This window comes from Epinephelus fuscoguttatus, linkage group LG5 (genome assembly GCF_011397635.1).
Source record: "Epinephelus fuscoguttatus linkage group LG5, E.fuscoguttatus.final_Chr_v1".
Lineage (NCBI taxonomy): Eukaryota > Metazoa > Chordata > Actinopteri > Perciformes > Serranidae > Epinephelus > Epinephelus fuscoguttatus.
Window position 1 is genome coordinate 23,544,617 of NC_064756.1, and position 288,358 is coordinate 23,832,974.

Genomic DNA, 288,358 nt, shown 5'->3' on the forward strand with positions numbered 1-288,358 from the left:
CGTGAGTTTCTGTAAAGTGATTTTTATTCATTAAAATAGACTGTCTGAACCAAACAACCAGCTGCAGCTCACTGATTTCTTTAAAAGTAACGTTATTGTCACTTATCAAGTTAGATAATCATTTAATGTTAATGTTATGGCAGCAATTAACTTGGCATCAGCATCAGTATTTTATATCTTTGTTACCAGAGTGCCAGAGCGATTTTTAATCGTAGCCTGTTGGTGCAAAAAAAAAAAAAAAAGTTTATTAAAAGAAAAATAATCACAAGACTGAAATGACAGACTGAGAGCTCAAACTGCCCCTTGAGGCCCCAGACCATCAGGGTCCCCCAAAAGTCTTAGTGTTTGTATGAGTTACTTTGTGGTGATTTGATTAATTACAAATTTGTTTGGTAAAATATTAACCACTAAATAAAATCTAAAATTGAGTCTCTGTGTCAAAATTTAGTGATTGGACCTTTTAATATTTCAGCTGACATGATACTTACATGGTGTCTTAAAATTATTTGTGGTTAATTAAAGTGAAAACAAAGTGACACACAGCAAACCTGCGACAGAGAAGTATCCCAGTGTAGAGACACTGGTTAGTTACTGGAACTCTGGGATAAAATGGGTAGGGGATTGTTAGTTTGTGGGGTGTTTAATAGGGGAGCATCTGACTCTAATAATCAGCAATAATGATTGATTAAACATTTACGTCATTTATCAAGTTAAATGCTAAGCCATCTTCCAATTAGGGCTGAACTGTATGATTATTTTCATTGTTGATCATTTTCTCAATTAATTGATTAGTTGTTTGGTCTACAAAATGTCAGAAAATTGTGAAAAATGTTTATTATTATTTCCTACAGCCCAAGATGACGTCCTAAAATGTCAAAAATATTCAGTTTACTTTCATTTAGGATTTAAGAAACCAGAAAAAAAATCTCATTTTAGAAGCTGGAATTCAAGAATTTTTACTTTTTTCCCCCCTAGAAAATTACTTAAACTAATTAAAAAATTAAATTAATAAATTACCAAATTAGGAAGCAATTAATTTAATAGTTGACAACTAATCGATTAATTGATTGATCATTGCATTACTACTTCCAATTGCAGGCGGTTGAAGATGTTGACTTGGACACTGGGAGTTTGTGATGTGTATTTTTTACTGTTTTCTTACATTTTGTAGATTTAAACTGTCAATCAAAAAAGAAATTGATTAATAATAATAATACATATAATCATTAGTTGCAGACCTAAAATTTATTATTTGGTCTGATCAGAAAACAAAATATTTATGAATGAAACTGAGAGAAATCTGTGACCATAAATATTGTATGATAAAATAATAATAATAAAAAAGCTTATTAGTGAAATTGAAATTGATGATTTTCTGTCAATAAGTCGGTTAATCGTTTCAGTAAAAATCTCTCTTGTCTGGAATAATCTGTGCCACAATGCAACTTGCCAAACTTAGTAAAGAAAGGGTTTCCTGTTTCAGCTCTGACTCAGTTGTAATGCTGTGCATTGAACTCCTGATTTTCTTCTTGATTTCATGCACTAACTGAGTAACAATGATTCTTCCTTTTTCTGTCTCTCAGATTTAACTTTGACAGTCAGTTATGCCTTTGCATAAATACCCTCCCAAACTGTGGGAGGCCCTGAAACTGAAACAGGGCATCTACGCTCGTCTCCCTCAACACTACCTCAAGTCCCTCGAGCAGAAAGAGCCCACCCCCGTCCATTGGAGGCCCCTTGGAGTCCAGTACCGAGCCAACCCAAAGACGGGGCAGAAGGAACGGGTGCAGGATGTGCCGATACCCATCTACTACCCCCCAGAGTCCCAGGACGGCCTGTGGGGAGGAGAGGGCTGGATATCAGGCTTCAGATACGCCAACAATGACAAAGTGAGACTGATTTTATTTCTTTAGTTCTAGCTCAGTGTGTTCACATGATTTTACCGTAGTACACACAGTAGGTGTGCACACAGTGGACACACTCAGCACCACCATCATAGAAATCATAAGTTTTGTGCATCTGTTCTGTGCCTAAAAGAGTCCACACCACTTTTTAACAAAGCAGCTCTCAACATCATACCTCTGTATTGCCTCTTTCCACAGCTGTCAACTCGTCTGAAGAAGACCTGGAAACCTCAGCTGTTAAAGAGAGAGCTGTACAGCGAGATCCTTGATCACAAGTTCACCATCACAGTCACACCACGCACTCTGGACCTCATCGACGCTGCCTTTGGGTTCGACTTCTATATTCTCAAAGTAAGAGAGCGCCACCTCTGTGTGACAAAATCATATTTCCACCTGGATCATTATATGACCATGAATTATCTAACTCCTACCAGACATCAAAGGAAGACCTGAACTCCAAGCTGGGGATGAACCTGAAGAGGGCCATGTTGCTTCGCCTGGCACGCAAAAACACAGAGCTCTATCCCTCCGACCCTGTCAAGAGAGAGAAGGTCTATGACAAATACAAGGTCGGTGTGATGTGTTCAAGTCCACTGACTCATCCTAAATGTTTTGGGAGAGGTGTAATTTAAACCTAGATGCTGACCAGCTACTCTACAAGAGGAGTTGTGATTAAAAAAACAAATAATTACATGTTACTATTTCTGTTTCTTCTGTCAAAGCAGCACTTTGAGATCCCAGAGGAGGAGGCAGAGTGGGTGGGTTTGAGTCTGGAGGAGGCTGTGGAGAAACAGAGGGTGCTGGAGCACAAGGTAACAGCGTCCCCAGACACAAACGCCTGAAGCTCAACTTCATTCAGCAGCTTTTTCAGACGTTTATTGATACTTAAGTTTTCATCCTCCACCTCAAACAAAGTGGTGAAGCTAATGTTCCTCTATTTCAGGCTGCAAGATTTATAAGACACTTATAAATAAGAAACACAGAGTGCAAATATCCTCTGTTTTCAATGAGGAAGATGTTCATTACAAATCAGTTGGGTGAGTTATCACTGGGTTCTGACTCTGTTTCGTCTTCCTCTTGTCTCTCAGGAGCCGGAGCCTCTCTTTACAGCCTGTGTGGAGAAGCTGGTGGAGGAGCTGAACATCCAAAAGCTCTCTGAGCCACACATCACAGAGAAGGAGTGACGATCTGATCCATTGGAGCGGGACAGAGGCAGTGTTTCAGACTGAAAATTAAGTAGGTTGAACTGTCAAAGCTTCTCCAGACGATGGTGGGAGTCACCAAGTTTCTGCAGTATTTTCACCCGGGAGAACTTCCGAAGTTTTAACTCGTATTTCCATCTGGGAGCGACACAAAGGTGGAAGAGACGCAAATGACGAGGTCATGTTGGAGTGATGCTTATTTATTTCCTTTTGTATTTAAGATCCATACATAAGACATTTTAGGATTTAAGGGAAAAGCCTCGATCAGTGTGAATGCTCCACGACCAGCTGTGATGTCAGGCCCTTGTACAGGATATCTAAAAAATAAAGTTTCCCTTTTTTTCTTAAACCATTTTTCTGCTCATCTGTTCTTCAATAATTATTAAAACAGTTCACTAGTTATATAATTCACTGATTTGCTCCATGATTTTAGGTGAGATGACTCCTGTCTTTTAAGCAAATACAAACTAAAGGAATGGTTCCACATTTTGGGTAACAAGCTTATTTTGCGTGCTTTAAAAACGTAATCAATGATGCCCAAAGTCATGAGATGGAGAAGTATTAATACCAAATTGTACATATCCAAGTCTGGACAAGTTTGCAAAATAACTAAATGTGTTTAAAGTTATACAGTCACACATTTCAGTTGGTAGGGAGTAGTTTCAGTCTTCTTAACAGTGGTGGAAAGTAACCAAGTAAAATTTCTTAAGTACTGCTTTTAAATATCAATCTGGACCCTATTTTCCCATGTTTTTGTGTCTAAATATGAAGACATAATGTAAAATAGATTTAAAGTTGACAATAAGAAAATGTAAATTATAAGTTGTTAAGCTGACTGTGAAAGTGTACAGTTGCGCAGGAATGAAGTACTTTTACACTGAAGTACTGGCACCTTTCATCAGCTCTCTGCCAGGAACAGATCAGTGCGCTTTTTTCCATTTCCACTGTGAAAAGTTGTGGATGGTACCAATGGAACCGTTCCGTCCCCATTTTTGGTCCCCCCTTCTGTTGGGGTACCTAGCACACAGATGTGGTACTAAAAGGTGGAGCTGTGAACACTGCAGTCTGTTGACTGGTCAGTAGCGGACGGTCACTCTGCTCAGGGCTGAGCTGTGGCTGGTTTTGAGGCTCATGTAACCACTGTTCATACTGTAGAGAGTTTTATTAGTAAACTATAAATATGCAATAAAGATGTTTTGTTGCTTCTAGCAGCAGCTGTAGGCTGAGGTAAAAATAACTTAATTCACTGGGCCGACTGCTGGTAACTTTTAAGGTGGAATGTTAACTATATTACTCAATGCATGAGGTTACCACATGAGTCAGTCAACACACCTTAAATTTCACTGTGACAACGTTCACCATTACTTTAGTTTTTATATGACATACACTTTTAGTAATGAATGGATCTTTAAGCGTTTGTGTATATTAATTTCAACTGGGTTATGTGAACAGCACATATTCTTATCCTCAAAAGTGTCGCAGAGCGTCGTTCCTGTGGGCTACAGCAATACTAAACCCCTGAGTTTGCCTGAGAAGGACTAAATGCACAAACCAGTTATTTTTAAATATCCCATAGAGAGAGACTCTCACTGCAGCCTAGTTTAATTTGTTCTGAAAATGTCGGCGTGTAACCTTGTTCTGTGGAGGATAAACAAGGTACTGACTCCCATCTGTATCACAAGTAATGAGGAAACACTGAGTGCTGGACGGAGCAGTGAGTGACAACAACCCTGCCCACTTTTAAAGGTCTAGGTACCTTGTCTGAGGGGTTACTTTTGGTTCCAAAGGTACCATATCGACAGTCTTTGGTAGACACGGGGCTAAAATGTCAGATCGTTCCTTAAAGCTTAGTTCAAACTGAATGTGTTTTACTACATGTGCCTTTTGAGGTTGTACTTTAAACCCATAACATGTTGTGTTCGTGTTTGTCCAGTAGATGGAGCCCCAATGCTCTAAATGAGGAATGCTCACATGGCAAAGTCACCATTTATCAGAGTGAGACATTATGGTTTGTTTGAATTATTGAACCCTTCTTTATTTTTGTTAAAAACAAGTTACAACCTAATAAGTCCAGAAATTAATCACACTCATAAAACTACAGTTAAATTTGTTATAGCTCCAAAAAGTGTTTTCTCTTTTTGTTCGAGATGATACTATCAAAACAAGCAGATGTCATAATAAACCACACATCTGCCCATGAAGACACGCGATGCAGCTCAGTTCCTTTTATGGTGTAGCAATGGAAATAAGAAGAGGTTTACAAAAACACAAAAACAACCGTTTCTCTCCTGGTTTCGCTTTCGACTCTACTTGTACGCCCTGTGACAGTTGTATGGGTGTGTGGCTTCGTGGTTGCAGCATGCTATTATGGTAAGATGGGGAGTCCCAACTGGTGTGGGGACTCCCGTGGGTGTTGTAACTTGGCAACAGAGGAAAAATGATATACCTGGCACCTGTAAACAGATAGATTCACTCCTTATATAGACACAGCCCAGTCTGGAATTACCCCCATACATTTAGTGCACAATGCACATATTTAGCAAATCATCCAAACTAACAGGCACTAACATCTGGTGATTTCTCTCTGCTGGTAAACATCTGGCTGCTTCATATGTTCACTCACCTGAGCTAAATAAGGCTTAATTTTTTTTTTCATTTAAAATCTGGACATAATGATTAATTAGTATTTAATCTGATTGGTTTATGACACTCTCAACTGTGACCATGCATGAGCTGTCTGTGTCAAACTCCAGGCTTCAGTTAATAACTTTAATCTGTGTTCTGCTGCAGATCATTTCTCTCCTTGTCTTCACTTGTGTAAATATTTACCCTGTTAGCTGCATTGTTACCAATCTGTTCTCTAGTCTACCTTTGACCAAATGTTGATTCTTTTATGGTTTAACTGAACATTAAACTTAAGAAAAATAAGTTAACTTTTAACTCTGTCAGTCTTTCCACCACTTTGATCCAGACTGAGTTATCTCAACAACAACCGGATGGCCTTCATCAGGGCATAAAGCTGCAGGGTTCACAGGTGGCCTAAATTATTGATTTAGGCCACCTGTGAACCCTGCAGCTTTATGCCCTGATGAAGGCCAGTGAGCATGGCTGAAATGTTGGTGATTTTAATGTTCATCATGAACTAGCCATTTAATAAAGGCCTTTTAACTTTTGTACCAGAGAAGAGCTGCCTTGGATTTTGTTTTTTTCAAGATGTACTACACTTCCTGACCAAAGAGCACCTTCCTGGATACCATGATACTGCAACCCACATGAGCACTTCATCTGCTGTTGTCTTCAACAACCGGATGGATTTCCATGTAATTTGGTGCAGACATTCATGGTTCCTATTGGATGGATCCCAATGACTTTGATGATTCCCTGAATTTTCGTCTAGCGCCACCATGAGGTTGATATATGTGGTTTAAAGTGAAATGTCACAACAGCTTTTGTGTGTTTTCTTTTACATTTCAGAGGCAAACACTCCACTTTACTCCACTACATATAGTTAATAGCATTAGTCTCTTGTTACTTTATGGATTGAGATGAATAATAACAAATATAATCAACTGATAAATTCTGATGTGTTGTTATAGATTAAGATATTATGGGGTTTTATTGATCCTCAGGGGAATTCACAAGGTATAAAGTAGTGTGCAGTGTTTGGTGTTTGGCGTTCTGTGCTACTGAAAAGGACCCGCTATGTAGATGGCTACAGCTCATTCTAGGGTAATGAAAACACAACAATTGTTATTTCCAGGTGATTATAAACTGGAGAAAATATACTTATTATTAGAGCTGTTAAGTGATTTAAAAAATTAATTAATTACATGCTCAGTTAATCTGAATTCATCGCATACATCAATTTTTGCTGTGAAAGAAAAAAGAAAAAAATTTCAGTTCTAATGAATTTAGGCAGATGTGTTGTAGTAAAGCTGCTGGATTTTGGAAATAATTGTCCCCCCGTCCTCTCCCACCGAAACTGCAAGGGAGTTAGTCGGTCATAGGTAGACTTACTCGGTTTACGTCTTGGTTAAGTGTGGCTTGATGAGGCTAGCTGCTAGTGCTAGCATCAGAGGCTGTGCCTTCTTGGACCTCTGGGTCCGCTCCTAAATGCTTTGTGTTAAGGTGATATGTCAGACTTAAGCCCTTTTTAGACAGGAACTGTGCAAATTTGCAGGAAAGCCCAATCAGTCTTTTTTCAGCATTGGCAGTATAAAAACAAAATCGGGGAGTGCAGCGAAATGCCGCCTACCTACTTTTGTTTATACAGAATGCGCCTCTCTCGAGGCAATGGGGGGCGTGAGCAAGTAACAAAACGTGTAGCTCAGCGTGTGACGTAAACAGTGACGTACTCCGAGGGAAGCAGCGGCTAGTCAGTCCTTCGGCGATTCTCTCAGAAGTCGGTCCGTCCTTCACCGTCCCCGTCATCTGACGGTTAATGGCCTGTTTGTTTGCGAGGACAAGGAGGGCGCGCAATTCCTTGTCTCCCCAGTTGCTCATCTTTACAGTGTCTGTCAGGTTTGCGTTTCCCTCTTGCTACTAGCTGCTCGCTAATTCCTGCTATCAGCTGTTTCCTGTTTATCCACCGCCAGTGGCTCACATGCGGCGTCTTCAACAGCTCCTCCCACAAGTCTTCAACAGCCCCTATCATGGCAGAAGGCCGCCTCATTCTGTTTAAACCAAAAGGGTTCCGCCAATATGACTACCCTACGAGGCAGAAAATTGTGCACCTCGGATCAACTCGCCAGTCCGGCTCTGTGTGTCTAAACGCTCACAGATTGCCGGCAAAACAGCCCAACATTCGCCGAAAATCTGGCAGTGTAAAAGGGGCTTTTAGGTACTCTAATGGTACGAAAATTCCTAACTGCAGAAATTGCAGTTCCATCCGAGCATTTTTTTTAATGCAAATGTTCCATTCACAGGGCCAAGCAGCGTCATCTCATCTGCCTCCATCATGTGACATAGTCACTATGGTCTTCAATGACTCACCAGGGTCAAAGGGCAAGTTTTTTAATGTGTTATTTTTTCTGGGATTAACTAATCGAAATAAAAACATTACTTTGACAGCCCTACTCATATCCTGTTCCATTTCTGCCAGTAGTTGCCCCTAAATTCTACATGCTGGACCTTTAAAGTGATGAGCACATTAATTCATCAATAATTATTCCAATAATATAGTATTTGCTGAAATGGCCCATTCTGCATAACATGAACCTTTACTTTAAGTTTGATGCTAATGCAGGATTTCTACTTGTAAAAAAGTACTTCTCCACTGTGGCATTGCTACTTTTACTTATGTAAGACATCTGATTACTTTTCCCACTTCTGATTTTTTTCACCATGATGTGTGTGATTTAGCAGTAAGTGACTGGTAAACAGTTGTGATGACCTGACAGTCAGTGGGTGTGACTCCAGTGAAAGCTTCTGTTTTAATGACTTCATCTGAGAGATGCAACTGAAAGTTAAACCCTCACCTGCCAGTTGAGGTTAGACCCAAACAAGCTTCCTGATCAAATCTCTTTGCATCACTATTTCCATATTTGATCATTTCCACCCAACATGACTCATCCTGTCTGCTCAGTTTTCCCCAGAGTCCACAGTGCAAACCAACAGACACTCTCGACATCACACAACTGAGAGTTGAGGTTTTTGCCTCCAGTCTGACACTGCTGTAACTGGTGGTGGAGGGCGTAATCATATTATTTACTCAGGTAGGAGTACTAATACCACGCTGAAAAAAAGTGAAAATATTACATATGTAAAAGTAGGTGTAAACAGAAAAATGTACTTAAAAGTATTAAAAGTAAAACTACTCAATGATATACTGTTACATATGATGTCATTACATTATTGTTACTCATACACTCATGTGAAAGCAGCATTCTTCTGTTGTAGTTGGTTAAGATGGAGCTTTTTTTTTATATACTATTTTATATAAAACTGCAACAAATATTTATTTCGCTGATTATTTTCTAGATCAGTTGATTGATTGGTTTGTAAAAAAAATCTGAAAGTAGTGAAAAGTGCTGCCACAATTACCCAGAGCCCAAAGCGACACCTTCACAGAGCTGGTTTTAATCCAACCAACATTACAAAATTACAAGTGATGAATTAAAATAATTTCAAAAATTAAAAAGGAAACGTACGCACATTTTTAAAGCTAAAACCATGAAATGTTTTTGCATCATAAATGATTGAAACTGGGGTGGCCACTGGCTCACCTGGTAGAGCAGGTAGCCTACCCCATGTACAAAGGCTTTGTCCTTGCTGCAGCGGCCATGGGCTTGATTCCAACCTACGGCTCTTCGCTGCAGGTTGTCCCCATCGCTTTCCCTCATTTACGCTAACAATTGGCCTATCAATTAAAGGCACAAAAGCCCTAAAAAATCTTTTAAAAAAAGAAAAGAAAAATGACTGAAACAATCAAAATAGTTGCCAATTAATGTCCTGTTAATCCAATCAGCCTCTATAAACTGTTGAATTGTATAATTGATAAGAGAACATCATATTTTACAAGCTTTTTGAACGTTGTATGTGCAAAAATCTGAATTTATAAAATAACTAAAGCTTTCAGATAATAGTAGTAAAGTAAAAAGTACAATATTCCCCCCTGAAATGTCGTGCAGTACAAACACGTTAAGTGTCGTGAGTAAGACAGACTCCAAATTTGTACTTAAAAATAGTGCTTGAGTAAATACTATTACATTATTACAGTACCTTCATATAGTGAGAGGAGTACTATTACAACAGTGGTTCCCAACTGGTGGGTCGCAGTCCAAAAGTTGGTCGTGGGTCCATTCTGAAACAACCACAAGGGACTCGCGAACACATCAGGTTTGTCAAATAACACATTTTAGTACAGGGAATTTTCAGCACACATCTTAAAGTGTGGTTTCCTGCTGTAGAGTGAGTAAGACAGAGACAGCAAACTACCTTAACAACATGGCAGAATGCAGGTATGATACTGAATATATTTAACAGTGTGGATCTTGAACTAATGACTAGGGAAGAATCTGGACCCTGTGGCTGGACCAGTTGGGAACCACAGTGTTAGAAGATTCATTTTAGCAAATTACACTAATGTAATAACCTCAATGAAAGTATCAGGTACTTAGTTTCTTTGAATTACTCCTGTAATCATTACCTCCTCATCATAATTTAGGTCATTAGAGTGCTGCAACCTTTGGACATGTAGTTCAGCCCTATGTCATGAGAGTGATATTGATCCTCTCTTACTGTCCCTGGTAAAATATCGGAGCAAAAACTAGACTTTTATACAAATAAACCTGAGTAAATCCTAAAGTACGCTAACACTTCCTCAATGTCGGTCTTTATTAAACCACCATTTTCCTGATGACCTCATGTTAAAAGTGACAGTGTGGACATGTCCAAACGAGTCACCGCAGCATTTACGGGAAATAATGTGTATCTGTCTTCCCAAGAGATCGAGTCCTTGGAAAGCAGCCCAGTGTGGAGTTTCCCAGCGGCTGTGAGCCATGTGTGTTCAGGTCAAGTGACACGTGAAGGGCAGGGCCAGAACAGGTAACACATCTGCTCTCACCAACCCACAGCCAACAGCTACACATGAGGTTACCAGGTGCACAGGTGGACGCCTGAGAATGTTAAATATTAAAATAACAACAACTCTTCCGCCACCATTGGTTGTTTACCGCTCTGTGAAAACAGGTTCAGGGTGTGATGTTCACAGAGCTGAAACAATTAGACCATTAATCCACTGACAGATTGATGCTAAACCTTTAAATGATTCATGGGGCACAAACATCAGACATTTAGGCCCACTGGTTTTATCTTCCTAAATGTGAAGATTTGCTGCTTTTTTCAGTTTTTATATGATTTTAAATTGTAAATATCTGTTTTTTGGACTGACAAAACAATCACTTTGAAGACGTCACTAAAATCTTTCATAATACACTGTCATAAGTCATAGTATATGTCAAAAACGCACACTTCAAAGTATACTATCTGATTTGATATATGATTTAAAAGTCATAGTAGAGTATGCAATAACATTTTTCATTAAAAAGTCATAGTATAGTATACCATAAATGACAATATATAAAAAGTCATTAAAAAAATTATAATATAGTATATCTTTTTTTCAAGTCATAGTATTGTATGTCATATAATTTAGTAATATACTATGTCATTAAAAAAATCATCCAAAAAATCATAGTATTCTATGTCATAAAAATGGCATAGTTTGACATTTCAAAAATGTCATGTAGTAAGGCATTACAAAACTTTAGTTTGACATAAAACGTTTATAGTGTACTATGTCATAAAATCATAAACAAGTCATAGTATAGTCTGCCATGAAAAAAGTCATAATATAGTATGTCATGAAAAAGCTATAGTATTGTATGTCATGAAAAAGTCACAGTATAGTCTGCCATGAAAAAGTCATAGTATAGTATGTCATGAAAAAGTCATAGTATAGTATGTCATGAAAAAGTCACAGTATAGTCTGCCATGAAAAAGTCATAGTATAGTATGTCATGAAAAAAGTCATAGTATAGTCTGCCGTGAAAAAGTCATAGTATAGTATGTCATGAAAAAGTCATAGTATAGTATGTCATGAAAAAAGTCATAGTATAGTCTGCCATGAAAAAGTCATAGTATGTCATGAAAAAGTCATAGTATAGTATGTCATGAAAAAAGTCATAGTATAGTCTGCCGTGAAAAAGTCATAGTATAGTCTGCCATGAAAAAGTCATAGTATAGTATGTCATGAAAAAGTCATAGTATAGTCTGCCATGAAAAAGTCATAGTATAGTATGTCATGAAAAAGTCACAGTATAGTCTGCCATGAAAAAGTCATAGTATGTCATGAAAAAGTCATAGTATAGTATGTCATGAAAAAGTCACAGTATAGTCTGCCATGAAAAAGTCATAGTATAGTATGTCATGAAAAAAGTCATAGTATAGTCTGCCGTGAAAAAGTCATAGTATAGTATGTCATGAAAAGTCATAGTATAGTCTGCCATAAAAAAGTCATAGTATAGTATGTCATGAAAAAAGTCATAGTATAGTCTGCCATGAAAAAGTCATAGTATGTCATGAAAAAGTCATAGTATAGTATGTCATGAAAAAAGTCATAGTATAGTCTGCCGTGAAAAAGTCATAGTATAGTATGTCATGAAAAAAGTCATAGTATAGTCTGCCATGAAAAAAGTCATAGTATAGTCTGCCATGAAAAAGTCATAGTATAGTATGTCATGAAAAAGTCATAGTATAGTATGTCATGAAAAAGTCACAGTATAGTCTGCCATGAAAAAGTCATAGTATAGTATGTCATGAAAAAAGTCATAGTATAGTCTGCCGTGAAAAAGTCATAGTATAGTATGTTATGAAAAAGTCATAGTATAGTATGTCATAAAAAAAGTCATAGTATAGTCTGCCGTGAAAAAGTCATAGTATAGTATGTCATGAAAAAAGTCATAGTATAGTATGTCATAAAAAAAGTCATAGTATAGTCTGCCGTGAAAAAGTCATAGTATAGTATGTCATGAAAAAGTCATAGTATAGTATGTCATGAAAAAAGTCATAGTATAGTCTGCCGTGAAAAAGTCATAGTATAGTATGTTATGAAAAAGTCATAGTATAGTATGTCATAAAAAAAGTCATAGTATAGTCTGCCGTGAAAAAGTCATAGTATAGTATGCCATGAAAAAAGTCATAGTATAGTCTGCCATAAAAAAGTCATAGTATAGTATGTCATGAAAAAGTCACAGTATAGTATGTCATGAAAAAAGTCATAGTATAGTATGTCATGAAAAAGTCATAGTATAGTATGTCATGAAAAAAGTCATAGTATAGTCTGCCGTGAAAAAGTCATAGTATAGTATGTCATGAAAAAAGTCATAGTATAGTCTGCCATGAAAAAAGTCATAGTATAGTATGTCATGAAAAAGTCACAGTATAGTATGTCATGAAAAAGTCATAGTATAGTATGTCATGAAAAAAGTCATAGTATAGTATGTCATGAAAAAGTCATAGTATAGTATGTCATGAAAAAAGTCATAGTATAGTATGTTATGAAAAAGTCATAGTATAGTATGCCATGAAAAAGTCATAGTATAGTATGTCATGAAAAAGTCATAGTATAGTATGTTATGAAAAAGTCATAGTATAGTATGCCATGAAAAAGTCATAGTATGTCATGAAAAAGTCATAGTATAGTATGTTATGAAAAAGTCATAGTATAGTATGCCATGAAAAAGTCATAGTATAGTATGTTATGAAAAAGTCTCAGTATAGTATGTCATGAAAAAAGTCATAGTATAGTATGTCATGAAAAAGTTGACACTCAGTCACCTTGAGAGCCCCACAGAGACACTTTATGTAGAGAGGATATCCCTAAATGTATTATTATTATTTAAGAATGTAAACACATGATCAGCTACTTTTGAAAGAAATTCGACCATTAATTGGTTCAAAATGAGGTCTGATGTAATGAAAATTATTTGAATTATAACTTTAAGAAGACATGCTCTAAATTAGCTAAAAAAACTCAGTGTAGATGTTGGCTGAAGAAACACTGGACATTTTGAAGTGACGGTTGTGTAACAATGGTGTTTATTTCCCAATCTGTGTCAATCTATGAAAAATCCTGAAGTAATGTTATAAGTTTCCCAGTAAGCATGCAGCATTACAAAAGACTCAGCAGAAACCACAAACTGGAAGCAGGAACAGATTGTTCAGCCTTATTACTATGAAATGTGACAGCCACTGATGAAGTTAAGACACTACGACTAAATCAAAGGTGTCTGATAACCATGAGCAACAAAGGACACCTCTCACCTGAGTGTTTCTCTCGAAATTTCTTGAAGCAAACACGTCATTCAACATTGTCTTATGACACAGCTGACATTTAAAAGCTCAGATGTAAAAAGCATAAAACCATCTACTTGTTTTTGTTGTCAAGATTTATTGTTTTTTACGAGTGAGCAAGCAGGTTAGGAATGTGTGTAGGCAGGCAGCTGAAGGTCACGTTAAAGCACTCTCATCCCTTTTGTTGCTCCACTGTCTTTTGTTTCTTCTGACAAATCACCACAAAGGCAGAAGTCAGTTTCAGAGGAAGTAACGACGAGACAAAAATAACACAGACTGACATTTTATTGCTTCTTTTCTGAAATACTGACACTAGGACAATACAGCCGGGGGGACAGAGTTAGACTCGTGACAAGCTGCGGGTGGAAATTTGAATGTTTAGCACGAGAGTGAAACTGCAGAACAATGGGAACTGATACAAACAGAGCTATAAATAAGAGCAGGCCTGGTTTTTATTGCATTGAGTAGATTAAATAGTAAAGAGGGCGGTGGGCGTTACGGCAACATCAACAGAAGAGTAATAACAGGCAAGAACAATGTGAAATCTGAAAATGATGCGCTCAAGACTTTGTGTTTTACAACTACGTCAACCTCTAGCAGGAAGAAAACAAATCTTAGACTAACATCACAAAACAGGTGTTTCAGTCTTACGTCACCAATCATTCAACACATGGAAGCGTTTCTATTGTTCCCACACACAGACGCTGATGATTTTTCTTTTTTTTCACCGTCTTCTGACACTTAATGCCTGCAGCATTAATGTAGGAATGTTAACCTGCTCCTGGTTGCTAAAGCCTTGACCAGCAAGGTCTTTCTTACAGAGAGTTAGGTGAGAACTCTCTGTAAGAAAGCAAGTAAGTGCATTTTCTATAATGTCCAATTATTCTCGTGGACACAGAGAGAGTGTGTGAAGGCACTTTCACCCCCCCTCCTCATAGCTCCTCTTCCGTCTTCACCTGAACCATGTTGGAGTGGCTGTCCTGTGCCTCCGACTGCAGAGTCTGGTTCTCGTTCACGAGCATGTTGAACTGCATGTCGTTGTACACGGAAAAGTTCTGAGGGTACGTGCCAAAGTTCTGGTTTAAGTTCATGTCCATGTTTGCGAACGTGGAGTTGGCATCGGGCCCCTGCTCGAAGCCAGAGGGCACGGGCAAGGCAAAGCTTGGGTCGGAAAGCATGTCCAGTACTCCAGGCATTTCTAGCAACTGATTAAGGATGGCCACATCGGTGGCGTTGTAGTCCTGGGGATCGTTATAACACATTTCTCCTAAGGCAGGGGCCCCAGGCTGGGGAGGACAAAGCCTCTCGTCTGGAGACATCATGGTTTGAGGCTGCGGGAAGTGGAAGGGCTGCTCTGCTGGGAGAGCACTTTCTGCTGCAGGAGGGGAAACAGAGAAAATAAATACCCGTTAGAAACATGATGCAACGTCTGTTACCAGGTAGATATTCAAATTTTGAAAGACATTCAAGACTTTTCTGCATTATAACAGTATAAAGCGCTATTCACGTAGGACTAGTATTACCTAGGGACCTCTGGTAATATGTAATAATTGCAGAAGTCATCTGTGATCTCAATCCCATGCAAATCTGCCATGTCTGTATTGTATCAAGTAAAAATTCTACCACAAATTACCGACCATATTTCGCCAAATACAGCGGTCAGATGATAATATTGTGTAAATCAGCATCTATGTGATTTGGGGTCATATTTTTTCTGCCACTTTTTGGTCAAGAATTATGGAGGCTGCACTGGCAATTATAATTGAAATTTTCGACAGCATTATGGGTGCAGGAGGCTCATCTCGCTACACAGTATGGGGACCTGCTCTCCTTCAGAGCCAGCTCAAATCAAAAGAAGAGTGAGATCTCAAATATGATGAGATAAATAATGTGGCAGAATCAGTTCTGTTTGTTTATCTTACATTTAAAAGGAAAAAAAGGAGGTTAACACTGTTGACGGTGCTAGAGGTGCTGTGGTGTGTTACTGTGTTGTATGGAGTGGAGTTACAAATGACTGTGGGCATCATATACGGGAATAACATCAGTAAATTTGAGGAAAATGCAGATTTTGCCTCTACTGTGCAAATGTGTCGCATGAAACAGACGTGGGAGAGTCATTTCTAAGATCCCGTGTGAACAGGACTTTACTTTAGGCATTTTGGGGAATGTGCGTGACAACAAACCCCACTTAACATACAAGATGTTAACCTATTGATACAGGAATAAACATTCAGCTGTCAGTTTATTAGGTACACCTTGCTAAAACTAATACAACAGTCCTGCAATGAATCCTCCCTCATGAACTTTATACTGTATGTACTTTAAATGTATGATAATTGAGGAAGAAATAGTTTGTGGTGCTGTTGAACTGTATGATGTTAACTTTTTTGTCTATCAGTGACAGAAGGCTAAATGATACACACATCAGCAGGAAGCATTGCAGTTAAACAGCACCACAAACAACATCCTCAGATGTTCATAAAGTTGAATCAACACCTCTAAAAGTTTCAACAAAAACTGAACATTATAAAGTTCATAAAGGGAGGAGTTATTGCAGGATTGTTATATTAGACTGCATTAGTTTTAGCGATGTGTACCTAATAAACTGACAGCTGAGCATAGATGAGCTTCACTGTACAGTTAAATTCATGTCTTGTAACATGGAACATTGTGAGTGGCACTGTCCTTAGCGTGTGGCACCCACAGATGTATGACTATAACTCAATACCAGACCCCAAGATGGCACCAACACAGTCCAATGGAATTGCTTGCCTGGCGTTCACACACCCAACTAAGTTTCTAGCTTTCAGGTTTACTGGAAAGCGCAGTAGTGTTAGCACCTAGTTCCCACTCAGCTCATGGACTTAACACAGTGATGATGTCACAGATTTTTAAATAGCTTTTCTCAGCATGAGGAAATGTTACAAATATAAAACCTCCATGGATCAAAACTTCACAATAGGATAGTCATTAGTGGTCATGTTTGCAGCTGGAGTTGTCCTGTCAACAGTTTCACAGCAATTGTTAATGTTACAAGTAACGCCTGTGCTTCTCCTGCTGTGACATGTTAAATTGTTTGCTGTGAAAAGGCCCATACAGACAAGCAGGCTGGCAGACACAAAGACTACTTGCCTCATTGAATCAGTTTACCCCACAGTGGCTCTACAAAGGAGTTAAAAAAAAAAGAAAGAAAGATGTGTGAGCCTCACCTGTCACACAGGGTTTGTCTCTGAAGCTGATGTCTGACTTGATCTTTCTCTTCCTCTTCACCTCATATGGATCTGAAATGAGTCAACAACCTGCTGTTATTGTTTCTGGGTTTAGGATAATGTGAGGTAAATTTCCATTCAAAGAAACGAAACGTTGCTGTTCAGCGCTGACTGACCTGGGTTGTGTGGCAGGTACGTGAAGGTAACAGACTCGCTCTCCATTTGGTCTGAGAGGCGGCGCAGGACCACGTTGACCTCAACCTCCTCTGTGATGTCCTGGTCCTGGTAGGGTGGAGTCTTGAACACGATGGCGATCTGCCGGTGCACATCTGTCTGGGCAAACTCCCCGTTCGCCTTCCACGACCCTCGTCTGAAGATGATCTCTATGTCGTCTGTGGAACAGTGACAACACAAAGAGCCATTTTAATAAAGAAAAAATACAAAAACACCTCAGAGTACAGTATTATATTTATCCTAATTTCATTTTTGATTGAAAGGTTCAAGTGTTGTCCAGTGTGCCTGCTTTTATCCTAACCATACATAAGTGTTGCATCTACATTCATTGAATTTAACAGTAAGAATACATTTCAACATCTGAGGTTATCGATTACTTGACAACTGCTTTTATGTGTCTTCCTTAGCTTTAAGTTGAGTTCATGATACGTAAAGGGAAACTTAGGTTCTATTTTCCCATGTTTTGTGTCTGAGTGACTAATGGAGATTTTGAAACATCTCCAGTATTGACAGAGACTGCTGCAGCCTCCAGCCATAAAGCAGGCTGTAATGCAGTGTTGTCAGTGTACGTCTAGTAAAAGAGCTTGTTTTTGTCACAGACAGGCTCAGATTGTTACGGGTGTCTGACAACATTATGAAAAGGATCCCTACAGATAAGTCTTCTTGTTGTAGAGTAAGATCCTTTTTGTTTAACCGGAAACAGCCCCTCATTTGCTATCACCAAACCCACCAGACACCATTTAAATAAGCAGTAATTTTATTATTGTAAAACAAACTTCATTAAAAGCTGATTGAAACAAAATTAATCTTACAAAACTGTCTTGGTTTATCTTTCCACTGTTCAAAAAATCCCCACCTCTGTTTTGGTTAAAATAAACCCTTATTTCATCCAGTCAGATATGAAAACATGCTGGCTCTATACACACTTAAATTACTGTTTTTTTTTTAAATGGAGTCTGGTGGGTTTGCCGATAGCAATTTGGGGTACGTTTACGGTTAAACAAAAATGATGTTACTCTTACACAAAAAGGTCTGTCTGCGTAGGGATCCTTTCCATAGTGTTGTCACACACATAGAATAATTTGAGCCAGTCAGTGGCAAAAACAAACACTTTTAGCGGACATAAACTGAAAGTGCATAAATGCCTCATATGGTTCCACTGCAACCTGTCTCACAGCTGCCAGCTGCAGTGTTCTCCCTCGACACTGCACCAGTTTCACATAATGCTGTTTCCATTAGTCATTTAGATACAAAAACATTGGAAAAATAGGGTCCAGGTTGAAAAACACAGAAGTTACCCTCCAATATTTGTTAAGCATGTTCATGTTCTTTCTCTCAACCCAACCCCAAAGTAAATACAATTTTTTTTTTTTTAACGATATAGTCGCACTCAAGTTGAGTGCCAATTCTGCTGTACGGGAAACACCAAACGAGTTTCCAAAGTAAGCCACGGTACAGAGGTGCAAAAGCTGCTGAATACACACTGCTAATGTTACACCGCTAAATCACATGTTGTAGCAAGAGAAAATAAAGACAGTGTCTTCAAAACAAGAAAACGCTATGATAAAAGAAATAGTAGCTAAAACAATGACTGAAAGACACAAAATCAAAATTCAACATTAGCCATAAGCTTTACAAATTTGGTCCTAGCCTTCAAAAAACACAGATTGCAGAGGTATGCCTTATTTCCAATTGAAAAATACCTTTTCTTTATAGTTTATAGTTGTTCACTAAAGTTTGGGAACTTAGAGACAGAGAGTCACATCATCAGCATCATCAAAAAACCAAGCTTGTCCCATGTACTCTGCTCTGTGACCCCAGTTTTGTCCACCCTGTGTGTATTTTGTACACCGTCAACAGACACTTACCTTTCTGCACCTTGTCACACAACATGTAGATCTCTGTCTTGCCGATGCAGGAACCTCTGTACAGGTTAAAGCGGCCGATCTTCAGCTGTGATGTCGTCGTAGCCTCTGATAAAAGAACAAAAACAAAACATGAAAAAAAAAACACGCAAGAATGAGGAAACACATTAAAAGTTCTGCTGGTGCACTTGGCTACAAGATTTATAGGAGTGTGTTCCTCACTCTTGTCATAGATGGGGTTGGACACCACCGGGTTGAGAATGTCCTTTCTGCCGTCCTCCCATTCAAGCTCACACTGAAAGCACAGACGCACAGAATTCATGTCCATGTCTTCAATGCCCTTTGAGTGACCAGCTGAGGGGTGAGAGGACAAAATCAGTCAGACACAAAGAATTTAAACAGACAGGGAAAATTTATATTTAAATATATGGATGTGTAGAAAGATGACAGTATGAACTAAGTGCGTGTGTGTTGGGATCCATCTTACTTTGAAAGGGGTCGATATTCTGGTTTCTCCTCTTCTGCAGTGAAACATCCAGCTCTTTCCTCCTCACACACTGGATACCAAGATTAGCAAAGCTGCAAATCCACATACAAAAAATATGTTTAGTCAGGACATTTTGTGTGTTGGGAAATTCCAGAAAGATTTTATGATATTAAGAGTTAGAATAAAAGAAAAAATGTTTAACAGGAAGTTATGTGTTGGGGAAGAGACACACAAGATATGGGATGAGCACCTGTGACGTCGGTTGCTGTGAGGATTGAGCGTCACCACGCAGATTCCTGAACCGTTGGGGCAGTCCTTACCCACGAGGCAGTGCGGGTGAGGCCGGTGCGGCGGGTCTTTGGTCACCAAGGAAATGGTGACCTTGGCCTTCTTTAAGTGGTCAATGGGACCTTGTATCTGAAAGACAGAAGAGGAAGATGAATTTGAGAAGGAGGGAGAAGACAGAAAAATCTGGGGCACAAAACAACCAAACACACACACACACACACACACACACACACACACGTCCGAAAACACACTTACTGTTACACAGGAAGTGTTGCAACATGGTGATGTATTAATTTCTTATACTCAGACAAAAGAAAGGGAGCTGTAAAACTCGGAGAAGTGAGATAATTTGACAAACTAAATATTAAAATATGCAGCAGATGCTGTCTGAGAAAGTGCTTCGAAGTAGCTGCCAATCAAAGCTGTTATTGTGTTCTTCACACCATGGAGTGTCTGTATTTGTGCATATATTTAGCATATTAAATGTTGTCATCTGCCTGCATTTGACAGCGCACCACCTTTTTTCCGTGTGCTATAACTGGCAGAGATGTGAACCCAAGTCACATATTTTTGACGACCTTAGAATCAACTTGACAAAAACAAAAAAGACTTGCAACTCGATTTGGACTTAAACACAAGTGACTTGTGACTTCACTTGGACTTTAGCCTTTTAACTTGAAAATACTTGATACCTTCCCCCAAAAACCAAAGTTTAAAAAAGTACATTATTCAAAAAGTGTGCCACAAATCGTTTCACTTCCTGAATTAACTAACATTCACACTATTTATTCCCAGCAAGTCGACACTGAATGCCCCAGATCCATTTTGTTTGAACCAGTCTGACATCATCCAATCAAGTAAGAGGAGAGAACCGTGAAGAACTAACGTTACATTACTGAACGCCAGTTGGGAAAAATTACACCAAAGATCATTTCGTCTGCGGATATAAACTATGCGGTGGCCAACAAAAGATGAATTGCTGTATGCTAAATATGTGGGTTGAAAGTTTCAGACAGAAATTTCCAACAAACTTGCTTTATAAATAATATACATTTTAAAAAGCATTCATGGTTTTTGTCAATTTATATATTATCACTGTGTTGTTAAAATGGTTTCATGAAGCAGTGAAGAGCACACAATGACTTGTTTATGATTCAAAACCCAAGTCCTGAGTGGGACGTGAGCCTGTCTTGACTTGGGACTTGCTTGCAAAGACTCGAGTCTTACTTGTGACTCACAAAACAGTGACTTGGTCCCACCTCTGATAACTGGCCCTTTTGGAAAGCCTTATCCTATTATCATAATATGATTATCAACTGATTTTTTGTAAAGCTGATGGTGGTGCTTGATATACCGATTTCATCAAGAAGAATGAAGGATGCCGAAAAAAAAAAATCAAACCTGCCACGTTAACCTAAATGTTCAGCAATAATTTTACATTATTTCATTTTCACACACACATTCTTCACTGCTAAAACCCCCACACGCCTGGTGTTTGCAGAAGGTGAAGATGAAGTGTGGGTGTGTTTGTTAGAGTGGGGGCCATGTGACAAACCGCCTGTCTTTGACCACACTCGAGCTGGGATTTGTGGGGACTTTCTAATTGACTCCAACAACCCACATCCTTCCAGCTCCACCCGTCTGCACCGGTCGACACAGGGGGTTCAAGTATACACAACAAACAAGATCGACTTCAACTGTCACTGACAGCTAGTAAACCCCCTTCAAGGACACACACACACACACACACACACACACACACACTTGTGTGACAACTGTCTACCTCGATCGCAGGCTGACTCTTGTTGGTTTCAGTGCTGGATGCTCCCAAGATGCTGCCAGCCGAGCGTCCCTCACACTCATAGCGAAACCTCATGCCTCTCTCCTTGGGCTCCTCCACTATCACCAGCTTGGGCTTATTCAGAATCCGCTCCAACATTTCGGAGTCGCCTACGCGGTTCTGAGAGGAAACACCACCGGAGCTCTTCGAGATAGGCGAACACAAGGAGCCCCGACCACGGCGAGAGGAACCGGCTGGTGTGATTGGTCCCCGGGAAGGATGAGCCATCTCTCTGGACGTGCACAACGGCTGCTGGGGCTGAGGGAAGGTGCAGACTGGCTGTGATGAAAAAACAATGACACAATATTATCAACAACATTATTTAACTTTTATCTAACCATGTAACACTCACTGAGGTTGGAAATCTTGTCACGACGGCAGCACAAAAAGCAACAAATTAAACAATACAAATACGTTCTTTCTCATCTGTCATTACGTTATGGACAGACAGCAGATATTCACCTTGTGATCTGAGATAATGACACCAGGATGATCAAAATGTGGCGAGATAAGACGACAAATAGCCCAGAGTGGCTTTAAAGGCGCAGTGTGTAGGATTTAGTGGCACCAAGCAGTCAGGATTTAAACTTCTCCTATGTGCCCAGCATGAACTCCCGCTTGGATTTCCCTCCTTGTTCATTATCAGGAGGTTTTTATCAGAATTATCCGCAGATGCCTTTCCCTCTCCAAAACAAACAGACCCTGTGATTTAAACCGGTTAAGACACTGATTAAAGCAGTTTCACTTTACAAAAAAGTGTTTCTCAGACACCGCTTGGCTCGTCATAGACGGGCAGCTCGCCCAGCACCTGTTAATTTGTGCTCACTTCTTTTCTCTGATAACTTAAGATTTAGACGTTCAGGAGGATTTTAGGGGGAGATGAAGTACCCACAGAGGTCTCTTCCTCTCTAAAACAAACAGACTCTGTGATTTAAACCAATAAAAACACTGATTAAAGCAGTTCCACCTTAATAATCTGTGTTTTTTGGACACTGTTTGGCTCTCCACGGAGGGGCTGACGTGAAAACACAAATGGCCTTATCTAGAGCCATTGTTTGGTTTGTCCTCTCTGGGCTACTGTAGAAACATGGCAATGCTACATAGCATTCTTCATAAACAAGGACCCCGCTCCTGATGTAGATATAAACAACTCATTCAATGGTAACAAAAACATGCCGATTCTTATTTTCAGGTGATTATACACTACAGAAAAAACACTTATTGTATTATATTCCATTTCTGCTAATATATCCCTCTAAATCGTACACACTGGACCTTTAAAACACCAGCACTTCTCCTGGATTCAAAAAAGAATCAGTCAAAATTTTGCTTATGAGTATCTAGGTATCTATAATAATATAAAATACATGCAAAAGTTGTAGTATAATACAATAAAAACATGTGTAACAGGATTCATTTTTTACTCCTTTTCCACTCCCGTTTATCATCTCATGACCCTACAGCCTTTCCCTTAGCATTAGAAAACAGCATCTTATAATCAGAGACAAATAAACAGGCATGTTTTCAAAGAATCAAACTGAGGACCAGATGTCTGTTATCCATTATGGCAGATGACACCGCCAGTGAAGCATTCTGCATCACAGCTGCAGTGAAACCAGGCAGCAAAACTGAGTCACTGCATGTTTTTTCCTTCATACATGTCCTTTCTGTCAGTACATAGAGTTAACCATGTGCTCACTTGACTCCTCCTCCTGCATTTTGATATCAAAGTTACCAGTAATACCACAGACCACCATGCTTTTCCATTCCCACTCAAACTCTTGCTGAATATATCTCTCTCGCTGCTGTTTTACTTTCTGTCTGCACTCTATCTTCACTTGTCAGTTTCTGATCAGTTAGGCCTCCGTTGGCTTCGACGCAATGTTAGAGGAAGACAAAGTACAACAAAGCGAACACACTGACGACTTAAGACTATCTGAAGCATCAGTGTAAAGACAGATGAATAATCAAACCTGCAGGGAAGTAAAGACGTCTTTGTCACCTGTGAAGCAGAAAATCAGGCTGCGAGCTCAACAAACGGTTGCTGAGGAGATCTGGGTGATGCCTCTGCATGAGATCATGTTTCACAATATCTTGTCGAGCCACAGGCGTCTGTTGTCAGAGAGCGTGTTGGCCTTAAAACTCTAGAGCTAAACAAAAGCCTGGCAGAGTGAGCCTGCGAACAGGAAATAGGAAGTCAGCTCAACCTGATGTGGATCGACCAATAGGAGAAGCGGCGCGGGCAGAAGAATGTGACCTTTCACCTCTCGGTGGGTTTGGCTTGTTAGCAGAACAGACTGCAAACTGAAAGCAGGAGTCAGATTACAGTTTTTCCAGCCCCTCCTCCTCTTCCTCCTCCCCCTTCCTCTCTCTCTCTCTGAGCCTCCTCCCACAGAAGAGCATGCTGGGGAGGTGTGTCAGCCTCGAACACAGGCCACAAAGCCTTTTTAACAAACTATTCACACACACAAACACAAACAAAACACACACGCAGAAGTTAATCAATCTCACATGCGAATAAAGACTTTCAGATGTTTTCTTGTGCTGTTCATTATCACCTCTTTGTGAAGGCCACAGCGTCACTGCAGGCTTATCCCATTACAACACTTCTGATCTGTAAACCACGTGCTTTATGGTAAGAGCCCGACCTGCCTGGCTGCCTGGCTTTGCACAACAACAAGACACCCGGCTACACACGCACTACACTGCAGTCTCTTCAACAAACATTCAATCTTAGAAACAATCACTCTTCACTACAGCTGCAGTCACTTCTTTTTCACCCTAACAGAGGAGAAGTCTGAAGCTTCCTTTGTTGTTGAGTTTATTATTAACAAGCTTTCAGTGGCGACACAAAGGTAATATAACTGACGTGTAAACATCTGTCTGAGCCTGTGTGGGTCAAGATTTGTGAAACTAGCAGTTGTTTTCGTTGATTAATCTGCTGATATTTGCTTGGATTAATCACTGAGACTCAAAAATGTCGGAATAACAACTTTAAAATGCTCATCTACTGCAATAAAAGACATTTAAATACTGACAGCATTATTGTTTTTATTGCTGTGGTTGTTACATATCCTTCCTTCCTGGCGGATGTGTTCATTTTTTATTTATTCTTTTTATTAAACCTTTTCAGAATTTTACTGTTTTTATTGTTGTTTATCATTCTAGCCAGACACCACTGCTTGTCATTTGTTTTGATGGACTTTCTTTTTTTTTTTATCCTTTTTTTGGATTTGGTAGCATATTATACATCCTTCTAGCCCAGATGTTACATTCAATGCATTGCTGTAAAAGAATTTAATTATGAGTTAAAGCTCCCTGAATAAACAATGGTTGACGATAAAATAAAAATGATACAAAACAAAAAGACAGCTGATCCTCACATTTTCCTCATTTTTTGCTCAAACATTAACTTAAAAAAATAAATTTTATCTAAACTGTTGAATAAATTTTCTGAAAATGGACTAATAGATTAATGGACTACTGGTTTGTCCAATTTGGATTAATGGATTAATGGTTTATTTTAGCATTAGTGTAGTTTAACGTTGATGAAGACCAGCTGAAAAATGCAGCAGGCTTGTAGCACAGAGTAAAATGGTTGATTTTTCTAATAACTTTAAAATAAAATGAAGATGATTTAAATTCCCTGATCTAATTGTTACTGTACTTCAAAATCTAAATAAAGCTATATTGGATTTACTGTGGAAAAAAAAAAACAGCAAATATCCACATTTGAGAAGCTGGACCAAGTGATTTAATTTTTAAAAATGTACTTGGTCATCAAAACTATCGCTATGTTTTAAGATTAAAACTTCTCTAACACGTATATACAATAATCATTTAGAAAATAATCTGTTTTGTATAATTAAACTTGATCTGCATTCGTCACTGCCTGCTGTCACCACATTTACCACCACACCGGCTCTCTAGGTGTTGCCAACACTCATTCTTGGAAATGTAAGAAACCTCTAAGTGAGGCAGGAACCAGATGAGACAGAGAGACAGATAAACCAAAACAACATGAATGACTACACTGGCACAAAAACGTAACACGGTAAGAGCACACCCAAAGATGTTCTTGCACCCACTCACCTGATGTGCAGTGCCTCTCGCCACCAGCATGGGCTGAGGTGGTGGTGATGAGCTCGGTTGGAGCATCCTTTGGTTCTGGTTGTGCGGCTGGCAGAGATCAGCAGGAGGAGGAGGAGGTCCGGGGAGGGAGGTACGTATCCGCTCCTCCGTGATGATTTCCTCAATGAGGTCAGGAGGGGTAGAAATTCCAGGGAAGGCACGGGACCGCTCCTCTGTGATGATTTCCTCAATGAGGTCTGAAACAAACACATTGATAGTGTCTCAGGTGGCCGACGTGATGTATGCTAACAAACGCTGATTTTTTTAAATATGAAACAGATCCGTTTGTTTTGGAGAGGAGGAAACCTCTGCGGATACTACAGCTCCCGAAGAAGCACTGAAGAAGCCACAACTGGAGTTCACGCTTGGCTCATTGGAGAAGTTTCAGCTGGCTGCAATTTACTCTCCTCACCACTAGATGCCACTAAATCTGACACACTGCTCCTTTAAGTTTCTCGGAGCACCCATAATTTAACATACATCTATTTCAGGAATTTCCACAGTTTCCTTAAATCAGAAACAAGGCAGCTCTTACTAATGTCATAAAAACCCATAGATTTCTATGGAATATAACATTAACCCTGAAGTTAAAGAGCCACTATCTCACACAGTGAATGCCATACATTAAATAAATGCACTGAAGCCAGCGTATAATAACTAAAGTCATCACAAGACGAGGAAACAATTTCCTGGGGGAAATGCTTTTGTATTTATGTATTTATTTTTGTAGCTGTATAGATATGTTTCTGCTCGGTGTTACAGCTCTGAATAACAAGACTTTGCCTTTTTGTTTGTACATGCTCAACTTAAAAGTGTTGTGTAGTCCACACCGTCCTGTTTGTGCATGTGTGAGTGAACAATAATTCAATTTCCCCTCAGGGATTAATAAAGTACATCCTCTTCTTCTTTAGGCTGTTTGTTCGTTTTAGCAGTGACAGTTGCCGAGATGCTACTGCTAAATTTATCACCATTAGAACAAATAGTGCACACTGATTTTATACCTGCGGTTGAGGTGTGACCTTTGCCAACCCAAAACAGAAACTAGAGTTTCCTGCAGGCGTGGTGTGTCGAACATTATCGAAGCAGAAGCAATTCCAGGCAACGAGCAGACAACTGATTAGCAATAGTTTTAAAGATCTAGTAATCGTTAAAGTACATTTTCAAAAGGAAAATTGCTTGGTCTGGCTTCTTAAATGTGAATATTTGCTGGTTTTCCTGCATTTTTATCACAGTAAACTCAATATCTCTTGGTTTTGCAGTACAGTAGCAAAAAGTGCAGGCAATTTAAATACGCAAAACTTAGGTTTTTGGTATTTTTAACTGCAATTTTCACTATTATCCACATTTTATAGACTTCTGCTGTGTATATTAAGCAAGCAAAATAGGTACATTAATGAAGATAAGTTGGGGCTTACATGTAATAAATATGTTAAAATGAACACACAAGATGCTTAATAGTGCTTTCAATTTTTCTGACATGTTACTGTGTCTTTAATTTTGTTGATTTGTTGTCTGAAACATTTAGTTTTGCACCTTACTGACCACAGGCATTGTAAAAGACATCACAAAACAACATGAGGAAGCAGAAACGGCGATGACGGTCTAACTTCTGCATGAGAGAGCATCAGGTCAAACGGTCACAGTAACTTCTCACATCCCACGCATGCACGACTTTAAGACACAAACACACATCCGTTTAGCAAAAGGCACAACAAAAGCAAATGTGTTTACACTCACCAAAGTCTGACGGTCCTCCTGGCTCTGCAGGACAAACAGAAAGCATTGTTAGAACAAAGCTCAGCAGCTGGATGTTAATAAACCTGCACACACAGTGGAGCAGTAAAAGTGGGAGTGAGAGCCGGGGATGGGTGTTGGCTGCTCTGCTCTGAGAAATCACATGCCTGCTGATGATGTCAGCTCTGTCTTTCCGACATACACAAACAAACACACACACACACACACACACACACACACACACACACACTGACACACACACGAATATTAACACTTAAAACCTACCAGAGGTACCGTTGAATATGTCCATGTCTTTCATCACACGGGAGGAGGAGTCCTTTAAGACCATGAACTCCGCCGTCGTGTCGTTGACTTCTTCCTAAACCTGGTTATTTCCGGTAGGCCGATCGGTCTTCTTCTCTGGGTCAAAACTTTTCTCTGTGTTTAAAACCACCTCCTGTAAAGTATCGTCAGGGTGCAAACCAGCTCTGAGTGTCAGTACCGACCCGTGTGAAGCTGTTAGACAGTCTTGAAGCCATGTGTTGAGTGATGTGTGAAGCCGCTCCTGCTCCAGTTTTGTTATTTCCGCAGCCTCGCTCTGATTGGCTGCTTCAGGTGTGGAAATCCCCTCGACGTCACTTCACCTCCCAGAGGGAAACCCCCCCATGGGGACAGCAGGTACTGCAGCCATATAAAGATAAATGTACTTATTTAAATATTCAGCATATTGCGGCCAGAGGGGGATCATGACCACAAAATGAGCGCATTTTTTCCATTATGTAATGTTCTTGTTTTTACTGAGCTTCAATGCATTTGCAAACAACCTGCAACTATAATGAGCCTCCATTCAATCCCATCACACACACATATATATATATAAACATCACCACTATAATCCAGGCTAGTTAGACCCAGCTCCTCCCACACAGAGACACTACTGAGGTCTTGTATCCCGGTTGCATCATGCCACCATCCCGCCTCGAAACCCGTTTCCGACAAACTGAAGGAGAAGTGGGAATTCCTATTTTTAATCATGAATAACTGAAGCTGTCAAACCAGACCAATAGGCTCTCTGCACGTTTAATAACTGCCCTTAAAAACAGTGACGAGACCCAGTGTCTTTTTAGACTGTTTGCTCAAGTTTATGAAGCGCAGTGGCGACACCTGCTGGACACACAGGGGACAGACGGTTTAAAGAAAATGGAAAGCGAAAGTTGAGGCGTTTGGAGGAAGCAGTGAGTCAACAGAGGCAGGGTCATAAAAACACACACATAACTCATCTGACCTGGATTAGTGTTGCAGACAAGACTGTTAGAGTTGTGGCAAAAAAGGGGATCTCAGTAAAGTGTTAGGCAGCCTGGATCGAAACTATGCAAAGAAAAGTGCAAAACTATACATGGTCAGTGTCTTTAGAAGATCCCTTCGAGAACATCCTTAATATTTAAAGAAAATTTCTTGATAAATGTGAAACGTTTTACTTCTTTGTACCTCTTTAGGACTCTAAAAGCGATTAAAATGAACAATCACATCAAGTAACTCTTTGTGTTAACTCCTCAGACACACACAACCTGCAGGTCACCAGTTGAGAACCAGTACGTTAAGAGGCTTGGGTCAATATTGGAATATCAGTGTGATACTACCTTTAACATCTCCTGCTTACACCTAGTTGTACAGGTGAATGCCAACGGTGTCAAACACCATTATTCAGCCTCAAGTTACACACATTATTTTGTGATTAAAGGTCCAGTGTGTAGGATTTAGGGGCACCTATTAGCAGAAATGGTACAAAATATTCATTCCTGACCTTAGAGCGAGTCGTTTATATCTACATACAGACCAGGTCCCCTTTTTGTGCAGTCGGCCATGTTGTTTCTCAGTATCCCAGAACAGAGAAACCAAACACTGGCTCTAGACAGGGCCATCTGCATTGACTTATCAGCTACCACAAGTCCCTTCTACACACTTGGCACACATGGCATGGTCGCACATTTATCAATATTTGCCTGACAAAAACATTTGCTTCTGGTGGCAAAGCAAATTTGCATTTCTGCGTCACATGGGAGTTCAACTTTGGTGACCGTTGACTGATGGAGTCAAAGCCCAAACCAATAGAAAAGAAGTATGTGGAGGACTGTTGTCATGTTTAACCAGTCGAAATTGTAGGATACTGGCCATTTAAAAAATGCAAACTGGCCCACATGAGAGAAGCTGCCTGGCAGTGAGTCAGGTATGGAACATTCTAAATGTACCTATAACATCATACCCCAGAATTTTTAAGCAAGCCAACTTTCCATGTCTGTCACTTAACGGTAATGCCCACATTCAACATGAATATTGCGTCTGCAACATTCACTCATGTTTGACTGTGCCCTCATTTATTTCCGCAACCCCTTCGCTGATGCATTAAATCCTACACACTGGATCTTTAACATCATGAGTCATTGCAACCCCTCATCCATGCCTGACCATGCCTGTTAAAACACTGATCACACTCAAATACAGCTGAAATTATTTCACGTTACTTCTTCTGTAATTAATTGTTTGAGTCACTTTTCCGAGCAAAATCGAAAATGTGCAGGTTTTAGCCTCCTCACTGAGAATATTATTCTTTGCAAACAGAATCCATTGACACTTCTGGACTTTTAGTTTTTCAAAAATAAACGCTTTTCACCAGGAAAAACAATTGCTTTCAATAATGATGTCATTAGCTGCTATCTATAATTCAAGCCTACAGGGTGAAAGAGTATAAGATCGAACTGCATATCGATGTGAATGCTGTGTACATACATAAATGAACTGTACTTCCTGTAACTTCAAAATAAATCGTGAAAAAAAGAGTTTCATGCAAAAATGTTTCTGAACCCAGAATGGTGCATAAAAGCCAGAGTAAAATCAAAAAAGCTTTGCATAGACATTTTAAATCACACTTAAGTTTTACTATAAACATGAATGAATCAAAATTTAATATGTACCAACATGGAACCATCTTTGTTTCAGGATTTACAGGACTCAAATTTAAAACAAGAGACGCTGTAATTCTTCCAGCACACACCTGACTGTCTCCCCCACGTCTGTCGAGGTGATCTGGTTTGGAGCATGAACGTGAAACAATTTGAAAATCAGACGCCCGGCTGAGGGGGTAAAATTAAAATTAGACTTGCAAATTAGCTATTGCTAGACAGATCTGACATCGGTATTATTATCATGACAAGCTGAGATTCTGTACAGTTCGAGGACATACAAAAAAAATGCTTCAGTGACTGAAAAACAAAAAATAAGTAATTGACAATATTAATATATTTATATTAATACCAACAAGGCTGTTATTTTTTATGTTCAAGTTCAGAACATTAACCATTTGTTTAAAATTGAGGGTAGTAGTCACTGTCTTGTGGGTAGTGTCCCGTAAGGTCGTCCGTCTCGTCTCCAGTCACCACCTCTCTTTTTTTTTTTCAACCCCCTTCGTGGCTCAGGATCTTTCCAGTTTCCTCCAGCACTACTCACCAGTTTCCAGGCAATCCGAAACACGGTGCTCACATGGAATGAAAAGAAAAATTCACAAGGAATCTACACAAAGAAAAAAAAGCTGCACGTAGCCTCTTTTTTCCCTGTATAAAAAAAATGTAGTATAACTGCGACCCGTTCCCCTCCCGACCTCTACTCCAAGACATTGTTACCCTCCGAAAAATCATACAGAATACAGTACATCACGTTTTGTTTAACTTCACTTGAACTGCAAAACGAGAGGGCGGGGAACAGAAATAAGAATTTACCAAGTCTACACTGAATATGATTCTCTGTGGATCCACACAGAAATCAGAGGGAACAGTTGAACTGCATTTTTTTTGTTGTGGCGTTCATGACAGCTAAACGACGACTCCCCTCCCTGCCTAAATTTCCACAAGTCCTCTTTCGCCCCAGCAGCGAGGGCCAGTGAGGCAGATAAGGATGGGTCTTGCTTTAATCGTTCTTTTTCTCCTCCTGTGGTTTGTCTGTGATGGCGGCAGCTGCGGCAGGAGCAGCGTCTGCCGCTGCCGTGTTGTTCGGGATGTGGTCCACTCCGCTGGTGCCAAACTCGTTGACCCTGTTGGGATCCACCCGATAGATCCAGCGCTGGTAAAGATAGATGAAGAACACCACGTCTGCGGGAGAGGGAACGGGTTAGGCCAGTGAGAAATAAGTATAACTTAAATACATTATTCCAGTGTTATTATATTATTATTCCCCCTTTTATGATCAAGCACAAGCCCACCTAGTTATAGCTGATAAATCTTTAAATCCAAAACAAACAATTAGCTCGGTAAAAATGCATATGTTACCTATATGCTAACATATGGGAGGGATGGAAAGATTCCTATGTTTACAGCTTTGGGCTGATGACATCACTGGGCAGCTTGAGATGGTTGTATGATTGCACAGTTGAAAAAGTGTTAAGCTTTTGGAAAATTAGGCAATTTTCTCCTCAAATCCTCTCACTGAATATACTTTCTTCTTCCCTGTATGTTTGTACCACTGTTTATCTGCTGTTATTATTTACCTATCTTTTATTTTGTTTTGCTTTGGAAAGAGGTGGCATGTGAGTCACTAATGCGGATATGAAAATCAACTGAGCATTCTGTAAAACCCAACTTCCAGTTAACCAGCCGCTAGCCAGCCAGCTCTAGGTTTTCAAATGTAAACAGCAGTAAACATCCAATGAAGACGGAGAAAAATGGGCACCAGCTGAACAAGCATCCTGTTAGCCATTGTACAGTCGATGGAAATTAACTGGAAAACCTCTGACTCATCTGATTCCCACGGGATATCAGGAACTGTAATATCCTTTGATTCATCGAAATTTGGCTAAATCCTGGACAGTGCCTTTCAACCAGGTGACTCTTTTTCTATATGCTAATCTGACAGAGCGGAGGACTATGGCAACAGAGGGAGAGGAAGCATGTGCTTTCTGTGGGCAGAAAGGACAGGAGGACTGATAGTGTCTGATGTCTGTGTTCTTTATTCTTTCTAAACTTCACTCAGTACTGCGATGTCAGGAATATGATTTGTTTTATTGATATTTTTATTTTGTTTCCAGTTAGATATTAAGTTTATATTGTGACTTTGCTGTTTTAATATTAATGTTGCTGCTCTAGAAATAACATTTAGTTATAAAATATTCAGTTGTGATTCCTGTTGTGAATTTCTTTTTAAAAAATAACTCATTGTAAATGTTACACTATTAGTTCTCTGAGAATCTCTTTCACATACGAGCAAAAATTGGTATTGTAACAGAAAAATCTCCAGTCAAATCGATATCGAATTGAATCGGAAATTGAATCAAATCGATACCCCTTGAATCGAAATGGAATCAAGTAAGGGAATCATCAGTGGCGATACCCAGCCCTTGCACGCACACACACATGCACATACACACAGGTGAGCACACTCCGACCAGCGGACAGAGAGCATGCGTTGGAAAATATGTCGCATCAACCACCCAAATAGCAGACAAAAATATATCTGCATTTTTTAAACGCTCCCAGGGTGGTGAAGATGGTGAAGTAGAAATGTTCTAATGTTTAGTCCAATGTACAGTTCAAATAATTGTTGAGTAGTTATATTGACTGCTGTCATTAAACACATGAACACCATGATTCCTTTAAGTGTTTGTGTCTGTGTCCGTCTGATACTGTGACGGACATCGAAGGCTGATGGTGATTTTGACAGTTACGTTGACAGTTGGGTTCAGGAAATCAAACACAATGCCATGAGTAACAGCGAGTGTCAATGTGTTAAAGGCAAAACAGGAAGGCCGCAAAGAAGGACTGCCTTTCCTTTAAACAAACAACCAATGTGTCTGTCCATCTACTTTAGCTGCCACCATTCTGGGAAATGATTTAAACCTGAAACCACCAAGCTGCAGTCTCAAAACGGCTTCTTTAAGGACGTTCCCACAGGCTGTTCCAGGTGAATATCTAACTTTTCCCTGATCCTGGTAAATTAACAATAACTACAACATCTAGATGAGGGACAACGTACCATCTCTGAGGCATCCTATCCTGTACATCATGGGCATCTTGATGACAAAGGCAAACAGGTCATCAATAAAAGTATTGAGAGCCTTGTAGGTGAGCATCCTCCATGGGAGGTGGGCCACAGACTTCATTTTGTAGTTGATGAATAGCTGCGGCGTCATTGTAATGAAACCTGAAAACAAGAAACAGAGAGAGACAGAAGGAAATATAAACAATTATACACAGGAGGCCGTAAATTAGCAGGCAACGTGGCCGAGTGAAGTCTATTAATACACAGCACATTAGCAGAGGCTGTTGGGAATTGGATACGTAACCATGATGCAAGTGTGAAAACATTGGCTGTATGTACATCCACTTAGAGACAGGATAATTAAGACAGACAATAATAATAATAATAATAACTAGCTTTGTCTCTGGCCTGTAAAAATAGATTTACATAAACAGGAACAAAACTGTTGGACACAATATGTCAGTAGAGAGTTAAATCAATGATACAGAGAATAAATATGGTGATAGTTCCAGAGAGAGCGCTAACAATGAGTGTAAGGTAAAATGTTGACTTTGAATTGACACTGTATATTCGGATTAACTAACAAAGCCATGGAAAAAGTGTCTGTGCTGCTTCATCTAAAGCCTCTTTCACATATAGTCTCCAGTATATTACTAGGATAACCTTTAAGGCACCACTGGTGATTTTCACTGTCACACATGCTCTATATTCAGAAACATTCCCCATCTTGTGCCTTTTCATACATGTCATGGCTATGCCTGAATGGATGAGGCAAGAGACGGTCCAGGAGATGGCGGTAATGCAACACTTATTGATGTAAACCGCCACAACACTCATCAGAAGAAGAAGGAGGAAGGTCAGGAAGGTAACTTGACAGTTATCAAATCACCAATGAAAGCATTGGCGTAAATGCTAAAGAAGTTGCAGATTCAAATACATCATCAGCAGAGTCTTGTGACTGGAAGCTTGCTCCACATGAAAATAATCCTTTACACGCTTGCTCCTGCAATGTTACTGCTTTCATTTGCAACAAAGCTTTTCCCTGAAATGTGGGAAAGTGGCGTGACAGATTCCCCTGAATATTGATCCCTGCTGCTCCCATTGTCACATGACCCCACGCTGGAAATGTTCCTTAACGTTTTAGGCATATACTGCATGTGTGAAAAGGGCTTAAAATGATTACCCATGCTAACAAAATCTGTTAGGATACAATCAACTTGTATATAACAACAGTTTTTTTCACTTCTGTTCATTAGTTACTTGTTTCATATCCTAAAAATTAATTTTTACTGACTCAATTCCAACCGTGACAGCCTCCTGCAATAATTTCTTTCTTTCTTCCCCTGTAAACTGTACTTTTATGACGCTCAATTTAAAAGGCTCTTAAAAAGGCCTAAACAGAGATATTAAAATACATAAATATTTTTGATTTATAGGTAATAACCTGCTGTGCACAGCATTCACTGCATCACTTAATGCACATTAGCTAATTCGTGGGCAGTTACACTGGTAAATTTTCTCCTTTTCACAGTTATGCTACATGTTTTTTTTTTTCACCATTACAGTACATTAAGTCCCCTTTAGGTGCGATTAGCTTGTGCATAAATTTCCACCACCTGACATTTAATAAAAATGTTCCTCTGAGACAAACAAGACACACAAGACAAAACAATAAGTAATAGAGAGGAGTGTATAAATGTTTCGGATATACTTACCAAAGGTTAACAAGAAGCCATAGAGCATGCTGAGTACCCATGAGTACCAGCCTTTGTGCTCTACATACAATAAACTGTAGACCGCATAGCAGCCAAACAGAGGGTAGAGCAGCCACGACAAGTACTTGAAAGCCATCTGTTCACAGCACAAGAGAGAAAAGGTTTAATCAGACACAGTAAGTAATGAGAAATTCAGCGTGTCTATAGGTGTCAGACACTTAAAGTTAATGCCTTTTAAGACATTCTCAAGATCATTTTTAACCATTTCTTGGACAAATCATTCTTTGCTTATTCATGCCATTCAAATTTAGTGCCGTGCAAAGGTAGGTTTATGTCAGAATATGGTTATTGGAGTAAATGAATTAATTAAAAGTATAAAGTAAAGACAGCCTTAGGTTCAGTGTTACGGTAAAAGATTTGAAACATCAGAAATGTGGACATTGATGTAGAAAGGCTCGACTTATTTTGCCAAAATAAAATTAAAAGATGGATAAATGAAATTAGGTATGTTTGTGGCAATTAAGACCTCAAAAGTTCAAATTTAAGACCTGTTACTTATTAAGGACCTACAGACACCTTGCACATGTACTTAAATATAAAATATATAGGTTGGATTTAACTCACATCGTCGTAGATTTTGGTTGAAGACTCCACATATGTTGACTTGTCTTTGAATACCAATCTTGGCAACACCCCTGCGATTTTGTTCTCTCTGTCCAACTAGAGAAAAACACACAGGTGGTTACTGGAATATGGTAATAATGCCACAACAGAAAGTAGAGATGCAAAACAGAATGTGCAAATACAACAGGTTAGCTTTTGGATAACAAAAGGAAAAACATGTGAGGCATATTATCATCAAATGTAATGTTAGTTTTAAAGTAGTAGTAATATCCTCTAGCAGAGGATATTACTGGTCATCTAACCAAACATCTTCTTTACACATTGGCTAGTAAATATAATATTTTTTAAGGAGAAAGGGCAGAAGCCAAAAAAGTACAGGCTCAAAAGGACACTTGTAAAAAGTTGCACTGACTTACCCTGACATCCATGACCTTGGTGATTTTCCACAGATCAATAAGAAGGCCGATGAACACGCTAACCTGCACCACAAAGTTAGTTTCATTGTCCAGGATGTACAGCAGCACCACCAGAGACTGAAAGACTCCAAATATGATGGAGCGCACAGAGAGGCCTTCCAGAGACTGTCTGCTGTTCCAGAACTGGATATCTGAGGAGGAGATGGCACGAGTTGAGGCCAAAACACAATGTAACCCATTTCTTGTTGTTAAGCCCTCACTACAGACGAGCTGTTTTGACCTTACCATTCTTGAAGGCAAGAAACTCAAAGATGCTGTGCACAATGGAGACAACAATGGTGAGTCCCAGCAAGTACGGGTTGGTTTCCAAAAGGGCCACCTGAACAAAGAGAGCATTTTTTTAATCTGAAGTTAGAGATGTAACATAATCTCAGTTTTTATCTTTGATCAGAACGTCCACAGGTTACATTTAGCTGCAGCAACACGACTAGAAAACTGCCCACACATTAGTTTTTGGAGAGAGAAAGGAAATTAAACATTCCCATCTCACTGCATCTAATTCTTTACTTCCTGTCTTTGTGACCCTTGATGTCTTACCTTAACAGAGTCTTGGTCCTCATCAGACTGCTCATAGGTGTCCTCAGGCAGGAAGTTCCACGGTGACCGTGCATTTTGGGCAGCGTACAGCTGCCAACGCCATAAGGATAGCGGGCAGTAGGCGAGGCGCAGTGGGAGTGTTTTCAGGGTGTCATTGATGGGATAGTAGTCCTTCTGAAGGTTCCAGTAGTCATTGAAGTACACAATGGGATAGTAGTCGCCACTTACTGCATCAAACTTAACATCTAGTGATAGAAGATGGTAACAAAGATGGTTTGACACAAAAAATAAGACTCATTAATCAGCTGTTGTAGCTGGGACCTTTAAAAGTGTACAGCACTGTGCAGTAAAGGGCAAAGACATGACAGGGAGGTACTTACGTTGATCGAGAGGGGGGGGAACAGAGCCTTTGACCCAGGCAGTGTGGTCATCTACCATGTTGATGGTGAGGTTGGGGTGCCAATGAGAGATAATCTCAACTGGACCGTGGCTCTCTGCTCGCTGTGAGTAAACATTTGATTGACATGTCAGTGATGAGCTGCAACACCATCTGCAAAAAGCATGTAGCTGCTATAATTAGCCCCAGATTAGCTACAACAGGTGTTTCTGTAAAATTAATCTGGAAATCAATGTCATGAAACGAGAATTAAACACTACTTTGTGATCATCAAGAACATCAATTCCACATCCATTATACACAGTGTATTATAGCCTGGCCGACCCTGGGTTTCTGAGGCTGATAATGACTTTGATATTTCTGAAAATCTGTGACAGAGAAGTCTGATAATGATACAACAAAAATTTAAATTTACCTCTATATGACACGATCAATATGGATTGGTGGTGTTATTGTGACGACAACATACAGTTAAAAATAAACTTGTCAGTGCTCTCTGGTGGACCAACTATGTAGTGTTGAAACCATTTCTAAATGACCTTAAACCTAGTTTAGCATCATCATTTTACTAATCAGATGACATATATACCATTTCTTACAAGTCTGAATGAGCTAATATCTGTGATACACTGGCCCAGCCAATTTATTACTATAGCTCTATAGTGTATAAAATAAGGATTAAAAGTAATAAGTAAAACAAAATATACTGACCTTGATCATTTCAGGATCTGCTTCTGTCTCTCCTGTTAGCAGATTCTTGGTCTTCATAAACTTTCTTCGCTTGAATTTATTCAGCACTGAAAGGGTAATCAAGTAGAGGTTAACACTTCAAATATATAATTCTATTACAGGGTTCCCACACAATTTTATCAATGAATTTTCAAAGCTTTCACATATTTTACCCCATTACTATGACTTCATTTCAGTCAATTCAGAATAGATGATGTTAGGCCTATATAGTGATTATAAAAATAACTAAAACAAGGAACGTACTCTGAGTAATGCCAGACATGTTTTGGGACTTTTATGAACATATTTTAAACAATAGCCAAAACAATGTATCATCAAAACTTCTCCAAAACCATTTCCAGCCCGTGAAAAGTTTCTTATTTAATAACTTTTTCAGGAATTTCATGACTGTGGGAACCCTGTCTTTGATTATAACCTTTGTTTATAGTTTACAGTCTGTATGTTTTCCACGTGTGCTTACTTCGTGTTGAATGAACTGTGGCCAGTCTGCGATACTGCCCCTTGCGTTTGGGGTCTGGGTGGAATCCACTTTTAGTGAAGTAGACGTGCATGTAAAGGGAACCATTATGCTGCACTTTCTGCAAGGACACACAAAACAGGAAGAAGTATTAGTTTCAGACAAATACACATCTGCATTACAAATCTGTCATGTTCGTTAATAACTCCTCCTTCCTGTTCTTCACCACTGTCTTCCTCATTTCCTCAACGAATACCCGTTTCCTCTCGCCATCCATCTACTGTCTGTCACCTCTCTCTCTTGCTGCATATCTCTCACATTTCACCTCCCCTACATCCTCAGTCATCCTCACCTCCGGGATGTCCATCTCCTTATAGTGCTCATAACAGCCGTCCCCACTCTCCCCAGTGGTCCAGTCTCCATAGACCAGGTCCCTGTGGAACCAGAACAGGGCTTCTGTATTGTTGAAGTCGGAGAACACCTCCTCCTGGGACACATACACGTACAGGTCCTGCAGGCATGGTGAGAAAATAAAGGTGTTTATGATATTACAGAGTCGGGGGAGAGCGAGCCAGCTGGTCTGAAAAGGTGAGATAAGACTGGTTTGCCGTCCAAATACTTGAGAGGATCACAGCGTGAGGGGTGTGTAAGAATGAACAGCTTCAATTCAATTAAAAAAACAGCTGGCCATGCAGATAAAGGGAATGGACGGAGGGAACGGGTGTGATACCATGAGGGTGTCCTTGGGGAACAGGTTCCTGCTAGGTACTCTGGGTGCCCCTGCTGGTGTGTTGGGGTCTGGAGTGGACGGCCCTCGACGGAACCAGCTGCTGATCGCCCAGATAATGAAAATTCTGGAGGAAACCAGAGTCAGAGGAAGAGAAAATTTAGTAAATAAGGAATTATACTCAAAGATAAGAGGGTAAACACAGATAAAAAATATAAAAAGAGAAGAGCAAGGGGTGATGAGTTAGATTAATATTTACATTTGTTTGTAAATGGACAAATGCTGCATATATTAACATAAAAAAACTTTAAGACAAAGTATTTCATTTTGATCTTTCCCTTGATATTGTGAAGAGCTGGTACAGGAGAGTGAAACCCCAAGGAGGCTAATCTGATGAAACAGTATCCAGTCAAACTGCATTACAGTCAATCTTTAAGAGAGACGCTTTTTCTTGCATCATAAATCAGTGACAATTCAAAAGAAACACACTTAGCAATGAAAGAAGAACAGAGTGCTCTGTGGCAAGCAAAGAAAACATTGCGAAATGTTAAAACAATATCAAGAACTGTTATGTTTTCTGTTATTTTTAGGCTTACTGCCAAACTTCCTTTGTGTGTTTTTAGTTTTGTTCAATGTAAACATCCCTCTTTGGTCGGTATGAGTAAAACTGACATACGAAGCATTTTCTATCTGATATCACAGTAAAAATTTGTTATGAAGGATTCTTTGTTAGACCTGTTTACTGTTAACTGCAGGCCCGTGGCTTGGTGTAGTGCAGACGGCACACCACACTCACAAAAAATTTACACACCCAGTTCAGACAAGATCTTGGATTCACATCCCTCAGTCCAAAGAGTTCAAAATAATCTGAAACCATGGCGTGAATTTTCGTGTTTTTTTTTACCAAAATCTCAGTCCTGCACAGACAAAGCTACTATGACAGATGTTAAAAGCTAAATTTAATCACAGCCAGGCAAACTGACCATAGCAAAACTCTGCAACTCGCTGACTCATTATTCACACTTTTGCATATGTGTAATTTTGTAAGTGATAGAAGGAAGCATTTTCATGTTGTTTTTATTGCAGCCCACATTTGTTTCAGCACCAAGAGATCAGTTACATTAGGTGTTGCAGCTTAAGGAGAATTGTGTAGCAATTATTTTTGTTGAATTGGCTGAATTATGGCAAATGATTAGTTTGAAATTGCATTTACAATCCTATGTCTAAGAGAGCAATTTTATATTACAACTGCTGGAAATAGGAATGTGCACTAATGGAGGATCATACACCAGATCAGGATACCTAAATGTGTTAAAATGTTAAATGCCAAAACTGGTATCTTCAATGGTTAATAACAAATGATGTTTTTAATCTAATAAATGGCCCAGTGCTTTCACTCCAGTGGCTGCAGTTTGGCTGGCAAAGTAACTGCAGTCAAAGTAGGTGCCAAAAAAGTACTGCTACCACCAGCTCCACACATGAGCATTTTTGGTGCAAAATAATGCTTGCCCCTGAGACACTGTGTGACTGTGTGACTAAAAAGCCCTGAAAACTACTGCAATCTACAAACACTAGGCAACTGACATCCAACGGTCAGGTAAGACTTACTGCAAAGTTCTTGCAGAGTAGCTAGATGCATCAGATCATAATCTCTGATTCTAAAAGAACCCAAAAATGCCATACACTGTTGATTTCTCTTACTTACTTTTGGTGTTGATGCTGTTTGCTTGTGTACATTTTTACCTGATGTATTTCTGTGGACCATATGTCATTAATAAAGTGAGTAGAAGTGATCAATGGTGAAGGATCTTTTTTTTTTTTTTTTTTTACTTCAGTCGGAAAGGAGCGCTTATGAACTGTCCTTCAAACAGCTCTCTAATTAGGGTTTACTTAATGTTCAGTGACTGTCCAGAGATCTGACCCTTGTCAACCCACCATGTCCAAGGAGAACCAATATACCCTTGTGAGTGTACCAACACAGACATCAAAATCCATTAATAAACTATTTGTCTTGTTTGTCTATGCTGCATTTTGCGCAGAAAAATATTAGGGAACAGATTTTTAAAAGGCCAAAATCAGGTCAAAGACAGACACATCTCTGCACAGAGATCTGGAGCAGAGTGGACCAGCTGAGCTGCACACAGCCTTCATATGCAGTGTGACACCACCATAATATATCACATCATGTATTTTAATTATTAAACCATAGTATCAAAGTAAGCTTTTATCTGTGGGCTGGCTCGCCCCTGTAAAGAAAGAGCCAGCCAGCCAGATTAAATGCCTAATAGAAAAACTCACCTGAAGAGGACTCCTTTAATGACCTGCCACGCATTAGGTGCTTGTTGCTGCTGCTGTTGTTGCTGCTGCTGAGGATCCTGTGCATTTTCAGCTGTCTGCACAGCCTGGCCATCTGTTGTTGCAGCGGTCCCATTGCTGCTCACCTACAACCATACAGACACACGGTCAGTGTGGCCAAGGAAAGGCATAATAATGGCGCAGACATGACATCACGTGATGGAGTATGCCATCAAACAAGAACAGCTTCACTGGCAGTAGAAAGGAGCCACTCATGTTCTCACTAATTCTCCCACTCATTATATCACAGGGTGATATAATGATACAATATAATCCAAAGGAGACTGATTCACCCTTGATCTACAGTCAAAACTAGGAGGATATAGTGCAGCTTTTAGGATTGATGGTGTAGATAAGGAGACAAATTCATCCAAGACTTTAACATGTTGACCTCACAAAACTGATTGACTGCCCAATGACCTTTGTGTTTTAAGCAAGTCATATACACAAATTTCAGATTTGCCGCTCCTTGATGTGAAGTAATATTGGCAAATACTTTTGTTTCACACAAAATTACAGCAGGGGATTTGCAAGGACATTTATAGTGTGCTTGGCACATAACACACATGGCAGATTTGAAATTTAATTTGCGACAATTTTATTAAGCAAATAAAAGATGAAATGCCAAATATTCTGTCACTCCAGCATCTCAAATATAAGAGGATCTGCTGTTTTGCTCTGGTTATACAATTGTAAATGGAATAGATTTGGGTTAAGAGTAGGCTTGTAAGACAAAGTTTCATTACAATACAATATTATATAATTTTTTGGACACAATACAATATTCGTTGCTATCACAAAGTCTGCAAAGATAAGATTTCAATTAAATTTAATGATGGGGGCTGGCCTGCGATCGGTACAAGATGATATCAGCAAAAATCCTCATTGTCTTTTTTTCTTGGCTGCTTGGCTGCCAGTTTCTGTCTGGCGCTCGGCCGCTAACACCGTTTGAATGTTTAGAGAGAGGTGCGCTTGGACGGCAATGGTGACATAGACGTGCCGTGGGAATTTCAAAATAGTTTTCACTTTGCATCAATAATATTGGATCGTTAACAGTGACTCAATATAATAGTCCAGACTGATGTGTCCTTACACCCCTAATTTAGACTGTTCTAGTCAGACGATACAAGGTCTTCGAAGACATAGCATACAGCTCTTGAGAACTGAGACGGGCATTTGTTTTTCATTTTCTGATGTTTTATAGACTTTTATAACACTTCATAAAATTTGATTGAATAAATATTAAACAGATTAACTGATAAAAAATAAACATGGTTGCAGTCTGGAGATGATTACAAATTACAGGACATATAAAGATGACGTACGACCTTTTATTTCCGAGCAAACAATACTAAATGATCAATCATGACTGATACTGACAGGCTACTATTTAATGCAATGACCATGACGTCTTGACCTCATAGAGCCTTCATATCATTCAAATACTAGCATGCATATTTGCATATTAAAGATCAGTTAAGTCTGCCATTATTTTGCTTCTGCATGTCCATGTCGCCCCGCTCACCCCTCCGGCCAGGCAACATTCTATTCAAGTGACACAATACACAAGCGCATGCCAAGTCATGAGACTCATTCACTATCTAAACGTCTAATCTCCCCCATTGTCACCAACACAAGGGAGACCAGAGACTGGCCTGTAGAAATAAACAGCACCTCAGGATAAAACATGTTTTCCGCTCAACAGGTTATTAAAGCGCTAAGAAGGCCAAGAAATGAGTGAACAGTGAGAATGTTTGTGATAAGCCAGTGGCCTAGCACCATCACAAACCCAATTTCAAGGCCATGAAATGGCTCAAAATAGAGCTTTTCATCCTGGATGCCATGTCCTGTTGTGTTAAAATAGACACAATGCTATTATCAGAGACATGGATCTCTGTCTCCTGGAGGGATCAACGTAGTAATCATTACAAAGACGGATCACCAATATGCTCAACAAGGGAAACAGGGTTATCTGTTCTGGCCCCAAGATAATAATTTACAATTTACACACCGTGAACAGGGATTAACAATTAACCACCTATTCAAGGTGCAGAGTAAATGCTTCACACTGGACGCGCGTGTCTGACAGAAAGGGGAGCACAGTTTCAGATAAGTCAGGCTTTCACAGAGAAGTGGAGATTGCTCTGGTAATGTTTATCACACATGGAGACAGTATCTCCTCCAGGAGGAAGCAAGTTAATATGCAATATAGGGCATATAAAAAAGGTTATAAAAGGCACGTCTGTCTTGAGTCTGTGTTAATGGTTAAAGCGCCTTCTGTCTGTGCTACAATGCTTGTTTGCCAACATTTAAGATGGTATTTTCACATTGAGGAGGACATTAAGTACAGGGAAAATTCAAATGGGTTTCATTTTAGACGTGAAAACACTGACTTCTTCATATATACCCAGCAGAAATACTGAATAAAAACTAAGAAAATAAAAAGCACTGGTAGCTACTCTGTGTTTTCCCTAGATTAACAGCACAGAAATTTGATTCACCCGAAGTGGGCCTCGAGAACATACAGTAACTGCTTCATCTAAAACTAATAGCGCATTTATCCTGACAGAGCTATTACTACATAAAAAGATACTAAGCGCATACTGTACTCTTGCCCTAGATACTGCTACTTGTGTTTTGCAATTAGATTTGATTAAAAGATCCAGGGATCCATTATCCTGAAAGCTAAATCCCACCATCTGTAGAAAACCCCAAAAATTCTTAAGCAATATATAACCACTGTTTTGAAGGTATGTCCAATGACTTACAAAACACTTATAGAAAGAAAAAAGCTCATATGTTGCAGGTTTCTGAAGTTGCTATTACTGTTGTTTTCCTCAGATGGTTGTGTTGTATGAGATGAATCTGGAAATTAGACCCGCAATGATTAATCAGATAGTTGACAACTATTAAATTAATCGCCAACTAATCAATTAGAGGATTTTTTTTTAAGGAGAAAAGTCAGAATTCTTTGATTTCTGCTTCTTGAGTGTGAATATTTTTTGGTTTCTTTATTCCTCTATAACAGGAAACTCAATCTCTTTGGGTTGTGGACAAAACAAGACATTTGCGGATATCGTCTTGCATCATTTTCTGACATTTTATAGACCAAACAATTATGGACTAATGGAGAAAACAATCGCCAGATTGACAATGAAAATAATCACCAGTTGCAGCCCCACTGGAAATACCTTAAAGCAGTATGTGTAGGTGAACAACCATCAGGGTTTTTCTGCAATGCTCAGATATTTACCTTAGCTTTAACTATGCTGGACTTAAATGTAATGAAAATGATATGACAGGCTGAATTTAGGCCAAGAATACCCTAGATACAAACTAAAACCATAAAAAGACACCAAGTCATCGACCAACATTGGTCAAATGACAGAAATTACTTGTGACCGTCTTTAATAGAGTTAAGGCATCAAATATTTGGGATCTGTCTGAGCATATCAGCATTTTGAATACTGAAATGCTTGGGTTTGTTTGGCTAAAGACTGACAGGCTTTGAATTAATCACAAGGCAGAGCAGTGGTTTGCCTCTGAAGACTGATGATTCACTGTGACCTCTGGTAACTTGTGACATTTGTCACTCTGGAAATCATTTCTAGCTGGTTACAAACTGTCCTACTTACCTCCAACGGGTGCCGTAAGATCAATTTAAGAGAATATTTCCAGAGTTAGACAGATGTGACGATGTCTGCGCGTGATTCACTTCACTTGTCACTGTTAACAAGATGAGCTGCCGGATAAACATTTGACATGAGACGTGTAAGTAAAGCCTTAAGTTTCCCCTGTAATGACTGTAGATAAAATGGCAGGTGACACGGTTTGACAGAAAATAAGAAATGTGTGTTAGCTGCTTGAGACTGGCCTGGTTAGTGAAGCCAAGCTGCGTTGTTCAGGTTCAGGCCTTGTGATAGCTAACTGACACATTGCAGCAGTCAGCTGGCTCACACCGACACACATGGACTCCGCTAATTATCTTGTCACTTTTGTGTCACTGTTCGTCTTCAGGTGAGATTTCACGGTTACCGCCGCTCTCACTCGGCACATCTGGTCGCCGACAGCCAGGCTTTCTCGTTAACGGCAGGAGGGGGTCGTTTTAAAACCAACCGGCACTGACAACGTCACTGAGGCTCGTGTAACGATCGGTAACACGTTAATATGTTAACGGTTTCTCACTCAATGCCCACACAGATAAAACAGTCGCCTTCCCGTGGACGTTAAAAGCACATAAGATTACAAGAGTGTCATTCATTTTACCTCGCCGTTGCTCACGGTAGCTTTAGTTGCTTCGCTCTCCTGCGTCGCCATCTTTCCTTGTCTCTATCGCGCACACACCACACCACACTGCTGCCTGGGAAACTGCGCTCCGTCTCGCGAGAGGACAGTTTGTAGCGTCATTGCAGTGACGTGCGTTCTTCAGGGGGAGTGATGAAAAAGAATGTGGGGCTGATAAATATTGTAAGATGCTTTTTGTGACAGGGCTGATGAAACAACATGAAACACCGTGCTTAGTCATGCATCTTTGGACGGGTAACTTAATAAAGCCAAAGATTTCTAAAAACTAAAAATGGAACCTCTAACTCCAGGCTGCTCTTATTAAATATCTGAAACAAGCTGCAACAACTTCCATAGACACATTTTCTGGCACGGAATCACCAATTTGCGGTGATAAAAAGTACCTTAGGCAAGGTAGACCTACTTCTGTACAATTTTATGGGATTTAACTATTTATATTTTACATTGCTGGAAACAAAATGCAAGCATGCTGCTTTTCAGAGGCAAATATTATCATATAAAGAAGTACACCTCAACCTCAAATAAATCTCAGCCATGGATGGATTCAGCAGGCCTACCGGGCACAAGCCCAGGGGCCCAATGTGTCAGGGGCCCTCCTTGGCCTTCACCTGCAAAAATTTCCCTCAAATGGACACATAGCCAGGAGGAGACTCAAAACGACCACGAAAATACACAAAAGACCACAAAGAGATGCAAAGCAACTACAAAAAGGGGCAAAACAACCACAGAGGCACAAAATGGCTACAAAAAGGGATAAAACAAGCAAAGAGAAACTCAAAATAACTACAAAGACACACAAAAGACCACAGAGAGATGCAAAGGAACTACAAAAAAGGACAAAACAATCACAAAGAGACACAGAATGACTATAAACAAAAAGATAAAACAACCATGAAGAGACGCAAAATGACTACAAAAACGGATATAACAACCACAGAGAGACTCAAAATGACCACAGAGACACAAAAGACCACAGAGAGATGCAAAGGAACTACAAAAAAGGACAAAACAATCATAGAGACACAAAATGGCAACAAAAAAGGATATAACAACCACAGAGACTCAAAATGACCAGAGACACAAATGACCACAGAGAGATGCAAAGGAACTACAAAAAGGATAGAACAACCACAAAGAGACACACAATGTTAAAAAAATACACAAAATTACCTAAACAACTACAAAGAGATGGAAGACATAAACAAACAAAAAAAGAGAGACAAAACCACTACAAAGCCTCTGTCTTGCTTCTGTGTAGGAAAGCTAGTGGGGCTTTTTGCATATCTGTGCCCAGGGGTCCATTGTCTCATAATGCGCCTATAACCTCAAACAGTTACAAAATGAATGCTGCCTACATGTTCATTCACTAGATATATCAATCCAACAAGATAATAACACTTGAAAAGGGCCATTCTGCCCTTGCAGTTTGATATCTGAATTATACTTTGCTGATAGTATGTCTGTAATATGAATATTCTGCATGTTGTAAATATTCACTGCAGCCTCCTGTCCTGTTATCTTGAATGCAGTGTTTCCAGACATTGTGTTTTCTTTCCTATTAAGGCATTCAAAGTTGTTCTCATTCATTTCTCAGCAAAAGAAGTAGTGTGGGTAATTGTTTTCCTTCACAATGTTTTGCATGCGTGCACTACAAATTTGTGGCATATTTTTTCATGGTCACATGCGGGCCTCTCTGTACCAGGGATAGACCGATATGGATTTTTTAGGGCCGATGCCAATACCGATTTTTTTCCATCACCCTTAGCCGATGACCGATTATGGACTGCCGATTTTCTTGAGCCAATATTTGGGGCCGATACTGCTTTTGCTCCCTCAATTTACATAAAAAAAATGACACAATGATAAATATTACAGGTCTCAAGTTTAAAATAAGAAACATTTATTGAACAGTAAAAAATACTAAAACAAGATGGAAAGTTGAGGTAGAACAGGTAGAATATTATTATTATTATTATTATTATTATACATTCAAATAAAAAAGAGTTCAGTGCTCTTAAATCTTCCAGTAATGTCTTTATAAAATAAACAAATATTTAAGCTGAAGCATAAATAAAACAACAACTACTGTACACAGTAGGATTCGCTGCATGTGCGCTGCAGGGTCTTCCAGCAACACAGAGCTGCCCATGGATGCCTGTCTGTAAATCATGCCAGGGAAAAATAAATCCACGAACCCATGCGCGTATCGGCCAATGCCGATACAAGTAAAAAAACTCAAATATCGGCCCGATATATCGGCCGGCCGATGTATCGGTCTATCCTATCCTGAGTACAAACAACTCATTTTAAGTAAATACAGTATTTGGTGTAATGAAGTTAGTTGCAGGTAGAGAGTGAAATGGTCTGTCATTATATGTACAGATGAGTCAACACAAGCTCCTGTAGTGGCAAATCATTTTTATTATTATGCATCACCCTTTGGCACATCAACACCAGCTACCTTAAGAGTTTTTACAAAAGGAAAAGAGAACAGCAACACTACATTTTTCTACGTGTGGTTATGACATTTCATTGAAAATAAAACCACAAGAATAATTAATTTTAATTTTTTCCTGTAAACTTTAGAGGATGAAAACAACATGTTAACAGTATTAGACCGGTAACATAAAACAAAGAGCAAATATGCATTTGAGCATCATTCATTGTCAACAGCTGAGTGTGGTGGTGATTATAATGGAGAGAGAGGCAGTTAACTGGAGAGTGAACATTTTGTAGTTTGTATTTTTCTTCTGTTCTGAAATATTACTCTAATGGCCAACCTGTTTCTATGGTATCCAAACTAATGGGACATTGTTAAGCACACTTTATACTTGCGCTACAGATGGGCAACGATATCAGGTATGTTTCGGTGTTGAACATCTTCACTAAACAACTATTACGCAAGCCACCCACATGAACAAAAAAAAACAACAACAGTATTATAGAATGAGTGAAGGACATGAATATAAAAAACTAACAAAGACTGCACTTTAACTGCATGAAATTCAATGTGTCGTGCTTCTATGGAACAACAGGGGGAAAGACATGCAGGAATTCTTTTAAAAAGTCCTTCTAGGCCTGATTTAAAAATTTAATCACTTGTTAGTACAATTTAGTATCAATGTCACAGCTCAGACTGAGTTTTCCTAGAGATGTCTAAGCACATGTGATAAAAATCTCCATTTGCAACTTTACTGGATTTATTCTTGGATTTTGTCATCCGTCAGTATACAGGAGAACTCGGTTTAAATTAAGTGTATACATTTAATTTGATCCATCTCATTTAAAATGGAAAAGACAGTAAAATTGAGCCTTACCAATTTAAATGATAAACTTGAAACTGTTTTTTTTTTTTACTATTGCAGTGGTTCAATATAAGCAGGACACATCAACAAGTATATTTTAACAAGAGGAATTAAGTCACCAAATTTTAAAGGGACATTACATATTCATTTTGAAACCTAAAAATAGGGGTTTACATATTACAGACAAAAAAGAAAATGAAATGTAAGGAATTTGAAGTTGTTTAGAGAGGAAATATCTACCCTTGCAAACCTTTCCACTCTTATTCCACACACTGAACACCTACAGTATGTAGCTGAAAACAGGTTAGTTGCTCTATACACTCTGATAGTGGAGATTTATTGTTCGTTCCTCTTCAACTGTGAATTTCTTGTTTCTTGGTGGAATGAGTTTGAACATTAAGCACTCATTTTATTCAGTGCTAGATTGGAAAACAAGGTACACCGCCACTTTTTAACACGGTTATATACAATCATCTTTGTACAAACTGATACAAACTAAATGAGTACAAATGAAGTTATGTCCGCTGTCAGTACAGACTTTTAGATTACATATAAGACTCCCGTGTTTGGAAAGCCTGGAAGCAACGACTATTGCTAAAGCAAGTAAATTGAACAGAAGTGCATGAAGTGAAGGAACACATATTAACTTTCGTTATGCTGCCTTACATGCAAGAAAACCTCCTTTATCACCATGTTGGTGCGATTATCACGAGCTATTATCATCATATCCAGCACACCAAGAGATGTGCTGCCTGACATTCACCTCCATCAGGTTGCGTTAGTGAGAAAGACCTTGAATCTATAAAACCTTTAAACACCACTCTTTGGATCATGCCCTCCAGAGAAGCACAAAACAAAAATAAATCATTTGTAACAATGACAGTGACTTTCTGACAGCTCCGTTTGGTGAATGGATAACAGCTTGAGGTTGACGCTCAAATTCAGGGCAGAAAAACTCCACCCCCTTCTGTCAGGTAGCAGTCCTACATCTCATCTAATCCGAAATCCTCCTCGGGAAAGTCCCCCACAGTCACACTCAAGGGCTTCACAAATCCACCATATTTGTTCTCGCATTCAAAGTATTGCTTTCCGTTAACGCTGTGGGAACACAATTCAATACGACACAGGGTCAAATGCAAAATCAAGACCAACATGATCAACATTGTACACAGCTTTTTTTTTTTTTCTTAAAAAAAAGAGAGAGAGAGAGAAAAAAGATAGTGCTCTTACGTTCCATCGTGCTTTCCAAGGGGCTCATCGTACTTCACACCCACCCAGTAGCCTGGCTTGAAATCTGTTGTACCTGCAATGAACGGGACAGCATTTGCTTTTTACAAGTTATCTTTTCTCCTGTTGTTGTTTACTTAGTCAAGATCCTAAATTCTCAGTCTTTTTTAAAGAAGTAATTCACCGCTGAAAATCTGGTCTTTGCATAAAACTGGGCTGTCTAGGCTCCTCATAAAAGACCTAGGCTATGGAACCAACTTGATGGCGTCACTGGCCGCGCCCATGTTGAGTTCCTCTTTTCGCACGCATCACACTTGACCTGCTGCGCCTAACGAGCGAAATGGAGCCTTCGGATGTCAAGAAAAAAAATAGCCACAGGAGAGTTTAAATTGGCCCAATCTCAAGGGAAGTCGGAGGTTTGGGACAGCTTGTAATTAGTTGGCAACGGGACAACGTGCGGGTCGGCTTCATCGAGTGTACCAGCTGCAGCACGATGCTGGTATATGACAGCAAAAAGACAGGGACCTCGACACTTAAGAGACACATGACGAAGGCTTGCCATGGAAAGAAAGACGAGAGTCAGCCTTCAATGTCCACGTTCGTAAAAAAAATGTCAGGTTTAAACTGGGCTCGGGCTCATAATTACAGTTAAAGAGACGGGACGGGTGGGGCTCGGACAGAACATGCACGGACTCGGGCTGGATTTTTTGGGCCTGATCTAAGCTCTACTGTTTAGGTAGTAGAAAAACACAGTTTTTAAATTGGAGCTATGTGACCAGAGAACACACAAAAAAGGGCCATGGCATTTACTTTTGCTCTTTTACTTTTACTTTTGCACTATGCTGCTACCGCTGGTGTTTGCTCTGATGCCAGCGTATCTGTTTTGAAATAGGAAACAATATGGCAGTCGGTTGGTAACAACAATCTAGAGTTACAGTTAAACAGTAAGCTAAAATATGTTTCTGAAAACATTTAAGGCGAGAAACAGGCAATGCAGTAACAGAGTCTTGGTTTTTATTTGATCAGTGCTGCCTAGTTTTACAGTTTAATCTGAGTTTGAGAGAGATAGTGAAAGAAAGTTCATTTACACATACTCCCCACATTGTTTAGATACAAAGCTGGTTGAAATTCCATAAAATCTACAATTAATAGCCCAAGCTTTTATTTGCTTTAATCACTGAAGTTAACCAGCGTATATTTGGGTCTATATGGGACAGGCCTTTAATTCCTTGCACACAAAACTCTTGCTCAGCAAAGAAGGGAAATCTAATCACATGGTTTATTTAAAACAGAATGAATATTACTTGGATAAATATTAGACAACTGTATAACACACGACAAAAACAAATAACTCATTTGATCTAGCCCCTACAGACAGGGCATCAGAGAGAGAAAGAGACACAGTTACAAAGGTAGTTTAACGGCAACAGAGGATTACAGCACCCAGCATATCTGCACACCATTCTTTATCCTCTTAAAACAATATTCACCAGTTGGATTTTCTTTTAATTCTTCTAAACGGTAGACTCTTACAGACTGAAGGAATATAAATAACTTACCTCGAGGTAATTCAGGGATGTATACATATACAGACTTTGCCACTGCTTTGGAGGTAGGAAGTCACCACCTTTTTTTTCGTCTCTCTTGTTTACCAAGCTAGTAAACTAACTGAATTATGGTCTTCTTTGGTGCTCATGGTTTCAGTAAAACGAACCAACAATTTATATTTGTATGCGTGATCAAAGCAGCTAACTAGCATTAGCTTAAGCGAGTAGCAGGTGACTTGTTGGACTTTGAGAGGTTTTAAATATCCAAAGAACTGCCATAGGAATGAACTGCTTTGCATCGTCAACTGCAACCAGGCGCGGCACCTTATTAAGACTGGCAATTACTCGACTCTGCGTTTGCATGTGACTCAACTTTTAATTGAAGTTTTATGATATCCCTGTAACTGCTGAAACTGGCAGTGGCTTTAAAAACAGATTTTAAATTTGATTTGTTTATGTTATTCATCTATTCAAGTGAAAGGACAGTTTTTACCTCTCCTGTGTGTTGTAAGATCAGAGATAATACTCAGTAAGTTTAGGTAATTACAAGCCATCTTATTGCTTTATAGGGCAAGCAACAAAAAACCTTGAAGACGTTTAACCAGAACTTATTTCACTGAACAAAGAGAACTACCTGACACAGTGAATTACTTCCAGTCTGGCCACTTTTGGACAAAGACACTGTTCTGGTTCAGTACTTTTATTCACATCAGATGAAATGTGAAGGATTTTCTCTTCAGCAGCCCATCCAGCAGTTACTTTCAGTGTCCTAAAACTAGCGGAGCACTGAATAAAAAGGGTTACAATTCCTCCTACATTGCTCGCATAGACTGTGTAATTGGTCACCATAAATTACAACAAAGGCTGCTCTGTTGGAGAGAAAATCCTCAGTCGCACAGGATTTAAACCAGTGTCTTAAAGAAAATTAACCAGCTAAGCTTTATCCACACTTACCAACATACATGACTGTGCCAAGCTTCGTGGGATGCCCAACGACCTGCACTTTGCATCGGCTGCCAACGGATATGGCATCAGCAGCAGCCTTCTGTTCCTCCTCGCGAGCAGCAAGCTCAGCTTTCTTCTTGGCCATTTCTTCCTCGTTGAAGTGACCAACACGATGTTTCTTCATGAATGACCTTGCTGAATCTGAAGGAAGAAAAATTGGATTGTGCTTAACAAAGGATTCTTCAAAACAGACTGAATGCTACAGAGCATCTTCTATCAAATAACACTGGAGTATTCATTCACATTTGTCAATGGTTAGCATACAAATAAATACTTCTAAATAGTAACAGCTCAGGCATACTGTAATGTTTTGTTCATGTCTGCAACTAACAAGTATTCACCAATTATTGTCTGGATATAGTGATTGATATTTTATGGTTAATTTTCATCGGACTGACTTAATCATCATCTAATCAACTTAGCTAAATACTGTATGTACTGTGTGGCTATATGTTCTCCTCAACTGCTAGATTAGCTCTATTTGGTCATGGTATTTGGGAAATATATAGTGTTTTTTCAACACCAACAGCACAGGAAAAAAACTTAATGCTATGAAAATGACAAACTGGACAAAAGCTTAAGTGTGTAGACTGTACCTGTTCTCTTTTCATAAACGTCATCTGGGAGTTCATACTTCTCCACTTTGGAAACATCAGTGAACTCATTCATCTGACCACTTGTATCTGTAACCTGCGATTCAGGATGAGACACAGATAGTTAAAAAAAGTTCCACATGCTTTAGTCATTATCTGTGTGAGGTCAAACAAGCACGGTAACTATAACAGTGTCATGTCCTTTTTGTCAGCATTACATAATCGTGGAATAGTAGTGCAGTTGTGAGCTGCAACTGTTTTAACAACTCACACTTAGTGTGAGTTAGTGATTACTCACTAGTAAACCCAGGTGAAAAGGATAATTATTTTATTAACCACTACTTACATAGCAGGCCTCTCATTTTAAAACCCATTCACAATTGTAATACTGCAAACTCTGGACGATGAAAAAGTTCCAGACACATTAGGGTGACCATATTTTGATTTCCAAAAAAGAGGACACTCGGCCGGCCACGACATAGCCTACTTAAATGATACTCGCAGTTTACTCAAAGACGCCTTATCATTTTAATATATTTAAAATTTATATGTAGGCCTATGGATAGAAAATTCAGTTATATTACAAAATAATATCTCTCAAAGACAGAAATTCAGATAGGCCCCAATAGGAGACACATACACACACTAGAGTGTGGCGATCTGAGCCCGATGGTACCCGACGGGTCGGGCCGGGGTTGGTCAAAAATGTAGCTATAAATTGTATTCAGGCTCGGGTCGGATTCGGTCAGCTTTCAGTGAAAATGTAGTGGAAAAATAAATAAAATCCTATTGTCTGTCCTGTTTATTGCTTGGGCACTGTTATTTACGTGACAACACCTGAACGTAACACACACAGACACACATTCTCTCCCCTATCTGGAAGTCTCGGACCTCCAGCCGCCCACCTCCGTCTTGATTAAACGCTGAAAATAAAATAAAAGAGGGAGACAGGTTTTTCCTATTTTATCTTATTTTGTTTTATTTCTCTCTCTCTTCTCGCTAGAAGCGTCGGACCTCCCGCCTCCCGCTCCCGTCTCAAACACGGAGGTCACCCTCTCCGCAGCTGAGCACCCACGGCGCACACCCAGCCTGTTAAATAGCCTGTAACCACTGTGTGACACAAACTCAGTGCTTTGGTCATTAAATAATGTCGGGCTCGGTTCGGGTCCGGACAGAAATATGCTGCCCGTGCCGCACTCTAACACACACACACAAACACACGGAAAACCGGACATTATCATCAGTTTATAAAAACCCCCCGGATGCCCCGGACGGGACGTGAAAAGTGGACGTGTCCGGGCAAAAGAGGACGTTTGGTCAGCCTAAGACACATGTCTCTAGTAAACTTTTAATTTCATTGAAATTTGTTGCTCTAAAAACATGTGTTATCTCATTTGAGACAAATTTGGTTTTGCCTGTATATTATATTCTACCACAATATTAAAGTGGTCTGTGCCACTGTAGTAACAGAGCTTCCAAACCAAGCAGCTACATACGTGTATTCTGCAGTTATCATCCACGGGATAGGAGCCCAGCAAAGCATCATTGTCATCCATTTTCTGCAGGAACTTGTCAGAGACACTGAATAACTCCAGGTCCATGCTGGAGGAAGACGCGCCCACAACCATCTCCAATTTTCTCTGTTAGAATACAAACAAAATAGTACATGTATTCACAAGATATCTGAGATATTATTATTGTCTCTGATATCTTAAGAAGGCAGAAATTGAACAGTTATGTCAATATAAAGTGTATTATGCAGGTTAGATCTAGAAAAAAACAACAGTAGAGACTACAATGTGTGCATCTTCTGAGGTGCATCATGTATGGTAAGTCTTACCTTTAGTTCTGCTATACTAATCCCTCTATTGAACCTGAGTGGCACCTCAAAGGAGGAGATGGTTCTTGTTAGGCGCACACTAACAATGGGATTGGTAACTACTGTCACTCCTCCGTCCATGATGCCAGTTGAAAGGTCAAATACTGAAAACAGAGGACAAACAATGTAACATATTAGCAAATGGGTGAGAAACTGATACACAATTATTATAAAAAGGTTATTTCCCGGTGTTGTGTTGCATGGTTTTGGTTAATAGCCGACAGTAAGTAAACTCCAACCGAGGCCATTTCCCATCATTGTAATTCTAATAAACGGGCTACAAGGACCTCCATAATGTGGACTAAAGTACACCCACTTCAAAGTCTTTCTAATTGTTTCCCTTTTACCACTCATAACTTATTTTCAGAATTATCAGACACCCAGCTGGAATAGTGAGCTGGCCACATGAGGAGATGAATGCTGCAACATCAAAATACGAAAACTCCTCACAATGCATGGAGGGTTCCACCCAAAGTCCAGCACCTCACACTCTTTGAGCAGCAAAGATTATGGGTGTCAGAGCCACCATTCAGGATGAAACAAGGAGCATCCAAGAACACATCAGGAAGAAGGTCCTTCGGGAAGACCTGCTCGGACTGTGCCTCAGGCAGCAGAAACCAGAGGGTGATGGGGAGGAAGAGGAAATATCGTGGAAGACCAAACCCCTCCATGGGATATATGTACCATCAGCAGATAGAGGAAATGACATCAAAAATTCCTACCAGTGTCTAGACAAGGCAGGCCTAGAGGACAACACAGAAGTCTTTCTCTTGCCAGCACAAGAACAGGCCCTGAACACCAGATCCATTGAGGCAGAGGTCTACCATAGCAGACAGGACCCCAGTGCAGGCCACGCAAAGAGGCCCCTGAGACAGTCCAGCATATAGTAGCAGGATGTAAGATACAAGCTGGGACAGTGTACAACCAAATGGCTAGGATAGTGTCCAGGAACATCTGTGCCAAGTGTGGACTAGAAGTCCCCAAGTCTCGAAGGTACACACCACCGTAAGGGGTTGACAACAAGAGGGCTAAGATCCTGTGGGACTTCAAGTTCCAGTTTCAAGTTCTGGATAACCAACCAGACATAGTGGTGGTTGACAAGGAGCAGAAGAGGGCAGCTGTGGCAATCCCGGCTGACAGTGACATCAGAAAGAAAGAGCATGAAATCACTGAAAAGTAAAAAGTAGTACTAGGGACTGAAGGAACAACCGGAACAGATGTGGAAGGTAAGGTCCAAAGTGATCTCTAGGGGCTGTGACCCCCAAACTGGGAGGGTGGCTCCAGAAAATTCCTTGTATAACATCTGGTCTCTGTCCAGAGGAGTGAAGTCCTAGGAAAAACAGGATACTGTGCAGAACCCTCAAACTCCCAGGCCTCTGATAAGGCCCGTTTCCACCGCAGGAACTTCGGGGTAATTTTACGGGGCCGGGGCCATTGTTGCGTGTCTCCACCGCAGGAACCACCCCCAAAGGACAGAGTTCCAGAACTTTTACAGGGGCTAAACAAGTCCCTGCCTTGGAGCAGGTACTCAGAACAGCCCCGAAAGACTCCTGGCTGGAGCTTGGAATTTACTGGGTGCTGACTGGATATACTCAAGGAGGGATGTGACGTCAACAGAAAGCAACAAAATAGCCGGCATTTTTAAAACTCAGCAGACGAGGGTTAGCTCGTTCATATAGCTTCCGCCGCCATGTAAAAAAAACCTCACTAAATGGCCCGTGAAAAAAATATTTGTTCCAGCGGATATCTTAGTTACAACGTGACTAAGCTAGCAAAGCAGTTTTTGTGTTGATATGTGTGGTATTTATTCAGTTTTGGAAAATCACGATGTCTAGAAAGCATCAGCTGACAGGGACAGCGAACAGCAGCAACAAAGCTAACATCAGGACGTCATCTGTTAAAAGCCTCCCGTTGTCGGATACGACATGAAACTACTCCAGTTAGCTCAATCATGTTGTAACCAAGACATCTGCTGGAAAAAATATTTTTTTCATAGGCCATTTAGTGAGTTATTACAGACACCGCTATCGGCTAACAGCTAACGGCGTCCCTACGTCGCCCCAATCAAAATGGTCGCACAACGATTACGTCACATCCAGAGCCCATAGCTTATACAGGAACCCTCCTCGTACTCCGCTCTCTCAGTGGACACACGGCGGTTGAGTGTGCCGAGCGAGAGGACGTTCCTGTAGTAGTTCCTGTCCCCCAAATAGTACCACGAACTTCTTCAGTGGAAACGGGCCTATAGAGAACCAGGGATTGCAGAAAACACATAGTAAACCCATCAAGAGGGAGATTATACATATACATATACAAAGGGATGGGCAGTATTCCTATTACTTGTATTTAAAATACGTATTTCAATTACATTTGAGTATTTTGTAATTTGTATTTGACAAGGCCGATAAAAAGCAAATGTAATTTGTAACAAAATACTTTTGAGTGGAGTAATTTTGTATTTAAAATACTCAAAATACTTTCTCCATGAAAAAAATAAAAAGAAATAATAAGCTACACATTCTTATCATATTGGATGTAACAATATTTTTTTTTTACTTTTTTTTTAATATTTTTATCTATATGTTTTTTTAAACTTGGGCCAGTCAATGTGCCCTTCAATGACCTAGTGGTCTGTTTTACTGGACTGTGCATAAAATAAGAAATTGTATGTTGTTGTGGTTGATGCTTGGGATGAGTATGCTACAAATCAGTTGCCTTACGTGGGATCAATAAAGTTGTCTGAATCTAAATCTGAATCAATAAATAATATTTTAGGGTAGTCTACACCAAATTGTGAGAAAACAAGTGCAAATGTGCAATAGCTGCGACCAAATTTGCTACTATCATGCCATTAATGGATGAATCATGGTTGTTCTTTCTGGCATAGTTACTTGTGGTCTATAATTGCAGCATGTACATTTTGAGCATTTTTGGTCAAGGACTAGAGTTATTCACAAAAAGAACTGAATCGGTTAGTATAGCGCCACCTGTGGACGAATCGTGGGCATTCTTTCTGGTATAGTTACTCATGGTCTCTAGTTGCAGTATGCAAATTTTGAGCATTTTTGGTCAAGGACTTTTTGAGTTATTAACGAAAAGCTTTGTGGACCGACCAACCGACCGACAGAGTGACCTATAGAGCTGCGGGTCGCTGCTCAAAAGAAAAAGAAAAGTATTTTCTGTATTTGAAAATACAAAATACGTGTATTTTATTTTGATACATTTTCTGGCACCAGTATTTTGGATTTTATTTTGCTACATTTATTGAGGGGTAATTTGTATCAAAATACATTTTGATGTGTTTCTGCCCATCTCTGCATATACATATCAGAATGAAATTAGTGGACAGAGTGCAAAGACAGCTGGAATACATACAGATTTACAAGTGTAACAGGTCGCTTAATGTGGTAGTTAGCATATACCGCGTGTTTATATTCATACTTACTGACGGTGATGATATTTACATGTTAATAACAGTGTATAAACTATAAAGACATACCATGTACAGGTTATGTTCAGGGTGTGTTTGTTGTTCCAGGGTTATTTACACGAGTGTAGTGAGACTGATGTTAACTGTGCAGTGGTTTTCTCTCACATTGCTCTGTAGTGAAAGATTAACAGTTATGTTTAACTTGCTAAATCATCATCTTTCTAACAGAGAACGATGATGATTTTTACATATTTTATCCTCTGCGGTTATTTACGTTTCATTTCACATGTGCGTATTTTAGCTAGCTAGTTTAGATTAACGTTAGCTAGCCACAGCCTGCGTTCACATTAGCATTTTGGGTAGCTACTAGCTAGCAACAGCAGAGTCACATTGGATTCACTGAACACCACAAACACTTTTTGACAGAGTACAATGTTGCTATAGTTACCTGTAAAAGCGTCTCTTTTCTAGCAGCTCGATACAGATTTCTCTAAACAGTAACCGCCTGAGACAACTAAAGTCTCCGCTGCAAGCTGTTCTAGCTTTGCCTCACCACGCCACAAATCACGTGACCAGCCAGACGACACACCTCGTTACGTCACACTCGCGCGCTTGTGTTTTTTAATTCAGGTTGTTCTTTTCAGTCTACCTAAATATTTAATTTAAATCTCTTTAAAGTCATCTGTTTGGTAATACAATTCTGTTGTTGTGCTGTATTATAATATCATCACGACGACATTTCCTGCTACGCCCAGCTCTGGAACATTCTACCCGCCCCCAAACTGGAAAACACCAATCACATCAAGAAGCAAATAAATTCAACCAATAGCATTGGAGGCACCGCCTACTCACCGGAAGATTGACAGGATGGAAAGCCAATCATCGGAGAGAAGCGCATGCAACCTCTGAAACAACCACACAGCGGCGCTGTCCTCCAGTTTAAACCACCAGGGTAAACAAAGACAACAAAAAGTTTCTTTACATAAGGATTCATTCAAACTTGCCATATTAAACAAGACATTTTGCCCATTGTTTGGAAGTTAACGACTCTGTTATAAGAAAATATAGGCCTGTACTGTATATTACTACAGGTTTGACCTGATAAACAGCTTAATCTCAGACTCAATAATGACCAGCAAAGCCACACAGTTAAGGCTATTATAATTTTCGTTTCCACCCTGTCTGTTGAGTATTTCAGTAGCTGATTTTGTGTATAACATTAATGTAAATTCCTTAAAAAGTCTTTGTCCCACTCTAGATTGATTTTAAAAAAAGTAAGCTTGAAACAATTTCCCTGACAGAAAAGCTACCCTTTTCTTTAATAGTGGGCGTACATGTATTTCAGTTAGCCAAAGTATTCATCGAGCACAGATAACAGACCAGAGCATGTATGGGCAGAAAGAGGAGATCAAAGAAAGCTGAGAGCTATGCTGGGAGGAGTAGAGGGGGGGCGAGCCCACAGTCTTACAGCAAATGATTTACATTCCTATGGTTGCTGATGAAGATGGAGGTCTGCAAACCTGGAATCATTCATTCACACCTCATCTGCAGGTCATGTTCACATATTTGTAGCACATATATCACAAAGAACATAAAGATTTCTGTGTCTGACACAGTGTTGATTAACATCCGAGGTTCAAGTTAAGGTCTGTACATACAAATGTAGTTGCTTTCAGTTTTTATCATTACAACAGCACATAAATTTAGACAAGTCACCTTTTTTTCTGAACCTGCCCTACAATGAATAAAGTGGGCACTGATGTAGTCTATAAGAATGTATATAAGCTGATACACATCTGTTGCAGAGATCCAGACATAAAGCATGTCACATATGCTAATCATACCTGCTGTGTTAGTGTAGACTTAATTGCATGTGTTTGCACTGACAGTATTTGCATAGGGAAACCACCTCAGGCACACTGAACTGTGGTATCCGGTTGAAAAACTGGGAGGACAGTAAGTCTCACCTGAGCAAGCACAGGGAAACTGTCTTATAAAAGCCTTATTCATTACACATGACATTGGTTTTCAGATTCTTCCAGGAGTGTGAGGTTAATACTGCATGATGTGAGTTTCGGTTATTGTCTGAATTTACCAAAGACACACCAATACTCGTCGTGGTCTGAAGTGGTGGACAATATCTGAGTCCTATGAGTCCTGCTTGTACATTTTACTTCACTATTAGTTTATTACTAGCTTCACCACCAGCAGCTACTACACTGTAATGCATCAGTTATTAATGATAGGATATCACACTCTAACAGGGGCCATTCTGCCAACTGATTAGTGCTTTTATGGCTGCAATGTACAATTTTCATTGCTGCTTAATCTGTGGATTTGTTTCTGGTCTAGTCAAAAAAATATATATATTTTTATTTTTTGTAATAAATGTCAGAAAATGCTGATAACAATTTCACTGAGTTCAAGGCAGCTTCTTGTTTTATCTGACCATAGATTCAGTTTACTATCACATGACAGCGACAAGCAGCAAACTCTTTCTCAGATTCAAGAAGGTTTTTAGCCTGAAAAGTGACCAAAAGGATTAATTAGTTATCAAAGTAATTGATCAATAGACTACTGGTTCAGCTCTTCTAACTTTAAGTACATTTTGTTGACTTGTGTAGTTTTATTAAGTAGAATTGTGAATGCAAAACTTTTACTTGAAGCATGGATGGATTTCTGAACGGGCAAGTGTCAGATGGGGCCTCCTGGCCTTCAACTGCAAAATGTTAACGTCAAATTAACACTTTCCAAGTAGGAAGAGACTCAATAAGACCATAAAGACATGCAAAGACCTGCAAAGAGACACAGATAACTATAAAGTGACAAAAATTGCAAAAGAAAGACACAAAATAACCTGAAATAGACACAAATTGACTATGTGCCACCACAAAATACCACTCGTTCTGCCCAAGCAGTGCTCAGAACATCAGTCCAAATAAGTCTGCACCGAGTTTGAAAGACTTAATAAGTAACAGATATATTAAAAGAAGTATTAACCACTCTTAAGTGTTGACGGGGCTTTGCCTTGTGCTGCTTTCTGCAGTTTACGGACCTGTTTTCTGGCCTGTCCGTGATGTTGAACTTGACACACCAAAAAAAACCCCACACATAAACAGAAAGGCATACTCATCTGCTGCAGAGCTGTGTACATATCTCTGGTCTACTGGCAATGGGAAAGGAGTCTGTAGCCTGTAACAAGGTATGCTTGGGTTAACCTGCTAAAAAAGGCGACAGACAGACAAGTATGCCTTTGTGTGTGTGTCTTTTTTTGGCGTGTTTTGTTTGATGTCCTCAATAGACCAGAGAAGAGGTAAACAGCAGAGAGGAGCATGGAGGCTTATGAAAACTCTCTTTGAAATTCAGTACGGACTAATTTGGACCGATGTTTGAGTGCTGTTGAGACAGACACCAAGGGTATTTTGTGGTGACTCGTCATTGCATTTTGCTGGTAAATGAGCTAAAATGAGCGTGTTCATCCTAGTGTTGTGTTTCCATCAATGCTGATGAGACGATAAATACCTGTGACTACTGCAGAGCCATTTGACCTGGGAGTGAATGCCAATCGAAACCTTTCCCACTGCATTAAACAGCCATATGTAAGCAGGTTTTGCAGTGGGAGAGGGGGCTGAAGAGAGGTGGTGGGGCCTTCTGCATATCTGTGCCCTGGGGCCCATTGTCTCACCACATCTATCTCATCACACCCATGACTTGTAGTGGAGTATTTTTAACATGGAAATGTTGATACGAGATCTCTATACTTGTGCCATCATCCATATTAGTCAGATGCTTGAGAACTTTTTTGTTTTATAAAACAGCAAATGTGAAAAGTGCCACTGATAAGAACATTTGTAGTGTTCAATTCAATTTTATTTATAAAGCCCAACATCACAAATCACAATTTGCCTCAGAGGGCTTTACAGCATATGACATCCCTCTGTCCTTAATATATGATGGTATATGTATGTAACAATAATAATCATATATGTATAATAATGGTGGAAGTATGACTAAGAAACATCCGTCTTTACAAAATGTTGTAGTCCTGTCATGCCTTTATCAATACAGTGAGGGTAATCACCCAGCAGAGCTCTGCCAGACTTTTGCTTTTATATTTCCCCTATGCGCATATCACATACACATATGTCATTGTCTGGAGTACGAATTTTGTATTTGTACTTTTCTGTGTGATTATAATATCATCCTGAGACCCAAACATTTGTTTGGTATGTATTTTTAATTTCTCCACGCCATTTGGGATCAGTAGGACCGGATAAGTATAAAAAACCTAAACATTATCATACATATCAACACATAATCATAATAAAGTCCCAGTGTCCTGAAACCAGTACTTCGTAATTAAAAGTGTCGTAGCTTGCCACTGTGTCTTGGTCAAATTTGTTGTGATATCAAACTACAAGCATTATTCATAATATAAAGCAAGTTTCAATCATAAAATCTGAGCAGTTTTTGTCCACTTTTGTGTCGGGATCAGCTGCAGCCTGACTTGGCAGAGATAGCTGCCATCTTGTTTTTACATGGATTAGTGTATCCTGCTCTTACTACCACTAGATGGGACAGAAACGTGTCCACAAACGAGGACAACAGGTCTAAGTTAATCAGAAGGAGGAGGTTACGGAGCGGACAATTATTACTTTTATTTTTCATTTCTTTAGATATAAAAAACAAAACAAAAAACTTTTACCTTTTTCTATTTAAATTTTGCTTTATGCACATATCACATACACATATGGACCATTTCATTGCTATTCTGTTGCTACGGCAACAACTTTGGTCCCTGTTTACTTCCTGTCAGCTTCTGCATTAACGTACATTCAAACAGGAAATACAAAGGGACCCATTTAAAATGTTTATGTTTTCTGTTTGTACCTGCACTGTTCTGTGTGATTATAATGTGGAGTGGTCGATTATTACTTTTATTTTTATTTCTTTAAAATTTCTTTAAAAACAACATTTTTTGTTAACTTTTTCTATTTAAAACTTTTTCTAACTAAATGGTTAATATGAAGGAGTGGATATTTGTATTTTCATCTATCTTTCTGTGTCTATGTTCAGAACATTTCTGAATATAATGTATACAGATGTTATATACAGCTGTAAAAATGGAAATGTATACGTTGTATTGTTGATGAAAACTAAGTAGAAATTAAGTGAAAAAGGGAATATGTTGGGACTAGTGTAGTATAATTTAGGGATAGAAAAATCTTAATATCTAAATCTTCTAATATATAGTGTTGTCCTATTTATAACAAAGTAACTTTGAACAAAGACATAGGGTTGGTAAAGGGGCGTGACAGCAGGCACAGTCATGGTGTGCTCGGCTGGTGGAGACTGGGAGAGAGGGCTGCTCTGCAGAGGGAGGGAGGGAGAGAGGAGGAGGAGGAACTACTGGAGGAAAAAAAGTTAAAGTAAAAATGGCTTCCTTGTCTTTGGAGTCCACAGAACAATCTGAAAACAGCACGGACGAGCCGACAGTCGCCGAGTACAAAGAAGAGCAAGACCCGGTGCAAGTCTCGGAGCAGTTACTCCAAAGTTTCCAAAAGTCGGCTCTGAGTTTTTCCACTGACCAAGTCTCATGTCTGTGCGAGGCCCTTCTGCAGGCGGGCAATGTGGATCGCCTGTGGAGATTTCTATCCACCATACCTCCTTCGTCCGAGCTGCTACGTGGCAACGAGACCCTGCTCAAGGCCCAGGCACTGGTGGCTTTCCACCGTGAGGAATTCAAGGAGCTGTACGCCATCCTGGAGAGCTACGACTTCCACCCGTCTAACCATGGGTTCCTGCAGGACCTGTACCTGAAAGCCCGCTACAAGGAGGCGGAGAGGTCCCGGGGCCGCAGCCTGGGCGCAGTGGACAAGTACCGGCTCAGGAAGAAGTTCCCTTTGCCCAAAACTATCTGGGACGGAGAGGAGACGGTGTACTGCTTCAAAGAGAAGTCCCGAAATGCATTGAAGGAGTGCTATAAGAGCAACAGGTACCCCACTCCGGACGAGAAGAAGAACCTGGCCAAAGTCACCGGGCTGTCCCTCACACAGGTCAGCAACTGGTTCAAGAACCGCAGGCAGAGGGACAGGACCCCGTCCGGGACCCACAGCAAAAGGCAAGACCAGCAAACACATTTATAGAACTGTATCTGCTTTGTGGAGTGAGTTAGGTGAAGTCATGATCCAGCATCCAGGCGACAGCTGTCTGAAACTTCCCATTGTTTATTCCAGAGCTTGTTACCTTGTGTTTATGACATTGTTATTAACACAAACCAGTCCCTGAAACTCCCAGACCAAACCTTAATAGTAAACAAAGACCTGCAGGCCCGCTGCACATGGCTGCACATAAAGAGTATGCACACATTAAACTTCAAAAGAGCAAAACTAACAATTAAAAACACTGCTTCATGTAGAAAATATGGCCAGGGGAGCTGACATTTGACAGCAGTAAAGCCACCCAGGTCTGAGACCAGGAGCATGTTGCTTTGTTATGAAATGTGAGATCCAGGCACCCACCATGGCTCAAGTTTCCTGAAACCCTGCACCGCTGCCTGGGGCCTGCAGGGTGACTGAGGTTAGAGTAAAAGCTCTATCAGGGGAAGGTAGGGAGAGAAAAAATCCTCTTTAAGCTGCTCTCACACAGGCTGAAATCTCAGAGTTTTGCAGCCACTATTAAACCGAGCAGGGGGGAAGGCAAGTTGTGAGGAGATAAGAGAGAATACAGCAGGAGTTATCTTATCAGAGGGTTTGTGGTGGTCTGGCAGACAATCTGAAGGCGGCTATACATTAAACAAGGACACGCCCTGAAAGAGGAGTCTAGGAATCTGATCAAGCTTTTGCTCTAAACTGATCCACTGTAGGATGAAATGGTAAAGATGACCACAAAAGGTCAACAAGGATCAATACAAATAACTAAATGTTTGGTATCTTTACGTACGTCATAAGTTAACCACTAAAAATCTGTTCTATAATAAACTAGAAGAAAGTTTTATCATTCATTTAATCTAAACATGCAACATGTCTAATGTCTGGTGTATTTTCTCCAGTTACTTTAGAAATAGATGATATTTAGAAATGTTTTTATTTAAGTTAAGAAATCATGTGCTGTGCATAGCCACTTGCACAGCACACTTTTTTGTGACTGCCAAAACGATTAAACAATTGAATCCTACCCTTCAAACAAACAAACTTACGAGCAAACAAAAACAAGACAAAATAAATTAAATAAATAAATATGTAGCAAGTCACCAGTAGTCACTGTAGTGCTGGGCAGAATGATCGACCAACTGCGTCACCTCTTGGAGTATCTAGTTTGAGTGTTTTACATTGAATTGCCCATTGAATGCATCGCCTTCAGGGGCTCACAGTGACAGCACATAGAGTTAACATCATTCAGGAAATTAAAAACAGTACACTGATTTATTCAGAAAAGTTTTTAAATTGATTGCTGACTTGAATCATGGATGTTATTATGAAAATGCTACTTATATCTTCATCTTTACATAGCCTGATTATATTTATTTATTGATTTAAAGGTCCAGTATGTAGGATTTAGGGGCATCTATTGGCAGAAATTGTATATAATATTCATAGCTATGTTTTATTAGTTTATAATCACCCGAAAAGAAGACTTGTATTTATTACCTCAGAATGAGCCATTTATATTTTCATACAGAGGAGGTCCTCTTACACGGTGTTGCCCATGTTGCTTTGCAGTAGCCCAGGAACAAACCAAACACTGGCTCTACATTGGGCCCTTTGTGTTTTTGCCTCAGCCATTGTATTAACACTTTTCCACCAAAACTAGCGTGTGTACGTAGGTTTTTTAAACACAGGAAACCCCGGTAAATAAAAGCTATAGAACCCTCTCTCTTATTGCCATTAGACTAGAGCCTGTTTTTTGTTTGTTGTGTCATGTTCAACATCACAGGCAGGGAGGAAAACAGATGAGTAAACTGTAGAAAGCAGCATGACGGCCTCTGAAGATATTACAGTGGATAATTCTTTTTATATATCTCCTACTTTATACAGTTTCTCTTTCAAACTTGGTGCAAGCTAATTTGGAACGATGTTTGAGTGCTTTCTGGGCGGAGACAGAAGTCATTTTGTGGTGGTATGTTATTACATCTTGCCAGTAAAGGAGCTAAAACTAGCGAGTTCATCCCGGGTGTTGTAATTCCATCACTGCCGATCAGAGCCGGAGCAGATAAATACCTGTAACCACTGTGTAATTATATGTCCCAGGTGTTAATGCTGATTATAGCCTTTCCCATGACATACAAAGCCAGATGTTAACAGGTGTTAGTGGGTTTGTTGTGCTGTGGAAAGGGGGCTTTTTTTCTTGCTTGCTTTTCTTGCGTCAGTGCCACTAAATCATACACACTGGACTTTTAATTACCAGACTCAATACATATTTTCAAATTGCAAACCTGCAGATGCTTCAGAGTTGGCTTAAAGACATTTTTGCCAGAAATCACAAAGTCACCCTAAAATTGAACATTTAAATATCGAACAGTTATTGAATATTTTGCACTTATCACATAATAAAATCATCCATTATTATTACAGATAGTACAGGGAGAATTTTGTTTGTCTGAGGATCTCTGGACTATTTTTGTAAACCAGAAATGGTAATGTATGATAACTTTAAATGTCCTACTGAGTTGCACTTCTAAACATGAAGATGGGTGTGGTGGTGAGACAATATATCATGATTACTATTTTTTATAGGAATATATGTGTAATAGCTGTTTTGTAGCCTGACTTTGATGCTGTAAGACATTACATACTCAAAGTCAAATGATTATAAATGCATTTTAAAAGCTATATTAATTCTGTTCAACACATTTCACACATACTACATATTTATGTGATTACATTTTTTGAATGGTTTACTTTGAGAAGTTAAAAGTATTTCAATTTTACTGCAAAGTAAAATGCCAAATTTAAAGGTTTCTCAGTCCTCTACACGATATCACAATATCAAATTCTACCATTGTGACTCGGAATTAAATAAATTATCAGACCAAAACCTAAGTGAAAATTGATGCTGAACAACCAGATGCCATCAATATGAATAGTGACGGGAATCAAGAACTGGTTCTAGTAGAGGAATCGGTTCCACATCCATCTGAATCGTATGCCTCTGAGCTTATCAATTCCTTAAGTCCAGGCCGGCATGTTTTTCTATTTATTGTGCATTGTAAAACTATGATGTGAAACTCATGCATCTACACTGTTGGAAACTCACAAAAAGGAGTCATGGCAAAGAGGAAGAAACCGTTCAAAGCACGACTTCATTTCATGAAGTAAGATGACAGTAGTGCTGCTTGTATGTAAAATGATTATTTTAAATAGAGACAACAACAAACATGCCTTATGTTCAGCCATCTTGGTTTTTTGGAGACAGAAGTGACTATATTTGGGTGAGAGGGTGGAGCTATGGAGGAGTGACGGGTGGATCTGACTGAGAAGCCGAGGACATTATCGGCAGACAGCCTGTCACTCAAAGTGGCCCACCCTTAATTATGCGTAATTTTAAGCCTTAATAAAATCTTATCAGTTCCCATCTCTGAAGATAAAGACGTTTGTGCACAGATACTCCTTGTTTTTCGTGTAGATCGCCTAATGTCATAAACTCAAATACTTTAAAGGATTAGCATATTACAAAGGGAGAAGATGTTGGTGTTTCTAAGTGTTCAAGTGCACTCAGGTTGAGCGCTGACCCTCTAAATACAACCACTTTTCTCTTATTTGACCCATTTATTTCTTCATTCCAGTGAGTCTGATGGGAACCACAGCACTGAGGACGAATCGAGCCCCATGGACGATGCCCCTGACAAACCAGAGGAGGTTGCCGGCTCCACAGCCTCCATCATCTCTCTCTCTGCCGTCCCCTGCAGCACTGGAGGCCAGCTCATCCTAAACGGGTCTGGTGGCTTCCTCACAGCCCCCCAGTCGTTATTACTTAATGGAAACTCCCTGATCTCCAGCACCGGTGCTGGTGTCATAATTAATGGGCTAAACTTGGGCGATTGCCAGACAGTCACACTGAGTCCTGTTGCCACCAACTCTCCTTTGATACTGAACGGGGCTCAGGTAATCACCAAACCTAGTATCAGTGTGCAGCAACAGCCAGTTGTTTCTATGGCACAACAGGAGGTTACGGCCATGGAGGCCAAGCCAGGTAGTCTTCCAGCAGTTGTTCTTAGCACCAACAACACACCAGTCTCAAACCATCCATCCATCATCTCTCCTCCTCTGCACACCAAAACAGGAAGCGGCAATGCGATGGATTTCATCAGCGTCCCTGATTCAGAGGGCAGCAGCCAGACAGTATCTTCTTCTTCATCTTTATCCCCCTCCTCACCAACTCTGTCCTCCCCAACCAGTCTCCCCTCACTAGTCTTAACACAAAACCCCCAGCGCCAGGAGACTCTCACCCTCCCCGCCTCGATGTCGTCTGCAGGCATGGTTATCTCCACCTCTGTCTTCGCCACTGCTGGCTCCCACTTAAACGCCTCTAGCTCTGTGGTTTCCTCCAGCAACTCCACCCCTCAGGTTTTCTCTCTGCCCCAGGTTGTGCCTTCCATCCAGGGTATACCAGTATCCCAACTGGTCCAGCACTCTTCAGGAGCCCAGGTGTCCCAGTGCCCTCAGTTGGTCCCAGTATCCCCCCTCACTTCACCAGCTCCTCAGTTCCAAAACCAGACAGTGAACACAAGCAACAGACTGGTGCAACAGCAGCAGGACGCTTCAACATCTCTGTCTGAAGGTGCCACAACCATAGTCTCTATCTCACAGCTAACCAACAATCAGCTCCCACAGCGAACGGTACACCAACTGGGGGACCAAAGCACAAACTCCACACCCAGCAAAATCCAGGTCCCACAGGTCATTTCCATCTCTTCCCCGACACAAGTCGTCCCAGTCCCCCAGGCCAAAGGCACCACACCAGCACAGTTAGTCCCCCTCTCCATGCCTCAGCTGGTCCCAGTCTCACCCATCCAAACGTCTTCCACCATCTCTTTCCCCCAAGTGGTACCGGCCAGTCCTTCTCTCTCCATCCCCTCTGCTGGAGTGCCCTTACAGATCCTGTCTTCAGCTCCTGCAGGGGTCACACAGGGTCCTCTCAGGATAAACCAGCTAAGGCCCATTCAGAGTGTGGGTCAACCAGCAACCAGCGTGGCTCCGGGTGTGCAGCTCCTCAACTCTGGGATCATTCAGCTTCCCTCTGCTCCTCCAGGTACACTGAATTCAATAGATATTTGTGGATAGACGAGATAGAAGATATTTGTGGATAGACGAGAATGATTAGATGAATGACAGAAAATGAACCGGCAACTGTTTTGATAATTAAGTGTTTTTAAGATTAATTTTGGGGGTGATTTTGCCTTTAATGACAGGACAGCTGTAGATAGACAAGAAAGGTGGGATGACATGTAGCAGAGGGCCATTAGCTGGAGGCGAACCTGTGCTGTTGCAAAGGGCTCAGCCTGTATAGGGCGCATGCTCTACCAGGTGAGCTAGAGGAAGTGCTTCTATAACTTTTGAAGCAAATTGCGAAAAAGTTACTGCTTCTAGCCTCTAAAATGTGAGGATTTTTTTTTTTGTCATACATGATATTAAACTGAATATGTTTGGGATTTGGACTATTAGTCAGATAAAATAGGCAAGTTAAGGACATGGAATTGAGAAATGATTGTACAATGAGCAGTTTTCACCATTTTCTGGCATTATATAGACTAATGGACTGATGGAGACAACAATGAGCAAATCAATGGACATAAAAAAAGTTACTTGCAGCTGTAAAAGCAAATTAATTCGTCAACATTTATTTATTTGGAAAGAAACAGTATTTTCTAAACAGTCTAATTGTTTGATACTGACCTTTTTTAGCACCAATGTAGGTAATAATTATGTCATTACATGGATTAACTGATGCTGAGTCACTTGATATAATTAATTGTTACTGGAACTAACAAATGTTTTGTATTATTAATTAATCTGGTGGTTAATTTCTGAATAAACTGATCATTTGTTTGGTCTGTAAAATATCAGAAAATAGGGGAAAATGACCATTTAGTTTACTAGAGCCAAAGATCGTCATGTTCCTTATTTTGTTTTACCATCAGTCCAAAACCGGCATATATTCAGCTGATTATCTGATTAGACAAAGAAAAGCAGAAACAAACACCATAGAATATTGGCATTTCTGCTTGAAAATTATCATAATGATGAATAAATTATTATCAAAACAGTTGCTGATGTCAATGGATCAATAAACTTATCCTTTTAACTTCTTAATTATTTTCATGGCTGTTTGTCAGGTATGTCTATTAACACAGTAGGTTATTTTATGCATTACATTGCAACCTAAAGGCCCGAACATACTCGGGCGGAACGTATGCGGAACAGACTCCGCGAGGAACGTCCGCAGTCATTCGGGCTTTCATAGTCCAGCGCACTTCCGTGTTGTAGTTTCCTGTAAAAATGCCCGTGAAAAATCCCTGCAATGTGAAAAATACATGCCGAGCAGTCACTGGTGCGCGGAGCGGAATCCGCGCGGTCGTAAAATCTGAGCTTTGCACGCACAGGGCTTGCAGATGTCTGCTTTGAATCCGCACGGACCTCCGCGGAGTCCGTTCCGCGTACGTTCCGCCCGAGTATGTTCAGGCCTTAACACACCCATAAAAAACATGCCCTAAAAAATGATAATAATTAAGTAAAATTAAAGGTCCACTGTGTAGGATTCAGGGGCATCTATTAGAAGAAATGGTATATAATATTCATAACTATGTGTTTTCATTACCTTAGAATAAGCTGTTACTATCTAGAGCGGGCCCTTTTTGATGGAGTATGCCATGTTGTTCTACAGTAGCCTGGAACAGACAAATCAAGGACTATTCTTGTTTTGGTGTCGGTCACAGTAGTTCTCCTAAACACGTAGCAAACAAGTTTCAGTTCTGCAACCTCTCTGCTAGATGCCACTAAATCCTACACAGCTAACACAATACCAAGACAGGCAGGAGATTATTAATGCCTGACTTATTCTTCCTTACAGCAAATGTTAATTGTATGAAACACGTGTTGTTGTGAGTACTGGTCTGTAAATTAATTTGGTTCCTAAATGTTTTATGGTGCTACATCTCACACTGATGCGACTCTTGTCACAACCGTAGGTAACCTTCTCCTCGGTGGAAGTCCCTACTTGAGTGTCCAGCAAGGCAAGCTGATTCTGACCATCCCAGCAGGCATTCAGCTCACCAGTTTACCCCTGAAACCAGTCCCTGAGGCTCCACCCATTTCTGCTAATGGTGTGAGCTCTGTTCTCACCTCCTCCACTCCTCCTGCAGCTTTAACCACCTCCGGCCTGACCCCCAGTGGCCTCACATCATCTCCCCTTAACTTCATCAACACGTCTCCACCATATGGTGCTCCAGAGACTGGGACACCTGCCCAGCCCTCCCCTCATGCGCTGGACCATTCAGTCACCCCAACGCCAAATACTCTGACTCCAGAAAGTATGCTCACCCTCAGTCCCATGTACAGTGGGGCGACACCCAGCACCCAGTTGTCCCAGCCAGCCTGGAGCCCTGTGCCCCTCTCCACTTCAGCTAGTCTAACTCTGTTCGATGTCCGCAGCAAGGGGGACCTACCTGTAGACCCGGCTTTGTTAGGCCTACCTGGAGGAGAGTCGCTGCTTCTGGGAAGCCCCTCGTCAGAGCAGGATGTGGAAGCCAGCTCGGCACTGGGGAATCCAGAGGAGATGGATGGGGACTCCAAGATTCTTACTCAGCTCCAGTCTGTCCCTGTGGATGATGATCTGGGCTTGTAGTCTGTTTACCCTGTGGGTCGGCAACCCAGTGTCTCTGGATAAAAACATACAGCAGATTGCAGACTCTGCTGTCTGAGAGATTTTACTCCACAATGTCAGTCCTCTAAGAGCCAAATGTTTGTTTTTACAATATATTCAGCACAGAGAGGCAAAGTCTGTCCCCTTCCGGTGGACCACCACGGGACCTTGTTTCGGAAAAAAACAACGTATGGCAGTCAGTGGAGGGAGACAAATAATTTTTTGATCCCATTTGCATTGTGCCATGAATTACACATATGATGTCTGTAGATTTAAAAGATAATTTTGCTAGTAACAAAAGTCATAGTTTGTCGTATGTAACTTGGATGACTACACAAGTCGTTTTGGAAGCGTTATACCTCTTTCCCTTGCTGAAGCTAGTACTGGGGTGTACGAAGTGCGCAATGTGTCCTGCTCGTTCTTTAGCTTCCCAGCTGATAGAAAGACCAGTATAGTCTCATGCTGGTGAAGACTCTCAGTCATCCAGGTCATGGTAATGTTAAGTACTACATTGTAGGCAACTGGACTTGCTTGAGTTTCAGTTCATCAGTTGTTCAGAGCTGAAGAAGCCTCTTGGATGAGAGGTGAAACGTCCTCAAGAAACTCAAGCGAGTCCAGTTGCCTACGATATAGCACTTATGATGACCAGTATAGTCACTGGGTGAAAAAGCCCAGGTAAAATAACATTACATTTGTGCTGGGTACAAAGCTAGATTACAGAGTTAGTAAAGTTGCAGGTGTAGGTGACATAAATTGTGCGTGGCGAGAAATGCAGTTCTCCGAGCAGTTTCACACAAAATTAAATAGTGCTACAATAAACTGCAATGTTCTTGACTCGAAAAATTACTTTTTAAATTGATAAACGTGTAATTCATGGCACAATTCAAATGGGACTATAGAATAATTTCTCTTTGCTGTTGACTACTGTACATATTTTTTTTCCAAAAGAATGTCCCATGGGAACACTAAGAGGAGAGGGACCTCCGCTCTCTGAGAAAAGCCGAAAACCATCATGGTCTTAGCTGGCACTTTTGAGACAAATCCTCTCCAGTTATGTTTCACATGGACGGGCAGGATTGTTTTTACTAAAAATCCGTACGTGCCTTATCTGTTTTATCAGATCCAGACAGAAGAAATAACTGGGCTTCATCTGCTTGGCCCACTCACAGGTCCTGGTGGTAAAAAAAGAGACTATATTACGCAAGGCGTTTTGGCTTTGCCCATTCTCCTTTGCAGTTTTGTGGACTACAGACCAAGTTTGGAAAAGATGTCTGGGGTTTTTGCTGGCAGTAGAAGTACTTCATTATGGACCCACCGCAGTAACTTTACACCAAACTATCTGGCAAAGGCATAAATCTAGAAATAACTGAGTGTTGACTGCCTGTCCAGAGCTCAGAGATTCAAGACGTGTTCCGCAGACACTCCAGGAATATAGTGAGGAGCGTATTCTTCACAAACAGGACTTGAGTTTTATGTGAAACTATTATTACATCATAGCTTCAAGGGCTATAAAGCAGTATTTTATTACAATGAGTTACTGAAGGCTGGGCTGAAACATGCTGCCAAACTACATTTTTATCAGTCAACTGTTTGAAATGACTCTCTGCAGTTTTCAAAAGCTGCCCTCCATTAGTTAAGCTACAACACAGGAAAGAAAAGGGTCTTTACTCTATGCAATGCATGTTTAGTTTTTTTTATAGGACACTATGTGGCACAATGGCTGAGTTGAACAGTCAGTACACTTGGGAGATGAGGAAAAGCTTTTTCAAATACATGAAGCATGCATGACACTAAAGCGTTTTGCTGTGATCCCACGTAGTGATGCATCCAAAACCGGTTGATACGTTGATAAGTGCCTTATTTTAAAGCTTATTGGTTTAATGTTTTTGAGTTTTAAAACAGTTTTTCAAGTGCTACACACCTGACCAAATGTTGGTATTCACTCTATGGACATTTTTTGAATACCCACATTTCTGTGTCTGATCTCCATTGAAAAAAAATGTGTTTTGGTTGCATTGTCATCGCTCAATCTCCTCTATTTGTATATTTTGCACCTTTTATTCACATGATGTTTACGCTGCGTTGCCGTGTTGTTGTGACAGTGGTTAGACTCACATCCTTTCATAATCGGAACATTAAAAATCCCCACTTGACTTTACAGGACACTGATTTCCTGATTAAATCTGCCTTAAATTGACGAAACAGGTCTCTTTGTTTGAAACCTAAAATTGCTAATCATCATCATATGAGCTTTCCACTGTCATAACACAGGTGGCGGTCAAACCTTTGGCCAATTATGGTACACAAAAATACACTTAATTGTCGCATCTAGTTACAGTAATGGCCTTTGTGTTGTTGTTGTTTTTATTAGTTTGTTTATTGTTTGTCTTTTTTGTACATTTAATCTATTTAAAGCATGTATCAATCAGTAAGAAAATGAGTCCTTGTGGAAAAACACAGATAGGAAATGATATTCATTTTCACTCGGAAGGTCACGTCGTTGGGCAAACTGAGGTTGTGAAATCTTAGACTACAGGTATTAAATCAATAGTGATGGCAGGTAGGTAACTTTCAAACACAGTAGGTTATTCCTCGTTAATAAATGTTGAGGTCATTCGTTCTCAGCGGCCTCTGTGTAGAATATTAAATGGCTTGGACAAATCAATTTTAGTCTTTTAGTAGTTAGGGGTAAAGGGAAATGTGTCCTGTGTGTAAAATATGGTAGTCTGTGTTTGTTTATATGAGCCATTTCTTACCAAAGTATGTAGACGTTGAAGCCTCTGTGGGCTTATGCACATTTGTACCCGTCTGTTCGTCGCCTCGGATACGTTGTCACTCTCTCCTACCTGACACACGACTCCAGATTTAACCAAAGATAATGTGTTCTGATCGACTTTTTGATAGTTCTGAAAGGGATCGTTTGTCATTCAAGGTTCTTGTTATCTCATTTTTGTATTCAAATGCATTCTATTTTTTATATTACATATTATTGTAATAAACTACATTTACGAAAAAAAGGTTTGGCTTTTATTATGAGTGTTGGGAACTGAGTTGCTGTCAACGCTAAAACTTGTTGACTGAGGATTTTGCTTCTAATTTGGCAAGAAAATTTTATTCAAATGTGTTTTCGCTCTGCACAGCGAAACCATCATCCTCTCCCTCGCTGCGGATGACTGCAGGTCCAATAGTGAATCCAAAGTGTGTGCGGGGTGTGCATGGATGTGTTTGTACAAGAGAAGGAGGGATGTATGGTGTGTTGTGATAACCCTGATGGTGTCAGGTTACTTGTGATTTGATTCTGCCAGGACATGATGAGTAATGATAAACACACATGCTCCACAGACGCTCCAGCACAAACTTAAAAGAGAAGTCTTCAGGAGATATCTCCACACAGACTTTGATTCAACTCACATCTCAGGACTTTTTTGGGGCCACCATTCTGTTTCCATAGCAATGATCTTCACCGCAGAGCAGGTGGCCTGTGTGTGCGAGGTCCTTCTGCAGAGCAGTTGCATGGATCGTCTCGCCGGCTTCCTCCGTAGTCTTCCTCCTCCTTCCCTCTCCTCCTCTCCTCACCCTGGGGAGCTGGAGAGCGTGCTGAAGGCCAAAGCAGCACTGGCCTTTCACCAGGGCCGCTTCGCTGACCTCTACACCCTGCTGGAGGGCTTCCCCTTCTCCCACCGCAGCCACCCTCTCCTGCAGCAGCTCTGGCTCAGAGCCCACTACATGGAGGCGGAGAGGCAGAGGGGCCGACCCCTGGGAGCTGTGGGCAAGTATCGTGTGAGGAGGAAGTTTCCTCTACCACACACCATCTGGGACGGAGAGGAGACCAGTTACTGTTTCAAGGTATCTTATCGTACTCCAATTGTGCTCCTGAACTGTTCTTTAGCTTTCTGGTATGTGCTAGCTACATTGTGAGAGACTATTGAGAATTTTAATCAGCTGTAAAATTATTGAAGGACATGATCTTACACCTCACATTTACTATTTGTATGTATGTCCTGTTCTTACTGTAAGTACAATATTGTGGTTCTTGTGTTATACTTAATTTATGTTTATATGTACATATCATACTAGCATACTGTATTTTATTTCTATTACACCACATTTCAGGGGGAAATCCTGTTCTCTTTAGTCCACTATTTTTATCTGACATCTATAATCAGGCTTTAATTAATTACTTTGCAGATTCAGAGTACATTAAAAAACATATAATCATGATACTGATAAAAGGAGCCATTTTGAATAGTTTTATTTTTGGTAGTTACAGTATTTTTTGCTGGTGATATTTGAATAAAATTCTGATTGCAGGACTTTTACCCGTAGTGCAGTATTTTCACACTTTAGTGGTACCATTTTTACATTAGTTTAGCCTCTGAACCTCAAATGTTCAACGTGAAACATGTTTGATTGATGGATTTTGACCACTGTATTACATTTAAAAAGAATTCACTAAAACAATTCATCATGAATAAATGATTAATTGCAACACAGCTCACATTTGCTAACATCTAAACTTCAGATTTAGTGAACTGGGCTTATTGAAGTATGTTTTGAAAGAGATAGCTCAATTCTTTTTCTGTTTTTGTGTTTTAAAGGGAAAGTTCACCCAGAAAATCAAACTTACATATGTTCTCTCTTACCTGTAGTGCTATTTATCAGTCTAGATTGTTTTGGTGTCAGTTGTCGAGTGTTGGAGATATCACCTGTAGGGATGTCTGCCTTCTCTTGAATATAATGGAACTAGATGGCACTCGGCTTGCGGTGCTCAAAATGCCAAAAAAGTACATTTAACAAACTCAACATCAATGTCTCTATCCAGAAATCATGACCTAGTTACTTAAGATAATCCAATGACCTTGTTGTGAGTAGTTTAATGCAGGACCTATTTTCTTTCTACCGAACTACACCCACCAACCATATCACTGTGCAGAAGAAGGCGTGCATCTACTCATGGCGAGAGGATCGAGCTTGTGACAGTGTGAGGTGTACACATTAATGGCATTCCCCTGGCTGAGTTGTAATGTTAGCTAGCTCAGGTGAACTAGCACTATCAAACTATTTTAACATTATTGTCATTATTTTAGTGTTTATTTTGGCAGTTTTGATCATCTTGAGTAACCAGGTCATGATTTTTGGAAAGAGGCATTGCTGTTGAGTTTGTCAAATACATTTTTTGGCACTTTGAGCACCGCAAGTTGAGTTCCACTATATGTGAGAGGCTAATCTCTCCAAAATGCACACCAAAACTATCTCAACTGATAAATAGCACAACATGTAAGAGGTAAAATATGTGTTTTTCATGTATGGTTGAAGTATCCCTTTAACACGTTCAGGTTTCACTTTATTTATTCAACTCACCAACAGGAAAAATCACGGAGTATACTGCGTGAGTGGTACCGCCATAAACCTTATCCCTCCACCCGGGAGAAGCAGGAGCTGGCAGCGTCCACCGGCCTGACAACCACACAGGTCAGCAACTGGTTCAAGAACCGCAGGCAGAGGGACCGAAACATGGACGTTAACGGGTCAGTGGCAGGGCAGCAGGTCGCTCTTGTTAACTTTGTCTAACTGTTTATCTCTAGCCAACAGCAAGTATATAAAAGTATAATTACCTCCTTGTGATTGTATGCCTCTGCAAACCAGTCAAGTTGCACTTATAGTTTACATTAATGACTGTGAAAACATGGATGCTTCACACACAGATCTATACAGTCAGCACAGTTTTAAGGTGAACACTCAAGATTAGTGTCACCAATTCAGCATCTGACCAAATGTCTCCCCTTCTGCTCCTGAGATAAAACACTAGTGTTTTCGTAGAACATTATGATGTCATAGTGAAGCTGACCTTTGACCTTTTGGATGTGACATGTCATCACTTCATCATTATACCCTATTATACATTTGTGTGAAGTTTTGCCATAATTAGCATATGAATTCTTGAGTTACGGCAAAAAACATGTCTTGTGAAATCGCAATGACCTTTGACCACCAAAATCTAATCAGTTCATTTTTGAGTCCAAGTGGACGTTTGTGCCAAATTTGAGGAAACACCCTCAAGGCTGTCTAGAGATACTGGGTTCATGAGAATGAGATAAGCTCAAGGTCCCAGGTGATCTTTGACCACCAAAATCTAATCAGGTAATTCTTGAGTCCAAGCGAAAGTTTGTGCCAAATTTGAAGAAATTCCCTCGAGGCATTCTTGAGCTATCATGTTCACGAGATAGGGACAAACAACCGGAAGGACAACCCAAAATCACAATGCCGCCAGCCACCGTTATCGCCGGCGCGGAGGCATAAAATATTGAGACATGACTTTACAACAGGACAAAACAATTTACAGCCACTCTCACCACAGCCACAGTGAACATACTAATACACCGTGACCGAACTGTTGGTATTTAGTCTGGCACCAAAACAAAGAATGTTAGAATGATAACATTTCATGCACAGACCTTGGTGGTCTATTGATGATTTTTTGGTTTTCCTGCCACTATTATCTTACAGTTTGAAACCAGGTGAAAGTATAAGCACTGGTTTGTCTCTCTTTTAAAGCAACATGGACATCTGCAAAGGCCTTACAGCAGAACTAAATTTTAGAGCAACCTGAGAATATATAAAAACCAAATGGAAGTCGTGATGTTAAACTCTCTGTTGTCTCATTTTATATAAAACAACAGCGCCCTCTTGTGGTTGAATTAAAACATGATTATAGACAGGATAGACAGTGTTGTGTTAAGACACAATCAGATTCATTTTCTAATGCCCCTCATCTCTTTGTTCAGTTTCCAAACATCACACTCTGGAGGACCCTCAGGAGACGTCTACCCTTCCTCTGACGACTTTTCACCTCCAGCAAGCCCACGTCCCCTTCACCACTGCCCTCCACCTCCACCTCCACCCCTCTCTCACCCACCACCTCCTCTACATCACATGTGTGAAGGCCTCAACTGAATCTGCCCTTCAAATTTTGATTTGTAATTTCTAATACATGGTTGTTTCTTTTTTTATTATTTTTTTTTTAAAACTGTTTTGGTCTTTCTTGAATGTTACTCTAGTCTATTTTTTGTGTCAGTGAAAAAAAAAAAATACTTTGCAAGTCAAGTATGTTGCCAAAACATGACTCAGCAGACATTGCTCTTTAATGTGTTACAGCAGGGGTGAACAGGGACCAGATAAGATAATTTAAAAACACCTGGGGGCCAGCTGCTCACATTATATGGGTTATGTTAAAAAAAAAAAAAAAAAAAATCACATACAGATGAGACGAATGCAACTGTTTATCTTTCAGTCACAAAGATCAGTGAGCTATGAACTGTACGATAGTCTTGCCATCATGAGGTGAACAGAAAAAGATGCAAAGTAAACTTGCTTGATTAACCAATATTGTGTAGCGGGCCATACATAACATTAAAATTGGTATAAAAATGGTAATGATTGGCCCCCAGGATGGACAATGTACTGGTGAAATGCTCCTGCATGTACTGTATGCACAAGTTCCAGCATTTTGTGTCTGACTTCCCGAATTTGCATCAAATTCTGAGAGAAACTGAATAAAACCGCTGTATTTTTATTGCAGATTTGTTACTACACCTTTTCATATGGTGTAAAATACCATCTGTTGGATTTTCACTCTGATTACATCATTACACTGTCACAAAATGTGCAGTATAGCCATATAATATAGCTGGCAATTAACAACAGCAGATTGTAAGGCCAAGAGGATCTTCGGTCAAGTGAGGGTAAAGAATTATTCACAGATATGTCCCAGTGTTCACAGCAGCTCAGAGGCCTCAACTCATAGAGTCTGTCTTTGAGAAGACATTTGTGCAGTTAATCATATTAACGTAGGGAGATAAAGTAAACTATGATTTCGTTTTTTCACAGGAATGAAGCGAAATAATAATTTAGAGTGCTATTAAATCAGACTCAACATTCCCATCTGTTCCTCTGGTACCATCATTTATAACTACTGACATTTTAAGACTCTTTCCACATCACATTTCCAGACATTTGGACAGGCGCCTCAAACTCATCCCTCACATGAAACGAAGGAGTCTGGTCAGTCCAGCAGGACCAAGTCTTTGGTAAAGTTTTAGCTGGTATTCCATTAGTTGGTTTCACAGAGTTCTTCTCTTGTGCGTTTGGGTCCAATTCTTGCTGGTCATTTAGCGATTACTTGTCATCAGTGTGACAAACAGCACAAGTACTCCAGTAGGAGTAAAAAAGTAAGTACCTTCACCACAAATATCTGTGAGTGTTTGGTTTCAGAAGCCCAGATACTCTGCCAGAAACACAGCCATGACCTTGGTCAGGTTCACCACAGTGGGACGGTGCATGTTCTCCTCTGTGTCGTCTAGTGTGTGCCAGAACTGTGGGAAGGGAGTGGCGATGACGTGTAGCACAGGGACACCTGCATGTGTGTAGGAAAGAGGGAGATAGTGAGGTTGACTGACAGCATGTGTTACAAACTTAGGACAAATCTCCAGCTGTGTGAAACTCACCTTTGTGAAGGAAGGGGATGTGGTCGTCCTGCACAGGGCCGAGGTAAACATCCTTCCTAAAATACGTCTGCTCTGAGGGGTGAGACGTCAAGAGACCCTGTCGATGGAGTCTCTTCTCTGAGAGTGAGGGGGGTAAAAATAGAGTTAGGACACACAACAGAGAGGGGATTTGGATGTTGGCGATATCAGCTATAGAGACGTCTGCCTTCTCTCAAATATAGTGGAACTAGATGGCACTTGCGCCAAAAACTACATCTGAAAAACTCAACAGCAATATCTCTTTCCAGAAATAATGACTCAAGGAAACCCACAGATCTTGTTGCGAGCAGTTTCTTGTGGGAACTATTTTTTTTCTACCAAACTACACCTGTTAACTGTGTCACTGTGCAGAAGGGGGTGTGCATCTACTCACTGCAGCTACCGCTAGAGCTCAGCCAAGGAGGACACCAATAATATTTACAACTCGAGCTGTCATAAGCAGGAGCCTCTCATCTATGAGTAGACCAACCCCCCAGGAACAGCAACGTACTACTTTAAGCAAGCCGCAGCTTCTGAGGCTGATGAATGAAGCCAATGCTCAAGTGCCAAAAGCTATAGTTCTTTGAACAGCCACTCGAGGCTGGCTCCAAAACAGAATCAATCCCCATAGACCCCCATGTTAAAATGCTAAACTTTATAGCAGAAATAAACATGTTTGCAGCTGGGTACAAAAACAGGTTTGGTGTCCATAGTTAATTTCAACATTAATGACAACTGTACAGGGTGGGAATTTTTTTTATAACTCATCAGTTTTCATTTTATTACGGCCCAAAGTTACGCATATTTAAAGTCTATGAGGTGCCGCCACAGTCTTTGAGTCAGATCCACCTCTCGTTCCTCCACAGCTCCAACCTCTCATCCAAAGATGTCCACTTCTGGCTCAGAAAAAAAACAAATTGTCGACAGCCAAAATGTCAGACTCGAGGCTTCAAAACAGCAGTCCACAAACCACTGGGTGACATTGCAGCAGCTACGTACATTTCTTATACAGACAATGACTTTATGCCAATATGACACAGTGGCCAAACCATGGACCATGGACAACTTCTGGGTATGTCACAATTTAACTCCATGGGGCCCAACAGACTTTTTCCCATAGAGTTAAATTGTGAAAAAGATGGCTGTAAATCAGCGGCTCACTAATAACTGAAGCCAGAGTTATTTTCCTACTTTTATTCATGAAAGTGAGTTGTTGGGGAGCTGGGGTTAAGGGAAATGCCAGTGTGCTTGCTCTTTGAGCTCATGGATGTGAAAGATCAGGATAATTTTATACCTGTAACTCAAAGAATTTGGGCTTCATGCATCACTGACTAACTTCCAAAGTGATGAACAGGACCCCGCCTCCAAGGCTGTATCCAGCTTTTTTAAACATCCATGATTAGATGCACGCTTCCTTCTGTGCTGTGATACCGCTGGTAGGTGCAATTCAGTAGCAAGAAAGCACATCCTACATGAAACTGATCACAACAAGCTCTGTGGATTATCTTGAGTAACTGGGTTATGATTTCTGAAAAGACATTGCTGTTGAGTTTTTCAAATGCATGTTTTGACACTTTGAGCACCACAAGCTGAGTGCCATCTAGTTCCTTTGTATTCGAGAGAAGGCAGACAACTCTACAGCTGACATCTTCAACACTCTGCAACTCACACCAAAGCAATCAAGGCTGATGAACAGCACTACAGGTAAGAGGAAATGATTTTGGGGTGAAATATCCATTTAAACATTCATGCAGATGTTGGAGCCAGGGTTACCTGCAGCGATCAGACGGTCAAACCAGCGAGCTGTGTTATCAAAGTGATTTGCAATCAATGGATCAGGACCACCCAGCAGGTCGAGCAGCACAAAAAGGTCCTGGAGAGAAAGTGCAAAGTCAAAAATGGCTACTGAATATTGAGTTTTCTTTTAATCATAGTGCAGTAAAAACACACACATAAACAGTAGTGTTAGGTTACATGACAAAGAGGGTGAAGTCAGAGACTGTAACTAGGTTTGGGCCGTTAAATATAAATTCAGACCTGTCCTAAATTACTTTATGTAGTAGGAGGGTCAGTTCATAAAGGCATGACAGACCTGCTGCTATTCTTAAGTTTAGGCAGTCTGCTAAATTCAGCCTGCTCATTCATAATTTAGAGCGTGTCTGGATCAGGATGTGAGGAAGACCATGAAGGACGTGTATTTTTGTTTCCTCACCACAGCCTGGAGCATGGTGGTGTGTGTGGAGCCCACAGGGTGAGGTGTGCTGGCCATGCGCTCAGCCAGGTGACGGGAGCCGTACAGCGAGTCGGTGGCGGTCCACTCTTCAAATGACTCCTCGCCATCGAAAAACACCAGCTGAAGAGTCACTGGAAGTTTCTAAGAGGAAAAACAAAGAAAGGAATTAAAATGCACTTTTCCAAAAAGCAGCAATCGAGGCCAGTTTCTCTTTCTGTAGTGCTGTCGCAGTGTGTAGTCTCACAGTAAGTACATAAATCACAGCCTCTGGAGGGATACTGCTATTTACAGATGAGTGCTGCAAAGAAAACAAGGAGCTGGGGTCAGCATTTTCTATCCCATGCTGCAGGCACAGAGCCAGAGGGACGAAACGAGAGTAGGAGAAGAAGGAGGGAAAAAGTGAGAAGCTCCTCGTCAGCATCTCATGCATTTTCTCTTTGTCATGGGAAGGATTACAGGAAATAGAAAACTAATCTGCTCCAGCTGCTGTCTATAATTTAAGTGCTAACCACTGCAAACTGCCACGACATCAACACAAATGAACACAACTGAGCACACACCTGCTGTTTGAATGATCTAAGCTGGGCATCCAGAGAGGTGGCGAGCTCCAGGATCATAGCACAGGGCACTGCTGAGTCACTGGCCCCAAGAAACACCTTCTCTGGGGTCCGGGGGTCTGGAGGCAGAGCCTTGGAGTCGTAGTGGCAGGCCAGGAGCAGCCTACGAGGGGCCGAAGGGTCCAGAGTGGCAACGATGTTGGTGAAGGTGACCTGGCCGCGAGGGGTTGAAGACTGGAAGGAGTCTAAGTCCATGGCCCAGCCGGCAGACAGCGAGGACAGAGTGGAGGTGATGTGCTGGAGCAGAGCAGAGAGGGCGGATTAAAGACGAGGGAGGAACACGTGTAAGGAGGAGGAAACTATAAATATGTACACACCTGCTGTACTGCCAGACTGCCCTGTGTTCCTGGGAGCCTCTCTATCAGGATGGGCCTCAGGTAGGTCTCCCACAGGCGGGTGCCATCCACCTGAGAGGCCAGACGGCGGATTTGAGCTGGAGAGCACTTGCTGGGTTTGTGAGACAACTGCATGGATGAGAGATGAGAGTAATAAAATAATATAATAATATAAGTAATAAAATGATGAAACAGCTGCACACAGACAGCCTTGACTCGATAGATTTCACCATGGTTTTAAACTCTTCAAGGTCACCACGTCTGAAAGCTTAAGAACAGGATTTTATTCAAACATTGAAGATTCAAACTCTGTTCAAACACAATTCGAGCTAGCTGGCATACATGGAGGGAGAGCAGTGTCAGAAATTAGCAAGGGCCATGGGCCATTTGGCCCGCAATTTATCCAAGAATGCCCCCAAAAGCCATGTTCAGGGGGCCAAAATTGCCCCCAGGTTTTCGAAACAACTATATGTATTTATATTTTTAACAGTATTACAATCTGACATTAAAGTATAATTTTATTTTCATTAAATTAATTTACCGTCACGTCTACAACTCATTTTCCAGACATAATCAACAAGATTGCACTGATTATGTGAGAGTAATCTGACAGAGAAGGGGAGGGGGCTTTGCTGTACCATAAGTTTAAATTAACCATTTCTTGGGTGATCTGTGTCTACACAATGACAAATTAATGAAAAATGAAGGTAGAATGAATGTTAAATTTTAAATTAACTTACTTCCAGGATTGCATCTAAGGAATTTATAGTAATTTGGCCTTTTTAACAGTAAAAGTAACTGTAATGTGGTGAAACATTAGTACTGCTATCAGTAGATTAATGGTTAAATCATCACATTTAAACTGGTTGAATTATAGGAAATCTGAGTGATATTTTGCAACCATAACTTTATGTAACCCATTATTTATTTCATTTATAGTGGTTTCTACTGAAGAGTGAAGACACTATCTTAGTTGGTTTTGCTTTTCAAGTGCTTATTGTTAGAACATAATTTTTTGATGGCCCCCAAACATTTTGAAAATGCCCCCATTTTTTAGACCGTTGTTAATTTCATACCCTGAGGGAGAGACGGGACGCAAGAAGAAATGAAGACACATACATGATGCTGAACAAAATGTCGCCACAGATCAACTCATATGAGAGCTATGTTGCATCAACAGTGAGCCTAAAGACAATACATTTGCTGTTATGTGACATTACATGGTAGGGTAATAAAGTGATTTCAATACACAAAACATTCAAGGGTTTTAATAGATCCATGACTGTCCCAGGCCTGGACATCAGTGTAATGAAATTCCATGACTTTTTCAGGTTTTCCATGACTGTGGGCAACCCGGATTTATATAATATGCATTTAGTTTGAATGAAAAGAAATGGGACAACAGTGAAGAGACAGATGAATTACATCAAACACAAGACATGCCTGATGACTGCAACTTGTGATTACTTTCACTGTCAATGCATAATATTTTCTCGATTAACTGTTTGGTGCATAAAATGATAGAAAATTGTGAAAAGTATACATCACAATTTCTTAACATCTAAGATGGTGAAATCAGACTGCTCGTTTTGTCTGGGCAACACCTCCCCATCCAATCAATGATGTGTTTTTTGTTTTTGTGTCTTGACTTGGATGTTTGACCTTCACTATGCAGAATGATGTTTGAGCAGATTTTGTTTTCGCACAGACCTGCTGAAGGAAAATGTTTGTCTGTGGCCACCTTACCTTAGATGTGAGTTTGACACGTGCGTTATGACATCACTACTTGTTTTGAAGCCAATCAGGGTCCAACAGGCAACCACATTTTTCAATAAAGTAGGAAACATCTTGACTCCAGCAACAAAACTTTTTAAATCTATATATTTTTTCATATCCATATGTTGTGGATTTTTCAGAGCATTAAGGTAATCTAAAGAGTTTAAATTCAGTGAAATTTACTGGCCCTTTAACCTTATGCATCCAGTACAAACAAAGGGGAATCCAAAGCTCATAGTTCAGCTTTGTCACTGTGAACACGTCTCATATCTGGTTACTATGGGATGTTATAACACAGATATCCAGACAGTGCAACATAATCTGACTGTGGCTACTATATTTCAGTGACACTGAACACTTACAGGAACAGACTAGCCCCACAGCACACAGGTAAAGTTTTGGAGTCTGTGTTTGTGTGTCTGTCAATCCTCTTACCCTGTCTTTGGTCAGGTCTGCAGCTGGCATGCGGTTCACATCGGTGGTGTCGTTTGACAGGTAGACTCCCAGCACCACCGCCAGCACCAGGACACCGAGGAGACACAGCAGCAGTACCCGGGCCCGGGGCATCCACACCCGGTCACAGCCGGGCAGAGAGCCGCTGCCATTGCTCTGCTGCAGAGACTTGTACCGCCGACTGGACCTGGACATGTCTGACTGAGTGACAGACTGGGACGGTGCAGCGTCGAGCAGGCAGTCCTAACAGCTACGTGTCCAAACCGGCTCGTGGAGCATGCAGGAGGGAGCTCACACAGGAAGTCGAGGCAGGCTGTGATGTGGAGCAGCCTCGAGGGGAACCTGGCTGTGTGACAGCTCGGTCCTTACATCTGCAACAGTCTGTTGTCCTGCTTCAACATAATGGTCCATGTGATGGTCTGTCTGTACTGGTCCCAGTCTTCAATGCGAGTCCTGCAGCCCAGGTCCTTGAAGGCATCATTGAATTTAGAGCTGCTTCAATCAAACCAAACCAGGATACTTTAAAATAAATCACAGAGACAAATTAACTCTCCCTATCTATGACTTCTGTTGTTTAACGAGCAACTCTTCACAGCTGTGTTGAGCTCATTTCATCCAGCAACAGCTACTACTGAGTAAAAATAAAATCAATCTGAAACAAAGAGATCATATAGACAAACTTGTCCCAACTCTCCTGGAGCAGCAGTCCGTTTAGAAGTGTCCACATCTAACGCCCTCTCGTTACAGGACATCTTTGTGGTTTCTGGTTTCTAATCAAATGGCGTTACTTCTTTTAGATTTGTATTGAGTGCCAGGAAAACAGCTCTGTGGTGCGCTACTGCCATCTACTGACTGGGAAGGGGAACTGCAGGGAATTAGATTCATTATTAAATGGAGTTTTTTTCTCCCACAAACTTTATTGAATAGTTTCAATACATGCAGGGACGCAGCACCAAATTCTGGGAAATGTGCATGTCCAGTCCCCCTCTCTATGATCATGTCTTTCTCATGCACTTTAAAGTTGGAAAGACACGAGAGTGTACATCAGTGCATCAGTAACATAAGCAGGCACTCACTCGGCTCTAGCTGCATTTGACGAATCCTAGTGCAGGGCCAAATCAGATCATTTTACGCCTTTAAGGGGTGAGAGGTCCTCAGAGAGCTTCCACTATATTTTTAATATACAGTTCGGTCTTTAAACCGATTAATTCAACCAGTTTTTATTTATTTATGACATGTATTATATATAAAAAACATTGCAAACAAAACCAAACTTTTCATTCCAGGCTTTTTGACGGTCCCCCTCCCATTTCTGAATACGTGCAATATGTATGTTCCAGATTTTCATTACAAAAGTTGCAGAAAATATATTTCATAATATGAAAATAATGTAAAAATAAATTCAGCTGCACAATAAATGAATAAAATGTAGGGAAAAGAAAGAAACATAATGAAAGCAAAAAAAGTCTGCTGCACCACTGGAGTAAAACTAAAAAGTCTTATCTAATATTTTTTGCCAGTTTAAAATTTTCAGCAGTAGTCAAGTATGTTTTAAAATTATTATCTTAAAAAATATAGAAGAAGGGTGTTTTTTTAAGCCAAATAACGCATACGCATAATGTTTTGCTAAAATAATAATCCAGGGATTGTTCAAAATGAGTAATATCTCTATCTTAGTGTGACATCCTATTCAAAATGTTTTGAGAGGTTCCTTTGTAAATCAAACCAAAAAGAAGTGGCACAAAAACAATCTACAAACACATGTTCAATAGTTTACCCTTCACAATTACAAATAGTGCATCTATTGTTTGCATTTTGGGAAAAAAAAGGTTAAATACAGTTTAATACAAAATTAGGATGCAAGCAGTTAAAACAATGGAGTTGAAGCGCTGCTGGGTCTTTGTGGTGATCAGATACAAGTGCTCTTTGGACACTTCATGTGCTCTTATTCCATCTTGTGGATGGTTCTTTGCATGGGTGGAGTACGTTCTCAATAAAAAATATAAAATGCAAGTCTCCTTCAAAATGAATCCAAGGCACACTAATTAAAAATACCTTTATTTTACTTGACGGTATGTATTTTAAATGATCAAAAATACATAGTCTTGGATCAACTCACTGCAATACAAAGAAAACAACTATTTCCCCTGTGTAAACCAAAAGATGAACTATAACTGATATTTTATATCTATGATTAACATGTCTGAAAGATCTGCAGTATGTGCTGCAGAAACTATATAAAACTAAAACACAAAATAAACTATATTTTCAATAATCTTGTATTCTGAACTTCCTTTTCTCTTACACATCCACCCAAATCATTGCATCATTGTTCTCTTTCTGTCCCCAGATTGCTTTAATTTGCAGAAATACTTGATTTGATGTCAATCCTGAGTGTATCTGTAATAAAATCCAGAAATTGTAGATTTAGTCCAGAAAAACTTTTAAAATCACAGATTCAGTACATTCTTGTGTGTCAGTAATCTTGCACCAGGTCAGGACAAAACAAAACATGTTATATGACCCACTTCTCGATCCCGCCAGATTTTCGTCCGGGAAAATGAGCGGAAAAGGAAGCTGACTTTATAAACTGTTCTGATTGGTCTAGAGACATGTAGGCCCGCGTTCTCTTGCTGCTGATTGGTCAGAGCGCCTGTCCATCCTCACCCCAGCGGTTCCGCCTTCCGTACAAATGCGACGTTAGCGGGACTTTTAGAGTCATTCGCGCTTTCTCCTCTGAGCCTGACTTCAGTGTGTGTCCAGACCCACATCCTGACACCAAGGAGAAGATAAAGCTGTAGCAGGACAGCGGCTGTTTTCTCTGGGGACGAGTCAACATCACACTTTGCTAACATGCATGTGATCAAGCGAGGTGAGCTCCTTTCTGTTGTTATGGATCAGGCCTGTTAGCATCAGGGCTGTCACTGTAAGGAAACGATCAACCAGTTACTGAGCGGCAACAGCGACCGATCTGCTGCATGTGTCTGACTAATTAGGTGTTTTATCACAAAGCCGAAACTTACACGCCATGCTTGTGTCAGGGAAGCAGCGTGAAGCGCTTAGCTAACGTTAGCTAGCAGCACTTAGTTAACTTAGTTAAGCTAGCTAGTGACTAGTGTTACATATGAGGCTAACGTTACAGCCAGACTGTCAGCGTTTTATTCAGTTAATTACCACCAGGTTAACAAGCATGTCGTTTTAGAAAGTCTCTTACAAATGACCTTTGAGTGATAGAAATGTAATTTTGGCCCCCCTTCCTGCAGCTGTTTATGGCCTTTGTCATAGTTGGCGCCAAAAGATGAAGTTATATAGCTCTACCTGGATGTCAGTATGGACCTCAGAGAGGTTCTGGTTGTAAGAAATGTTAGTTAACACAAGACAGGTCTTACGCACTTTTGTCGACCAGGAGGAGTGAGCTTTGCCTCTACAGTTATATCAGACTTGACACCACAGTGTCAAAAAGGTGCGTTCACTGCCACAGGGTCTTTGTTACAGGTCGAATCCAATCTGCATTTACAATCAAACAAACATTACTGCACAAGTTTCTTTGATAAAAACCAAATGGTTTTAAACTATCTGAGCTCTTTACAACATTTAAATAAGTAATTAAAGACCACAATAAAGTGATATATCACGTAGCAATAGCAGTGGTGAAATGTAACTAGGTTAAGTACAGTTTTGAGGTAACGTACTACTTTATACTTTTAACGTCACTCCACCACAGTTTGGAGGCTAATGTACTTTTTTACTCTACTGCATTTGTTTTATTGCTTTTATTACTTTGATGATTTAGATCATTAACACACAATATAAATCAACTACTAAATAATATGTTATCAGAGGTTAAACTAGTAGTAGCCTACATAAAGTCATTAACATCAGCCCCACCCTTACAGCTGCAACATTAAAGTGATAATGTATCACTTTAAAATGTAATAATCCAGTACTTTTTCCTTAAGAGTAGTTATATTAATAAAACGTATGTACTTTTACTTAAGTAAGATTTTAATGCATCACCTTTTAGTTGTGACAGGATTTTTACACTGTAGCACTGCTACTTTGACTGCATGATAATTATTTAATGACCAAATATGATTCATTTTATCAACTGTATTCAGTTTAATAGACACTATTACTGTTATTTATATTTAAAAGGGATATTTCACTTGTGTCGCTTAAAGCAGCAGCAGCAGCAGAACAGGAAAGCTAAAAGGAAATTGGACAATAGACCCAAAAGAAGCCAGCTGATGCAACAAGAAGTCTTTGTTATGTTAAATGGATGAAAGTGAACAAAAAAGTTAGAAGTTTATTATGTGAAATATAGTGTATTGTGTTTATCTAAAAAAAAAAAAAAAAAGAAGTTGAAAATCCCTGACACATAACAATCACTAGATTTATCATGATTGAGTTTTGTCACAGTTTCATTTTTACTCTTTATTGATTGTGTAATTTTGCTGACTGACATCTTTAGTCGGTGGTGATTGTGTTAACTGACAGGTTTTTTTTTATTCGTTTATTTTTCAGATGGACGCCAAGAGCGCGTCATGTTCGATAAAATCACCTCTCGCATCCAGAAGTTGTGCTACGGACTGAACTCCGACTTTGTAGACCCGGCCCAAATTACCATGAAGGTGATCCAGGGTTTGTACAGCGGCGTCACCACTGTGGAGCTCGACACGCTGGCCGCAGAGATCGCCGCCACTCTAACAACAAAACACCCCGACTACGCCATCCTCGCTGCACGGATCGCTGTCTCAAACCTGCACAAAGAGACCAAGAAGGTGTTCAGTGATGTGATGGAGGATCTGTACAACTATGTCAACCCCTTGAATAAACGCCACTCTCCCATGATCTCCAAGGAGACGCTCGACATCGTTCTTGAGAACAAAGACCGCCTCAACTCCGCCATCATTTACGACAGAGATTTCTCCTACAACTTCTTCGGCTTCAAGACTCTGGAGCGGTCCTACCTGCTGAAGATCAACGGCAAAGTGGCAGAGCGACCGCAGCACATGCTCATGAGGGTGTCTGTCGGGATCCACAAAACCGATATTGACGCAGCCATCGAGACCTACAACCTGCTGTCAGAGAAGTGGTTCACTCACGCCTCCCCCACGCTATTCAACGCAGGAACCAACAGGCCCCAGCTGTCCAGCTGCTTCCTGCTCGCCATGAAAGACGACAGCATCGAAGGCATTTATGACACGCTAAAGCAGTGTGCCCTCATCTCCAAATCAGCTGGAGGAATCGGCGTGGCAGTGAGCTGCATCAGATCAACAGGAAGCTACATCGCTGGCACCAACGGCAACTCCAACGGGCTCGTCCCCATGCTGAGAGTTTACAACAACACAGCACGTTATGTTGACCAGGGCGGCAACAAGAGGCCCGGAGCCTTCGCCATGTACCTGGAGCCCTGGCACTTTGATGTGTTTGACTTCCTGGAGCTGAAGAAGAACACGGGAAAGGAGGAGCAGAGAGCCAGAGACCTTTTCTATGCCCTGTGGATTCCCGACCTGTTCATGAAGAGAGTGGAGAGCAACCAAGACTGGTCTCTGATGTGTCCCAACGAGTGCCCCGGGCTGGATGAGTGCTGGGGGGAGGAGTTTGAAAAGCTCTACACGTCCTATGAGAAGGAGGGGAGGGTCAAGCGCGTGGTGAAGGCTCAGCAGGTGTGGCATGCCATTATTGAGTCCCAGACAGAAACTGGTACACCATACATGCTGTACAAAGACGCCTGCAACAGGAAGAGCAACCAACAGAATCTGGGCACCATCAAGTGCAGCAACCTGTGCACAGAGATTGTTGAGTACACTAGCGATGATGAGGTAGCCGTCTGTAACCTGGCCTCCATCGCACTAAACATGTATGTCACTCCTGAGCGCACTTTTGACTTTAAAAAACTGGCACAAGTGACCAAAGTCATTGTCAAAAACTTGAACAAGATCATCGACATTAACTACTACCCAGTGCCTGAGGCGGAGTACTCCAACAAGCGCCACAGGCCGATAGGAATCGGCGTCCAGGGTCTGGCAGACGCCTTCATCCTCATGCGTCACCCATTTGAAAGCCCCGAGGCTCAGCTCCTGAACATTCACATCTTTGAGACCATCTACTACGCCGCCCTAGAGGCGAGCTGCGAGCTGGCCGCTGAGCTCGGCCCCTACGACACGTACAAAGGCTCTCCTGTCAGCAAGGGCATCCTGCAGTACGACATGTGGAAGAAGACGCCCACTGACCTGTTGGACTGGAAGCTGCTGAAGGAGAAGATCGCCAAGCACGGCGTGAGGAACAGCCTGCTGCTCGCCCCGATGCCCACGGCCTCCACCGCCCAGATCCTGGGCAACAACGAGTCCATCGAAGCCTACACCAGCAACATTTACACCCGCAGGGTCCTCTCTGGAGAGTTTCAGATCGTGAATCCTCATCTGCTCAAAGACCTGACGGAGAGAGGACTGTGGAGCGAGGAGATGAAGAACCAGCTGATCGCTCACAACGGATCCATTCAGGTAAAACATCCACATCTGTCACGCCCAGGTTGCAGAGCAGGAAGCAAACTTTTTACATGACAAGATGCTGATTCATTATTTTGTTTGTAACGTGTGGTTTGATTAGAGAAAATGAACTTTTGTTTCGACAGAACATCAATGAGATTCCAGATGATCTGAAGCAGCTGTACAAAACAGTTTGGGAAATCTCCCAGAAGACCGTACTCAAGATGGCCGCCGACCGTGGCGCCTACATCGACCAGAGCCAGTCCCTGAACATCCACATCGCAGAGCCAAACTACGGCAAACTGACCAGCATGCACTTCTACGGCTGGAAACAGGTAAGTGAGGACAGGAAGATTTAACAGAGAGAACTTCCTGCTGTGAATGCTATAGGTGTTAAACTCATGTCTCACTCTCGCCACAGGGTCTGAAGACGGGGATGTACTACCTGAGGACGAAGCCTGCCGCCAACCCCATCCAGTTCACACTGAACAAGGAGAAACTGAAGGAGACGCAGGAGCAGGTCAAACCCACAGAGGAGGAGATCAAAGAGCGTAACGTTGCTGCCATGGTGTGCTCTCTGCAGAACAAAGACGATTGCTTAATGTGTGGATCTTAGACGTGTTCTCTCTCTGTTACCTGCTGAGGCGTCAGGTTGTCGTGTGAATGCACCTGATGCTACTTGATCTTGAAGCCCGATGTTATGCAAGTGCAAATATCAGAGCCAAAACTTGAGCATTTTTCATAAACCTCACTGTAACGAGCTTCTTAATGTATAAAGTTTTAATAAAATGGTTGTCAGCTCACCATTGTCAAAGAAAGGAAAGCACTCACTTACTACAAAATGTATTTTATGTTTGAAATTAAATAACTTTGTAATAGAGAATAAAGTTTACATGCAAGTTTAATTGGGTGTGTGTGTACATGTGTGTGAGCTGGTGAAAGGAAAAAAAAACCCCATCAGAGACCAAAGCAAGTGCTGCAGAGCTGCAGCTACTTTTTGTTATAATGAATTATTTAACCCCTTGAAGCCTGGAGTAACATAAATCCCTGTGCTGCTTTCAGATGCTTTTTGCATTTCACAATATTTAAATTAGTGTGATTTCTTTTAGACATTTTTTTTGAAAAACTACAGAAAAAAAAATGTATATTTAAAAATTATGTTAAAAAAACATTAAGCTGTTTTTCCAGGTCATTTTGTTTTCTTTTTTCATTATTTTTTTTTAAACTTGTTCGTTTATAATTCTCTTGACTATTTTCTCACAATTTTGGGGGGGGGTCTTTCCCCCCTGTTTTAAAGAAACCAAGCCAATTTTGTCAGGTTTCAAAAGGCTTAACAGACAAGCACAGGAAGATGTGCTTGTCTATTAAGACACTGAAAATACACTCTTACATTACAGCGAGTATTTTCAGTTTTGGATTGTTGGTCACCCAGGACATTTGGTTACAGTAAGACTGAGAAGAGCAGCAGTTCTTGAGCCTGAAACCAGTAAAATATTAGAATTTTTTAATTGAAAATAGTTGCCAATTGTTTATTTTCTAACTAAAAGTTGGATCCATTATTGCTGCATGTTCAAAGTCTACAAGCTACAATACTGTTGAATTGTTTCAGACGTTTATGAAGTAGAAGTGCCAGGTGATTTTATACTTTTCATGGTCTTAAAATGCAAAAATGAAATATTTTAGGGCTTTTAACATTTGGTCAAAGAAAACTAAGACGTTACCATGGGCCCTTTAAATGATGTGTATGTCCTGATGTTTCACATAAAAATCAGAAAATGTGAACTATTTAGTAAAATACTTCTAAAGTGATTGTATCTGCGTGAGTTTAATGGGTAAAACTTGAAGTGAATGGGACTTGGAAAACTGGAAATGTGTGGGGCCTAATCATCAGAACTTGTTATTTTAAGCCTGAAATTGGCATGGATTGATCAGAAGTTGCTCTATTTATCATTTATTAGAAATCTATTTACAGAACAGCCTCAGGATTGAGCTCCAGATCTTTTTTGATCAAAGACTGAACACAGCTCCCAAAATTAAGAATTTCCCTCATCACAAATAACACAAATTTTTACTCGGATGACAATCATACTCCTAAAAAATACATTATCAGTATGGAATGCTTGTTTCGTCAGAGAATTCGGCACAATCCTATTTACTACCACTTGTGTACCTTCAAAGAAATGAGGTACTATTGTAAAATAGAAAATCAGCCAGTGTTCTGATAATTATTTTTAATATATTTTTTATAAAATAATGAAAACATAATTTACACTTTTAAATGTACAAGTTATTATTACAACCCAAAGAAAACAATGTCCAACCAAAAACATTTTGCCTGTGCGTCACGTACCCCTGCAACACGCAGAAAGCACCAACACACAAACGGGGAAACGATGATGCCAGAAAATAGAAAAACGACAAGGAATCATACAAATCAGTTTTTGTACAGAAATCAGAAGTAAAACAGCATAAACAAATAAAAACACAGTACCCTCTCATCTTCACTATTGTCTGCAACAGTGGGAATGTGTTAAAAAATAAATTATCAAAATATTTAACATCTAAAAAAAAAACCAAACCTAGTTATACAATATTACCGTTAACCATAATGCATTATTGATTTGTTCAACAGGGATCATTGTGTATGCTATAAATAGCTTAAAATTATACATAACATTAACTATATAAAAAAAAGAAACCTTGCCCCTTTTACATAAGCGAACTAAAGACACCTGCAGATACTAAAGTCACAGCTGAAGCTGCACGGATGAAGCAGGAATATCAGGAGTGTGTCACTTAAACTCTGAGACTCTGAACCCCATTAAAGGTCCACACAGGTACAAACATTACTGGTATCAAAGTGACAACTTGAAACTGGCAAACTGGCTGCAGAGGAATAAAGGAGGCGGAGACATGAGAGCAGGAGGAAGTGGCAGTTTTCTGTCCAGCTCCGAGTCAGTGAAAGAAACGTAGTTTTGACAGTAGGAGTGGGCGACATGGATAGGATCTGTTGTCATAGCATCTTAAATGAAGATATCAATATGGTCAACTTCATGAAAAATCTTGCTGATGAATTTGCGTCTCTGCCTGTAATGACCAAATACACCCAGATATATTAAAGGGATAACCACAAAAGGTATAAACTGTACAGCTAAACGCAAATTGCCTCAGGTTGCGTCACATCGCCCACTCCTAGCTAATGTTTAGTGTCCTTTAACAGCATCTTGAGGAACCTGAGTGAGTTGGGATTCAAAATTCAACTGTTCCAGTCTGACCAGGGAAGAAAGCTCCTGACGACAGAGAAGTAGCCGTCCTGCAGGGCAGAGCAGGACATGACCATGTAGTACAATTTTATCAGCATATCTAAACCGAGAGGAAGATTAGAGTCACCCTCTGCAAGGATGTAGTGTCCATTCAGTACCAGCGTCCAAAAAAACCACACATTGTTTCCGTATGAAAAATAGATATAGTAGACAATATCGTTAAGCAAGCTAGCAGTATAAATAGTGTCTTTTGTGTTCATCTGGGGTCGTCACAGAACATGGGTACAAATCCGCTCACACACACAGACAGACTGGTTCTGATATGACGGAGCTTCAGTGTTGTCGAGTGAGTTTCATGTACAGTAATTGTTTTCTGTAAGCACACGTTACGGGTGGCAGCTTCATCTTGATTAGTATGTAAAGAAGACGCAGTTATAAGAACAGTTTGACATTTTGGGGAAATGCAGTTATTTACCTCTAGTGGAGAGTCAGAGAGGATTGATACCACTTGTATTTGTCAGTTAAATATGAAGCTAAAGCAAACAGACTGTTAGCTTAGCATGAAGACTGGAGCTAGCTCTGTCCAACAGAAACAAAGTCCACCTACCAGCACATCTAAAGCTCATTAATAAACATGGTAAATCTAGTTTGTTTTTTTATACTTAAATACTATGAGGGGACCATGTTTGGTAACAGCTATCGAAATCAAGTATGTATGTAGCCCGACAGTCCTTAAAGGTGATATTTTTGGCTAGATGGAATTGCTCATCAGGTCACAGAGTTCTGTTTAACACCCAAGCAGCAAACTACGCAGCTGAAAAATGAAGGCAACTTGAAGGTGCCAAAAACTGCAACCCCTCTAATGGCCACTAGGGGCTGGCTCCAAAAGCAAATCAATCCCCATAGACCTCCATGTTAAAATGCCCAACTTTACAGCAGATTTAAATGTGTGTACAGCCTGGTACAAAAAGTGGTTTGGGTCTCTAGAGCTAATTCACTTGTTCATGACAACTGTACAGGAGGTTAGGTTTTATATAACTCGCCCATTTATATTATATAAAGGCTTTAAGTTATGAATATTTCAGGGCAGGATGCTTTGAGTGACAGGCTATCTGTGAGGTGTCACTACAGTCTGAGTCAGTTGCACCCTCTCGTCCAAATTTGGTCACTCCTGGCACCAAAAAAAAACAAGATGGCAGGAGTCCACAAACCAAAGGGTGACATAACGCTACGCCCATTATTTTATACAGACTATAATAACATCAGGACAAATTGCCAGACGAGCGGCGGAAACACCTGGATGTTTCTCTCAACCAAAACGTTGGCTGTAAAATGGTGTATTGTCCTTTAGAACTTGTTTTTGTTTGGGATTAAAAATTAGAACGTGTTGACTAGAGACCATCTTGCCATGAAATCACACCAGCTGCGACTTTGATCTGTGATTTAAAACCAATGTGGGCCTGAGAGGAGGCAATGGTCCTTTCCTTGCTTCCTATCCCCCACCTCTGGTGCCCTTGCTTGCACCACACCCATCCTCAAACTAGGCCTTCAATTTGATCTTAACACCTGTAAAGTTTCGTGACTGCATCTTGCATGGATGTGACACTGTTGCGGTGACAATATCTGTCCACAGACAGTCTAATAAAAACCTGACAAAGTACTAAAACTGCTTCAGTCCACAGTTGGTGTTACCAGGACCACATTTTGCCATGATGACACACACACAGACTCACAAGGTGAAGCTGTCATGGCTGTTAATAATTAGTGAGTTTTAGAGGTGCTGGTAGGCAGATTCTGTTATGTTTGAGCAGAGCGAGTTTCCCCTGTATGCAGTCTTCATGCTAAGCTAATAACCGTTTGTTGGCTGTCCCCTTAATGTATTTAACAGAAAGTCTCTGCCATAAAGCAAACACAAAATGTCAAACCACCGCTTTAAATATATATATAAAAAAAGATCATCTGTAAGACGCACCGAGACAACAACTCAAGGTTAAAATAATTATCCAGTACATTTAGATCTGAGATGATACGGCACTGCTGAAAACAGTGAAAATTAAGTTCAAAACAATGCACTACATTAGAGATATGATACTATTAATATCACTGAGCTTCATGACATCGACCATTTACACTCGCTCAACACGCTGATGGCTTATTTCACATCTAAAGGGCCGCGGGTTCATCCATGTAAACGGAGGAAAGGAAAGTATCGTGGCCCACAAGTGTTCATATTACAGTAAACTAGTTTGTTCATCACTCAACACGTCCTATAACAGACCATCATACACACGCTCACACCAGAGGGTAATAAAATGGATCTTGCCTCAAGCACAAACACTGTTGTGCCATAATGTTTCTGAGTGTTCGCTGTACCATCAGTTACACACACACACACACACACACACACACACACACACACCTCTTTAGTACGACAATATCAGTACAATATAGGTAATATTGATACATGAGAATTGTACCACAGGCATGTATCTACAGTACCATGTCTGTAGAGCTTCCATTACTTCTAGTGCATTCTGGGAGATGCAGTCTGTAATGAGTCTTTTATTTGGCTGATTGGCTGCAGGAACAGTATTAGGCCTCTCCAGGTGATGTAGTGTTCTCGAAAACAGTCTCCTCTCCGACTCGCTCCTCTGGCATAGTAGCATATGTATTCATATATGTGACAGGTATATAAGACTTTTGGACTTCAGTTTATAAAAATAAACGGGCTCAGAGAATAGAGAGGGAGGGTCTCTGCTCCGTCTGGGAGTGTTGCATTTTTAAAAATCTTTTTTTTGTCTTGCTCTCTCTACGGTTTAAGGCAGTCCAGTGGAAGCTGAGTGAGGTGACGTCAGTGTGACCTCTGCCGCCGCTGTGTGCAAGGAATCCTGGGTGCTCTCACAGCCGCCCTCCCTCTGTGGTCTCAATCTCTTCTTCCTCTGCAGGCATCACTCCCTCTTTGAGTCAGATTCGTGTGTTAAAGAGTGAGGCATGTGGTCACTCTCCGTGTTGTCGGCGTTATTGAAAAGCCTGCTGAACTTGCGCAGCTGCTCGCTGGCCGTCAGGCTCTCCTCCTGTAAGCGCTGGTTGTTCTCTCTCAGGTTGGCCATCTCTGCCAGCAGGACGACTTTATCCTGCTTCTCCTGGTGATGGCAACGTGAGGAGAGAAGAAGAGTCAGTTTCAGTTTTGCTGATATTAAAGGAATAGTTTGACCTCTATAGGAAATACTCTTATTTGCTTCCTTGCTGAGGGTCAGATGAGAAGATCGATACCACCCTGCTGTTTGTCAGCTAAATATGAAGCTACAGCCAGGAGAACGTTAGCTTAGCTTAGCATATTTACTGGAAACTGGCGAACAGCTGACCTGGCTTTACTCTGCAGTAACAAAAATGTGTCTATGAGCACCACAACCCCCCTCAAAAATCTCATCTTGTCGTTTTTAGACTTCAGTTTGTAAACAAGTTAAAATAACAATAATTTTGAGCACTGATTAGACAGCTTTAGAGGTGCTGGTAAAAACTTTTTTGGTAAAATTTCATCTTTAAAACACAGGAAACACAAGAATGCATTTTATTCAAAAGCTGATTTATTACAGTGTGAGGAGGTAAAAGTATCAAATGGTATCCTGGTGGGTGCATGTAACATTACTATCATGCTCTGGGTTATCATTTTTCTACTTTTATTACCTGTTTATTAAAAAATATATGTGAAAAACAAAAGATTCTCACTCTCTCCAGGTCATTGTTGAGCTGTTTCAACATCACTTCCAGGTGGTAGAGCCGACCAGACAAGTCGTTGGGCACCTCATCGCTGTAAACACAAACACCACAAATGACTTTGCATGTAGAGCCAACAACCACAACACTACTGAAAGAGAAACACACACTGAGTGCTGTGCAGGTTGTGTAGGTGCATAGAGAACAGGTTTTACTGGTGTCTGTGTGAGTGCATTAATTCTTGTATAACACTGTTTGAGCTGAAGCTCCTCAGTTTCAATAATATATATATGCTGCTCACTGGGAGGAAAAATAAACATCCTGTCTGGAAACACAGAGACTGAAACAATAATTCAAACAACAAACTGTTTACTTTAGTGAGAATTCACAGAGGAGTTCACAAGCTGGAGAGTCTGCTCACGTTCAGTTCAGTAAAGTACCACAAGGTGGCAGTAGTGACAAAGAGATGAATTAATAGAGCTTTCTGACTGCACTGTTTTACGTGACTGTTCGTCAAGTCTGCCTGACAGCAATGAAAATTAAGATCCCGCAAGTCATTATAATGAGAGGCTTCATCAAAATAACGACGTGCTTAATAGTTGAGATACTATCTCATGATTTTGAGAAAGGTTCCCATTATTTTGAGATACTAATCATTTGAGGAGCTTCTCTTTATTTCTGGATACTGTGTTGTGGATACAACATCCCCTTGAGATACTAACTCATTATTTTGAGAAACTAATTTATCATTTTGAGATACTAACTCATTATTTTTGAGATATTAGGTCATTATTTTAAGATACAAAGTTTAATAGAATGAGATTCTTTCTCATTATTTTGATATCTCATGTCATTATTTCGAGATACTAACCCACTGTTTTGAGATACTAATTCATTATTTTGAGATAATGATATTATCTGATATTTTATGTCATTATTTTGAGATATTACATAATTATTTTTGAGATACAAAGTCATTATTTTGATATTTTTATGTCATTATTTTAAGATACCAACTCACTGTTTTGAAATACTAACTCATTATTTCGAGATATGTCATTATTTTTGGTATTTTATGTCATTATTTTTGAAATATTACGTCATTATTTTTGAGATACTAACTTACTGTTCTGAGATACTAACTCATTATTTTAAGATATGTCATTATTTTGAGATACAAAGTTATTATTTTGAGATACTAACTCATTATTTGAAAGAAACTAACTCACTGTTTTGACATACTAACTCACTGTTTTGAGATACTAACTCACTGTTTTGAAATATTAACTCATTATTTTGAGATATGTCATTATTTTTGGTATTTTATGTCATTATTTTGAAATATTACATCATTATTTTTGAGACACTAACTCACTGTTTTGAGATACTAACTCATTATTTTGAGATATGCCATTATTTTGAGATACAAAGTTATTATTTTGAGATACTAACTCATTATTTGAAAGAAACTAACTCACTGTTTTGAGATACTAACTCACTGTTTTGAGATACTAACTCATTATCTTTGATATATTTCATTATTTTGAGATGTCTTTTGTTTTGAGATACTTAGTCATTATTTTGATTTTTTTGTCATTATTTCTGAGATATTACATCATTATTTTTGAAATACTAAGTTATTATTTTGAGATATTGCGTCATTATTTTGAGCTACTTAATTGTTATTTTGAGATATTATGTCATTTTTTGAGATACTAAGTTATTATTATGAGATACAAAGTTATTATTTTGAGATACTATGTTATTATTTTTGAGCTACTAAGTTATCATTTTGACTTTTAGGTCATTTTTTTTAGATATCATGTCATTATTTTGATAGGTTAAGCTATTATTTTCAAAACAAAGAACTGACGTGCACGACTCACAGTCTGAAAATCACAGGGTGCCGACCCAAAAATCACAAACTGAATAGATCAAAATGTCAGCACTCACAAATATCATATATATCAGTCTTTTAATGACACACAGTAGTGTCAAAAATGGACATGTTTTATTAGCTATTATTTTGACATATTAGGTTGTTATTTTGAGATATGCCATTATTTTGAGATACATTATAATTTTGAGATGTTATGTTGTTATTTTGATACTAAGTTATTACTTTGAGATATTATGTCCTTTTTTTTGAGATACTAACTCATTATTTTTGAAATACTTAGTCATTATGTTGAGATATTATGTCATTATTTGGAGATACTAAATCATTTGAGGAGCTTCTCTATTTTTAGATACTGTCTTTTTTCAAATAAAATCCTTTTGAGATGCTAAGTTATTATTTAAAGATAATCAGTTATTATTTTGAGGTATTATCTCATTTCTAATGACTTACAGGATCTTTTTCTTTTTTAATCACTCTGGTGAAAATGGGCTTGCACAGGTTGACCTACCCGCTGAAGGTTGGTGTGGTCCGTGGTGTCTGAGGAGTCTGAAACTGGACCGGACTGACAACTGGTCTCATGTCTGGACCTCCAACCTGCGGCTCAGTCAGTGAGAAGAGGGAAACTGCTCTTTGTGCTGCAACAGAGACACATAATCGCACTTTCTAAAAAGCTGTATAAACGAGTCTTTTTTTTGCCCGAGTGTCCCTCGGGACACGTGACACAATCACACCACAGGAGGAGCTGGCAGCAGGTAAGGTTATGGATCAAGTGTTGGCTTGAGTCTGGTGTGTTTGTCTGTGCTGTGATCGTCTTTGTGGTTGCAGGGGACACGAGGGACGGGAGGGAGACGCAGAAAAGGAACAGTGGCTGGGAAGCAGAGCAGGCGATCGTGTAGGTAGATGAAGGCACAAATCACTCCCTCTTTCCCAGGAGTGTCGTGTGACAGACGAGAGCCGAGACAACACCCGACATCCAGACAATACGTCTCACATCCACCAGGGATTTTACATTTTGTGCTTATTAATTACATTCAATGAATCCCACTTTTCTTCTTTAAATCTTGATCAATTTTGATTGGTTTAGCATTAAATGGATCAATTACATGAAGTCACTTTCTGTAAGCGGTTGTGTAACTTTCAGCCAAACCATAACAGAAAAATCCACAAAATCCCACCTGTTACATCAAGAATCTCACAGTGAGTTAAACAAACCTAATCCTGAAGCGTCTCCATCCTCACCTTCATAGGCCTTAGCAGCATTGACCAGGCTGGACCACTCCAGTCCACAGGCTGTATCTGGAAGAGGCATCAGCCCAGGATCGAGCCTCCTCAGCGGGGGAACTTTGTCTCTAACTTCTGTGAGAGACAGCTCTGAGGCAGACAGAGGCACTGAGGGACAGGAGACGAGAGCAGCTGCAGTGAGTGAACAAACCTCTACATAAAAACAAGCACATCTATGTACAGGGTTGTAGAAGTTGTGAAAGCCACAAATAACTTGTGCATAACAATGATAAAAGGATTGCTTTCACTAGGGAGCCTCTTGGATCCCCACAGAGAGAAACTTGGCAGCTAACACACTGAACACAGCATTGTTGGCAGCGAACGCTCAACACCATTTTCACAAGTTTTGTCCACCTGCCCGAAAGCAAAACGACAACAGTTGTTGCAGTTTAAACTCACCCTTCTTGCTCTGCATGTGGTTTGAGGAGACGGCATGTCTGCGCGTGGGCAGTGTGCAGGTGAAGAGTACGTCAGTGGGCGTCGTCGGATTCTCAGAGTTGGCGAAGCTGGCCTCTCTGCGCCCGCTGCACAGTGACTCATCTGAAAAGGTGCGCTGCAAGGTCCGTCTGGGAGACTACAGGGAGAAAAGTGACCAGAGATAAGAGAGCTGTGTGTGCAAATTCATCAAAGTAAGACTGTTGATTGATAACATGTTACAGTGTCAAATGTTAGTGTGTTCCTCACTGGGTCTCTCTGTGGCGTCTCTCCCACATTGTCCATAATGATCAGTTTCTTCAGGTCATCTTCGATGGTGCTTTTGTATGTCCGTCGAGGAGAACGCAGGTCCCTCAGTGAGGCTCGGAGCCGAGGCTGCCCAAAGACGTTCTTTGAGTTCGTATCCACCTGCCTGGAGAAACGAGACATGAGTACAAAAAACACAAAGGATAGTGTGTATTTTCTCCCCACACTGACCCCTAACCATTTTCACTTCCAGCCCATTTACAGGTCAGTATTTTAGAGGCTGGTTTCAGGCCCAAACGCACTGGAGACAATCATGGTTTCTATTAATGTAATCTGTTCCATGTTTACATTAATTCCCAATTTATAACTGAGGTGACCTGAGCATCATTTTGTATTCACCAATAATAAGAACTAGAGAATTCGCTCCATTTCAAAGCTTAATCATAATGATTTTAGGATGAGCTTCATACTCAAGACACGACGTCATGGTTTATTCTGCAGGTCAGTGAGGTAAAATGAAGTCAGTAGAGAGTTTGAGATGCAATTTCAGAGTGTGCTCAGTGAAACTCAAAATATTTAAACATTTGTGATGTTCCAGTAACTGAATGTCAGTTGTGGAGACAAAAAACTAAATAGGGTGAAGACACCTCACCTTCATTAGTGAAGATAATGTCTCTTAATAGTGCCTTCAGACCACTCAAAACGCATACACACTACAGAGCCACATTCACCCATTCACACACTCATTCATACACCGGTGGCCGAGCCCAGACCACCTGCTACTCAGTTTAAAATTCATACACAATCACACACTACTGGCACACACGCTGGGAGCAATTTGGGTTTCAGTATGTCGCCCAAGGATCCTTCGACATGTGGACTGAAGGAGTCAGGGATCGAACTATTGATCTTCCGATATGTGGACGACCCACTCTACCTCCTGAGCCACAGCCGCCCTCAAAGCTGCTCATTTGAAGCTCTCAGTTACTAACTTACTTCTTGTTGTTGCTCTCAGAGGAGGTTGCATTTGAAGGCGACGGGCTGCTGTCCTCGTTCTGCCAAGCGCTTGGCCTGCTCTTCCCATAAAAGGCCTTGGGGGCGGAGCTGGACAGAGGGATGGAGCTCAGCTGAGCTGAAGTAGGTGTCGTCGTAGCGGCTCGGACGGGCCGGGCTTTCTCGGCTGTTGGAGTCTTGTAACCCTGCGGTGTGTAGGCCCTGAAAGGACGGAGAAGGCACACAGATACATATGTAATTAATACATCACAATCTAGTGTAATACAGGAGGGAAAGCCTTTTTATAAACTGTTGAAAAAAAAGCTAGTGAAGAAGGTTCTCAGAGGCAGCGACTTTAGTATAATTAATTCACTCAACATCTTTACAGAGGGTGGGCAATGTCTGCTTGTCTACCCTTCTTTTCACAGGAAAAGATTAATATCATTAACTCAACAGACAATGTCACAGATAGATGATGCAATGTACATTAACAAAATCAAAAAGAACAAGATATTAAGATCACAGGAAGGGACATGCAGGGAAAATAATTTTCTCCAGCTGAACTAAAAATTTATAAAAGATTAATTCTGTGCTAAAATAAAGCATTTTACATTATATGGTTTAATTATTTGCCCCTTTGCAGGATCAATTCCAATATTACAAGTCACAAAAAGATCTACCTCTTGTCAGCGAGTTAAAGGAACAGTTCAACATTTTGGGGAATAGGCAAAAATCAGCCGACCAGTGAGCTTTAGTGGATGAAAAGTGGGTGATTTTTTTGTTAAATTTGGACAGAGCCAGACTAGCTGTTTCCCCATTTCCAGTCTTTGTGCTAAGCTAAGCTAACCATCTGCTGGCTGTAGCTGATATGAGAGAGTTACTGACCTCTTCATCAACTCTGGAAAAGAAAGCCAATAAGCATCCTTCCCAAAATATGGAACGACTCCTTTAGGAAAGAGGACCTAATAATCATGTGATTGAGTGATCCTCTGGCGTGTAAGTCTGCCATTAACAGATACTTAGTTCTGCTCACAGAAGGTAAACTGAGTTTGTTTTTTGTTTTTTTTTACTACTCTTTGTGTTTGTCTTTCTACACAAGCATAATTTATTCTCGTAGCACGCATCTTCCTTTCCTCCTTTTCATTGATCAGGCAATGAAGACAGAGTGTGCAATTAAGTGGAGGTAGTGTTGTCTGTATCACACAGCAGATACTATGCTACTGACTGCTGATACAACACCACTGACAGCAAAGGTAAACAGCAGAAGAGTAATGAACTACAACTGCTATCATCTATCACCCAATAACATCTACTGTAATAATGTGACCAAAACAAAACCCCCACATCTGTTTAACTGTGCACAATACCTGTGATGAATCATCTGTGTCCTAAAGCCTTTTGTTTTAAATTTATGTCTATATTTTGATGACGGTCTGACACACCCCAGGCACAGACTGCAACACCAGAGTCGATGGCGCTCAGGGTTTAAACACAGATTGTTTTAATCCAGCACAGAGCGGTCGAAGCCTGTGCATGTTTGTGTTTTGTGCCTGCATGCGTTTACGATGTGGGGGAGGCAAGTGCACCAGCAGAAGAGATCACATGATGATCTGTATGTTTCACAAGGATTAGGCTGCTTTAATCCTTAATGTACCCTTTAATGATAGATTTGCATGTTGTTTGAAAAGGATCTGGTGAACGCTGCTGCTTCATCATACACGAAAGATTCCTCAAATTATTACCAAGTACACATATTCTCCATTAAGCTCGGCAGTGTTAAAGATTTATGAATGTAAAGCAACACTCAGCGCAGATCTGCCATGTCATTCATTGAGGTTAATGTTAGTTAATATTAGCTTCATAAAAAATGCCATAAAAGATGCATCTCATCAGTGAGTCGTTCTCTTACCTGGGTTTGAGAGCATCCATTTTATCAGCGCTGGAGCCAGGAGGCGGGAATGTCCTGGTCCGGTACCCTTTGTTCTGATTGGCCGCAGCTGGTATGATGGGCGAAGACTCCCGTCTCCTCGCTTCTCCGCTGCCACTGCTGCCACCACTGCTCCTTCCCACGGACAGCTCCTGGACGCCACTGTAGGCGGCAAAGCCATGCATAGGCTTGAGGGATTGGCTGTTGGACATGTTTCCGTGGCGAGCGTTGTTGTAATGAGTCGAGGCATCGATGCCGCTGTCGTTAGACCCCCCCTTGTTGAGAAGGTCTGGGTCGGGGTCGGCTGGGTCACCGAGGCAACCCCCGCCTCCTCGCTCTCCTCCAGCTCCTCCGTCAAACCAGCGCTCGTCGCTGTGGCTGCTGGAGGCGTTACTGGACAGAGTGTTACTGCTGGAGTGGCTGGAGTACTGAGTCTCGCCCTGCAGAGGACACAAGGAAACATTCAGACACACTCACAGTGGCCAAGAAAATGGGTAAATAAAACTGGGCGGTGATGAGTCTGACCTTCGAGTGTCTGTTTGGAGAGTCTTTCCCTGCGACATCCTGTCTGGTTATTCTCCTCTGCCCCCCTCCGCCACCACCCAGTCCTCGAGACGACGGTGCTGGGACATGCCAGAGGGGTTCTAGACAGAAAACACACACAGACACTCGCAGGATTAAAGAAAATTATACTGAACCTCCATGGTTGGCAAAGAGGATTAAATACTTATGGCACATTTAAACAGTGACCTCCACCCACCCACAAAATCACACTCCGTTATCTCTACTGTACAACACACACATTTTGACACAATATAGAGACCATGAATGTAGTTAAAGATAAGTCTGTAATAAATTCTTTTTGGCCACATATCACCACCTTTTAGGTTGATATGGTGAACGTGTTAGGAAACGGTTGCCTGTTTACACATCAAACAGATACAGGGTAACATTATGATTCATTTGGAGTCCTGTTTTTGGCCACCTGATCAATGAGTCCAACATTTACCCTCTTTTACTGTTGTTTTTCTACCAACTCCAGAGAAGAGTATCTGCTCCAGTATGTTCACCAGATAAGTCGCTAACTGTGTCTGTCAGTTGTTCGGTGATGAGCGAGTACTGTACAGTGAGTTCAAAGAGCTTTTTTTCCCTGAAAACAGCTGCTTGCTGTGACTGAAAACATTGATGAGAGGTTGAATATATTTTGAGGAACAACACTAAACTAGCCAAAACACCAAAACAAAGAGCTTAAAATCCCTAAAGCTCTACTGAGCTGAGGGGAGCTGCTGAGTCAGGTGATAATTCTCTTTGTTTTGTGAAGGTGGTGTACCTGTTTTGCAGCGCTCGATGGTGCTGTCCTGACTGGTGAAGCCTGAGGAAGACTCCCCGCTGGAGGTGATGTCCACACTGAGGTGGGGCTCATACGGCAGCAGGGAGCGCTGTCCTGCTCCATATCTACACAGACGGATCACAGGAGGGGGGACAGCAGTTGATTAATTAACACATTCATGCTACTGTCTGTCATATACGAAATAAGTAACACATGTGGGTTAATTAGATGCAGTCATACATATTCATACAGTGGTACCCACACACACACACGCACACAGAGGATAATGTTAACTAAAACATGCACAATACACTAAAATAACACTCCAAAGCAAGCCTTAAAAATGTAGAGTTTGGATTTAAATTTCAGTTTCTGTTTTGCATCCTGATGGCAGCTGAATAAAAGACATTTCTCCTGTTGGGCGAGATGTTATCAACCTCCACACAGTGAGGAAGAGCCGCCCACACAACAGATCCTTCCTCGAGGAGACAGTGTGTTCATACACGCCTTGCTGCAGACCTGAACACATTATTCATCCTCGTCTTACCAACAGATATAATCCACCCTCTAAGCAGCAAAACAGTTGTTAACATCAGACATGTTTAATCGAGGATCAAAGGAGGAGAGCTCGGAGAACAGAAGACCACACACACCTGTCGGGGGAGGGTTTGTAGCGCACGAAGGGGCCCGGTGTGATTCCAGGCGGCCCCATTGTGGCGAGGTTGACCAGGCCTGAGGAGGGCGAGGAGAAGCTGGCTGAGGGGTTTCTGTAGGGCAGTACTCTGTCGCCTCCTGCAGGAGACAGACTGTAGTGGTTCTCTGGGTAGCTCACCGGCCTGCTGGACGACCAACAGAAAAACAATCAGATCACAGCAAGGTGAAGCAGGCCAGTAAGGCTGCTACAAGAGTATGCATAATCTAAATCTACATAAAGTGAGAAACATGCTGCAAAAGTAAAGAGTTTTCGTCAGACCTGGTCAGGATCTGTTTAAATATATTCATTCCTTTAGAAGACTATCCTCAACAAAGTACTGAAAGGTCGAACACTTATAACCTACTGAGCCTTTGCAAACTGGATTGTTAGTTTTTACAGAGGAGCACCACATTTAAAGGTCAAGTGTGTAGGATTTAATGGTATCTGGAGGTGAGGTTGCAGAACTGAAACTTCTCCCCTGTGTCAAGTGTGTAGGAGAACTATGGTGGCCGACCAACATGCAGAAATACCCCTGCCTACAGCCAGGAGTAGATATGTGCACTCTGGGCTGCTGTAGAAACATGATGGTGCAACATGGTGTGGAAGAGGACCTGCTCCGTATGCAGATATAAATATTTTAAGGTAGCGAAAACAATGATTCCTAGTTTTACGTGATTCTAAACTGATGGGAGCATAGTTATGAATATTATATACAATTTCTGTCAATCGATAACGCTCAATCCTACACACTGGACCTTTAAAGTACTGGTGAAAATTACGTTACAAACCTCAGTTAATCAATATCAGATCATCTTGATAAATAAGATGCAAATATGGATGCTGCTGATAATAGCAGTATACTTCTCTGGAGCTCACCTCTTGAGGTGCTGTGGCTCCCTGTAGGGAGCAGGCATCTGGTTCTTGTATGGGCGTGGCAGTGGATGAGGTGGGGGACCCATCGGAGCCCAGCGCTGTGGGTTGGGGGCACTGTGGAGTCCCGGAGGAATAGGTGGGCTGTCCCATCGCCACATGGGGCGAGGGGATGGTCGGTAGCCTGCCGCTAGAGGTTCAGGTTCTGGCTTCTGCTCCATGGTCTTCATCTCATACTCCTCTGTGCAGCCCCTGACGAGACAGAAGGAGAAAGGGACGTCCAGCACAAATTAATCAAATGCTTGACACAGCCGTCATCCACAGATTTTGATCCTCAGCTCAGTAAAACACAGTGATGAGCAGCAGCGTCCTCTCTGAAGACCTGAACTACAGCTGAACCAGAACTGAGGCTTCTGTGTTGAGTTCAGTGTGAAAACTGGTCAATAAATCTTTATTTATCAGCTAAAGAAACAACTCTCATCTGAAATATAATCGTGCTAGCCTCCAGCTTGATATCCAGCACATATCTTTTACACATCATCATTATTTCATTCATACAGCCTATTACAGAAGGGCAAGAGGCATCAAATATGCATAGAGGATGTATTCAAGACGAGACAAATGCCGAGAGGAAGAGAAAGGAGATGAGGGAGAGAGAAGGGCGGCCATGACAGTGGAGGAATGGTGTCAAAGTGAAACAAGGCAGGAGTAGGCTTAAAGAAAAAAAAAACTTTAAGAGAAACAAACACAACACAGCAAAGATTTAAATAAGAGAGAAGAGTTTTTCTGAGGCTGCAGCCGGCTAAGTTTTAAAGCTACAGTTTACAACCACAAACATGATGAAATACAGCTTTCATGGGTATATAACAAGAGAGTTACTCAGCAGTCATCAAAGCAGACGTGCTCACCATCCAATCGCTAAAAAATGCAATTCTTACAGAAACCTAACAAATATCAAAAGTTTTTGAGACCAAATCCCAGCATGGATTTTTTTATGGCGTTCCTCAAGGTCTTAGTGTGTTAATGTGGTATTTTGGATGGAATTTGATCAATTCTCAAGGGGTCAAAAATGTTTAAATTTAGCATTTGTGTAACAAATGGTACCAACCCAAAAATTGAAGAGGCACTAATGAGACATAATTGAGCAGGAGAATGGCCATCATATCATAGCCCCTAAACATTCAACTTTCAAACTTTGAAGAGGTCCCTAACCAAAACACAATGTTCAATACAGATTTATGGCTAGAAAAACTTCATGCACAGTGCTGAGGTGAATCTCAGATTAATCTTTTGGGTTCCAGCTCTCAGCTCAGATTATGTATTCCACTTCTATGTGACGTGTACTGTTGACCTGTTATCCCCCCCTATAGACCCACTACTCTTTGGGACGTTTATGGGTGTGTACCCCAACACACTCAGCTGAGGTCGGGGCTTTATAAAAAGGCAGCGACCAGGTGCCAGACTGTGGGCAGCAGGCATTTAAGAGACACAGCGCGGAAAAAGTGCAAATATAGCAAGGCGAAACAACAAACAAGATTGTATCTGGGGCTGGCTTTTACTTTTATTCTCACTGGTGAGCTTGTTTCCCTATGAAAGATATGTTGATGTAGTTTTGTGAGCAGAAATGATGAAGTTCATTAATTTGGGTGAACTGTTTCTAGCATATTTAACCTGGATTCATTGTAGAGCCTGCTCAGACTAAACTCTCTTATCTACTCTGCTACAAGAATGTGAAACATCATCAAATAAAAGCTGAAGAGATGTAAACACAACGCACACACACATTCGAACACTAGCACAAACAGATGATAATCACTAATCAGTGAACATCAACACAACACATGGTCAAGACGCTTGGATCAATCAAGAAATACTAACTCAACCAACATCAACACAGTTACACAGCAGCAGTACAAACCTTAGAGAGAGCAGAGCCTACCAACGTTGACATGCAGTGTTTCTTCCATCACACTGGAGGAGGTGACACAGCTGGAGCGCCCCAAAACACACACACACGTGGTCAAACACACTACAGCATCACATCTTGCCTTCAGTGTATCCGTCCATCTTGTGTGAGCACGAGTCGGAGCAGAAAGGGAAAAACCACTTCCAACTCTAGTTTCTCTTTCTTTCTCTCCTCCACCCACCTCTCTCACTCTCGGTGGTGTTGAGACACGTCGTCCTCACCGAGCGCTTCTCTGCCTCTCCAACTCGATAAACCCTGCCTCTCTCTATCTCTCCATCCCTCCCTCTTTTCTGTCCTTTTCATTCGCACAGGGCATGCATTTTTAATTAATCACTTCCACTCCTTTATTTATTTATTTATTTATTTTTTGTGGTCTCCATTTTTTTTTCCCCCTGCAGATTCCAGGCCTTAATCTCATGCAATCTGCTTGCTTGGCACACAACGACAAACGAGTTAGAGAGAGAGGGAAAGAGAAAGAGAGGGGGGAAGAGTGAAATACAAGACTCTAATTATCAACTGCTACTTGAGAGTGTGTGTGTGTGTGTGTGTGTGTGTGTGTGTGTGTGTGTGTCAAAGGGATTTAAGTTGGTGTAATTAAACTGCCTCCAACATTAAAGATATCTAACCACTGTGCGATCACACAGCCAGCCACAATTACTGTATTTAAAAGCTCTGGTTCTCAGTCAGAAACACACACACACACACATGCGCGCGCGCACACACACACACACACACAGACACACACACACACACAGACACACACACACACACAAACACTGTGGTTATTTCTTCACCTCCGTAACTGTTCTGTAACACCACATCAACGTCTCATAAGGCCTCGTTATTCTGTCTTTGTCAAGGCTGTGTGTGTAGATGAAAGGTTGGAAAAGGATGACGGCAGGGAAAAGAAATAGATTGTGGGAGGAGGGGAAACAAGGCTGAGCGAGATGAGACGAGATATGAAGGAGGGAGAGACAAAGAAAGGCAGATTTTGGTTAATTCCCGTTAAACAAATGCTTCTTTCTTTTTTGCCTCATTCCGCCTATTTCCTCTCGAACCACACATCGTTCTTTCTCTCTGTTCGCTCGCTTCCTCTTTTCACACACTCCCACACAAAATCCTCTCAGAACATTGGAGTCTGGCCACTACCGCTTCCATGCTTATGTGTGTGCACGCTCACTCTGGCTCGCTGTTGTCCTTCCACTACTGCCTGCTAACACTCAGCAGAGCCGTCACCTGCTGCCTCAACATCTGTATTCACCACGGCTGTTTAGAAATGAATCATTAGTTCAGCTTCAAAGAGGTCTCAACACACCTGCGAGGCCCCCCCTCTTCATACGGAGGAATGATGACCACTTTGACTGTGACCGACGTCCTCAGCAGGTCAATCATCTGCTCATGAGTCAGCGTGACCGCGGCCACCTTGCAAATCTCCACCAAACGGCTGCCCTGTCTCAGTCCCGCCTGCCAGGCAAAGCCGTATTCCTCCACCTGCATCGGAAAACCATCAAAAAAAGAAAGTCTTAAAACAAACCAGTTATGTGCAGCCAAGAATCTTCATAGACGAGTATTTGAGATCTGGCGTGGCAGATGGTCATCTGACGGTACCTCAGCCACAGTGCCGTCCAGGCGAACATGGAAGCCCAGTTGTCCCAGTCCATTTCTTCTCAGAGTCATATCCACCGTCTCACATCCCACGGTCAACGACTGGCCAAGGAGAGGACATGATGTTAGTAAAAAAAAAAATTAAAATTGCAGTGTCATCATCTTAAACAAAGCAAACATCATGAAACAGCCTGAAAGAGGAATTAAATCTGCATGAAGCGCATTAAATACTGAAATCCATCAATTATATAATCACACAAATTAAGAGGTGACATCACCTAAAACTATGCATGTATTTGGCACTTCCAGAAAGATGAACTTATTTTTAAATATTTTGTTTTCTGTTGGATTAACACAAAGCTCACTAGTCGAGGAAATCTCCTTTTCCCAGCATTTAATTCAACAAATTTTACAGGGATTATCATGATACGTCTTTCATCAGCCAGCACATGCTGTCACACCACTTCACTGAGAAAGTGAGTGACAGTGTATGTTTGCATGGAGAACCTTCATGCAATCACTCTACAATACTTGAGTTCATATTCTAATATGAATATAATGGGCCTGGGTTACACTTTTGAGGGTTATCAGCTTTGAGCCGGCACATTATTCAGGGCCATTCAACAGAACACTTGCTACTTCTTGTAATTATCATCACAGTTGCTGCCTTTAAAAAGTCTTTAATTTCATAGTTTCCAGGATGCTTGGGAAAACTTTCAGGAAATTAAAAACATTCCCAACTGTGGAAATCCTCTGAGCTTGATGCCTCAAAGCAGATGTAAGAGAACAGAGGTGTTCCGGATAAAACTGTAATGAATGACATATTAACTAAACGCAGACTTGACAGAGAATGATTTAAGTCTTAAGGTGGTCTGAGGACAAACTTTTGTACTGTGGCATGATCTCCCACATTTAAGTGTATCAAACAAAAGCAGTGAAAAGGAAACCTGCAAGTAAGTGGGTCAGAGGGAGATGCAAATATTTAAAAAAAAAAAAAAAAAAAAAAAATCAGCTTTGACTCAACACATTTATCAGGCCTCAAGCGTACATACAATGCCTTTGGTGAGAATCTTGAATATGAATATAACTGTTTACATCCTACTACACGCTACAGTCTAATATAATCTTATATAACATAAGTAACATAATAATGTTACTCGGTCTGCATACGTTCATCTACGGAATATTAATCATCTCCGCCTGTCACTTGCCCCTCAGAGTGCTGCTATCCTCATTCATTCTTTGGTTACATCTCGTATTGATGATTGCAATTGTGTCCTCTTTAGTCTCCCTCTCAAGTGTCTTCATAAACTCGAGTTGGTTCAGAATTCTGCCGCCTGTATCATTACCAGAACCCCCTCCATAGATCATATCACTCCTGTTCTTCAGCAACTTCCTGACTTCCTGTTAAATATTGCATCGATTTCAAGATTCTCCTTCTCACTTTTAAGGCCCCTTCATATCTACACACACTCACGTACTCTTAGATCCTCTTCTGCACTCACATCACTATCTGCCTGCTTGACTATCATGGGTTCTAGAGTCTTCGGCCGTTCCCTACCTCTCTACACATGAACTGGAACAAGCTCTGAACTCTCACCTTTAACCTCTGCACCATCTCCCTGATGTCCTGTGCACAGCCCTCAGGTACTCGCACAGCGATGTGGTCTCCTCTACCGTAGAAGATCTTCAGCGCCAGCCGCTCCGGTGTCCAGCCAATCACGTCCGCACAGAAACAGTTAAACACCACCTCTTTGGTGGAGCAGTCAGTCAGGAGGACGTATTCAGCTGATAAACCCAAGGCACAGGGGAGCTCCGCCCCACCGCCACTGAAGTCTTGGGCCTGGACCCTCCAGGCGACAGCCCCTGCAGCTCCCAGCTCCGCTCCCTCTCTCGCCTTGGAGCGCTCCCGTTTTTTAGATGCGAGGGAGATGAGGTTGTTGAGCTTACCGGCTGAGTCAAGGGGCGTGCTGCTGACATAGTTCTCAGCCAGGTCACGGAGGTACTCCTGCCGCGTTCGTGTTGCCATAGTGTGGAACTTCTCTGACTTGTGTGCTGCGGTTTCTGCATTGATAACTTTGGCAAGAAGGAAGTTACGGAAGGTTTCTGGGTCACGGAAGGTGACGCCGCTGGGGATGGGTGGGCCGAAGGGAGGCACATCCTTCATTCTTGTCACAGCAACACTGAAAGAAGAATGTGAAACAGATTTGAAGTGTAAGAAACTATTTTAGTCATGACTCTGTGTATATGAACATGTCCTTGTTCTGTTTAAGACATTTACCTGTAGCAGGTGCCTTCAGAGCAGGGGTTATGCACACGGACAATGACAAAGACGTGCTGGAAGTGTGAGCGGATATTCTGTGGGGTGAAAGGCAACGCTCCCGGCTCCTGAAAGATTATGGTGACAATGTCGTTCCCTATGTGCCTCTTTCTCAGGAGCTGAGGGACAAGAGAGGAGAGATAAAAAATGACAAGTTAATAAAAATTAGCTAACACAAACTGGCACCAACACAACTGACAATAGAAAGAGTCTAACAAGGGAAACGAGAGATTGAGACGCTCACTACGAGACACCAAACAGCAGCTCTTTATGTAATTTGTTTTTCGGATTCTGTGTGGGCTATTTGTGTCTGTGTGTGTATGTGCTGGTTTGTCCGTCTATCTGTGTTCGTGTAGGAGACGTGGCACAGAGTCCAAGCTGTGTCTGTGGTGCAGTGCTTGCCAATCCTCTCTTCATCTGCAGAGGGAAGTGTGAAAGTACCAATTATGTAATCCAGCCCACTGTTTGGCCACAGATACACACATTCTCCAGCATGGTGCCTCAGGAGCATCCTTCACTCGCACTGAGACTGCAAGCTCTGAAATTTGGATTATTGTGCCTGATGTAGTGGTTATAAACATTAACTATAACTGATGGAGGAAAGATGTTTGTTGTATCTTACATCTGGCATCTTCATCTATTTTACCATCCATTCTACACACAACTAAATACAGCTGATATGCAAGATTCAACAGGTATTTACTGCACATTTAACCACTGGTCATACAAGGTAAGTGTGCAGGCCTAGCTGGTGTTCTCCTTCTCTCTTCTGAGTGCAAGAGCCTCCACAGTATGTTTATTTCTACTTCACTCCTATTGCATCCGCTTCTGCACCACAGGTTATATTTAATGTCAGATGCTGCCACCTAGAGGTTCATCTGAGCAAGTAAATGTGCTGGCTACTGCAGTCTCTAAACCTCTGGATGGAGTTATTGTGCCATTTATAAAATTACATTTTCTGATTTAATAGCTGACACTAATATGAACTGTTCAAACACACTTATAATCGACTTTATTTAAAAAATGTAACCCTCACATTTCTTGTTTACTTACCATTTACAAGATGTTTAAGAAGGTCATGTAAAAAAAGCTTGTTTGTAATAACAAACAATGAATTGCTGCGGGGATAGTAAAAAAGTATGGCTCTCCGATTCACAATCTTTGTTGATATTTGAGGAGGAACAAATGACTTCCCCACACTGTACACTAATCCTGAGCACCCACAGGGCCTGTCTGAGCACATGTGTTCACCCGTGTGAGCCTCTCATGCAAAACGCTTACTATTAAAAATACCCACACGCAAAAAATGTTATCTTACACACAGGTCAGTGACACACACGCAGAACATGCTGCAAACATACAGCACCCTGGAGAATGTGTAGGAAGGCAGCCTTATTTTAAGAAAAAAAAGAGGGAGAAAATAAAGACACTACTCACTACTGAACCCCACCCATCTGATCCAGTTAAAGAACAAGAGGCAGTGAGAGAGCAAGAAGAAAAAGCCAGTGAGTAGGAAAGGACAGAGAACAAAGACTATAAAACATGAGAGGCTGAATAAAAAAGAAAAGAGACTCTACATGAAGAGGGTGACACAAGTCATGAGTTTCCACTCTATGAATTCTTGCTGTTGGTTTACGACCCGGAGCAAACAGAGGAGGCTTTAACTAACAACCACAGACCGACTCTGGGTGACAAGAAAGGAAAGTTGTGGATGTATTTTTCAGCTGTATGCACCACACCATGACCTCACGAGACACAACATACAATAAGAGGATGCTGTTAAGCTCTCACCTGCTGTGGGTTGTTGGGCATGTAGGGCAGCATGGTGGACACGTGGAACATGACCTCGTAGCCCTGGTAGGTAGTGTACAGGGAGTGGGTGCCTGTGGAGTCCGCTGGAGAGAGATATTTTAAGTTCAGGTCAGATGTTGTTAACTTCAGATTTAGAGTCCAAACACTTAATCGTACAAACAGATGTTTTTCCAGGGATCATGATGATGCCAAAACTTTCATGTTGCTTGTTCTGGGGTTGTGACACTTGGCCTGATTATCACTGTTACGTATCACTGCAGGCTTCATCTGTCTTTTACAGTAATGGATTTTGTCCCTTTAAAAAGACAGTTAAAGTGCAGTGTGTACAAATCTGGTAATTCAAATTTTGGTCGAAGAACCTATGTTTTAATGTCACAATGCTATTTCCCAAAGCCCTCTAAAACTGTTTTGCCATATGACTTGATGTAGGTTTCTGCATGATGCCATTGCGACATTTAAAACTCCTCACCTGCCTTATGTGCCTCTTCATGACTGAGCCAAGCTTTCTTTGAGAATTGTGGGCTATCGATTTTCCAAATTAGCCATCGTGCTCTAACCTTCTTAAGACCAGTATACGCTGTGCAATTTTGAGCTGTCCCAGACAAAAGTTGACCAACGTGAAAGAAACATGGCAATATCTTTGGTCATGGATCTAAAACGGTGGTCCTACCTCACCCAGTACGAGAGGTTTAAGGATGGCTGCTCATGGTCTTGCATCTACTAACCAACCAAGCTAGTGTAGCTGCACTAAACTTGTAAGATTGCTAAAATCGCACAGTCTGAAGGAGGCTTTACCAGCAAAGAAGCTAATCAATGTACTGCTGTGAACGCCACATTAGTTTGGGTCTAAAAGTCACACTATAACACAAACTAGCTGATCGAGGCGGCAGCAGCTTGTGTTGTACAAGGTATAGTTACTGTTTTTCTCAAAAGAGTCTGGCAGCTTTGAAAAGAGAGATGTAACAGCTTCAGTTCCCCGTCAGAAAGAGCTGTCTGATGGCAAGGTCAAGCGGTGAAAATACAACACTGACTATGGTTAAGTACTTCATATAACCCCACTTCAACAACTCTGAACTATCCCTTTCAGTTATTATTATCATCAGCACTTGTAGCTTTAACCTACATCACTGCTTTTTGCTAACGGCTATGTGGGAGTTTCCATTTGAAAACCCCAGAAAAAAAAAACAGATGAACCCCTCCTCTGAGTAATGAAAATGTCCTCATTGATAGATAATTCTGCTGCCTATTTTAAATTGTCCTACAATGGACAAGCTATATATGGTGTGACATTCAGTCAGGGCTCTCATTCAAAGGATATTCAAAATGCTAACTGCATGGATGAAAGTTGAAAAGAGAGAGAAAATTGGCTCATTCACATTATTTCATAACTTATTAAACTGCTTTTATTTTCTCTAAGCTAGTGAGATGATAATTAAGTGATGAATGTCTTACTGTGAGCTTAATCTGGCGAACAGGAAGTGCATGTGTAACCTTGTGCTGCCGCAGCCTTTAATTTGACTGCATTCAGTTTAGAAATGGACGTAAGCTGCAGTCTTGACTTTTATGTACAAGTGACTCAGATGCTTATGCAGACATGTGATCAACATGTTAAATTATCAACACATGTACAGGATGTGATGCATATCTGAGAGGGGCTGAGGACTCACTCTTTGTGTCGAGCTGTGCAGCGTATTTGGTGAATCCCTTGAGAAGCACCTGCTCCCCGAGCAGCTCCAGGAAGGCAGAGAAGGCGGGTGACGCCTCCTCGTTGTTGTACATCTCCTCCTCTGTGCTCTGGCCCGCACGGCACAGCAGAACACCCACCTTGTGCTTCTGACTCAACTACAAGACAACAGAGAGAGAACATTAACATCACACACACACACAGACAGCTGAAACACTGCAGTCTGAGCCTTTTAATACAACTCAACGTTGAAGTGAATGTTACACAGAAGGATTTCAGTCTGATGTTAATCTGGATGCCCTTAAACATTAAGCTCCACTTCAGCGTTGTAAAAAACCACCTGCACAAGCAAAAACAAGCCAAACACCTCCGCCTTGCACTTCACCCTCCATTAAATAAAAGGTGAGATAACGTGGCTAAACATTAAAGCTTTTATGGTTACACACTCATGCTCAAACACACCACACCCTACTCCAACGATTCTGTACTTCGCACTAACACTAAATCAGTTATACGGGTTTCAGACACTTTTATACACAATATCTGAGTACACTATATGCCACTGTGTTACTTATCAGCTCTTATTTCTTTAGCCAGCCTGACTTCGAGTCACTGACTGAGCATCTGGTCTCAACTGTCGAATTTCCAGTTTTAGCTCACGAGCCCAAAGATGAAATGCAAAACAGACTTGTAACTCACCCCCTGTTCGTCTAGTTTGAGGAGCTGCTCTGTGACTTTGGGCGTGCTGAGCGCCAGTCTCAAACAGGACACGTTGAGCTCGGGGACGACTTGTTCCAGGACCTCCTTGAGCGGCAGACCCCGCACTGTGCCGTGCCTCCCCGTCGACGCCACCGCATCCTCTAAAATGGAGCCTCGCAGGGTCACAAGCTGGATGTGGGGAAAGACAAAATGTTGCAATGCTTCAATGATTTTAAAACACTAAATATCTTAACTACAATTAGTGCCTCTCAGGTTGCAGTTTACATCCATGTCTGAACACACTCATATGTTTTCTCCATGTTTTTGAACTACAAATTTGAAAACATGGATGCTTCACACACATCTTTAACCCGGCAGCACAGAAGATCTATACAATCAGCACAGTTTCAAGATGGACACCCAAGATTAGTATGACCAATTCAGTAACCCACCAAATGCCCCTTCTGTTCCTGAGTTACGACACTGAGTAATGGCCAGAGGGGAGTTTTGCAGAACATCATGATGTCACAGTGAAATTGACCTTTGAGCTTTTGGGTATAAATGTCATCACTGCATCATTTTATCCTGTTCGTCATCGGTGTGAAATTTTGTCATAATTATCATATGAATTCTTAAGTTATGGCCACAAACATATTTTGTGAGGTCACGGTGACCTTTGATCACTTAACTCTAATCAGTTCATTCTTGAGTACAATTGGACGTTTGTGCCAAATATGAGGAAATTCCTTTACGGTGTTCTTGAGATACTGCGTTCACGAAAATGGGACAGACAACCTGAAAACACAATACCTTCAACCTAGGCTGTCACAAGCATATAGGCATAAAAATGTCAAGAAATTAGTCCATCATCACAAAGGTTTTTTAAGATTATTTTTTCAGCATTTATTGCCTTTAATGGATAGGACAGATGAAGGTGAGGGGGGTAGAGAGAGAGGGGAGACATGGATCTAGGGGGTGCAGGCTGGGATCGAAACCAGGCCGCAAGGATGGAGCCTGTACATGGGGTGTCTGCTCTATCCACTAAGCCACCGACACCCAATCACAAAGGTTTTTTAAGAGATTTTCTCATTGTTGATTAAGACCCCACCCTTACCTTTACTGTTTATCTGTTTAACTCTTTCCTGTCTTAGGAACAGACAACTTGCTGACCAACTAAATTCTTAATAAGGGTTATTTAACTAATTTTTTTCCTCTCTGCTTTGAATTCAAAATATTCACTTGGTTACATGCTATTTTTTCATTTGTTTTTTACTTATCTCCTTTTTATCTCTTTGTTGGTCTGGGTTAAAACTTTTCTTGTGTTGTGTAAAATTGTTTTCAAGTACAGATAATGGCTATTGTAATTTTACATGTTTTCTGATTTGGAGAGAAATGTGTTCTCTGTGTACTACCCTTTCATACATACACTGCTACAGTGAACTTATCTAGACATTACCCAGAGGAGCTGTAAGTGAGATCACCAATGTCTGAATCAGTTGGACGTTGAACGGATTTTACCCTGCCAGCTCCCTAGTGAAAAGTCAGTGTAATGTCTGATTAAACTTGTGTAAATAGAGCAGGTCGTTGTCTGGAGAATTCAGAGCGAGCGAGTGGGTGTGTTGATGACATTTATATCATGAGACTGCCAGGAAACCGGAAAAATACAAATATCCGAGGGTGAAGATGAAGGGTCATTTAGATGGAGACGCCTGTGAAAATGTCTGACTAGAGAGACAACAAGATTTCAGAACATCTATTGCATGGCCGGTACCAGGATTTTTTCTCTCCCTGTGTTACAGGTGGAGGTGCTATCATAAAAAATAGCAGGTTGTCATGACTTCAGAGTTATTTTATATGAAGGTCTTGTTTTTTCACTTAGAGCAGATGTGGCGCTCAGTACATCGATATAAATGTTTTTAGTTGAATTTGGCCAGAGAATATTCAACTAAACAGCCGTAGGTGGGGCTGACCGAGACAAAGCCTGGACAAACACTAACACAAGAAAGACACAGGAGAACATACACAGTAATACTTCTAATTCTGAGATATTTGTATTGTGAAAGGTCAGAGGTCAGGCTCAGCTACAGAACCACGCCTCTGTGAAATGGAGGGGCGGATGATTGGCTGCCTGGAAGCTTGAAGTGGATCCATCAGATGAGGGATGGTCTCAATATTGCCCTGCTGCCCCTAAAGCCACACTCTGCAACACACACACAAACACACACACGCACACACTGTGCTCTGTGTGGAGGATTTAAAGTCGAGCTGTATTGTGAATTAATATTCTGCTCAGTATTGTGCTGCCACAGAGTGCTGCTCCCTGGTGAGAGGAAATTGACCTGCTTCAAAACAGTGAGGCTATAATAACCCCAGATACAGTTGGGAGGAGTGGGCTATTCCTTCCTACCACACACACACCCGTGCAACTACACACACAAATGCGGCTTCATTAAAAATGCATGGCAGACTGTGGAGCTGGCAGGGGCCGGAGAGACAGTTGAACCTCGGAGACTTGGGTGTGCCGCAGAGAAATGAAACCTGATTGACATGAAGCCGAAGTTATGGAGCTTTCCTTTCAACTCGTCAGCTTTTGTGCAACAGTGCAGTGAGTGACTGCGACATGCTGAGCAGGAATGTCAGGGGGCTGCGTGTATAAATGTGTGATGAAGGGAAAAGGAGGAAGTCTCCGCACCTTGCTGCGTCAGCACTGCTGCACAGAATTAAATGACAGACTTAAGGGGGATGGATATTTGAGAGCAGCTGCGGCTGGAGAGAATAAAGTCTGCAATCAATCTCTTTTTTTCTGTGTGGGAACAGTAGGCCTGGGTGTGCTGGCTGTGTCTGTTAGCTGAGCTCTGTGTACTTAGATGGCGGAGAGGCTCTATTGTTATACCAGAGCTAAGGTGATGAGGCCAGGCAGCCATGTAATCCAGCTAAAAACAACACAGTGCCGGAGGAAGACAGGCGGGCTACATGAACACAATGAACACAAGCAAACTTAACTGTTTGTTTGAGTGAGCTTGACAATGCTACACAGGTGTTTATAAAATGTTAAATAGATCAAACTGACTGTTTGGAGACCGCAGACGTCTCTAATGCAAACTATGAAATAAAAAAATGGAAGAAAAACACAATGCTGTCTGTGGTCAAGTCATTTATGGGCTGCAACTAATGACTGTATGCCATGTGTAACAGATTAATCTGCAAATTATTTTCTGGATAAACTGATTTGTTGCTTTTGTGTAAAAAAAAAAAAAAAAAAAGCAACAAAAAAAAAAAAAAAAATGCTGATCCCAGTTTCCTGGGGACTTTAATTTTTTGGTTTTGAGTAACCATCAGTCCACAACCCAATGATTTTCCATTAATTATTATACAAAACCAAGAAAAGCTTTCCGTTTGAGAAGCTGGAACAAGTTAATGACATTTTTAGCTTGAAATCAAAATGATTTATTGACTTTATTCCACTGCGTATAAAACTTAAGACCAAGTTTACAATGACATGAATCAAAGGGGGAAAAACATGAGTTGATATCAATAACTCAGTATGAGGGACAACTTTGCCAGAATGTTTATTGCAACATAAAACACCTCTTTTTTGTCTCGTGGTAGAGATGAGGGTAGAACACGACTGAGAAATAACCTGCTGTTTGTTGGCGAGTTTTCTTGTCGATTTTGTGTTTCTCACTCTGCATGTGGGATTCCACTGCTTTGATTCTCATCATGCCAAGTTTGAAAAACTTTTTGCAGAAAATATTCCGAGCCTCATATGCATTGCCTTGTACTTGTTTCAGCCATCCCGCGAAATCTTGGTTAAATGGCCAATTGTCGTTGAGTTTGCACTTCCCATGGCTTACAAGGTACAGTGACAGTGGCTCACAGACACGGGATTGTCGTTTTGGAAACAAAATATGAGTGTTGTTGCTTCCACTGTCCTGATCTGCGTGACTTAAATGCATTCAGGAACATTTAGAAAATTATCTTTTAAAAATCCTATGAGACTTTTGAAAGATTGATTTAAGCCATTTTATCACCAATTAAGGCCTTATTTTTTTGGATTAATAAATTCAAGGCCTTTTAAGACTTTTAAGGAACCGCTGGAACCCTGTATCTGAACAGTTGCAAATTAATTGTCTGTCAATAATGAGCCCATATTTGTTATAGTTATAGAATTTCTCAAAGTAAATGAGCATAAATGACATGTTTGTTGTTTTTGAACACATCTTTACTATTCCTCCATGATCATCAGCCCATCACTCAACACATTACGAGTATCTGACTCCTCAAAGTGGAAAAGTGGTTGGGTGTGCTCCTGGTGAGAGGAGGTCAAACACTTTGGCCACAGCAGCCAGTGTTTGGTTTGGCTTTGCTGCACTGAGGCTGGGCAGGTGGAATTTTCCACTGGCAGAGGGGACAGAGGGAGTGAGGGGGGAGGTTAAAACCAGGGCAGAGTGGGTTAGAGTCACAGGTAAGGACACAAAGGGAAGGCTAGGTGACATTACAGTGAGTAAAACAGAAAGTAAGCGTGCACACTTCACTGACTCATCATTGTCTTGTCACTCAAAACAAACACACACAAACGGCAGATGGTTCATACCTCGCTTGTTCTGACGATGAGGCGGTACTGGTACTGGTCTTTCAGGTCTTTGGTGTCGTCTAGTTTTTCCCTGCGGATGCTCACGGCCACAGGGCCCAGCTTATCGTCTGTCCCAAAGTAGTTTGAGTGCTCTGGTGGAGGATGACAAGAGATCGGGATCAATGATCAAGTTTGTGTTGAGGAGACACGTGCTTTATCTACAGTATGACTGGATACATGAACAAGAGACTGGGTAGTGGGTTTTATATACAGTAGTGTCTGACTTTCTTTTAGACTTGAAAGTATTAATCAAAAAGAATCTTAATCATTTTGATTTTAGCAAACTTTCAAGCTATGATAAAATAAAAAAAATCACAAGATTTAGCTTTGCAAATATAAGAATTAAGTGTTTCTTGGTTTTCTAACTCTTCTGTAATAATAAACTGTTTTTGGACTGTAGGTCAAACAAAAGGGGCAAATAAATATGCCAACTATCAACCAACACTTTATAGACTTTTATAAATTATCATAAACCTTTTATAGACCAAAGAATTAATCAATAAATTACTATCTATGAATCTATGAGACTAAGTAAATATTTTTAGGCTTCTAGACTGCTAATCGTCAACTTAATCTTTGGGAAACTATGATGGTTATGATTAATCATTAACTTTGAGAAACATGCTTTTCTGCAACACCCTGTTTTTTCATTAACAAAAGACATCAAATTTCTGAAGATGGTGCTTAAAAACAAGCTGCTGTACAAAACTATTACCTTCATAAAATCCAGTCTTAAACTGAAAATATTAAAGGAAATATCTCAGTAAAAAAAGAAGTTAACAAGACTCCAAGACTCTCTAGGTTGAGTAGAGATGCACAGTTACTCGAAATATTATCAAAATCGCCATATTGACAAGTGCAATATACAAATCACAAAGGCTGCAGTTTTTGATGAAGGTAAAATATGCTACATCATATCATTATAAATGAAGCAATATGGTGCTACAGAGATGCCACCTGCCTATATCTCACTCCAGACATCAGGGAACATGCGTGTTCAGTACAGACCCCTGCAAACATCACATCATTTTAATATTTTTTCAGTGCAAATAAAAACCAAAAATTAACATTCACTTTAAAATCGCAACTTATTGCAGTCGGAATATCTGTCAAAATAATCACAGTATGATTTTTTTTTTTTTTTTGTATATCCTGCAGCCCTAGCATTGAGGGTTGATATAAGAAAAAAGTACATTTAACCTTCAAGAGACAAACATGAGATGGGTAAAAAAAAAGAGTTTGACAGAAGAGAAGATGCCAGGCTCTGTAGTAATCAGGACTGACAGAGGAGGGGCACTGAGTCAAGGACAGGACTAAGACAATGACATCTAGTAATCGATACTCACATAATTACAAAATCAATTTAGCCAGCAAAAGCCATAACCCAGAGAAAATGATGATTGCTACTGAAGAAAGGTGATGTTAAAGGGTTAATTACTGTAGTTATGTGGTCACAGAGATGCTGAGAATATTTCTGATGTCATGTGTTGGAGCTTCACATTCATGACTATAAAATTTGACTGTTAAACAATAAAACTATAAAAGACCAAATATGTCCTCGGCAAATACAGGAAACAAACAAAATGTGGTGTCACAAGTCGCCAATTAACATTCTGCAACTTGTTACCCGTGTTGGCACACAACAATTTCATCCATTAAGAGGCTGAGACAAAGCTATCGACCCACTTCACAAGGATCTTGCATGTCCTCTTCTAAAGCTCCTAAGCTAAGCTGTGGTAATGCCAACGCCACAGGCAGTGTGGGAGTCGTAAGACAAATTCTCCACTCGGGGAGGAATCTAGCTTGACAAGTCTTCCTCCTCTATCCCCCATCTGACGAGAATAAACCGGGACAACGTACACGTTCGGAGACTCAGGCCTGCTTAGCTTCCATGCCATGTCCTGTGGTGAAAATGTCAGCTTTTTGATGAGGCTCTCTGACACAACACAACACACACAATCACACTTACGTACCAGGGAAACGAGTCAGCAGATGAACATATTTTTGGAATGATAACCTTTATCTGTGTGGCTGCAGGCCTGTCTCTCTCTCTCTCTCTCTCTCTCTCTCTCTCTCTCTCACACACACACACACACACACACACACACACACACGCTTGCTTGCACACATGTGTTCCTAACAGCATCTGTCACTAATTAGGGTGCAGCCAGATGATGCTTGCCAAGAGGAAGTTTCATCCGCAGTGTCTGAAGAGGTGATGTTGACAAGAAATGCCAACAAACGTGCGCACCAACAGGCACACATTACGCATCTTTCCTTTCTGAAGTTAGGTGTTACTTCTGACAGTGAAAACCAGATGTAAGACAAAGCTGCACGGGCTGACTATGTTGAGTGGTACTTGTGATTGTGCGGAAAGGCAGGTGGTGTATCATCAGCTCAGAATTTGCCAACAGTCCAGTGGCAGGTACATGTGTAATAAAAACTCTGGGAGCATTGCCAGCTTGGCCCACTCTGCTCTGCCCGGGCCCAGCTGGATATTAAAACAGCCGCAGGATGACATGTGGGGAATGACACTGGGGAAACGACATCTATGCTGTCTAATTCAAACGGACCAATAACAGCAAGGGGCCTAAATCAGAGTAGAAAATGGGATCAGTATGTATATACTGCACGGCAGTGACACTCAACTTATAGGGTGCCTGGTGCCTGGTGCCTGTTTGCCTACCAACCATTTTCTAATTCACAATTAAAATAAATTGATTGTAGGGCTGTACCTGACTCAGAATTGTCAGTTGAACCAGATTTGGCTGTTCAATATGATTATTTGATTATGCGTTCCTTTTTCTCATCAAGAGTTTGAAAGGGGTTCGTCAGGAGCTTTAGGGTGACATGATGTTCAGGTAATACAGTAAATACACCAAGTTAGCCCTCCAAGCTAACGCAAGTTAACTACATTAACAACATTTCTTGCCGACTCTAGATATCAAAAATGCCAGGTGAGGATCCCACAGACCCCCAGACAGAGGTCCGGGCAAATTCCCAAATGTCCCTAAGTGTCCCCCGCATACACCTGACCTGTGTGGGGCCGCTGCTCTCTGGCAAAGATGAGTGAGGACAACTATCTTCAAAAGGTTGAAAGTAATGCAATGCATTTATTATATATACTGACAAATATGATTAATGGTTGTTTATTTAGTGGCCCCTGGCCTCCTGTCTAGGGCTACACCTTACATATATTTTTTATTGTCAAATAATCTGTAAATAATTGTATTAATTCATTCATTTATTCATTTCCGTAACAACTTATCCTGTTGGGGGTCGTGGAGGTGCTGGAGCCTATCCCAGCTGACATTGGGCGAGAGGCCAGCTAGACTATCACAGGGCTAATATAGAGAGGCAACCATTCATGCTCACATTCACACATATGAGCAATTGAGAATTTTATTTTATTGATTAATCAATTAGTTGTTTGGCCTTTAAAATGTCAGAAAATGGTGAAAAATGCAGATTGATGTTTCTCAGAGCCCAAAATGACATCCTCAAATGTCTTATTTTGTTCACAACTCAAAGACATTCAGTCTGCTCTCTTAGAGGAGCAAAGAAACATAATGTCCACATTTAAGACGCTGGAATAAGAGTATTTTTACTTTTTTCGCTTAAAAAAAAACACTCAAAGCCATTAATTGATTACCAAACTAGTTGGTGATTAATTTAATAGTTGACAATTCAATTAATTGACTCCTGTCATTTTGCAAAAGTGGCCCCTGGGCAAAGCAGGTTGAGTATCCCTGCTGTAGCACCACTAGTCATTATTTTCACTATCAGTTACTCTGCCCATCACTATTTCCCCAGGTTAAATTGATAATTTAGTTTAAGAAACAGTCCAAAACCCAATGTTTTTTAAATCTATGATATAAAAACAGAGAAAACCAACCCATTCGCACATTTCATGATTGATTAATGTCAATATGAGGGATACTGTATGCAAATTTCTTGTTTTGCTTGACCAACTCTTTAGTCCATAAAAGCAACTATTGAGCCCAAGTCATCTCCATGTCTTTACTGAATCTTTAATGTCCAGATGACTCAATCATTACTTGTTTACTTGTTGCACAGGTTTATTCTTGTCTTAATGCCTTTTTATGTTTTATGTAAAGCATTTTCATTTGTTTTTTAAACCCTGCTACCCTATATGAAGTATGCTCTCATTGTACTGCAAACCATAACCAGGTATAAACAAAGTTTGTTTGTTTGACTCTTGATCATTTAATAACATAGCTGACATCAACATCACTGAATGTTCATGGTTTAAGTAGTAAATGTGTTTCAGTGTTACCTTTCCCATGGAAGTAGTCTCTGTAGTACCTGGCCCCCTGGTCTACATGCTCTATGCTGTACAGTTTCAGTCTGTCCAGTCTCGTAACCTGCTGTTCAATAGGCACCTCCAGCACTGAGACACTGGCGTTACTCCTCCTCAGCCAACCCCTAGTTCCATCTCCTCCTCCTTCTCCTCCTCGCTCAGCTGACGAGCTGAGGAAGCTGATGTTGCGCTCCCCGTGGCCCCCAGTCTCATTAAGGAAGTGGGGGCAGCAGAGGAGCAGTGGGCTCGAGCTCTGGGCACCAGGAGGCCCGTCCAGAGGGTCCATGCCCAAGGAGGGTGTCATGGAGCCGGGGTCGAGGCTCAGGGTCAGATCCTCGATGCTGGAGTAAACTGGGTCATTTACCGCAGAGGATCTAGAGGCGGACAGGGACACTGACGCAGCTGATGCCCCCGTGGCGGTGTTCCTTCTCTGGGCGGCATAGCCCCGCTGCAACGCCGCTTCATGGAGGTCAAACAGGATGCTCTGAGCATCGAAGTGGACAAAGCTCTTAGGGCACACCCACTGTTTGTAGGAGGCATCTGCTGAACCCCGGCTTCCCCCTTCCTCATTAGAGTCTCCTTTCCCTCCGTCCAGCTCACCACGACTAGAGCTCCTAAGCTTCCTGAACAAAGAGGAGGTGCCCAGTGATGACTCTGTCCCTCCACTTTTCTTCCTCACTCTCTCAGCTCCTTCCTTCCTTCCTGTCCCTCTGTCATCCCCCCCTGCAGGACCAGGTGAGGGAGCAGAGGGGTGGGCCGCACTTGGCGGTGAGTCTGGGGAGCGCAGCAGCTCCCCTAGGCGTATGGGTGCTGAGCTGCGCTGGTCAGGCCTCTCCTGGTGGAACTGGCTGAGCATTTCAAAGAAGCTCTGCTCGGGAATGCCCTGGATGTCAATGGAGGAGGTGCTGCCGTATTCTCTGAACAGGTTCCCCATCCCACCGCCTCCGTGAACCTCCACCTTAGAGCAGAGATGGGAAAGAATGTTCAGCTTTTCATGGTGAATCAGTGAATACAGAACAACTCTGTTTTATTATTAATATTGGAGAAAAAACGTGAAATTAGGGTGTTTTATTACACAATCTGTTTGGTTCACTTCAAACAAACAATTAAGTTCAGTTAGTTTAGGCTGGTGAGAAAACTGTCAGCTGAACTCTGGAGCTGTTTGTTTGTGGTGTGAAAGCAAAACACACCGACCACAGGATTTTATGAGAGTAAATGTGTGAATTTCGCATGTATTCAAAAGCTAAATTACTGTTAACCGTGCCATGAACTGTCATGGAATAAATCTGGGTAAGCAACGCACATATTTATGCAAGATTATCTGGTAACCATGGCAACACATACTGTATGTGCATGACCATAAAGAGCAGATTGGAGTGGTGGCCACACAGTAACAATTCCCCCCTACAGTAATGTATTTTGTCCTTATGTGTGCATGTTTGTTATTATGTGGTCAAAAGCAGTCGTGTCTAATGACGCTCATAATCTTGTTACTTCTTGACAAGCTTTTGTGACACCAGAGAAGATACAAAAACAGATTTAGTGCAGGAGAATGCAGCATGACCTACTGTCATGAACTGGAATTTCCCTGTCTGGGTCCAAGCAGCACTTTTTCAACATAACTTGATGTTTTATCCTCTATGATTGTTTATACAAAGTCAGTGTCAGAACTAAAAAGGCAGCACCATTTTTTCCTTGAAATGTACGTAACATGTGAGAGCGACTGAAGATTAAAGACTCACCTCATTTTCATCGTGTTCACTCAGTGTCACCTCGCTGTTTGAACGCTGTCTCAGAGGAGGGAACACTCGCAGGCTGAAAGGTGGATTTCTTTCAACACCAAACCCTCCTCCTCTGAACTCTACATCCTTGGACCGTCGTCGCGGCAACCTGGTAACTCCTCCCCGCACCAGCCCCATGTCAGATGACAAAACTGATGAGGAAATTGAAGTGGAGCCGTCATCTCCGTGGCGAATGCTGCCAATTTGCCCGTTTTCAAGCAGCGACTCCCTGGACTGCGCACGGCGAGGGGGCCACTCTGCAATTCGCGCCCGGACACCCATTTTGGGCACAGAGACGCGTGGTTGGATGCCCGGGTCTATGGGGACAGGAGCCGGGTGGCCATTTGGGGTGTGACGAAACGGAGTGTGCTGAGGGAACCCTCCTCCTCCACCTCCATCCAGGAGGTCCGAGGAGGTGCAAGTGACCCCTCTGTCTCTGTAGCTGTTCATGGCACCCCAGGCGAGCTCAGGGCAGGGAGGCAGGGGGCTGGCATCCCATGTCAGGGGGAGCGCTGGGAAAGAGGGAGAGGAGGGGCCCCACACACACTCTGCTGACGGTGCTACGGCCTCCAGCTCCCAAAAACATCGCTTTTAACTGGCAGGGTGGGAACAATTTCACTGGTCCATGGAGGACCAGCTGGAGTCAAGGCCGGTCGTCTTCTTCTTCTTGGGCTATTTTCAGTCTAATGCAGATCTGAGAACAGAAGGAAAAAAAACAATCATTCCAACAAATCAGCTTCAGATAATCAGCATCATTTAAATCACAGAGCTTGTGTGACCCAAATTTTCTCCACAGGCGCAAAAAAAACTGAGCTCTGAATTTAGAAAAGAGCAAATCACTCAACTGTAAAACAATGTAGGACTGATAAGACAGCGAGAGGGAGGAGGAGAATAAGGTGAGGGGATATGACAGAGGATTTCTTCCGTTGAGGCTAATCTTCAGGAGGCTGACAAGGGATATTATTATCACACACTCTGCGCACTCGTGTGCATGTGCGTTCACACACACAAACACTCATATACCCAGAGGACATGAAGGCTGTGGCCGCTCTGCTGCAGATTAAAACCAATGAAACACTTCAGCTAATATTATCAGACCACAGAGTAAAGCAGACCCAAACGGAGGGAAGGCACACATTTAAACACTTAAAGAACCACGGGAGAATATTCTCCACTCATGCCTTGTCTCTTATTTAAGAGAGGCCCACATTGATGATGTAGCTGGCTGAGACAGAAGCTACTCTATTCTTTCTATAGTGACGACAAACAACCAACTGCAACACTGGGAGAGATGAACAGGGACAAGAGAGAAAAGGGCGAAGGCATAAAGTGACCCAACAGCTGGAGGGTTGAGGTGGGGTAAATCCAGAAATAGAGTGATTGGACAGAGTCAAGAAAGAGCAAGGAGGAGAGCAGTACATTGCTCAGTGAACCACAACGGTGTGCTTTAATATGACAGTCACACCGCATCAAGTCTTAAAAACCCACCAGCCTTGTAAAGACTCTTGTTTACACAGCGGCATCTTCTGTCTCACCGGAGGTTTAACGTAATGATTTTTACAGACACTGCACGGGTACAGGAGCACTGTCAGAGCATTCTGGTTTTATATTAATGAGTTCTTAATGTTGGATGATCTAAAAAGTTAAACCAGTGTTGCAATCATACAGTTCCCAGCAGCTGAATCATTGCACCCTCTTACTGTCATCATCAGTCCAGACAAACGTTCTAACTCATGGTCACATGAATGTTGTGGTTGTTCAGAGTGACTGGCTGGGAATTCATATTGGAGAATGTTACGACGTGGTTATGACTCCACTGGATGAACCACATCATGAACACAGTGAGCAATGACAATATGCTGACAGTGGTCCAAATGCAAACATGAACAAGAGCATTGTACAACAAACACGCTGTATCTGTGCTGTGAAATTGGCTGTTAAATTTTAGACATTTTATGACCTTTTTAATACAACAGTGAATGAATTTTATTATCTGTTTTATACTAAAATATGAGTGTATGAAACCAGTCAGGACAATATGGTCTTGAATTAATTATTTTCTTATCACATGTTTTCACTTCAACCCCAATTCCAAAGAAGTTGGGACGCTGTGTAAATCATAAAGAAAAACAAAGTACAATGAAGTGCAAATCCTTTTCGACATATATTCAATTGAATAGATGAACATATTTAATGTTCAAACTGATAAACCTTGTTGTTTTTCGTAAATATATACTCAGTCTGAATTTGATGCCTGCAATATGCTCCAGAACAGTTGGGACAGGGGCATGTTTACCACTGTGTTACATCCCTTTTCTTTTACTATCAGTAAGCGTTTGGGAACTGGGAACGCTAATTGTTGAAGTTTTGAAATTGAAATGTCTTTCTCAAGTTTCCCAAGTGGGGCCCTTCGAGATTTAAAGTCTGTGTGGAAGAACGGGCCCAAATCTCATCTGAACACTGAGGGAGACGAGTCACTTCAGAGTCTTGAAGCAGGTCTTGAGTCTTGAAGCAGGCCTTGCGAACAAGGTTTCTCCAATTATTAAATCAATTTTAGTTAGTTCAGGACTTTTGTCCTGTGTCATTCCACTTTATTGCACATCATTTTTATGGAGTGAAATGATACAAATTCTTCATCAGATAAGTTTTAGTGAGTCACAGTTTCATTGAGTTAATACCAAAGTCTGCAGCTGCATTGAAATTATGTGAAATGGAAAAATGCCAAAAATGCAAAACCATCGCATTGTGTTTTTATTTACGTGTTACACGGCATCTAAACGTTTTCGGAATCAGGGTTGTACTTGCAAGCAATATATCATAATTTCTAATGATATAATCAATTTAATTAATCCGACCTGGACCTGGATAAGTGGCAGAAAATGGATGGATGGATGGATGGATGGACCATTAAGACTAATTAATTCATCCAAGTTCATTTATGTTTTTGCAAACACTGACACTAGCCCATGACAATAAGCTTCTACTGGTGCTATTGTAGCTAAAAGTATGACAGTGTGACTGAAACTCCACATAAAAGGATTGAATTGCACAGAAAATCTACTGTCAAAACAATTATACTTGTGTTTTATGGGTGTAAAATGTCTCCTAACAGCCTGCAATCGGATACAAAAACATTTTATAACCAACATTACTGGTTATAGCAGAGAATATTTTACTGAGGTCTTTTTGAAGCGAACGAAATTTTTAGGACTCTTCAAACCCAGCAGACAAAACTCGCCGTGCAATATGGAACACATTATAAGGACGGGGGGTTAGAGCTGCGGCTAAATGTCTAAAATGTAAATGTGTTCAATCCATCTCTGCTACTGCTCCTTTCTCCTGATTTTTCTTTTCCATTCTTGAGTTTCTGTCTAATCTCATTCTCTTTTTAGCTCTCCATTCCTGGATTTAAGCTCCTTTATCTGCACAAGCCTCTCCTCAAACCGCCAAATTCATTCAAATATCTACACTAAATTTGCTCAGAGGGTTAACGCACATCATTTGCACATCTGCCTTTTAAAATGTGCTCTTCTTAGGTTTTAGTCTAGCCAATTTAACTTTTTTATTAGCTTTCTGTCGTCTGTGAAACCCTTGTCGCTCTTTTCTTGCACCTGTTAGTCTGCATCACAACATGTGATTTGACCACACATTTCACAACGCTTCTCTTGTCTGTATGTTCAGCTTTTAGTCAGATAATCACTGACTTTTCAAAACTTCATAATTGTAAAACTATTTTCCATGAATAATCTGACAGGAGGGGTAACATTTTTCACTAGGAATTAAATCCTATGATTCAACCACAAGCAGAAAAACAGACACACACACACACACACACACACACACACACACACACACACACACACACACACACACACACACACATCTAACCACATTAGAATCTATGCACTTTCACCTCTACTGCCATTTACTGGGTTTAAAAAACACTTGCCTGAAAAGAGGAGCTAAACATTTGACTCTTTCAAGTAAGTTTAACAGCCTGCAGAAAGCGTACATTAAGAACAAATCTGTGTTTGTCTCTCTCCAGCTGCCTCAGTTTTTGTGAATTCTACAAATGTCGGCTCCTGGGGTGACTATCTCGTTATGAAGTCCAATTTGCATAATGTTGAGCTTTTCATTGTGTCAGGGCAGCTCACAGTGGTTTGTGTGTGTTTTATGATACACAATGCCTTTTATGAGTCCTCGCTGAATTCATTTCTGGCCTCAAGACTGCATTACTCATTCACTCATACACGCACACACAACTCAATTCACAGCAAACAAAATCCCCCCTATAGTCATACAGCCATACAAATGTATCATGTCTTTGTTTTTGGAGAACCACAGGCACTTCCGGGCCAAAGGCTCCCACTCTGATCATGCTTTCTGACAGAGTCCTTCCTCATCCGGGAGGGCTGTCCTGTGATCCACTATCAGACCCAATCCCAGATTATCCGGCCCCAGCTGCAGGAGCGGCAGAATGGCTTCATTATATGTCTGAGGTGCCTGATGAGAGAGAGTGAGCTGATCTTCACCGCTGACTTCCATCAGCATGCAGCCCATCAGAGAGAAATATACCTGACTACATTTAACAGCCAAGTAGTCAGAAAAGTAATCTGACACGTTAAACACCTTTAAATTATGTCAAAGAGGGTAAAAATAATTCACAGTATGGATTTATTATAACCCTTTTTACACAGCCTATTCAAGGCACCATTATCCTGCCTCGCTATTCTGTATATAAAGTGCAATTGCTGAATGGGGGTGCCTTGTTGTCTCACCATTAAGCCAGCAGCGGAGATAGTGTCAAATCAACATCTGTGTAAAAGGGAGAGCATGGGCAGGACTGGTGTGATGTTTGGACGACACATTACTGTATGTGTGCGACTGATCACCGAGAGATTTAAAAAAGCAGCTAGCAGCATTTAGCAGCTAACTCAAAGAAGAAGAACGTAAGCCAAAAATGTCCACAAGTTGGGGAGACAATGAGGTCTAGGTGCTCCTCACCCTCCGAGCAGAAGATGAGATCAGCCACCATATAACAGGGACGGGAAATGACTGTTTTTGCCATTTAATGCCATTGTTATTGTTTAAAAGGTGCTGCTGACACATATGTTGTATGTCCTGCTAGAGGCCGGCACTGTTGACTTTCACGTAACACCTCTTTTGCTTCTGCAATGCTGGCATGCTGTCTAACATCACACACAGGGGAGGCATGATGCTGCTGTTGTTTGGTTCTATGAAAAAAATGCAAAGGCAGCACAAAGAAGGGACTTTGTAGCGGCCCTACAGCATGAGCTAGTGTAAAAAGGGCTTATGATCTCAAAGATGAGCATAACGAATCTGTGCAAATGAATTTACTTGAGCATGGAAGTTCATTCCTGACCTTTGGGTCAGTATGTGTGACACAATATCATCAACTCACAGTCCAAGCTTTGTCAGAGCTTTCAAACACATCTAATGGCCTTTAAGTACCCTTAAAGTGATAGCAATACCAATAAAGTACTTGTGCATGTGGTAAAGCCATATTTTCAAATCCTTTAGTGACATCGCAGAACACTGAACTACCAACTCTATCAACTCACCGCGTTGACTTCACCACACCACAGACTGTATGGGTTGTAGCTGCTACTGCGGGAGTATGAGCTCCATGCCAGGGACAGTCGTGAGAGTCCAGCCCACCGTACACACACAGTGAGAGGGCCAGCATCACAAGATTAATGTTACCTATTGATTACTAATAGGTTAAACGACAGTCAAGCTGTTGGTTTTGATGAGTTTGTTGGGACCGTTTAATGGCTCAGTGTTCGATCATGGTGTTGCTGCTGTGTGTGAGCTTGTGCTAACCATACAGACGTTGAACAGACTGTTTGCCCAGAGGGGCACGGCCCCGGAGAACAGCAACAGAACGTTTGCTGATCTGGCAGAGAGTCAAGGTGGTCCAGGTTCAGACACCTGGCACGAAAAGGATCAAATGCAGGTATTGTGTGGCTGGAGACATGATACGACTTGGTACTGGAGTATTTTATTCAATACCTTAGAAGATAGTATCGATAATCAGGCCTACACAACAGCCAAATGTTATGTAGGGAAGAAAAATCAACTTTGTTTAATCCACAAGAAAGTATCAGTATCTGGGAGGAACAAACATCAAATTATCACTTTTAAACACTCATTCAGTGAGTGTACTAATTCACTATTGTATAATTCTATTTTTTAATACTTAAAAAAGAACTAACACCATCTATTCAATGACATAACATCAGATAGTACAGAGCCACAACTACACTTATACTGCACAGAGGAGGGGAAACCACATATGTGCTCCAGTGGTAAGACGGAGGGGAGAGCAGGGAGCTAAGTGTAATCAACAGCACTATAAAATATGGTGATCAACACAAATAATCCAGAAAAAAAACACACCAGAAGAAAAAACTAATCTCCATCAAACACAGTAAGAATTGAGCAGACACATGCAGCTTTGGCCCACACTTCACAAGATAATGAGCAGACATTTAATGCCTTTTAATTACTCACATACAGTAATTATTCAGCTCTTGGATGTACCTCCCCTTGTTTTGATTCTCTCCCATTCATACTCCTTCCCTCTTCTCCCTCCACACCCGCTCTGACTTGCTCTGCATGTTGCAGGATTGGCCCATGCACCACAGACACACACCGAGGCTGGTAATTACACTGGTTAGTTAGATGGTAGTAATGACAGAGTTAGCAGAGGAGTGCAGCTTCCAGAGGAATGAGTGTACTATGTGTGGAGGAGGTGCCCACTGATGCTGCTGCTGCTTACTGGTATGTCATACCAGTGCAGGCAGACCTGAGGTCAGTGTGTAGAGCAGCAGAGAGCTCGTCACAAATGTAAAAGGATCAGAGATGAGGAGAGATAGACCTGCCATATGTTTCTGTGTCACTTGCTGCCAAAACAGAAAGCAGCCTAATTATATCTGTGAGTGAAGCAGGGATGTACGGCAGCAGGCAAGCGTCAAATAAAGAGATGTACAGGCAGAGACCAAAGGCTTCTGAAAACCAATAATTATCTAAATGATTAAAAAAAAGGCAAACTGCTGACGTCGTGTTAAGGCAGCTCAAAACACGTTTTTCAAAATCCTTAAAGAAAAAAATCCCCAGACATAAAACATCAGCAGCAGTTACTGTAAGTGTTTAAATTAAGTAAACGATGCCAGAGAGCAAGCTAGATTATGGGCTGGTTTGAAAAACAGATGGTGGTACATATGACTGGCAGATGGCAGACAGGAGCAGAGTGGAGCACGACACTGTAATACAGCACAATACAGTGCTGGCAGGGACAGCACATCCAGCATTCGTGCCACCATGGCTTCTGAAGGAGCCGACTGACCAGGAGATGCTTTCAGGTCTGACCTCGACTCATTCAGATGTTACTGAAGTTGGAGCCAGCTGAAGTGATGAATTAAAAAGAAGCCTCTAGAGGTCATTGAACCTGAGACACAAGTAAACATAAAAATAACCTCGGGCCATGTGAGACAGTTTGAAAGGTGTGTACTGTTGGCAACACAGAAGGTTGTTTCTATTTTATCAGCCAAAGAAAATAAAAAGCAGAGCTGCAGACTTGAGACCTGGACTTGAGTCAGACAGAAGGACCTGACACTTAACTTGGACGTGACTTACTTGTGACTTGGCCTTTCCTCCCGTGGGCTTGCAGAGCCACAAACTGTCAATATCTTAATTATTGGGCCGGTACATTTAAAGGACTTGGTTATGGCTAAGAAAAAACCTTCAAATCAAAGCTTTGAAATGCAAAAGTCAGATGCTGTGTTTTAAGTCTATCCACTTATTTCTTACAGAGTAGCTGTGACACAAAGGATCTTTTCATAGCCAGTATTGATAGAAGGAAGAACTGGAATGACAGATAACTAAAAATTGGCTTATGAAGACTTGTGACTCAAGGTCGGACCCCAAAAGACTAAAACATAGCTCTGGAAGAGTCTAAAATTAAAAGTCATTGGTGTTTTGCTAAAAGGAAGTGGTGGAGATGAGGTTGTCTTGGATCATCAGTGAAGTTCAGCAGCCCGGATGTCTCATTGTGCCGTGGAGTAGAGAGCAGTTATAAAAGGCTCATGAAGAGCAGTTACAGGATGACTGCCGGTGTCTGAGGCAACCTGCTTTCCCTTCTACAATGACAGATTTGATAAACAAATCTAACAAGCCAAATGGAGCTACAGGGCTCTGCTTCTGACCAGACATCACACTCTGACCCAGCTATTAACCTGGATGTAGACCCTACGATTTACTGCACATTTTAGAAATGTTGCTTAATTCCAACTCCTACTTTACCAGTAAATCACTTGGGATGTAAAGCCAAAGCTCACAATGTATGTGCTCAGACTGTATGATCCCAACGTCAAGCCCGGGCAGGAGTGCTCAAACTGTACGTGTAAAACAGACGATAAAATTTCCCATTGGCCCCAACGGACAGTTCTGGCTATTGACAATCGCCAATAAAGATTTGTTTGGAAGTTCTGATGCAGGTAGAAGTTTGTTTGCTAGCGGAGGTCTGCAGCGTTGCACCAGCAGATTTCACTATAATGCATTATTGCCACGTTTCTCTCGTTCATATCAGTCGTGATGGCAGACTTCATAATTTCTGTCCACACGACACATTGTGTCATGATGGCACTTTAGGAAGTTTAGTTTTCCACTTGGCACAGGCGCAGTGAGAAAAAGGCACTGACCATGGGAAATTGACTCTTGGCTCTGTGTGAGAGCCTGACAACAGTCGACGAAAATTTTTGACATGACAGAAATTCTTTCAAACGTCCGATGGTCAGTAGGGAGCAGTTGATCTGGCCATGATCAGTCCTCACGTCCCCCTGTATATTGCATGGCAAACGACACCCAACAAAGCTGAAATTCAGTCAGACAAATTCAGACTCATAGGGTCTCGCAGCTCAACAATCGGGTCAGAAACAGGCTCACATCGTACAATGTACACCCCCCTTAAGAAAAATGTTTTCTTTCCCTATGGCAGGAAACTTCCTTCATGAAAAAGCCAAGCCATCTGACCTAAAATACTAACAGTAATGGCACAATTGCTCACACTCCACATTCTTTACGTGCAACACTAACTGCAGGCGATCCTGGAGGTCTGAAACTTGAGTGTCAGCTACAAACTGAACCCCTCCATCAACAGCAAAACTCTACAGGAAACACTGAAAACAACATTGACATATCAGAACATTGCACTGGAAGGAAATATACAGATGAAGCCTCAGGCTCTGGTCTATATTGAGCCTGTACGTGTGTTTGGTTTATCTGGAGGCGACATCTCTCCCTCTCAGACTGGAGCTTAACTAAGCTACAGCTCTCTCCCCGTCACCCTGTTTTCCTCTCCACTCACTTTCCTTCCCCAGTCTTTTCCTCAAGTCTCTCCCGACCCCGCTGTCATTGTCTCCACTGATTTCCGTCTACATTGTTTTGCTGAATCCCGCTGATGTCACTTGTGTCACTTCCATCTGCCTGTCTGTCTGTCAGGCCGCCGTCCCATGACACCGAGACAGCTCGAGAGGAGGAGGAGGAAGACCACACGCACACACACACATTCAAACATACACGAAACAAGTCTAACAATTTGCATCCAGCTGGAGGATCACGAATCTCGGCCCACATCACCATTCATCATCATTATCATTCACTGGTTTGGCTGCAGGAGGTGGAGCAGATGAATGGTGGTGAGAAAACAAGGAGAGATGGAGGTGGTGAGGAGAAACAGAGGCGAGGCTGAGATGAGTAAATATTCAGATACTGCAGCGCTTGATTAAAATGTTCTTGCAATCTTTCTGGTTGCCAATTATATTTCAGAACTAATCTATTTTATCTCAGCAGAGAACATTTCTTTACACAGTCAAGGAGGTCAGATGAAAGCAAGGTGGTAGCTGGAGGAGAGTCAGTGTGCCAAATGTTGGTACCTGAGAGAACATCTAGGTGAGAACACCAGGTTTACATAAGAGGCGGAAGTGCTGCAAAGAACCTTGAAGTCTGGAAGCTGGGAGCTCGGAGGCTGGCAACAGAGCTCAGAAGAGCTGCCACCAAAGTAACTGGCAACTGGAGTGATTAAATACATGTAGTGAAGTAAAAGGCACAATATCTGCCTCTGAAATGTAGCGCAGTTGAAAGAAGCATGAATTAAAAATGCTAAAGTACCTCAAAACTGTACTTAAGTAGCGTGTAGTGTCATGTAACAGAATCCCAGACACACCTACAAAATATTTCATGAAAACCACAGAAAAAATAATAGCTCAAAGAGTAAAACATTATTGAGTATTTCAGCTTTTGTGGCCAGCACCTTTGTTGACACTGAAGCTAAACATAGCTAACAGCAGCACAGACAGTTCAGAGGTGGGTCAAAGTGCTTCCTGATGTCAATAAACAACAACTGTGTAAATCAGAAGAAGTTGCTGATAACAAGTTCATGACAACAACCAAAAAAACTCTGCAAAAAGAATCAGGATGAATTATCATGGCACTGTGGGAGTCCCTAATAAGACGGATGTTGTGTTGTGTTGTGACTGTGGTCGTTACTGCAGCTCTCCTTCACGGAGTAAAGTATACAACAGGTGACCTGCTTTTTATCATCAGTACAAATTGCAGATGAGGAAGGTCTTTATCTACAATAAGCAGACAGCTCAGCCATACACTGCAGGAAAATATCCAGGTCATCAAGTTAATTAGCTTCTTATCAAGTCTCTCTTTTCTTATAAGCAAACATTCGAAGAGTGACGTGAGTTATGTTTACAGTTAAACCAAGCAGAATAAAGAAGACATGACAGACATGAAGGAATTAGGCATGTCAATGGTTAACCTTTAATTAGTGGTTAACCCTCACCTGATTATCAGTTAACTGTCGAGAGTATTTTTGACCAGTTACACCTGTCGGTCTGTCGGTTAATTTAACTGCTCCTCAGGCTACTGCATTGCGCAACACCCATGTCTGGTGGAAGCTAACTAGCAGTACCATTCATTAGGTGATTACTGCTTCTAACACTGTCCCAGTCCAACAGCGTTGCTATGGAAACATTGTGCCCACCCCACCATTGTGCCGCTAGTTAACTTAGCTCCCACCCAACCCAGGTGGTAAGCAATGCAGATTGGCCAAGGCTAATGTTAGCATCATCATTAGATCAGAGGGTGGGTAGTGGCTACTATGCATGCTAACGCAACTAGCCAGCTGTTTGTCAGCAAAGCTAACACAAAATAAAATAAAAGCCAAGACATTTACATCAGAAAACATTTAAATTTTTCTACCTCTAAATGGATGGTGCTTTGAAAGGCAGGGCTAAAGCTCAGTGAGTCTGTGGAGCGCCAGACTAAAATGAAAGGAATCTGGTATTTTACATCATTTTGTTTTTTCTTAAAAACTAATCAGTTAGTTACCAATTAGTGGGTGTCAGGCTACCTAAAGCAAAATTAACCGAAACTGACATCCCTAGACAAAACGCATTCATACTACCTATTCATGCACAGATACATACAGAAATAAATACAAATCAGAACCAGACACAGAGAGCCTAAACATATTGGAAATTGCAAATTAAAACAATAAGTTGAAGATTTCAGTGATTAGAAGAGAAATGCTGACATTTAAAGTATCGAGACAATTGAAGAAAAGTGGATCACACAGCCCCAAAACAAATGTTTGGTTTTAAGTAAGATAATGTTGCAATCTGCCAAGTCCATATAAACAAATCCCAGATTAATAAAAATAACATCTTGATTGCACACACACATGCAAACACAGATGTACAACATCAAATGTACTAATGTTACCTTGTTCTGCCTTCAGCCGTGCAGTGTGCAGGTGAAACAGGTGAGGTTTGACGTCACAGTGCAGGAGGGGAAGGCTCAGTATTTTACTCTGTAGGACAAAAACAGAATTGGACATCTTGTTAAAATGCATCTGAGATACATCTTAACTTCTTCATAGAAAAGCTTGCTTGCCTTGACAAGTGTGATGAGTTTTGTATCAATACTGACCACTGAAACAGTGTGAATTGTTAATCTGCACACATTTGCCATATTGTGTTGTGATGTTTTTAACCTTTTGTTTGTCACACAGTCTGTGTGTGGTAGCCGCAACTGAGGGTGTGTATGTGTGTTTCTGCAGAGCAGCTGTAATCAGTTCCACGCTCATCAGGTCATCCACACAGACATGTCTATTGTTTGAGGAGGAGTCTGAACACAGATGCCCGAGGCAGTTTCTCTCCCCAGCATCTGTACTGTAAACACGTTTACATGCACACACACACTGGCTTGCACACAAACAGCACATCCTGTAGGTTTTAATATTAGCTTAAATATTGAACTTGAAATCAAAACAGCTGATGGATTCATCCCTTCACCTGCACACTCAAGTAAAAAAGAAACACGAGCCCTGATACTGTCTCCATTGACCTCTGCGTCACTGCCTCTATCCTCAAGCTCCTTGCTGAGCATGGATGGACAAACAAAGGAGGAGCAGAGGTAAAGTGAAGGATGCTGCACTTTGATTAGAGGTCAAAGGGGCCTACGAGCAGACGGGGGAGGGCAACTACAAGTAGGACATAAGAGAGGGGTGAAGTGGGGCCAGAGGTGGGGGCGGGTGGGAATCAGCAGACATAATGTCCTGAGGGGGAGGCCCATTACTGTCTGACAAATACAGTTCTAATCAATACTGATCAATCAGGGTCCACTTACCCAGCCACGGCAAGCATAATAACGCTGTCTTTAGCTGTGGGGGGAGAGCAGGGGTGGATGGGGTCAATGATTGTTTGAGTGTCTATTTTCCTACAGCAAGGCGTCAGTCCTTAACAAAGTCAGCAGCGTCAGCATGGATTTAAGGCTCAGGCTTCACTCCACTGCCCTGAAAATGAAATTAAACTGTAAGTGAAAACTTCCCAACCACGGCAGACTGCACCACAGGCCCTCAGCCTCAAAGTGATTACACCAAAGCTTTTGTGTGAGGACTGTATACATCCGTTATCACACACACACACTCAAGGCCACATATCTCATTAGTGAAATCAAATCCCATTAGTGAAATCAAATCCCAAGTGGATGAAAGCACAGAAATATTGATGCAAACTAATAAAACTCCTCATCAAAACTGAATCGATTACATTCTCAGAGGGCACCTACACTTAAATACAGGGTTCTTTAGCTTAAGGCAAGTCAGATTTAAGACTTTCTGGCTAGATGTATATCGTAACATAAAACATGACTGCTTTTTATTTTGTGGTGGAGACTAGGGTAGAACAGACAGAAAAATCCCTCTTCCCATGTCTCGACATTTGTAAGACTTTTGAAAGATTGATTTAAGATTTTTTAACACCAGTATTAAAAGGCCATATTTTTAGATCAATTAATTTCTGTGTGGAGTTCAGAATTCAGCGTAGGTTTTCTCTGGGTACTCTGGCTTCCTCCCACAGTCCAAAGACATGCAGGTTTATTGGTGACTCTAAATTGGCCGTAGGTGTGAATGTGAGTGTGAATGGTTGTTTGTCTCTATGTGTCAGCCCTGTGACAGTCTGGTGACCTGTCCAGGGTGTACCCTGCCTCTTGCCCAGTGTCAGCTGGGATAGGCTCCAGCCCCCCGTGACCCCTAACAGGATTACATAAAATAAATGAATGGATATCTGCAGGAACTCTCCAAATAAATCAAGCTGAATGTAAACACATAGGATGCAACAGCTATTAAGAAATCAACTGTTTAAGAATAGGGTTTACTAAATATTTTGTATGCAGAAGATTTCATTCATCCAGTTATCCCTCAAGGCAAGCTATAAACACAATGTGGTCCTTTTAGCTCTGAAGGAGGCCAAAACAGCGCATGGAATAAAGTCTGCCATGCATGTCATTTAAAAGTTATTATACATGCTTTCTATCTAATGCTAATTGTGCATACTGTACGTGCCTTTCAAATAACAGTAGTAGTGTGGAACCGGCTCTTCTGGAGAGCTGATGCGTCACAAAGCAACCAGTGTGTGGACTTGTTAGAAAATAATAAGCGTGGGCGTTTCTACGCTTATTTTTTGACATTAACAGGTTTCCAAAGAGGCCAGTCGACACCTGACTTGTGACTCAGAACCACAAATGACTTTGGCAAAGTGGTCAGAAGCTCAAGAACAGCAGGAGTGAATGGATTCACACCAACATAGTTGATAAACCACACACACGCGTCACAAAACTACAACCTGTCAAACCGCCACAGGGTTGAATCATCACCTCTGTGACACAGACTCAGCTCAAAATGTTTTGTGTGAGGATCAGAAAGCTGGTATCTGTGGAATTGCTGCAATACACACCGCAGAACAAGTTTGACAGTGGAATCATGAACAACGGGATGAAGACAAATGACCTCCACAAACACCACACATCTAAACATCGCTGGACCTTTACGTGAAGCAGTGGAGTGCAGAGAGCAGAGATGAATCCAACGCATGCCTGGTGGAAAGTCGATTTTTGTGCAACTGGGACTCTGGTAAAGTGAGAGTCTGCTGTATATTCAGTCGTGGAGGCTCTGAATCCTGCCAGACAGAATAACTGTCACACAGCCAGAACACAGTTGGCTTACTCCTTATGTGTGTGTGCTTGTGTACATACAGTATGTTTTCGGTACAGTAGGACTGTGAGTTCAGCATAAATAATTCTATACATAAATAAATCCATCTGCTGGGATGTTTCAGAGAAGACGTGCAAATCTCCTCTCATTACAGTAGAAGTGCAACCGCCACTGAAGGGATAAAAAGAGCGTCAGTATACGTGTCAGTGCCTTCGCCATCACTGCTGTTGTGTTGCGATTAAGATGCGGATTACTGTCACAACCGTGATGCATGAATATTTCAGAGCAATATGCTATGTCAGTACTCCTCCAGAGTTCAGCCTACTCAAGTTTTAATTCATACTGTGTGTTGGAAAAGAGCATCACAGACTGTTCTTGTCTTCAGCACTGGGCATCAAATTACGCATGATATGATAAAAATCTATTCCTCCATTAACTGTAACCTCTCATCACTTACAGGGTCTCGCGGACTGGAGCTGATCCCAGCGGACATTGGGAGGGATGCAGGGTACATCCTGGACAGGTTGCCAGTAAATCACAGGGCTGCATCTTATGTTAATGCACAGTGAATTAAAAACTTTCAACTGGAAATTAAAAAATGAACTTTTAATACTGTTGGCTTTAGTGGCTTTAGTTTAGAAGCCGGGGACAGAAATGTCTCGCCTTTAAGCCAGCAGTGGAGGTAGTGACAGAAATCAATTAACGTCTGTGTAAAAGGCACAGTCGTCAAGATGGGGCAGTTGTGACATTTTTGATGACATGTTATGTGTGCAACCCACCACCGGGGGATTTAAAAAGCAGCTAAAAGCAGTTAGCAGCTAACTCAGAGAAGAAGACAGTAAACTGGGTCGACAATGAGCTCCGGGAGCTCCTTACCCTCAGAGCAGTTACCGAGATGAACTGCCATGTAACAGGGATGATAAATGATTTTTATTGTCATGTCAAGTCATTGTCATGACTTGCATTTTATATGTTACACTAGAAGCCGATGTTGTTGTGTTACATGTCACACCCGTCACGCCTCTTTTACTTCTGAGATATCAGTATGCTGTCTAAAACCACACACTGAGGTGGCTTGATGTCGCCATTGTTTGGTTCTGTAAAAAAAAAAATCAAAGGCGGCATTATGTCGGGGCATAAGGCAGCCCAATCATGGGGTCTCTGGGTAAAAAGGGCTACTGAAAGGTGTTGCCATGGTCTCTGGGAAATTGTGATGCCCTTTTTCAGTAACTAATGATAAAAACAATGGTTGCAGCACTATTTCAAAAATCCACTTCTAAAAACAATGAACACACTCAGCAATTATCAATAATCATTTGACAATCACAGACAAACTATGCTGCCTCATGTCACCGTTTACAATAAAACAAAAGGTTTGCTTTAATTTTTTTTCCTGCAACTTTCTCATTATGACAGACTTTTAACTGAAAATCCTGCTAAAGGTGCAAACAGTGAAATAAACCAGCAGTAGCACCACAGTTTACATGTTCTTTATGCTGTAGTGTGGAGTGTGTAATATGAACACATGCTGCAGGAGAGGGAGAGGACCCCCTGCAGAGAGGGGTGGGCAGCCCCATTCACACTCCAACACTGGGAGGTGGGGACTGCCACACTTTCATCCCTTTCACATCTCCCTTCCCCTGCACACCCCTCTGTCTTCCGCCGCGACTCTCGCCACCTCATCTTATTTGAATTGAAATGAAGCAGTGTGTGTTTTGAGAAAAAAAAAGGACCCTGCTTTGCTTCCTGACACGTGGCTCTGTCCTGCTGTAACGCTTCCCGCTGTGAAGATCTTCATTAAGACAAAATCAGGATGGAGTGGGAGTGTCGCATGAGGGAAAACCACCGGAAAAAGTAAAATGAAACTAGACAGCGTGCTCTTAAAGCATCCTTGTATATGAAGCTGAGAGCTGAAGTCCAAGCTGAGACCAATGTGAGTGAATGGTGATGTTTCAGTATGAATTTGTGAAATAAGCGTGCACAGTTTGTGTTATCTGATACACATCAAGCACTGTATTATTATTACTGACTTGTAACAAGTCAACAACACCATGTTTACTGCCATCCATCAAACCTGTTGCGGGCTGTAATTATCTAATCAGAAGGCATTTTGGAAAGAATCCTAAACTCACTGCAAGTATGTACGTGGGTGTGATTAAAGGCTCATATCTTTAATTATTACTTGCTAAGAAACTGATGACAGCACCATGTTAACAATATTCCAATCTGAGCTTTCTTGACACAAACAAAAAACAATAAACCAACTAAAAATCATTAATTTCTTAATATTTAAATGACTGAGTGAAGTCCACTGGCTGCGTGCTTTAACTCTGGGCAGCATTAGAGGAAAATACAGTGATGAAGTCATATGCAATACACAGAGCTCCTTTCACCAAAAACCACTTGGAAATGCTGCTGTAGCTGTTTGATCGCTATGCTGGTGCTGGTTGCCATAGGAACCGGAAGGTGCACCAGCAAAAAGACGTATGATGTAGGCGGTGGGCCACAGGCAATCAGGACACACAACCTGACGAGTGGAGTGGTAAATAATAAGACGCAGTAATCCACACATCCAGCATCGCTTGGTCACTTTGCAGCCTGATGTGTGTCACTGCAGCACACTGCAGCAAAGCTCACATTCACAGCAACTCACACGACATGTGCTCTAAACTTTGCTCATTTAAGATGCTGCAGGGGAGCTTTTTTTTAACCTCTATGCTAACTGTCCTCAGATCAGCTCCTTCCCTCTGTGGTTTTATCAGTCTGTCAGTGTCCCCTCACTGTCTCTGCTCGCAACCACGTGCCATGCAGGCATCAAAGCATGTCAGAGCGAGCTATAAACTCTTCAACGACATGAAAAAGCTCAGGGCTGTAAATGTGCACTCATCAGCAGACTTCAAGCATCTGTTACTTGTTTTTGTTTCCATAGCATGATCTTGTCTTGCAAATTCCTTGCATTTTCTATAGATGGTCGTCTTAGACACTATCTATAGCAGATAAACCAGCCATACGGCAAACTCCAGAGCCAGCTGTGAGGAGAGGCTTTTCAGTTACATCTGCAAAGCTTCAACCTGGTGACAGTAAGTAAGGAGGATTAGAAGAGGAGTTTAAAGGGTAAAATAGAGTTACTTTATGACTGGAAGTTGATAGGTAAGCACCCCTAAAATGCCCTCTTTGTCCTAGAACGCTTTCTGTAAATGAGAACAAATTCCTAGAGAGTCCAGGCCTGCATGTTCGCTACATATCACATCTTGAAGGGGGGAATTCATCACGTCAAAGAACCAACACGCAGCTATTCTCCTGGCTCATTATAGCATGTCACCTGGCGTCAGATTGCTGTCGATTACCATCTAAATTTTGTCAGTTAGCTACCTGTTGCGGCTGCTGCAGGAAGCCGAGCCCGCATTTTATGTATCTAACAAACTGCCAGACGCATTCCTGTGCAGTGACGTGCAAGTCAGACACAACACCAGTCGACCCCTTCCTGTTGAAATGAACACATCGCTACTTCTCTGATCCAAACTCAGGCCAGAGGGCACATTCCTTATAAGACTTAGATGACTTTAAAGTAGACACGACACACAGGAAATAAAGTTGCCACTCAGCACTTTGACACATAGATATCATATCTAGGTCTTTGATGTTGAAACAGCTGATGATGAAAAATTACTTTAAAGCACCCAGCAACAGCTTAGACTACACAAACCACACAGAAATAATAACAGTAATAATAACGATGATACTTGGCTGCCTGCTCACAATGCAAAAACATATGGACGCAAGACAATCCGGAAGCTACAAGCCCTCGGCTCTGCCCTTGGCCTCTATCCTCATGGGTGTGTGGCGAGACTGGGTGTGTTTCCGTGGATGTGTGTGTGCGTACAGCGGTAACAACGGGTCCTCGGGGTGACCTACACCGTCACAGCTGTTGCAGCTCCCACAGAGACGTCTCAGGGGAGAACAGCGGGGCTACTGCTGCTCCACACTGATTAACCTGAGGGCGTGCACATGGCCCATCGAGGAAAACACTCGCTCACATGCACATTTACACACAGACTGAGGCAGAGCTGCGTGTTTACTACGGCACTTAAGACATTACGGCATGGCTTACGTTTAACATTCATTAAATAATTCAGCGGTGCTCATCTTCCATGGCAACAGATAATGGTCTGGGGGTTTATTTTTGTGTGTTTTGCTCCTGTATTGTACTTCTGAATCATTTATTATCTAAATAAATAATTTAATAGTCTGCTTCGATGGCTTAATTACTGTGCTACTAAACTAAGCTTAAACCCATTTTCCAGCTGTGTCACTATTGTGCTTCTAAACAACAAAACAGCAAAAATTAAAACCATCAAACTACAATAATTTCAATACTAAAGCAAGAACATCTATGGAATTAATACCAATGCTGTAAAAATATAAATATATAATGCAAAATAAAAGCATATTCAGTGCTTGCATGTACTAATTTTCAGTTTAATGATCTACTACCAAAACTAGTACATGCTAATGACCTATATTACACCAAAGACATCATAAGGAATATGCAAAATGTAACTTCTTAAGCTAATGATACCTTAAAATCATTCAACTATTATTTTGACACAAATCAAAGCATCAAAATGACTGAAAAAGGGAGCAATAAGGGCTCGGACCTCAGACCTCTCTAACTGGACACTGTCCCCTATGGCCAGCTATTCACTGTACCGTTTGAAAACAGACTTCACTCTATAATTAAGCATTACAAACACAACTATGTGAAAAATTATTATGCTTTGTCAAGAGACAGCTGGGCAAGTATGCCTACCGGTGCACTGTATCAGTGACACATGCTTTTATAATTGGGAATAATGTTGGATTCATGTTTGCTCACCTGTCAAGATGCTGACAGCTCTGAAGGCACATCGTGAGAGCAATTCTTCTACAGTAAATTCATCTGTCATATTCAATCTGTCTAGCACAATAGTGATTAGCTGGCGTTCCCCCCTTTCATACTCAACAAGTGGAGCTTGGCAGAGCAGAAGCAGGCGGGTAAGTGTGTGGTGTGGCAGCAACAACAGATTAGCAATTTGTGCTTCTGTGTCTAAAGATGCTGATTTGCTCAAATGAACCAGAAATATATTGACCATTTATAAAAGCTGTGCGCCAGATGATTGTGATTAAGGGGTTGGTAATCATTGGACTATTACCATAATCTCACACAAATCCCATAAATACACAGAAGAGTGATCAGAGCAGCAGAGGCTCGGCTCAGTATACTCAGTTTGGTGCCTGCAGGTAACAAATCATGGTCTCTTTTTAAGCCAAGATCAAAAAGCTGGGACAGTGGACTGGCAGACATGTTTGCAGCTGTTGTGTGTGTGTGCACATTACTTCTCTCAATCACTTCTTTGACTAACCAAAATGCTTTCATAGTACAAAGCATTGACAACTGTTATGACATTTGGCTTGCAGTTTCCAGTCTTTATGTTGAGCAAAGATATACGGCTGCAGCTTCATATCCAGAGTACAGACATGAGTGAGTAATTTATCTTCCAATCCAACTCTCGGCAAGTAAGCAAATACAGGTATTTCCAAAAATGTAAAACTATTCCTTTAAGCTGTGATAACTTGCATCAGATATCTGGTCTGCATTCTAGTCTTGTTCACTTATGCTTCAATCAGATTCAAAATATAATTTGCTTACCTGTATTTTAATTTGCCTGTTTTATACGGGCCAATTTACAGCTGCACTGTGTGAAGACAAAATAAACATTGATTCATTTCAGACGCTCATCTTATCTTGTAAAATATAAAGAAAATATTTTGTAGTAAAACTCAAAGTAGGAAACAGAAAGACTTGGATATCTGAATGAGTCTACAGTATTCCCAGATAGTTTTCCACAATAACACCTTCGCAGAGGAAGCAAGAGCATGAGTGCTTTGACATTTAAGTGTGTGTGAGCCTTCTCAACTGCTGGTTATTTTCAAGGTTCTTCCTGTAACCCAATCAGAGCAGTGACAGACTAATGAGGCTAAATGATGATGAGGCTTCAGGAAGAGAAGGCCTCCAGCAGGGAGAAGAACCAATGTGTCAAACAGCTGGGCGGGAGTCAGGGCTTTCGTCCTGGAGCTTTACTTTTAAAGAAACACTAAATCTGGCAGAGAGGAGCTCATCTCATCACTAGCAACATCCACCGGAAGTGATGGTTAGAGCTGTGCAACAGAAACTGTCTGAAAGGCAAGTAATGATTATCATGTGATGTAATATTGATCACCCTAAGGAAAGTCCCTTCTTCAAAGGGAGGTCAGAGGTCAGGGTTAACAGCCTGCCCTGAAGTACACTCCTTCTTCTAAATATATACACTGTGCTGCTGCAGTCTACTGACGTAAACAGATGTAGGCTCTCATTCAACAGCCCCCCTGATCAGACCGCCGGCCAAGCGACAGACTTAAGAGTCCATCTCACTACTTCCAGTGACCGGATCAGGGAGGGTGAAACACGGGGTAAGCCTCAATCAAAAAATTCCTAAAGCGCATTCCTCCATGCACCTCGCTAAAAACAGATTATTTAATCAGTGCAGGCACAGAAACCAGCCAAAAAGGGTATTTAAGGCTAAGAGCAGAATCTGGAAACATTCAAGACTGACTGGAAAAAAAGAAAACACAGAACAAACAGTAATAAGTGATCCAGCTGAACTGGTCTCTGGCATTACAGTGCCCCTGACACACCAGCAATAAGCATGGGTGCTGATTTTAGAGCTGAAACACCATGTCCATGAATGAATTGATTGAAAACTAGGGGTGCTCCGGTGTTTTAGGGGCCAACGTCATTGATTAATTTCCAGTCACGGACCTTTGTTGCGCATCATTCATCATCTCTCCCGCCCCTCATTCTCTGTCACCTCTCTAAGGTCTAAAGAAAGCCCATAAAAAATGCTTTTTTATGTTTTATATCATTGTCAACTTCATCTTTTGGTTTTGGACTTCTAGTTGGAAAAAAAACAAGCAATATGAGGACATCACTGATGGATTTTTTTCCCATTATTTTTCTCACATTTACAGACAAAATGATTTCTTCAAATGATAATCTGCACATTGTTCACTAATGAACATTGTTTGCTGCAGCCCTAGATGACTTGTGGACATGAACATTTCTTGGTCTTTTTGACAGAGCCCTCATCCCTGCCAATAGATTAACTAGTTCCTATACATGAATTAGATATACTTCTGCAAATGCCACCTTTAGGTCCCACTGTCTCCTGGCCATCATCCTGGTCACTGAAGACACAATTTTGAAGTCACAGTCAATGAAAAACTGCTTCCGACAGCATGCCATGCGAGCATAGACTCATTTAGCACTTAAAGGTAGCATGCCTTCTGTTAAACACAAAGGAGATGAGCGTAAAATTGAGTGACATCTCCGTCAGTTCCGTTTTTAAAACGGTTGATTAATGAGAAGTGACACTGTTGTCCTCTTTACTGCAACCTACTCTGCATGACACATCAACAACAGCAAAAGAGGGTCAAGGGGTGTGTGTGTTTGTGTGTGTGTGTGTGTGTGTGTGTGTGTGTGTGTGTGTGTGTGTGTGTGTGTGGTGGGGTTACAGTGCAGTAAAACAAAGAAGGCCTCTGACACAAACCCAGCCAGTCTTTCTCCCTCTCCTTCTCTTTTTTCATGAGGCCTCTCACTGTTTGATTTTTCTCCCTGAATGGTGCCATTGAAAGCCGAGGCAGTTAGGACCTTATTGTATGACGACTTTGTGAGCTACCAAAGGAGACAAACCTGACTGTTGCAGATCATTTTTCCCGCAAGCACTGTCTCTCCAGAGCCAATGACTCAACCAGACGAGCACAGGGGGTCAGAGTTTGTCACAACACTTGAAAATCAAGACAGTAATAACGTGATTTATGATGGAGTCATGTCTTTTGCCTGATTTGAGCTTTGAGACTATGACTGCAGCTGCCTCCACCCAGCATTTGTGTGGCTGTATGGCCTAGATAAGCTCAGCTGGTGGAGAGAGACAGAGTGTGGCAGGGCTGAGAGATAGCGGTCACAGATAGAGATAATAGTGCCCGCCAGTTCCTCTGATGTCTGTGAAATGACGGACTCCTTTGGGGTTTTCTAAGCGGACAGTATTTACCCTAACTGGATTTGTACCATAGTCAGTGGTTAGGCCCAGACAAAGTGTGGGAAAGGCTTGGCATACTGTGGGTGTAATACTGTAAGGTCAAATTAATCTCAGAACAAGTAAAAGGGTTTAACCGCTGCAGAATTTGAAGATTATTCAGTCCATGAAATGAGGAACAGTACAAAAAAAAGGAAGCAGTTTTACAGGCTCGTTTTTAATAAGCTTCTCATTAGCAAAACCTGACGCTGACTGCTTAAGCTTCCTAAATGAAGAAAGTCAAATATACTGGCCTGGATAATACAGTTAAAGGCTTTAAATTCATCTCACGCGCTCTCAGGTTCAAAGTGTGCACTCAGGCCAAGTTCACCTCGATTCCAGGGATGATGCACTGAGTGACAGGATAATATGTCGGCAGTCATCGACATAACGTCTCTCACAGGACAACACAGCTCAAGAAAGGCCTGAGAAGAGATGGACCCCACTGCCTCTGCATGAGCCTTCCACTTTCCTGCAGGACAGTCTTTGCACAAGGATACCAAACACACTGCTCCATATTTCGCCCCTCTAATCTTTCCCATTATGGATTTCCAACTATCCTCTGAGAAATCCTTGAGAGAGACCAGAGGTGAACTAAGGAGTGCTGGGCTTTCAATCACCTCTATAACCTTGACACCACTGCTCCTGAATACATGTATTTTTGACAGTCTGCGCTGAGTAATTCATGTATAAATGTTTGAAACAGAAAATTTAAACCATTATTTATTTAACCACAGGACTTAAAATCATGTGGGCTGTAATGTTTGAGACTTTTATGGGAAAGATGTACAAAGACACTCTTCTGTGCCACTGCTTTAGGGAATAATGGGAAGGGAATAATAAAAGGGTAACTCTAAATCAAAATATTTTGTACACATTGATGACAAATTGAAGATATGTGTCCTCTTGTAAATGTCAAACCACTATAAAGTGGCAAATGTTGAACTGTCAGAAAGCAGAACGTTTTAATGTGCAACTGTGAACAATAGAACTTTATCTAATGGTGTTAACAATGACCATACAGCTGACATGAGGGTTATAGACTCGAGTAGGAACAGGAAGTCAAAGTTGCTGTAATGTGAGGAACTTTCAGAGGAGCACAGAGTAAGAGACTGTGTATATTTGTAAAACCACTTCTGAGAAATCATGCCCTCTCCTGTCCTCATCCAACCTCTCTCTTGGTGTGCATTTGGGCCGATGGCATCCACCCTCCACCGCCACCCTGTCCCGAGATGATCCTGACCCAGACCCCTTCAATCCACCACAGAGACTCTCAGCAGAGGCAGCAGAGCAGCAGAGGCAGGCTGAGAACTGCGAGAGGAAATTAAAAACATAGCCACCACTCCCTTGTTCCTCCCTTTTCCTTTCGCTCCTCTTGAATGAGGCCAAGTGCTAGTACCTCCTGGTAAAGTCTGCATCCTAAGTTCCAAACATTTTTAATATTTATTGCTGCAAATCCTGAGTCCCTCATTATTAAAGAGAAAGAGACATGTCTATGCCATGTCAGTGTCTGGATGATAAGGACTCCACTGATCACAATTGTTTAATCACAAACTCTTGCTCATATGAGGGCTAAAAATCATTCTCTGAAAACTCAAAATTACCCGCAACATATATATAATACCCTGAGTCACTTCTCTCACTGTAGACTCTTCTGTGGTCAGGTTGGTGAGACATGTCTGGGATCAGCTTGCTTTTATCCAACGAGAGACGTTTGGAGACTTGGAAATGCTGAGCAAGATCTACAAGCAAGGAACATGGAAAATACAGGGAGGAGGAATGCATGGGGGAACCCCAAAAATATGATCCTCTATGTTTTAACAGCCACTCGAGCAAATCTTAAACGGCTGACTGGAATTTCTCACAGCCTGAAAGTTGGCAAGCTGAGTGCCTTTCAACACAACTAGTTTAAAAAATAAAGTGTGCTATACAGAGTATGTACAGTGTGTGGACTTTCAACAACTCGAGTCAGCTGGCTAGCTTTGTTGCCATTTTTCTGTCGCTACTCTTCATAACTGTAGCCAATGCCAGTGTTATCAAGACAACATTTATCTAACTAATCAGAGATGTGAGTGGGGATTCAGAGGTCTGGAAGCAAGCAAGGAGATGTAACATCCTCTAACATAAATGCTAAATCTTGTTTGTTCCCTATCTTCAAATCACTTTATCTATTTCTGACAAACGGGTTAGTATCCAAACTGCATGTCGCCAGTTAGATTTCGTCTTTCACAACTTCTAGATGCCAGGATGAGCAACACTGTGTCTCCATTTTTACAGCCAGCTATGGTTGTCACTCTTCATGCTGTATATAATCAGACACATTAAATTTCAGCTGTTCGGGAGCTCTCATGGCCAACAACTTTTTGCCAAGTGTGTTGCATTTGCAGCATTAAACCAGACATATATTTCTGCATTGAGGTGTTGCAGAGCATCTGTAGATCTGCTGGAGCTGTCGTGCATCGACTATAAAATATAACTTAACATCAAAACTACTGTAGCTGTGTGATGCCACATGGAGACCACAAGAAGTGTGATTGATTCCCTTTCCATTTTACTCTTCAGTGAGGCCATACTGAATATTAATCTATTATAGATATGTATCCGCGGTTTATTTTCCCCTAGCTATAGAGAATAACCAGTCCTCACTGAGGCGATCTCACCACTGTAAAGAAAAATCAAGCCATTTTTTTTCTTTGTATGCATCTGTGTGTCTCCATGCCACACACGTCACTCTTGTGGAACAGTTTCATGTAAACACATTCAAACGGCCCAAAACCCACAACCCCCAAACAAAGCTGCCGGTTGCTGGAGCTCCTGGCAAAACAGGAAATACAACTTCATCGCAGCAGCATACACGGCACAGGATGACTTTGAGCAAACCAGGCAATCGAGTTTCACTATGCCGTGAGTCACTGCACACCTCCACGTACAAGGAGTAACAATTTGTTTCTTTGGCAGTCATACCGACGGCGTGTTGGCCTACATACACTCACAATAACCTCCTGACTTAATACAAACAGAAACTGTAGGAGCGCCTTGCTTTTATAAATGTCAGCTGATCTTTTTCAAGGTAGTGTGCTGATAAAAGCCTTGATATATTCGAAATGGCATTTTCGTGAGTAAAGAAAATACTGGGAACAGATCCAAAAACAGATCCAAAAATGCTGAACCTGGTTCCTAAAACTTCCTGTGCACTTTAACTCTGCCTGGTTGGGGTGGGAAATGTTAAGCGACTGGGATGTCTGGTTAATGAGACAGTCTCTTTACGTGCCACATGTGTTGCAGAATCACACTACGTCTACACCTTTTGGCTCATTAGTACCTCCTCGATTTCTTCCTCTAATTTTTCTTGGCATCCTCATCTTCAGCAGTCTTTTCTCATATTTCTTTTGTGTCACGCTGGCTGCTCTTCCCACCTGTGTACTGTTCATTTTCCCTGCCAGATGGACAGAGCAGAGGGAGAAAGAGAGAGCGAGAGTGGGTGACGAACAGCAGAGCGTCCAGTTCTCGCTGGGTGGCCTGCGTCCAAGCTGTCTGGTGACGGCGTGTAACAACAGCAGCTCACAATGCAAATGTTAAACTACAGAAACACACATACACGCAAGTGCTGCACATTTGAGCATCTAATGAAGCCTCTGCTGCAGCCACCCACTAACCACTTAGTGCTGTGGTTTTGCTCTGATGCTTTTTATAAACACAGACCTGGAGAACATGGGGAACAGGTGTCGCACATACTCAGTGGCAGCTGTAGGAGGTTCAACAGTGGAGCTGAAACTCCGTACCTCTGTCTAAGAAATGTGCCAGACCATTTTAGTTTGTTCTCCTGCCAGTGGCTAGGCACTAACTGAGGCAAATATTGACTGAGGGCTGGCTTGGGCCCTGCCTCTGTGCTCCACCACATCACCTTGGACTCAGAATGTATCAGTACATGTCCAAAGCCACACCACCCACATCAGCCTGTTACTCACTGAAAAAAATAAAAGAGAACTGTTTGGTTTTTTCAGTTCCACATTTCTTTGAAAAAAGGCTTATTGTCATCACATACAGGGAAGGTCAAAGCAGTGATTCACACCGTGACAAGTTCGAGCAAGCTCATAATTTCTGATAAGCTGCAACCAGCTTGTCTCGAAATTGACTCATACAGGATTAGAATCCGGGATCTCTGACTTGGCAGATGTGTGCTTTACCAACCCAGTTAAACCTAAACTGAGGCAGCAGCCAAACTCAGTCTGCGTAGCTGTATCCTGTGTTGGTACATGCTGTATTTTTTTGTATTCTTTGGAGAAAAATAGACAGACTGACAGTGAAACTGATCATGTGCTACTGCCTTTCTGTGGTCGTGGTTTTTTAAACATTTCTTTCAAGTTGGCAAAGTTAAATAGTTTACTATTTTTGGAAATACTTGTGAGTTAGATGAGTAGATCAATAACACTCTCAGATATAAGGGTGGCAACAATTTTCTAATCTAACAACTGCTTCACCTCATTACCTAAGGGCCCAGACACACCAACCAGACATCAAAGAACAAGCGGCGACAAAAGCCGACTTTTGTGTCGCCTCACCTTGCCTGTGTCTCAGCCAAAAAGTTGTACATGAACACACTGCAAAGACTACAGCCAACGACCAACTTACCGGCGCATTCTGCGCCCACTCTCCATACCACACACAAAGACTAGAACCCAAAGACCAGAACCCAAAGTGAAAGTCTCCTCAAGACTGTGAGATTTTAGTAATCTCATAAGTTTAGTGCAACCCACACTGTACGACATGGATCTAATAAACTTGGGTACAACATCAAGTTTGATGTATGCTGACTGTGCAATGACAATGCCTACTGAATCGCAGGGTACAGCATACCTCCATCGGCGTCAGTGCACAAGAACAAATTGTCATCAGCGTGCGTCATCCATCTATGCTACTGTAGTGGTAAGAGAAAAATTAACACAAACATGAATCAAGCCCTTGCTATAGTGGCATTAATGTGCGTTGAAAAAGGTCTTAAAAAGAAGAGCAGAATGCTGACGCAGTCCTGACTGGAGAAAAGAGGCCAACATGGCATGCCAATTTTGCAACGAGAGCTCGAAGTAAGGATTTATTAGCATCTACTAGCACTTAACATTAGCATCATTTTTATACTGCATTTCTATTGGTTAGTTAGTAGATGTCCTTACAGCAGTCATACAGTAAGATGGTCATCCATCCCGCAAGACTGTAACAACAGCAATCCTTGAACTTCTCTCTCTGTGCAACGCAGGACCGCTGTTTTAGAGCCATGACCAAAGATATTGCCACGTTTCTTTCATGTTTGTCATCTCTCATCTCGGTCAGTCTGAAATCGCACAGTGTATACCAGGCTTAAGAATGACAGTTTTTGGTTTTAAAGGGTTTACATGCAGGACAATTATGTGACTTCCTGGTAGCTTGTTTAGCCAAACAACAAATAGTTTAGACTTCAGATTTTGTAAGGAATAAACAAATGGACAGTACTGTGTTAACTAGTGATCTTTAGAGATGCTATTGATTAAATATGCTACATTTGAACACAGCCAGGCCAGCTCCTTCTTTCCTGATTTTGTGTTATGCTAAATTAAATGGCTGCTGGCTCCAGCTTCATTTTGAATGGTCAGATATGAGAGTGGTATCAGGTCTTCTCATCTAACTTTGTGCAAGAAAGCAAATAAGTGTTTTTGCCAAAATACTGAACAATTGCTTTAAACACTGATCATTTACTGCAGGCAGCAGTAAGATCATCATTGGGGTGTATCCTCAGGGACACTAAAGTCTATCACCTTATCATCAAGAGGCAGGTATCAGCTGTACTGTATGTACATAGAAGACGCCCTGATGCCACTTGGAGCCCAGATGGTTAAGAGTCTGTCTCCACTATACGCTGGCCTGCTCTGAGCCATCTGTTAAACCAACCAGACTGTGCCGTGCCAGGCCAGGCCAGGCCCTGCCTTATAGCTTCAGAGCAGGCCTGCGCCCTTAGCAGTGCAGAGGGTTAGTTTTGGATACCATGCATTCCCTCTTTCAAACTGCCTCCTTGATTAAACAAGTAGCGTGGCAAATATGAACCAACACAATAAAGAGTACTGTCCTGTGAAGTCCGCTGTTCCACTGCCTTTATAGGAGAAGTTCGTTAAATCAAAATCTAGTCATAAAGCCTGACCTTTAGAAACACATATAGCAGAGTGTAATTGTGCTATGGAAGTACAACAGCATCACTAGTGGTTATTTCACCAGAGATAATGTAGTCTTAAGGGGACAAAGATCTTTTATGAGATGGTAATGAGTCTTCATGGCTGCCCGAGCTTATCAGAGCATTTATGCAGTGTTGGACTACATACCAATGTACTGTAGCCTGCTTTTAAAGTGGAGTTCTGCCACGGCTAAGCAGCTTAGACTTGGCCAAAACTTGCATGCAAAAACACAAACACAACCTCTTTTAAACCACATCACTCATTGTGTCTCATCAGTGTGCTTTTTTCCCGTCTTCAGCATCTATTTGATACTCGGTATAAAAAGCCCAATTTGTTCACCATCCCCACCCAGCGCTCCCCTCCACACAGACTCTCCAGACAGCTCTCCCTTTCAGTGCTAGAATCAGCCTTTGTTAATTATAAATCTCACCCTGTCCTCTTCTGCTAACAGGCACGAAAGTATCCAGAGTAAATGCATGGGATGAGGAGGCTTATTAAGAGAGGTAGGAGAGGGAGAAAGAAGTGAGACTGAATGATCTGAAGGGGAATGTCACATACAGAGATGACCGACATGACACGGGACACAGAGAAGACAGAGTTTGTTTTGGGGAAAGAGGGATAAAATAAGGACCGGGTAGCAACTGAGGAAGCGTGGCTGACCCCGATTCTGCCATGACTCCACTCTGCTAGGAGGAGGGGGGAGTCCAGACGCAAACCTACAGTGACAGGGCTGCTGTTGCTGCTCCAACAACGCACCCCCCACCACTGAATCAGCCTTCACTTGTTCCTGCTCCCCCTCCCCCTCCATCTCTTCTCTTCACTTTGCACTTCCACTTGCACAAAACTTCTTCAAGTCTTGTGTGGATATCTGCTATGTTGTGAATGCACGATATTGACAAATAAACAGATCTAAATCTCAAGAACATTCAACCAAACTGAAAGCTTTGTGCACAGTTTGGCTTTACTAATGTTGTGGTCTGCATTTCTCAGTGCAGCCCATCCATGCATGTGAAAAAGGGAAGAGAAGCCTGCACATAAAGAATGCAAGGAACGTGGCGTTATGAGCCTGTTTTATTAGGCGAGGGAGCCCGACATAGTGTGGGGGGGAACCGGCATGTGATGCTGGCTGTGAGCTGAGAGAGGATGGACTCGAACTGGACTGTAGTCAGACCCCTGGGGCAGAGGCCAGCCCAGCACAAACCAGTCTGGAGGGGGGCAAATAAACAAGCCTGCCTGGCTGGCTGTGCGCACTGGAAGGGCCAACAGGGAGGCTCACTTCAAACCACAGCAGGGCTACTTCACTGCTGTGTTTATGACCAGGAAACTGCCTGACAACTCACACACACACACACACACACACACACACACACACACACACACACACACACACACACACACAACTCCCACAAACTCACTGCAAGATGGACAGATCTACACTCACATGCATCCACTTACAAGACAAATAAAAACATCATGATGGTGCAAATAATCATAAATTGTAAAGGGAGAATAACAAAACCTCACGCAGATAACATTTCTAGGCAGTAAGACAAGACAGCAGCCGCAAGCAACAAACTATCAGCTCACTCTGGGAAGAGGATTAAAAGAACTAAGCTCACCGTTTTGGCAGGAGACCCTGAGATGGTGTGCTAAGTGGGTTAAAGCACACCCCAAGTCTCATAATCGCTCCGGCCTCCCCTTCCTTCCCCCTCCTTCTTCCCTCCATCTGCCAACACCAGCCGAGGGGAGCAATTTCAAGTCCCACAGAATACTTGGAGTTGCCGAGGTGGAGGGAGTTAGATTAAATCGAAAAGAAGTGCACCAAGATGTGATCAGGCAACTTCATCTGGACACAACCAGACATCAGAATCATTTGGCGGTCAACAGCTTCGTCTTCTTGTCCCTGAGGGGGATGCATCTTTCTTTTACAAGGGTCTGCGGCTCTTCCTCTCACACCTACTGCAATGTGTGATCTAGTGTTTCCACCTCCCCTTACCCTGTCTCTTTTTGCAAGGACATATTCTGGCTGTATGTGGAGCTGAAACTTTAATCTATGGGACTCTGTTTATTGATCTGTGTGCACTCTCTGTGTGCGCGTACAAAAAAAAAATCATTTGGAGTCCACACTGACTCCCTAGCCAACACTCGTAGGCACATACAAACACCCCCACTTCTCACACAACGTCACTATCCAGACACTGTGGTAACATGAGTCTATGGTGAAACTGTAGTACTGTGGCTCGGCTAGGCCTGGCTCCGCTGTAGCACAGTCCCAGGCCCCGGAGAGACCAGGTACTGTTTGCCTGCGGGACTTTGACTAGTGAGAGCAAACAGAGTACAGTACAGTAAGTCCATTGAGACTGAGCTGAAACACAGAGCTGCAGAAAGTACTGTATAAACTGAGAAACTGTGAGAAAAGAGAAACAAAGAATGCAGCCAGCGAGCCAGGGAATTAAAGCAAAGCAAATAGCACCAGAAGTAAATGTTATATCTGGTTGTAAATCTCAAATGCATACTGTAAATGTGTTAAAATGCATACAAGGGCCTATGCAGCCAGAGGTCCTTTGTCTACACTTTGCCGTCTACTCTGTCAGTAAAAAGTTTGAGATCCCTCAACCCATCTCCCCGCAGCAAACCATTAAAAATAGGTTGGTTATCTTCTGGGGTCTCACGTTAGAAGTCCCGGAAAACAGGGCTAGTAAATAACAGAAAGCAGCATGGGGGTCAGTGAAAATGTTACAATGGTTAACTTCCTTTTTTCAACCTCTTACTTATTCAGTCTCTCTTTAAGTCGATGCTGACTAATTCTGAACGATGTTCAAACACGGCTTAGACAGAGACAGACAGCATTTTGTGGCAGCCCGTCATTACATCATGCCAGCAAGGGGGCGAAAATTTGCACGTCCACCTGGGTGTCGTATTTCTATTACTGCCTATCAAAGCCAATCAGAGCTGGAGCTGACAAAATACCGATGACTACGGCAGAGTAATTTGTCCCAGGAATAGATGCTGATTGTACTCCTTCCCACTAAATACAAAAGCAAGATGTTAGTGAGTGTTACTGTGATTTTATTTTTGCCTAGTGGAAAAGGAGCTTTACACAGTATAAATTAAACACCACTGCCTTTATGTTTGCCTGAAGACTGATCCTTCTAGAATAAAAGGAAGAAACCCCATCGCTTATTGGATAAGGGATCAGATACTCTCTATTTCGAGTTGGATGTCTCACTCTGAATGTGGTCTTGTGTGGAAGTGAACATTGCTGAGCTGCGCAGAAAACTGACAGGAAGATTTGTTAGAATAAAGGTGTTTTACATTAAGTACAGAAATGTAGGCCTACTTCTTTTCTTACACTGAATCTATTTTATCTATTGAATCTATTTATTTATTATTTTTATGTATTTGTTCAGAGACACACTATTTGTTCTTATTCAGCTGCTACAATTGACATCCTGTGTTTTTTGTTTGTTTTAAAGATGAAAATCACCAACAAAAAGAAGTCCTAAAAAGCATGCATGCACATGAAAATGCTTCTCACACACACACACACACACACACACACACACACGCACGCACACACACACACACACACACACACACACGACTACAAAATGAGAGGCAGGTGGTGAGCACAGGTGAACACAGTCTATTCAGAAGATATAAAGGGGGGTTTGTCTCGACCGGGGAGGATTACAGGAGCAAGGTGTGGCTTCTTTTTAACTCACACTAGCATTGTGTGTGTGTGTGTGTGTGTGTGTGTGTGTGTGTGTGTGTGTGTCTGACTAGCCGATATGAACACCCCATTATGGAAAGTTAAATGGAGACACAAGATCTGCCTGAAGTTCTGTCAGCGCCTTCCCCTCTGAATCCAGAGTTCAACCTCGACTTACTTTAAAACCTGTTTCCCTCTAACACAGCATACGGGTCTGATGCTGAGGGAGAGGTGATAATTTATGTATGCTAGTTGGTTTCAGGTCGCAGTATCGAAAACAGTGCAGGCGAGGGGGAGTTTTACACGCCGATACAGATCTCAGCCCCTCAAAACTATCTCAGGCATCTGGACCGACAGCAGCATCTCCAAGGTGGAATTTGGCCAGTAATAACAGCTGAGTAGCTGAAGGTGTGTCTTATCCAACCAGCCTCAAATAAAACTCCAACAGAGGAACTGTACCACCGTATCACCATCATCACTTTTGTTCCTCAAACTTGGCCTGTGCTACAGAAGCAGGAATGGCGTGAAGGCCTGCACGGCTGTCACTTTGCTCATTCTTCACCCTGCAATCCAAAGTCATCATCGTCCTGGGCCTAAACTAGTGCAGAGCGCTGTCACAACAAGCTAAATCCCTCCAGAAGTCGCCTCTCTTTCTCTGTGTTTGGTTTAAAGCGTGGCGTGAGTCCAGGGTGTGGTTCTACAGCCATGCGCGCACTCACGCATGCATATGCAGTGCACCCACACTGAGCTGCACATGTACTCACAAAGGCATACACTAGCCTGGTTGTTTTTCAGGCGCAGACAGCTATGAAAACATTTTGACTAATGACAAAAAGTTCAGAGAAAGGAGAGGAAAGGTGGAGAGGGAAGTGGAGAGTTGGAATTTGACATATGGGGGAAATGCGCATATTCACTTTGCTTTTGGCTGAGGGTTAGATGATAGGAGCAATAGCACTCTGTGTCTATTCATTAACTTTGGAGAAAGATCCCACAGTGGATTATCTTATCGTAGTATTGAGAGCTGCAGGGATGGTGTTTATTTTTGTAGGCGGCTGCGGAAGTTAACGTCACTCTGGTTCCCTCATCAAAAAGCCAATGCGATTTTTGCATTGGATTTTGGAATATTACAGAAAAAAAGCTCTGTGGTTAACAAAGTTTATGATTCTTACATGCTTGGTTCAGCAAAATACTCTTTACAAATTAACACCACTTCTTTGATTTTTGAAGTGTAGATGCTATCGCCTGAGGTAAAAAGCTAACATTAGGCTATAAACAAACTACATCACAGTCACATGACTTAATGTCGCCACCACATCAAGGCTGTAAAGCCGTGTTCAGGATGATTACGCTGTATTGTCTCATTTAGCCACCCGTTAGCAACCACATCTTTAATGACATGTAAAAGCTTCAACATCCACGAGGGAGGAATTTACTGACGCATTTTGTGGCATAGAACAAAACATCAAAGTCTCTTAAGCTTGTGTTAATCACAGACCTTATTCCAGGTATTTAATCATTCAAAAAACCTGTTGACTTCGAGATAAGAGAACTGGGAGTGCTAAAATGCTAACTTATTTCCAGGTTTTAGGACTCATTCCCGCAGCGCTCTATGAAGAATAGAGACGGCGAACAGCTAGCTTGGCTCAAGGAAATAGTCTAGCACATAACCAAACCAGATGCAACATGTTAGTTAGCAAGCTTTAGAGGTGACGCTACGTGACTCAGATTAGCCGTTTCCCCTTGCTGACAGTCTTTATGCTAAGCTAACCTAACCATCTCCTGGCTCAAGGTTCATATTTGACAGAAAGGCATGACGGCGATATTGATCTTCTTATCCAACTCTTGGCAAGAAAGCGAATAAGCGTGTTTCCCAAAATGCTGATTATTCCTTAAGAAACTGTGAAAGGAGGAAAAAATCCACAGCCTGGAGGCTCCCCACTGGGCTGCCAACATTCCTGTCAAATTCAGACGTGGGAACCACTGGAGAAACACAGCCCTCTGTAGACAACTGTGCATGTGAGTGTCTATGTGCACATGAAGGGGGTGGGGGGGCGTTTGCAGTAGTTGCATGTCAGAAATGTGCTTAATGGACGCAGCCATGTGTGTGCTGAGGTGTTTGGGCTGAGAGCAGTGACAAGAGTTCACGAGGTTGCCTGAGTGCATGTCTGAGGCGGAGAAGGAGGGAGATGTGGGTGTTGGAGCGCCTTTGGGCAACAAACTGGGTCAAGCGAGTTTCATCCAGAGGCGGGGTGATAGCAGTGACCTTCAGTGCGCACACAAGCGCTCACCTGGTAGCTGCAGCACAGAGACAAAATGTCCACTGTCCTCTCTTGTTCTGAATCTTTTTGTGTCGCATGTCTTAATCGTACTCATCACAGCGTGAGGAGATCCGCTCCACATACACGCCCTCTCCAGAGGCAACCACACAACACACAATACACCCTCGGGGCTGTAACCTTTCTCCACAGGGGGGATTGTATCACATTCACACTTTTTTATGGTCACTCGCTTCCACTGTGCTTTGTTCTCCCTCTTTGTCTTTTTTGATTATCATTATCATTTCTCAGGTGGAACCTCGCCTCGCACACTGAACCAGACAGTTATCTAATCAGAGCTCGGCTGCAGAGGTCATGGGGAAAACAGAGAGAGAAAAGGGAGGATGAATCGAGCAGGTGAAAGAGGAGATGGAAACACATGGGCTGGCTTTCTTCTACCCAAACAGGCCTCCCTTTTAGCCTCTCCCTCTATTCGTGTCCTCCTATCCCTCCTCCCCTGTCAAGCCGTGACTCTCCCTTTGAGTTATCAGCTCATCCGTCTCCTCCTCTCCCACGATGATAACAGGCTCTACTGTTGTGAGCAGAAACACCCAAACTTCTGTCACTTCTCTCTCCCCTCCACTGCTCTCTGGCCTACTCCTAAGGGACAGCTAACAAGGCTGTCACTGCAGCACACTCTCACAACAAAGCACTCACGAAACACTCACACTGGGGTGGACGAGATTTTGTATCACTATCTTAGGCTCAATCATTTAATACATTGATAACTAATGCTTTTGCTTGGAATAAAAGAGTAACTTTCAGCAGTGCAGTGCATGAGTGGAAAGCAGCTGGGCAGGAGCCAAGTGTGCGGAGAAGAGTTGCTTCAAACTGAAGACTAAAAACAATCAAAGAGCTGAGCATTACAATGCAAGTGTTTCAAAGGGTGGCATCAGCAGAGCTAATTACAATTTAATCAAGCACTTAAATAAACAGCACTGGAAGGCACACAAGTTCTCACATGTAGTGGCTCAGGAGACGTCTGCACTCAGGCTCAGCAAAAAAGGGCTAAAAAAAGAATACATATGTGTGTTGTGGTAGAAGGAGACACACTATAGTTTTCCTTTCAACACTGTCTGAAAGATGGGAACACAGTTGGATGTCGGCTCCTTATAACTACTGTGTGTAGTAGTCACATTACAGTAGCTATATTAAAGATGCTCAATATCAGAGCATTTATTTGAGATGGAGGAGATAGACTTCTGACTGGGATAATCTGTATTTATCTCATGCTACAGCCTCCAGTTGTTGCTCTGAGAAGCTAAAAACAGATTTAATGTGGCTTAATGTGAGGATGCTTTCACTTTATTTTCATACTTTGGTAAATGGAGGTTCATCAAGCCAGTCAGAAACCAGAACTGCCATGTCAATACATTATTATTAATTTTGAAGTGCCCACAGCCACTTGAAGTCCAGATGAAACGGCTTTTCGAAAGTATCTAGCTTTAGCATCCTGATGAATCTGCAAGAACGGGATAGGCAGGTGGGATTTAATGTTGGGAGGAATCTGATTTGATCAATGGAAAGTGGGTGTGTCATAACAACTCTAACAGTAAGGCAAGGGTAAGCCAATCGGAGGCAGAGTACTGCGGGTTACGCCTGATCTTTTTTAGGAAACATAAATTTGCATCAGCCAGAGAGAGAGACAAAGTTCAATGTATGCTCTATGTAACATTAGTAGCTAAAGTACACCACTGTAAAATGCACTGTGCATAATGTGGCGCTGTCATAGATACTTCTTACCTCAAAATATGTAAATTCTAGCCAGAGGGCCTGTACCCAGTGTATTTTGGGGAAATGAAAATGAACTGACATGGCATGCTGTTGCTAGCTAGCTAACTTAATCTTAGCTCTGTTCGGCTAAAACTTTCAAATTGATTGGAGCATTACATTGCATTACATTGGTGAATGTCATGAAAGTTGAAACTGATTGGTACTAGCTTAGGAAAGCAGGACGAAACCATGACTAGATTTCAAAATAAGAATATGAGGATATTAAATTTTTTTGGCATATATTGTCAAATATGTGCACAATATGACCAGCAATGTGATCTAAAGGGTACAAAAGGGCTTTTTATTCATCTTGCCTTACAGTCTTTGTTTGTGTTAAAATGCAGCTGAAGTTTTATATAAAGGGGTTAGGCCATGTTCTGCCAGATATTAGCACTGTGGGAAAAAATGCAGCCCATTCATTAATTTCTATGAGGCCACTGCGTTGACACAGCAGGTCAAAAAAGTCATCTAACAAAAAACGCTGAAGCTGGCACATCATCTGGCAATGCACTACTTTGGCTATTCAAATATGTTTGAGTGCAGATTCCTGGTATATCATTATGTAATGTCACTGATTGTACCCTAATTCTACCCTTTACCTTGTAACCGTTGAAGTGGAGGATAAAACCAATGCTGCAGTAATATTTCTTGAGTTGTAAAATCTTTCCTTAGAGTTTTATAAACTGCTGTGCAGTGTTTTGGAGTGTAATACCACTTCAAACTAATACATCTATAACTCAAACTGGCCCTCCGGTATCATATTTCATCCTCTCACCTTACCTAAAGCAACACACCCCCATCCCATGCACTTTTTCAGTCAGTACGCCCACTAAGAGAGGCAGCGAGCTCGGTTATCTGATGACAAATTGACCACGGGAAAGACCAATCGATTATTTAAAAATGTTGACTATATTAAATTATTTTGATTTATATAGTCAGCATGTACATACACACACACACACACACACACACACACACACACACTCACGGTGGATTACAAACTCAGCAAAAGCCCCGAAACAAAACAGCTGTGTACAGTATGTTTCTCTGAAATCCCCCTATGTCCCACTCATAGAGCGGACTTAACATATAGCCCTGTCTCAGCGACAGCACAAACACATTAGCATACCAAACACGCTCTGTGCAGAGCAGACCAAATGAACTTGTGTGGAAATAGCCCGCTAAATAGCCTCCATCCTGGTACCAAATCTGATTTGGAAATGAGGAGAAAAGAAATGCACATTTTGATACAGTACCATAAAAACTGGGCCAAGAGGCACTCGTGGAATGACCACATGTTATACTCAATTAGCATTAAAAGAATGGCTCCACAGTCAGCGGTCATAGCCTGAGATCTGAGCTGTGAAGAGGCAGAGGGACTTAGGGAACATATGTATGTATGCATGCCTCTTTCAGTGGCTGCATATATGTATGCATGCCTTTCTGCACACATACCACAAAATGAAGGAAAAGAAAGACACTGGCTTTTGATGTTGTTTCATAAAAACATTTTACAACGAGACAGAGGAAAAAATAACTAAAAGCATCTTCCCATTCCCACCCAGACACACAACCACACAGATACACAAAGCTGTGTGTGTGTGTTTCAAACAGACATGCTGGTCAGTCAAAGCAAAACATCCTGAGGGGAAGGGGGGAAACATGCAAATCTATCCACACGTTTCCTGACGGTGTTTGGTGTTACGCCCTTTTCTCCAACCGCTTCTTTCAACAGCAGTTGGAGATGAGCTAACCCTCGACTATGAATGGGCAAAGATAGCGTCCAGGAAATCAGCTGCATGCCAGAGACAAATTGTGTTAACATTTTTCTGAGCTTGGAAGGAATGCTTTTGCTCACGTCCTGTGAAGTGGTCATTCGTCTTCGTGACTGATCTCTGCAGCGTAAGGCCACTTCTGTCCCTGATGCCTATTGTCTGATTCATAGCAACACTCATCCCCACAACACACTCGCATCCTCCTCAGCACATACTCACTTCCTGTCCAACGGCTTGACCTCCAACAGGCAGCACGGAGAGCCAGAAGGAGCAAAGAGGCTGCAGCGCCTCCAAATAAAATACAGATGGAATTTCACATGAGGTGTCTAGGGGCTACAAAGATGCTTTTATTGCTCTACAGAAAGAAACAAAAATGTGGTCATACAAATGTCTTTCACGAAGAAGAACTGACTCATTGTTCAGACATAGTGGGCTGGGTCATTACAACCTTTTGTTGTTCCAGTGATTCAGGCCACTGACTAAGATGAAGGGCTTTTAAACTTCCCCGTTCACATTAACATTCTTAATCAGCGATTTCAAACATCCTGCCATTATATTCCCACACGAAAATCTATCAGTTAAAAAACAAACGTCATCTCTGACCAGCACAAATATTTGAGCAAAAATATAAAGATCATAAGTGTCTTATATTTGGTCTCTGCTGGCTGCGTTTCTCACTTCATTATGTGTCATTATCCCTCTACAGGTCCTGTGACAGTACGTGTGAATTAATGTTCCCTGGTGTGATTTAGAGCTGGAACAATTAGCCCATCACTGGTCAGCAAGATGAAAGAAAATTAATTCACATCTCTGTTTCTAATCAAGTAATCATTTGAATCAATAATCAACCATACAGAAAATATTTGCTGGTTTCGGCGTCTCAAACACGAGCAGAGCTTTTCTGTTTTCTTTAACCTAATAGTTAATTCATTTATAATCATTAATTGTAGCTCTCGTGTCATCATATGGTCCAAGTAACACAGAAATTAGGGCTGCAACTAATAATCATCATCAGTTAGTTTATTTTCAATTAATCATTTAGTCTGCAAAATGTCAAAAAGTACTGAAAAAATGTCAAACACAAATTGGTGATGTTTTAAACGTATTGTTTTGTCCAACCAACAGCAGGGCTCAACAATAAGAGCTGCCTGATTGGTTGGGGCAAGTAAAAGGGTTTAGAGCAATGGTTCCCAACTGGTGGAGTACGATCCAAAAGTGGGCCGCGGGTCCATTCTAAATTAAACGCAAGTGACTCGCAAACCTGTCAAGTTTGTAAAAAACACACTTTATTTTGAAATACAGTGAATTTCTAGAGCATAGCTTTTACTTTGAAGTGCTCTTACCTGCTGTAGAATGAATGACCAATGGACAGCTGCATGACAGAGACAGCAAACTAGCTCGACAACATGGCCAAACGCAAGTATGACACTGAATGTATTTAACTCGTGGACCTTGAACTAATGACGAAGGAGAAATCTGGACCCTGTGGGTGGACAAGTTGGGAACCACTGCTTTAGAGGATGTGGGCGAAACAGCTAGGGTATGTTTTGCACAGTTTGCCTCAAGTTTGAGAGCAAGGCAGAAAAAGAGAGGTGTTTTTAAGGTGAATTACCTTTAGTCTTTGCTGAAATTTAATAGCCACTAATAAAATGAAACAATCTGTACAGGGACAAGTAAAAACTGACTTCTGGCAAGTGGATTTCTGTTACCGACTTACCCCACAAGGCAAGTAAAAAGTCTAAAAACCAAAACACAAAACAGTTGCTGCAGTTCAGACTAGCAAGTGAGCTCCTGCCTTGACAGTTGTGTGATGGTCAAGCTCATGTGTATGTGCGGTGAACAATGTTAATTTACTCTTCCTCACTCCATAAAAACAGATGGAGACAGAATCAGCTGTTTCTCTATCCCGTCATGCAGGATTTCCTCTTTCCAGTACATTGCTATGTTGGTGTGTGATAGAGCTCTTTGTGCGCGTGCGCGCACACACACACACACACACACCACCTGTCAACCCAATGTGTGAAGCCTCAGTTAGGGACAGACATGAAGCAGGTGTAACAACACGCTGTTCCCCTTAAAGCAGCAGACAAACTCAACTCCCAAGACACAAGAAACCAGAAGTCGGAGGAATAAAAGCGATGAAGACATTACAGTGAGAAAGGTGGCTGCTCTCAGCTGCATGACAATTCATATCAATGGATGTGTCTCTAAATGCTTCGCAAGTCTCTACAAAAAAGCCCGGTCCCCGGAGATCGGATGCATGATTTGTGCTTCTATTATCAACCGTCTCTTACAGCGGAGCACTGAAACACCATTTAATAACACCAGTCCCCTCTGAAAGGAGGGATATAGGCTGGAGAGAAACATTATAAAAAGGGGGAGAGTAACAGATAAGAGCTCAGTGTTATGGAGATGAGCACATTCAGCACTGCTCAGGGACTTAGGAGGCCTATAGCCAGTTATGGCAGCAATTCCTACCCCTCACAGCCTTGGATTCAGTGTGAGAATTGAGAAATAACCCAAACAGTCCCGTCTGGATTTCTCTGAAAATCTTCAAGCTCTCTTCTATTTCTATAAACACAGATCCAAGTTTAAACTCAGCGCCTGACAGGGCTGAGTACAGGCTCTTTGTTAAGTGGACATCCATTTGTAAATCTGAGTGGCCTCCACTTTAAATTGCTAAACGGGCAGCCTGCGTAAATCACTCTTTATGTACAGCACTTTGTCGGGCTGTCTAAATGATTTGCAGCAAATGTCTACATTCTATAACCCTGTCAAGAGCTTAGTGTTAAGTCCAATAACCCTGTTTAAGTGTGCTGTGGATGGATAGTGGGGCATTCCCTCTCCCTCTCTCTCACTCTGCTACCAACGCTGACCAGGGGGAGGACGCAGGCCGACCTGTGGCAAGAAAGGCCTCCTCAACATCTGTGTTTATCCTCTTGCTAAAACCAGCATGCTATATTTACCCTAGTCAAACATACCCAGAGCAGAGAGAGGAGTCAAGAGAAGAGAGATGTAGCCTGGGACACAGCCTATGTTGCGCCTGGGACACCTACTCTGCCTTATATCCACAGCGAGAAGACCCTAACCTCTGTAAGAGATATAAACTGCATAATGTCAGCGCTATCAGCCGAATGTAAGCACATTTTAGACATTTACGCGCAGGGCTGTGATTCTCTGATTCATCCTCCTCATGGAGAAGAAGACACAGATTGGTAAACAACACCTTGAGGGAATCTGACCTCTGCAGCAGTGAGAAGACGAAGAAAAAGGAGGAGGGAGGCTCGATAGATCAACTGCCTACCTAGCAAATGTTTTATAGCCATACAGAAGGCCATAAAGCAGAGACTCATTTCAGGAAACATTGGTGCGCTCCTCTTTCTGTAAATCTCTGACCTCTTGACACTGTCATGCACACTGATTTATGGATAAAACCCTCAAGGGAGGGGAATACATCAAAGAGAGTGGATACAGAAGGGGCTTGTAATTCTGTTGGTGGTCTGATGCTATTTCATCTTTAACTGTATCACCTGGACTCTGACTAATACACGTGTGTGCCGCAGCTCTACTGAACATACATTCACAGGTGCTGTTTGCAGTTAATCATTGTAAAAATACATATATACCAGGAGTAAGCAAGACAGTTCAGTTGTTCTGCCCTCTGACATACCTCTTACATATTCAGGTGTACAGACATGTGATTGAGTTTTCTGAGGCCATTCCTGTTCACACACAGTTCACAGTCTTCCACTGTAGTGCCATACTTGTAACAGCTAAACCACAGAATTACATAGAACTCCACTACATTACATAATTATCAAATAAAATTTCATTTTCAGTTTCTCTCCACATCCACGCTGGATCTCGCCCACACAGTGTGCTCTCTTGGTTCCTGTGCTGCTGTCTCTCCGTCTTTTTCTTGTGGATAAAATGCCGGTTAAATATCACGAAAAACTTACTTTGGATGTTTGTATAGAGTGCCTGGAGGTTTTAACGTTAGTGCACTGTAACTGTCTTTCTAGTCCTTTACTTTCTGTCAATCTGTGATTTAATATATGACTTATATAATGTTGCTTTCATTGTTTTTTTTTTTCTTTTATGCTCCATTTCAAATGTTATGCATTCCTTTACCATACATAAACCACTTTGAATTCCATCTAAGGCACTATAAAAACTTGCCTTGCTTTGCCTATATGCTGTTTTTAGTCCATGATCACTCTGTGTTTGCATCCAAGAGGTAACTGTATGAACTAATTGAGTTTGATTACTGTGTCACAGTGACTTCTTTGACTTATGAGATCTTGTTGCCGGTATAAAAAGGGTTTGCTCACCTCCTGTGGCCGTTTTATCTGCTTGTTATAAATGTATTAAAAGAGTTGTTCTGTAAATGATACCACTATCTGAAAAGCCTCTGAAATGTTGGATCGGATATCAGACAATAAGCAAGCTGATGACCAATCCGATACCATGTAATTTATTAGTAGACATTAAAATAGTTTCACACTCTGATAAAATAGCAGTTTTCCCAGAAGTCAGTTCTTCTTCCCTGCTCTAAAACGGCAGCCTACACAGCAAGTTGTGCTGTGCAGTTACTGGTAAGATCTGTTTTAGAGCAGGGAAGAAACTTGTATTTCCAGTAAATTATGTGATGTCAGTTATCCGAAAAACGTCCGTAATGTGGCAATATTTTACAGTGGAAAATCATGCTATTAATGTCTTGTGACTGAGTCAAATTAGATAATAAAAAAAGTTCCATGGAATTCATTCTCTGTATGTATTTGTTCATGTTTTACAAAAGGGTTTAACCTGAGACATACCATACAACAGTGATAGCAATAATTTCACATCCATACAGCCTTAGTAGTATACAGCTGATTTTTTTAACGCAGTGATATTGGATTGGTATTCCATATCGGCTGATATTCAAGTTCAGGTATACGAATTGGTATCAGGAAGGAAAAAATGGCATTGGCAATGGCACGACTCAAGTATTCATTATTAATTAAATGATCTGAAAACTATAAAATTAAAATAAATTGCTAAGCCAAATAGAAACACCTGTTCACCACAGTCAATTACTCTCCAAACTGCATTCGACCCCAGTTGGGAGGAGGCTGTGATGCCAGGTGTGATGACGTGCAGTGACCCACTCAGATTAACCACTGACACGAGTTGAACCTGCGTCACGGTGTTAATTTAAAAGGAGTATAACCCAGCAGCATGAGACTGCAATAAACAGAGAGACAGCGGTTTGATATATGCCTCTATGACTGAAATCTATAAGCTCAAGTTTATTACATGTATAGGCTCCTGGAAACACACACACACACACACAAACACACACTCAGCCGTCACTGTGCACTCTGACACAGACCAGATGGGACCTTCAGCCTGAGGTATTGTCCTGCCTCCCTGTGACCTATCAGGACACTCCCAATGATTGTGATGGATGTTATATGAGGTGCTTGTGTGTGTACCTCTGCACACTGTAAGAACACACAATTGTTCATTTCTATTAAACCGTCTTTAACTAAGAGTAGGACGCCTCCGAGGATTAAATAGAAACCTGGCAAGAAGCTTTTCGTTCTAAAATTACAAACAACAGGAGGGCTGCCAAGGTGTCGTGGTTAGGAAGGGAGAACTTTACGCAGAGCTGGTGCCAAAAACAAAATCTTTGCTGCCTTAAAACCTCACAAAAGACTCTTGGAAATGTATTATTCATCCAACAGATGACCTGTGTGTGAGTTCTTTAAAAATCCTTGTCAAGAATGAAAAGAACAGGGAGAAAAATCAAACAACTGATGAGTCACCTCTATCAAGATACGACATGGTGATTCAATGTAATGTTTACAGGCGAAATAACTCAGGTGGCCCACATTCAGCTGCCTTTGAAGACAGGATCCTTTGTTCCTGCAGCTGTCTGCAATGAAACACCGAAACAAGTAGCACAAAATATGAGATGTTCCTGGAGATCACACACTGTAAGCAAGTGTTATCTGGTACCCAGTAGAGCCAACTACAAGCTGGCTGCTGGGGCTGCTTTTACGACTATGTGACGTCAGCCTAAAGTTATGAAATTAGCGTAGATTAGCATGGATAATGTGATCTTGTTGTAAAAATGGCAAAATGAACATGGTTATACGGACATTATGGACCTGGCAGAACTCCTCTAAATCATGTACTATTGGCAGCAAAACATATTCTACACAAAATCTAAAGGTACAAACCATATTTACTGGAAAGGTCAAGTTTAATTAGAGAAATTGGATCTGGAGAAGACCTCATATTTATAGCTTCAGAGTGGCACATTTTTCCAACCAAATCCAAAACTAAAAATTCATCTTACACTGTGAATACCTTAGATTTTGCCATTCTCATCTCAGTAGCAAGGGGTTTAGGATTGTGATTTTAAAGATGTCTTGCATTGACCTTAATTGAGTTGCATGACCCAAACGGTACAACCCAGAGAAGGATATGGCATTTGACACATGGTTTGTTGCTTGATCATGCTACACAGCAGAAATGCAAATCTTTAAATGTCAAATCCTAGAATTTTTATGCAGTGTCTGTGCCAAAACTTTCAGAATTGGATATTCAAAGAAGAATGCCAAGAATGTGTCAGTGTCAAATTTTATGTTGTAATTTTAGAAGCGCTGTTACTGGACCCTTGAAAAACACCTATTACACCGCAACCGTAGCAGCATCACACCCAACGGTATATAGACCGACACAATGGTGGATTTATGGAGTTACACGATTTAATTGAAATAATATGATCAAATGATTCTCCGTCTGAACTTCCTGCTTCTTTCTGCAGGTTTGCTGTATCTCGTGGAAGCTCCTGTTGTTTTCTATACATCCAACAAAAGCAGCTTGCAGTGACATGCTGCTGCACTTGCTGGTGTAATAAATCACACTGAACTACATGTGTACTGCTACTGTTTTTTGCTTTGTCAGACAGGTAGAGTTTTGAAAGAAGGCAGGACAGGAACATAAAAAGTGAGATACAGCAGTGACGGTTATGAGCAGTAAGACGGCCTTGTGGATGTCGACTGTTTTAAAGTCTAAGGTCTCCAGAGCAGTCTTTGAATTTTTCAGCTACAACATACAGCACTGGAGTTGCACAGACTGATAAGTTTTGAGCTACTCAGTTTTGATTTGATATGGAGCATTTTCAAACAGCCGTTTAGAGGATGGAAATGTCTTCCTGGAAACTATGAACAGACAGCATTGTGTGACTGACTTCTGCAGTCTGGTGCACAGCCTTTGATCCAAGGAAACTGGATTTACAATATGGAGAACCATGTCATTATTATGCAGCGTAAACTTCACAGCTCAGAACTGTATTCAAATCTGATCTCCTCTCAAACAGTGGATGACATGCTGGATTTCCCCAGTGTGCAGCAAACAGTGGGCAGTGCTGAGCTCAACACTTGCTGCTGTTACAGGCGGGTAAGCAGCAGGGATAACCAGGGTGAGACACTTGAGCATCGTTCTCAGATTTTCCCCGGTAATAATTATTCCATTAGTTCCAAATAGGAGGCAACCTGAGCAAATGATGCCCAGAATATGTGCAGTGTTGCCATGCTCTGCTGCTCTTCCACGGCAGATCCATCATGCTGATACTCGACGTGTCATTTCCTGAGGGCTGGGGAATACAGCAGCAACACGGGGGATCTCTATGAAAGGGAGACGACACGCCGAGACATCATCACCTCCCCATTCAATGTACACACTCGACCACACTCGACCACACATGCACACACACACACAAATCTCTACTATACACTTGCAAATCCTGCGCACTGTGCACACGTCTGACAACTGAAGAGAGTCTGAAGAGAGTCTGCATGTCCAACCACACAGGATAACGATCAATTCCCTTTTATTAACACATTTAAACATGTTGCACACAGCACACCAGCTGCATTCACAACTACTCCTATAAAACAATACGTGTTTGTAACCACCCAGCCAAAATACTCCCCATGCAGCTCACTCTGCAACAAATCTCCAGCCAAGGCAACTTCCGATTTGCAGCACAACTACTCGAAATTCAAAGCTCGTCCAGGCTAACTAGCTGGCTAGCTCCGCTCCCAAACAAAGCTCCCATTGTCTGGAACTTGTAGTCTTGCCGTTTTCTCTTGGCCCTCACAACTGTGATTAACTCAGGTACGAAAAAACTACAAATCCGAAGTCTGCACAGCACCGCGAGCATGCGCACTGGAGCCTTAATGATCAGGAAGGTTGTAGAATATTTAGTAGTTAATGAATTGTTGCGGGTAGCGGCATACTTGAGGCTTCATATCCAGCCTGGTGAATGACCGGAGGTGGGAGTGAAGCGTTGAGTCGGTGTGGAGGGTTTCAAGTGTCGCTCAGCTCCACAGCTGAGCCGTAGTAAGGAGCCTGTCCTCTGCATTGACTGAAGTTGGTCGGCTCGGCTGCCTTTCGGTGTTTGCCCTGCTCGCTAACGTTTAGTTCGCTCGTCACTTTTCAGCCCGCACAGTTCAACTAAAACTGTTCAGAGAAAGCCAGAAAAAGCACACACCTTACCTAACGCTGCTCCGGTGTTCCTGCCCGGCTCCTACTCCGTTAAAATAAACCTCCAGACATTGTGGAAAACACTCGTTGCCGACGGAGAACTGCCTGTTTGCCGAGCGAGACGTTGCCAAATGCTCAACCGAAACCACGGCGAAGCTGCGCCCGCCCGCACACTCACTGCGCTTGCGCAGCTCCGGTTGGCGCATCCTACTGATAGTAACACACAGGGGGCAGCACGCTACCACCACTGAGACTGTGGACACACACACACACAGTTATCATGAACATCTGGTGAAATGTCTGTGAATATTAATGGGAAACAACATCTGACTGTAAACGCATGTGAGGATAACATTAGGGAAGCATTCTCTATATTAACCAGGCTGCATGGTCAAATTTCAATTATGCAGCACACACAAATTAGTCAATAGCACAACCTTGTGGTTGTAAAGCAATATCAGTACCATGTGTACACATGCAAGTAATCTGACTCCGGTTTTTCATTGCTCTTAATGTAGGCAACACAGAAAAAGAAATACAAGTAAACATAAACATTATATATACACAGAATGAGGTGAAACTGCACATATATATATATATATACATGTACACGCAAGTCAGCCTTGTACATAGACCTTGGACATTGTAGGTCTAACATTGCATCTATCTATCTATCTATCTATCTATCTATCTATGCTAGTGTTTCAGTCACACAGCGTCAGAAACAACCCCTGTGCAACAACCCGTGACACCATACATCCACAGTACCTGTAAATCATATATTTTACAGTTTAAGTTTGAATATACACTTTTCAAACATGTAAATATCACTGTCAGTGTCAAAAAAAGTATATTAACTTCAGCTTTAATGTCACTGCATAGCGTACAAGTATTGTGCAAGACTGGGCATTATGAAGACAATTAAATATCTTCATATATTTTTTACCAAATACTTTGATATTAATATTGCGACGAATTGTAGGGTTGACTGTTGGTGCTTTCATAAAACATTTACACAATGAGATTTATGATGAATAATCATCAGTAATGTGGATATAATTACAAAGGTGGCAAAGATGACTAACAGCTATAGCAGTCAGCTACATCAGTAAAACAAATCACTATTGTAATGTAGCCTTTAAATCCTGGAAAAGACAACTATGACAATATAATATTTGAAATCTAAAACTAAATCTTGTCTCATATCAAAATATTGCTATAATATTGATATACTGCCCAAGCCCAGTAGTCAGACAACAAAATGCAGATTATCTAACCAGAAGTGCAAAACACAGTGAAGTGCAAAATTGCTTTACACAATACAATACTGAATAAAATTAAAAATAAACAAATAAATAAATCCAAACATATCATCTGAAAGTAAGAAAATGTTGGGGTGATGCATATTAGCTTATACCTCATCAGAAGCACAGTGAACAGATCTGCACAGACTTACACACTATGACAGTGAACGTTTGATAGTGAACACACCTGAGTTTGTTATCACAGATAAATCATTGCTCAATATGGATAACAGGGTAAATGATTAAAATTTCTGACAGTTAATTGGTCCCGGGGCAGACCCAGAACACACTGGAGGGATTACTTGTCTCATCTGGCCAGGGAATACCTTGGGGTCCCCCAGGAGGAGCTGGAAAGTGTTGCTAGGGAGATGGACATCTGGGGTGCTTTGCTTGGTCTGCTGCCCCTGCGACCTGGCCCCGGATAAGCAGATGAATACAGATGGATGGATAATTGTTCACTTAAAGGCAACAATTTACAGCACTTGTATTTCAAACCTAAACTCTTGAAATTCACAGATTTATTCAAGATCTGTCTGAGTGCATAGAGATTACATATTGAATTCTAAGATTGTTTGTGTGCACAGCACCTATAGCCAACTGTTAACAGTGTCATCAGATGTTTAACATGTAGATTTTTTTCACAGTTCCATCACAATGAGAAGTGTGTGTTGCCTGGTTCTACATCCCAATAGTTTTTCATCCTGTCAGGTTTTATCAGATGAACTGGGAGAGCTGAGGTGCAGTGATCTGGATCTGACCCTGCTCACATCAGAGACTCTGGACAAAGTGGTCACATTTTATCTCCAGTATATAACAAATGAGTGAATCTAAGACCCTGGTTACACCTGGTATTAAGATGTGTCCTGGCTGATTGGATCATAAGTGGTCAGCTCTAAGTACAGGTGTGAATGCAGCAAATGTGTCATGAGATCAGATCACTCAAACTACATGTGGAGGTGGTCTGGGCCGGATGAGGCCACATCCTGTCAGCAGTGTGTACACTAATGTGTTCTGGGCCACATTTATGGACAGCTGCCATCCTTGCTTATCTTAGAAAAACTTTTGTTGGTGCAGTTACACAGATGCAGAGCTAAAGGACCATCTCTGGAGTCACTCTACTCCTGGCCAATGGTCTGTTCAACATCTGCCCAGTTAGCACAAACTAAAACAGCAGCTATTGAACTGTCAGAGAGACATAGAGCTGAAATGTGATGTGATCGTCAACAAAGTTGACTGTGTACTGGGCTGACATGGTTAACCAAGCACATCCTTTTTAATAGTCATGGGAGGACAGAGGCTTGGTGTCCTCACAGGAAGAAGGTCGAGGATTTGGTTTACAGCCTCAGTCCTCTCTGTGTGGAGTTTGCACGCTCTCCCCAAGCTGACGTTGGGTTTTTCCTGGATGCTCCGGTTCCCTCCCACATTATAAAAACATGCAGCTCAACTGAAAACTCTAAATTACCCACACAAATGCATTTTATCTGGACTTTAATAAATGCTGGTAATAAATACTAAAACTCTGATAAATCTATTTAATGTGACATCTCTGTTACCATCACTCACCATCAGAGGCAGGATTACACTAGATTCTGGGCCAGAGCATTTTCTACAGAAAGATTTGATAAGTTCAAAGTAAAGAGTCAGCTGGTCTCCAGCTAATCTAATTCAACCACTAGATGGCCACAGTAACTATCACCGTTTCTGCTAACTCTATACCACATTGGAACATATACAAATTGGGCTTAAAAGTGTATATATAGTATATCTGTACATCACACACACATAGGAACATACAAACTCATAAAAGGCTCCATGGTTGTTGGAAAAGAAAAGACAAACTTGACAGAAAAAAACTTGACATTGTCATTAAATCAAACCCTTCCTGTGACACTCCTAATTCTAATCCTACCATGGAGTGACTTTACTCTCTTTATGCTTCTACTCCATTACAGTTCAGAGGGAAATATTGCACTTTTTACTCCACTACAATTATTTGATAAGTTTAGTTACTAGGTACTTTACCATTTAAGATTTTATCACATAAACCATATGAAAATATACAAGTCCAGCTAAAATAATTATTCGACTGATTCTAAAGCTAACTGGAAACTATTTTGATAATTGTTTAACTCAGTTTTATGTAAAAACACTTCACGGTTCCAGCTTCTCAAACAAGGGCGTAGGCTTTGTTTAAATGCTGAGGGGGGCGTGTCCAACTGCCCCCCTTAGATCTACACCTGTATGTGTTTTTAAATATGAGGACTTTATGCTGTTTCTTTTAATTATTTGATTTATTAAATTGGTTTGATTGTTTTTGTAACTGGGTACTTTCCTTGTAATATTCTAATACATTTTCCTGATTGTACTTACATGCTTTTACTAAAGTAACATTTTCAATGCTCCTTTTCACTGGTAACAAATTACCAATACTTTTACTTAAGTAAAGGATCTGAATACTTTCTGCACCACTAAGTATGACTCCAATGATACCACTATGTGAAAATGCACAGGGCACTGAACCACCACTGAATACTTTGTGTTTCACTCATCATACACCAGGGGTCAGTATAGCTTAAAAATTGATGGGCATGAATATTACACTGTATGTTGATTGTATTGTGGAATGTAATGGAATTCTGACACATTATTGTTTTGTTCAGATAAAACAACAGTAATTATTCTGGTATCCTTTGTCTTAATAAACATGTTGTTTTATACACACTGTGATCCAACAACATCTTGTGTCAGTGTGCACAAGAACCACATCCATATCATGTAATGTCCTTTTCTCAGGAAGCACAATCTCATGCAAAGTCAAGAAAAATTCTGACAGTAGTTTCCCTCATGTTATCCTCTCCTTGCATAAAAATGGCATTTCTGTAGATATATTCTAATTCTAGTCCCGAAAGCTCCTAACACTGTAATTATTTAACATAAGAATGATCTTAGATTTACTGATCTTCAGCTAGTCAGAGTGACAAAGCTGATGCTGTGCTGTTGACCTCTGACCCCTGACCATGTAAGGGAGCAGCAAGAAGCTATATTTTCCAGGTGGGCCTAAATTAAGCATGATTTATAATTATATGACGCTATGGCAATGAAGTCTAGTTATCTACACATAAACGATCACATGTCCTTTGACTTATGATTCTTACATTGGTCATTATTTCGTTACATGAGCTGCCACAATGATGTAGGTCAGCAGGAGATCCCTCACAAACTACACTACCCACAATGCAGCAGCACCGCCTCACCACCAGCACAGTCTAGCCTCGTTCCAACAGACTGAACCATCCTCCTCTCCGCCCTGCACGGTGAGCTGCGCCCAGATCTGCGCACACGTGACGGGGCGTAGGTGCGCAGACAGCCCGCGCGCTCCATCCATCCCCATGTTTTGTAGATCATTGACAGCAGAAGCACTTGTTCCCACGTATGTGGACTGCGCCCCGGTGTATTTGGATGCAAAGTCAGCCCACAGACTGACAGCTCGGTGCTCGAAATGTCACGTCTCTTTGGAGGAAAAGCCTGTCTGGATACGGCGGAGCTCCGGACAGCTGGATGAGCAGCACGGACAGAGACTCCCGGGAGCGTTTTAGGCTGTCGCCAAATTGGGTTACTGACCTGGATGGTCCCTCTTTACTCGGATGCAACCACACGCCCATGCGACGATGTCGGTGGATGTTGCTGCCCTCAGTGTCCAGGTTAGGTTACAGTAAACGCTAATTGTTTACGTATTATAATAAAGCTTTGGAGGGCGGAAGAAGAAAGCAAGGACTGGGTACGCACAATATTTTGTGTGCATAACAAATAGCTATATTATTATTATTATTATGGGGGTCGATCTATTTCTAAGGGAAACATGGAGCCTTCATCGCCTTATTTCATCTGCTCCGCTCGGATCACAGATACTGTAATGCTGCAATGCCTCCATGCAAGCCTTCGCTGACAATATTTTCCACCTTGTTGCCGCCGTGTGATGCTTTCTGTCGCTCCTAAAGGATCCGTGGACATTTAAAAACCCTAGCTACTCGCTTGATGATCTGAAACTACCATGCGTGCTCTCGAGGCTGCAGGATAATAATGATAGATGCTGGCATCCCTTTACTGTCTTCAGTGCAGGAGAGTTTCTTTTCTCACCGAGGACCCGTCACCATCACAAATGTAGCCCAGCAGAGGCGACTGAACCAGGCCGCTGCACAGAGACAGAGACGGAGGCGGGTTTGTTGTACTCAGACTTGGCTGGATGCTGAACATGGTGCCACTTCACAGCTCTGTCTGTACTGAATACCTGCCGCCGTGCCGTCGGCTTGTAGCTGTAATTCCCCAGCTGTCTTAAAATGGACGGGGCCCTTTTGATAAAAGCTATTCGTGGACGTTGAACCCTGCTCATGAGTTGGGAGCATGCATGTAGGATTTAGCCTGGACCGGCTTGTGGGGATGTAGGGCGAATATCCGCGGATATTTCCAAACGCAGTATAGAAGAGAAATCAGCCCGTGTTCCTGGGGATGGCAGGCGGGGGAGGTGCATGTACACTGGGCTGGATGAGAAATAATGAGGACCCCTGCTCAGAGGATTTCATTGACAGACTGCGGGTTTTATTGGCAGCCTGAATACTCCATATTCAATAATAAAATTAACCAGTTGTGGTTTTGTTATCACCTCTGAGTGCAGCCCTCAAAGTCAAGACATTAGTGCTCAATGGGCTGATATTATCTTCAGAAGAGGTTATGTGTTTATTACAGCGAAGGATTCAATATTATAAATCATGAGCCCATTGTTTTTAAGTTTACTCTGCTTAAGTGTAAAAGCAATGTAGGTCATTGTTATGGTAACTGTTTTGTTCATTGTAGGCAGCAATTTACAGGCCAGAATTCACTCAGCGATCAGAAACTCATCAGACTGAAGGCATATATCTAAATTTCTCTTATCAGACCTGCTGTCTCGTAGATAAACACATATTCACGTCTCCTGTGAGAGTCGGTGGCAGCTTTCCAAAAGACACAATTGTAGAAACAATCAATTAGGTTTCGGGGGGGTTACACTCATGGATCTGCTCTGCTGAGTGTCATTGTTTGACCTAATGTACATTGTCCCTGAGTGAACTTGCCTTTGGGAATACATGTTACTTACACACTGCATAGCAACAGCACAGCAGCAACCGGTGACAGGATTTGGCAAAGTTTCAACAGCGAGATGTGGTGATGGGGGAGAGCAGTTGCGGCTCTCTGATCCTCTGATCCCCTCTCCCCCCCACCGGTGGTCGAGGACCCCTCGTCTCTGTCAATGGGCCCTGTATGGATTTTGTGCCTGAGTTGACAGAGGGCAGGCCTATAACGTCAAACAGCAGTCGGGCTGCCATGAACCCATACGGCAGAGCGAGCAGCACAGCAGCCCCCCTGTCCTGCACCAGCTGTGGGGGCTGCTGCTCCCCGCCTCCCCCTTGCCTAATCCCACTCGGGCCTCCCACCTCTACTACCTCCTCCTCAATGCCCCCGAACATGACCCCTCCGCCGCTGATGTGTCCGGCCCCAATAGTGCAGGTGGAGAATGGCAGCAGCTGGAACTCCTCCACCATGTCCTCCTCCGGCTCCCCAGACTCCCACCCTGGTCACCACTGTGGTGCCAACAACCCCTACTGGACGGCAGTGTTTGACTATGAGGCCACAGCAGATGAGGAGTTAACCCTGCGGCGAGGGGACCTTCTTGAGGTCCTCTCTAAAGACTCCAAAGTGTCTGGGGATGAGGGTTGGTGGACGGGCAAGATCCAGGACAAGGTGGGTATCTTTCCATGCAACTACGTCACGAGGGGCGACACCGCCAACTACCAGCAGCTGACCGCAGGAGGGCTGGTGGCAGGTGGTGTGGGTGAGTGCCCCTTGGAGATAGACTTCTCAGAACTGCTCCTGGAGGAGGTGATTGGAGCTGGTGGGTTTGGGAAAGTGTACAAAGGAGTATGGCGGAATGAAGAAGTAGCTGTAAAGGCTGCCAGGCAAGACCCAGATGAGGATATTAGTGCCACAGCAGAGAGCGTACGGCAGGAGGCCAGGCTGTTCTGGATGCTCCGGCACCCCAACATAATTGCGCTCCGTGGGGTCTGCCTGCGCGAGCCCAACCTGTGCTTAGTGATGGAGTACGCCAGAGGAGGGGCTCTGAACCGAGCACTGGCTGGGAAGAAGGTTCCCCCGAGGGTTCTGGTGAACTGGGCGGTCCAGATTGCCACAGGGATGGACTACCTGCACAACCAGGCATTCGTACCTATCATCCACAGAGACCTCAAGTCCAGCAACAGTAAGTACTACAAACAAGTGAGACTTATCCTCACAGGGGCTCCTCATCTGTAGATGGAGTTTACTCAGTTGTCATGTGACCTAAAATGCTCATGTGATAGCAGGTGTTTATAGGTTAGAGATCACATCCCTGTTATCACAGGACCAAAATGTGGTTGAAGGTGCCAGGATATGAGTAGACCTCGCACGAAGATATTCTTTGTCACACTATTGGCAAAGTCAATAATAAACCTTAAAGCTGTGTGTATTATCTGACTCACAGCTGAGAGGCTCAGTGAGGACAAGTTGGATCAAACACCAGGTGTTATGAGGTAGCATATTATGCAATATAGATTCAAATACAGTAAAAAGTGACACAACAAATGCAAATGCGAAACACAGCTCTACTGTATGAGCTCTATTGTTTCGGTACATGTAGCTAAAACTAACAGTCCTGCCTCATGAACTTTGTACTGTTTAGTTTTTGCTAAGGTGTTGATTTAACTTACTTTTAGAGGCTGCCGTTTGCGCTGTTGTTGAATTATTTTGCATTACACTGAAAGCTGTGTGTAATACATAGTCTGTCCTTGCTGATATGTGGTAGACAAATTAGAACAGTAGATATATTACAACGTTAGAGCTGTGATATGGCGTTAAAAGCCACAGATGAAGCTAGTAACTTGATCTTGACTCATTATCAAACTTGTTACAACAGTTTCAACAAAAGCTGAACATTATAACCCTCATGAAAGGAGGATTTATGGCAGGACTGCTGTATCGGAGTGCATTAGCCTTAGTCAGGTGTACCTAATAAACTGGAAACTGCTCATTTGCTCTGAAGAAAAGAAATAGGAGAACGACAGTATTTTGTTGGTTTGACAGTGATATTGACGCAAGTTGGGAATTATGGGCAGAACATGTTGTCCATGTAATTTTTTTATGCATAATATATTTTCAGGACTCAAACACACCCTTAAAGGACTCGTTTGACATTTTGAGAAATTCTGTCATTCTCTTTCTTACTGAGAGCTGGATAATAAGATAGATACTATTTTCACGTCTCTATATTAAATATGAAGCTGTAGCGAGTAGACAGTTGGCTTAGCTTAGCATAAAGACTGGAAAAGGGCTAGCGTAGCTTTGTTTGAAGGTAACAAAATCAGCCTACCTGCACTTCTAAAGCTCACTAATTAATACATTATATCTCATTTGTGTGGAAATTATAATGTTGTGGCTTTAACTGGGGCTATGTCCCGAACTGTTTCCTGTTGCAGGTGCTTTAAATTGCGTGAGTGAACTTTAAGGCCTGGAAGCACCAAACCGACACCAAAGAACTAGTGGCGATGAAGGCTGACTGTTGTGTCGCATCACATTGCTTTAGTCTCTGCCAAAAAGTTGCACTTGAACACACGGCAAAGACTACAACCAACAGCCAACTAGCACGTACATTCGGCGCCCGTGTCAGTGGAAATTACTCTTCATACAGCAGGTGGTGGTAGTTTGTATTTGTCATTAAAAAAGGGAAACCAGAAGACCGACGGGATGGGCTCAAGACGCTAGTTAACACATAGTAACAACACAACCCAATGTTGAAAACACAAATTGAGATTTTGGTACCTTTGGACAGAGTCAGACTAGCTGTTTTCCTCCTGTTTCCAGTCTTTATGCTAAGCTAAGCTAACTGTTATAAGCTTTAGCTTCATACTTATTGTACAGACATTAAAGTGGTATCAATCTTCTCATTCGTCATCATTGTCTCGTAAAATGGTGAAATCTTTCACATACAGCAGAGATAAAGATCATTTTATAGTACTTAAGAACAGAACAGAAAACTCAAATAAGAGTAATACTAGTAACAAGTATAATTCATATACTATTAAAAAAGAGCGCATGTGTCCCACTGTCCCACTTCTGACATTGACATATTTTGGTCACATCAATCAGTTTCTCTGATCGGCCTGTGTGAAATCCACTGGGACAGATAAGTAGACAGTTACCAATGTACAAACATTTGGCCCTCTTGTATCCATTTTTCATCATTGCATAAATGTGATTATCAAGTGTCATTGAATATTAACTCACAGAGTTTCTTTCTGGGAGCTGAGACTGGATGAGAAACTTAAATTGAACGCGGCAGGGAGGCCTAAGTCCTGGAGAGCTGGTCTCCTTCTGCCATCTTTTCCCTGTCATCTCTCTCTGCACCTCCTCCTGCTCTTCCTCCTCCTCCTCCTCCTCCTCTTCTTTCCTCCCCTCCTCAAGGAGAGCAGTTCTGCTCTGCAACTCACTGAGCTATTTTTGGTCCTTTGTGCTACTTGCTGTTTAAAGACGCAGTTGCAGTTGTTGGTGCATCAAAGAAATAACACACAGTGTGCATCTAAGTGCATTTTGTGTGTGTACATGCAGGTCGGACTGTGTGTGTGTGTGTTTATCCCAAGTGACATGAGTGATGGGGGGAGGGAGTGTACAAATATGGGTGGAGTGTGCAGGATGCTGACTAAAGGCCTTTTAAAGAGGGAGACAGGCAGAAAGTAAGTATAGCTTAAACACACTCGCTGCTGATCTGCCGAAACGTCTCCTAATCTTCAATCCCTGTCTTCTTGCGTCTCACTTTTGAACATGCATACCCTGCTCCCATCTCGTCGCTCTCCCTCCTTGCTGTGTGGCTCAGTAACAGTAACAACGGGGGATCAGATGCGTATTGGACAGCAGAGCCTTGGCAACAACACCATAACGCTGCCTTTCCATGGTGACATGGGCACTGCTTCTGTGTCACTGAGTCATACAGCTGCTAGCCGCTGTCAGCTGCTGCGCAAAATGTCAGTCCCCCAATTTAGAGTATTGTCTGTGTGAAAATAGCAACAGAAGAAATGCAGGAATGTCTCATGAAGGGCTCAGACCCTGCTTTTTCCACCCTGAATGATGACTGAAAATGTGTGGGTGCTAATCGTTAAGTATGTGATTAGACTGTGACTCACAGGCCACACTGAGGGATGTTTGCATTAGCCTGGCGATGCCCAGAAGGGTGAAGCATGGAAAGAAAGCTAGAGAGAAAGGCAGAGAATAAGAGGGTGGAATAGATCATGTTAAGGAGGGAAAATAAGCTCGGGGACCAGAGAGAGCTGAAATGTATGAAGCGAGAGAGGAGACTGATGGGAAAGAACAAGAGAAGGAGAGCGCAGGGGATAAACAGCGGTTCATCTCAGTTTAGGGTTACACCTCAGCTCATTGTCCAGGTGCGCTGGTCTCAGGTGTCCTCTTCAAACCGCCGACCACTTGGCATCACTGCGGTGACAGAGCAGCTCAGGCCCCCAAGCTTCTCCTCTGTCGTCTATCTCTCTACGCTCAGTAAACACACAATGTTCATTCTCCTTCTGAAGAATTCATCAAGGCTAAACGTGACACTGCTCACAGAGTCTGCGTGTGTTTGAAGCTTTACAAACATTTTACAACACAGGGATTTTATTTTTGGCTCACTCACATGCTTTCATCTATTTTTGTCCCAGCGAAGTTAAAGTATTTTTTAAGGCGTGTTCTCGTGCGTGTGTGAAAGTGCTCTAACCTGCTGAGTGTTGCTGTCGGTCGAGGCCCACACTGAGTGAGTGAGTCTGTGTAACATGGATAATCTGATTACCATGACCTCCTTAGAGTGATGTCACAGCATGTTTGTGGATTGGCAGGTCATGGCCCCCGTGGTCACGCCTTACCTGCCACTCTGATCCTGGATCAGCCTTTAGTCTCTCAAAGCATAGGGCACCAGTCCTTTTTGATTGGCGTGATTGACGTGTGGGATTTAAGTAGAAACAATGGTAGGATTCAGAGTGTTCTTGATCACTGCAAGCATCAGTGCATTGATATGATATCAGTATTATAGTATGAGACTAGGGCTGCAACCTTTGATTAATCTGTTGATTATTTTCTTGACTAACCAAATAATTGTATGGTTCATAAAATGGTGAAAAAGGTCAACTTGACATATTAAGATGTTTTGTTTTTTGTCTGACCAGCTGCTCCCAGCCCAAAGATATTCAGTTTACTCTCACAGAAGACTAAGGGCCCTCAGGGTCCAAGCCAACGGTCGGCCAACTGTCAATGTCAGGCCATCCCTTCTCACTAGACGGCTCTTATCAGTCCTTGTTTTTTGGCCAATTTAGCATGTTGAACCAGCATTAGAGATGGCGGAGCCCATTGTTGAACGAAATCACTCTGATTGGCAGTTCAGCTCAGTGCCTGAGAAGAGAAACAGAAGTGAGGAAAGTAAACAAAAGAGAAGTCAAGAGGGCACGAGATCCACTCAATTGTGATACGTTAGGTAAAATTATTTTTTTAGCCATTGAGTTCTTTAGCAGAAACGTTTCGTAATTGTTTGTGTTCTTGTTTGCTAGTGCACGGTAAATATCCTTTGTTCCTTCAACATTGGGTTTTGTTATTAATGTGCTAACTGGCTAATAAACGTCTCCCAGTTTCCCTTTTTTCAATGATGAATATAGACCACTGGTGCCTGTTGGTATGAAGAGTTATTTCCTCTCATGCAGGCTTAGAACGTACATGTTAGTTGGCTGTTGGCTGTAGTCTTTGTGATGTGTTCATGTGCAACAGTTTGGCTAAGACACAGGCAACATGAGGCGACAAAACAGTTGGCTTTCGTCCCCAATTGTGCTTTGATGTTGGTTTGGTGTGTCTGGGCCTAAAGAAAAACCAATAGCTATTCATATCTCAGAAGCTCTAACTAGTGCATTTTGGGCATTTTTGCTTAAAATAGTTGTTGCAGATTGTGAGACTCAATATTGATCTTGATTTAACCTAAATATCATTTTTTACATAATTATAAGACTGCCTAACAATGAAATTGTACAATTTAATGGTCCAGAATTAAATGAGCAGTAATGTTATATATATCCACATAACTAGTAATGATTTCTTTAAAAACTCTGATGTAAATTTATTTTGAAAGCACCAGTAGTGATCGGTATTACATTATTGACATAGGTGTGTTTGGTCAGTATTTGGCTTTGTTTTGTGTTTCCTAGCCTGAGATATCTGTGGTCACTAACCCACCTCAGCAAGCATGGATTTGGATTCCTTTTAAAGAAGATTGTAGACCACAGCTGACAGATGACAACTAAAGCTCTAACTAAGTGGTTTAGTGACAACAAAACCAAACACAGATATTACCAGAGTCCTCATTTAAGTCTGTTCACTTACTTTAAACTTAATCTGCTGCTGAGTACTGTGTGATACGGTCAAAAGCCCCAGAACAACACACAATACACTATCTGCTCCATTACTGCTGCCAGGATATGAGAGTCATGGTTCCCTTTTAAGGTACGTGTATGTCACTGAGAGTCACTGATGACACTTTATATAGAGCTCTATAGAGGCTGTGAGTCAGCAGCAGGTAAGACAACACAGGTGAGATGATCACCTGTCGCAGGAAGACACAAGCCAGGATGTATCTGTACCTGCAGCCCGCACTTACAGTAAATGTCATATAGTCTGACCATGTCTCACTGTGGACGTTTATATGCATACAGCTATTGTTTGTGTTTTACTTTTAACACCGGTTAGATAAGATGTATCTGCATGAATTCAACACTTATTAAAACAACTGTGAATATAAGTTGAGATTTTATGGCCCCAGATGAAGCGTCTGTGATGTTTTACAGTGAATTCAGAGGCTAATAGACACACTCCATAAAGACAAGAGGGCGGCTGACATTACCTGCTGTTTTGACTGCTGTAGTTTCAAATGGATGCCATGTTTACACAGTCAACAATCATCTGAATAGCGGGAGCCCCATGTCTCAAAGCAGGCTTGTCAAGGGTGCCGTTTGCTCATTGTGTATTTAGATTACAAAGCAAAAAAGGAGAAACTTATGTAATAGATTGCCTGGGTCTTTTTCTTTTAATTTTGGTGTTTAACTACCTATCATGACGTCAAAAACAGCACATGCTGTAGGCCTAATAGGCTAGATAACAGATTAGCAAGGTGAGATATGGCAAATAGTCGCCGTCATTGAAAAGCCTGCATGTGTGTATGTGTGTGTGTGTGTGTGTGTGTGTGTGTGTGTGTGTGTGTGAGAGAGAGAGAGAGAGAGACTGTAAGAGTGAGTCTGTTGAGGAAAGGATTAGAGTGGAGGCCAGTGCCGTCTGATAATCCCTCAGAGAGACAGAGTGGTGGAGGCTGAGACTGTGACTAACTGGAGTGTGAGCTAGCAATATGACTGCCACACAAAATAGAGACGGCGAGGCCAGCATCACACGCCTTTTATCCTTAAGTGGTGAAGTATTTCATCAGAATCAGAATCGATTTATTACTGCTAATCGACAAGAAACAAACATAGAATAGAAAAATTACAATGAAAATATTAAAGAATATTTTTTAAAATGTACAACGTAACTGTTAAAATGGAAAACCAAAATATATTCTAGAGGATGCGCAAAGGTTCACAGTATTAAGAATTAAAAGAAAATGCAATGTACAGCAATAGTAGTCGTTTAATTTACTGTAATGCAAAGAGGTGAAGATGTTAATGTCTGAGGGGTCCCAGACCTTGTTGATGAGGGCCGCTGCAGATAGGAGGAAACTGTTTTTGTGCCGTGAGGTCTTTGTCCTGATGGGCCGCTGCCTCCTGCCAGTGGGGGGTGGTTGAAAGAGTCGTTTCTGGCATGGAAGGGGTCGGCTGCAATCTCTCCTGCCCGCCTCAGGGTCCTTGAGGTTGTACAGTTCCTGGGGGGATGGCAGTTTCAGCCAGTCACCTTCTCCAAAGAGCAAATGATATGCTGCAGTCTGCCCTTGTCCTTGGCAGTGGCAGCACCATACCAGATTCATGGGCGTGGATTTGAAGAATAATATGCATGTACGATATGTGTGGATATGACTCCTATTGATTCAGTGTGTGGGTTAGTTTCAAATATGGTCGTGGAAGATAATTGCTGTATTATTAATACACTAAGCCCATTGAAAATAACTTCAGTAAAATCAGTTTTCAGCAAGAAGAGACCTCAATCTAAACTGACCCTGTTTTAATATTAAAAGTTTACATTTTTTGGACGAGATGCAGCGATGTAACTGCTTTCTATGAATAGCTTCACAGATCCATTCAGCAAAGATGATTGATCTGGCATAGCCGCAGATAACTTTCCGTGTTTTCAGTCAGACATGTATAAATCCAGTGTAACAGGCAGATTTGCGACCAGAACCTGAATGTGCAGTGAAACCTTTGAAATGTTAAACTTGTATATCATAAAATAACTTGGATCTCAGAGCAGAAAGGTAGGTTAACAACCTCTACCTGCATTTTCACTTTGGTGTTAATTACAGATCCTACTCTTATTTTACACTACTTTTTTTTTTTTGCAAGTACTTTGGCACTCTGGGATAATTTAATGCAAGTACTTGAATATAGATGTTACTTAAAATGCCCACCCTTAGAGTCTATAAATTGTTTTTTAGGAAGATTCCTCATAGTAAACCAGGCATGTCCAAAGTCCGGCCAATCATGGCCCGCGGACCAATTTTAAACAGCCCTCAGCTTGACATTTCAAAAGATATTATAGGTAGCAGACATGGCCACAGAAAAGACACATAAAATGGACAGCGAGTGACGCTGTTTTCAGGAGTGGTGGAAAGTCAAATGTGTTTTCACTGAAAGATGAAACAGTTGTGTTTGTTTGTGATTTCTTTAGTAACCCATTTGATGCGAGAAGCAGCGGGCCCCCAGGTATTTTAACATGATCTAATCTGCCCCCATTCAAAAACGTTTGGACCCTCCTCTAGTAAACCTTTAAATGACCTAATAACATTAGCCAGGTTAGCATAATCTAAATATTCCCACTGATTCTAAACTGATTGAAAAACAAATGTAAGGCAGATAAAAGATCTGCACACTGTACTGACAGCTCAAAGCAAATGAAATTCAACAGAGCAGCATTTTGATCTAACAGAGATCTTTGTCAGGCATTGTCAAAAGTTTTGTTTGACTTGTACTAAATATTTACACCTGGTAACTGGCAGGTAACTAGCTTTTATGTTGCTAATTAAACCAACTGACAAAGCTAATGCTAATGTAGTATTTACTGATTCAGAGTGAAGAGCAAAAGAGGTAGGACGGTAGGAAGGTAGGGTAGGGAAGAGGTAGGGAAGGAGGTGGTATAAAGTCAACACATCTGTCCTGGTGCTTCATTAAATTGTGGTATAATAATGTAAAGGGAGAGGTTTATAATAGAATCAGTATCTGAGTTTATAATCTAATACAGCTACTAATATTTATTTTCAGCCCAATCTTTAAGGATTTTAAAAAGTGAAGGGAACACGTTCACCAGTGGAAATCAGACTCTCGGTCAGAATAATTACACCACAGGCTGTGTTTTAATTTCTGTGGTGCGTGTGCAGTAGAGTATGAGGGCCTGTGTGCGTATGGAGGTCGGACAGCAGGACATGCTGGCGCTAGGGCAGAGAACTCACACTCCTACTATCACACACACACACGTACACTCATGTGCACGCTGCAACAGGGCAACAATGAACCCATTCTCACACAGCAGCCCAAGACAGAGTGAGAGCGCAAGGCTCACAATGGCAGGAGTCACTGCAGGAGGGGATGTGGGGCGAAGGATGGGAGATAGAGGCAGCGAGGGACGACTGTAGGCCATGAATGACAGTGCGGTGGAAGCAAGGCAGGATGGGTAGAGGAATGCAGTGGCTGTGGAGAAACCCCTGGAGGCTCGGTTGGGAAAGGGAATAGAGAGATGGATGGGGGGAGGGAGAGATGGAGGCAGGGATAGGGAGAAGTATATATGGCCAGTTTGAGAGGAGGTCAAACCATTCTTCTTCCTCTCAGTGAGCTGGCTACAGATTAAGGTTAACGCTCTTGATGGACTTTAGACTGCAGCTTTCCATTATGTGTCTGTCTGTACTGCAGGCCTCATTATACCAATACACTTCAAGTTCAAGTGAAAGGTATAAATCATATAACTGCAGCCATATGAACACCAGCATGTGCAGGTAATAACCTGACCACTAAAACAAATTCTTTAGGTGTGAGGTGAAGTAGATGTAGCATACACAACTTTTCCACACTGTCTTCTACTGTACATGATGTAAATTTATTACATTACCTTTTGTATAGTTATATTAACATGATGCACTTAAATTAGCTTCAGTGATATTGAATGATCCAAAGCAATGAGTCTCATTGTTGCTGTTCTTTATAGCCACGTTAGCGGCTAGTGGTCTAACAATATTTGATCCAGACTGAAATATCTCAACAACTATTCAATAGATTGCCATGGAATTTGGGACAAATATTCAAGACCCCTAGAGGGTAAATCCTAATGACTTTGGTGATCCCCTGACTCTTCCTCAGGAGCCATTAGCAGGTTCATATTTGTGGTTTTGAATAAAATATCTCGACAACCTGGCAACAATAGATTGCCGGGAAATGTGGTACACATATTCATGTTTCCTTTAGGATGAATTTAACTTCCCTTCACTTTTCATCGAGCACCATCACCAGGTCAAAGTCTTTATTTGTGTAATTCTTTAGTTTATAACCAAATATCTGCCAAACTAATGCTACCTCCCTCGGTGACAGCTTACTAGCTATGAACCGTAGTCGAGAACACACTGGCTTATTAACATTCATTTTAGCTTGGCTGGTAACTAGCTTTTAGCAGTCAGGACCACTCTGCAGAAGGAAGGATGGCGAGGCTTTTGGGTGCCGTTCACCAACAATGGCTTTATACTCCTGAGACCTGAACTTTTGGTTCACATTTTTAATTTCTCCTAGCTATTTGGAATCAGTAGGACCTGATAAGTATAGAAACTAAACTTTGACAACAATAATTAAGCCCCACTATCCTCAAACGGGACAACAGTAAAGTCCCAATGTTTTCAGACAAGTACTTCCTAATTAACAGAGTCTTAGCTTGTTACTGTTGCTAAAATTGGTCAAATTTGTTGCCATATCAAACAACAAACATTATTAATCATAAATGAACAAGTTTCAACCATCAAATGTGATCAGGTTTTGGACCATGTCCACTTTCGTGGTGGTGTTGGCTACAGACTGACTTGGCAAAGATGGCTGCCATCTTGTTTTTAAAAGAATTTGTATATTGTGGTCTTACTACCACTAGATGGCACAAAAAAAGCGTCCACAGACAAGGACAACAGGTCTAAGTTAAGCAGAATGAAGTATAAGGTCCAGTAAACCCAACATGCGATGCCCTCCTATTAGGACACAGGGTCTCAGGAGGATATTATTGCAGTCTTAACCACAAAACAACAAACATGGCCTTCTCATGAGGTTTAACAGTAGCCTTGAGCTTATCTATCTAGACACTTTATTTTGCCGACTATCATCACTCTTTGCCGCCTGCCGTCTTCACCATGACACCCCAAGAGACCTGCTTCACTCCACACTCACTGTGAAGTACACATCATACTCACAGGTTACCCACAAGGTCACCATCCTTGAAGGGGAAAAAAGGGTGAGCCAGTAACACTAATGACATTACTATCAGCCTTAGCTGTGCTTTGTGTTTAGTGCTAATTAGCAAATGTTAGCATGCCAACACCCTAAACAAAGATGGTGACATTGTGAGCATGCTGATGTTGGCTTTATCTTAAAGCTGTAGGCTACTTTAAAGGGACAGTTCAACTGAAATGTATTGCACACTTATACTCTTATCTGCCGTGCTATTTATCCGTCTAGAATATTTTGGTGTGAGATGCTGAGTCTTGGAAATATCAGCTGTAGAGATGTCCGCCTTTTCTTTAATACAATGGAACCAGATGGCACTCGGCTTGTGGTGCCTAAAGCCAGAAAAATGCAGCAACAGAAATAATGTCATGGTTACTCAAGATAAGATCCACAGACCTTATTGTGAGCAGTTTCATGTAGGAACTATTTTCTTGCTACTGAACTACACCCCAGAATAGCAACGAACAGTTTGATACTGCTAGCACCACTGAGCTAGCTAATGTTACAGCTCAGCCGAGGGAGGACGCCATTGATGTTTACATCTTGTGCTGTCATGAGGACTAGCCTCTCGTTGATACGTAAATGTATACCTCCTACTGCTTGGTGACACGGTTGGAGGGTGTAGTTCAGTGGAAAGAAAATAGTTCCTTTATGAAACTGCTCACAAGAAGAGACAGAGATCTCTATGGCAGATATCTCCAACACTCGGCAACACCAAAACAATCTAGATTGACCAATAGCCCTACAAGTAAGAGGAAATATACGCATTCTGGAATGAACTGTCACTTTCATCATTGAATCTTTCTTATGTTGGCAATATCCATTCGGACTTGACATCTAATGTCAGGCTGAGATTCAGCATCTCCACTGCAGCTCCAATGGAGTTCATTTTTCATCTCAGACATCAAATGTGGGTACAAATATGTGTCAGGACTTCATTTTTGACTCAGTGTTATTTTGGCAGCTGCAACAGCAGGGATGAAACCAGAGATAAATTGACTTCTCCAGTGACAGTAGCTTCATCAGACCACAATGCAATGCTGCAATAAGACATGGTACACGTTGTGAAGGGGTTGACTTAAGTTTTTCTCAGTAGGCTAGTAGTGGACTGAGGACACAGATTGAGGTAACTTATAGGACTTGATAACTTGATGATATCAAACAGTGGTATCTGGATTGTTTGAGGGTCTGTGGACTATTTTCACCACGTGAACTCGGCCCACACTGCTAACAGATGTTTGTATCGCCTCGCTGTCAAATGGGAACGCTGCCGAGTTTCAGTCTGTCTCAGGGAGTGAGAGACACAGGCACAGCCACAGCGACACAACTAAACCAAACAGTGACACCCAGTCAATGGCTGCATGATTACAAATGAGTACACATGCATGCGCCCACACACATCACAATTATTTTCTCCACTGGTCAATAAAAAGTTGATTTGGGGCCAGTTAGCAGTGAAGACTCCCCACTGCTCTCTTTTACTGCAGTGCAGCTCAGGCTCTCGGTGGACCTGCCAAGCATACTGACACACATTCACACATCCTCCTGCTGTATGTTGTTGTACACTATGAATTGCGTAATACAGCTGAGTAACAGTATTAGTCATAAATGCAGTGATGTGTGCAGCATATGTACTGTGGGGTTTGATTTGTGCTCGCCATCGCTGTTCAAATGTTCATTAAGATTTTGTCACATTTTGGATCATGAAACTGTATTCACACACACACACACCCACACACACACACACACACACACACACACACCAGTGGATTATACAAGTGCACTGTATTTGCATAAGCAGACAGAAGGCTGGAACATCTTATAGCTTCTAGTGTTTCTGAGTCCTCGTGTTCAAAACAGGGTCAAGGAGTGTTTTATTTTACTGTGAGTCAGGAGACAGGCAAACAGTGGCGCAGTAAACACCGACGTTAAACGCCACAGGCAGCGCCTTTCCTCATCATCGCCTCTAATCCACCTCAGCTCTTCAGTCAGTCAGAGAGTCTGAGAAGCAACGGCACGAGAGGTCGTCTTAAATTAAAGTCAAGATGACAAAGAATCGTAACCAGAGGGGCAAACACTCATCCAGAGCAACACATTTGTGTTTCTCTTATTTTTGCTTTAGTTATCAGTTGAGTTTCTTAAGGTTCCTGTGGAATAATCCTCATGAATATAAGTACAATATGGCTGTCTGTTTCTCGCCACTGCATTGAGGCAAAGCCATACATTGCAGTAGACAAACACAGCAATGTCACACACTCACACTCGTTACATTGGCACCTCCTGGACTGTTGTATGTTGACTTGCCGTTGACTTGGCTGTTAGAGGGTCATTGTTGTTTGCCAACAGCCTGGCACGGAGGGTGGGGAGCCGGGCCATGCAGAGAAGGCGCTGGGTGTCCCCCGAGCCAAAAGTCCTTCAACCACTTTTATAGTGGAGTCAAGTGGAGGACACTTCTGTCAGACAGCAGACAGCACACTGCGATGTTTGCCAAAGTCAATACTAGAATGTCATGTTTTATTCAGCGTTTGTATTCCCTGTGGATAGATTTGACATGTAAACATGTTGTCATGTTGTACACTTGATCAGGTTCATCCATAACTCATGGATGTTAGACACAAAATAAAACAACGCTGCTTCGTTTTACAATGTGTCATTGCTCTTAGCAGTTTAACCTTGTGCAGTGACTTGTCGGGGTTTTACTTGTTCAGAGAATGACCAGCTTTAAACTTGATTTAGTTTTATTTCCAGTCCCACGCATCTTAAAACAAGTGAGAAACTGTCCATCTGTGAGAGTAGTCCACTAGTCACAGAAATGCTCTTGAAGGGTACTTTGCTGATCTTCAACCAGCTTTGTATCCTAACAATGTGAGAAGTATGTGTAAATGAACTATGGTAAACCTCCCTCCATCTTACCAGCGTACAGATCTCCCTGCTCCTCTCTTAGCCCAAATTCACTGGATGATGTGAATTTGGGCTGGCTCTGGGGCTATTTCTCGAATTACAGGTCGTACTTCAAAATGCCTGCCACCATAAACACAAAGGATATAGAAGCAGAGCCGCCTCTCTTTCTGTCGGTCTCTCCAAACTGAGATCAAACGGTAAAACTAGGCAGTTCTGATCAAAGGTAAATCAAGATTCTGTTACTGTATTGCCTATTTCTCACTTAAAATGGCATCAGAAACATATATTAGTGCACTGTTTAAGTGTAATATGAGAATTTGTGAACAGGAAGTGGGTGTCATACTGTTTCATCTATTGGAAAAATGGAGGCTGAAAAAACTGAGCTCAAATGGTAATACTAAGCAGTGCTGATGAAATATGAAGCAAGATTCTGTTACTGCAATGCCTTTTTCTTGCCTCGGATATTTTCAGAAACTGAGTTTAGTGTACTGTTTAACTGTGGTTGGAGATCATTTGTTACATTTCATGCGTCAAAACAGCCAAGCTTGCATTAAGTCACACACCAGCGGGAGTGTTCATTCGTCCGATGTGGAGCAGTGCATTCTTAAAGTTGTCCTTGCAAGTTATTTTCTACCACATGACCAACAGCACATGCCCTTTTTTGCTTTTTTTGGTCATATAGCATCAGTTTATTTTTTTTATACAGATATTATTAGCATGTTAGGAACTGTAATGAAACCATTTAGGGACACGAGTTTTTCCAACAATGAACCTGCAGCTTCCCCCCTCATCCGAGGCTGAGGAATGGCAATAAGAACAACAACATATCAGTTAATGATAAGAATAATGACTATGGTACATTAATGAAAAAAGAGTGACAATACACTTATGACAAAAATAAATAAACAATAATACATAGAATTAATTAGATAAATATGTATATATAATAATTAAAAATAGTTACATTAAGAAAGGGGAAAGTGTACATGTATGTTCTGTCAGAACGGAAATTTCAGCATCAATTTTAAAAGTATTTGCACATTTCTACTCCATAGACAACCTGGTTTTATGAAAAGACTTTCCAGCAGTGAAATACGTCTTTAGGTCCTTTAGACCTTTTCATGCTACAAAAGAAAAAAGTAGTTGCAGTGTCTAAAGGTTAATTTAATCTTGTTTTGCATCATAATTAATAAGAAGAAAAGAAACACACTTGATCTTATTTGTTTCTCCAAAGTAGTTTGAGGAATTATTGTCATGTTTTGGTGGTTTTTGTTGACAAGTTTTGTTGTGACTCGTTCATCAGAGCGTGCTCATCAGTATCATGCTCTAAAAGATGCTTCATGACAAAATGCATCTGCCTTTTGTTAGTCTGTGATAAAGACATGAAGTTGTTCTTTTGTTTTTTTGTCAACTGAATCTTTTTGGAGAGACAAAAATGCAGTTGCTTTTTTGCACTAAAGCACCCAGCTAAAATTTAGTCATGGAGAGGGACCTCTGTTTTCATTTTCTGCCCACTAAAACATCAGAAATTGTTTGAATCGGCCTTGAATTTGACGAGTGCTTTTCTTTTTCTGTCGATGGTAGCAAACAGTTAAATATTTCTCAGTTATTGCACACAGAAGCACTTTGGCTCTGTGCAATTCAACAAAAGTAAAGGAGCCATAAAAGTTCAATCTGTCATGAGTAAAAAAGCTCAAACCTCTCTAAAAATTCCCACACTGTAAGTACTCAATTTTCTCATACCACACACACACACACACACACACACTCCACGTAAAAAAGAGCCAAGAGAAAGCCGCCTGATTTAATACCTCAATCTCTTCTGAGAGAGAGGCTGCCTGGTCACACGAATCTGGCAGCTGTGTTTGTGCGAAGACAAAGTGAATGGCTGCGGGGTGAAACTGTGCCACTGCGCGGCTCAGGATTAGAGCCCCGATGGCCTGTGGTGGTAAAAGTGGAGCCAAACCTGGGTATCAATGACATGGGAGCATACTTACTACAACCTCCATATCAAAGCATGGGGGCAACATGGAAGAGACCTGCACGTCTCACTCTGGTGTTCATCGGTTTTTAGTCTTATTCCACACTGCTGTTTTCCGACTTTTAGATAACTAAACTGAAGGGTTTGATGGAGAAACATCATCTTTAAAAGTGTTTTTAAGCTGTATGTGTGTCTGTGTTTGGGTTTTCCACACTGCACTCAAACTAAATAGACTTGGATTTTAAGAGATTTGAAGTTTTGCGTGTGTGTGTGTGTTTGGAGACATGTTTTATCTCGTCCCGTGCTTGAAATCTCTTGAGAAACGAGATGTGTGAAAGCCAAGGAAAATGGAGAGACCTATTGAGATACAAAGACATCTGCTATGTTCTGCCAGGAAAATGACAAAAGCTCTCCCTCCAGTCATCTCTCTTTACCTCTAGCAGCCCGCATCTTTTCATCCACTCATTATAACCCTCTTTCTCGCAGTGCTCGTTCCTCTTCTCCCCCACCTCGCTCACTGTTTCTTGCCTTTTCGTACTCTCCTGCACCGGCTTGTCCTCCCCTTTCAGCTGCTCCTTCCCCATATTTCATTCTCCTCTCTTGCCCTCATTTCTGCAGCTCTTCCTTCTTGTCATTTGTGTCCCTTTCTTGCCTCCTTCCTCCTCTCATCCTCGGTCTCCCCTCCCCCATTCTTCATCTTCAGACCGCCACCCGCTTTGCCTCCTCATCTTCTTACCCCCTCCACCTCCCACATTATGTACACACAATCTACCTCTCAGTTACTCTGTTTTTTGACTCCCTCCACTCTTTTGCTTTCACTGCGTCTCTTCTTCCATTTCTTCTCCCCGGTGTGTTGTGATGGTAGCCAGGCTGGCGACAGCTGCAACAGCAGACAGTCAGGCAGTGGGCACTGGCAGAGGGGAGGGAAAGAGGGGATGGCGATATGGGGAAAAGAGGGCATTTGAAGATGAAGAGACAGTCATAAGGCGCTAGGGTTGGAGGGGAGGTTGCTTTTTTTGTTGACAAGGTTTTGATCTTTTGCCGAAGCAGAAACAGAGACGTCTGGCCTGCGGTGCGTGGGGCTGGCTGCTCAGCATCCCACGGGCCTGTATCTCATCTGTGTTGATGCACTGTAGGCTCGCCGCCGCATCAGTCTGGTTGATGTATTTGTCACCCTGACAGACAGCTGGGACCAGAACTGAGATGGTGGTGTTGTGCCTAAACAACCAGCAGCTCTGAGCATGCAGGGGGATAAGATGGTGTGAAGGTGTTCTGAGGGTGGTATCAGAGACTCTGTTGGGATTTTGCCGGGACCTGATTTGCTGACTTGGCACCACGGCAACAGCTGTTCCACCCTGCAGGCTACACCTGTTTCTGCCTAAGAAAGGAAGAGGAGGGTGCAAAAGCGACTGATGAGGGGAGAGGAAAGAAGGATGAGTTAGAAAGAGGAAAAGGGAAATGTCTGCAAAAAAACTTTGCTAATGGTTGTCATACATTATTTTCTTTGTGTGTGTGTGTCCGGGTGAAGTTTATTCCTCAAATACTGGGTGCCAAAGATTTGACGTACCAGCTGATGGAACTGTAACCATTGGGTACTTTGTATATATACATAGATGCTCTCGTCCCAATAGAGAACCAACTGAACTTGAATGAGTACTCCCACAATTTAGTATTGGATTACATTAGGTGGACTTGGTCAAAAAAGAGCAATCGATCTGAGACATTCCTTACCTTAACTTTTCCCAATCTCAAGTGTGGGTCATATTCCCAAAACTCTGGATACTGATTGTATATTGGCAAGAATCTGGCAATACAGTATGTCTCACGATACTCAAATTTGGGAAACTGTCAATGCAGGTCGTGCGCCCTTTATCACTGTCTGTTCCTTGTATTCACATTAGCAATATGTTGTTACCAATGCTGGGGTCATTACTTAAAAAAGTAATGCCTAAAACAACACTCGGTACCTTAAAAAGAGAAATGTATTGTTTTACTAAATCACTCCCTGTAGGAAGTAGTTTGTTTCACTACTAGTTACATTGCTGTTGCCTTACTCACGTAATTACAAGTTAACAATAATATAATGTTAAAGCTTACACATGCCCACATATCAGCACAAAACAAGGCTCAGAGGAATCAAGACGGCACTGCAGTAAGCTATGATTGCCTCAAAATGAACCTATATCAATATATGTAAGAGGCTGGCCTTCCTAACACAGCATAGTTCTAATATCAATTGTCACAAAATAATATATCAACAGGCCTAAATAAGGTAATATCAGAGACAGGCCTTCTTAAGGCGCACAATCAAACACACACAAAATTAATTAATTGTGTCAATTCCAATGGACAACAAATTTTATTGCAGCTATCACCTAATAGTTAAAATTACAATAAATGCTCTCAACAGATATTTTTTTTAACACAAAACATGAGTTTATCATTTTTTTTTTTTACATATGGTTAACTTTTATTATTGAATAAAGTGATGCTTCAACCACATTGTAGCCTATATTTATTTTGTATTGTATTTCTCATCAAATGACTCAAATTATCCTCAATTTCTACAGTATTTCTAGAGAACAGTATTTTCAAAACCTCCTGAGATTGATATTGTGTATGCATAATCAATAAAATGTACTATGAACTGATATTGTATCATTAGAAAGTCAAATTAAAACAGTATTTCCTTATTTAAACAATATTTTCCTTATTTGTTTTTGGTAACAGTTGAATGTTTGCTTCATCCATTCCAATGGCAATTATTAAATAAAAGCTATAACTATGAAGTCATTCATAGGATATTTTAACATGTATAAGTGATGTAACATCTCATGTTTACTTTAAACACAGTTTAAACACAAATTATGTACTTTAATAATGTGATAATAGACTAAATCGTGCCTTTGCATTCACCCTTGTCTCACGGTCAGCCATGTTTGTTAAAAAATGAGGCGTGGCACTGCAGTCCACTTTAGATGTTGTGGAACACTGTGATCGGCTTATGGACATCCCATCAAATAAGTTTGTGCATTAGGGTGGAGTCAGATGTCAGTAATGGGAGATGTAGACATCCTAGAAAAGTTATATACATTGGAATGGACAGGAGAATGTAATGTGATTACAGTAATGCATTACCTTGTAATGTGTTGCAGTTGTAGTTAAAACACAAAACAAAATGAACGGCTGCCACCCATCTTTGCATGTAAACAATTATAAAAAATGATAGGCCTAGTGTTTTTTTTAGAATCGATACAGTATTAAAAAACATAATATCACAATACTTAAATGCATAGGCTACTATTATTTGTCAGACTCTACAGTCAGCAGTTTGTAACGTAGGTGTTTCCTTAAAAAATGTGTTGTACCAAATCCCAGTCTGATATAACACTGATAACATCTTCAGTGTTATTTTCCCAGTCTTTAGAAAGCTCACTGCAAAGCCACAGAAAACATTATTCAGCTGTTTTCACAGGATGAATCAAACTCCTTATGATGACTTGTAAAATCAGTGGAGTGTCCTTTCAAAGATAAAATTAAGGGAAAGGGGAAAAAAGAAAACAAAGCATCCTCATAGGGGCATGAGGGCTTTTTCTCTTCTTTCCCAGAGTCATAATATCAGTCTGTGACCTCTGCCCTTGTTACCATAACAACAAGTTAATGACACAGCAGACTGAACTGCACCAAAATAACACGAAACAATAACAGTTAACCCGTCGAGCTCTGTGCGTCCTTCTCTGTCCATGTCAACTCTTTAGAACAAAGATTTGCATTTATGAAGTTTCTGTGTCTTACATCTTATGCCAGCAAAGTGCAGAAATACAGAATGCAATTGTCTTAAATGTGATGTGAGGGGTATTTGATTTTTAGTTCTGCCAACATATGAAAGTACAGTTTTCATGTATGAACTTACTTTAATTTCTTTTTGTGCGTATGATGAGAAAGAGTATATTTTACCTGTAGATCAACAGCAGAATCGGCTCAGTAAAAGACAAACTAAGATAGTCAGAGTCCCAGAAAAATCTACTGAACATACCTGACTATGAGCTTTTTTTTCACATAGAGGTCATAAGAAAGACTGTGGTTTAGATAAGAACAGGCCAAAGAAAGCAGAACAAAACAGGGAAGGTCAATGTTACCACATTATTTATAAAGTCACAAAGTTACAATGCAGATGACAAATGAGAGACTAAGAATCCCTTTAGCTCAACTCTATATACACATCTGTGGACTTCAAAAACCTGCATGAAATGCTCCATGCTAAACCTGTACTGTGTCCCAGCTGCATATCCTTTTTCCCTGGTTCTCTTCTCCAGGGACTTTCCAGATTAGAGCCACCACATGCCAAACATGTTTGTTTATGGTGTTATAAACTTTGATGTAAGTGGCTCTGACAGAAATACCACCACTCAGAGGAGCTTTGATTGCATTCCTCTGTGGTGAAATATCTTGAGTGGGCTCTAAGCTAATGTGTCACCTGTGATCACGACACTGACTAACCAGTCTGCGGGTCATTAGTCAGGTTAAAGTCTCACTGGTTACTCTTCCAACAGTGTTTGAACAGTGACTCAGTGGCATTGCTAAACACTTACCCCGGGGTCAGGGTCCAAGGATGGAGGAAAGAGCGGCGGCAGTATAAAGTTTTGAACAACACTTTATCACACGTGGCAGGAAGCTGCTGCTCTCTCTGTGGGCCGACAGTGTGACAGTCAGCAGGTGTTTTTGACGGCTGATCAGTAATACTTGGCTGTGACATAACTGCAATATGCTTTGACGTTTCAAACTGGTACATAACCACAGGGTTCCAGTTCTTAATGGGTTTCAATAGTATTGGTCAACATATCCCCACACAATGGATTGTTTGATTTGTTCTGGAAAATGCACATACAGGAGATCATATGATATCTAATAGATTAGCACCCAATGAATTAGCACCCCTACTGATCAGGTTTGGTTAAGGAAGAGAATCGTGTTACATACTTAATGTAAAGTTGCGCATAACAGGTTTAGGAAAGTAAAGTTATGTAGGTTAGGTTTAGGAAAAGAAATATTGTTGGGCATCATCACCATTTGTACTTAACGTACTTAACGTAAAGCTACACAACTTAGCTTAAGATAACTCAAAATTCACTTTGTCTCATTTGGGAGAAGAACACCGGTCTCCTGGGAGAATGTCCTGGGTTTGTTTGACCAATCCACCACTCCAACCTACCTCCTAACTCTGACTAATAAATGAGTACCGAATGAGTTAGTGCCCGTACCAGTTAGGTTAGATATAGGAAAACAAACATGTTTGGGCGTTGTCACGTTACGTACTTAACAAAAAGTTACATGCTTCATGTAAAGGTTAGGTTTAAGAAAAGAACTATGATTCGGTATTGTCATGTTACGCATGAAATGTAAAGCTACGTATACTAGGTGTAGGAAAGTAAAGTTACGCAAGTTAGGTGTAGGAAAAGAAATATTGTTGGGCGCCATCACCTTACATATGTAACGTGACATTACGACTTACCTTTAAATAACTCAAAACTCACTTTTTTTCACTTGGGAGAAGAACACCGGCCTCCTGGGGGAATGTCCTGGGTTTGTTTGACCCATCCACCACCCCAACCTACCTCCTTACGCTGACTTCCACTCTTTATACTTCCTTCTCCACTCCTGTCAGCCAGTTTCTCGTGTGCTGATAGCCTTCTCGGGTATGTTGGTGATATATGAATTACTGGCTCATGATTACATGGGTTAGATATGATTTCTGGTGCATTATGTTTTGTAGGCTTATGTGCGAATAGTGCATGAGAACACGTTCACAAGGCATCATCACACAAACCAGGTTTTATTTTCCCACATTATCTTGATATCTTTGAAAGTAGGGCAAAGAACAGGATCACCTAACAATACTATTTATTGATTAACTTAATACTCCTATAGAAGTTGTTTAATGGCAAAATGTGATAATTGCACTTGCACTTGCGATGTGGCTCCAGGGGTAGCAAAGCCCGTCAGTCTCAACAACTAATGGAGGATTTGTGAGAAGTTTGATGAACCCCTGATGTTTTCTTCTCGCCCCAGCATGAGGTCATTGTGACCAAATACATTCAAAACTAATGACATCACTGTAACTTTAGTTCTAATTAGCAAATGTTAGCATGCTAAAATGCTTGATTAAGATAGTGTGTATGTACATTATACTTGTTAAATATGAGCATAACTACTACTACAATTTTACATTTGCAAAAAGCAAAATTGAATATGTTTCCTCTCACCTGTAGTGCTATTTATCAGTCTAGATTGTTCTGGGTTGAGTTGCTGAGTGCTGGAGATATCGGCCGTAGGGATTTCTGCTTTCTCTTGAATATAATGGAACTACATCTCCAACACAATTGAGACTGATAAACAGCACTACAGGTAAGAGGAAACATAAGTATTTTTGGCTGTGAGGTGAACTGTCCCTGTTAAAGAAAAGCCTTTGGACCTCATGCTTTATCCATCTTACCCTTTGGTTTTCCTCACAGAGCTTCTTGACTACATTTATTTAGCGGTCCTCTGTGCCGTAGTTGCAACAGGTCATTGATAAGTTAAAGTCTGGCTGACTTCATCTTTCCACAGCAAAGCCTCAATGACACATTCAGGCCTGTGATATTTCCCATAATGCTTGTTGCTATGGAAGACTTCGTAGTAACCAGGGAGCCTGTCAGCTGTATTTCTTGCTTTCCTCTCATTCGTATGCTGTACTCTATTTTGGGATAACATTTCCAGCAGCACTGCATTGTGTAAAAGCCACACTATCCTTGAGGACTTCTTTTCCCCCTCATTGTGATAAAATGTGCTGCGATGCCTCCGACGCCCTCGTGGGTGTTACTTGTGTATTGCTGCACTTCAGGTTTCTGAGTTGCCAGCTGAATACAAGCATGTCGATCATTTTATCCCGATGACGTATAGATGAAACACTGGCGGTAGTGAAAACCTGTGGCAGGATGAATGAATGAATAGTTGGTGTCAAGAAGCTGCACGGTGACGTTCTCGAGGTGTGAAAGCAACACGATGATGTTATTATTAAATCAGGAGGAGAGAGGGAGCAGGTGGAAGTGCTGCTTCGCTCACACGTTCAGTTTCTGTGAACAGGCCTCCCTTCGGTTTCCTCTTTTTCTGTCTTCTCTGTTTCCTCTCCGCCTTCCACTGACAGGCCACCATGTCCTTTTCCCTGCGTGGATGTGCTCCATATTCATACACACAAAACAAACCAGGAAAGGTAGACTGTGAGGAGGACACACCCATCTAAAGTATGCAAACACATCCCGTCCTCTCATTGTTTCTGAGTCAGCCTGGACTCCATCTTTTGTTTTTTCAGAGACAGAGAAAGAGACAGCCTCAGGGAGACAGCTGTCCCTCACAGGGACAGCAGCATCAGAATAGAAAAGACAGCTGGAGACAAGTTTTGAAATACCTCTCATATTTTATGCCTCTTCATACTTCTACTGCATTTAAAGAGAAAATATACTTTTTATTCTGCTGTGTTTCTGACAGCTGAAAATTTCACCAAACATTTGTTCATCTTATAAAACATTATACATTTTTGTACATTTAACCATTTAACACTACAGGAAGTCGGGCTGCAACTAATAATGTATTTGTAGTTTCATCGGCTGATCATTTTCTCTGTTAATGAATTATTTGTTCAGCCTATTACTTGTCAGTAAATAGTGAAAAATAACCATCATAATTCCCTAGAAATATTGACATGTTAAATAAGATAATAGGATTCAATTTATTTTAATACAAGACTAACAAAGCCAGCAAATATTTGCTTTCAAGAGACATGGAATATTTATTTGGCATTTCGCCCCAAATTGTTGCCGGTTAACTTTGATTAATTTCTGACTTGATGATCTCATTTATCTATGAAAAATGAATCTGCAGATTAACTGACTGATGTAAAAAGACTCAAATATAAGAAAAAAATGCTGCGTTCAAAGTACTATCAGCAAATGTACGTAAAGTATCAAAGTAAAAGTACTTATTCTGCAGAAAAATGGCACTGTGACTGATATTATTAGATGTTATTAGATTGTTAAAACTGATGCTTTAATCAGTGTTTTAATGTTGTAGGTGATCGAGGGTTAAGATAGTTTAACTATTAATACTGTCACTGTTGGGTAGTTTAGTCCAGTGATTCCCAACTTTAAATATTTCACTAAGCAAAAGATGTTCTTTTCATTAACCTCGGCTGTCTATACCATGGACAGGTGCAAATATGTTTGAAATTGGTGCCACACCGGACCAATAAATGCTCCCGCTGGTTGGTAACATAATGTGAGCTTGGCCGTCTTGACACAGGAAACAATATGGCGGCCAGCTGGTAACAAACAATCTCAAACTACAGTAAGCTGAAATATGTTTCTGAAAATATTTCAGGGGAGAAATAGACAACGCAGTACCAGAATACTGGTTCATATTTGAGCACACCTGCTTTTACTGTTTGATCTGATTTTTGTCCGAGGTGGGGCAGTCTCTCTGCTTCTATACTCTTTGTATCCATGATGGCGGGCAGACGAAAATGTAGAAGTACAATCTGTGGTTGGAGTAACATTCTCTTTATACATCCATGATGACAGCCTTAGAGCCAGCATAACTCAGCTGGATTTGAGCTGAGAGATGAGCAAGGAGATCTGAGCCCTGGTGAGATGGAGGAAAGTTCACCGCAGTTAATTTACATGTATGAGCTTGTTGAAAATTAGAAAAGCATCCCTTTAAGGGTCACAAAATAATCTGAGGGGTCATGAGATGATGAATGTGACTCTGTTCTGTTGCTCATTTTTTGGACTTTTCACTTATCTGCCATGGAAATATAGGATAATTTTTCAGTTATTTGAATAAAACCTTTTAGAGGGGAAATGTGTTTGGGGCCCAGCTATACACTGCTGATTTATAAGGGTACACAAGCCAAAAAAGTTGGGAAACACTGTTTTGTGTTTTATAAAATTGTCATATATCATGTTCTTTTAATGTGAAATCTTCATCTAAAAAAATAACCAGACACAAAAATACATTATTTTATTATGAAATGTAGTGGAGTAACAGTATAAAAGACAACAAGAGCACCTCAAAATTGTATTTAAATACAGTACAGTACCAGAACCCAAATATATTCAGTTTACTACTCCTATACTAAGAAAGAAAACTATAACTAAGAAAGAAAAGCATCAAGTCCTCCAAGAACATTTGAACGCGCAAAAATCTAGCAATTTTGCTTTAAAAATGACTGACGTGAGTAGTTGATGATCAAAATGATGAATTATTCAACTGAATGTTTCAGCTGTAATTTAAAATAGTTAAATCTCCACCTTGACCAGCTACAATATGAAATAAATACTGCTCACCCATTAATGCATCAGTATACTGAGTATACTTGATTATAATATAACTCTAAATGTGGCAGTAAAGTTTTATATGCATTACTTGTACTTGTAATGGAGTATTGTCACTGCATGGTATAGTGAGAATGTGAATACTTGTCTCTGACTATGGAAATATGTGCTGACTGGCCTGAGATCAATTCTTTATCACTGAAACTGGTCTCCTAGCGAGCCTGTCGACAGAGCAGCGCACAGAGAGGCACACCTTTATCACGTGAAAGGTTGTGTGTGTGCGTGCATGTGTGGCAGTGCATGTGTGTGTAAACAAAGACGCCGCTGTGTGTGTGTATGTGTGTGTGTGTGTGTGTGTGTGTGTGTGCGTAGTCTCTCCACCACCCTTTGCATACGCCTGTAGATAAGTGAGAGAGACACAGAGCAACCCCCACCTGCCTCTCAGTGCCTATGAACTGTGTACACTCCAAATATTTCCATAGCCAGCCTTCACACGGAAATGAAGGAGGAAGTCGTACATGGAAGAGAGAGAAAAAAGAGAGAGATGAGGTTGAATGCTAACACTGACAAGGATGCTTTATACATTAAATGACTGTCACTGTATGAAACATAAACACGTCACACACTGCTGGACCAGGCGTGATGCATGTGCCCTCTAGCAGAAACCTGACGAGCACACAGGTCCGACCACACCTGTACTGTAAACATGACTGTGTTATTGAGCATGAACACCTTTTACGTTTTGTTTGTGAATGTGACACGGGTTGAGATATCTTAAGTATTAAACTGATGCAAGACACATGACATTTTCAGTTTTTTGTTCTCAAAAACCCATCAGTCAAAATAACCTAAAAGTAAACGCTGCAGGAATTGTTGGTTACTGTTTGTAAAGACAACATGTAAACTCGTCTCCTCCTCCATCCACTGCTTGTTTGTACACTGTAAATTTCTATTGCAGCAATGTTACATTTGCTGTAATGGACCAGCTGATACTTTAGCACATAGACCGCGGAACTGGGGGGGCCAGTGGGGCCATGGCCCGGGTAACTTTTGTACTCTGACATAGAGGGTTGCATTAGGATTGGGTCCCACCGGGTCCCGTGGGACCCTACGCAAATATCGCGGGAGCGGGCGGTTTGAACTTTGCTGTGGGCGGGAACGGGCGGCTAAAAAAAGCACTGTGGGATCGGGATGGAGCCTTTTTTTATTTTTTTTAAAAAAGGTGTAATAGTCATTTTGATCCACACTCCACCAGTTGGTGGCGGTAATGGACCAATTCGCTGTTTGCCAACCGCTATTAAACAGTAGAAGAAGAAAAAAAGAGGAAGAAGAAGAAGATGTAGCCTAGTGACAGGATGTCAACACAGGAACTTGGTGCAGATGCATGAGCGTTTCCACTCCGTATTTATTCATAAATGGACGAATATGCCCTGAACCAGCTTTCATACCAATTTACTGCTTGCTCCACCTGTCTGTCTGTCTGTCAGCTCCATCTGTCATGAGACAAACATGAAAGAAGACGTGCAGTTTATTGTGTTTCACCGGCGACAAGCTGTCATTACGTGCGACTATTACGCACGTCTGCGCACTCTTTATAACTCACTGTGTGAACCTATGTTGCATAATGAAGATTTGCCTCCTTGTAATTTTTAACCACCCTCTCAGTAACTTCATCCTGGCGCTGGGCTTGCCTTAACCTCAATCACTGCATGATTATATAAAGGTAGAAAAATAAATAAATACAGAGGAGGAGAACAGAATATGAAACAGCCTTTATTTCATTAAAAACAAAATGATTCCTGACCAGTGCGTCAAAAGACATGCAGGCCAGGGAAACGAAACAAACAACCCCATGAATCTATTTATTACAGTAATAGCCTATAAAATGACGTGTTTTCTCCTGCGGGACGGCAGAAGACACAAAATCAATGCATCTCTATTATTGTGCGGGCATAAATTCTCAGAGTTTTGCGGGAGCGGGCAGGATGAGTTTTGGTTGTGGCTGTGGACTGATTGTACTTTGTTGTTTGCTATAGTTTCATCTGTGCGTTTATGTGTAAATAGGCTTGGCCTGTTGTATGTGAATGTTAGAGTGGTAATCTGAGCAAGCATGTGTTCATGTTCATGCGTGTACTGTAGATGTGACTGTGTGGCGTCGGAATAAAAAAAAGTGCTCCACAATTTAATACATCAGTAATATTGTCTGTTTCAATGCATATGCCCCCCCACCCCCTCCGCGTGACTTGAAATTATAGCCCCCCCTTGTTCAGATGCGTTCCGCGGTCCATGCTTTGGCAAACTAACTAAGCTAACTGCCGGCATCTGCTTGTCTAACAGAAATACAGGCCAACTCCAGGTTGCTTCCCGTCGCCTCTGTCAGTGCTCACCAGCTAAAGTGAAAGCCAACCCCAGATTAACTTGAGTTTTGTCCACTTGGCATTTCGCACCACTTAATTGCCAATTTTTCAGCACGTTGTCTGCGATTTTTGTAGTTTCCTCTTAGATGCCTGCTGCTTATGGCTACCTTTTTATAAAGCCCCAGTCCTCACCTGAGCACTGAGGGGTACATGCCAATAAACATCCCTAACATGGGATTTCTTTTGGAAAATCCTACATAGTGTACCTTTAAATTGACTTGAAGGGATATGGTACCAATTTTCAACCAGGTCTGTGTCACTGAGGTGTGGGGAGTGTGTTCATAGCAGTGTTAAGGTGCCCCCTGTGCTGCCAGCTCTTGAAGTTCCCTGCTTGTCTGCTAGCCAAAATCTGCAGGATGATGTGAGACTGAAAAGTATATGTTTCATGTCATCCGGTGACAGACCAACTTTCTCATTTTACAGCTTAACAGTACACTAAAATACATGTTTCTGAAAACATTTGAGGAGAGAAACAGGCTATTCAGTCACAGAATCTAGATTCGTATTTGATCAGCGCTGCCTAGTTTGACAGTTTGACCATAGTTCACGAGTAGTTAACATGACTGACAGCTGCATTAGAGACTTCTCAGCTCTGGTTGTTTTCGTTTATGTGCGGTAAGGCTGTAAGACATGCAACAACCCAACTGAGTAGGCAAATTTCTCATTTAGTGCTTTGAAAATTGAGAGTCAATTTCTGCAAATTGCATGCATTGTCCTCGTTTTGTTCATAAAATGTCAGAAAATTGTGGAAAAAAGTGCATTACAATTTCCTAGATACCAGCTTAGTTCTCCAATCTGCCTGTTTTGTTTGACCAACACTCCAAAACCCAAATATATTTAATTTGCTATCATAAAAAAGTAAGAAAACCAGCACAAATTCACATTTAAGAAATTGAAACTAGCAGTTTTTTGTACTTTAGTTAAAATAAAAAGCTAATAATTCCTGACTTGTTGGGTTCTCTTTGCTGTCTGTGTAGTTTGACCTCTTGTCAGAGAACGTTTACATATCTGAAAGTCCCAGAAGCAGTTTTTTGTTGCTGTCTGATAAGTTTTGTGTGTACAGTAGTGTCATCTTTTAATACAAACTGCTCTTCGTCTTTGCCTTCTTCCTTCTCCTCAGTCCTGATCCTGGAGCCGCTGGAGCGGGATGGCTTGGGCGGCAAAACCCTGAAGATCACAGACTTCGGTCTGGCCAGAGAATGGCACCAGACCACAAAGATGAGTGCAGCAGGGACTTACGCCTGGATGGCCCCAGAGGTCATCAAGCTCTCCCTCTTCTCCAAGAGCAGCGATGTGTGGAGGTACTGCTTTTGTCTCTCTGTTTCAGCTTATTGCCCCCAATTTTTACAAACATCTGCAGGTAGACTGTCAAGGGAGACACATTTGTGGCCTTTATCAGTGGAGAGTTTGCTCAGTTGTCATGGAGATGCTTCAGTTGTTGCATGAACTGTAGTCATCATCGTCAGATGTGACATGAAAACATAAAAAAATGAAAACAACATAACATTTTCTTTGTTTGTCTCTCGTCACAGTTTTGGTGTGTTACTGTGGGAGCTGCTGACTGGCGAGGTTCCCTACCGGGAGATAGACGCGCTTGCAGTCGCTTACGGTGTCGCCATGAACAAGCTAACACTCCCCATCCCTTCAACGTGCCCTGAACCTTTTGCTCAGCTGTTGGGAGGTAAGCCAGAGACCACATTGACACCATGGGTGGTTTTTAAAAGGGACCTATTATGCTCATTTTTAGGCTCGTATTTGTATTTTGGTTTCTACTAGAACATGTTTACATGCTTTGATGTTAGAGAAAACACTTAATTTTCCTCACGCTATCTGTGCTGGAACACCTGTAGTCACCTTCTGTCTGAAACACTCCATTTTAGCACCTGTCTCTTAATGCCCTCCCCCTAAGAAGCCCAGTCTGCTTTGATTGGTCAGCTCTTGGTGTCTCTGCATCGTCATAGCAGCCAGGGAATGACTGTAACGAAGTATAGCGGCACTTTCTACTATGAGAAATTATCAAAGTTTCTCAAAACACCCAAACATGATCCAGAAGGAATATGATCCAGAATTGGAGAGAAATATACAACATCAGCAACCAAGATTACATATTACCCTGATGTTAGCATGAAGCTACAGGTAGCCTTCCTATATAGACTTGCAGATGACCATATAAAGAAATTCGTCATGAGATGATGTCATCTTGTCTCGAAAGTAGAAAAAGAACTGAGTATTCTAAGCCTGAGGTTTTTGCTCACAGGGATTATTTTTACATTTGTTTACCTCATTATTTGAAACTTTGGCCAAGTTTAACACGAACATCTGACATTGTAACATTATATATGACAGAAAATTAGGGGGAAAAGCACAATAGGTCCCCTTTAAATCCAGGAATACAAAGTCAATACTTATATTCTTGTGGAGAAAGTAATTTTTGAGTTGTCTTATGCCTACTATACACTTGGAAAGACTAAATTTTGACACCCTCTCACATCTAAAGCCAATGTGACCTTTTAGTCACACACTAAAAGATTTTGCAAAGACTGGAGATCTTGCAGGGTCACTATTTGCAAGACTACAACTAGGTTACTTTGAGATTATTTTCCATCCTGCTCCTGTCGGAAAATATGATGCCAAACTCCCTTTAAGAAATACGACATATTAACAGTTCTTTATGCATCTACATAAACACTTGGCTCTGGAAATACTATAAAAAAGCATCATATGTAGACGGTATCAGCATCAATATAATCTATAAAGATAAAATGTATTTGTGTAAAACTTTACATTTTGGATTTTGTCGCTTCAAGTTGCAGCAAGCATCCGTTAGTTAGCGGCATTATTTCAGTGGAAGAAGACTGAGGGATTGAGAGGCGAAACATTTCAAAAATAAAGATTCCTCACTAAAATACGATTAGTGGATCAGATACTTGTCGAATTAAACACTGACTCTTGTTCACTCCACAACTCCACCAGTTTCTCCTCCTATTCCACAGCACAAGACAACCTGAGACCTGTTCACATTCTTGCGCCTCCCCTGAGTCCCCTTTATGTTTATTGTAAACCTGGTCTGCCGCTTCTTGTTTGGTGCTGGAGAGAGCACACCCACAGGTTGTTTACAATGTTCACATCATTGGACTTCAGGATTTGCATGAGTCAAGACTGAAAACTAACAATAATATTAAACGTGTTTGATTTTTGTCGGAAAGTCAAGACGAGATAAAGACAGCTCGGACTTAGTTTTATGACGACCTTGCACCAAACGAGTCAATCACTCTCATGATATAATTCAGACACTGGAAAGTTATCTGCTTGAGACGTCATGTGGTGTATGGCCGACATTAAGATGTCTGAAGAAGAACAAACGTCTTGCTACGACCTCCTCCTACTAGTCCTGCTTGTCTCATTCATTCATTGTTGACAAGTAAACTTTCAGGAGCTTTTAGTGCCCTTGTGTTTTATCTTTTGGCTTTGTACTGTGCATAAGGCATCAAATATGACCTCAAACATGTCACTGATAATACAGAGACTCACTTTGAAGAAGGCCCTGTGGGTGTTCACATCCTCGGACTTTAAAATGGTGCAACCTTACTTGAATTTTTGAGGGGACAGTTGTTTTTATTCTCCGTCTGCGAGCTGAGATGAACACCAAGAGTTAAAATAAATGGAGACAGTCCGAATGGTTTCATTAAGTTGCTTTTTATACATCCTCGTGCAGTCCTGCGCCCGAGCTCCCCTGGGTCGAATTTCTCCTTTTCACCTTGCAAATAATCCAGGCAGCAACTCTGTTAACAGTGGTGGAGTATTAACCAGCTCTTGTTTCACAGTGCAGGTCATCTCTGCTTAAACACACACACCTGCCTTATATCCAAACTGCCTTAATGTGCTTATTCCCGAGCTACTTTAAAGAAAAATTCAGACGGGTAAGCTGCGGGCCGCGTTTTAGCTGTTTCTCAAACTGTCAGCCAACTTCAGTCACCTCCCTCCGCTTCCCTCCCACTCTGCTCCTAAAGCTCTTTTCCTCCTCATTTCCCCTCTCACTCCACTTCATCTTATCCATGTTCATCCGTTAATCTCTCCTTTGTCATCCCTCGCTGCTCCCTGTTTACTCCTGTCATCATCTCGCTTTCATCCCCTCTCCCTCCAACTTTTATCCACATACTCTTTATGCTAATTTATTTTACCTAATAAATAAATGCTTCCTGCTATAAACTATACTTTTTTCAGCCCGTGAGACAGCTCTTGAGCTGCATGCGACTGAGTTTTCTTGATGCTTCTTTGGGTATGTTTTAGTAGACGGTTATGGCGGTGGTTAAGTGTGGCAAAGGCAGCACTGATCGCTGTAGGTGAGCACCATGTTTCTGCAACACTGTCAGTCAGGGTTTGGCTCATGATGGTTGCCATATGCTGTCCCATCCTGCTCCCTTCCACTCCTGTTATTGCTGTCTTTACTGCCAGGAATGAAAAAAAGGAAAATTATATGCAGACCAAAAATTCATGGTTCACTCCTCTTTAGATTATATTATATTAATAACTGTAATAATGACAGTATGATGTGCTGTTTATTCATTTTAGTGTCATGCCTTTTTGGCCCCTCCCACGTGGGATTACAGGACACTATTATGCCATTATCTTACAGACATCCTCCTGTCTGCACACATGAAACAAAACGTACAAAAGGAAAAAATAAAATACGAAAAAAATAAATAACATCTGAAATTAACTGTTCACGAGGAACTAATAAATCTACAGATTATCTCAATAAAAGAGCTTTGCTCCTGTCCTCAAGGCTGTCTCCAGATTATTGTTTCAAACCTGAATATCCATCTCAGTCTATGTGTATTTTCCATAAATCAGTATCTACTTTTTTCTTACGAATTAAAGCATCACACAGCTCACAATAAAAAACAAAGTAGTAAACTAAATGGAACTAATCATCTTTATGATTTTAACAGCACATTGGACCAATCCCCCTAAATTAGCATGCCAGCCAGTTTCTGACAAGTTATATTCAACATTTTTCAAACAATAGTTTCTATTATTGTAAAAATATGCAGTTTTGCTTTACATTATAGCGACGCCTACATTTCCGAGCATGCTGGACTGAGTAGTTTGTAGTTTGCTGTTAAGTTTGCTGTTTTCTGTGTCATCAGTTAAATGTCATTTGCCCCCAGCTGTATTTCTCTTTTGAGTCTTTGCGAGTCTGATGTTCATCTGTTACGTGTCAATAAAAATTGATCACTAAACACAGAGTTGCAAAATAATGTACTTATAAAGGGCAGATTGCTGAAAGGAATTATAGTGAACATGGTGAATTATAAATCCTATTAAAGGAGATGGACCACACGCAGACGTCTTTGTTTTATCAGCGTAGAGCTGAATAAAAAGCTCAACGTTGTGTCATGTGTCTTCATCAGGAGCCAAACATGAATACTTAGTTGTAAAGAACTTTTTATACATTTTCAAACATTATAATTTGATGAAAAGACCAAAACCATCAATGAATTGATCCTAACTAAATAATTGCTTGTGTAGCCAAAGTCTGATATATTTAATTCTCCACTGTTGTTCAGAAACTGTTACAAACTCATCAGTGAGCTGCACTGTCACAGTGAGTGACATGTTGATTACCATGAGCACACACGCTGTATTTACTCTGATCCCACACACAGTGGCCTGCTGTAAACACTCATGAGAGCACCAATTGTGTATCAATCCACCACTGAAAATAGTCCCCAACAAATACACTATTTTAACTCCTGTTTAAGTAACATTCGATAACAACCACAGTGCCCAGCTAATTTAGGGAATTACTGAGCTTTTTTTAATAATTAAACTATATGTTTAAGACCTGTTTTTAAAGATATATGTTTTTAATGGGAACAAATGGACACCGGGCTCAGTGCTACGGACAGAGCAGGAAAATCAGAATGATGGATTTGACAGTTTTAGTCTTACACAGAACAAAAATATAAACACAACACTTTTGTTTGTCTATTTAATAATCTAATATTTTTTATATTTTCTTCTGTGCATACAACAGGCGTAGTCCTCTCAAAAATTAGTTCACAAATTTGTTTAAATCCGTGTAAGTGATCATTTCACTAACATAATCCGCGATCCATCCACCTGACAGGTGTGGCATATCAAGATGCTGATTAAACAGCATCATAACTACACAGGTGCACCTTGGGAAGGTCACAGTAAACGGTTGCTCTAAAAATGTTTAGTTTGATCGCACAATGCAGTGTCACAGATGTTGCTGAGCTGTTGCCCATGAACCGAATGTTCATTTCACCACTATAAGCCGTCTCAAGTTTCATCTCTGTGAATCTGGCAGTACATTGAATTGGCCACACAACCTCAGACCACATGTCACCACATCCATCGTCTGCACCTGCAGGATGGTGGATTATCTTGTAAGTGTTTTATTCAGTGTGTAGAAAAGCACCTTATCCTTTGTGTCGTCTAAAATTCCCTCTGTACAGTAAATGGCCTTTTTATTTGGGCCAGTGTCAACTGTTAAAGTTGGTGTTTTGAGAATTAAAAGGGTATGCTATAAAGCCCTGTGAGGCAAATTGTGATTTGTGATATTGGGCTTTATAAATAAAATTGATTGATTCATTAATTGATGCACCAGTTTTCTGGACAGTATAACAGGAACCAAAGCCAGGAGAAGAAGACTGCCTTATAAATACAAACATACAGTAGCTACAACTAAGTCAGTTCTTTCAGAGAAAATATTAACATACAAATAAACACACATTTTTAAAGACACCTAGCAGTTATTTTTGTGGAGATTAAATGTGTTTGTAAGTCACTTGTGTTAAAAGCATCTGCTAACCTCAGTGTTAACTCTACTATTTGTCTCCGATCCCCTCAGAGTGCTGGAGCCCAAACCCCCGCAGCAGGCCCTCCTTCACCAGCATCCTGAGGCGACTGCTGGCCATCGAGCAGTCGGCCATGTTTCAGATGCCTCTGGAGTCCTTCCACTCCTTACAGGAGGACTGGAGGCTGGAGATCCAGCAGATGTTTGACGAGCTCAGGGCCAAAGAGAAGGTGAGAAACACGAAAACACAGATTCATTCACGTCTCATCAGAGGGAAATGAATTATTACCTGAGCGCTGTAATCTTAGAGAAAAGGATAGGTTTTGAAAATGAGTCTTGGACAGGTAGAGATAGTGTAGTTTAAGAAACTGCCAGAAAACAACAGAGAAAATATATGTGTGATTCTGAGGATCTTTATGTTTCATTAGAGTTTATTGAAAGAGTGATTTCAGCAGAAGAATTGAGGGTGGGAGGAATCTCACCACGTCTCTGTCTGTCTGAGGTGTCTGCAAATAACAATCACCTTAGCAACAAGCCCATTGCCAAAAGAGGTGTCAGAGGAGGTGCTGCTGTGCTAATAACCTCTCCTCTCCTCTCCTCTCCTCTCCTCTCCTCTCCTCTCCTTTATTTACTCTTATCCTCCTCTTCTTTTGTCTTCCTCTTATCATCTTATCACCTCATCCTCTTGTGTCCTCCCGCTACTCTCTTGTTCCTCTCCTTCTCTCCTCTTCTCTCATCCTCGTCTCCTCTCTTGTTCCTCTACTTTCTCTTCTCCTCTTTTGTTCCTTTCCTCACTCTCCACTCCTCCTCACTCTTCCTCATCCTCTTTTCTTCTCATTCTCTTCCTCTCGTCTCCTCCCTTCCCTTTGTCCACTCCTTATTCCTCTCCTCTTTATCCTCTCCTTCCTCTCCTCATTGTCTCTTCTCCTGTTCCTCTACTCATTGTCTTTGCTCCCCTCTTTTTCCTCCCTTTGTCTCCTCTTCTCTCATCCTCCTCCCTTGTTCCTATCCTCATCCTCCTTATCCTCTCCTCCTCTTTTCCACTCCCTCTCACTTACCTCTCCTCATCCTCATCTTGTACTCTCCTCCTCCTTCTTCCTTTTCTCTCCTCCTCCTCTCTTGTGTCTCTCCTCATCATCTCCTCTTTGCTCTCTCTCTCTCTCCTCCTCATATTCTTTCCCCCTCTCCTCATTGTCTTTCTCTCCTTCTCTCCCTTTATCATCTACTTCTGCCTCTCCCCCTTCTCTTCTCCACTCCCTCTAATTCACCTCTCCTGCTCCTCCTCTCCTCTCTGCAGGAGCTGAGGTCCTGGGAGGAGGCGTTGGCCCGAGCAGCCGAGGAGCAGAGGGAGCAGGAGGAGCAGCTCAGGAGGAGAGAACAGGAGCTGGCAGAGAGGGAGATCGACATTGTGGAGCGAGAGCTGAACATCATCATCCACCAAATGTACCAGGAGAAACCCAGCGTGAAGAAGAGAAAAGGACACTTCAAGAAGAGCAGATTACTGAAGTTGGGCCGAGACAGCAACTGCATCAGTCTGCCCTCTGGTGGGTGGATCAGGGAACTGCACGCAGATTGTTTTAATCTGGTGACTCCGGTGCACTGAACTGGCAGAGCTCCCAGTTACATGGTGTGTTTTCCGGGTTAGAAATTTAGGACGTAGACGGCTCTGAGAGATTAGACAACAGTAACAAAGTTTGTCTACAACAACATACTACAAAGTCAGAGTCACTTAAGTCTCCTTTATCATGAAGACAGAAAAACAACACACTTAACTCAGAAGATTCATCAACATTTCATTCTTGTTTTTGAGGCAAAATGTTGACGATACAATGGAATTATTATAAAATTTTGCAGATGTCTGCTCTTCAAAATAACACCTAATCCTTCACTCATATTTATTCTCTTATATTTTCACCATTTTATTAGAACATTTAAGAAAAACTGTCATTTTTGTGAAGCTCTTACCTACAAATATTTGGTATTTGACAAATAAATGACAAAAACATTAACTGACAAAATTAAGCACAATTATATTAAGGAAGTTCACAGTATGTGTTACAGTCCAGGCAGACAGGAAGAGTTCAGCAATATATTCACAAAGAGAAGATATATCAGCTTACAGGAAGTCAGATCCAGGTTCAACATTTAAGGGTCTAGATTCATGTTTAGATGGCTGGAAGGTAAAGACATAAACAGCACTGAAAGTCTAGCGGGGATTGAGAGGAAAAGTGACGGATATATACTGCACAGGTTGATGAGGAAAAGTGGAAACGTAGATGTGAGAGTAAGGTCACTGGGACAGGTGGGAGAGTGTGAGGGCATCTGGTGGATGAAGGGAGAATGGCATCACAGGGGTGAGAACCAGGACACCTCTCTAACCCTTTTCCCACCAACATGGATCCGGTTCTGGTCCGGTTCTTGGACCATTCATTTTTACCAAAAACAAATTTGGTCAGAACCCAAAAATTGGTTTTCAGCTGGAACCAAAGAATAGCAGGTTTTCCTTGTGTGTCATATTCTACATTTTGGAAAGAGAGAATGGAGAAGTCAGTGAAGACTCTGAGTCATCCAGGTCAATGTAATCCTAAGTGCTTTATTGTAGGCAACTGGACTTGCTTGAGTTTCTTGAAGATGTTTCACCTCTCATCCAAAGGGGTTCTTCAGTTCTGACGGACTAGTGCAGTGTCACAGGCTTTAAACTCTGTGTGGGTGTGAACCTGTACAGAGTCGTTAAGCTCACATGTGAGTCATCGACCCACCTGGCCATCTTGTGTCCCCTTAGGGTTAGATGGGTCCAGGTGTGAATGGAAGCGTGGACTGGTTTACTAGATAGCAATGAAGTTCCAGGAATCATGAACAGAACCAGATCAAGAACCAGAACTCATTTGGTGGAAAAGAGGCACCAATAAGTTACAGTGAAGCTCTAGTGTGTACCGCTGTGTTCCCAAAGTTAGGAAATGTTTGACATATGATTTACGTAAAACAAAAATCTCTGTTCTTGCTCACCTGTAGGCTTTGAACACAAGATCACAGTCCAGGCATCTCCCAGTGTGGACAAGAGGAAGACTCAGGGGAGCGAGAGCACCACCCCGCCCGCCAGCCCAGGGGTCATACCCCGCCTGAGAGCCATAAGATGTGAGTGCAAACACCCGAAAGTCAGACAGCATCCTTTGTGAGAGAAAGTGAATGTAAGGCAGAACTGTAACGTGAGTTATCTTCATGTCCCTCAGTAACACCGAGCGATGGCAGTAAGACGTGGGGCCGCAGCGCTGTGTGTAAGAAGGAGGACCTGTCCACCAGCAAGAAGAAAGGACGCACCTGGGGACCGAGCTCCACCCTCCAGAAAGAGAGGGTCGGCGGGGAGGAGAAGTATGTTCACAGTTTGTTTACATTTTTGCCTGATGAGGCCAATCAAACTTTATAGTTTGCAAAACCTTTGCCTACTTGTGATAAAACAAACAAACGAACAAATAAATGCATGTGCTATTTTTTATTCTTCCATGGTCCATTTCACTTTCAAAAGATTATATTTATTGCATACTGCGTAACTGCATCAAACAGCACTTCATTAACAAGCGTCTGTCAGGTCAGGGATGCAGTGGTGGATGAAGTAAAAGTACAGATATCTTACCAGAAAATGATTTTGGTGGGAGTTAACGTCACGTATTAAAATACTACTTTAGTAAAAGTCTTGAAGACAGATGTCAGATGCCATCTGATATTTACTGTAGCAAAGTATCAAAATTAATTTCATGATATTTAATGTGTTTAAGTAGCCTATTCAAAGTAAAAGTACAAGTAAAAGCTTTAAATAAAACAGCAAGCAGTCAGAATTCTGAGGATTATTAAGTTTATTTCTCCTTAATCACCTTAAAAATGGAGTGTACATTACATTTAGACAAAACTAAGGTCTTTTTCAGAACTTACAGGATTTAAAGAAAACCTTTGACCATCCAGGGCTGACACACTGGCAAATTTCTTATACCATTGAATCATTACTCGCCATCTCTACTATGGGATGCCACTTTCTGCTTCCATCATGAAGTCGGTCTCATTGTCAAATGAAAAGTCATCATTAGCATGTAGCGTGTAATCTGTCATGCAGCCTGGGCTTGACTATGACTCTGAGGGCCTTTGTTTGCACGTGCTCTTATAAGATTAACCTGCGATCTACTTTGCAAGCTAGGACCATTGATTCGCCAAACCTTCTGATTTTATTTTGTAGTAACAAAGTAACGAAGATGCTTTGGGCAAATGTGTTGGAGCAGGAGTTTACATTTTATTTAGGAAGTGTAGTGATGTGAAAGTGAAAGGTGATGGAGATATAAAAAACACAGGCGAAGTAGAGATACTCCCAAAAAATACCAAGTACTGTTACATTACACCACTGTAGGACTGATAACAAGCGACACCGTGCAAGTGTCACACAAATCACGTTTAGTCATCAATGCTAAAGCTAAAGTTAACGATTTTGGAGGCTCCCTAAATTGTCAAAACTTTGAGAACCCCTGCATTGAAGTGGTATCAAAACCAAAAGAGTACTTCATCTGATACCTTTTTTCCTACTTGATTGGTTAACTATCATGGGAATGGAAACATTTAGTGGCATATAATAGCACCAGACGCCACAAGCATGTAGCATGGCCATACTTTTGAATGTTTTGGTGGTATCTTGACATACTGTACTCCAACTCTGTCAAATACACAGTGCTCGACTTTGCCAAACATTGCAGTGACTCGCTGAAAGCAAAACTTTAAATATTTTTTTCTAGATCTGGGTACAAAAAGGATTGAATGCAGGTATGGTTTGACCGGACAAGTTTAGATATAACCCAGTACCCTAAAGGTACTGAGTGCTGATACCCAGTCCAAGCAGCCGACCTGTCCTCCCAAATCTACCCAGACACTGACAGATAAAAGTAGCAGAAAGTCAGAAACTCTTTGTGAGTAGGACAGTTGGGCAGCGTTTACCTAAAGAGGAACACAATGTACCTGATGAAACTGCAGTGACAAAAATTGGATCACGAGGATCACGAGGCTTGCTTTCTGTCACAGTTATCACAGGCGAGAGGAAACTGCCTTTTCTCATCTTTGTCTGTACAGAATATTTCTTGTAACTCAAAAAAAACCAACCCTTTCAATCAATATATCATTACAGCATATGGAGCGGACAGAAGCAGAGCGTCTCTGAAAATGTGTTTGAAAGAAATCTGTTGTGTATGATAGCTGTTCTCACCTGGCATGAACCTTTCTATCTGAAAACACTGTAGCTCTTTGTTCTGTGTTTTAGAGGTTAGTTGTGATTGGTGGTGTGTTGACATCATGGTGTCTGTTTGCAGACTGAAGTCACTTGGTGAGGGATGCAAAGTTTGGTCATCCAGCGCACCAAATCTGGGCAAGTCGCCCAAACATGCACCCATGACCGCTGGCTTCTCCAGCCTCAATGAAATGGGTGAGTCTTCACTTTTCATTGTAAGTTGGTGACAAGAATTGGATCGTCTGAACTCTGTTTCACTCCCCTCTGTTCCTCTCTCTGAAACAGAGGAGTGCTGTGAGTTTGAGGAATCACCAGGGTCCCTGCAGCCCTCAGAGACCAGCAGCAACGGGGCTGTGGATGACTCAGGGTCCCTGTGGGGAAGCCTGGGGCCAAACACGTTGCCTACTGTTGTTAACACGAGCTCCTGTCAGGGCCCCGTCGGGCTGGGGACGGGGGTGAGCAACCAGGACTCACTCCGTCGCTGCAGCCAGAGGAAGAAAAGCGATATGTTGCTGTTGGGTTGTGCCTCTCTGCTCGCGTCTGTCGCCCTCGGACAAGATCTGATGCAGCTGGGAAAACTACAGGTGAGAAAACAGCAGACAGGACAGAGAGGGAGAGAGAGAAAACTGGGAAACATCTTTATTTTAGAAAACCACAAAAGAAGAAACCAGCAGATTGATATTGCTCCTGGCACAGTATACCTTCAAACAAAATTTTTCGAGGTCAGCCCAATTCTTGTAATTGCTACACCTTAGTCTACATAAAAATAGATGAATAAATGAATGAAAGCATAGGAGAGCTCAGAACCCATTTTGTTCCACTGTCTAATAAAGATATATACAAAAAAGTAATAAAACTAAGAGAATAAAAACACCACAATTGTTATGTAGAAGAATTATTGACAGTATCATATTGGCGGTCTATTACATGGTCCCATTCATTGTTCTTATCCCAGCTGGCACAGGACATCTATAAGATGTCAGAAAGACTGTGGACAGTCATTAAATTTTGGTTGTAATGAAAATCACATTATGTAAATGTCTAATGTATAGAATTTCAAGTTGTGACATTTTACATAAGATGAGTTTTGTTTTCCTTAACTCATGACTAAATGTGCTTATTCTACATCAAGATGACGTCAGCATGAGATGTTTGGATGATGGTGGATTTTGGTTGCTTAACAACACAACTTAAAATCAAGAAAATATCAATGTTGTCTGTCATCAGTATTCTACGTCAAATTGCTGTTGGCATTAGACGTTGTCCTGACATCAAATTTTGGTCTCCTTAAATTCAGTTAAGTGTCAGTGTCTAATAATGTGGCCAGCTGAGTTAATATGTCCAATAAGAATATGATGTTTTATATATATTTTATATATATATTTATATATATTATTACTTTCAATAATGTTGTTGTAAGCTACTGTCATTACCTGCATCTCTCTCTCTCTCTCTCTCTCTCTCTCTCTCTTTCTCTGTCTCATTGTGTCATGTGGATTACTGTTAATTTATTATGCTGATCTGTTCTGTACGACATCTATTGCACGTCTGTCCGTCCTGGAAGAGGGATCCCTCCTCAGTTGCTCTTCCTGAGGTTTCTACCGTTTTTTTTTCCCTGTTAAAGGGGTTTTTTTGGGGAGTTTTTCCTTATCCGCTGCGAGGGTCATAAGGACAGAGGGATGTCGTATGCTGTAAAGCCCTGTGAGGCAAATTGTGATTTGTGATATTGGGCTTTATAAATAAAATTGAATTGAATTGAATATATTTTAAGTTTTAATATCTTAGGTGCTAGTGTTAAACACTGTAGCATAATGCACATTTCATTTCTACTTTATTTTATTTTATTGCTTTATATTTACATACTTATACTTCATACTTTTATTCTTACTTCTTATAATTCTCTTTTCTTTACATCGGAGCAACTGCAATGAATCATAATGTCCCCTCTGGGATCAGTAAAGTATTTCTGATTCTGCAGTACACAACAAAAAACAAAACAAAACATAACCTTAAAATATGGCCGTTATTTTTTTTTATTTTTTTTTTTGCAGCAGCAGTCAAACAGCAAATAGCTTTATTGTTGTGTTGATAATATTCAGTAAGAATCATTGTTCAGTAGTAGAAAATTTGGTCAACGCTCCCAGTACAAATGTAGGACAAAGAGCGGAGGTGAGTTTCATTTCATTGGAGTTTCACTGGAAACCGTCTGGGAGTTAAATAGATGATCTGTGCAAAAGTTTACTTGGAAAGCTTCAGCAGACTCACCCTGATATAAGTTTGTGCTGCTGGAGCCAGACAGCTGAAAAATACTGGAACTGTACTGACCTCAAAGTCAAACAACCATCCACCCATTTTCATAACCGCTCATCCTCTCGCGAGGTCGCGGGGGGTCTGCCAGCTGACATTGGGCGAGAGGCAGGGTACACCCTGGACAGGTCACCAGACTATCACAGGGCTGACACATAGAGACAGACAACCATTCACACTCACATTCACACCTACGGCCAATTTAGAGTCACCACTTAACCTGCATGTCTTTGGACTGTGGGAGGAAGCCGGGGAAAACCCATGCTGACACAGGGAGAACATGCAAACTCTGTACTGAAGGGCTCCCTCCTGGGATCGAACCAGGAACCCTCTTGCTGTGAGGTGACAATGCAAACCACTACATCACCGTGCCACCCCAAAGTCAAACAACAACCAACATTGTAGACAAAAAATATTACCAATCTGATCTGCCAACAAATCTTACGACTGCTGATGATATGTATGTATCTAGAATAAATACGCACAGAAAGTATATTCATTCATTTCTGTACCCTCTTATCTGGAGTCTATCCCAGCTGACATTGGGCAAGAGGCAGGGTACACCCTGGACAGGTCACCAGACTATCACAGGGTTGACACACAGAGACAGACAACCATTCACACTCACATTCACAGAAAGCATACCACTATTTTTTAACAAAGAATCACACGCAAAAGATAGAAAAAGTACTTTATGTCACATATAGAATAACAAAAATGAACGCCACAGAATAATGAATCAAGCAGTATTTTAGTAATTTAGTTGATATATATCGGTATATATGTTGCATGATTTTAGTTTAATCTCTGTCTGGCAGCGGCTCTTATTTCCACTCCAATCTCTCTGGTTATTGCTGGAGGTTATCTTATTTGTAATTTATCTTTATTGGGCCTTTTTATTTTAAACGCCCATCCGCGGACAAGATATCCCTTTCAGGATATAAAGGTTTCAAATTTGGGTGAAATACTTTATGTTTATTCACACACTCCTTTTTCCCTTTATTAGGCACCAACAGCTCCCCCCTGCAGGCGTGCACTTATATACAGTCAACACTTTCTCAGATAAATATTCCAAACACGATAATGAACCATGTCATAGTCTCCTCATCTTAAACTAATACATCACCTTTGGGGTGAGATTAAACAGGATGGACCAGCTGCCAAATTATCAGTGTGATGCTGTGGAGTCAGCACGGTTCGAGGTCTGCATGGAGGGTTTCCAGCACCTTGTTGATTCTGTGTTTTAAGGATTTCCATCTGTTGCTGAAGTTGATACAGAGTGTACAGTGAGAGGATCAATGAGAGTAATGATCTGCGTGTAATGTTTGCTGTAGTTGCTTTAGTAGGGAGAGGAAGTGATTATCAGAGAATTAAAGTAACATCACACAGTTATGTGATGTTTCTCAGCTGATTGTATTTGAGAGCTGATCATGATGTGACCCCATGTTGTTGTCAGGTGCTCCAGGATGAGCAGGACCTCAGAGAGGAGCAGCGTAAGAAGAAGGAGGGTCTCTTCCAGCGGACGGGACGTTTCCGTCGCAGCACCTCTCCACCCAGCAGAAACCTCTCCCTGTCCCTCTCCAGACATCACGACTCTGCGCTCCCCTGCCTGGACCCTTCTCCCTCCGTCACACTCCTCTCTCTGTCTTCTCTGTCTGACTGCAACTCCACCAAGTCCCTTCTTCCCTCCGACCCAGACGATTACCCCCTGACACCAATGACGGGGATCAAAACACCGGTGGCACCGCCAGCTCCTGCCCTCAACCCACTCTTGGACTTGCGGGCAGAGAGCTTCAAGAAGGAGCCCAACCAGTCGCTCACGCCCACCCATGTGTCTGCAGCCATGGCCATGAACAGAGGGCACAGACGGACCCCTTCAGATGGGGCGATACGACCCCGAGCTCAAACTCTGGGACACCGCAGGACACCGTCAGATGGAAGCATGCCCATGCCTCCTCCACCGGGGGCACCACACATCCATACCAACAAAGGTACAGTGACAGATAATGGAGAATGTATTTTTTACAATGCTAGAGGAAGTTATGATTAAAGTTTAATGATAGTTCATCCTGTATTTGCTGAATTATGTCACTGTTTTTATTTTTTATTTTACCAGGAAGTCTCTTTAGAAACATAAGCCAAACAAGATGACTGCATAAATTCATCATAGTATACTATGCAGTCAGTTACTGCTGGTGAACAAGCTTGTCAGCAAAACTAAAAGTAAAAGCCAACCCCAGATTTACTCTTGTTTGGCACCTTGCTGTATTTGAGTTTTGTCATTGCTTTGTCTTTTGGATGCTTTTTGTGTACGGTCTGGCTACCTTTTAACAAAGCCCTGACCTCACTTGAGCGCTGTGGGGGTACACACAAATAAACATCCTGAGCATAGACAGTAAGAAGAAAACAAGAAAGTACAGGCAGAGGGCAAAGTCTCTGCAGAAAAATACAACACCGTACACTTCTAATGGGTCATAAATTAATAGTAGTATATCTTTAATATGAAAGACATACAGTCTCTTGCATGATCTTCGTGCTGAGACTAGGAGCTGCTTTGAAATGTCTTCCTTTTTGGTTCAGTCATGGCTTGTGGTAAACTCTGCTGTCCTGGAATATTAACCTGAAAAACTTGCACAAACACTCTTCAACATTTATACTCATTTCAGTTTGACACACACTGTTCCTCAACTCACAACACCAGCTGCGAAAGGTCCAGTGTGTAGGATTTAGGGGGATATATTGGCATGAATGTATTATTATATAATAAGTAGCCTATGTATCTTCAGTGCATAATCACCTGAAAATAGGAATCACTGTGTTTTTGTTACTTTAGAATGAGCTGTTTAAATCTACATAGCGAGTGGGTCCTTGTTTAAGGAGATCGTCATGTTGAACTGCCTTGTTTCTACAGTAGCCCAGAATGGACAAACCTAACACTGACTCTAGACAGGGCCATTCGCCTTGTTGTATGATCTACTGTAGAAAGCAGCTAGCCTGGAAATCCAGACCCAAATCTAGAAAGATTTAGGGTCTGGCTATGAGTAATGCAAATGGCCCAACTTGAGGGGTGGCACCAAGCATGCATTTGAAAATATCACTGCACGCAATTGGGTAACACTACGACCAATCAGAACAATACAGGGAGTGACGTATCCTGAGCGCTACCAGCGGAGCTAACTGGTAGATGAGACTCTTGCCGTATCTGGTTGGCAAAACAACAAAAACAGCCTTCTTGCAAAGGAAAGATTCGAGCGCCGTCTTCTGTTCCTCTTTGAGAGAAAAAGCCAAGTCTAACTCGTTCATTGTAGCAGCCAAAGCCGTTTCAAACAACTGGTGTTCATCCGTAGCCATCTTGCAATGTTTACTGACTGGTTTCGGACTTTGTCGTTGCACAGCGCTGTTGTCATCTGTTTAGCTCGCCTCTGGCCCTTCTGTGTCAGATACACCGATGTGATTGGTGCAGCTCGGCTCCAGTGGCATGGGTAATGAGCATCATTATTGATTGCCAGAGCGACTCGCTGAGCAAATTCAAATTGTGCTCTCGCGAGAACTCTGGATTTTTAGGGTAGAAAGCAGCTCCACCAACATGACAAGAAACACCAATTTGTAATGTGAAACTGATTTATTAAGTGTTTTACCAGTTTTATTCACCTTGTTTTGTTTGTTTCGGAGAGGAAGAGACCTCTGCATATAGATCGGCTCCCGATAAAACCTCCTGAATAATAAACACTAAAGGAATCCTAACCAGGAGAAGTTTCAGCTGGTTGCAGTCTGCAATCCTCACCATTAGATGCCACTGAAGCCCCGTAAATCTTACACACTGCTCCTTTAATGTAGGAGAAGCATGTTTATCTTACAGTTCTTGGGTAGACAGTTTGTGGGATTACATCTGCAAAGACACTGATACGTCCTCTGATGCTTCATTACCTGATATAAAGCTGGAACTGATGATTATTTTTTTAGCATCAAATAGTTTTCAAAATGTCTGTAAAATATTAGAAGTATAATAGAAAATCTAAATATGACGTTGACTTTAAGATCTTACTCCTCACCTATAAGGCCATCCTTAACCTAGCTCCTCTGTACCTCTCTGAACTCTTGCACATCCACATTCCCACCCACACTCTCAGGTCTTCGTCTTCCATCCACCTCACTGTCCCGCCAGCTGCCTGACCACCATGGGGTCTACAGCCTTCAGCTGAGAATACTCCAAAGTGACATCTTCTTTAACCAACAGTCCAAAAGCAAAATATATTGAGGTTACTTTCATATATATCCAAGAAGAGCAACTAATCCTCAAGTCTGAGCAGCTACAATCTGAGAATATCTGGTATTTTTGCTTGAACGACGACAGTGAAACTTTTTCTTTTAACATTCTTTTTGTCTCTTTTTTGTTACTCAGGCACGCAGGACACTCTGGACATCCCCCGCCTCCCTGACCCATCCATCATCTACCCGGTCCCCCATCGGCGTAAAGCTCCCGCTCCACCAATCCCCGACCAGTTTCCTCTCTGCCTCATCAGCCCCCTTGAGAGACCCAAGACGCTGGAGTTCGCCCCCCGGCCACGGCCCACGCCGGCCAGGATGAGAGCGGACCCCTGGAAGCTGGGCTCTCTCTCCCGGACCCTCAGCTCGTCTCCGGGCAGCAGCTGCGACAGCCCCCTCGGTTCGGGGGACAGCAGCGCCAGCACCACACGACCCAACCTGATGGACATGGACATGGAGGGCCAGAATTTGGACCAGACTGTCCCTCTGTGTGGACAGCGGAAGCCTGCCACTCTGTGTGGACACCAGTACTTATAGTGAAAAACTTTTCCGCGTTGGAAGAAGCCGTTCCAGGACGTTAAAGCTTGGGCTGAATGCCTACTGATGTCTGAGCCGAGCAAAGTGCACTCACTGAAGTTTGCAAAAACATCCCACTTCTTGTTTTGGGCACTTACTGGAAGCCATTCCTCTCATAAGGTGTGAAACCCTTACAGCAAGCCTTTCCCTGATAGTGCTCTCTAACCTGCACGACACCGAGGGTCATAGAGGCCCATTAAAAGCCTTGTAGTGTGCACACCCACCTACCTTACCCTGCCCACCTTTGAAGCCCCACAACCACAACACACTCACAACCTTCAAAAGCCATTCGAGTACTTAAAAAGCCACTTTTTCGACTTTGCTAACTGTTCATCTGCTTGTGCTTTTGCTTTCATCTGTGTAGCTGCCCACTGTCCACTTGCATCTCTCACTCCAAAGATGTTCACTCACATTTCACCCAAACATTCACCGTTCCAGGAGTCGACAGAAACAGGAGCGGGACTGTTTCCTTAATGAGAGTGTCTTTGTTCTTATTTTGCACGCCATTTGTTCTGCCGGTGCACAAACATCTCCCATGCCTTCATCCTCACACACACATCATCTCTCTGCATGGGGGTCATCGTCCTCTCCCCTCCAAGACCGAGACAGGAAGAAGAAGCCTTTTTCTCACAGCACTGGTGGACTGGTTACATCCTCAGCCTTGTACAGTAAAAAAAAAAAAAAAGCAGAGTTTATTTTCTCAGTGCTTGCACCATCCCAACCTGTTAGCAAAAATTTTTTTTATTGGTTTGGCAGACCAGGTGTGTTTCTCTCTGTGTGAATGTGTATATATTACTGTACATGTGTGGAAGAACAAAATGGGTTCTTTTTTTTTGTTTTGCGTGCTGGTGCTTTTTCAGTGCATGTTGTTTTACGTGTGAATGGTTCGCTGTACGACACGTGCGACACTTCTTTGAATTAAGATCTCATCTGTTTGTCTTTTACACGTTTTACATTCCTCACTAGCAGTCAGTAGCACTCTGTATGGATCCCGTTCATGCCACTTAAATGGACACGAAAGAAGGAAATGCTGATTTCAACCTCATGTCGGACCGTTTGGAAGCTTCACATTCTCCTCTGATTGGTTGAATTCAACACCAGTGGCACCTGAGGAGCCATGTTAGTCAGCCTCTCTGTGGACCTGTGGACTGAAGTCACGGCTGACAAATCAAATTTTACTTGCGGAGTTGTTTTCGCACAGTGGTCGAAAATTTCGTCTTGGCTGCAGGTGGTATTTTACTTGACAGTGGAAATTTCTCTCGGTGAGTGTGAGTGAGTGGACATGCGTGTGTGTGCGTGTGTGTTATTATTTGTATGGGATGATGACAATCCCGTCGGTAGAAGAGTGGGCCCAAACTCATTCTCCTCGTGTGGTTAAGAACACTGAGTATTTATTAAATTTATTGTTATTATTGGAAAGGATTAATTGTTATTACGACGCTCTTCCTGGGATATCTGTATATATTTGTTAATATAACAGGAAAAACCTGGGAAACTGAAACGTCCATGTTGTCTCCAGTCTCAACCTGTGACATTTCTGGGTTCAGTGAGGAGTAAGTGTGAAATGTGAATGAGAGACGAATAAAATACAAAGAAAGATACTTAAGTGTCAGTGCTACTTCTGTTGTTTTTAATTTCATCCATTATACACAGCATGGTGGTGCAGTGGTTAGCACTGTCGCCTCACAGCAAGAGGGTTTCTGGATCGAACCATGGGGTGAAGGAGCCCTGCTATGTGGAGGTTACATGTTCACCCTGTGTCAGCGTGGGGTTTTCTCTGGGTGCTCCGGCTTCCTCCCACAGTCCAAAGACATGCAGGTTAAGTGGTGACTCTAAATTGTCCGTAGGTGTGAATGTGAGTGTGAATGGTTGTCTGTCTCTATGTGTCAGCCCTGCGATAGTATGGTGACCTGTTCAGGGTGTACCCTGCCTCTCGCCCGATGTCAACTGGGATAGGCTCCAGAATGAATGAATGAATCCATTATATAATAGATCATATAATGTCTGAGCAGTGATTAAAGAAGTGCTCAGACTAATTACTTAAAAGTAGCAAACACAACAATGTAAAAATACTTTATTACAAGCACGAGTCCTGCATTCAAAATCCTACTTTATTTATATAGCACCTTTCAAAACACAGTTACAAAGTGCTTTACAAAACTGAATAAAAGACAAAGCAAGATTAAAGCAATACAAACAGAATACACATAACAGCATAAAACAAAATAATAAAGGAGTTAAAAACACTAAAACGCAATTTTATTTTTTTAATTCTTAGGTTTATAGCTGTAGACAGAGTTTGCAGCCCTGATCTCCTCAGGCAGGTCACTCCAAAGTCATGGAGCTCTGACTGCAAAGGCTCCGTCACCTTTGTGAATGAATCTAGACCTCGGTACAACAAGAAAAGATGCATCTGAAGCTCTGGGCGTGTGAGGAGGAACATAGAGCAATAATAGATCAGTTATATAATTTGGAGCAAGGCCTCTCAAGGCTTTGTAAGTAATCAATAAAATCCTAACATCAGTTCTAAAAGCAACACGTAACCAGTGTAGGGAAGCCAGGACTGGGATGAGATGTGGTCAGTCAGCAGAGTTTTGGATGAGCTGGAGGTGGGAGATGGATCACAAGTACTCATTCTGAAGTAAAACTGCCGCTGTGACTGGTGAATGATATACCATATATATATTACATATTACATTATTAGATTCATAATACTACAGTGGCATATTCGTGTTACACAGAGAAAAAAAAACAGATCAGTATCACATAATATGATGTCTTGTTATTGTTAAAACAAGACGTTTTTCACATTCTACAGATACTATTATATTATAAAAAAAATTTACTGCTAAAACAATATACTGTTAATCTTGTAACATGAAATATTTCCTGTTAATGTGATCAAATAATGAAGATATGACATGAAATATTTGTGTATTGCACATTTTTACATGAAATGTTTCTAACAAGATAAAAGGTTTTTGTTATATATGAAAATATCTTCTTTAAACATGAAAAAACGTCTTGCTATAGCACACACTTTCCTTGTTGTGAATGTATAATACTGATCGCTTTTTTCCCTGGCTTTGCAGTAAGATACTTCTGTATAATAATGATGCAGCAATGACATCACTGTTTTAGTATTTTTATGTTGTAGCTGGTCAAAGTGGAGCCTGTTTTAATCACTTCATACACAGTTTGTTATTCATATTGTGATCTGATCTGAGGGTTTGTGAGATGATTAATGAAATGCTTTTTCTCCAGTGTTCGGGTTTTTCTTATTTGAGCCTTGGGAAAAAAAGACAAACTATCTGAGAGTGTAGAGGGGGAATCAATAATAACTCAGACACATCTGACACATGACACTGCTTTATTGTTAGAGGTCACAAGCCTTAAAAATGACTGTGTTATTGTCATGAGCTTATTGTGTGTCTTTTATTTAAAAATTAAATCTAAAAAGTACTGGGTAACGACTGTCAAATGTCATAAAAAGTACAGTGTTTCCCTTTGAAATGTAGTTGAGAAGAAGTATAAAGTAGAATAACATGCAAATACTCAAGTAAAGTACCAGTACTTGAGTAGCTGTCCTCTGAGTACTGATGGTTTAGTGGTTACCTTCATGTACCAGCAGACAAAGGCGGCTGCAGTAGCAGATAAAATCCTCTCGGTGTCACCACTGTGGCCTATGATGTCATATCATTCCCCAGTCTGCTGTTTTTCTCCATGTAATGAATTCCTATAGTCACTCTCTGACTCTGCAGTTACCATGAAAGGCAGATGAAGGTGCTCCAATGCATCCAAAGCAGTTAACAAAGATTTCAGGATTAAATTTTAAGACGTCAGAGGGGAGAGAAATCTTCTAAATGCCAAACAAAATGTGATGTTTCACACTGACAACCTTTGAATATTAAAGATGAACCTGGTGTACATGCAGCGTATACAGATGATGCAAACCGCACACTCACACAAGTCTTTCTCACACACTCCACTGTTGTGTCTGTCAGTGTGACCGCCAATCAAACACCCTCCTAGACGCCAGCCAGTTACCTAGCAACCCATCTTCACTTCCATGGTGATGCTATTAAAAGCAACAACAAAAGAAAAAGGCAGAAAAAAAGGGATGATGGGCCTGAAAATGAAGTGAGGAAGAGAGAGAGGTGTTAAAGAGCCAGCAGAAAAAGATGCAGCAGTCTGAGCGTCGCCTGGCTGGTTCACAGCTCACACACACACACACACACACACACACACACACGCGCACACACACACACATACACACATATATTTTGTCTGATAGGGAGACAGTGTGTGCTTTCTCTGTCTTTATCTGCCTTAACAGCAGAGACTCTCACACGTTTGTCACCTCCAACGTCTTCCCCCTCATGGTTTCCTCAACAGTTATTCACCAGACTTCCTGCTTTCTTTCCTTTGTTTCAGGGTGCAACCACGTCACAGTCTGAATATGAAAGGAATCAGGTGGTGATGGTGTTGGTGGCACTTCAGAGAGGATGAGGAGTGCCAGAAAGATGTTGCTTTCTGTTCAGCTTCGAAGTGAACAACAAACCAGACTGCTTGCCAGTTGGTGCGTCCTTAGATCTGCGGAGGGACTCTCTTTGTCTGAAAGTGAAGCTTTACTCTGAAACAATATATCATAATGAATCTGAGCTAAGTGACACCAAAGTGACTGATGGCATCATGTATTTAAACTACAGAATAACTTGAGCCCAAGTCTGCGGAAATGTTAATAAACACAGAATGATTAATGTCCAGATGTGATTTTTTGGATGCATTCATAATCAATCAGATCCCAGAGCGAACCTCTTAGAAACTGAAGAAGAAAGTGTAGGACAATGTGTGAAATTAGAGGAATGTTCCTTAAAAAATATACACCACTAATATGGCATTGTACTCCTACAATACTATTTTTTTAAATATTAAAATTGATGGAGCAGAACCAGAGATATTGTTTTGTTATTCCACATGTTCATTTTTTAAAACTGGTGCCTACATTACCCACAATCTAAGTAAGTAAGTAAGTAAATTTATTTATATAGCACTTCTCACAGAGAGGACTCACAAAGTGCTTCACAAGATAAAATACAAAAAATACAATAACAGAAACAATGCAAAATACACAAAAACAAATAAAAAGTAAAGTGCAGCGAAATACAGAGATGATACAATGGACAATTAATGGAGCGCAAGCCTAAACAGACGTGTTTTTAACTGCTTTTTAAAAGTGTCCACAGAAGAGGCCGCTCTCAGCTCATGAGGTAGTGCATTCCACCATTTCGGTGCAACAGCCTTAAAGGCTCTATCACCTTTCGTCTTTAATCTTATGTGAGGGACAGTAAGTAGGTGGCCTTCAGCGGACCGCAGTGACCTGACAGGACAGTGAAAGGACACCAGATCCGTCAAGTATGCCGGTGCTTGACCATGGAGGGCTCTGTAAGTGATGGTTAGAATCTTGTGCTGGATCCTGAAATTAACAGGGAGCCAGTGCAGGGATGCCAGGACTGGAGTGATGTGAGTGAACTTATGAGATCTGGACAGAAGCCTGGCGGCAGCGTTCTTGACCAGCTGGAGGTGGTCTAATGAAGTTTTATTTAGACAGGTGAAAAGAGAATTACAGTAATCCAGACGTGAGGAAATAAAAGCATGGATGATCATTTCTAGCTCGGAATAAGTTAACGTGGATCTGAGTTTGGAAATGTTTTGAGGTGGAAAAAGCAACTTCACTTGTTATGATAGCAGCAGCAAGTTTAGCCTCAGGTAGGGGTGAGCAATACCACAAATATTGGTTTCGATCTGATACCAAAGAATACGGTGTCACTTTCATGTAGGGGAAGAGTGTGTCATGATTTATGAGGTACATAATCAGTCTGCTATAGTCACAGCTAATGGTGAACAATTTCAGTTTGAAAATATAATGCTGAAGACCAAAATGTTAATTTCATGATGATAAACCTGGATATTTGAAATATAAAAGTAACACACACCATGAGTTATAATGAGGTGCTGATCACTGGCAGCAGACTTGACTGTAGAGAACAAGTGTTGCACAATCTGGCTCCATATGCATTTCTTTTATTTTGATGATGTTTCCACCTTTGGGCCCTCTTCAAGACCAACAAGATATTTGTTGATCTTGAGAAGGGCCCAAAGGCCAGAGTGTGATATGTCCGAATACACCTTAAGACTCTGAAAAGACTCTGCCAGTGAACTCAGCTCTGTGTCAGGGGTCTGGATGCTGAGACATTTCCCTCCTCTGTTCTTTTCTGTTCAAGCTGTCTTCCTTGTGTTTCTTCTTTTTTGTTCAGCCAATTATTTGTTGCATTAAACTAGTGATGGTGTGTGGTGCTCATATGTTGTTTGAATGCACACAACAACAACAACAGTGAAAAAGCAGAGAGTACGTGCACAAGTGTGTTCATGGCAGTGGAACGTTGTTTACACAGATAGATTAGATATTGAAATTTGCTACAAATGGGTACAATGTAGAAGTGAGAACTGGCTCCTTTTTTGGTATCAATCGATCTTTGAAATGAAAAGGTAGTATTTGTAGTATCGATATTGTGGTATTAATCTGCCCACCCATAGACTTAAGCTGGTAGCCTCAAGCAGAGACAATGAGAGGGGCACTGAGGTCTGATAAAGGGACACTTTGCCGATTTTCAACCAGCTTTGTTATCACAATGTGTATAGTAAAATTAACTGTGGTAAACTTCCCTCCACTTTACCAGCGCCCAGATCTTCTTGCTCATCTATCTTAGCTGGCTCTAGGGCTGTTGCTCATATTACAGATTGTACTTTCACATTTTTGTATCCCAGCCACCACAGACACAAAAGCCCTTTTTACACAGAGGCCGCGCTCTAGGATGAGATTGCATTTTTACATAGGACCAAACAGCAGTGGCATCATGACACTATGGTGTGTGATTATAGACAGCATACCAGCATGGCTGAAGCAAAAGAGGCTTGACGGGTGTGACATGTAACACAACAGCGTCCGCCGCTAGTGTGACATAAAACATGCATGTTGGCAGTGCTTTATCGACAATAACTAGGCAGAACGTGGCAGTATTAATCATTTACTGTCCCTGTTATATGGCAGCTGATCTCATCCTCTGTGTCGAGGGTAAGGAGCTCCTGGACCTCAATGTTTTCCCAATTTGTGGATATTTATAGCCGCTGTTCTTTTTTGAGTTAGCCGCTAACCATTAACAGCTACTTTTAAAATCTCCTGCAGTGGGTGGCACGCATAACGTCAAAACATCATACCTTTTTATAGCACGGTGAGGTGGCTTAACGGCGCGATATTCCCTTCTTAAACTAGCAGTGTAAAAGAGGCTACAGAGTATAGAAGCAGATCGAGATAGAGCTGCCTCTCTTTCTAAAAAACAGACCAAAATACGATCAAACAGTAAAACTAAACAGCGCTGATCAAATATGAATCAAGATTTTGTTACTGCGATGCCTATTTCTTGCCTAAAATATTTTCAGATACATATTTTAGCTCACTATTTAGCTGTAATTTCAGACGATGTTACCAGCCGCACATCGTATTGTCTCCCGTGGAAAAACAGCCAAGGTCACATTACATCACCCACGAATGGGAGCATTTATTTGTCCAATGCGGTGTGGTGCATTCTGATAGTTGTAGGTTTCCTATTTCCTGAGCAAAAGTAAATTCTAATGCTCTTTTCCTCTGTCTTGTCTGGTCATGTATTTCAAAAGTATTTGCATCTTTCTACTGAACGAACAGCCCAGTTTTATAGAAAGACCATCTTTACGACTTTTTCCACATAGGCAGTAGTGGTCCCAACACCTGTAAACAGACTTTGTTCTGACCACACAACAACGACAACAACAACAACAACAACAACAACAACAACATTCCTCTTTGTTTGAAACTTTATTCATAATCTTCATTTACCAATCAATAGTGCATTCCCGGGCTAGCAGTTCAGTAAAACCAGTGATGGAGGCCTGTGATGTTTGGATGTCGAATGCAAAAAGGCCTCTTGGGAGCGAGGCGGAACAAAAACGCAGTCATAGCCTTGACGTCCCCAGCTTCATGTCCTTTCTTTCCCCCTCCATCGCCACAGAAACAAACCAGGGGGAGATGTGTGGCTGTGAGGAGCGGCTCTGCGCTCAGAGTTCACTCCTGCTTTACTGGTTGTTTTACTGTGCGGAAACAGAAGAGTCAAAGGTCACTCAGACGGGGGAGTCAAAGGGCATTGCACATACTCTGAGCCGGTTCCGGATCCCTTGACGAAAAGGGACATCAACAGAAATACCAACAAATACAGACACAGTCACGAAGCAGCTCTGTGGAGGAGCTAGAGTAAAATTCTCTTTTCTATCTCTTGCTTTTCTTTTCCGCTGATAAAGTAATTCAGTAAAGTAAAGCTCTTCACAACCATAAAACTTTCCACTTTTGTTATTTTTTTGTACATTTGTATCATATATTCACAAAAACTACTCTGACATTTGACAAACATTTACCTCAAATGACATTAAAGCAAAGAGCAAAAATAACACAGCCAGTAGTTTGACTTTTCCGTCTCTTTTTTTTTCGTTGTGCTTTTTGTTGTTTGTTTTCAAAGCTACACTTATGCAGAGATCGGGTGTCTCTATCTCTATTTGCACAGATTATGCTCACAATAACAGCCTCGGAGTCAGCTCTGCCATTAATCAAGAACTGATCAGCCAGAAATGAACCTGTTTTATGTGCAGCTAGTTGTCCCTAGACGGTCGTAGCACACGTTGAGCTAGAATGACTTAGCACAGCCAGACAAAAACAAGATGGCGACTGGTGCCATGGAGAGAGGACCACGGGAGAAGACCTATCCCTGAGGGGCCCATGGGTGAGTAGACTCAGCCCAGGCAGCCATGGAGACCGAGCCTGCAGGTGCTGTTCCTCGCTGTTGTTTGTTGATATATTTCCTCTGGGATACCAGAGCCTCAACCCCAGAGCTGGAGGATCAGATGTTTATTATGTCTCAGTGTTCTTGACATGCTACCTTGTGTATGATATTTAAGAACTGTATGAGAACTGTTAGATAACTTAAAGGTGTAGTTCAATATTTTGAGAGATTTGTTGCGCTTTCTGTCAATTTTAGTACAGATTACTCAAACAATTACTGTGTTAATTAGTGAGCACAAAAGAGGTGGGAAGGTGGAGTTTTTAGACAGAGTTAGACTAGATGTTTCCCTGTTTCTGGTCTTTGTGCTAAGCTAAGCTAAGCAGCTGCTGGCTCTAGCTTTTTCTAAGAATTTTTACCCAAAATGTCAAACTTTTCCTTTAAGTCATCATGTTCCTGCAACACAGCTATCAAGACCAGGAATACAGCATGGACCGAATCACCATGACGTCACACTAACAACAGTCACTTCTGGGTAGACAACTAGCAACTGATTTCATTTGTGCAGATATGTGAATTCACTAAACTGGATGATTTCTGTTGTCATTTTGTAATGTTTAAAGATATATAGTTAAACTGGGTGGCTGGACCAATCTGAAGTTCCTGCTGTGCTTATTTTACGTACTGTGTAGCTTTGCTAGTGTCTTTGGTAAACCAAATCTACTGTACCAGCACAGAAGCTAAGCAATGTACTGCTTTGGACCAGTCCACCAGGAAGAGTGCCAGGCTCTGAAGCCAAATTTCACAGTGGCCAAATATGGAATTACAAATATGTCACGTGATGCCACTGGGCCAAAAAATATTTTTTTTTCCAATAAACTTACATAGTAAAAGAGACATCTGTAAACCAGTGGATACATTTTTTTTAGCATTACAACCGCTGTGAAATGACTCCAATTTAAGTTAGCGGAACGCTAAACCGGAAGTAGCCAGCTGAGCTGGTGGAAGTCCCAAGTGTGCTTGCTCTATGGGCCAGATGATGATGAGGGACCAATGAAGCAGCACCGATCATCATGGTAATTTTATATGCAGCAGTTGATCGTTTTTGTCTTCGTGCGCCACTGAGCAACCTCCATAAAAATGATCTGAATGTCTGAAATCAGAGTGTGAGGTGTTTGCACTTTATAGTGATTCAGAACAGTGGACATTTTTACAGTAGCAGATTAATACCTGAGGCTTTAGTATGAGATGTAGAGCCATCATATATGGGTTTGATGCTCAGGGGTCCACATACTTTCAGCCGTATACACAGCTCTAAACTTTTCTGTTTGTAATCTTGTGTCTCTGCTGCCGGAGTGACTCAGAGCTGCAGCTGCTTTACTGGGGCTGATGATGGCCTACTTCTCCCTCCACTGGAGCCCCTCTGTATCATGCCGGTCCCCTCAACGCATGGTGCCGTCTCTCCAGAGTCCCATTGACACACTTAGGTCCCTATTTACCTCCTAGCAGGTCACTGAGAAAAATGGGAAGGGGAAATCTTTTACAGCAACTTTCTTTGACTTCTTCTTCCACATCTTTTTTGAATATGTTAAGCGGTGGAATTACCTCTCATCTTTCACCTTGGCTGAGGCAGAAGGTGACCCTGATTTATTAAAGACTTTTTTTTTAGATTGATTTGATATCTATTCTACTGCTGTGATCACAGTCTGTCGCCACTGTCTGTGTTTATAAAGGGCAGAATGGATAAAATAGAGGTATGAGAGAACAGAGTGGCAGCATGCCATGACAGAAAGCAATACAGCAGATATAAATCCTATCCCATACATCTGGAGTAACTCTCTGGAGCCGCACGTTACATGCAGGAGGTGGGCTTGCACATGGGGGAGAGGAGATTGGGTTTTCATGGCATCAGAGAGAAGGGGAAGGTCATGCTTTCACAAATCGTCAATCCAACCTTCTGCAGAACAGGGCAGGCAGATTTAAGCCTGTGGCAAAGCTATCATAAAAGCAATATTTGCATTATTAATGATTCGGTTTCACAAGTCACAAGAGAAGCAAATTATTTGTGTTTTTTTCGACAGCTAGCCATGGATATCCACAAACCATATCATCAGTAGTGCTATCGAATGCTAATGCTCTGTGTTATCTGTCCTTACAGCTCCATGTTTGGAACCATTTTTTAATCTATCAACAAATTAAAAGAGGAAGAAATCTCAAATGGCTCACTCTTGTTGAAGTGCACTAAAGCTGAGTGCTCCAAGATGGTGGTCTGGACTGTCAGGACAGATGTGTGTATGTTTGTGATTGTTTTCCCTGCACTAACGCTGCCCAGAGTCTCCTCGGTGTGTTATCGATGTCTGGGAAGCTTCAGCATTAGTGATAAAAGGTTGGACCTCTGTTTAGAAATTTTTAAAGTGTTTGTCTCGCTGTGAAACTTTAAAGTGGATTTCCATCCAGCCAACGGCGGTTGATGGAACTCCGATCCCATTGGCTATTTTCCCTTGTGACATCATTAACGGGGAGAACAGAGGGGAGGCGGGGGGAGGGGAAGGGAGGGAGGGGCTTTCGACAGTCTCAACAACGACACACGACCCAGGAGGGGCTTCGGACAACAGATTCAAGACACCAGTTTCCACAATAGCACGCCTGATGACAGCAGGAACCGCTGGAGACACAGATGCTCTTAATTAACTACCACTGAGTATGATCAACACAAAAGCAAATTAAAAAACCCAAGTAACGGCTTACAAACACTTGAATTAGCCCTTGAATTGAAAAAACAGTCCAGAAACTGAGATACATGGCATCCAAAAAAGAAAAGTGAGACAGTAGAGCGATAGATTAAGCACAGAGGCAGGCGTTCTCTCTACTCGATGAAGGATTTCCCGTGCTAGTCTGTCCCATAGTCTGCGTAAAGGGGCCTGAGTGAGCCCTGTCGGGGTAGGATGTACAATCAAATTGGGCTATGGTCTTGATATGTGTCACACACACCCCCTCACTATCCTCTGCTTATGTTCACACACACACTCCTGCCCTCCTCCTGGTGTGGTCGAGCTTCCCAACCCCGATGGTGTCCTCAAGAATTTGAAACAAGATGGACAGAGAGAAGGCAGAGAGAAAAAGAGAGAGCAAGAGAGCAGAAACAAAATTCATTTTATGTCTTTAAAACATTTACTAAATCACGCAAATGTCCATTATTCATATGTATGTTTTGAAGCTCCTTTTTCATTCCACCACGATGACTTTCGTATGAGTATAATACAGCATTTTTTGTTGATTTTTTTTTTAAGGTTTGCTCAACTGTCTGCGTCTGGGGAGAGGAACCACAGCACCTGAGGGAGAAAAATGGGAGAAGAAGAGGGAAGAGGAGGAAAAGGAGGTCGGGTTGCAGACAGAGCTTGATATGTCTCCCGTTTTTATCCATCACTGGTGGGTGATTGGGTCTGTCTCTTCTGTCTGTGGGCTGTGCTGCTGTCAGGAGTCGATAGAGGAGGACAGAGGGAGGGTCGGTACGGGGTCAAAGGCTGAGGGGTCAGGAGGGTGGAAAGGTCGAGGGGTTAGCCCTGGGTCTCTTTGCCGCTCTCTCGTTCCCGCTGACCACTCTTGCTCATTTTCATCTCTGTCAGCTGGATGTACCGCAGCACGTTGGTGTCTGTGACAGAGAGAGGAAATGTAGTGGATGTGAGGCAGAGAGGCTGAAATCAAAAGAAAGGCTATATCTTTACTTCAATCCAGGGGTCATACAGACAAGGGCAAGTCACATTCAAAAGGCCTTTTTGAAGCACTAATTTTATTTTTAGTGATTAAATTGTTGTCTCTAAACCATCTGTTGCAAGAGAATTGAAGAAATTCATACCAGGGCCAACAATTAACTCGTAATTCATTAGCTGGTCAAGGACAAAACAACAGGGAGATGTACAGAGCACAGAGCTGTGTGCATCAGTTACTCGACTATTTGTTTCAGCTCTAACTCGCATGTTCTAAAAAGCACTATGTGTTTGTGAGTCCTCCTTGTTGATATAATGTGTGCACAGAATTTTATTTCGATTATTTTTACAACTACAAATAATTTCTACACATTTATAAACTTGCATTTTTCCAATAGAATTTGAAAAAAGAATGATTTATGTGCAAACACCTGCTAATTATCATTTGAAAAGCCCTTAACCTCAAACTCTGAGACCTTAAATATCTAATTTGAGACAACTACACAACACTACTTGGATTTGTACTCAGAGTCACTGTAGACTGACTAATCAATCTCACTGTTAGCAAGCAGAAAAATAACTTTATTTGAGCCTGAATTCTTTATAAACCTGCACCATTAGTTGATCAATGCAATCTCATTTGTTAAAGCAGTTAAATTTAGGCTCCTTTGACGTGAGAAAAATAAAAGCACAGCAGGGAGTTTGGTTATGACAGAGCTAAAATGTGCCCCAGATTGCCAGAAGTAAAAGAGTCATTTGTTTTGTCCATTGACTGTTCAGAAAATATATGTATTTATAAATCAACTACTAATCCCATTAGGCCCTGCAGCCCACCTGCAGTAAAAACACATACACAAGGAACTCTACAGCACATTACTTTGTTATTCTCCTGTTGAAGAAATGTAAGTAAAATGTATTTATATAGTGCTTCTCACAGACAATGATCACAAGGTGCTTTACAAGGACAATACTCCAATAATATAGCAACAATGTGTCAACAAAAACAGAGAAGAAAAAGACTTAGGACAAGCAAACATGGGTGTAAACAGTGTGGGTTTGAAGTTATTACAATACTCAGCTCTCTGTGTGAGAATGGGAGAGCCTTGAGTTTGTTTAACTGATCTCAATGATTCACACAGTGTGCTTTAAATGTGAATGAATGTAAACATAATTGTGTTCACGATAAACTCTACAGGGAACTTTTAACTCCTGTGATCTCGATTGTTTGGTGCAAGGTGGTGGTGAAACTCTGTCAGAGCTGTCTTAAGTCCTTTTTGCATCTTAATGTTAAAATAACATCAAATATGTTGAATATTTTCGTGAGTTTGTAGTCTTGGTTCATGCAAATACTAAAATTCAATGACATGAACATTGTAAACAACCAATGGGTGCACTCTCTTCAGCATCAAACAAGAAGCAGCAAACTGGGTAGACAGTAAACATGGAGGAGACTCCAGGGAGGTGTAAGAACGTGAACAAATCTTGGTTCTATCGTACTGTGGTAAAGGAGGAGAAATTGGTGGAGTTGTGGAGTGAACAAGAGTCAGTGTTAAATGTGGCATGTATCTGATCCACCAACCGGCACTTATTTTAGTGAGAAATCTTGATTCTTTAAATGGTTCACCTCGCATTCCCATGGTCTCTTCCCACTAAGGTCACAGAATCCAAAATGTAAAGTTTGTGCACAAATATAGTTTATCCTTATGGATTATATTGATGCTGACTTGACAATAATACTGTCAAGATATAACGGCTTTTATCTTGTATTTCTAGAGCTAAGTGTTTTCGCAGACACATAAGGAATTGCTAATATGTCATATTTCTCAATGGGAGTTTAGCATCATATTTTCCACCAGGAGTAGGATGGAAAATAATCTTAAATAAATCTAGTTGTAGTCCCTGCAGGATCCCTTGTCTTTGCAAAATCATAGTGTGTGATTAACAAGGCACATTGTCTTTAGATGTGAGAGAGGGGAAGACTTTTTTCAAAGTCCTGTAGTGTATATTAGGCATAGATGTTGTCTCAAAGCCTTCTTTATGCTGCGAGGCACAGATTGTAAAACTTGTATTCATTTATTTATTATTTTGTCGGCCTGAAAGTTGCGAAATTTAAACATAATGACTTACAAAATTAATTGTGAAACAGCTAATAGAATATCTGTCATTATGTACATTTTATTTGTATGATGTTGACTCCATTCATGTTGGTGAAATTCACAAAAAATCAGTCAGTCAGTAAATAAAAAATACCAGGGATATGATCTCACTGTCTTCAGTGGAACCCAAAGACAGACCATTGTTTCACAAAGTCTGCAGTGTACAGTTAATAATGCATTACGGCTAATTATCACATTCCCTGCAGACATAGTGTTTTTACATTCTACATATTAAAGGAATACATCATCCGAATAACCATTTGTATAGCAATTACTCACCATGTGTTACACTGTTTTTGTGAAGAAAACTTTTCTTGCATGCCTCCACAATGAACATTCTTAATGTATTAAAGTAAATAGGAAGCTGCATTAACAACAACAAAACTTTATCAAAACATCTAAAAACAAACTCTCACACAACTCCAGCAGCGTAATCGAAGTCCCATTTTTCCAGCCACATACTCAGATTATTTTTTGGGCAATTTTGCCTTTAATGCAGCTTCAGACAGACAGGAAGGGTGGGAGAGAGAGAGGATGACATGCAGCAAAGGGCCACAGGTCAGATTCGAACACAGGCCGTTGCAAAGGACTCAGCCTACATGAGGTAAACACTCTACCAGGTGAGCTAGAGGTCGCACGTGCATATGAGCTCCGCTAAGCAGAGTTCAAACACACGATGATGAGACTATTTGTACTGACATGTTTTAAATTGTAACGTTTTAACTGATAAGGCATGTGTTTGAGAAGTACTGAGTATATGACTGGATAAATTAGACTTGGATTATACTGCATGAGTTGTGTGAGAGTTTGTAAACAGATGTTTTGATAAAGTTTTGCTGTTGTTAAACGTGGTCCCCATTTACTTCAATTCATGAAAAATGTTTGCCTTTTTTGGATTCTCTGTTCACCATGGAGGCTTTTAAGAAACACAAAGTTTTCTTCAGAAATTCAACATAACACGGGGGGAGTAACTGATATACAGATGATAATTTTGTGGGTGAAGTGTTCCTTTAAATCTGTGTTCTGTAAGTCCAGTAAAATACTATTATATTAAAACAAATTAGGTCTGCTTCAACATGCAGTAAAACTACAAAATCCATCTTTGTCACACGTTATGTAAGTGTAACTGAATGCACAGTGTATCCTTACCTGTGGGTTCACGGTTCTTGGCATCACGCAGGTAGCGTAGGGCACATTCGTAGTCACCCAGGTGATAGAAGGCGATGCCGGCTCGGTACATGGCCTTGAAGTGGTCTCTCTGGTGACTCAGGACCTTCAGACAGTACTCCTTCACCCTCTCATAGTTTACCAGCTCTGATTGCAACAGACATGCTGCAAGAGAAGAAGAGAGGGAACAAGTTAGTCGTGTGTAACTAGAAAATGCTTAAGAATTAATGATTCATTTAAAACAGTTGCCTTGAGTGTCATTTAGTGAAGTTAAAACGACAAGTACGTTCGCATGAGTGTGAAACAAAGAAGGGGATATTTTGCTGACAGCTTGCTCTGTGCCTTTTAATAGAGCCACAGTGAAATTTAGCCTCTACAGTTCTTCCTCAGGATGGCACTGAGCTGACTAAAAATAGCTAAATACTAAATGTCTCACTGCGTAGAGAAGACACAAAAGTCATGCAAGCAGTTTGAGCCCTGGGGCCGGAGAGTAATGTCTTTACAAGCCGCTGCTGAGCTCGACATGCAAAAATACAATAATGGGAGAAAAATGTTGGGCTGAATACTGTGAGGATGCATAAGTCTTATTCCACTGACTTAGCAGATGTGTTGTACGCAGCGAGGGCAGCAGAGGAGACGAGGGAAAAGAAGGGCAGGATGCAGAGATCAAGTGAGCGACAGATACCGCAGAAGTCCTTTGGGATGAGATGTGAGCGGTGAAGTACAGATCTGAGACCAGGAGATCTAAACCTGAACCAACCAGCACTTCACAAGCTGAAAACACCTTAAACACCTTAAAGTGAGATGTAGAGTGCTCAGGGATAAGACTTGTATTTCATTGTAGTCATCAATCCGATACAGTTGCAGCAGCACTTCGCTGTAGCAATTCTCTACAGCTCTGAGATCAGCTCAGATCGGAATAACTTCATTAGTAAAGACACACACACACACACACACACACACACACACACACACACACACACCGCTTTTAGTCCACCAAAGCTTTTAAATGCCTGCTGATGGCTCAGATATCACGTTCCCTCTGGTGGTCACAGGCACTTGAGCTTTTGTTTCCACCCTACTTGTTCTTTGTTTTCCCCCTCTCCATTTATCTGATGATACATCAAAAAACAAATCTCCTTCATCCCTCCTTGTGCCTCCACCGTCACATCACTCTCCTGTACTCCCATCCCACCCGTTCCCTCCCTGATCTGACCCCTTTTTTAACCCTCCCTCCCCACCTCCATCCTCCCTCTTTCCTCTGAGTCTGCCCTTGACACACAGACAGCCTGTGTATAACATGAGTCAGGCACTATTAGCTGGGAGGCAGGGTGAGTCAGGAGTGAGAGGAGGGGAGGCAGGGATGAGGGGCATGGCTGCAGTAGGAGGAGGAGGAGGAGGAGGAGGAGGAGGAGGAGGAGGTTTATAATGTGAGAGACTAAGGTAGAGAAGAAGAGGTGAGACCTGTGTAACGCTACAGCGTGAGGAAAAGGAGAGAGTGTGTTAAAAGCTGTTAGCGGTCCCCTACCTGCCGCCTCCCCCTGAGCCTCCAAGATGTATATCGAACAGGGTCAACAAGTGCAAAACACTAAATAATTCATCATGGATTCATCAGGGGACAGACAAATTCAATAACAGTCAATGTGTTTTGGTATTTAGAGGTTGAAGTTGCATACGTCTGGTTGGGGCAGGCGGTACATTGTGTGCTGTATGTTCGCCTGTGTGTGTTGAGTCACTGCCTCGAGTCTCACAGCTGTAGACATGAACTTTGCTCCATCGCATGCAATTAAAATGGAGGGGACGGGCTCTGGAGGTGCAATTAAAGGGTAACTTTGGTATTTTTAAACCTGGACACTATTTGCCTGTGTTTTGTGTCAAAGTGACTAATGGGAGCAACATTTTTTTGAAACTGGCCCAGTACTGAGCGAGACTGCAGTGCAAGCTGCAATGATAACACTCCAGTTATGTGTGCACTGTCAATTTATGTCAACTAAAAGTGCTTGTTTTGTTACTGACAGGCTCAGATTATTATTATATGTGTCTGTCAACATTATGGAAAGGATCCCTACAGAGACAGACCTCTGTGTTAAAGAGTAAGATCATTTTTGATTAACCAAAAACAGTCTCAAAATAGCTATCAGCAAACCAGACCCCATTTAATTAAACAGTAGATTTAGACGTGTAGAGCCAGAATATTATCACATCTATCTGGGTGAATTAAAGGTTAATTTCAACCAAACCAGAGGTGGTGACTGCTGGAACTGTGAAAAACAAACCAAGACCTTTTTTTGGTAAAAAAATAAAAATAAAAATAATAATAATAATAATAATAATAATAATAATAAAATTAATGCCTATTTAAATGGTCTCTGGTGGCTTTGATGAGCAATTTTGGGGCTATTTCTTGATTGGTAACTTTAAGAAATTAACTTAGTATGATAATTTGCTGAAACTGTCACTATATAGCCTGTCCTCCTGATAGCCCTCCTCCTACTGCCTCTAATGGCTTTTGCTAGACTCTAACAACCAATCAGAGTGGAGGAGACTCTACCGCAGCTGTCACTTAATTTCTTTGTGAACTGCGGTCAAACTGTCAAACTAGGCAGCGCTGATCAAATATGAGTCACGGTTCTGTTTCTGCATTGCATATATCTCACTTCAGATGTTTTCAGAAACATATTTCAGTGTACTCTTTACCTGTAAAATGAGAAAGTTTGTGACCCACCCGCCATGTTGGATACAGCCGACTGAAGTACCAAGCACCACCCAGCAGACAGACCAACTTTCTCATTTTACAGCTAAACAGTACACTTAAATATGTTCATGAAAACACCTCAGGCAAGAATTAGGCAGTACAGTTTGACCACAGTTCACAAGCATGACTGACATAACTGACACTTGCATTAGAGTCTCCTTTGCTCTGATTGGTTGTTTTCATGTGGTAAAGCCGTTAGAAATGCTACAAAGCAATACAGGCGGGGAAGTATTCTGTTTATACAGTATATCCGTTGTTTCAAAAAGTCATATTTTATTTTCAATTTTGGTTTCCTGGGTGGGCTAAGCATGCATACAGGTTGACAGGTTGAAAGAGATTGGCAAGAAGGAAAGAGGGGAAATAAATAAATAAATGAAAGGAGACATGCTGAAATTAATGAGAGAGAAACTGGAGAGCTGGAAAAGTCAACAGCAAACAAAATCAGGACCATTAAACGGACTATGTGGTGTGTTTGCTGTTGGGATTAGTGAAAAAACTTGCAGCTTATTGCTTAAATTTACACTTGTGCCTTGTCTACTGTGACATGTCTAAATGTCTTCAGTGTAAAATGTGTGAGTGGCATTACATTCTGTTCAAATCCACCAACATTTATAAGGCCTTGATGAGTCGTATTTGCTGCATTGATGCACTAAAACAACACATCTTCTAAATACTTAGCTTGTTTTTGCAGACTCGCTAATAAATATTGCTGTATTTGGTTTCCTTTCTTGTATGAAAGTTGTCATATAGAGTATTTCAAATGTATTAATACCATCATTATTAGCTGGATGTACACACACACACACACACACACACACACACACACACACACACACCCTCATAGAAAGCAGAACAAAGCAAGCGCGACGATCCTCTTATTTTCAGCAAAGCTCGTGACTCAGAGCAGAGCAGCAAGGTCGAAGCTGCTTCCCGTCTTCAGTGATCATAAGTCAGCTCAGTACAGTGGGAATCACCTCAGATGCCCTCTACCTCTCCTGCACACCTCTTTACAGACTCCACTCCTCTATTTGTTTTTACAACCGTCCGGCTATGACATGACTACTCTCATCCCTCCACACACCCATCCATCATCGCCCTGCAGCAGTGGACGGCTTTCAGAGGATTCAGTTACAGCCCATAATGGCCTAATGGCTGACGCAGTTAGAGAGTTCACTGGCACTCACACACAAACATAAGACACACACACACACACACACACACACACACACACACACACACACACCTACAGTGCATCCAGCAGATACACAATGACATGGGCAGAGGCACAAACACAAACAATAACACAGGTGACTGCAAATGATCAAGTGAACAAGGGCTTGATATAAGTTGACAACTCAAATACTCACAGGTTCACAAACAGATGAGTTTGAGTGGACCGTCTGACGCAAACGATGGTTAAAAAGACACGTGATTGTACACAAATGCACACACACAAAGGCAACGTGCACAAGTGATGACTGGCCGGCCGCACCCTGCTGGCCCATTAGGCAGATGGATGGCATGCCAGAGGAAATGTAGAGTGTGGTGAGATGCATTAAGGGTGTGATAATGACAGGATCAGAGCAGGCTGGGCAGGGACACAGACAGACAAGAGGCCCCATAAAAATACAGTAGAACAACATCACTGGAGCCAAGGTGTCCCGCTCACTGAGAGACACGCCAGTCTGAGGGTTTCTGTTTGTCATAGGGTCTATATTTGTTCTATAAATGACTGTTCTGTCTGTACATTACTCTGCACTCATCTGCTTTTTGCACTTCTGGTTAAATGCTAAACTGCTCATTGTCTCAGTACCTTTACTCTGTGCAATGACAATAAAGCTCTAATCTAATCGAAGAAAAATAGACAGCCCCCTCTCGGGATTACAAGATAAATAAGAGAGGATGTGAAATAATTAACAAGCTAAAAAGTTGGCCATATTTTTCAAACTTTCCTCCAATCTTTCCTTGTTGTTTCTAATAAATTGCAGGCTATATTACACTCCTTGGTTAAATTGGTCACAAGCAGCAGACCAGCCCAGTAAACCAAGAAGTTACGTCCACATTGGCCTTCTCTGAACCTCATGATTTACTTCCAATTCCAATGTTGCCAATCCAGGCAATGGTGTGTCCTTTATGAAGTGAGGTGGATGTGGGGGTAAAGATGTGAAGGATGGACATGTAGCACATTCACCTCCCCTCTAGGGATGTTCCTAATGTGTATTTTCCCCGGTGTTTAACTGGAAGTACAAATTTAGAATAATTTACTGGACTTTAAGTAATAAAGCACTCAAAATTTACCACAAGTGATGAGTAGTTTGAAGTGGATGCACTGGGGGATGGGGAGCCGGTGGAGGTTATGAAGGACGGGAAGTAATGTAGTCAGTGTGTGAGATGACGAGATCTGGATATACTGTAGTTTCTTGAGTGTTTTGGCTGACAAACCATAGAGGAGACGGTTGCAGTATTCCAGTCTAGAAGTGATGAATGCATAGATGAGAGTCTCTGCAGCTGAAAAGGAGAGGGATGGACGGAGGCGGGCGATGTTTCAGAGATGGTAGAAGGCTTTTTTTGTGATGTGTTTGATGTGTGTCAAAGGAGAGGGTTTGATCAACGACGACACCAAGGTTACGGACACGGGAGGAGGAGAGCACAGTGCGAGCATCAGTGGAGAGGGAGAAGTTATGGGTGGATTTGATCACTACAATCTTTTCCTCACATTAAACCTCACCATAGTTACCGTTTGCAGAAGCTGTAGAAAGTGAGAATTAAATAATCATTGACATATCGATGTATTCCAGTTTTTTTAAGGTCATCCAGTATTGACTGTTCTTGTCTGGTGATGCAGGCCAACTGTTAAACATGCAGCTGGTGACAAGGGATTACAAGAGGACACTGATTTCTTTTAAGGGTTAACAAGTAGAGCAGAATTGATCTGTTTCGATAAGCGGTGGATTAGTTGATTCATCAAAAGTTGATCAACAGAAAATTATTCCACAGCTATTTCGATTAATCTGTTCAGTAATTTTTCAACATTCTCTGGTTCAAGCTTCTCAAATGTGAGGATTTGCCGTTTTTCTTTGTCACATATGATGATAAACTGAACATCTTTGAGTTTGCAACTGATGGTCAGATTGAACAAGCATTTTGAAAATGACTATTGCATGAGTAATCATTAGTTTCAGACTTAGTCACGAGCTAAACAGGTTGGGAACCACTGTGATTGCAGACACGGTCCATCAAGTCCATGTGTCCATCAAGATGCTGAAACCGTGCCACCTCCAGGGCTGCTTAGCTGAACGCTCCCTGGAAGGCAATTCCTCTTCTGACATTAACACAATATCAGATATGGCCTGCTGATTTTATTTTGATTGAAAACGGAGCGCTCAAACGGCTTTTTAAGAGCACACATGAGATGAGAGAGGAGGAATAATGAGGTGTGACTGCACAAAGGAAATAAGTGGTGTGGACAAGATAGATTTGTCTTAATGAGGGGCTGGATGTGAGGACAGGGACAGAAGAATGAGCTGAGCTGGCTGCAACACTGGCTTTGTGTGCCACCATTCAGTGTCAGCGTCATGAGCGTAAGTATCTCTCTCTCTTTCGGAGGAACCTCTGTCTCACTGCCAGAGAAAAAATAGATAAAACACAGGAAACTGGAAATTAACGGAACAGAAAAATTCATTTGAATTTCTAAACCCAGAAAAAAAAGCCAACAGGTGCAAAGCAGCTGTCAACTGTGAGTGTGTGAATGCACTTTTCCGTTGCTTGAATGTCGAATACGAGGTGCGGTGAGTGGGAGTGGTTAACACATGCTCAGGAACCCCACTGGTTTGCCTGAAGCATCATGTCTGAAAAAACAGAGCCTGCATAGAGACTCGCTTTCATTTAGCTGACAGAGCGCCAAAGCCTGGGAGGAATAAAAGAGAGAGGGAGAGAGACAGGAAGCTGAAATAAGACAAGAGAGACAGGGGGCGAGGGAGGACAGAGATAGAGACAGAGGCAGCACTGACAACACAAAAATCCAGACACAGCCGGAGGAAAATAATGACAAGATTTCTGTATGAAAGGTAGAGGACAAGAGGAGGGAGATAAATGAAAGGGAGGAAGCAGAGAGAAAGAGCAGTGGAAGTGTAAAGGCTCCCACTCTCCTATGATACATGTTTTTAACTTCTCTTTCTCTACGTCACCTCATCTTCCCTCTGGACTCAGGCTCCCCCGCCCCCTCTCTTCCCTCCTCTCCATCACACCAGGCGTAACACCACGATACGGCTAATTTAAAGCCACTCATGGCCTTGCTGATTAGTCTGCTGCCCATCAACTTGTAATTAGTTCTGCCGGGAAGATAATGGCAGATGGAGAGACCCATCACTCTCACACAGACACACAGACACACACACACCCTCATTTCCTTACCCTCGTCCTTCACTCCTTTATTTCTTCCCGGCAGTGTCACCCTGCACCGCCCTGCCCTGCCCTCCTCCTCACCTTTCACCGTATCTCCTTTACAAATGTCAGAACCCTACAACAGATTTATTTACAGAGACAAATGAAACCGTGCACAGTCATTATCACGAGACCGCCCTCACACACACAATCTCTGAGCAAGATCCGACGCACATATGCTGACACTATGGAAGGATTATTGAATGGGCCTACACATGCACAGGTGCCCAAAGTGTAAGCAGGGCCCACCCGGCCCTCACCTGTAAGATGTCACTTAAATTAACACATTGTGACCAGGGAGAGATTCAAAATGACAACAAATAGATGCAAAGGGACTAAAAAGAGACACAAAATAACTACAGGAGGGGCAAAACAACCTCAAAGAGACACAAATTTACTGCGAAGAGACACAGAGCTATTCCAAAGAGATACAAAATGACCAAAAATACACTTTATGACCTCAAAGAGAAACTAAAATGACCTCAGAGACACAGGACTACTACAAAAAGGCACAAAATGACAATAAATTTCCTCAAAGAGACACAAAACGACAGAATAAAAACACAACATGACCTCAAAGAGACACAAAAATGGCCTCAAAGAGACAACAAATAACTGCAAAAGGGGCAAAACAACCACAGAGAGACACATAATGACTTCAAAGAGACGAAGAACTACTACAAAGAGACAAAAAAATGACTGAATAAAGACACTAAATGATCTCAAAGAGACACAAAATGACCAAAAAAGACACTAAATGACCTCAAAGAGACACAAAATGACCAAAAAAGACACAAAATGGGCTCAAAGAGACGCAAAACAACCAAATAAAGACACAACATGACCTCAAAGAGACGCAAAATAATGACAACTGAATTGTATTGCATTGTATTGTGTTGTGTTGTGTTGTATTGTATTTCCTTGAAGACATATGGAACTGCTACAAAGAGACACAAAATGACCAAAAAAAGACAGTAAATGTCCTTAAAGAGACACAATGACCATAAAGGGACAGTAAAAGACCACAAAGCGCCACAAAACAATCAAATAAAGACAATACCTCAAAGAGACACAGAACTTCTACAAAAAGACATAAAATGACTAAAAAGACACAAATGACCTCAAAGAGACAAAGAACTGGTACAAAGCGATATAAAATGACTACAGAGAGACACAGAACCACAAAAACATGCATTAAGACAAAAAAGAGATACAAAGATACAAAGAGTCTGATAGTCCGCCTGTGGCTGACGTCACAGCTCTCGGACAGTGTAGCCGGTCTCCTCAGGCCCACTAAGAATAGCTCCACCCAAGCCTTTTGCGAATGCCTTTCTCTGTTATTGAGGAGGACAGAGCTACAGTTCTCCGCTCGCTCCATCACAAGGGCTCGTTTGCACCGACATGACACAGCATTTACTCCAACTTCACCAGCCACCACCTGCATTATCATCTTTCCTTTCTCTTTGTTGTGTTGTGTTTAAATTTCTGAGAGGATGCTGCTTTTCATCAAGAGGAGGCTGTCACTCCCACAACGTAGCAGATGAATGTCTTTACCTTTTATATCACTCAAAAGGTGACACATATAAAACAGACTCTTCTCCCTAGAGGACGTATACATAATGAATGCTGTGATTTATCATTACACAGAGATGATAGAGGCTCAACTTGTCATCAAACACCATTTCACTTAAAACAAATGGTGCAGATGATGTCTTTGATTGTGTGTCACTGTAGCGGAAGACTAATGCAGCTCCATATGGTGTCAAAAAACCCTCATAATTACTGTCTCTCATGGCTCTTGTTTGACTGCGTGTGTCTCAAAGGCCTCCACAGGCTCCTCTGGAGTAATGCTGAGACTGGCCTTACAAATGAGGCACTGACTGTTTTCTATGAATGTGACTATTCTGAGGAGTACAGGCTGAAATTGTATGAGGAGAGCATAGTTAAGGTTGAGACGTGTACATACTGTGTATGTATTTTAGTGATGACAGGAACCCCCCATCATACCTCCAGAAGCGTAGTCTACTGATACACCCTGAAAACTGTATGTTGCGTGTCAGAAATAGGTCAACATTTTGGGAATAACTCCTACTCACTTTCTTGCCAAGAGTTAGATAAGAAGATCAACACCAACCTTATGTGTGGATATTTCATAAAAAGATTACAGACAGTTAGCTTAGCTTGTACTGCATTCATGTCATTATATTCAGACTGTAATTATGGGCAATGGAGCCAGAAAAAACATGTCAGCCCCCTAGCTGTGAGAGACAATGTTACTGTTGTCAGAAATCCCAGATATCTGCGACTTGGTGACAAGAACTGCTGAAGAACCAGTGGAAAAATGGCCGGTGCCATGACATTGTTCCGATGGCCCAAAATTCTAAAGCCCTATTGGTCTGAAAAATGGCCAACTGGACCAAAAGTCCATTGCTCCGAAGTCCAGTTTCTCCAAAAATGAACAGTCCTTGTAGTTTCAGCATTGTTGAGCCAAACCTTTGTGGCTTTTCTCGGCAATTGTTTTTTTTTTTTTAGTTTTTAGTTTTTTGGGCTTTTGTCTTTGATGGATAGGACAGTATGTTGGGTTTGAAGGGGGCAGGGGAGGGGGCGTGACATGCAGTGGGGGGCCCCAGGCTGGAATTTAGCCCGCGGCCGCTGCAGCAGGGACACAGCTTTTGTATCCACTGAGCCACGAGGCGCCCCAGTGATGTATGAGCCACCAAACTCGGGGGTTTTACCAACCTGTTCCTGCTTTTCCAGCAGCTTTTGTGCCACCAAACCAAGAGCCAGTGTGTACATATGACTGACACAACATGAGGACATAATTATTTTTAAATAAGCCGCAATTCTGGACGAAAATACGCATATGCTGTGCAAAGACTTGGCAGTTATAAAATGTGGTTTTACAGGGGGTATGTGTTAGGCAGTGAGCTTTAGAGATGCTGGTAGGCATATTTTATACCTTTGGACGAAGCCTTGTGTTCTGTCTTTATGCCAAGCTAACTGGCTTCGACTTATAGCTTCATATTTACCTTACAAATATAAGAGTCATATTGATCTTCTCGTCCAACTTTTGTCGAGAAGGCAAGAGTTTTTCCCATTCTTTCTAGATATTACTTTAAAAACTCTAATTGCCTGCCATTTATCCTTACATTTGTGATGCTAACCTCACAGCATTTGTCTCACCCCCTCCAAAAACTCCCCTGGCACGATGATCCCCTCATAACACTGACACCGTATGTTACGCTTGTAAACTGCTGGTACATCAAACATATTAGCATGGATTACCCACAGTGCAACACTGATCCTGGGAGGGGAGTGAAACAGGAGTCAGATTATTCTGTTAGATCTGACAGAAAAAGAGGCAGAGAGAGATCAACTAACCCCATCCCCCTGTTTATTGTTTGTTAGAGGAGGAGCACACATTGTTCCAGACAGACTGTAGACTTTTACCTTCAATCACACAGTATGCTGAGTGTTACCAGTGACACAGCAAGGAGATGACAACTTTACTTTATACCACATATTATCCTCAAACCCTAACCCATGCTTCATCATCTTCTACCCATCAAACACCCTCCTACATTGTTCTGCTCCTCCTAAAATAGGCGCTGACTCAGGATTAATGCTCATCTACTTAAATATTTATACAAGTGAGGAAGCTATCTGCTCCATGACTTCACCAAAGATGAAATCATTTAATGCTCTCCTTTGCCCATTGCAGTCTCTTCCTGTCTGTGCTGTAAGATCACAGTACTCAGGGTGGGTCTTTGTGGGGTTTCATGAAGCCTCTACAGGAAATGAAGAGCGGTTCATATAGTCATGATTTTATTTAACTCATTACAACTGGTATATTTATTTAATATCCTAAAGTGATCCGGGACTTTCTATATTGCTTTTGCTCTCATGAGTGAAACCAGGCATTCAAATCATAGATAAGTACAGTTTAATAAAGAATCAAAGAGACTTTTATTGAGGTTTCATCTGTAGTTGAACTCCCTGAGAGGGACATAATTTTGTTGTGGCCCTTAGCTAGGCAATTATCTGATCGGTGATGTCATCTGTGGACACTGGGCAGACTTTTGCCTGTAGCTCAGCAGATCTGTGGCTACTGTGTCCTGCTGCTGTCAAACAGCTTCTACCCACTCCAAACATGCACTCTCAAGTCAAACATTATAAAGTAAAATGAAGGCTGTGCTTGCTAATATTGATCTACTTCCTGTATGTTTGGATAATATATATACAGTAGCTGTGAGAAACATGCTCTCTGCATTATTCTGGCTGCAAGATAGATGAGGGAGTCTTTGGAAGGGTCAACAGAGAGAACTGCCAAATGGTTTGGCTCAGAATCTCATGAAGTCAGCCTTAATCTGTGAGGTAGTGAAGCTTTTCCTCTAAGTACCAGGAGTAAATTAATGGTCAAAGCATGAGCTTTCATAATTTCCTTAAAAGATAGAGCCACGTGTTGGCAGCCTGTTTTCATTTAATATGGATCAGTGCTCCCCCCCAGATTTGCATATCCAGCAGAGCGTCATTAAGATTCATTTGGAGTCGCCTTTGTGTCCACCTGATGTAAGTCCAATATTTACTCTTCTTTAGCTCTGCTTTTGGTCTCTACCCACTCCTGACAGAAATATCTTTAGCTGCTAAAAGCTCCACTATGTTAGTGGCTAGTCGTCTGTCTCCTGTTTGAGGATGGAAAGGTAGCATACAGTGGGGATTTTTAAAGCTTTCTGTGCTGATAACAGTTGCCTGCTGCAGCCGAAAACTGTGCTGATTGGAGTGGTGGGAGGTAAAACTGGGTTAGCTGTTTTATTTTGGTGTCTTTGGGCAAAAACCTCTTAATAAATTTGAAACATATTGTAACTCAAGTGATCTGAGATAACACTGGACTTCTGCACCTTCTCTTTGCTCGGTTTTCAGACTTTATAAAATCATATGATTGGAGACTTTGGCCAATCGCAGGTCATTTCAGACATCAACCGCCTACACTGCAAAGCAACCCAAAAAAGGAAAAACAGACCTATCGGAAAGAGAGTCTGAAAATAAATGCAACATTTGTCAATATCGGCAAAGCATTTCAGAGATGAGACAAAATGTTGCTCATAGTTTAGCTTTCTGCTAACCAGAGCCAAAGACTCTTAGCTGTGGCTTCAAGTTTACGTTTATGTAGCAAACATTAGCTAGAGCCTTGAATCACAGTGTGCCATCCACCTTACTCCATGCCACTATAGACCACTTCACCAGGAGGAGAGCTAGCAGCAGCTCTGGAACTGGACTACCAATCAGCAGCTGCAACAACCCAAATCCAGCCAGTGCAATCCCAGCCTCCGGGGGACCAAACAGCCCAGAATGTTGGAGGTGCGCTGTCCAAATGCAAGCTGCTACAGCTGCTCATGGAAGTTATAGAGCTGCTACATGCTCTCTTCCTGGCAAGCAGTCCACAGTGGCGGGGAGCATGGCAGCAGGACCGTGGGATGGCTAGCTAGCTCATTCTGTTTTATCTGTGGTCTGATGAACAGAGAGAGAGAGAGAGAGAGAGCGGGGCAAAGACCGGATGAGTGAATGTGCCGCGTGCAAATCTACAGTGAAATACGATTAAATAAATCAATGTATGAGAAACACTGAGTTACTGTATAACATGCAGGCATATGCCGGTGGTGACCTGACAGGAAGGGCTTAGGACAGAAATAGACAGAAGCCTCTTTTACACTGCCTCTTCAAGGCGGGAATTTCACGCTGTTAAGCCACCTTGCCGTTCTAGAGTCGTAAAATGGGGGGGACAGAATTGTCTCGCCTCTAACCCAGCAGCAGAGGTAGCAACAGCACCAAAACGATAAACGGGACAGCAGGCAGGATGGGATTATGGATGGCACAGGTATAACGTTTTGATGATGAGTTATGCTTACAACCCAGTGTGGGAGATATAAAAAGATAGTAGCTGTTAGCAGTTAGCAACTAACTCAAAGAAGAAGAACAGCTGCTGAGAGCTCCTTACCCTCTGAGCAGAGGACGCGATCAGCCACCATATAACGGAGAATGCAAAGGCAGCATGAAGACACAACTTCACAGTGGCCCTATAGTGCCATCTCTGTGTAAAAAGGACTAGAGTTAGACGGGGAGCGCTGCAGATTCATATTGTGGCATTTTTTGTGTTTGCTTTTTTTAATTAAACAATAAGTGAGTTTTCATTCACTTGTTTTTATTCATTACAAATCTTCCAAAATAAAAGTATACCACAAAAAAAAATTGGCTGAGGTAATAAAGTTGCTATATCAATAAAAACAAAATGCAACATGACGTACATGTGACTTAGATGTGCCTGAAGAGACAAAAACATCAGATCTGTGTTGAAAGACTCAAACCGATATTCCTCAAATTAATACATGAAACAAATTTATGAACAATATTTTTGTTATGTTTTCCACTTTTCACTGGTGCACCAAATTAATTTGTAATCCTGCTGCAGTGTTTTTCTCTGCAATGGTTTAATGGCACCTGACAACAAAAATAGTGCCACCAGCTGTTTACCTTGATGTGCATAGATACATACATACATTAATCTGCATTTTCTTTTGCAGCTTTCTGGAAATTTAAATTTAAATTAGCGCTACATTTAGATGGAAAGGGACAAATCCTTTAAAACTCCTTAGAGCTGGATAGTAATTATCTGTGGGTTCATCACTACAAATAGCCTCTTTCACAGCCATTTAATCCACTGAGAATTACTGGTTATAGCAGCTTTAAATATCACATTTTAACACCAAATGTTGCTTTGAAACATATTGTTGCTGTTTTTTTTCCCCTGACAGCACTGGTGTGAAAGAGCTGGTTAACCTGATCCATTCAGGATCCCCGTCAGCAAAACAGGCTCGACACAACCTTTACATTTCACTGCCATCACAAACAGGGTGTAACAAGGACGAGTTTTCAATGTCAACCCCCGGCAGTGCATGTAACAGAGCAGGCAAAGCTCAGATAGCGACCAACATGGTCTTTTATCAGCATGGCGCTCCACGGATAAATATAAACAGCCAGTTGGTTTACTCTGCATCGTCCACTGGAGCACAGGGTGTTAGATATGCGCAAATAGCTTCAGCAAATTCTCATTACTGATGGCTTTAAGAGGATGAATATTCTGCATTTCTCCATGTTCCGCTCTCTCTCCCCCTCTGAGGGTGTCAGGAAAGGGCATCTGTTTCATTTTCCTCTCAGCTGATGCCATGACTTTCAACTACGGCCTAAAAAAAGCTTTGACAGACAATTTCAATTTATTCATTACTTCACACAACTGTCAGTCAACATCAGAAAATGATTACAGTCCAAAAATCTAAATCACGCACATACATATTAAACACAACACATATTACCAACACAACAAAAGCATTGTAATAAATTCCTGAGGTATCAGCAAAATGTGATAAATGTAATGCCAAAGATTCTTCAGTGCAAATATTTATTTCCTGTTTCAAGTTAAATACTGGGATTTTTATTTTTTTGGAGCAACCAGACCCCATGCTGATGATTTTTGGCACATCAGAGACACGAACCACATTAAATATGCTTTGATACAGCAAAGAAAGTTCCTCTACAACACTGGAAAACATCTGAACCACATTCATCACGGCATTGGCCAAATAAATTATAAGGCACCATGCAGCTGCAAAGAACCAGGTTTACTGGTCGATATTTTTGGTTTTTGGTTAGTTGTTTCGACAACTACACTGTTGTGAAATTTGGTGCAGAAATCCATCAGTGCCCACTGCCCAGAGAATCAATCCTAATAACTCTGGTGACACCCTGACTTTTGCTGTAGTGCCACAGTCCTTTCAGTAAAACATCTCATCAATTGTCGCCTGGATTGCAATGCATTTTGGTTGCAAACATTCATGTCACCCACAGAACAAACTGTAAAAGGCTATCCTTGATGATCCCTTAACTTTACATGTTGCACAGATCATCAGATCAAAATATAAATTTGTACATTTCTATGACCAAATATCAGCAAAACTAATGTTGATAGCTGGGCTTTGTGTCTGGTGCTGATTAGCAAATGTTAGCATGCTAACACACTAAACTAAATGTGATCATGGTTAAAGTTCCTGTGAAATGTAGGGTTGAACCCAATACTCAGATTAAATGAGTATCGGGTACAGATAATGTACAAGTCGGTATCTGTAATCCTGATGAGGGGAAATCGTCATTTGGGTACACAGGTGTTCAATGTCTTACTCTTTTGATCAAAATTGACCTGATGCTCAACTCCGAGATTGTTGTATGTAAATAGTTTTAATAAATACAACAAATTCTGATCAACCTGTATCAATTTCAGGATTAAAATAATAACTCTAGATTAGGTCCCACCCACTTGCCATATAAACCCCGCCCATTACAGATACATACAGATAATGGTGAACTCGCTCATCAGTGGCGTAAGGTAGTTACAATGGGCACCAGTGCACGCTATTATGAGGGGCCCTATTACGCCCTAGTAACAAGTTATGAAGCGCACACACACACACACACACACACACACACACACAGAGTTTTAGGTGTATATATATTTTAGCAACAGTGCGTCTTACTGCCGCTTTCACATTACATCCACTTGCACTTGCAGATACTTGATATTAGACACATCAACATACATATTACACAGCAATCAGCATTACATATCTGTTTAAGACCAATCTTCAAAAGGAAATAGTAAATTATTAGTTTAACTTGATAGTTTTTTTTATCGGTAAATTATGTTTTTTTAAATAGTTTATGTAGAATAAGTTTATAATTTGTTATAGATTGACACTGCTTTACAAAACCAGAAAACCATGATGGAGATGGGTTTGCCTTATTTAGGGCATGTATGGAAAATAGCACCATTTTTGTTTTAATGTGAGTTCTTCTTACACGGGCGTATTTCCAGGTGGCAGTCGGGCCCCTCCACCTCATGGGCCCCAGTGCAACCACACTGCCTGCACTGTCTATATTTCCACCCCTGTCGCTCATCCCTAATGAAATGGAAATTAGAGTGTCTTTAGCTTCTGTACCATAACTTTACCCAGTGAAACAGAATATTTAGTTGTGTTAGAGTTAAAAGAGCAATTTAAATGAAATCCTTTGCTTTTGATTAGACTGTTTAAAAGCGGGCGGGCTTAGAGTTCAGCATGATACGGAGCCACAGTACAGCAGAGTCTGCAGCTGAGCAGACTGCTGGCTCCACACACACCTCTCTCAAAGTTCAGGAGGAGGAAGAGGGCGAGATGAATAAATTAAGACATCCACAAAAACAAAGGTTTGCCCACTCATATCCAAACACACCTCTCCGCCTATCTCTCTCCATGACGTGACGTGTGGGTTGATATGACCCTTGTAACTAGCTGGTTGCACAAAGTCTCATATGATTGGATGAACTTTTGTAAACGCAAAGTGCAGGATGAGTCATCAAACATCTGAACCCCTTTTACCTGGTTTTACAGAACTTTGAAATTACTCCTGCTAGTGTTAGCGTGTTAGCATTTACCTCTTCTCTGAATCTGTTTATTTGTTGTTCATTATGTTCACTAAAATTGGAGCACTCATTTGTACCAACTTTGTGAACACTTATGGGGCTTCAATTAAAAATAGATGTGATCAAAAACATATTAAAGAATATTTATGTGTTGCCATCATGCTCTCTTCTTCTCCCTCTCTCTCCCTCTGAGTCCTTGCTTGTCCCCTCTCTTTCCTTTTCTTCTTGACAGATGACTGAATCTTATTTACTTTTGTGACAGGAGTCATCTTGGCCTGTCAGGGCTCTGATATAAATCAGTTTGGTCTGGATTGGATTTTTCAACATCCTCCCCCTCTCAATAAAAAAAAAAATTAATAAAAATGCAGCTCTAAAAATCCTCTCTTCACTACTCAGAGGTCATAGAGCCAAACATTTTCCTCCTCCCTTTCCCTACTTGTCACTATCCTTCACAGTCTTCCTCCTCTGTCGTATAATCTCATCATATTTAAGAGTTCTGTCCAGTTTCTCCTGCTCTCTCCCCCATTTTAGCCTCTGCATCTTTTCTACTGACTCACCCCTTCCCCCATCCTCCAAATCTCTCTGTCTCAGCTGTGAGGTGATTCGTTCGGTTGGTTCAGAGAAGACAGTACAGTATGAGTGGTACAGTAGAGGGAGTGCCAGTCGTACTCCCGACAGCAATGCCACGCCATCTGCAGCCCTGGCACACGACGGCTCTCATTCGGCTCTGGCCACCCCTCCAATGGCATTACACCAACCAAACCTCCCCCCATCCCCCTTCTCACCCTCACATGGCATTTCTTTCCCTCCTCTTCCACCTCCATCCTCCTACAAGCACATTGCACAGTGCGCTCTCCAAAGCACCAGCCGAGTCCTTTTCATCTCCCCACCGCTTATACAGCCCTGCTCTCTCCTCATCTTAACCCCTCTATCTCACATTTCTTCTCCCCATCTCATTTCGTCCTCACTCTCATCTTCTGCCGTTATCTTGTGCACTCCACCACGTCCCCTGGTGACCGAGCTGGCAGGAGATGAAAGGGAGGAGTTTTCTGCTCTGTTCTGCTTTTGTAAGCAAGCCTCGACTGTTCGCTAGCAGTGGGTTGGAGTGGACTGGTGAAACCAGCCTGTCTGTGGTGTTACACATCACTGACATTATTCTAATGCGACCCCCATCTGAGGCAAGACTGGGCTTAGAGGCTGTTGATGTGGTGAGTTTTCAAGGCTGTTGGGGAAGTGCAGCGTTAGCACTACATGTCTTGATTGATGTCAAAGGTAGTGCTTTTTTCCAGCAAGGAACAGACGTTGATGCCACTAACGGACTAATTAAATCTTTAGTGTACAGCCTGTAATTGCATGTCACGGTTCAAAAGTTCATTGATGTTCCTGTAGCTCTGAGTACAGGACACATGATGGGAAACATATTTACAGCTGGTATTGACATGTGATCTGTATCTGGATACATTACAGGGATAGCGACAGCCAATCCATCAGTTTTTGCATTTACACCTGCTGTTAAAATGTGTTCTTGTTATCTTGATTGTGAAATTGTGATTGCATCTCAATATGCAAATGAGTTAGGTGTCAACTAATGTGGAGCGTCCCAGGTGTTAAAGCTGCTTTAATAGATATTCTTTTAATAACAGTGGATCAAATGACTAGTGTGTAGTGTAGTGGTAAAGGGGTTGTTAATAGTTCAAACCCTCATCACATGACTCTGCAGTTCCTTCCAGCTAATAGGAGCATTTTAGCGTTTTTCAGGTAATTTTTGTTGCTCCCATAGTATCGTTTTTAGCAAAAATTAGCTCTAAAAATCTCTGCACGCTTCCTGCTAAACACCAAATAGCAGTCAGATGTCGCTTTGAGCTCATTAACACCTGCTATTATCATGCATCTTGAGCAAGATGATCACAAGGAGGCAGCTCTATGTCTGTGTGTTCACACCTGACATAAGAATGTGTCTCCATGCATCTCATGTGACCACTTGTAATTGGATCTTTCTCACTCTACATGCAGCTAAACACATAAATCATCCCCATTTGCAAAGACCAAATTCACTGCTGGAGTTTTGCTGCTTTTACTGCTGCTTTTTTTAAAAGATTTTTTTTTTTTTGGCATTTTTACCTTCATTAGATAGGAGGGAGGGGATGACATGCAGCAAAGCGACAGGGTTGGAAACAAACCCCCAGCCGATGCGACAAGGACATGGCCTTTGCACATGGTACAAAAAGTAATAGGGCTAATTGTTAGCATCTCACATCTAACATTACCCAACGTTATTAATGACAGAGTTGCACCATTTCAGCACTAATGTGAGTTTGTTGGGATTATTTAACATTTGCTGTTCCTGTGTTAGCTTGTGCTAACCAAGTAGATGTTGAACTGACTGTTCTCCAGTAGGAGAGCAGCTCTAGAGATGGTCCTTTAGCTCTGCATCTGTGCAACTGCAGCAACAGAAAGTTTTCTTATTTGGTGAGGCGTCACATATGCAAGGGTGTCAGCTGAGTAGGCAGTCCTTTAATGTGGCCGAGGACACATTAGTGTACACACTGTTGAAAGAATGTGGCCACATTCAGCCCAGACCACCTCCGACTGTAGTCTGAGGCCCCCTTTACACCTGGCATCAATATGCGTTTTTTGCAATTGGATTACCACATACTTTTATACCTGGTCTTAATATGTCTCTGGTGTCCACATCCAGATCCATTTGCTATCTGCTCATGTTCAGTTCCCATGACGTCACATCCTCCTCTTCTTCTTCTGCAAACATTTCCAGCAGCAGACTACAACATCATATCCTGTGTGCCACAATAACAGTAAGATGTAGCATGCGTGAAGTCGCTTTATTGTATGGACACTTTTGTTGGACCAAATGGAGAGTAGACACTCACCGTGACTCCATCCTCGGCTATCATCCGTGTTATCTTTTTCTTGGCAGTCACTACCCGGTGAGGGTTATTGTTGTTGTCTTCTTTCTGTGTCCAGCTAGTGCACCCCGCTTACGCATTTTCGCCTACGGAGTTGTTGCATGTGGATTGGAGACGCATTTGTGCTCGATGTGGTCACAGTGCGTCCCTGACCACCTTCAGAGGTGGTTTGGCAGAATCCATCCTCAATGGGTTTCGAGTGTTTTTACACCTGTACTTTCATGGGGTCAAGAGTAATCCGATTGCAATCCGATCACAAAAAACGCATGTTAAAGCAAAGTGTAAAGGGGGTATGAGTGACCAGATCTTAAGACGCATTGAGAATCCATTCACCTGTACTTAGAACTGTCCAATTATGATCTGATCACCCAGGCACATTTGAATACCAGGTGTAAACAGGGACTTTGTGTTTGTGCTGCACTAATTGCAGCTTGTGACTATATTTCATTCATTCATCTTCTAACCGCTTCATCCTTGGAGGATCACAAGCTCAGTGCCTTCTAGTTCCATATTGGAGAGAAGGCAGACATATCTTCGGCTAATTCATTGATTCATTCATTTTCTGTAACAGTTTATTCTGTTAGGGGTCCCGGGGGGGCTGGAGCCTATCCCAGCTACATCGGGCGAGAGGCAGGGTACACCCTGGACAGGTCGCCAGACTATCGCAGGGCTGACACATAGAGACAGACAACCATTCACGCTCACATTCACACCTACGGACAATTTAGAGTCACCAATTAACCTAGTCCCCAATCTGCATGTCTTTGGACTGTGGGAGAAAGCCGGAGTGCCCGGAGAGAACCCACGCTGACACGGGGAGAACATGCAAACTCCACACAGAAGGGCTCCCACGCCCGGGATCGAACCGGCAACCCTCTTGCTGTGAGGCGAGAGTGCTAACCACCACACCACCGTGCCGCCCTGTGACTATATTTAATATATTTTATTTCCATGTGAACAGGAAATTATAACTGAAAGTGGAGTTTATTGTAGATAAGGTGGCATGAGATGCATGTCATAAACTACAACAGCACAGTGGGAAAAAAGATTTATTTACTGGCTCTTCATAATCTGTCTTAAATAAATGCCTTAAATTATCCGACCCATAGCTCCCTCTGCACATAAATACAAAAACCATTATTAAATGCACATTTGTTTCACTGCAGAAAGTAATTGTTTTTGTTTTCTTACAATCGTTTAAGATTTTTAAAAAAATGTGACGAGTGGGTGGAAGTTGCTGGTTCATCATCATGACAAGCGGAGCCACTGTGAGCTGCAGCAGTTGTATAAAAAGGTGGCTGGTGTTACGAAACAAACAATTTCCCTCATCCCCTCCTGCTGGGTCTCCGTTAGAGCCGTAACTTATGAGTCATTCACAGATTGAGCTGGTCAGGAGGAACAAAGGGAGATTTCAGGCAGAGATCAGAGCGAGCAGGAGTTAATGAAAAGTCAAGAGTGATCACTCTCACAACAGGATCACATCATCCTGCTCCCTGTTTTAGTCTCTCTACACTTCCTTATGTACATTTAAAGCAATTAAAACTCAGTATGGCTCCTAACCTGGTTGATACAAGTCTGTCTGTGTGGTGTTTATATAAAGAGACTAGCTGCTGTGGAAAGTGCGTCTTCATGATCAATATCAGGAAAAAGAGCAAACGAACTGCAGTCACATCTCTTATTTCTGTTTGTGCCTCTCAGTGTGTTTGTGGTGGGTGGATGGATGGCTGAGGCGGACTGACAGGCAGTCTGCCTCTGGCCAACATGTTGCACCACTGTGAACTGCGACAGACGCAGACGTTGGTGGTGGTGTAACCCATTTAGATACAGCCCTACAGGGACACACAGACTCAGGGTGTTTCCTTAACAAGGCCAGCAAATAGGACATTCATCATCCATCGTCTTTCTGTTTGACAGAATCAGGTAACATTACTCGTCATTACTGAGAATTATTTCTCTGTTTTTCTCCTCTTTAACCACATTCACTCCCCTATATAATGGTAAAAACTCATAATTCTCTGTTGCTGGCATCTTTCCTAAAAAAAAATCCTGAATCATTTCCTTTTTTCTCTGCTCCTCTCATATCCTCCTTTTTATATATTTTCCTCCCATTACATCCTCTCATCTTGTATCTATCCATAAGCTGAGCTGGTGGAGGAGTCACACAGCGTTCACTAACAACTCCTCACTCATCAACATTTTAAAAAGTTGCTGTGACTGACACAAGGCACCAGTGGTGACAGAAGTGAAAAAAACTACACTGTGAAAATGCTCCATCACAGGTAAAATTCTTGTACTGAAGTTCCCCAGGCAAAATGTTCTTCAGAAAAAGTGAATCAAAAGTAGAGCTTCAACTAATGTAAAAAAAAATGTATTCTTAAGCATGAAAATACTGAACTACGCCATCACAGGTTCCTTTAGCCAAAGGTGATGTCTTAAAATTGCTTGTTTTGGCTGCAACAGCCCAAAACCTTGAAGGTAAACTTCAGTATTTTTGAGCCTGGCCTCTATTGTCCCATGTTTTTGTGTCTAAGTGACTAATGGAGATAATAATCTTTAAAATTGGTCCAGTATTGAGAGGGACTGCAGCAGCAGCAGTGAAACAGGCTGCAATTTAATCTCTTTTTATGTTGTGCACCATCAATTTAGGTCCACTAAAAGTGCTTGTTTTTGCTACTGATGGGCTCAGATTGTTATTTTATGTGTATGGCAACATTATAGAAAAGACCCTACAGAGAAATAAATGTTTTTCTTTACCTTTTGCTGTTTCTGTCAGTTTGTTAGTCTGTGTAACTAAGTCTCATTCAAGAAGTCCTGTGTAGAAATCTTGGTGACTTATCCACATTGTTGAAATCAGCTAAATATTTAGTCATGACATTGAGAAGCTTTTCGTTAAGACCAAGCTACACTTCCTGTACTCCAACACAACAAGTTCTTCCTAGCACTTCTCTCTCCAACTCTCACCAAAATTTCCACCATTGTTTTCCCTGCAACAAGTCACTTCTCACAAAATTTTTAAGCCTGAGCAAGACTTGGTCACCATTATAAACAGACCAGCGAAGGGTAAGGAAAAATATTTCATTTCTCTGTAAGGTCTTGCCCACAATGTTGTCAGAAATTTCTAATAACAATTTGAGCCTGTCAGCTGCAAAAACGACGGTTCACAATTGCCTGTAGGGATTACATTGCAGCATATTTCGCTGCTGTTGCTGCAGCAGTCCCTCTCAAAACTGAGCCAATTTCAAAAATTGTTGTCTCAACTGGACACTTAGACACAAAAACACAGGAAAATAGGGTCCAGATTCAAAAATACTCAACCCCTTTAACATATTCAGTTTACTATCACAATACACAAGGAAAAGCAGCAAATCCCTCACAACTGAGACACTAAGACCAGAGATTATTTGTCATTATTGATTTAATAATTACTTTCAATCAGCTGGCAGATTAATAGACACATTTTTCCAGTTCTAAGCAAAAGTAAAAGTACTTAATTTTAGAAAAATGGGCACTGTTAGTGTTATAATTATTCATATTATTACTGGATAATTATAATTTACTCTTGTAGTTGCATCACATTTCATGAGCTCATCCTGTTAGGGTCGTGAAATTTGTAAAGAAACAATTTCTATGGCTGTGAAATAAATGTACATATATATATATATATATATATATATATATATGCCAATGTTCTCTGAAATGTAGTAGAGAACATGTATGATGCACAAAATGGAAATATTCAAGTAAAGTACAGGAACTTTAAAACTGACTATCAAAGAAAGTTTGCCCTTACCACAACAAAGTCAAGAAAGCACACACACGCGCACACCAATACACTCCCCTTAAACAAAATCAGCAATGTCAGCAATGGGCACGGCAAGAACGGCAGGACGAGCAGCGCTGAAAGCAACTCCCTCCTATTCTTACTACACACACACACACACACACACACACACACACACACACCACCACCACCGCATCCCCTCAGCCAGCTGCTGTTCCTCAGGCCAGTGAATGCTGAGACAAACAAACAAACAAACACACATACACTTGTATACGTGCACTCCCACTCACACACTGACAGGCAGTCCCTCTCACATGTGTGACTGGTGCTGCTGCTTATTTGTTTGTTGCCCTCCTATCATGCGTCAGAACCACAGACAGTTGTCCAATCACATGGCAGCTCCTCACTCATAACCACAGCGACCGCCGCCTGCCCGGCAGAACTCTGGGTAACCAGGTGGAGCCGCACAACAAACACCAGCAGCTGAATAGCTATGCAACCAATGAGTCACTGCTTGATTTCTGTCAGTGAGTTTTAAATTTGTTTTCAAGCTGGTCTTAAAAAAGAAATTGAGACAGCAAATTGACCGCCATTTTGTTTTACTTATCACAGATTAAAGCAAAAAATTGCCTGATAGCAACCTTGAATATAAAATTCCCATAATACATAGTACAATTGTGCAAATATATCAGAGCTGGTGGAAGCTTATCATATTATCTCAAGTAAATATATAAAAAAACATGTTCATCCCAGTGAGTCAAACATTTTTAGGTTTGTTAGAAGAGCATTTATTTCAAAGGATATGTGAATCTAAACAAGTAAGAATAAGTATTTTATTCCTCAAGTTGTGACAGATACAGATTTTTATTATTATTTGTCATAATTCATCCTGATGAGAGCTGTGAACCAACTCAATATGAGCGTTACAGAAAGATGACGATGACACTGATGAGACGATATTAAATTCAGCCAAATGTGGACTATTCAATTCCAATTTTAGATGGATTATTAAAAGGCAAGGCTGTGATGGTTTATGTTTCTTTTATTGTCAAATCCCTGTGAATTCTGCACAAATTTGTAATTTTGTCCGATCACTGCAACTGCACCGCGAATTTGACGATTTAAAACAAGTAAAATCTTATATTACAGAGTTGCATGCAGCGTATTGATTCCCTCAGCTCCTATTCACTCTGTTTAGAACCAGACTCACTCACACAGTGACAGGGCTAAATGTTTATCACCACACGACTAACATTAACATCCAATGGCTAATGCTACCCATTGGTTTTTGATGGGTTTAATGACAGAGTTGAGCCATTTCAGTGTTGGTGTGAGATTGTTGGGACTGTTTAATGGCTTTGTATTGGATGTTAGCCGCTGCCGCTGTGTAAGCTCATGCTAACTGGGCAGAAAGAGCTGGAGGAGAGCGTCTCATGGAGGTCGAAATGGCTCCAAATCTGAGAGCCATTTCACTTGCAGCTGTAATTTCATTGCAATAACAAATGCCTAAAAACCCTGCAACATGCATTGCAATTTTTTTTTAGAAAAGATGCCATGAAATCAGGCATTTTAGGCCACAACAATCTCAAAAAAAGCCTGGATAATCCTGGAGCAACTGACTAAGAAGCAACAATTAACTGATCCTATTGACAAGTTCTGCCTGTGTAGCTCTTCATCCTCTTTATCCTCTGCATCATAGATCTCCATTGTTGTACAACCACTATTAAAACACATCGCTGAGCCACGTGGTTACATTAGGTTACACCATCCTGCTGCTGGACACATGCACACGAGCTCCAAATGTGTATTAATCCACAACTTAAAATAGTCCCCAGTAAATGCTCTATTCTTTCTTGTTTTGTTTGTTAAAAACCACAGTGCACAGCTGTTTTGGGAAACTACTGAGCCTACTCTAAAAATGAAACCACATGTTTGTGAGCAGTTTTCTTTAAAGATTTCCATCCTCAGGAGAAACCAATGGGCTGCGGTGCGAGACAGATGGGGGAGGGAAGTTGGAAAGTACCGGGAGGCAGACTAACATGTTGGTTTGGGTCTTTTCATGGGATTTGTGGCATTTTTTAAACAAAGATAGCTACAAGGGGAAACCATAACGTGACAGAAAGCGAGTGGAGTTTATGGGGGTTTAAGGATGATGATGTGGCGTAATGTGGAGCAGACATCTTGAGTCATTAAAATGGCGATGCACATCAGCAGAGATATGAATGTAAATATTCTATAAAGCACCATGTAAACATGTTAATCACAGTAAAGTACATGCATTACTGCAGCCAGTGTAAACACAGTCATTGGTGGTAAAGCAAGAGGTTCCTTTGTGCGTGTCTGTGAGTGCGCATGTGCACACACTCCTGTTTGTAGCAGCAGCGAGGGGCGGGTATGAGATTAATACAACAACAGGGAAAAGGCCCCTGCGATGGTTGCCATGGTAAATATAGCCCCCTGTCGCGTGCTGGCAGTCCCTTCCTCCCCCTCTTCTCCCCTCTCTGTTCCTCTGCTCTCTACTACTCCTCTCTTATAACTGACTTTCTTGTAATTTCACCATATCTCCTGCTTCTTACTTCATGTTTCTCCCCCCCAATTCTCCTTTTCCCTTCCTTTTGTCACCCTGCCCCCGTCTCTTCTTCCCTCCCCCATCCTTCCCTTCACGCCACAGTGGCCTCCCCACAGGCTCCAGACAGGGCCCCGAACGCTGCGCAGAACAGGGCGACCTTCAGGCTGACAGGGCCACACCTGGACACAAGCAAGGAGACACAACATCACCGCTGCCCCCACCATGACCCAAAATCACAACTGTGTCATAGGACTTCACTGATGTCTTATAGGTTATGTGATATAACACCATCATTGTCTCACTCCTGGATGTCAACATTCATTATGATCACCTGTTCACTCTGCATACTGAGCACACGCTGTCGTCATAATTACAGTTTTACCTCTAAGCTACAGGCAGCTATATGTTCGTAATTACAGTTTTTGTTATGTCACTGCAGTGTATTTCTTGATACAGTAAATCCTGATGAACTGTTTCGTTGCTTAAACTGAAACTACAAAACAATTTTAAGGCATATTTCACCCTGAATACTCTCTGAAACTGAAAATCTAGCTTGATGGTGATGAACAGTAACTGATAGAGTAACTTACTCATCTTTTAGTGACTATATATGATGATATATTGAGCATAGTTTCCACCATGTGAACACATACTGTATTTATGATACATATTCAAAACTTATTGTTCACTCACTGGCCTTTTCCAGAGCTTTTTGCTGTACAGAAGGATATTAAATATGATCAAAAGCTCTGGAAAAAGCTAAGAACCTTGAGTTTATAATATTTCATCTGAGGTAATATTTGGTTTGGTCGAACTTAATCTGTCTGTCATTGTCACATGTTCTATAGGATTTATTTTTATTGATGGTTCTGCAAGATTACGCAACCCAAAACTACAACTAACATGAATATTATACAAAATGTTGAATACGTCAGGTAAATTATGTTTGATTCTGCCTGCAAAAATGTATAATTTTGGTATATTTCACAAATATATAAATTTACAATAGAGCTGAAACGATTAGTTGATTAACTGATGAGTCGATGGCAGAAAATTAATCATGAACTACTCTGATAATCCATCATGTTTTAATCAAAAATGCCCAGCATTGTTCCAGATTCTCCTGTGTGAGAAATCGCAGATGTTCCTCTGTTTTATATTGTTTGAAACTGAACATCTTTGTTCCCGGTTGTTGGTACAAGACATGAAAAGACGTCATCTTTTTAGCATCCCCCAGCTGAACGATGGTCTCCAAAGCTTTACTAATAATATTGTAGCTCCAAAAACACGCTTTGAACACATCACAAGAGCTAAAAATTAAACTAAATATTTTCATTTTTAACTTAAAAGGGACTTCTGATAGGGTGCTACAGTTAGGCATATTTAACTTTAAATTTTATGATTAGTCACATTTTAAAAAGCTCAAGTCATATAAAACATCACAGAAACAGTCAGGGAAATCTACTGCAATGTCTTTGATAATGCACTTTGATAATGCAGTTTTTCTTTAGACTACATAACACCAATCATGCTAATTGTTTGTTAACATGCCTGCAATTACACACATTGAGCCAACATAACATCCCGGCTTGCTTACACACACAAGCAAAACTACAAAAATACATTAAATTTGTCTCAGCATCAGCACATTTGACATTTTTTAGTATCGTCTGACATAAGCCTGACGATTAATTGAGAAAATATTCAATAACAAAATAAGTTGTCAGTTAAATAGGCCTATTTTTGGAGTCACAACCTACAGCAACTGAGTGTAATGACCGGTGCAAATACTACAGTGATAGAGCAGTAATGAGTAAATCTTTTCTGTGCTCCAGGAGCTCAGTTAACCCTGTGGTGAAGTCACTGCAAAGTGGTGCCATTAGACACAGCCTTACATCACCCGTTGGCTGGCTGTGGGTCTTCTCACCTCAGACCCCCCCTGTGAAATGTTGATGCTACAACACAGCAGTGTGCTGTGTCATACATGCACAATGCAAACATGCATACATCTCCTAACATGACGCTTTTGGCCCTGTGGTTTTTATTTATTTATTGTCTTATTGTTTTACAAGACAAAGATCACTGATTGGTGAGCTACATCTACATTACTGAAGAAAAGGCTGAAAAGGAATATGCTGAAAAGACACAAAACAGTGGCAATGGTGTGTAAGAGCCTGACATAGGGATGGTAATGACATGATGTGTTCATTTAATTGTGACACTAGGTTAACTAAAGCACGTATCTCAACAGACAGTGTGCACACATCCATCCAGATTCTCCATTAAATCAGAACCAAGACACAAAATGATCTATTCCTGTATTTCCACTGTTATTCCCCCGCCTCTGCACAAACCCAGCACCTGCAGAAATAACCACAGCCTACGAGCTTGTGTGGACCCGATGAACCGGAACGAACAATGGTGTCAGCAGTACTTGCAGAGGGTCTGGGGTTTTTTGCACCGGCATGTCTCACCTGTCAGGCTGTCGTAGCACTCGATCTCGGTGCTCTCCACGGCTCTCCGCTGCTCCTCGGTCAGCTTGGCGGCGGCTTGGTTCAGCAGGTTGACCTCGGAGCCCGTCGTCCCGTCGACAACATGCACCCCTTTGAGTTGCAGCAGCGCCCGGTGGTACTTGCCGATCGCCTCCCGAAATTTCTTCTCCTTGTAGCAGCGGTGCCCCTCCGCCTTGAAGTCGATGGCTTTCTGGATCTTCGCCTCCATCTCCATTTCAGCGGAGCCGGCTCGGTACCCGCCGCCTCCTCCTCCGTCTCCTCCGGCGGCCGCTGCCAGGCTCCGGCCGCCGGTTTCCGGGTAGCTTTTGAGGCTCTTTATCGGGTGTTGCTTGGCTTCCATGTCTCTCAGTGAGAGCGGCGGCAGCGGGCCATGGTGCTCGGACACGAAGGTGTGTTTCGCTGGAGAGGACCGGAGCAGCGTGCTGTGCATAAAGGATGCGGGATGGAGCGGCAGAGACGGCGGGGCAGGCGGCGGCACCGGAGACACGACGAGCCTCGACACACAGCCTCAGAAAACTGCTTCACAAACGTCTCCGGCTTGTGCTTGAAGAATAAAACAAATTTAAAGGACGTTTGCGGCTATAAAGACACGAATAAGGCTAGAACAGCTGGCACAAACATCCTGAAATCTCCCAACCCGTCGACAAAACACCCCTGATTCTGATTCCTCGCGCTGGTCCTCTCGCGGAAGGATGCTCGAGTGGATTTCTATGGTAGCAGCCTCCGAGGCACGCGCAGCTTCAGCACCACAAACAGCGCACACACTACAGCTTCTACCGCACGGCATTGTGGGAGAAAAAAAAAAGAGAAGTCGTGAGGCGTTGCTGCAGTCCAGATTTTTACACGGCACAAAAACCGAGGAAACGTGCAGAAAAAATCCCGACACGATCGATTAATTGCCAAAATCACACTGTAATTTAATAAACTAATAAACACAAGTGTGGATTTCTAAAATAATACTAATATATTTCCATAAAATATCTTATTTGTACATTTATTGGACTATTATGTGAAAGATGCGCCTTTTAACATCATTCAGTGATAACCCTCCTATTTATTATATTTAAATGATTAATATCCTCATGAAATGTTACATTACGTCACCCCCATTGTTTGGAAAAGACCTGCCATAATAATAATAACAATAATAATAACAGGCTGACACAGGCAGCTTTAACTTCAGTTTACATCACTGCTTTATAAATCAGATTATGGCCAAACAGTAGCCTGATGACTTCAGCTGATAAGGTTTTCAAGGAGATGGAGTCAGACGGCTGCAGGGACCAGAGGAGGAGGAGGAGGAGGAGGGAGAGAGCGACCTCAAGGGGACATAGTTTAAATTACACTTAACCTGCAGCCCACCAGCCAATCATATTACCTCTGTACAGATTATGCATTATTATTCTCTGCTAAATGATGTGATCTTGGCAGGGCTGCTACCTTGTTTCCCTTACATCTCTGAGGTGTGATTCATCTGGAAAGCCTCACGAGGCTAACTCAGCCCAGGCTATCCTCTCGGTGAGTCATGCAAACATCTGTAGTTTCACAGCTATGTTTGCTCCCTGCTTCATGGATCGGACACACACAGTGTATCAGCTTCTCCTGGGTGAACTGTCAGTCTGATTTCAACAAGCACGCAGATAAACATTTATGAATAATTCATTAGGTGGCAGCGAAACTTAAGATATATGCAGGCGTTGGAGTACAAGTAAACACTGACAAAAGCACTATGCTGCCATTCACTCAACGCTGCCGTGATGTCCATATCTCCAGCTCTTCAGTGTGCATGTCAGTCTGAAGTAGCATCACTTAAGCACTGCCAAGTAAAAGTGTCAAAGACAGGTTTTCTTAGTTTTCCTGTTTGAAACTGAATCTGAAATACTTAATCGTCCCTGTGGGGAAACATGTAAATTAAGAACAGTAAATAAGCCTACACAAACAAATGCACAACCCCTGTGGCCCCTGGATGCCGACTATGTGTTGTTTGCAGAGTAAAGAGGCATCCCCCCGATGGAAGATCATTAACATAACACCCTGACAGTTCAGCTGACATTATGCAGCAGCAGCCTCATTGTGAGAGGAGTGGGAGTTTAACGGGTTTATTGATAAAATGATCAGCTAAATGTTCCCCGGGGAAGATAAATATTGACTCAGCTGTCATCTCGATACTCAGAAGAGTTGAAAAGTACATTAGTGACAGTGACATCTCCTTTAGAAAAATAAACAATACAAAAGTAAGGACGTTTGGACCCTTTTCTTCTTTTAATTCATTTCCAAGCACACTTTGTTCAAATTCAGAATCCCCCCCCCTTTCTTTTTAAAAAATCAGGGTATTTCATGATGTGTTTTTTTACCTTGTTTTTTAAGACAATAAAAATTCCTTAATGTGATTTTAAACATTTCAAATATTTACAGTGTAGCAAAGTTCTGATGTGAAGACAGACCAAGATACACCAATCAGCCATGACATTGAAACTACAGGTGGGTTACATGAATAACACTGATCGTCTTGTTAAAATGCAATGTTCTGCTGAAAAGTCTTGGCTCCTGGCGTTCAAGTGGATGCCACCCTAACACTGTTGCAGACCAAGTGCACACACTCATGCCAATGGCCCCTAAAGCAGGACAATACACCATGTCACACTGCAAAACATGTCCTGTGTCCATGGCTTGAAGGTCAACCGTGGATCAGACTTGGCTCTGACCTGCTGGAGCATGGACACAAGACCCTGAAGATGCTTGATCCATCTGTGTTTGGGTGGGTGGTGTGTGTCAAGTAGCATCCACATGAATACCGGGACTCAAGGCTTTCCATCAGAACATTGTAACCAGATGATCAATGTCCACCTCACCTGTCCGTGGTTTTAATGTTGTGCCTGATCAGTGTAGTACACAGGTGTTTATGACCCACACTGGGTGAAGGTGAACTCCCTACCGAGACCTCCAGTGGCTCCCCTGACACCAGGCCCGATGGCATCTCTGAGTTTCTTTACATGGATACATGTTACAAGAATGTCCACATAGAAAAATATGCAGCAGAACTGGTTCTGTGCTGTGTGAAACCAAGTCTAACAAATCTATACATTGCATTTCAAAATAAACAATATTCTACTGACCCGGCCTTCAAGTAGGTGGTTATAGAAAACGTTTGTTTAATTCAGAGGTGAGAACTTCGACTCCACAAAGCGCAGAAGAAGAAGAAGAAGAAGAAGAGGCGCAGTGCTTATTATCTTGATTCAAGTGTTCAGAGAGGTCGTTCTGTGTAACCATCTGAATGTACTTTTTTCATCACAAGTCTGGGGCTGAAATTAAGAAGCCATTTCATGAACCTTTTTTCTACTTTCCAGACATGAGAGAGGAGGCAATTTTGAGGTGGTAAAGGTAACAAGAGGAAATATTCAACCATCATGGCTAGTCTTACGTCCCACTGCTGTCCTGTGTTGAAGAATAAACTTATATTGCCTGAGGTGTGGGAAACACATCTATCTGTACCTTCAACATCAGAATTAATTCACTTTCAGGCAAATATCTACTAAATGACCACGTAATTAATCTATTTTAAAGCACTCAGCTCTATTCATTACGGAGGACTGTCAGAAGAGGGAAGTTTAGGCAGCAGCATCCTTATATGTGGAGTTACAGGGTAAAATTAAAACCACCATTATGGCAGCTTGGTTGACGTCATGCTCATGCCTTAAGCTCACAAATATAGTTAAATACATATCATTTTTTTAAAATGATGAATGGCGGATATGACTGAGACATGACAAATAGCTTCCTGGTTGAGCAACATTATCTGGTTGAGCAACATTATACACTGAGGGATTTCAGTCTTTAAAGTAAAAGCTTGGACACTAAAACAAAAGTGATTTTCCAATGGCAGCATGACATAAGTGTAAAAAAAAAAACTATCTATCTAAGCGTAACTCTAAAGCATCAAAGCAGCATTATAACCATCCATACACTCGGGCTAAAAAAAAGTAAAAACACTCCAATCTGCAGTCCTGCATGTCGCTGGGATAAATGCAAAAAACGTGGTGATACAAATTCTATAAAGGACGCATAGAAAGAGTCTGAATAATGTTTAGGGATCTGTATGTTAGGTTCTCTTGCTGCCCAGTCTCTTAAAAACACTGATAGCCCCAATGTCCATCTGGGCACACAGAGAATCTCCTCCCCCTCCTCCTCCGCCACCGCCACCAGTGCTGCTGGTGACCTTGGAGCTTGCTATGGTCGGCCCCTCCTGGGCTTTGGGCCTGGTGCTGGTCACTCTGTTGTCCTGTGTGTCAGCAGGTGTGGGTGTCACAGCGGCACTCAGGTGTGTGGCAGGGAGCTTGCCCAGTCTCTGAAGCACGCTAACCTTTGCAGGGGGGAGGCCATTAGGGGAAGAGGAGGAGGAGGTGGGAGTGTCAGAGGGAGGTAGTTTGAATTTGCCTCCCAGGCGCCGCAGGGTAGTTGGGGCCGGTTTTGTGGCTGGCTCTCTCTTCTGGGAGGGAGGAGGTCTCTTGAGGACACCAGCATACTGGAGGACGGAGCCTTCTCCGTCACTGTCGTCCTCGTCATCTACATCCATGTTTCCAGCCATTTTGCCTGGCCTTGGCTCGTCTTCCTCTTCATCCCCTCTGCCAAGACGGCTGAACACACCGGTGGGCTGCCAAACATGAGCATTATAACATCTTCATGTCTGCATCCAACATAATACAAAGGGAGCTATTAGGATATACTGACAGCCCTCACCTTGTTATTGCTTGTTGTTGTGTCTGCCTTTGATTCAGCCCCAAGTCGTGCAAACACAGAGGTGCGTTTCAAACCTATTTAAGGAGCAGAGCAAAAGTTAATGCACAAAAATTGTAAAGGCTTGACTGTGACAGGTGTGGTTCATGTGTTGATTACTCATTAGCAATGGAGAAATAATCCACATCATCCTAAACACACCAGAAGACAGAAACAAAAAAAAATCTTACATTATTTTAAAGACCCAAACACACCAAACCAACATTAAAGAACTACTGGCAAGAAAGGCCAACTGTTGTGTTGCCTCACGTTGCCTGTGGCTCTGCCAAAAACTTGCACTTGAACACAACGCAAAGGTTACAGCCAACGGCCAACTAGCACGCACGTTCTACATGCATGTGAGGAAATAACTCTCCATACCAGCAGGTGACAATCACGAAAAGAGAAACTAGCAGGATGGATTAAATATGCTAATTAGCCAGTTAGCACACTAACAACACAACCCGATGCTGAAAGAACAAAGGATATTTACCGTGCACTAGTGAACAATAACAACAAACCATTGCTGCTAAAGAGCTGAATGGCTAAAAACATAATCTTACTTTATATAACAAGCTTTTTTTGATCTCACGCCCTCTTGGTTTTAGTCGTTTTTGCTTTCCTCACTTCTGTTTCACTTCTCGAGTGCTGAGCTGAACTGCCAAACAGACAACGACAAGCTCCATCGGTTCTACTGCCAATTCAACATAGTAAATTGAACAAAAAAAAAATCCAAAAAGGGCCGCCTAGTGCCAGTGGAGCTCGGGCAAAAGATGCTCATCAATGGCCCAAAGTTGACCGACATCCAACTGTCTGCTTGGTGCGTCAGGGCCCTGAGACAAAACTGCTGACAGTGCCAGTTGTGCAACAGTCTCTTACTTTCACATTTTACATGTTTTTTAGGGTTTTACTAAAATGAGCTCCAAATGTATTGAACAGTTAGCAGCTCCTGTGTTGTACAAGACCACGGGACTAACACTTACTGTAAAAATCACAAGTCAAAAGAATAATTTATTTTCACAAGCCAAAGCAGCAGATTCAATTGAGCAAAATTTCAAAATCATAAAACCTACACTGTATCATTTATTGTACCAAAGATTGAAGATTTTGGAATGATTATGTAATAACCATGAAATAAAAGGAACTTTGTGAGGGTTGTAGATCTTCCTATTTATTCGCATTTGACTTCAACAATTTTTTTTATGTCTATGCATGCACAGTGTTGAGGAATCTGGCTTTTATTTCGAAACGTCTAACCAGAGGCCCTAGCTTTAATGCCAGCTGTCTTGTACTTTGCTGTACAATTTTGAGTTTCTGTTTAGAGAATTACCTTGAGATTCCCCACAACAGAAAAACATTTAAAACCCACTGACAGAAGGCAACCCAACACAGAGCACAGAGAATTTCTCTCAAGTACTAAATATGAATAAATATGAGTTTGCAGCATTGCAGATCTTTTCAGAGACAGTACCCACCGGAGAATTTGTGTCATAGAAAAAAGAGACCACAGTCAGAGACTTTATGGTCGGGTAAAATGTAGGTGATGTGAGACAAAGGAGAAAACAAGCACAGTTAAAGAGAGGGAATAACCGCTGGTGCAGTGGGAAGTATCAGTAAAGATGAGGGATTAAAGAAGGACAGAAATGAAAGGCCAAACAGGCTCTGTTAATCAGTGCTGAGTCACCTGATTCAGTTTTAGTATGATAGAAGTCCATGAAAACTTTTAGTATTGATTAGCTGAGGTGAGCAACAGCATTATTGGAGCGAGATGTCAGCGAGGCCACTGGGTCAGGCCTACCTTTCTTGGCCTGCTGGGCCAGGATGCGGCGTGTACGAGGCGTGGTGCCTTTGGGCATGTTGATGATGTACTTGCCTTCCATCTCAGCTGTCACGCGTCGGCGCTTCACTGCTGGCAAACCGTTCCCCTCATCAGCTGGCTGACTTACAACTGACAAACAAAGTCAGGATTAAAGGGAGGTAAAAATAAGACAGGACTTCAGAGGGTCAGGAGATGAAGGATTGATGAGGTGAAAAGAAATGTTCCATATCTACCTGTTTTGCCACTCTTGTTTGCTTGCGTGTTGGATACTGTGACTGAGAGGCGGTTGTCGGGTCGACGGGCTGGAGTGGCTGGCGGGGAGTCATTGCTCAAAGCGTTGGCAATCATACGAGTGGCGGCTGAGGAAAAAAAAGCAGAAACGTTTTCAAGTTGTGATTTAGCTTGTTGCCTAAAGGAGCTCTTGATGTTCGCCAGAATAAAATGCTGGCATTGTATGTGTCTGCAAACCGCAGATATGTAACATCTGTAAGTTTCCTATATACTATATTTACATTTCTAAAGTGACATAGTTCAGATGAAATGTATATGAGCCGACTTTGTCATCAGGAAGAGGATGGCGTGACGAATAGGCGAGACAACAGCATATCAGCAGACATGCCAGAATTTAAAGCATACGTAGAAGAACATGTTGTAAAGAACTGAAGTAAGTCTTGTACAAAATGGCACTTGGGCCAACAAAATAAGAGATGCAGTTTTTCTGGTAAAATTAGATTACTCTGATTTACGTTGTCCCCCAACTGAAGCAATTGCCCTTTGAAATGCCCTTTTACCTGATGTAATAATGACAAATACAGCTAGTAAAAATTGTTTTGTACAAATTTAGCCTCCTTTAGGCTATCCCTCATAAAAAAAACGGACAATATTTCTCGTCCTCCACACGGTCAGTTAACATGACGCTCTTCCTGCTCAAAGATCCTGTATGTTTTCAACTGAACTGATGACTCCCACTAATTGTAAAAGTATTAAACCCTTGGGTTTGGGTTTTAACCTATTGAGAAATAGGTAATACATACTCGCCATGGTTGAAAGATGCCTTTTTTGTCCACCTGCCACTGTGGCTAGTGGATTCCAAAATCTACGAGCCACTCAGTAGATGACCATTGTATTTTTGGCTGATGAGTGACGCAAATCTAGCAGCCACTTGCATATTTTACTAGCATTTTGCTGGTGGCTGGTGCTTATTTCCAGTCTCGTTAGATGTGCAACTCAAAATCAGTTTTACATTGTGATGTTTTGGTGCTGTTTAAAACTAGTGAAAGCTGAGAGAACATGAACAACCAAACAAAGCTGCAAATACTTTAGAGTGGTATAAGTTTCAAGAAATATACTACATACAGTGATGATGAAATGGGTAGACCATGTATATTACTCCACGCGTAAGACATATAACATATTTTACATAACATATTTTTTATTAAATACCGGTAACTTAGTGTGGACAACAGTTGTTCACAAAGTTGTGTTGAAATGACACAACTACAAAATACTCTATACCAGTGGGATTAATATTCAGCACACTTTTGCTGGTTGACTAAGTCGAGAAAGTGTGACACCTTGCGCAGCCATTCTCCAGAACACAATATTCATTCTGCAGTGAAAAACACATGCCTAGTGAGCCAAATCTGATTTTTCCTGATATCTTTACATTTTTTGTGCTTCAGAGCATACTAGATATTTTCCACGCCTCCAGTCATCATCAGTAAGCACCAACCTCAAATGGTCAGGGTGAGGTAACATTTAGTGCATTTGTACATGTTATGAAACACCAACGAATGTCAGCAGTGTCATAATATCCAACCAGAGAGACATTATGATACCAACATATTGATTTTTTTACCCATCCCGTTGGGAAACTTTCTATGACATGTATGAAATGTCGGCCTCTTTGATTTAATTACTGCAGGGATAGCATATTATTGTACTACTTTTGACACCCTTTGCTTCCGGCTCAGCTGATAAATAGGTCGCATGGTTCTCTCACTGTAATAAAGCAACTTAGTACACTATTGGGTGAAATGAGTAGAAACAAACAAGACATACGAAATGATGAGGTTCTTCAAAAAGGTTTAAACCATGGAAAATGCACACTTGGTCACTCATTCTGTTGTGATCCTAAACTTTAATTTAAAATAAATAACTATAATTTATAACATTAAAAATTAGTCATAATGTTTGAGATGTAAAAAATTAAAACTTACGAGTATTGGCAGTTCTTCTGAGCTCAGCTTTAACGCTGGTCTGTCCTGAGGAGATGGCTTCTGTGGCCATTTTGCACATGTCCTGCAGAGGGGATACGCATTACAAAGGTTATGTAAGCTCACAGTACTGCTGCAGTGGATTTGAAAGGCATCCATTTTCCATTTCTGCATTCACAACAATAGTGGAGATATTCCAGTGCCACTACATGTCTCCACCAGTGACTTTACACCATCCATTTTTAACATTTAAATACTTTAGAACATGATAAGGGTGAAGTCTGTTCTCACCTGCCTGTAGACCTGCTTGGCATGTTTAAGAATGGCAATGATGTCGCCGATGACTGTGATGCCGAGGTCCATCATGATGTCTTTACTTAGGTCCATCAGCATGTTCTTGTGAATTCTGTAGTGACATGAATATTTAGTAAATACTGTGCACTTCTGTTCCCTTGGTCCGGATTAGGAAAAAAGAGTGTACTCTTGTCTATTAGTTTACAGTGACCTACTGCAAACAAATTAAGAGTTGTAAACCAGTCACATGGACTAACAGATACATTATTCACAGTTTTAATTCTGTCATAATGAAAACATGAATAAAAAAACTATTTTTTTAACTGGCATTTTTGCTCTGGCTCTGACAGGACAGAGTTCACGCATGAAAGAGGGAGAGAGAGCAGGACATGCAGCAAGGCCATGGGCTGGAATTGCACCGGTGGCTGCTTTGGCAGGGACACAGCCTTTGTATGTGGGAAGCCTGCTATGCCCTCTAAACTACTGGGTGCCCCAAACCCTGATTTTTTTTTTAAATTCATAAAATCTCACATTATTACATTACTGTTCTCCAAATACAAGGGAACCCAGCTCAATTCATGGGAAAATGCTATATAAATAGCAGTTTTAACAGTTGTCTGAAAATCACATTGTCTTTATTTTCCCTTAACTTAAGTGTACTTTGGTTTGTGTGCTCGAGACACTGCTATGCTGCCTAGGTTCCTGGTTTCTGCATCTTATCACCAGTGAGGAAGGATGTCTCATCCTCTGTTTCTGGTGTCAGGTTTTCATGATTAAGTTGTTAATCATCATAAGTTTTGTCTTCATAATTAACTTCTTATGACTGAAATCAGCTTATTGGGATGACACGCCACGGATGATGAAAGAGACTCATTGCCCGTTAATCAATTGTCTTTCAGCTCTGTTACGGTCTGATGTGAAAGTACAAACAAAATTCCCATGATCACAGCACAACACAGAGTGGCTAAAGTGTGCTGTACAAAGCCTATGTTGGGTTACCTGTTGTCCACGAAGGAGACTGCATAAGTGACTGCCAGGCCGGCTGGGATCCCAGCATCCTTGAAAAACTGAATCCACTCTGAGGTGGCTTATGAAAAAAAAATAAAAGACTGTCAGCACACAACAACAAATTAAAAACACTCTCAACTACTAATATGTTTATATAAAACCTCAAACAAAAAGCTGCAACTAATGAATACTCCTTTCATCTCGTACTATCACAATACCAAAACCCAAAGTTTCATCCTCAGAGTAACGTTACTTCTTACGTCTGACCACAACCTGAACCCAAATATATTGAATTCACAATGATATAACAGTGAAAAGGGAAAAAAATCCACTCATGTAACAGTCACAGTAAGTACACAGGCCTCTTCAAAGTGAACAGAGTCAAGTTATACTGTAGATGACTGTTCCCAGTAGTACTGTGGAGTGAGAGAGGGGCCTGGCACTAGACACCAGGGGGAAACGTAAACCCGAGCGGACAGCAGCATGCTGAGGTCTAACACTTACTGACCACTGCCAGCTGGAGGTTATTTATAACACCAATTATGATGCGTCTTGTGGCTGGAGTAACAGATACAGGGTGAAGGGTGCACAACAGCTGCCAGAACAATGGCTCTGTCCAACATGCTTTCACTGCTACTGATGAACTCAGAGAGACGAAACTCACACGGTGACTAAAACATCATTTAACACTTAGCCATGGGAACCAAACAGAACCACAAATCGTAGCCCAATATTTTCTATTAAAAGGCATTACAAAAATCTATAGATAGATTTGAGGAACACTGTGAATCGGGGGTGAAATGTAAAATCTATTATAGATTCAGTGCTGATTAGCATGTTAGCATAACGCGATGATGTGGCTAAATGAACCCACACCAAAATTAAAACAGACAGCAGTTCAGCGCTCGATTCCCCATAGACACCTCATTAAATTAACATTAATCAATGACTGTGAAATCACACGTTAAGGGAACAATACAGGTCCGGTATCAGGACCGTTTGTGTTAGCATTCGGCATTAGCATTAGCAGCTATGAATTAAAAGACGCTGTCGGCTAACTGACACATCCGCCACGAGCTAAACCCGCTGTAAAAGCTCCGGACAAGTTTCAAAATGGACACAGCAATCGTGTCTAACTGACAGTGAACACAGAAATATTTTTACTGTTTCCAAGCGGTAACATTGCCTTGCCGGGCCTTTCTGCTCTCACCTGTTGTCACGGACGCCATGTTTACAACAGAATGTGTGGTGACGTCAGCTACATCCGGACAGCTCGCGCTGCTCCCGTGACGCCATATCCGCCCGAACCACAGGCGAAGTTTTATTCATGGACGCTAGAGAGCAACACAGACCGCAAACACACAGAGACAGCACCATGAGCAGTGAGTCATGACCATTTTCTTCTTACTTGTTCCAGTAGCTGTGTGTTTGAAATCCACTCTTTGACTGTAGGCCACCATTTAAACCTGCTATGACTAATTATTGCAGCCATGTACCGTTGAAGCTACTTGTTTGCTAACACTTGCTAAGTGGTGGTAGGAGCCTAGGAGCACTCACATCCTTTGCTCACAGTAAGTAAAAGTAGAAATACTATACTCCATTACAAGTAAAAGTCCTTCAATTTAAAATGTTACTTAAAGGTTCAGTGTGTAGGTATATTAGCAGAAATGTGATATGATACAATAAGTGGCCTCTGTTGTCTTTAGCATATAGCTAACATCTAAGTGGCAACTTTGGGGGCTGAAAAATAAAGCCAGTCAAGGAAACTATAAAAGAGGGAATGGTCTTGGCAACGGTTACAGTGTTCCAGGGGCCAAACTTTGGTGCCAGTTCTATTGTCAATGGTGTGGGCAAAGCAAATCACACTTTGACCCAGCATATCTTCGTTCTTCATTTTTTTTTTTTTTTTTTTACTGAAAGATCCCTCCACCAGATTATTAAACACATATTACACGGTGCTTACTGGTTTTGTTTTGGGTTTTTTTTAAATCTAAATGT

General features: G+C 41.5%; 12 protein-coding genes across 21 annotated transcripts in view; 5 read left to right on the plus strand and 7 right to left on the minus strand.

Annotated features, from left to right (window-relative positions):
• The window catches only part of mrpl28 (mitochondrial ribosomal protein L28), a 3,728-nt gene extending 270 nt beyond the window's left edge, over positions 1-3,458 (plus strand). The window contains exons 2-6 of one of the 2 annotated variants that reach the window (XM_049576315.1): positions 1,584-1,889; positions 2,103-2,255; positions 2,339-2,473; positions 2,627-2,716; positions 2,993-3,458. In XM_049576315.1, coding sequence (XP_049432272.1) covers positions 1,605-1,889; positions 2,103-2,255; positions 2,339-2,473; positions 2,627-2,716; positions 2,993-3,088 — 759 coding nt within the window. In that variant the 5' untranslated portion in view covers positions 1,584-1,604 and the 3' untranslated portion in view covers positions 3,089-3,458. The remainder of the gene's footprint in view (positions 1-1,583; positions 1,890-2,102; positions 2,256-2,338; positions 2,474-2,626; positions 2,717-2,992) is intronic. The other variant, XM_049576316.1, reaches the window with a different exon arrangement.
• A 10,230-nt stretch (positions 3,459-13,688) lies between these two features.
• Positions 13,689-28,350, minus strand: relb (v-rel avian reticuloendotheliosis viral oncogene homolog B). 4 transcript variants are annotated; one of them, XM_049577450.1, is made up of 11 exons: positions 28,034-28,349; positions 27,752-27,775; positions 25,976-26,211; positions 21,827-22,162; positions 20,006-20,172; positions 19,756-19,847; positions 19,491-19,622; positions 19,272-19,376; positions 17,346-17,561; positions 17,170-17,241; positions 13,689-15,335 (listed from the first exon to the last, which is right to left on the minus strand). In XM_049577450.1, the coding sequence occupies exons 1-11, from the start codon at positions 28,095-28,097 to the stop codon at positions 14,893-14,895; spliced, it is 1,887 nt and encodes a 628-aa protein (XP_049433407.1). In that variant the 5' UTR covers positions 28,098-28,349; the 3' UTR covers positions 13,689-14,892. The 4 variants fall into 4 exon arrangements, with proteins under 4 accessions (XP_049433407.1, XP_049433408.1, XP_049433409.1 ...); XM_049577451.1 differs by lacking the exon at positions 27,752-27,775 and having other exon boundaries at positions 28,034-28,350; XM_049577452.1 differs by lacking the exons at positions 25,976-26,211; positions 27,752-27,775; positions 28,034-28,349 and adding an exon at positions 23,886-24,134.
• A 2,312-nt stretch (positions 28,351-30,662) lies between these two features.
• On the minus strand, positions 30,663-46,226 carry clptm1 (CLPTM1 regulator of GABA type A receptor forward trafficking). Its single transcript, XM_049577449.1, has 14 exons — positions 46,077-46,226; positions 41,754-41,896; positions 39,459-39,582; positions 39,081-39,239; positions 38,732-38,849; positions 38,233-38,318; positions 37,505-37,625; positions 37,125-37,369; positions 36,813-36,906; positions 36,528-36,718; positions 36,112-36,207; positions 35,488-35,623; positions 33,767-33,934; positions 30,663-31,890 (listed from the first exon to the last, which is right to left on the minus strand). Exons 1-14 carry the CDS (start codon positions 46,125-46,127, stop codon positions 31,709-31,711), a joined length of 1,914 nt encoding a protein of 637 aa, XP_049433406.1. The 5' UTR covers positions 46,128-46,226; the 3' UTR covers positions 30,663-31,708.
• A 2,292-nt stretch (positions 46,227-48,518) lies between these two features.
• Positions 48,519-59,723, minus strand: tbcb (tubulin folding cofactor B). Its single transcript, XM_049577454.1, has 7 exons — positions 59,550-59,723; positions 55,633-55,775; positions 55,289-55,432; positions 53,796-53,889; positions 53,149-53,340; positions 50,651-50,723; positions 48,519-50,518 (listed from the first exon to the last, which is right to left on the minus strand). Exons 2-7 carry the CDS (start codon positions 55,750-55,752, stop codon positions 50,404-50,406), a joined length of 738 nt encoding a protein of 245 aa, XP_049433411.1. The 5' UTR covers positions 55,753-55,775; positions 59,550-59,723; the 3' UTR covers positions 48,519-50,403.
• Positions 59,724-59,972: 249 nt separating this feature from the next.
• On the plus strand, positions 59,973-75,968 carry six5 (SIX homeobox 5). Its single transcript, XM_049577448.1, has 3 exons — positions 59,973-65,222; positions 68,886-70,351; positions 72,288-75,968. The coding sequence occupies exons 1-3, from the start codon at positions 64,537-64,539 to the stop codon at positions 72,941-72,943; spliced, it is 2,808 nt and encodes a 935-aa protein (XP_049433405.1). The 5' UTR covers positions 59,973-64,536; the 3' UTR covers positions 72,944-75,968.
• A 311-nt stretch (positions 75,969-76,279) lies between these two features.
• six9 (SIX homeobox 9) lies at positions 76,280-80,534 on the plus strand. Its single transcript, XM_049575957.1, has 3 exons — positions 76,280-76,807; positions 78,329-78,489; positions 79,747-80,534. Exons 1-3 carry the CDS (start codon positions 76,280-76,282, stop codon positions 79,913-79,915), a joined length of 858 nt encoding a protein of 285 aa, XP_049431914.1. The 3' UTR covers positions 79,916-80,534.
• A 147-nt stretch (positions 80,535-80,681) lies between these two features.
• On the minus strand, positions 80,682-87,689 carry qpctla (glutaminyl-peptide cyclotransferase-like a). The gene is made up of 7 exons (XM_049577455.1): positions 86,880-87,689; positions 84,651-84,797; positions 84,277-84,570; positions 83,696-83,857; positions 83,257-83,356; positions 81,466-81,582; positions 80,682-81,374 (listed from the first exon to the last, which is right to left on the minus strand). Exons 1-7 carry the CDS (start codon positions 87,090-87,092, stop codon positions 81,229-81,231), a joined length of 1,179 nt encoding a protein of 392 aa, XP_049433412.1. The 5' UTR covers positions 87,093-87,689; the 3' UTR covers positions 80,682-81,228.
• A 1,883-nt stretch (positions 87,690-89,572) lies between these two features.
• Positions 89,573-94,293, plus strand: LOC125889283 (ribonucleoside-diphosphate reductase large subunit). The gene is made up of 4 exons (XM_049577129.1): positions 89,573-89,769; positions 91,422-93,403; positions 93,535-93,723; positions 93,810-94,293. The coding sequence occupies exons 1-4, from the start codon at positions 89,751-89,753 to the stop codon at positions 94,002-94,004; spliced, it is 2,385 nt and encodes a 794-aa protein (XP_049433086.1). The 5' UTR covers positions 89,573-89,750; the 3' UTR covers positions 94,005-94,293.
• Positions 94,294-95,604: 1,311 nt separating this feature from the next.
• On the minus strand, positions 95,605-178,076 carry sipa1l3 (signal-induced proliferation-associated 1 like 3). 5 transcript variants are annotated; one of them, XM_049576226.1, is made up of 25 exons: positions 177,928-178,076; positions 143,586-143,751; positions 142,680-142,767; positions 130,827-131,559; positions 129,061-130,042; positions 124,725-124,855; positions 120,131-120,319; positions 119,415-119,589; positions 117,727-117,830; positions 115,897-116,054; positions 115,216-115,798; positions 113,619-113,717; positions 113,326-113,501; positions 110,051-110,296; positions 109,134-109,319; positions 108,481-108,605; positions 107,676-107,794; positions 107,133-107,590; positions 105,227-105,445; positions 104,234-104,396; positions 103,949-104,123; positions 103,508-103,657; positions 102,777-102,903; positions 100,381-100,462; positions 95,605-99,794 (listed from the first exon to the last, which is right to left on the minus strand). In XM_049576226.1, exons 4-25 carry the CDS (start codon positions 131,313-131,315, stop codon positions 99,600-99,602), a joined length of 5,331 nt encoding a protein of 1,776 aa, XP_049432183.1. In that variant the 5' UTR covers positions 131,316-131,559; positions 142,680-142,767; positions 143,586-143,751; positions 177,928-178,076; the 3' UTR covers positions 95,605-99,599. The 5 variants fall into 5 exon arrangements, with proteins under 5 accessions (XP_049432183.1, XP_049432184.1, XP_049432182.1 ...); XM_049576227.1 differs by having other exon boundaries at positions 177,923-178,076; XM_049576225.1 differs by lacking the exon at positions 143,586-143,751.
• A 4,537-nt stretch (positions 178,077-182,613) lies between these two features.
• Positions 182,614-233,994, plus strand: map3k10 (mitogen-activated protein kinase kinase kinase 10). Its single transcript, XM_049577068.1, has 11 exons — positions 182,614-185,508; positions 213,755-213,935; positions 214,167-214,315; positions 219,515-219,690; positions 220,758-221,004; positions 222,473-222,595; positions 222,691-222,829; positions 224,800-224,912; positions 225,003-225,301; positions 228,481-229,015; positions 231,427-233,994. The coding sequence occupies exons 1-11, from the start codon at positions 184,515-184,517 to the stop codon at positions 231,825-231,827; spliced, it is 3,357 nt and encodes a 1,118-aa protein (XP_049433025.1). The 5' UTR covers positions 182,614-184,514; the 3' UTR covers positions 231,828-233,994.
• Positions 233,995-239,767: 5,773 nt separating this feature from the next.
• On the minus strand, positions 239,768-277,021 carry ttc9b (tetratricopeptide repeat domain 9B). Its single transcript, XM_049577501.1, has 3 exons — positions 276,212-277,021; positions 247,743-247,925; positions 239,768-244,382 (listed from the first exon to the last, which is right to left on the minus strand). The coding sequence occupies exons 1-3, from the start codon at positions 276,678-276,680 to the stop codon at positions 244,288-244,290; spliced, it is 747 nt and encodes a 248-aa protein (XP_049433458.1). The 5' UTR covers positions 276,681-277,021; the 3' UTR covers positions 239,768-244,287.
• Positions 277,022-278,351: 1,330 nt separating this feature from the next.
• Positions 278,352-287,604, minus strand: lg5h19orf47 (linkage group 5 C19orf47 homolog). 2 transcript variants are annotated; one of them, XM_049577184.1, is made up of 8 exons: positions 287,571-287,604; positions 286,352-286,439; positions 285,350-285,464; positions 285,062-285,143; positions 283,076-283,201; positions 282,897-282,971; positions 280,988-281,061; positions 278,352-280,901 (listed from the first exon to the last, which is right to left on the minus strand). In XM_049577184.1, exons 1-8 carry the CDS (start codon positions 287,587-287,589, stop codon positions 280,350-280,352), a joined length of 1,131 nt encoding a protein of 376 aa, XP_049433141.1. In that variant the 5' UTR covers positions 287,590-287,604; the 3' UTR covers positions 278,352-280,349. The 2 variants fall into 2 exon arrangements, with proteins under 2 accessions (XP_049433141.1, XP_049433140.1); XM_049577183.1 differs by having other exon boundaries at positions 278,353-280,901; positions 282,822-282,971.
• Positions 287,605-288,358: the final 754 nt, after the last annotated feature.

Coding starts and splice junctions, on each gene's coding strand:
- relb (XM_049577450.1), bottom strand. CDS start 28,097: ATGGTCTTAAAGGACTCCTCCTCCCGTGTGATGAAAGACATGGACATA. Junction 27,776..28,033: donor CATATTCAACGGTACCTCTG/GTAGGTTTTAAG, acceptor TTTGTCCTGCAG/AGCCAGGAGGACCGTCAGAC. Junction 15,336..17,169: donor AGACAAACCCTGTGTGACAG/GTGAGGCTCACA, acceptor CCCCTCCTGCAG/CAGAAAGTGCTCTCCCAGCA.
- qpctla (XM_049577455.1), bottom strand. CDS start 87,092: ATGTCCAGGTCCAGTCGGCGGTACAAGTCTCTGCAGCAGAGCAATGGC. Junction 84,798..86,879: donor CAGACCTGACCAAAGACAGG/GTAAGAGGATTG, acceptor TCATCCATGCAG/TTGTCTCACAAACCCAGCAA. Junction 84,571..84,650: donor GCAGTCTGGCAGTACAGCAG/GTGTGTACATAT, acceptor GCTCTGCTCCAG/CACATCACCTCCACTCTGTC.
- six9 (XM_049575957.1), top strand. CDS start 76,280: ATGATAAACACACATGCTCCACAGACGCTCCAGCACAAACTTAAAAGA. Junction 76,808..78,328: donor AGACCAGTTACTGTTTCAAG/GTATCTTATCGT, acceptor ACTCACCAACAG/GAAAAATCACGGAGTATACT. Junction 78,490..79,746: donor CGAAACATGGACGTTAACGG/GTCAGTGGCAGG, acceptor CTCTTTGTTCAG/TTTCCAAACATCACACTCTG.
- clptm1 (XM_049577449.1), bottom strand. CDS start 46,127: ATGGCGACGCAGGAGAGCGAAGCAACTAAAGCTACCGTGAGCAACGGC. Junction 38,319..38,731: donor CACAGTTCATTCAACACGAA/GTAAGCACACGT, acceptor TTACCCTTTCAG/TGCTGAATAAATTCAAGCGA. Junction 35,624..36,111: donor CAACCAAAATCTACGACGAT/GTGAGTTAAATC, acceptor TGCTGTGAACAG/ATGGCTTTCAAGTACTTGTC.
- ttc9b (XM_049577501.1), bottom strand. CDS start 276,680: ATGCACAGCACGCTGCTCCGGTCCTCTCCAGCGAAACACACCTTCGTG. Junction 247,926..276,211: donor GTGCTACGACAGCCTGACAG/GTGAGACATGCC, acceptor CTTCTCTTGCAG/CATGTCTGTTGCAATCAGAG. Junction 244,383..247,742: donor CAAGAACCGTGAACCCACAG/GTAAGGATACAC, acceptor TCTCTGTCACAG/ACACCAACGTGCTGCGGTAC.
- sipa1l3 (XM_049576225.1), bottom strand. CDS start 131,315: ATGAACAGCTACAGAGACAGAGGGGTCACTTGCACCTCCTCGGACCTC. Junction 124,856..129,060: donor AGACTACTTCCATGGGAAAG/GTAACACTGAAA, acceptor ATCCTCCACCAG/AGCACTCAAACTACTTTGGG. Junction 108,606..109,133: donor TACAAACCCTCCCCCGACAG/GTGTGTGTGGTC, acceptor CCGTCTGTGTAG/ATATGGAGCAGGACAGCGCT.
- six5 (XM_049577448.1), top strand. CDS start 64,537: ATGGCTTCCTTGTCTTTGGAGTCCACAGAACAATCTGAAAACAGCACG. Junction 65,223..68,885: donor TCCGGGACCCACAGCAAAAG/GCAAGACCAGCA, acceptor TCTTCATTCCAG/TGAGTCTGATGGGAACCACA. Junction 70,352..72,287: donor GCTTCCCTCTGCTCCTCCAG/GTACACTGAATT, acceptor TCACAACCGTAG/GTAACCTTCTCCTCGGTGGA.
- map3k10 (XM_049577068.1), top strand. CDS start 184,515: ATGGATTTTGTGCCTGAGTTGACAGAGGGCAGGCCTATAACGTCAAAC. Junction 224,913..225,002: donor CTCCAGCCTCAATGAAATGG/GTGAGTCTTCAC, acceptor TCTCTGAAACAG/AGGAGTGCTGTGAGTTTGAG. Junction 229,016..231,426: donor ACACATCCATACCAACAAAG/GTACAGTGACAG, acceptor TTTGTTACTCAG/GCACGCAGGACACTCTGGAC.
- lg5h19orf47 (XM_049577183.1), bottom strand. Junction 285,465..286,351: donor GTCTCCTTCGTGGACAACAG/GTAACCCAACAT, acceptor ATGTCACTACAG/AATTCACAAGAACATGCTGA. Junction 282,972..283,075: donor AAACAAGAGTGGCAAAACAG/GTAGATATGGAA, acceptor TTTGTTTGTCAG/TTGTAAGTCAGCCAGCTGAT.
- LOC125889283 (XM_049577129.1), top strand. Junction 93,404..93,534: donor CTCACAACGGATCCATTCAG/GTAAAACATCCA, acceptor TTGTTTCGACAG/AACATCAATGAGATTCCAGA. Junction 93,724..93,809: donor ACTTCTACGGCTGGAAACAG/GTAAGTGAGGAC, acceptor CTCTCGCCACAG/GGTCTGAAGACGGGGATGTA.
- tbcb (XM_049577454.1), bottom strand. CDS start 55,752: ATGGACGGAGGAGTGACAGTAGTTACCAATCCCATTGTTAGTGTGCGC. Junction 50,724..53,148: donor TGGCACAGTCATGTATGTTG/GTAAGTGTGGAT, acceptor CGTTCATTGCAG/GTACAACAGATTTCAAGCCA. Junction 50,519..50,650: donor CTTGGAAAGCACGATGGAAC/GTAAGAGCACTA, acceptor GTGTTCCCACAG/CGTTAACGGAAAGCAATACT.